The sequence below is a fragment of the Pongo pygmaeus genome, chromosome 9, assembly GCF_028885625.2.
Source record: "Pongo pygmaeus isolate AG05252 chromosome 9, NHGRI_mPonPyg2-v2.0_pri, whole genome shotgun sequence".
Classification (NCBI taxonomy): Eukaryota; Metazoa; Chordata; class Mammalia; order Primates; family Hominidae; genus Pongo; species Pongo pygmaeus.
The window spans coordinates 17529488-17814103 of NC_072382.2; the positions used below are offsets into that span (position 1 = coordinate 17529488).

Sequence of the window (284616 nt, forward strand, 5' to 3'; positions counted from 1 at the left end):
TCCTGGGCAACAAAGAGACACCCCATCTCTATTTTTTTTAATAATTATATTAACATCCTGAAGAGTTCTTCAAAGAGCAAAACAGCAAATGGCAAACTAATATGTAAACTCTGGGATTAAATCATAGTTCTTCCACTTTCTAACTGCATATAACTGTGGAATTTACTTCTCTGTGTCTCCTGTTTCCCATCTGTAAAATAAGAATAATAATTGGGCCTAAAACGTTGGTGTCGAGGGACTAAATGGACTTAATATGTGTAAAGCCCTTAAAAGAGTGCTGGCACCAATAAATGCTCATTATTATTATTACTTATAGATTCACATCGGTAGTAAAATATAGAAAGATAGACTTGCTAAAAAAATTATTCTAAACGTGGATATAATGGGAAAAGGTGTGGGATGTCCTTTCAATATCATATGGGGACATTATTTAATAGATTTAATAGGTCCACCAAGGGTAATTCAGGAGAATATACTTGATTTGACTCACTGCTTCCTATTGACTAAAAGTCTCAAATTTAGTGAAATTACATGTTAACCTATACATTTTTGTTCAGTAGAGATGCAAATAATTTCTGTCTTATAGAAAAGATAGCTCTGAAGTTTACAGTTTCTTGCCATATAGGACAAGAACCAATTGAATATCCAATCCAACATCTTACTGTTTTAATTTTTTTGAAAATTATGCTTTCCTGCACTGAAGGATGCAAGCCAAATTTATGATAACGGTTGTCTCTCTAGCAAGGGAGAGGCATAGGACACAGGTAGAATACATAGGGATTTCAATGACCTGTAATGTGTTATCTATCTGATTAAATATTTACGTAGGGCCGGGCACAGTGGCTCATGCCTGTAATCCCAGCACTTTGAGTGGCTGAGGCGGGAGGATCACTTGAGGTCAGGAGTTTGAGACTAGCCTAGACAACATGGTGAAACTCCGTCTCTACTAAAAATACAAAAATTAGCTGGGCATAATGGCACATGCCTGTAATCCCAGCTACTCGGGAGGTTGAGGCACGAGAATCACTTGAACCTGGGAAATGGAGATTGCAGTGAGCCAAGATCACACCACTGCAATCCAGCCTGGGCAACAGAGTGTGACTCTGTCCCAAAAAAAAAAAAAAAAAAACCTTGCAAACTGGGCACAGTGGCTCACGCCTATAATCCCAGCACTTTGGGAGACCGAGGTGGATGGATCACTTGAGGTCAGGAGTTCAAGACCAGCCTAGCCAATATGGTTAAACTCCCTCTCTACTAAAAATGCAAATATTAGCCAGGCATGGTAGTGGGCACCTGTTATCCCAGCTATTCAGGAGGCTGAGGCAGGAGAATCGCTTGAACCTGGGAGGCGGAGATCGCCCCACTGCACTCCGCTTGGGCGATAAAGCGAGACTCCATCTCAAATAAATATGTATGTAGGCCAGGCATGGTGGCATGTGCCTGATGTCCCAGCTATTCAAGAGGGTGAGGAGGCAGGAGGATCGCTTGAGCCCAGGAGTTTGAGGCCAGTCTGGGCAACATAATGAGACCCCATCTCTGAAAAAATTTTTTAATACAAATAAAAAATAAACATATTTGAAACACGTATAACAAAAATATTCATGTTTATTAAGTCGAGTGGTAGACACATTTAAATCTTTGTGTTTTCAATTTAAAAAAAATTACCCAAAAAATCAAAGTAGCAAAGTACGGAAGCCTCTTGTTAGGGCAAGACAAAAAGCTCTGTGCATTCATTTATGCCAAATTATTGACCAGGCACTCTTCGAGAGGATGATGGGACCATGTAAAGATTTGTAGACTGGAATCCAGGAGACACGGGTTACAATTTTGAGTCTAGAACTAATTAGTTGTATGACCCTGGGTAACTCACTTCTCTTTGAACACCAGCTTTATTTCCTGTTAAGATGAGTGCTGAGCTAGGCATAGTGGCTCACGTCTATAATTCCAACAGCACTGAAAAATTATGTGCATACCACTCCACTTAGGAATTTTCTTTCTTTCTTTTTTTTTTTTTTTGAAGTCAGGGTCTCCCTGTGTCACCCAGACTGAGTGCAGTGGCACAATCTCAGCTCACTGCAATCTCCACCTCCTGGGTTCAAGAGATTCTCTCACCTCAGACTCCCAAGTAGCTGGGTCTAGAGGTGCGCACCACCAAATCCGGTTAATTTTTTTGTGTTTTTAGTAGAGATGGTGTTTCGCCATGTTGGCCAGACTGGTCTCGAACTCCTGGCCTCCAGTGATCTGCCCGCCTTGGCCTCCCAAAGTGCTGGGATTACAGGCGTGAGCCAGTGAGCCCAGCCTCACTTAGGAATTTTCTTTAACCCGGTTCCAAACTGAAAAAAAACTTAAGGAATTGCAACAAAGTTTTAATTTTTCTATGATGCTTCGATGTTTTTAAAAATTACCATTAAGAGGTTCAAATATATACCAAAGCAGACAGTATAATAAACTGACTTCCATGTACCTATCACTCAGCCTCAACATTTATCATTTTATAATCAGTTCTTGCTTTACCTTTCCACTCTTCCCAGCCAGATTATTTTAAAGCAAATTCCAACGTTCTATCATTTCCTGGTGCTTTTTTAAAAAATGTCCAAATGAGTCTTTTTTTTTTTTTTTTTTTTTTTTTGGTGTCTCTACTTTGCTGGTGCCCCAAGCATGTTCTTGGTCTTCCCATGTTCGGGACTCCAATCCTGCCTCAGGCACTGCTGTACCGTCACATCTCAGCTGAGAGCCCGCTGGACTGGATACTCTGTAATTTCCTTTAGCTGGAACAATCTATTATTCACAGAACCACAACCACCAGCACTCCAGTAGCCTCAGCTGAGCTCCTCGAGACGCAGTCTCAGGACAGCAGAGTCAGCTGACACAGGGGTAGGGAGGAACTCACCCTCCCACCACAAAGCGCAGTCAGAGAGGGAGGAAAGGAGGAGAGAAGCAACAACTGGGAGATGATCAGTGTGTGTGTTCGTTCCTGGTAACAAATCCCTCGGCTTGTCCTTATGCCCATCAGCATTTCCTGTGCTTAGAAGTTAGCTTCATTTCTGGAAATATCATCTTCTTATTTTTTTATTTTTTGTCTTATTTTTCCCTTGGATTGCTTTTTTTTTTTTTTTTGAGATGGAGTTTCGCTCTTGTTGCCCAGGCTGGAGTGCAATGGCGCGATCTCGGCTCACCGCAACCTCTGCCTCCTGGGTGCAAATAATTCTCCTGCCTCAGCCTCCTGAGTAGCTGGGATTACAGGCATGTGCCACCACACCCAGCTAATTTTGTATTTTCAGTAGAGACGGGGTTTCTCCATGTTGGTCAGGCTGGTCTCGAACTCCTGACCTCAGGTGATCTGCCCGCCTTGGCATCTCAAAGTGCTGGGACCACAGAAGTGAGTCACTGCGTCCAGCAGCATTTTTTTTAAATATCATATTTTTTAATTGCTAATATAAACTACCCATTCCATTAACAAGGCCCCTAGTGCCTCCTCCAATGAGTCCCCAGTGGGTGAAGCCTAGAGAGCTTCCTGGAAAGGCCCCAGAGTCCCTGCCCTAGTGTGCTCCCAGCTCCCCTCAGTGCTCCGTCACTGCTGGGACCCAGCCTTGGGCAACAGTGATGAAAGTTTATGACGCAAAAAGGGACTTACCTCTAGCCCTGGCCCTAACCCTAGACCACGCTCAGCTCCTCACCAACCTCTGAACTCAGTGTCCCCAATTTGTTTGATCAGTATTGAGGCCCACAACAGACCGTCAATGTTCAGCAAAGAAGGCCCCTTGGGTCATTTAGTCAAAAACCACATAAACTGTCCCCCAGGTTCCTGTAAGCTCCCAAGGGACAAGATGACTTTTCCTCGTTCAGACTTCAGAATCCAAGGAGGAGGCAGGAAGTCTCCTACCTGCTCGTTCTAAGCCTTTCTACTGCCAAGAATGGAATGACAATGGCCAGGCATCATGGCTCAAGCCAGTAATCCCAGCACTTTGGGAGAATGAGGCAGGGGAATAGCTTGAGCCCAGGAGTTTGAAACCAGCCTAGGAGGCAACATAGGGAAATCCTGCCTTAAAAAAAAACTAGAACGACAAACTCCATCTCCTCAAGGAGATCCTAACCCCCCTACCCGCCCCGTGCCTCAAGACCAAAACAAATGCCCAAAATCTAGAGGGAGGGATAATCCCTTCTTCCCTGAGGCCTGAACCTCCCAGGTAGGGAGGTGGTGTGTTTCAAGGACCTTCCAGAGCTCTAAGCCTCCAGAGCCACCAGGGATCAAGACGAGATGAAGCCAGCTTTATAAGCTCTGGGCAGGACCAAGATGCATCCGTAGCTTCAGTCCTGAATGCCACACCCTGTTTGCCTGAGCTGTGTGTCTTATCAAGTCTGAATGTGTGGCTACCCCAGGAACAGCTTTAGAGAGCAGAAACTGAAGACACAGGCTGGAATGGAAGGGAGTCCCAGAACTACCCCCACGTGGCTGGCCTGAGAGGATCTTGAGTCCCCCGCATCTTGAGGTATATCGGGCTGGGGAGCACCATCTGCTAAGGTTGGTATTTTTCTATTGCAAATTTTACTGAGTTCCACCAGAGCTGATTCAGAAGGCTGAGGTTGCCTGTTCTCTTCCCCTTCCCTTCAAAATCCACACCCACCCCATCCCTTATTCTGTCAGCCTTTAAGCATTTCCTGAGATCCCATAATATTCAACGGTCTTGAGCAATGTTTTCCAGCTCCCCATTCATCAGGTACGCATAATCTAACTTGGTGGAAGTTAATGTATATCAAGTACTTACCTTGTTTCCAGAAGTGTGCTGAGTAGAACATTGACACGCATTGTCTTTCAATCCTCACAGAAACTGAGACTCAGAGAGGTTAAGTAACTCTGCCAAGTTTCCTGACCCCTTCCAATGCACCTTTTGCCCGGTAAATGTTTACTGAGGTTAATTCCCAGTTCCAGGTCATCGCACTTCTCCATCTCCTCCAACTAGCAACACCTTTCTCATTCCTCAAGGCTCAGCCCCGTGCCTCCTGGTCCTGAAGCCTCCCCAGAGCACCCCAAGCTGCAATCACCCTTCCCTCAATGGGTTCCTGCCAGCAGTGGGCTCCACCCAACTTCACTCGTTTTCATGGAAGCAAGTGTGTCTCTTAACAAAATTTTAAGATCTTAAATGGCCACAGCCGTGTCTTATGCTATTGCTTAAATACTTTGAACAACTATGATGGTTTAAATACTTTATACAACCATAATCGTTTAAACGCTTTTGAACAACTGCAATTGTTCAAATATTTTCAGATTATAGTAGTTGTTCAAATAGTCACTGACAGCTTGTTATATAGCTTAAAACAGCCTCTGCTCTCAGAAGTTATGTGACAGGGAAGCACACCACCACCATGCAGGAGGGAAGAAAGACTTCGAAACATTGACAGACCCTGTTACACAATTCTAAATACGTGTGTGAGTAAAAATCAACTGCCAGATGACAACAGCACACAAAACAACGATTCACTGGGGAAAGGGAAGTCTTACTAGAGGGACTCAGGGATGGCATTGCAGGATTATAGGGGAAGACGGAAGGGATGATAGAGGAGACCTGGAGGGATGATAGAGGAGACCTGGAGGGATGATAGAGGAGACCTGGAGGGATGATAGAGGAGACCTGGAGGGATGATTGAGGAGACCTGGAGGGATGATTGGGGAGACCTGGAGGGATGATTGGGGAGACCTGGAGGGATGATTGGGGAGACCTGGAGGGATGATAGAGGAGACCTGGAGGGATGATAGAGGAGACCTGGAGGGATGATTGAGGAGACCTGGAGGGATGATAGAGGAGACCTGGAGGGATGATTGAGGAGACCTGGAGGGATGATAGAGGAGACCTGGAGGGATGATTGAGGAGACCTGGAGGGATGATTGAGGAGACCTGGAGGGATGATTGAGGAGACCTGGAGGGATGATAGAGGAGACCTGGAGGGATGATAGAGGAGACCTGGAGGGATGATTGAGGAGACCTGGAGGGATGATAGAGGAGACCTGGAGGGATGATAGAGGAGACCTGGAGGGATGATTGAGGAGACCTGGAGGGATGATAGAGGAAACCTGGAAATACTCTGCACTTGAGAACCTCAAAGTACACCTGGAAGGCTGTTGCCGAGGTCACAACAAATGAGAATTATTAATAGGTGTGTCTCTCTGAAAGAATCACATGGCCATCTGGAAGTTGAGATGGGAGCAGTGGAGGATTAGGAGAGAATGCAGTACTGGGCCATGGGAAGATGGTGGAAGAGAGGGATTGGGAAGGTAAACAAGAAACATTATTTGCTGGATTCCAGGAACTCAGCCTAAAAATATGGCTGGGCATGGTGGCTCATGCCTGTTATCCCAACACTTTGGGAGGCCAAGGTGGGCAGACCACCTGAGGTCAGAAGTTCAAGACCAGACTGACGAACATGGTGAAACCCTGTCTCTACTAAAAATACAAAAATTAGCCAGGCGTAGTGGCGGGTGCCTATAATTCCAGCTACTCAGGAGGCTGAGGCAGGAGAATTGCTTGAACCCGGGAGGCAGAGGTTGCAGTCAGCCGAGATCATGCTGCTGCACTCCAGTCTGGGTGACAGAGCGAGACTGTCTCAAAAAAAAAATTTTTTTTAATAATAATAATGCTGAGTATGACTTTGTGAATGTGTGTGCCTAAGGGACTGGTCTGTCATCCTATCAGAGAAAAATGAAAGCAATAATACTCATTGTAGATCAGAGACTCATGGACATTTAGATTTGAACAGAAAGAAACCCCTAAGAAAGGTAGAAAAGAATAAGCCTAAATGATATATGGGGCATCTGGGTGGAGAAACTGGGACACAGGCCAGGAGGCTGACTGTGCTAGGTTGAACGTCAAGGCTGAATCACGGATAGGATTCTGCCACACCACCAGGACCCTGACTTTTGAGATCACATATTCTGACCTTTCCAGTAAATAGACGGTCATTCTGTGAAGGGCATGGAATGTTTCTTGAATTCTCCTACAGTCACATAATTACAAGCCCATCTCTGGGAGGGAGGGAGGAGAGGCAGCAAGGGCGGAGGCAGAGTCTTAGAGGTTTCAGTAGCTGGCTAGTTCTTCTAAGGCCACAGTCTTCAAATGAGGGTTGGTAGCCCTGAGGGTAAGTGAAGACTCTTCAAAGGATTCACAGGCAAGACCTTCTAAGGGCACCGGTTTCCAGAACCTCAGTGTCCATATCTATGCTTTCCTAAAACTGACATGCTTGAGAACACTTCTGTGATGAGAATGCTGGACTCTCTCTCATCTCACCCTTCACGATTGCCTTTCTCCCACTTTTGAAAAGAAATGCATGCTTTTTTTGGGGGGGGGATGGAGTCTTGCTCTGTCCCCCAGGCTGCAGAGCAGTGGCTTGCTTTCAGCTCACTGCAACCTTCACCTTCTGGGTTCAAGCGATTCTCCTGCCTCAGCCTCTTGAGCAGCTGTGATTATAGGCACACACCACCACGCCTAGCTAATTTTTGTATTTTTAGTAGAAACAGGGTTTCACTATGTTGGCCAGGCTGGTCTCCAACTCCTGACCTCAAGTCATCCACCCGCCTTGGCCTCTCAAAGTGCTGGGATTACAGGCATGAGCCACCACACCCAGCTGAGAAATATATGCTTCTAACCCATGCTGAATCGTATGAGAAGGCATCTCACCAGCATATGCAAATTTCCAGAATACCACACGAAGATATAATTTGATAACTAAGTATTGAAAAAGTAAATAAAGATGCTGCTTAGTCCAGAGCCTGTTAGCTAGGCTTGTTCTGTCCTTTCGAATCAGAGGCTTCTGCTGCAGACATGCCCCACCAGACCCTTAGTCAGACCAAGAAGAATCCGAGTTTGATATCCTGCTTCATATTTATTGGAGCTGGGAGTACTGGAGCAGCATGGTATGTCTTGTGTCTGGCATTTTTCAGTCCAGATGTTAGTTGGACCAGAAAGAATAACTCAGAACCCTGGAACAAACTCAGTCCCAATGATCAATACAAGTCCTACTCAGTGAATGTGGATTACAGTAAACTGAAGAAAGAAGGCCCAGATTTCAAAATGAAATGCTTCACTGTAAATCTGCTTAGAATTAGGATCTTCTAGAAGCCATCCACACACTTTTCCACTTAATCAGGAAATATTTCTCCTCCACAAACGTGAAATCATGCTGGTGTACTGCATTGGACATTACACTGATGAATAAATAAATAAAATGTGAAAAAAAGAAAAGAAAAAGCAACTAACTTTAGAATGCCTATAAAATCTCTTTTTTGGCTTCTTGTAGAAGGAGCCTTATACTTAACTCGGTGTTTGATATAGTTTGGATGTTTGTCCCCACCAAATCTCATGTTGAAATGTGGTCCCCAGTGTTGGAGGTGGAGGCTGGTGGGAGGTGTTTAGGTCATAGGGGCTGATCCCTCATGAACGTCTTGGTGCCATCCCCACGGTAATGAGTGGGTTCCTGCTCTGTTAGTTCATACAAGAGCTGGTTGTTTAAAGGAGCCTAGCACCTCCTCCCCATTCTCTCTTGCTCCCTTTCTTGCTGTGTAACACACCTGCTCCCCCTTCCCCTTCCTCCCTGAGTGAAAGCTTCCTGAAGTCCTGACCAGAATAGATGCTGGGGCTATGCTTTTCAACCTGCAGAATCATGAGCCAAATAAACCACTTTTGTTTATAAATTACCTAGTCTCAGATATTCCTTTATAGCAACGCAAAATAGACTCGCAGAAAATTGGTACTGAGAAGTGGAGTGCTGCTATAAAGATACCTGAAAACGTGGAAGTGGCTTTGGAACTGGGTAATGAGCAGAGGCTAGAAGAGTTGGCAGGGCTCAGAAGAAGACAGGAAGACGAGGGAGAGTTTGGAACTTCTTAGAGACTGGTTAATGGTTGTGATCAAAATGCTAATAGAAATATGGACAGTAAAGGCCAGACTGACGAGGTCTCAGAGGGAAATGAGAAATTTATTGGAAACTGAAGTAAAGGTCACCCTTGTTATGCCTTTGCAAAGAGCTTGGCTGCCTTGTGTTCATGCCCTAGCGATTTGTGGAAGGTTGAACTTAAGAATGATAACCTAGGGAGCTGGGTGCAGTGGCTCACATCTGTAATCCCTGCACTTTGGGAGGCCAAGACAGGAGGTTTGCTTGAGTCCAAGAGTTTGAGAATAGCCTGGGCAACCTAGTGAGACCCTGTCTCTAGAAAAAATTTAAAAATTAGCCAGTCATGGTGGCACATGCCTGTAGTCCAAACAACTTAGGAGGCTGAGGTGGGAGGATCTCTGGAGCCTAGGAGGTCGAGGCTGCAGTGAGCCATGATCGGTGCCACTGCACTCCAGCCTGAGTAACACAGTGAGACCCTGTCTCAAAACAAAAAAAAAAATGATGATGACTTAGGGTATCAGGTAGAAAAAATTTCTAAGTAGCAAAGCATTCAAGATGTGAAGTGGCTGCTTCTAACAACCTATGATCACATATGGGGGCAAAGGAATGACTTAAATCTGAAACTTACTAAAATGTTAGTGCAGTGTAAAAATTTGGAAAATCACAACCTGGCCATGTGGCAGAGAAGAAAAAAGCATTTTCAGGAGAATCCAAGAGGGCTGTGGAGCAACCACTTGCTAGAGAGATTGCATGAGTATAAGGGAGGCAGGTGCTAATATCCAAGACAATGGGAAAAAGGCTTTGAAGCCATTTCAGAAATCTTTGAGGCAGCTTCTTTTATCACAGGCCCAGAGGCCTGGAGGGGTGGGGGGAATGGTTTCAGGGGCAAGGCCCCAGTCCATGCTGCCCTGCTCAGCCTCAGGACACTGCTCCCCTAATCCCAGATGCTACAGCTACAGCTACAGCTACAGCTGTGTTTCAGAGGGCCCCAGGTTCAGCTCAGGCCACCATTCTAGAGGGCACAAGCCGTAAGCCTTGGTGGTTTCCATGTGGTGTTAAGCCTGCAGGTGTGCAGAGTGCAAGAGTGAAGGAGGCTTGGAAGCTTCTATCTAGATTTCAAAGGATGTATGGAAAAGCCTAGGTGCCCAGGCAGATGCCCCCTGCAGGGGAAGTGCCCCCACAGAGAGCCTTTACTAGGGCAGTGTTGAGGGGAAAGATGGTGTTGGAGCCCCCATACAAAGTCTCCACCAGGGCACTGCCCAGTGGAGCTGTAGGAACAGAGCCACTGCCCTCCAGATCCCAGGATGAGCCACTAGCAGCTTGCAAACTCAGCATGGAAAAGCCACTTTAACCCATGAGAACAGCCATGTGGGCCACACCCAGCAAAGCCACAGGGGTGGAGCTTCCCAAGGCCTTGGGAAGCTCCACCCCTTTCACCAGTGTGCCCAGGATGCAGGACATGGAGTCAAGGATGATTATGGAGCTTTAAGACTTAATGTCTGCCTTGCTGGGTTTTGGACTTGTGTGAGGCCTGTTGCCCCTTTCTTTTGAACAGTTTCTCCCTTCTGGAATGAAATATTTACCCAATGCCTGTACCACTAATGTATCTTAGAAGTAAGTAACATGGTTTTTTATTTCACAGGCTCATAGGTGGAAGGAACTTGCCTGGAGTCTCAGATGAGACTTTGGACTTTGGACTTTTCAGCCGATGCTGGTACAAGTTAAGACTTTGGGGGACTATTGGGAAGGCATGATTGTGTTTTACAAGGGGAAAAGAACATGAGATTTGGGGGGCCAGGGGAAGAATGCTATAGTTTAGATGTTCGTCCCCTCCAAATCTCCCCAGTGTTGGAGGTGGGGCCTGGTGGGAGGTATTTGGGTCATGGGGGAAGATCCCTTGTGAATGTCTTACTGCCCCCTCCATGGTAATGAGTGAGTTCTTGCTCTGTTAGTTCATGCAATAGCTGGTTGTTTAAAGGAGCCTGGCACCTCCTGCCCGCTCTTGTGCTCCCTTTCTCACCATGTGTCATGCCTGCTCCCCCTTCGCCTTCCACCATGAGTAAAAGCCTGCTGAGTTCCTGACCAGAACAGATGCTGGTGCCATGCTTGCACAGCCTGCAGAACCAGGAGCCAAATAAATCTCTTTTCTTTATAAATTACCCAGTTTCAGATATTCCTTAATAGCAACACAAAACAGATTAAAATTCTTCCTTATTGTACCTTGCACAGACGTAGACATGCTCAAGTAATACTGTTTGAGTGATTGCCAATTGTAACCTCAGCAGATGATACCTGGAGAACTAGCCCTTGCCAGTGGCAACCACACCCCAGTCACCAAGTTCATCTTGCAGGGATTCTCCAATTATCCAGACCTCCAGGAGCTTCTCTTCGGAGCCATCCTGCTCATCTATGCCATAACAGTGGTGGGCAACTTGGGAATGATGGCACTCATCTTCACAGACTCCCATCTCCAAAGCCCAATGTATTTCTTCCTCAATGTCCTCTCTTTTCTTGATATTTGTTACTCTTCTGTGGTCACACCTAAGCTCTTGGTCAACTTCCTGGTCTCTGACAAGTCCATCTCTTTTGAGGGTTGTGTGGTCCAGCTCGCCTTCTTTGTAGTACATGTGACAGCTGAGAGCTTCCTGCTGGCCTCCATGGCCTATGACCGCTTCCTAGCCATCTGTCAACCCCTCCATTATGGTTCTATCATGACCAGGGGGACCTGTCTCCAGCTGGTAGCTGCGTCCTGTGCATTCGGTGGAGCCAACTCTGCTATCCAGACTGGAAATGTCTTTGCCCTGCCCTTCTGTGGGCCCAACCAGCTAACACACTACTACTGTGACATACCACCCCTTCTCCACCTGGCTTGTGCCAACACAGCCACAGCAAGAGTGGTCCTCTATGTCTTTTCTTCTCTGGTCACCCTTCTGCCTGCTGCAATCATTCTCACCTCCTACTGCTTGGTGTTGGTGGCCATTGGGAGGATGCGCTCAGTAGCAGGGAGGGAGAAGGCCCTCTCCACTTGTGCCTCCCACTTTCTGGCCATTGCCATTTTCTATGGCACCGTGGTTTTCACCTACGTTCAGCCCCATGGATCTACTAACAATACCAATGGCCAAGTAGTGTCCGTCTTCTACACCATCGTAATTCCCATGCTCAATCCCTTCATCTATAGCCTCCGCAACAAGGAGGTGAAGGGCGCCCTGCAGAGGAAGCTTCAGGTCAACATCTTTCCCAGCTGAGCCCTGCAAGGTGACTTGTTGGAATGAGGAAGGTGTAACATCTTCCAAAGCACACTATGAATTAACCTAACCAATCAAGAGCAGCCCTGGTTTTGGAGGAGATAGAAAAAGTAAATGAGAAACAGCAAATATATCTTGTACAGACCATTACAGTTTATAAAGCATCTTCTTACCCATTATCATATCAAATTCTCACCACCATATTGTGAGGCACCTTTGTTACAATGATCCCATTTTACAAATGAAAGATACATGACTCAGAAAACATAAATTAATTACCTAAAGTCATGCCATGAGTGAGAGGGTGAGTATCTAAAATCAGGAATTTCACATCATGACCAGAGATAGTTCAATTACACCACGACCACAAGTTGAGTCTTTATTGGCAGCTTATTGTAACTTCCAAGAAACATCAGACAAGGTGCAACACAGTCATTTCTGTTTTGCCACTGATTTCATGAACTGGGAATGGGGAACAAGTGACTTACTTCTTTTTTCCTGCTCTAAAAGGAGAGATAATCAGGATAGAGATGTCCTTATTTCTTATTGCAACCACATTTTGCTGAACTGTTTCATGATAACCTCCAGATCCAGACAGATCTTTTCTTGTACGTCTGTGTCTTAGCCAAATGTGTGTGTGTGTGTGTGTGTGTCTCATAATTCTCAAGGGTTTGGTGGCAGGGGGACGTGTATGATGATTAGGCAGTTACATCATTATATTAGATACTGTGCTTTGGGAAACTGATGTTTTAAATGTTTGTATTTGGCCTGTCTTTAAGTGTACATGTCATATGGTGAGCACATGTGTTTTATAGAATCACACAAATGATGAAGCTGACCTTGAAGACCTAATTCAGGGTTGAGCACTGGATTAGAAAGCACACTCTTAAACCAATGCAAAGTCCTACTCTGAATGGAGTTGGTTTCAGCCTGAGATTTTTGGATTACTAAAAAGCTTTTTTTTTTTCAGATATACCTCAAGACAATTATTCTAAATACAGAAAATCTTGCTATACAAATAGGTCTATCATAGCAGCATACGTGAAAATGAAAAATTGGTAATGACCTAAATGTTCAAAAGAGAAAAGGATTAAATGACTTATTCCCTAGATGTATTATAACATCAACCATTACAAATTATGCTTGTGAAGACTATGTAATAACATAGAAAACAGCAGGCCAGAACATCTAGAGTGCAATCGTAATAATCTAACAGAAACAAGAAGCCTAAAAATACAAAAAATGTACATTATAGTTTTAAAGGAGGAAAAATGTTTTTCTATTTTTCTTAAACATTTTCCAAAACTTTTTTAATGAGTTTTTTGTTTGTTTGTTTGTTTGAGACGGAGTTTTGCTTTTTGCCCAGGCTGAAGTGCAATGGCGTGATCTCAGTTCACTGCAGCCTCCACCTCTGAGGTTCAAGTGATTCTCCTGCGTCAGCCTCCCAAGTAGCTGAGATTACAGGTGCATGCCACCACACCTGGCTAATTTTGTATTTTTAGTAGAGACGGGGTTTCACCATGTTGGCCAGGCTGGTCTTGAACTCCTGACCTCAGATGATCCACCCACCTCAGCCTCCCAAAGTGCTGGGATTACAGACATGAGCCATGGCGCCCAGCCTAATAAGCATGTTTAATTTTGATACTTTGTTCTTGTTACTAGTGGTGAATCCATACAGGTCTGTAGCAAATTTGATCCTTGCCTCCTTGGAGGGAAAGAATTCAGCTGAGGGGCAGATGTAGGTTTAAGGAAGAGGGAGAGACTGAGGCAAGTTTTAGAGCAGGAGTGAAAGTTTATGAAAAACTTTTAGAGCAGGAATGAAAGGAAGTAAACTTCAAAGAGGGCCAAGTGGGCAACTTGAGAGATCCAGGTGCCTTGATCAACTCTTGACTTGGGGTTTTATACATTGGCATGGTTCTGGGTCTTCTTTTCTCCTCCTTTGATTCTTCCCTTTGGGTGGGTGGTGCACATGCTCAGTGGGCTGCCAGCACTTGGGAGGGGCCACATGCGCAGTGTGTTTACTGAAGTTGTAGGCTTGCTCATTTGAGGCATTTTTCCCTTGCCAGTTGAGTGTTCCTAGAAGAAGACCACACAGGCTGATCACAGTGGCTCACGCCTGTAATCTCAGCACTTTGGGAGGCCAAGGCAGGTGGATCACAAGGTCAGGAGATCAAGACCATCCTGGCTAACACGGTGAAACCCCGTCTCTACTAAAAATGCAAAAAATTAGCCGGGTGCGGTGGCGGGGGCCTGTAGTCCCAGCTACTCGAGAGGCTGAGGCAGGAGCATGGCGTGAACCTGGGAGGCGGAGTTTGCAGTGAGCCGAGATAACGCCACTGCAGTCCAGCCTGGGCGAAAGAGCGAGACTCCGTCTCAAAAAAAAAAAAAAAAAAAAAAAAGAAGACCACACAGCAATTACACTTCACCATTTTACCTCTTAGCATGCATGCATGAGCCCACTCACCCAACTCCTGACATCTTACGGGGAAGCCGCTGATCATCAGCTTCAGGTGTTTTTTGGGGGGATAGGGGTTTAGGTTGTTTTGTTTTGTTTTGTTTTGAGATAGAGTCTCACTCTGTCACCCAGGCTGGAGTGCAGTGGCACAATCTCGGCTCACTGCAACCTCCACCTCCTGGATTCAAGCGATTCTCTTGCCTCAGCCTCCTGAGTAGCTGGGATTACATGTGCACACCACCACACCTAGCTAATTTTTGTATTTTTAGTAGAGAAGTTGTTTCGCCATGTTGGCCGGGCTGGTCTCAGACTCCTGACCTCAAATGATCAACCCACCTCGGCCTCCCAAAATGTTGGGACTATAGGTGTGAACCACGGTGCCGGGCCCACGTGTTTTCTATCTGTTGGAAGACTATCTCTCCCTCACACTGGCTGCAACCAGTTATTACTTTAGAGAGACAGTTTAACAACCCCCTGACCATCACTTGATGGTTGCCTGACATTCCTAGAGGGGGAACCTGTCTTGCCCCGATCACGTCTGCCTAACTACCTACCTACCTACTACCTACATTCTAAAAATAAACAATTTAAAAATCCCTTCCAGGAAGCTGAGTGTGAACATCTCTCATTTTTGTCTTCTTTCATTCAGCAAATCTTTACTAAATTCCTCCTATGCTCCACCTACTTTTAACTTATAAACTAAATTTTTAGTACATTCAGTTGAAGTCAGAACTAGAATCTTATGGTAAAGAGATTTAGTAAAAATTAATCTAATTCATTCATCTCAAAAATATTTATGTGGCAATTAGGTGTAACAATGTGGTAGGCCGTAGCTTGACAGTCAGAACATCTATTAGGCAGATTGCTTACGCCATAGTAACAAACAAACCCCAAATGTCAGTGACTTCATACCACAAAGCTTTCCACCTATGCTAAATTTGAGACACATCAGGTGACTCTCGGGGAAATTTATCCATCCAGTGTCTCCATATCTGAGCCCCTCTCATCTTGCAATCCTGCCATCTCACCCTTTGCCCTCCAAGATTTTAATGGTGGGGGAAATGGTCAAGATCACACAGCATTTTTAAGCACCTGGCCTGAGGTTGGCTCACATCACTTTGACCCATGTATCATTGGCCTGAAACCAGCCTTATGGCTAATATATGGCAAAGAAGGCTGGGAAATGCAGTCCTTTTTTCACCCAGAGGAGGAAAAAGAAATGAGATTTAGTAAATACATAGCTTTGTGTGTCACTGACCAATTGGACATTTGATTAGACCATCATCTGCAAGAAGTAGTAAAACATCACTGGAATAAATCAGAAATAAGGTACTGGTTAACTCATGTTTCTACATAATTGAGGTAGACTGTTTCTTTGGGTGGACATTTTAAAACACTCCTTGCCTGGACTGACCTATCTCTGTTTAGCATTTTTTGAATCACATGCCCAAGTTGTATGGTGCCACTACAAGCAGTAAAACTAATGATGAGACCAGTCATTTGATGGCTGCCTGAAGCTTCAGGTCACAGTTACCTCCTTGAATTATAAAACTAAATAATATAAAACATAGTGGTATCTACTAAGAGTGATTTTATCTAAGTTTAACCCCATAATCTATCACCCAAGAAGTGGTACACACACAAACACATACTCTCATGAAGAAAGAAGAAACTACAAAACAAAAACGCATTAGAAAGCATGAAAGTCAGATAAAAATACAAAAGTTGAATGTGCATATCATGTGGCTCAACTGTACAATTTTAACTAGTAGACTATAAGTTGCTATCCACCTCAACTATATAAATATTGAATAAATACTTATAGGCTTCCAATCTGAGAGTGATAAATTATTATCCTGCCTCATCCACTGTTATATCTTCTATGTCTAGAATAATACCTGGCACAGGCAGGCACTCAATAAACATCTGTTCAATAAATGAGTGAATGGGTATCCACATGATTGTTTTCCTTGGACTAGCAGCACTGTCATCACCTGGGAACTTTCAGATGTAGAATCTGGGACCCCACTCCTGACCTGCTGAATAAGAATCTGCATTTTGGCTGGGCGCAGTGGCTCACGCCTGTTATCCCAGCACTTTGGGAGGCCATGGCAGGCGGATCACCAGAGGTCAGGAGTTCAAGACCAGCCTGTCCAACATGACAAAAGCCCGTCTCTACTAAAAATACAAAAAAAAAAAAAAATTATCCAGGCATGGTGGCAGGTGCCTGTAATCTCAGCTACTCGGAAGTCTGAGGAAGGAGAATAGCTTGAACCCGGGAGGCAGAGGTTGCAGTGAGCCAAGATCTCACCACTGCACTCCAGTCTGGGTGACAGAGTGAGACTCTGCCTCAAAAAAAAAAAAAGAATTTGCATTTTAACATGATCCCCATATAATTCGCATGCACGTGAAAGTCTGAGAAGCACTGAAACATATGACTCAATCTAGCCCTAAATTTGTGAACAAAGTACGCAATTCTCCTTCCAGAGCTCACAGTTTAGGCCGGGAGAGTGTTCTTAGCAGAGAGAAAAGCATGGCAAAGACCAAGAAGTGAGAAAAGAACAATGTGTCCTCTTCCCTGATCCTCTTTCCCCATTGCATGTGATCTACATTAAAATGAGCATCAGGAGGAGAATCAGCATTAACAAAGTCATCATGTTACCTAATGTGGGAAGTGGGATGATAGGAAGGAATAGGTCACTATGGGAATAGTGACCTATCCCCAGCAAAACTGGCCAAAGTGATATCTAAAAGTAAACTAAGTAATTTTGATAATGGCAAAAAAGTTAAGCAGTTCATATGAGTTCTCACAGCTAGTAAAGATATGAAGGACCTGGTTAGCTAATAAACATGAAAATCTCATTTTTTGAAGTAGCAGTTAAAAATCTCAAGATACACTTTCTTGACTTTTGGTAAGCAATGTGGTTTGTTATTGTTTAATTTTTTAATTGACGAATAACAATTGTACATATTAATGGGGGCACATAGTGATGTTTTGATACACATAATGTACAGTGATCAGATCAGGGTAATTAGCTTATCCATCACCTCAAACATTTATCAATTCTTTGTGTTGAGAATGTTCAATATCCTCCCTCTAGCTATTTGAAACTATATATTATTGTTAACTATAGTCATCCTATAGTGGTATAGGACACTAGAATTTATTCCTCCTATCTAGTTGTAATTTTGTAGCCTTTAATCTCTCCCTATTCCTCCCTTTCCCCTACCCATGCCAGCCTCTAGCACCCTCTGTTCTACTTTTTACTCCTATGAAATCAACTTTTTTTAGCTTCTACATATGAGTGAGAACGTATGGTTTTTAACTCTCTGTGCCTGGCTTATTTCACTTAACATAATGTCCTCCGGTTCCATCCATGTTGCCAGGAATAACAGGGCTTCATTCTTTTTTTATGGCTGAATAATATTCCATTGTGTATACATACCAATTTTCTTTATCCATTCACCTGTTGTAGAACACCCAGGTTGATTCCATACCAAGATACACTTTTACAGCCACCTAATCTCCAAAAAAATCTGACCAGCCCAGTGTTAGTGGATGTGGAATGTGGGGTGGGGTGTGAATTGGATTGACCACTTTCAACAACAATTTAGCATCAAAATAAAGATTGAAGATATATATACGCTATGATCCTGCAGTTCTATTAGTAGGCATATAATCTAGAGAAGTTCTGGCACATTTGCACTGTAAAACATGTACCAGAAATTTGTTTGTCATAGCAAAAAAGTGAAAGCAACCAAATGTCCATCAACAATAAAAATTCATGCATAAGATAGGCCCTATTCATGGCCGGGTGCGGTGGCTCATGCCTGTAATCTCAGCACTTTGGGAGGCCGAGGCGGTGGATCACCTGAGGTCAGAAGTTCGAGACCAGCCTGGCCAACATGGCGAAACCCCATCTCTACTAAAAATACAAAAATTAGCCAGGCATGGTGGCAGGCGCCTGTAATCTCAGCTACTAGGGGGGTGCTGAGACAGGAGAATTGCTCGAACCTGGGAGGCAGAGGTTGCAGTGAGCCAAGATCACGCCACTGCACTCCAGCCTGGGCAATAGCGTGAGACTCAGTCTCAAAAAAAAAAAAAAAAAAAAAAAAAAGAGGCTATTCATACATCAGAAACTAACAAATGGCAAAAATTAATGGACTACAGGTCTCTGCATCAACATGAATGTGGCTGGAAAACGCAAGATTGAATAAAATAAGCAAGTCACAGAGAATGTACACTTATTATTTCATTTGTATAAAATTTTAAAATAGGCAAAACTAAACAGTTATAATGTTTAAAAATGTATTACAGATAAACTATTTAAAATAAAACAAGGAATAATTGACGCAAAATTTAAGAAAGTGTCTACCTCTTATGGAGAGAAAAGGGATAGAATTAGGAGAGGCACACAGGAGCCATCTCAGATCATGCTACTCCACACGTGATCCTTGGCCCCCTGGTATCTGGGTCACCTGGCAGCCTGTTAGAAATACAGAATCTCAGACTCTTTCACACACCTACTGAATCAGAATCCACACTTTAAAATGATCCCCAGGTGATTCATAAGCTATTAAAGATATTTGTAAAGTTCTATTTCTAAGGTAGATGGTACAAAAATGGGTGTTTATTTTAGCAATAGTCTTTAAATGCCAGAGGTTTTAATACACTTTTGTGTGTATCATATATTTTGTAATTAATAATATTTGGAGGCCAGGCACAGTGGCTCACGCCTGTAATCCCAACAATTTGGGAGACCGAGGCAAGTGGATCGCTTGAGCCCAGGAGTTCAAGACCAGCCTGGGCAACATTGTGAAACCCCGTCTCTATTATAAATTTTTTAAAAAGAAAAATAATATTTTTGAAATATATAGTTTTAATGTTGTTTTATTTTAAAATATGTATAAAGACAGAAACAAAAATGAAGACCACAAAGATGACAAAGAACTGAAACCAAACCCAGATATTTAGACTCAAAATCCAGGGCTATTCTCACTATAATGATATAATAAGGCCCACAATCTTCTTTTTTTTTTTTTTTTTTACATCTCTTGTGCTGCATCAGTAAACAGAACTTTGGTTAGTTTTATGAAACGCAACATCTAACCCCTTGTTTTCTGGGAAAAAGAAACTGCAATGACTTGGAGTTAAGAATGGCCAAGCGCAGTGGTGGCTCAGGCAGGGCACGGTGGTGGCTCATGCCTGTAATCCCAGCACTTTGGGAGGCCGAGGCAGATGGATCACCTGAGGTCAGGAGATCGAGACCAGCCTGGCCAAGATGGTGAAACCCCGTCTCTACTAAAAATACAAAAACTAGCCGGGGGTGGTGGCAGGCGCCTGTAATCCCAGCTACTCAGGAGGCTGAGGCAGGAGAATTGCTTGAACCTGTGAGGTGGAGGTTGCGGTGAGTGGAGATCGTGCCACTGCACTCCAGCCTGGGCAACAGAGCGAGACTCTGTCTCAAAAACAAAACAAAACAAAAAAAGAATGTAAGAATGTGGATACCACCTCACTCACACACACTCATTCTCAGGCTGTAAAAAAAAAATCCCTCACCCTGCTTCTAGCCGGCAAGCATACAGTACCATTTGGCAAAGGTACAGCAAAGGTGGGCTTGAGACCCAGGCTCCATCTTTCTCCTCAGTAGCAAAGGAATAAGGCCCACTATCTGAGTGTTTGCCCCAAGACAGTAAATGAACCGACTCCAATGAATTTATCCGTTTTCTTTTCTTTTCTTTTTTGAGATGGAGTTGCACTCTTGTTGCCCAAGCTGGAGTGCAATGGCACGATCTTGGCTCCCTGCAACCTCCACCTCCCAGGTTCAAGCGATTCTCCTGTCTCAGCCTTCAGAGTAGCTGGGACTACAGGTGCCTGCCACCACGTCCAGCTAATTTTTGTATTTTTTTAGTAGAGGCGGAGTTTCACCAATTTGGCCAGGCTAGTTTTGAACTCCTGATGTCAGGTGATCCGCCCACCTCAGCCTCCCAAAGTGCTAGGATTACAGGTGTAAGCCACCAGGCGCCCGGCCGAATTTATCTATTTCTAATGGTCATGCTGCAACTGGATGGACAAAAGCCCATGATAAAAATCGATAAACTACTAGAAGCTTCAGTGGTTTGATAATTTTCATTGCAATATTCTGGAATGGGGGGTGGGTAGGAAAGCTATTTTCCCATTCAGACAGTCCCTGCCTTTAATAATACATAATGCTTTCCTGGAAAATGTTTTGGAAAGTAGAATGCCTGAAATTTGAACTTTATACTTAAATGTTTTATTTGGTGGGGGAAGGATGAGGAAAGGAGGAAAGGAAGGAATTCAATCCATAGAGCTAGAGAAAATAATTATGACGTCTCAAACATGATATAAATGCTTAACTTGATTTTACATCTGAATGTTATACACCATATGCAGATATTTAAACTATTAAAAACAGATTGTATTTTATTTAATTAATTATTTAATTTATTTATTTATTTATTGAGACTGGGTCTCACTCTGTCACCCAGGCTGGAATGTAGTGGTGCAATCTTGGCTCACTGCAACCTCCGCCTCCCGGATTCAAGCGATTCTCCTGCCTCAGCCTCCTGAGTAGCTGGGACTACAGGCGTGTGCCACTACATCCAACTAATTTTTGTATTTTTAGTAGAGACAGAGTTTCACCATGTTCCTTTTGGGACATGGAGTCATAAATATGATCAACGTGGTTTGGCAGTTGGAAACCAAATGGGAATAAAGATGTTATGGTAAATGCCAATATGCAGGTATCCCTCTCTGTTCCATTCTTATTCCTTGGTACTTTATGAACCCTGAGAGAAGGAATATGCCAAATATCATTTCAAGTAAACTGAATGAACAAGGATTTTCTGTTGCAAGGATACACCAGAAAATTAAATTTTATTGCCAATACTTAAAATATAATCTGTTTTTGCTGGGTGCGGCAGCTCACGCCTGTAATCCCAACACTTTGGAAGGCCGAGGCGGGTGGATTACAAGGTCAAGAGATTGAGACCTTCCTGGCCAACATGGTGAAACCCCATCTCTGCTAAAAATACAAAAAAATTAGCTAGGTGTGGTGGTGCACGCCTGTAGTCTCAGCTACTCGGGAGGCTGAGGCAGGAGAATCACTTGAACCCGGGAGGCAGAGGTTGCAGTGAACTGAGATCACGCCACTGCACTCGAGCCTGGGTGACAGAACGAGACTCTATCTCAAAAAAAAAAAAGAAAAACGAAAAAAGGTGCAGAAGCTCTAGCAAGTTGGGCCACTGGTTAGATTCCTCCTTAAAGATTCACCAGACTTAGAGCTCACTTCTCCTCTGACTGTCTTCACTTTACAAGTCTAAGGAATTTTTTTCTAGTCTTTAAGAGAAAAGAAGGCACTGGAAAAACTGGCTCTGACTGATCACATATTCTTATGTGCCTGTGGTTAAGGCCTGAGTTTATTCTCTGGGTTATTCTCTGAATTTATTCTCAGGATGGTTCTAGCTTTTGAAGTTCAAAAGCTTTTTAATCACAAGGGTTTTTATCTCTGCCTTGAGTTTCCAAAACATATTTTAAACCTCAAAGTCCAAGGATTGACGTCTTTGGTATCTGCAGTATGCTGCAACAACCCTATCCTGAGGCATGGCTGCCAAGAGGTCAAGTTTGAATTGAGAAGGACCCCCAGTTTAAAAAAATATATATTATCTGGAAAAAAACCTGATACATCAAAATAATATTCTGCTACACGCAGTTGTAAAGATCCACACATTTGTTCCATGACTGCACCTTATTTTTAGCAACAAGCTTTGCCAACGTACTTATAACATTTTGTACATGTGTTTTAAGTTTGATTGTTTTCTTTTATAATTGAACACAGTTGTCAGATCTGCTTAAATTCGATAAGCATCAAAATTTACTGTTTTTGGCATACTAAATGATAGCTTCCTTTGACACAATTGGAAAATCATTAACATCAGCACTTTATTTTTCCAATTCCACTATAGTTTTATAAATACGGGCAAATATGCAACAAAATGTTCAAGTCACTGCACAGACATTGCCATATTTAGATGGCAACACTGCTAAAATGAAACTATTGGCTGGCAGACAACAGTAACATAATGTAACTTGAAATAGTTATTTGTCTACTAAAATAAGAAAGTCAAAATTTGGTATAGAAAAGTTTAGAAGTGTTTATGTGTAATATATGGAAATGATAGTCATGTAAAAGCTAATGACTACCTGAATTTTGATTCATTAATATTTGTTCATCTTCACCTAGCTCCATATCTCTTAAATATAAACAATTATTTTAAAAAATTATTTGTAACAGCTATATTTAGATACAATTCACATACCATACATTTCACCCATTTAAAGTATATAATTCAGAGGCCGAGGTGGGTGGATCACTTGAGGTCAGGAGTTCGAGACCAGCCTGGCCAACATGGTAAAACCTCATCTCTACTAAAAATACAAAAATTAGCTGGGCGTGTTGGCGGGTGCCTGTAATCCCAGCTACTCAGGAGGCTGAGCCACGAGAATCGCTTGAACCCGGGAGGTGGAGGTTGCCGTGAGCCGAGATCATGCCATTGCTCTGCAGCCTGGGCAACAAGAGTGAAACTCCGTCTCAAAAAATAAAATAAAACAAAACTAAAGCATACAATTCAATGAATTTTAGTGTATTTACAGAACTGTACAACCATCACCACAATCAATTTTAGAAAATTTTCATTATCCCAAAAAGAAGCCCTGTACTCTTTAGCCACCATCTGCCAATCCCTCTACACCCTGCAGTTCTTCGCAATCACTAGTCTACTTTCTGCCACAATAATTTGCCTGTTTTGACATTTTATATAAATGGAATCACAAAAAAATGTGTTAGAGATGGGTTTCTTTCACTTAACAAAATGTTTCTAAGTTTATCCATGAAGTACCTTGTATCAGTACTTCATTCCTTTTTATGGCTGAATAATATTCCATTGTATGGATATATGGCTAGACTACTCTTTATTTATTTATCAGTTAATAGATATTTGGATTGTTTCTACCTTTCAGCAATTGTGAACAATACTGCTATTAACATTCATGTACAAATTTTTGCCTGAACATATATTTTCAATTCTCTTGGTTATATATCTAGGAGAGGAATTGCTAGGCTATAGGGAAGCTCTATGTTTACCCTTTTGAGGAATTGTCACACTGTTCCAAAGTGGCTGCATCATTTTACATTTTCACCAACAGTGCATGAAAGTTTCAGTTTCCCCACATCCTCACCAACACTTATTATTTGTCTTTTTTTATTATAGCCATCCTAATGAATATGAAGCAGTAGCTCATTGTGGTTTTGATTTGCATGTTCCTGATAACTAAAATCTTGAGCACCTTTTCATGTGCTTATTGGCCATTTTGATATCTTCTTTGGAAACAACTGTCTATTCAGATCCTGCGCTCATTATTAGTTGGGTTATTTGTCTTTTTATTATTGACTTGTAAGTGTTCTTATACAATCTAGATAAAAATCCTTTAACAAATAACGTGATTTTCAAATATTCCTCCCATTGAAAAGCTTTTCTTTTCATTCTCTTATAATGTCCTTTCATTTTTTTTATGTTTTTCTAGATTTTTTTATTATTATTATTATACTTTAAGTTTTAGGGTACATGTGCACAACGTGCAGGTTTGTTACATATGTATACATATGTCGTGGTGGTTTGCTGCACCCATTAACTCGTCAATTACATTAGGTATTTCTCCTAATGCTATCCCTCCCCCATCCCCCCACCCCACGACAGGCCCCGGTGTGTGATGTTCCCTGCCCTGTGTCCAAGTGTTCTCATTGTTCAATTCCCACTTCTGAGTGAGAACATGCGGTGTTTGGTTTTCTGTCCTTGCGATAGTTAGCTCAGAATTATGGTTTCCAGCTTCATCCATGTCCCTACAAAGGACATGAACGCATCCTTTTTATGGCTGCACAGTATTCCATGGTGAATATATGCCACATTTTCTTAATCCATTCTATCATTGATGGACATTTGGGTTGGTTCCAAGTCTTTGCTATTGTGAATATTGCTGCAATAAACATACATGTGCATGTGTCTTTATAGTAGCATGACTTATAATCCTTTGGGTATATACCCAGTAATGGGATCACTGGATCAAATGGTATTTCTAGTTCTAGATCCTTGAGGAATCACCACACTGTCTTCCACAATGGTTGAACTAGTTTACACTCCCACCAACAGTGTAAAAGCGTTCCTATTTCTCCACATCCTCTCCAGCACCTGTTGTTTCCTGACTTTTTAATGATCACCATTCTAACTGGTGTGAGATGGTATCTCATTGTGGTTTTGACTTGCATTTCTCTGATGGCCAGTGATGATGAGCATTTTTTCATGTGTCTTTTGGTTGCATAAATGTCTTCTTTTGAGAAGTGTCTGTTCATATCCTTTGCCCACTTTTTGATGGGGTTGTTTGATTTTTTCTTGTATATTTGTTTAAGTTCTTTGTAGATTCTGGATATTAGCCCTTTAGATAGGTAGATTGCAAAAATTTTCTCCCATTCTGTTGGTTGCCTGTTCACTCTGATGGTAGTTTCTTTTGCTGGGCAGAAGCTCTTTAGTTTAATTAGACCCCATTTGTCAATTTTGGCTTTTGTTGCCATTGCTTTTGGTGTTTTAGTCATGAAGTCCTTGCCCATGCCTGTGTCCTGAATGGTATTGCCTAGGTTTTCTTCTAGGGTTTTTATGGTTTTAGGTCTAATATTTAAGTCTTTAATCCATCTTGAGTTAATTTTTGTATAAGGTGTAAGGAAGGGATCCAGTTTCAGCTTTCTCCATATGGCTAGCCAGTTTTCCCAGCACCATTTATTAAATAGGGAATCCTTTCCCCATTTCTTCTTTTTGTCAAGTTTGTCAAAGATCAGATGGTTGTAGATGTGTGGTGTTATATCTGAGGCCTCTGTTCTGTTCCATTGGTCTATATCTCTGTTTTTGGTACCAGTACTGTGCTGTTTTGGTTACTGTAGCCTTTAGTATATTTGAAGTCAGGTAGCGTGATGCCTCCAGCTTTGTTCTTTTTGCTAAGGATTTTCTTGGCAATGCAGGCTCTTTTTTGGTTCCATATGAACTTTAAAGTAGTTTTTTCCCATTCTGTGAAGAAAGTCATTGGTAGCTTGATGGAGACGGCATTGAGTCTATAAATTACCTTGGGCAGTATGGCCATTTTCATGATATTGATTCTTCCTATCCATGAGTATGGAATGTTCTTCCATTTGTTTGTGTCCTCTTTTATTTCGTTGAGCAGTGGTTTGTAGTTCTCCTTGAAGAGGTCCTTCACATCCCTTGTAAGTTGGATTCCTAGGTATTTTATTCCCTTTGTAGCTATTGTGAATGGGAGTTCACTCATGATTTGGCTCTCTGTTTGTCTGTTATTTGTGTATAAGAATGCTTGTGATTTTTGCACATTGATTTTGTATCCTGAGACTTTGCTAAAGTTGCTTATCAGCTTAAGGAGATTTTGGGCTGAGATGATGGGGTTTTCTAAATATACAATCATGTCATCTGCAAACAGGGACAATTTGACTTCCTCTTTTCCTAATTGAATACCCTTTATTTCCTTCTCCTACCTAATTGCCCTGGCCAGAACTTCCAACACTATGTTGAACAGGACTGGTGAGACAGGGCATCCCTGTCTTGTGCCAGTTTTCAAAGGGAATGCTTCCAGTTTTCGCCCATTTGGTATGATACTGGCTGTGGGTTTGTCACAGATAGCTCTTATTATTTTGAGATACGTTCCATCAATACCTAGTTTATTGAGAGTTTTTAGCATGAAGGGCTGTTGAATTTTGTCAAAGGCCTTTTCTGCATCTATTGAGATAATCATGTGGTTTTTCTCTTTGGTTTTGTTTTTGTGATGGATTACGTTTATTGATTTGCATATGTTGAACCAGCCTTGCATCCCACGGATGAAGCCAATTTCATCTTGGTGGATAAGCTTTTTGATGTGCTGCTGGATTCGGTTTGCCAGTATTTTATTGAGGATTTTTGCATCGATGTTCATCAGGGATATTGGTCTAAAATTCTCTTTTTTTTGCTGTGTCTCTGCCAGGCTTTGGTATCAGGATAATGCTGGCCTCATAAAATGAGTTCGGGAGGATTCCCTCTTTTTCTATTGATTGGAATAGTTTCAGAAGGAATGGTACCAGCTCCTCCTTGTACCGCTGGTAGAATTCGGCTGTGAATCCATCTGGCCCTGGATGTTTTTTTGGTTGGTAGGCTATTAAGTATTGCCTCAATTTCAGAACTTGTTACTGGTCTATTCAGGGATTCGACTTCTTCCTGGTTTAGTCTTGGGAGGGTGTATGTGTCGAGGAATTTATCCATTTCTTCTAGAGTTTCTAGTTTATTTGCATAGAGATGTTCATAGTATTCTCTTATGATAGTTTGTATTTCTGTGGGATCAGTGGTGATATCCCCTTTATCATTTTTTATTGCATCTGTTTGATTCTTCTCTCTTTTCTTCTTTATTAGTCTTGCTAGCAGTCTATCAATTTTGCTGATCTTTTCAAAAACCCAGCTCCTGGATTCATTGATTTTTTGAAGGGTTTTTTGTGTCTCTATTACCTTCAGTTCTGCTCTGATCTTAGTTATTTCTTGCCTTCTGATAGCTTTTGAATTTGTTTGGTCTTGCTTCTCCAGTTCTTTTAATTGTGATGTTAGGGTGTCGATTTTAGATCTTTCCTGCTTTCTCTTGTGGGCATTTAGTGCTATAAATTTCCCTCTACAGACTGCTTTAAATGTGTCCCAGAGATTCTGGTACGTTGTGTCTTTGTTGTCATTGGTTTCAAAGAACATCTATGTTTCTGCCTTCGTTTTGTTATTTACCCAGTAGTCATTCAGGAGCAGGTTGTTCAGTTTCCATGTAGTTGAGCGGTTTTAAGTGAGTTTCTTAATCTTTAGTTCTAATTTGATTGCACTGTGGTCTGAGAGACAGTTTGTTGTGATTTCTGTACTTTTACATTTGCTGAGGAGTGCTTTACTTCCAACTATGTGGTCAGTTTTGGAATCAGTGCAATGTGGTGCTGAGAAGAATGTATATTCTGTGGATTTGGGGGTTGAGTTCTGCAGATGTCCATTAGGTCTGCTTGCTGCAGAGCTAGGTTCAATTCCTGGATATCCTTGTTAACCTTCTGTCTCATTGATCTGTCTAATATTGACAGTGGGGTGTTAAAGTCTCCCATTATTATTGTGTGGGAGTCTAAGTCTGTTTGTAGGTCTCTAAGGACTTGCTTTATGAATCTGGGTGCTCCTGTATTGGGTGCATATATATTTAGGATAGTTAGCTCTTCTGGTTGAATTGATCCCTTTACCATTATGTAATGGCCTTCTTTGTCTCTTTTGATCTTTGTTGGTTTAAAGTCTGTTTTATCAGAGACTAGGATTGCAACCCCTGCTGCTTTTTGCTTTCCATTTGCTTGGTAGATCTTCCTCCATCCCTTTATTTTGAGGCTATGTATGTCTCTGCACGTGAGATGGGTCTGCTGAGTACAGCACACTGATGGGTCTTGACTCTTTATCAAATTTGCTATTCTGTGTCTTTTAATTGGGGCATTTAGCCCATTTACATTTAAGGTTAATATTGTTATGTGTGAATTTGATCCTGTCATTATGATGTTAACTGGTTATTTTGCCTTTTAGTTGATGCAGTTTCTTCCTAGCATCAATAGTCTTTACAATTTGGCATGTTTTTGCAGTGGCTGGTACCAGTTTTTCCTTTCCAAGTTTAGTGCTTCCTTCAGGAGCTCTTTTAGGGCAGGCCTGGTGGTGACAAAATCTGTCAGCATTTGCTTGTCTGTGAAGGATTTTATTTGTCTTTCACTTATGAAGCTTAGTTTGGTTGGACATGAAATTCAGGGTAGAAAATTCTTTTCCTTAAGAATGTTGAATATTGGCCCCCACTCTCTTCTGGCTTGTAGAGTTTCTTCTGAGAGATCTGCTGTTAGTCTGATGGGCTTCCCTATGTGGGTAACCTGACCTTTCTCTCTGGCTGCCCTTAAAATTTTTTCCTTCATTTCAACCTTGGTGAATCTGACAACTATGTGTCTTGGGGTTGCTCTTCTTGAGGAGTATCTTTGTGGTGTTCTCTGTATTTCCTGAATTTGAATGTTGGCCTGCCTTGCTAAGTTGGGGAAGTTCTCCTGAAGAGTGTTTTCCAGCTTGGTTCCATTCTCTCCATCACTTTCAGGTACACCAATCAAACGTAGATTTGATCTTTTCACATAGTCCCATATTTCTTGGAGGCTTTGTTTGTTTGTTTTTTAATTCTTTTTTCTCTAAACTTCTCTTCTCGCTTTATTTCATTAATTTGATCTTCAATCTCTGATACCTTTTCTTCCACTTGATTGAATCAGCTACTGAAGCTTGTGCATGCGTCACGTAGTTCTTGTGCCATGGTTTTCAGCTCCATCGGGTCATTTAAGGTCTTCTCTACACTGTTTATTCTAGCTAGCTATTCGTCTAATCTTTTTTCAACATTTTTAGCTTCCTCGCGATGGGTTCGAACGTCCTCCTTTGGCTCGAAGAAGTTTGTTATTACTGACCTTCTGAAGCCTACTTCTGTTAGCTCGTCAAAGTCATTCTCCATCCAGCTTTGTTCCATTGCTGGCAAGGAACTGCAATCCTTTGGAGGAGAAGAGGCTCTCTGGTTTTTAGAATTTTCAGCTTTTCTGCTCTGGTTTCTCACCATCTTTGTGGTTTTATCTACCTTTGGTCTTTGATGATGGTGACCTACAGATGGGGTTTTGGTGTGGATGTCCTTTTAGTTGATGTTGATGCTATTCCTTTCTGTGTGTTAGTTTTTCTTCTAACAGTCAGGTCCCTCAGCTGCAGGTCTGTTGGAGTTTGCTGGAGGTCCACTCCAGACCCTGTTTGCCTGGGTACCAGTGGAGGCTACAGAACAGCAAATATTGCTGCCTGATCCTTCCTCTGGAAGCTTCATCTCAGAGGGGTACCTGTATGTATGAGGTGTCAGTCAGCCCATACTGGGAGGTGTCTCCAAGTTAGTCTACACAGGGGTCAGGGACCCACTTGAGGAGGCAGTCTGTCCGTTCTCAGAGCTCAAACACCGTGCTGGGAGAAACACTACTCTCTTCAGAGCTGTCAGACAGCTCTTCAGAGTAGTCAGAGCTGCAGACGTTTAAGTCTGCAGAAGTTTCTGCTGCCTTTTGTTCAGCCATGCCCTGCCTCCAGAGGTGGAGTCTACAGAGGCAGGGGTCCTCATTGAGCTGGGATGGGCTCCACTCAGTTCAAGCTTCCTGGCCACTTTGTTTACCTACTCTAGCCTCAGCAATGGTGGATGCCCCTCCCCCAGCCAGGCTTGCCATCTCGCAGTTCGATCTTGGACTGCTGCATTAGCAGTGAGCAAGGTTCTGTGGGGATGGGACCCACTGAGCCAGGTGCGGGATATAATCTCTTGGTGTGCCGTTTGCTAAGACCATTGGAAAAGTGCAGTATTTGGGCGGGAGTGTCCTGATTTTCCTGGTACAGTCTGTCACAGCTTCCCTTGGCTAGGAAAGGGAAATCCCCCGACCCCTTGAGCTTCCCCAGTGAGGCAATGCGCTGCCCTGTTTCAGCTCACCCTCCATGGGCTGCACCCACTGCCCAACCAGTTCCAGTTAGATGAACCAGGTACCTCAGTTGGAAATGCAGAAATCACCCATCTTCTGCGTCAGTCACACTAGGAGCTGCAGACTGGAGCTGTTCCTATTCAGCCATATTGGAATGCTGCAATGTCCTTTAATTTTTATCTATAAAAATCATCGCAATTTATCTACTGCCATGGACTGAATTGTGTCCCCTGCCTCCAAAATGCATGTGTTGAAACCCTAATCCCCAATGTAATGGTATTTGGGGATGGGGCCTTGGGAGATGATTAGATTTAGATGAGGTCATTTGGGTGGAGCTCTCATGATGGAATTAGTGCCTTTATAAGAAGAGACACCAGAGAACTTGCTCGCTCTCTCTCACTCTCTTCGCTGTGTGAGGACACAGTGAGAAGGTAGCTGTTTGCAAGCCAGGAAGAAAGCCTTCACAAGAACGCGATCATGCTGGTACCTGATCTCAGATTTCTAGCCTCCAGAAGTAGAAGCCAATATATTTCTGTTATTTAGGCCACCCAGCCTATGGTATTTTGTCATAGCAGCTCATGCTAAGGCATCTGTTTTTTTTCTTTTGTTTCTAATGCTTTTGATGTCATATCCAAAAATCCGTTGCCAAATCTAAGGTCATAAAAATTTACCCCCTATATTTTCTTCTAACAGTTGTATGGTTTCAGGTCTTACATTTAAGTCTTTGATCTATTTTGAGTTAATGTTTATATACAGTGTGAGGTAGGAATCAAATTTCATTATTTTGCATGTGGATATCCAGGTGTCTCAACACAGTTTGTGGAAAAGATCGTTCTCTCTTCATATCAAAAATCAATTGGGGCCGAGTGTGGTGGCTCCCACCTGTAATCCCAGCACTTTTGGAGGCTGAGGCAGGTGGATCACTTGAGGGCAGGAGTCTGAGACCAGCCTGGCCAAAATGGTGAAACCCTGTCTCTACAAAAAATGCAAAAATTAGCTGGGAGTCCTGGAACGTGCCTGTAATCCCAACTACTTGGAAGGCTGAAGCAGGAGAATCACTTGAACCTGGGAGGTGGAGATTGCAGTGAGCTGAGGTCATGCCACTGCACTCCATTCTGGGAGACAGAACAAGACTCCATTTCAAAAAAAAAAAATGAAGAAAAGAAAAGAAAAAAAATCAATTGGCTGTAAATATATGGGCTTATTTTTTGACTCTTAATTGTATTCCATTCTATATACCTATTCTTATGCCACTTCCAAATTGTCCTAATTACTGTAGCTTTGTAGTAAGTTCTGAAATTGGGAAGCATAAGTCCTCCAACTTTGTTTTTCTTTTTCAAGAATGTTGTGGTTACTCTAGATCCTTTGAATTCCCATATGATTTTAGGATTAGCTTCTCCATTTCTGCTAAGAAGCCAGCTTGAATTTTGACAGGGACTGTGTTGATCTGAAGATCAGTTTGGGGAGTATTGCCATCTTAAAAATATTAAGCCGGGCATGGTGGCTCACACCTGTAATCTCAGCACTTTGGAAGGCCAAGGCAGGCGGATTGCCTGAGCTCAGGAGTTCAAGACCAGCCTGGGCAACACAGTGAAACCCTGCCTCTACTAAAATACAAAAAATTAGCCAGGCGCCACAGAGTGGGTGGCATGCGCCTGTAATCCCAGCTACTTGGGAGGCTGAGGCAGTAGAATCTCTTGAAACTGGGAGTGGAGGTTGCAGTGAGCTGAGATGATGTATGATGTTAGCTGTGGGTTTTTTTGTAGATGTCCTTTATCAGTTTAAGAAAATTATCTTCTATTTCTAGTTTGTTGAGTGTTTTTATCATGAGAGCATGTTAGATTTCTGCAAATTTTTTTCCTGCATCTATGGTAACACACCTATTATTTTTTGTCCTATTGGTTGATTTTTGGATGTTAAACCAATCTTATAATAGATCGCTAGGGCCAGGTGTGGTGGCTCACACCTGTAATCCCAACACTTTGGGAGGCTGAGGCAGGCAGATGACCTAAGGTCAGGAGTTTGAGACCAGCCTGGCCAACATGGCAAAACCTGGTCTCTACTAAAACTACATAACTTAGGTGGGCGCCTGTAATCCCAGCTACTCGGGAGGCTGAGGCATGAGAATCGCTTGAACCCAAGAGGCGGAGGTTGCAGCGAGCCAAGATCGTGCCACTGACCTCCAGACTTGGGGATAGAGCAAGGCTTTGTCTCCAAATAAATAAATCACTGGGATACGTTTAACATGCTCATGATGTACAAGCATTTTTATATGTTGATATACCCTGTTTGCTAGTATTTTTTTGAGGATTTGGGAGTCTGTCTTCTTGTTTGGGTTTTTTTGTTTGTCTTGGAGAGGGTCTTGAGACAGGGTCTTGCTCTGTCACCCAGGCTGGAGGGCAGTGGTGTGATAACAGCTCACTGCAGCCCCTACCTCCCAGGCTCAAAAGATCTTTCCACTTCAGCCTCCCAAGTAGCTGGGACTACTGGCGTTCACCACCACACCCAGCTAATTTTTAATTTTTTTTTGTAGAGATGGGGGTCTCACTATGTTGTGCAGGCTGGCCTTGAACTCCCAGGCTAAAAGCTGTTCTCTCACCTCAACTTCTAAAAGGGCTGGGATTACAGGTGTGAGCCACCATACCCAGCCAGGGTCTATATTCATAAAGATATTGGTCTGCAGTTTTATTTTTATGTCTTTGTCTGGTTTTGGTATCAGGATAATACTGACCTCATAGAATAAACTGAAAAGTATTCATCCTTCTTTTTTTTTGGATAAGTTTGTAAATATTTCTATTAATTCTTCTTTAAATGTTTGCTACAATATGCCAGAGAAGAAATCTAGGCCTGAATTTTTGTTGTTGTTGTTGTTGTTGGTAATTTTATATTACTTGTCCAATATTTTTACTTGATAAAGATCTATTCAAACTTTCTATATCTTCTTGAGTCACCTTTGGTAATTTGTCTCTTTCCAGGGATTTATTCACTTTATCTAAATTATCTAATTTATTGGCATACTATTGTTCATAGTATTATTTTATAATCCTTTTTATTTCTATTAGGTCAGTAGTGATGTCCCTTTTTCATTTCTGATTTTAGCAATTTGAGTCTTCTCTTTTTCTCTTGTTCAGTCTAGCTAAAATGTTTGTTGATTTTGTTGATCTTTTCAAGGAATTGGCTTTTGGGTTTGATTTTTTTTCTCTATTTTTTAAATTATCTATTTCATTAATTTTCACTCTAGCCTTTATTACTTCCTTTATTCTACTTGCCTGAGGTTTGGTTTGCTCTTCTTTTTCCTTAAGTGTCTTAGGGTGGAAGTGTAGTTTATTGATTTGAGATTATTCTTCTTTTATAATATAGATGTTTATGGCTAAAAATTTCCTTTAAGTACAGCTTTAGTTGTATCCCATAAGTTATTTTTTTCTTTTTTCAGACAGGGTCTTACTCTGTTGCCCAGGCTGGAGTGCAGTGGCACAATCATAGCTGCAGCCTCAATCTCCTGGGCTCAAGCAATTCTCCCACCTCAGTCCCCTGAGTAGCTGGGACTACAGGCATGCTCCACCACTGCCCAGCTAAATTTTTTTTTTATTTTTGGTAGAAATAAGGTCTTGCTATGTTGCCTAGCCTGGTCTTAAACTCCTGGACTCAAGCAATTCTCCCACCTTGGCTTCCCAAAGTGCTGGGATTACAGGCATGAGCCACCACACCTGGCTATTTTTTCTTAGTTTTTATTCATCTCACTGAATTTTCTCTTGTATTTTGTGTGTTTTTGTTGTCGTTGTTTGTTTTTTGTTTGTTTTTAAGACAGGGTCTCATTGTGTTACCCTGGCTGACCTCAAACTCCTCAGCTCCAGTGATTCTCCCAACTCAGCTCCCCGAGTAGCTGGGACTACGGGCACACACTGCACTCAGCTTCTCTTGATACTCTTCTTTAACCCATTGGTTTTCAGTGTGTTAATTTCCATGTATTTGTGAATCTCTCTTATTCAGTTGTTGATTTCTGATTTCATTCCATGTAGTTGAAGAACATACTTTGAAGCATTTCAATCTTTTTAAATGTATTGAGGTTTGTTTTATGGTCTAGCATATGGTCTATCCTGAAGAATGTTTCATATGCACTTGAGAAGAATTTATATTCTGCTACTCCTGGAGTATCTGTTAGGATTAGTTTGTTTACAATGGTCAAGTCTTCTGTTTCCTACCGATCTTCTGCCTATTTGTTCTATCTATTGCTGAAGGTATTGAAGTCTCCAAGGACTATCATCAAATTGTCATCTCTCCTTTCATTTCTGTCAGTTTTTGTTTCATGTATTTTGGGATGCTGTTAATAGGTGCATATATGTTTATAATTGTTATGTCTTCCTGATACATTGGCCCCTTTATTATTATAAAATGTCCTTCTTTATCTCTAGTAACATTTTTATTTAAAATTTTATTTTGTCTGACATTGTTATAGCCGCTTCAGATACCTCTGAGGCTCTGTTCATTTTTCTTCATTCTTCTGTCTTTGGATTTCATAATCTCTGCTGATCTATCTTCAAGTTCAATTCTCTCTTCTGCCAGTTCAAATCTACTGTTGAGCCTCTCTAGTGATTTTATTTCAGTTACTGAACTTTTTAACTTCACAAAGTCTACTTGATTCTTTTTTATAGTTTCTACCACTTTACTGATATTCTCTACATAATAAAATGTTGTCATCCTATCTTCTTTCCCTTCCTCAAGCATGGTTTCCTTACTTTCATAATGGCTACTTTGAAGTCTTTGTTAAGTCTGACATCTGTCCCTCTCACAAGTAGTTTCTGTTGACTGATTTTTATCCTGTGTATAGGTCACACTTTCCTGTTTCCTTGACGTTAGCATAATTTCTGTTGAAAACAAATGCTTCAGATGATATATTGTAGAAGTTCTGGATATAAGTCCCCTCCCTCTGATGCCAAGGCTTGTTATTGTTGTATGCCTGTTTGTATATTGTCTGGGTGGATTATTTTAGTGAAGTCTATTTCCTTCACACTGTAAAGCCTCTGATGTTGTTCCTCAGAGGGTACAACATTGGGCACATGCACGGCCACCCTAGGATGTCAGTAATGGTATTTTAGCAAGGCTCTCTTCTACTGCCTCTTCCCTTGATCACTCCCAGCTCTTATGCTTCACTAATTGTCAGCTGATTGCTCTATTGTTTGTGACAATGTCCTGGGACATAAATTGCTCCACAGCTAATCCAATTAAATTAGGACTCCCTTGCAGGGTTCATTTTTGAGATGCATGTTTAAGGTTTGCTCTGTCCCCAGGAGGGCTCTTCTTAGCAATCCTTTTCCCTGATTCTCTCTGGTAAACTAGTTGGTCAATGGGTTAGCTTGTATCTATCATAAAGCCACCAGCTGCCTCTAAATTGCTTTCTAATGAAACTGCTATTGTTTGAGAGAACCCTTAGACTTGAACTTCCCTACATCCTGTATCAAACTCCGTTCCTTATGGGAAGACTTTAGATTTATTTGTTTAGAGCCCGCCTCTCCCCCTAGGAAAAATACCAGAGCCACAGTTCCAGAGCTGAGGAGTGGGGATAGAAATGACTGGTGTGCTTCTCTCTAGGTAACAGCTCTGCTTTAGGCAAGCTAATTTTTCCATCCTCTGACCTCCCCTCACTCTGCTCCTTGACTATAAGTCCCCATTTGTCCTTGTTGTATTCAGAATTGAGCTCAGTTCTACACTGAAGTCTCTTTCCCCTATTGCAGTAGTACTGAATACAATCTGTCCTTACCATCTCTAGTGTCCTGCTCCATTTAACACTCCTCACATTAATATTCCTCACACAGAAGTGAAACCCCACAAAACAATTTTTTGAACACTCTATCATATATAGTTTCTAAGTTCATAAATCACGGAATTAAAAATTTAGAAATTGTCAAATGTGTCACTTATCACATTGTATTACCAGTATACTTCTAGGGCATTACATAATGTATTACATTCATTCCAAATCCCCTTCCGGAGCCCATCTCTCACAAAAGCTTTTCCCTGCGAGTTTTGTTTTTGGGTTTTTTTTGAGATGGAGTCTCACTCTGTTGCCCAGGCTGGAGTGCAGTGGAACGATCTCAGCGCACTGCAACATCTGCCTCCCAGGTTCAAGCAATTCTCTTGCCTCAGACTCCCAAGTGGCTGGGAGGAATTTATGTCCCAGGACATTGTCACAATGCACCACCATGCCTGGCTAATTTTTTGTATTTTTTTTTAGTAGAGACAGGGTTTCACCATGTTGGCCAGGGTAGTCTAGACCTCCTGACCTCAAGTGATCTGTCTGCCTTGGCCTCCCAAAGTGCTGAGATTAGAGGCATGAGCCACTGTGCCTGGCCGTGATTTTGAAGTCTCTAGAATTTTACATGTCTGCTATTATTATCTCTAAAACTTTTCTGTGGGTCTCTTACCTCTCTTCTCAGCACACTATCAGCTATCAGAGGCATAGACATGCAGTTCAACTCATGTTAGCGGTTGGCTCAGCAGCACAACAGTGTCAAGTAAATGAAAACACAGCAAGTATCTCAGACTTACCAATGTGCATGGCATAATCCTGCTCAAAGACAACAGTCTAGACCCCCTAAGTGAGCTCTGCATTCTTCAATAAATGCTAATAATCCTAGGTAGCCACAGAGAATAAAAATGGAAGCATTACCCCATATAACTCATCACAACTAAAAAAAATGCTACTGTGCTTCTCCCACATATATGCAAAATACAGGCAAAATGAATTTTCAATGAAACATTATTTGATGGAGCAGAAATCGGAAACAACAAAAACATCCATCCATCGGGGAAAGATCAAATAAATTTAGTGCGGCCATATAACAGAATGCTCTGCATAGGGACCGATATGGGCAGATGTTCAAATCATACTGTTGAGTTGCAGAACAATGCACACAGAATCATCATTCTTTATTTAAAGAAGGAAGGAAAGGAGGGAGGAAGGGATGGAGGCAGGGAAGAAGGAAGAAAGGGAGGTAATGAGGAAAGAAAGAAGAGAGAAAGGGAAGAAGGGAAATGTGCATGTAAAAGTATCTATTTTTATGCCTATAAATATACAGGAGGGGTTTTGAATAAAACTCTTAACAGCAAATATTTTTCTGTGAAAAGTGAAAATGGAAGTGGAGATGCAGAGGGAAAGGGAAGGCTTTGATGCTTTATTTACTTCTATGTTGTTCGAATTTCCTATTCATTAAAAAAAAGACTAAATAGCAAGGAAAAAGCACTGATATCAGGAAGAACTGTGTTGGAAATTCAGCTCTGCCACTTACTGGGTGACCATGTACAACTATGTCCTCTCTACCTCAGTTTCATTGTCGCTACAGTAGAGATTGGCATCAACCTCCTAGAAAGCTGTGTCATTAAATGAGATAAGGTATGAGAAGGCTTCTATCAGTCTCTGGCATACAGTTGGTACTCAATAAATCTTAGTAAATGTTCCCTTCTCTTCTGAGTAGGATTGCATATTGGGATTTGAGGAGCACTGGGAACACCTCTTCCTACCATTGGCACTACAACAAATACTACTACTACTAATAACAAAATCTAATATTTATTGAGTTCTCACCATGTGTCCATTACTCTTACAAGTGCTTTACAGGCTTTCTCTCATTTAAACCAGACAATAACCTTATGAGATAGGCAGCATTATTATCCCTATATTATGGATAAAAACAGAGTCAGAATTTAGAATCAAGTTTTCTTTTTTTTTTTTTCTGAGACAAGGTTTCACTCTGTCACCCAGGCTGGAGTGCACTGGTGTGATCTTGGCTCACTGCAACCTCTGCCACCCGGGTTCAAGTGATTCTCATGCCTCTGCCTCCCCACTAGCTGGGATTATAGGTATGTGCCACCACGCCCAGCTAATTTTTGTATTTCTAGTAGAGACAAGGTTTCACCATGTTGGCCAGGCTGGTTCGAACTCCTGACCTCAAGGGATCCGCCCTCCTTGGCCTCCCAAAGTGTTGGGATTACAGGCGTAAGCCACTGTGCCTCGCCTATAATAAAGTTTTCATGACTCCAAAGTTTGCATTCTTAACAACTATGCTTCATTCATTGACATTTTTAAAGACCTTGGCTGGGCACAGTGGTTCATGCCTGTGATCCCAGAACTTTGGGAGGCAGAGGTGGAAGGTTCACTTGAGCCGAGGAGTTCAAGACCAGCCTGGGCAACGTAGTGAGACCTGTTTCTACAAAATATAAAAATTAAAAAAAATTAGCTGGGCATGGTGGCTCCCACCTGTGGTCTCAGATACTCAGAAGACTGAAGCAGAAAGATTGCTTGGGCCCATGAGGTTGAGGCGGCAGTGAGACACGATTGCACCACTGCTCTCCAGCCTGGGTGACAGCGAGACCCTTTCTCAAAAAATTTCAAAAATAAATAAAAATAATTTAAAAGACCTCCTGTATCAGCAAATTGCTTTGCCAATTTAGACTCCTCTCAGCCATGTATAAGTAGCTTTTCCAACACATTATTAGACAATAGCATTGAAAATTTTTTGGCCAACTTAATAAGCCCAAAAAGCAGAAATACTTTATTGTTTTATTTGCACTTATTTTATTACTAGCAAGAGTAAACAATTTTCCACATATTTATTTGTTGTATAACCACTTTTATTAATTATCTGTTCAAGTCTTCTGGCTATATATATGTATATATATGACATATGTATATGTATATATCAGCTTTTCATATAATTAACACATTTAATGATTTGTCATATCTGCTGAAAATATTTTGCCATTTTTTGAATATCCCATTTTGTTTATGTAGGTAACTTTTAATGCCTGTGTACTCTATCTTTTCCTTCTTGGTTTACTCAATCATTTAGAAGTTTGTAAGTTACAAAAATGAAAATACAAGCCACAGACTGAAAGAAAATATTTGCAGAACACTTATCTGATAGGCCAGGTGCTGTGGCTCATGCCCATAATCCTAGCACTTTGTGTTTTTTTTTTTTTTCTAAATGAATATTGAGTTTATTTATTTATTGACATTTTTCCCTTTCCAACTTTTGTTTTAGGTTTAGGGGATACATGTGCAGGTTTGTTACTTGGGTAAATTGTTTGTTGTGGGGGTTTGGTATATAAATAATCTTGTCACCCATTTAATCAGCATAGTACCCAGTAGGTAGTTTTTCAGTCCTCACCCTCCTCTCACTCTCCATCCTCAAGTAGGCTCTGGTGTCTATTGTTCCCTTCTTTGTGTCCACATGTACTCAGTGTTTGGCTTCCACTTGTAAGTAAGGACATGCAGTATTTGGTTTTCTGTTCCTGCCTTAATTCTCTCAGGATAATGGCCTCTAGCTCCAGCCATGTTGTCGCAAAAGACATGATTTTGTTCTTTTTTATGGCTGTGTAGTATTCCACAGTGTATATGTACCACATTTTCTTTTTCAAGTCCACTGTTGATGGGCATCTAAATTGATTGCGGCACTATTCACAATAGCAAAGACTTGGAACCAACCCAAATGTCCAACAATGATAGACTGGATTAAGAAAATGTGGCACATATACACCATGGAATACTATGCAGCCATAAAAAATGATGAGTTCATGTCCTTTGTAGGGACATGGATGAAGCTGGAAACCATCATTCTCAGCAAACTGTCGCAAGGACAAAAAACCAAACACCGCATGTTCTCACTCATAGGTGGGAATTGAACAATGAGAACACATGGACACAGGAAGGGGAACATCACACACCGGGGACTGTTGTGGGGTGGGGGGGATGGGGGAGGGATAGCATTAGGAGATATACCTAATGCTAAATGACGAGTTAATGGGTGCAGCACAGTATATATATGTAACAAACCTGCACGTTGTGCACATGTACCCTAAAACTTAAAGTATAATAATAATAAAAAAAAACTACCATTCAATCCAGCAATCCCATTACTGGGTACATACCCAAAGGAATAAAAATCATTCTATCATAAAGACACATGCACATGTATGTTCATCTCAGCACTATTCACAATAGCAAAGACATGGAATCCTAGCACTTTGAGAAGCTGAAGCAGGATGATCGCTCAAGCCCAGGAATTCAAGACCAGCCTGGGCAACATAGTGAGACTATAGTCCCAGCTACTCAGGAGGCTGAGATGAGAGGATCCCTTAAGCCCAGGAGGTCAAGGCTGAGACCCTGTCTGGAAAACAGCCGGCCACAGTGGCTCACGCCTGTAATCCCAGCACTTTGGGAGGTCGACGCGGGCAAATCACCTGAGGTCAGGAGTTTGAGACCAGCCTGGACAACATGGTGAAATCCCACCTCTACTACAAATACCAGTCATGGTGGCACATGCCTGTAATCCCAGCTACTCAGGAGGCTAAGGCATGAGAATCGCTTGAACCTGGGAGGCGGAGGTTGCAGTGAGCTGAGATCACGCCACTGCACTCCAGCCTGCGCAACAGAGCGAGACTCTGTTTAAAAAAAAAAAAAAAAAAATCCATTTATCTGATAAAGGATTGGTATCCAAAATATATGAACTCTTAAAACTTAATAAAAAAAAATTTAGAAAGGGCAAAAGATCTGAAAACTTTACCAAAGAAGATATAAAGATAGATATGCAGATGAAAAGATGCTCAGCACCATGCATAATTAGGAGACTGCAAATCAAGGCAATGATGAGAGAGAAAACAACAGGAACGAGATACCACTACACACCTATTAGAACAACTGAAATCCAAAACACAAACATTTACACCAAGTGCTGGAGAGGATGGGAAATGGCAGGAACTCTCCCTCACTGCTGGAGGAAAGTTTACAAAGCTAAGCACAGGCTTACCATATGATTCAGGAATTGTGCTCTGTACTAGTCTGTTCTCACACTGCTATAAAGAAATACCTGAAACTGGGTAGTTTATAAGGAAAAGAGGTTTAATTGTCTCATGGTTCTGCAGGCTGTACAGGTTTCTGCTTCTGGGAGGCCTCGGGCAACTTAGAATCATGGCGGAAGGCAAAGGGGAAGCTAGCACATCTTACATGGCTGAAGCAGAAGGAAGACAGTGAAGGAAGAGGTGCTACACATTTTTAAACAAGGAGATCTCATGAGAACTCACTCATTTTCATGAGAACAGCAAGAGGGAAATCTACCCCCATGAGCCAATCACCTTCCACCAAGCCCCTCCTCCAACACTGGGGATTACAATTCGACATGAGATTTGGGTGGGGACACAAATCCATACCATATCATGCTCCTTGATATTTACTCAAATTAATTGAAAACTTACATCCTCACAAAAACCTGCACATGAATGTTTACAGCAGCTTTATTCATAATTGCTAAAATTTAGAAGCACCCAAGATGTTTTTGGTTTTGTTTATCCAGGTAAATGGATAAACTGTGGTACAGCCATACAATGGAATATTATTGAGCAATAAGAAGAAATGAGCCATCAAACCATAACATGACAGGAGAAAGCCTTAAATGCTATTTCTAAGTAAAAGAACCCAATCTGAAAAGGCTACATACTCTAATCTTTCTGGAAAATAATTTAGTACTGTATATCAAGAGTCTTAAAAATGTTCATAATTTCTAACCCAGCAATTCCTCTTCTAAGGAAAAAATCCAGAAGAAAAAGTTTAGGTACAAAGTTTATGTTTATTACAGCATATTTATAATACTATACATAGGTATTACACTTAAGTATCCAACAATTGAGCAAAAGTTACATAATGGTATATTTATTTAATTAAATATCATGCAGCCATGAAAAGAAAATACGATTTTGAAGAATTAATTGGGAAATGTTATAAAACAAGGTTAGGCAAAGAAAAGCCAGTAACTGTGTTGTATATATTGTATAATTTCTATTTTTTAAAAAATAGAAAAACACTAGATGGAAGGATGCCAGGATGTTAATAATGGTTGCCTCTGGATGGCAGGAACTAGGATTATAATTGACTTAGCCTCTACTTAAAAAACTAGGATTATAATTGACTTAGCCTCTACTTAAAAAAAAAAAAAAAAAACTTGCTGTACTTTCTTATTTATTTATTTAAAGATGGGGTCTCACTTTGTCACCCTGGCTGTGCAGCAGGTTCAACCTCCTAGGTTCAAGGGATCCTCCTGCCTCAGTCTGCCAAGTAGCTGGGAGTACGGGTACATGCCACCACACCTGACTAATTTATTTTTTTGTAGAGACAGGGGTCTCACTATATTGCCCAGGCTGGTCTTGAACTCCTAGGCTCAAGTAATCCTCCCACCTCGGCCTCCCAAAGTGCTGAGATAACAGACATGACCCACTGTGCCTGGCCCTTTCTGAACTTTCTAAATTATTTTCAATTATTACATTTTTTAAATTGTTTATAGCTAGTAAAAATAATAAATTAAGTTACTCAATATGACCTCTGCTCTGTCATCAGTTTGTTGTTTGTTTGTTTGTTTTTGAGACAGAGTCTCATTCATTCTGTCACTCAAGTTGGAGTGCAGTGACACAATCTTGGCTCACTGCAACCTCCGCCTCCTGAGCCATTCTTCTTCCTCAGCCTCCCAAGTAGCTGGAAATACAAGCATGCACCACCACACCCAGCTAATTTTTGTATTTTTAGTAGAGACAGGATTTCACCATGTTGGCCAGGCTGGTCTCAAACTCCTAACTTCAAGTAATCTGCTCACCTCGGCCTCCCAAAGTGCTGGAATTGTAGGCATGAGCCACTGCGCCCAGCCCTGTCATCAGTTTTGTACCTCAAAGAAGTACCTGGACCTGCTGGGATGTAAGCTTAACTCTGCAAACCTTTTTACTATATCCTACTTAGAGGCACTTACAAGGCATTCTAAGTCTGGACCGCTGGCTACCACACAGGAATAATAATACACCTGGATGCAAACATGCAGAAGCACAAGACATCTTGTATGGAAAGCCACAACTCCAGAAGAGGGAAAGTTCCAGTCTGAACTGGGGGAAGATGAGTACAGAAATAATTGATGAGAGATGGACAGAAAGAAGGAGGGAAGTGCAGCTCTCTGGGACATGACTTGGCTTTCTGAATTCAGAACTATACCTGAAAATGAAGGAGACCTGGGCCCACTGTCAGACTCTAGTGCTTCTCCATGAAGGGGCTTCACTTTAGCCCTAGAGGAAGGCAGTTGTTCTCTTTAGATAACAACCAGGACTCCAGAGTTTGAACCCCTGTAGCAGGAGTTAAGTGGCTGGGAGCAGAAGATGAGATAGACTACGAGGATAAGCTGCGTCTTTAGGGCAGAACTTCTCAAATCTTAGTGAACTTTAGAATTACCAGGGAGATTGTTTAAATTGGTGATACTGGCACCAGAAATGCTAGGGTAGGACAAGAAATATCACATATTTTTAAACCAACCAAACAAGCAGCAGTAAAGGAATACTGCATTTTTATCAAGAAACTCTCTGCCGTCAAGTCTTCCTGATGCATTTAAATTGCAATGGCTTTAAAATTCTAGAGACTCCCAAATTGTAGGCAAAATACTATGTGTGTGCATTTCTCTGGAGCAGGTCCGTAACAATCATCAGATTCTCAAGGAGTTCCATAATTCAAGAAGGCTAAGATCTTAATGAGCACAAAAAGTAAGAACTAAAGAGGCTTCACTCAAGCATCAAGTCAGAGGGGCAAAGGCAAGGTTAAGAAACATGCGTCCCACCCACCAGGACATTGTAGACCGAAAGCTGGAGGGATAGAGACACATAAAGATGTACCTAAATGATTTTCACCAAGTCTGGAATGTTTTTTATTTTTAAACAAGATCTAAATGTTATTTTTATTTTTAGACAAGGTCTCACTTTGTCACCCAGGCTGGAGTGCAGTGGCATGATCATAGCTCACTGCAGCCTCAACCTTCCATGTTCAAATGATCTCCTCCCTCAGCCTCCTGAGTAGCTGGGACTACAGGCACGTGATCCCATGCCCAGATAATTTTTGGGTTTTTTTATAGAGATGGGGCCTCACTATGTTGCCCAGGCTGGTCTCAAACTCCTGGGCTCAAGCGATCCTCCCACCTCAGCTTCCCAAAGTGTTAGGATTGCAGGCACCTCGCAGAGTCTGGAATGTTAACAGTTCATTTTTATTAGCTGTAAGCAGCTTGATGCATGAGTATGTGTCCGTGTGTTTTAAAGGCACAGGGCTCAGTGAGACATTACATTTGAGGGAGATTACTAGGAGGGAAAGTCAGTGGATTTGCCTAGTTAGACAGACTCTAAGATTTCACAGAAAAGGGAAGAAGAGATGGCTAATTGTTGGGGTCTTACACTCTGGAGTTTAAGCTGCTATAAGAAGGTAGAGTACTGTCAAGTAGATGTGGTGGTGCATACTGAAAGCAGCTATAGTTTAGACAGGAGCAACAACAATAGAAGTGGTCACTGTAAACCCAAATAGCTGGCATCACTCCCTACCTCACCAAATTATCAGTTATGGTGCACAGGAGGACAGACTGGAGACTCTGATCAAAGAAGATGCTGAGACAGTTGTAAGGGAGATATGAGTTCTCCGTGTGCTCTGTCAAGAGCCAGATAGAAGAGAAAGGAGCAGGGTTCCAGCCTATTCCCCAATGGGTGCTAAGAAGGACTGGCTTTCTTGTTACAAGGAGTAAGCATATTTCCACACCCTCTTTGTTGTCTTCCCTAGGAGTATGGCCTGGGAAACAATAATTACAAATATTGTCTTAAAAGGTTTACCTCCTGGGACCCAATCTTCATTGGCTAAATTCCTCTCAAAACAAATGCTTTATTCATTTGCCTCCCAGCTATATTAAAATAGCCTCCTAGCTGATTTCCCTACCTCCAATCTTCTGCACTATGGCTCAAGTGACGGTCTTTAAAAGATTCAACTGTTCTCTCAATGGCTACAGAGAAATTTTTTGAAGCCTCAGAATCCCGTTTTTAAATAAAATATTACCTGGAAGCCCAATTTAATAAAAGTTAGAAGCAAAGCTGTTCTTGTTAAAATATCCTAGTATCCCCTCTGTTCAGCTCCTGTCCCCCATCCTTGCTCCAGAGGCTCCACCTCAGAACGCTAGGTCTCCAGGGTGGTGTGAAACTCATTTGCCTGCATGAAAAGAACTTTATAGCCCAAGCACCACCCCTGCGACCCCAACTCCCTTCATAGCCCTGTATCCTGCTGCCCTCTATGTCCCTGTGCCTCAGCCACGTGGAGCTACTAGATCCCAAATATACCATTTTTAAAAAACTTATTACAGGGAATTCTAATTTTAAATTTTAAATAATATACAGAAAAATCAAGTAGAATACTATAATGAACCTTGGTGTACCCATACCCCGGCTTGAATTACCCATAGCCAATTGTGTCACTTATAGCCTCATCTACTTTTCTCCCATACTACTTATAAGCAAATTTCCTCATCATAACATTTTATCCATTAAAATTTCAGTACATTGCTTGAATTTACAATGAATTAATCATAACCCATGATACCACTGTCATATCTAAAAATAATAATCCCTGAGTAACATCAAATATCCAGTATTCGAATTTCCAGTTGTCTCATAAAATGTCCTCTTTATGTTAGAATCCAAATAAGACGCATGCATTGAGACTGATATTTTTTAATTTATAGGTCTGTCTCCATTTTTTTCTTCTTGCAATTAATTTATTAAAGAAATTGGGTCATTTGTAATTCCTCCCATGTTGCTAGTTACATCCTTATGGTATAGTTAAACATTGCCCCCATCTTCTCTGTTTCCTGTAAAATAGTATTTGGATCTACAAGTTTGATCAGACTCAGGCTTGATATTTTTTTAAACTACTTCATAGGTGATACCGATCTCTTTTTGTGATGTTAGCAGCTGTTGATGCTCAATGCCTAAGATCCCTTTATTAGGGATTGCAAAATGACAATATTGTATTTCAATCACACCTTCAATTATGAGATGAAATGTTTCTATAAAGAGAAACTTCCCCTTGCCTATGTGGACACCTAATGAACCACATTCTTTTTATACCTCTGTACTTTTGCACATTATTCTATCTGACTTGAATGACTTCACACCTTCTCCAACTGACGGAATCCTAATTATCCTTTCAAACGAACCAAAATGTCACCTCAGTGAAGCCTTGCCCTCCTTCCTGGCAGAAGTCAACCATCTTCTAAATGTTAAAAAGAAATCATTATAATAATGCTTACCTCATTAATGAATTTACTGCCTTCATCCCTGGGATCAGAGCTCCTCAAAGACAGGAATAGCCTTAGGCCCTAGCATCTATATGAAGTAGTTTCCCATCACTAGTGGCATCATAACGGTTGTAGTATCATAACACAATGCATTACTCATGTATTTGTGGTGACACTGGTGTAAACAAACCTACAGCACTGTCAGCCATATAAAAGTATAGCACATACAATTATGTACAGTACATAATACTTGATAATAATAAACGATTATGTTATTGGTTTATGTATTTACTATATTTTATTATTTTGGAGTATATTCCTCCTACGTATTAAAAAAAGTTAACTATGCCAGGCAGGGTGGCTCACGCTTGAAATGCCAGCATTTTGGGAGGCCAAGGCAGGAGGATTGCTTGAGCCCAGGAGTTCAAGACCAGCCTGAGCCTGGGCAACATGGTGAGACCCCGTCTCTCCAAAAAAATACAAAACTTAGCCGGGCATGGTGGCATGCACCTGTAGTCCAGCTACTTAGGAGGCTGAGGTGGGAGGATCGCCTGAGCCTGGGGAGTTCAAGGCTGCGGTGAGCCAAAATCATGCCATTGCACTCCAGCCTGGGTGAGACAGCAAGACACTGTTTCAAAAATAAAAAAAGGTTAACTGTAAAATAGCCCCAGGCAGGTCTCTTCAGCAGATCTTCCAGAAGAAAGCATTATTACCATAGATGACAGCTCCATGCACGTTATTGCCCCTGAAGACCTAGTAAGACACAATATGGAGGTGAAAGACAGTGATGATCCTGACCTCATGTAAGCCTAAGCTAACACATGTGTGTGTGTCTTAGTTTTTGGCTTCTTTGTGTGATTGATTCATTTTGAGAGACAGGGTCTCATTCTGTCATCCAGGCTGGAGTGCAGTGGCTCACTGTAACCTGGAACTCCTGGGCTCAAGGGACCCTCCTGCCTCAGCCTCCCAAGAAGCTAGGACTACAGGAGTGCATCATTGCTCCCAGCTAATTTTTTCATTTTTTTATAGACACAGGGTTTGCTATGTTTCCCAAGCTTGTCTTGAACTCCTGGTCTCAAGCTATCCTGCCACCTTGCCCTCCCAAAGTGCTGGAATTATGTCTTAGTTTTTAACCAAAAAAAAAAAAAAAAAAAAAAAAAAAAATTTAAAGTAAAATAACGAAATTTAAATAGAAAATAGCTATAGAATAAGGATATGGAAAAAGAAACTATTTTTGTACAGCTGTACAATGTGTTTGTCTTAAGCTGTTATTACAAGAGTCAAAAGTTTTTTTAAGATTTTTAAAGTTTGTGAAGAAAAGCTATAGTAAGCTAAGGCTAATTTATTACTGAAGAAAAAGTTTATAAATTTAGTGTAGCCTAAGTGTACAGTAATGTCCTACGCCTTCACACCCACTCACCACTCACTCACTGACTCACCCAGAGCAACTTTCAGTCCTCAAGCTTCATTCACGTTAAGTACCCTATGCAGGTAAACATTCTATGTTTAGACATGCAAATACTTACCATATTACAATTGCCTACAGTATTCATTATTACTATAATAATGGTACACACATGCCGTACAGGTTTGTAGCCTAGGAGTAATGGGCTATACCACATAGCCCAGGAGTGTAGTAAATGGTACCATCTAGATGTGCATAAGGACACTCTATGATGTTCCCACAACAATGAAATCACCTAACGATGCATTTCTTAGAACATATCCTTGTGATTAAGTGATGAGTGACAGTACTGATGGGGTCAGGGTTTCACTTTTTAAGTCAGTTTCGTGTAAGCAACACTATGGATTGCAGGTTACAAAGCAACTGGCAATGAGGTACCATCACTAGAATATGAGTTACCAGAATTCAAGACACTCTACAGGAAGTAAAGGCGAAGTCAGAGCTGAGATACCAAATGTCCACAGTCAGACATTAGAGAGGCCCAGAAAGGAGTTTGGGACCTGATTTCTCCAAAGTACAGAGAAGACATGATGAGAATCAGGTTGAGCCAGGGTCCTTCCTGGGAATTCCATCAGAAACAAGTTAGAAGCAGGCTGTAGCCTTCAAACGGCTGGCTAGAACTCAAAGCCAACTGCATTCCACCTCCTGCCTCTGCACTCATTTCACAGTGTCAGGACTGTAGGCTTTGGGATGGCAGGCAGAGCAATCCCTACCTTCAGATAAGATGTAGGTTTAAAAAGCCAAAAATCCTGTTCTGAAAAGGAAGGGACAAAAATTATGTTCCGAAGGAAGGGGAGGACAGGATACTCAGCATCTCTGCCCAGGGGCACAGAGCAGTAGGAAGCATATTTCCAAATCCTCTGGGGAAGTGAGTTGGAGGCTGATAAGGCTGAATTGTCCAGAGAGGGGACAAAGCGGCCATACTGTCTGCTCATCCTAACCACAGGATCATGGGCACTGGACTGAGGTTCCATACTGGGAAAAATGTCTCCTAATTGGGCTGTAGACTTCCATGTTGGCCACAAAAAGATGGCCCAGAAGCAGGAAGATAATAGGTCTAAAATGGCACAGACTTAAAATGGTAAAATAGTCAATCATGAGGAAAACAAGGAAGACTAATATGCACTATGGTAGAAAGATGTCCATGACATGCTTTATGGGAAAAAAACAAAATTGCAGAATATGTACATCATACATTCCATTAGAAATAAATCTTTGTGGCGGGGCGTGGTGGTTCACACCTGTAATCCCAACATTTTGGGAGGCTGAGGCAGGCGGATCACTTGAGGTCAGGAGTTCGAGACCAGTCTGGCCAACATGGAGAAACCCCGTCACTACTAAAAACAAACATTAGCCGGGCATGGTGGCCCACACCTGTAATCCCAGCTACTTGGGAGGCTGAGGCAGGAAAATCACTTGAACCTGGGAGGCAGAAGTTGTAGTGAGCGGAAATCAGCCTGGGCGACAGAGCAAGACTCTGTCTCAAAATAAAAAATAAAAAAGAAGTCTTTGTTGCATAAGCACTTGGAGAAAGATATCTGAAAGGATATGTAACAAATGGTTAAGAGTAGTTATTCCTGGGGAGTGACATAAAAGAGAGGCAAGAATTTTAATTCTGTAATCTGCTGTGTTAAATCATGTTATTTTAAAAAGTTATATAGGGTCTTTTAATTTAAACCAAAATATTAAAAATAATCTATCTATGAGGCAGAATGGTGTCAAGGTGAAGCAAGGTGGGGTTGGGGTGTGTGCTGAAGGTCCACTCCACTGTTGCTGGAGGTGGAGACTCCTGGCTGGTGATGGGCTCTGCCAGCAAAGGATACTCATTCATTATCTCATCTATCACTAGTGGTTACTATGTATGCCTATGTTCAGCACCTACTATGCTCTGTTCTTGGTATTTTACTGGCCTCATAGGTAGAGAGCTGCTCAATAAGGACAAGTCCCCAGCCCGCATTGGTCCCATCTGACCCCTGAAAGCCTGGGTTTATGTGGCAATGAGTCTGTTGGAATCAGAGTAAGGGACAAAAGCAGACAGAGTAAAGGAGTATATGGGTTCTTAGTCAGTCCTGTCAGTCCTCCAGGACTCAGGACTCAGGTCTATCCTAAGTAAGCTGGCAATCTCTGCTCTGCAGGAAGGACTCACCGAGGGGGACCACCTCACATGAAGTGGCTTCCTCCTATAAGTCACAGGGTGGAATATGGCTGTGCCCTATTGGCTATGCTAACCACTCTTTGAGGGACAAACTTTTGAGCAGGAGAAATAAAACCAGATTTGTAATTCTTGATAGGCTGCCTGGTCGTAGAGGTCTGGAGTGGAAGCAACTAGAGAACTAGTGGAAATAAATGAAGAGGAAAGCAAAGAAAGAGAGGGATCAAGGGACAAGCAAGAGAGGAGTAGGGAGAACAGGATGAGGCAGGACAGTCAGACACAGGCCTGATGGTGGGAAGAACTGGAACTATTGCCCATTTTGCCCAATCAGTAAGGTGGCCTTTCTGGATTCTGAATCCTGGTTTTATACCAGAGGGAAGGAGAATTAAATGGAAGATTGAATCCATGCTCTCTAGGGTTCCAGACCCCAAAGATCCAAATATTGTAGGAAGATTGGAAGAAAAATTAAATATCCTCCAACGATGAAACAGATCAAAGCAAACCCTACTTTTTTGCTAGTTACTTTGCAATGGGAAGCAGCATTGGCTTCTTAAAAAAAACAAACAGGCCGGGTGTGGTTGTTCAAGCCTCACTTTGGGAGGCCACGGTGGGCGGATCACCTGAGGCCAGGAATTCAAGACCAGCCTGGCCAACATGGCGAAACCCCATCTCTACTAAAAATACAAAAATTAGCCAGGTTTGGTGGCACGCACTTGTAATCCCAGCTACTTGGGAGGCCAAGGCAGGAGAATTGTTTGAACCCAGGAGGAGGTTGCAGTGAGTCAAGATCATGCCACTGCACTCCAGCCTGGGCAACAGAGCTCTGTCTCAAAAAATAAAAAACTCTGTCTCAAAAAATTAAAAAAAAAAAAGAAAAAAAAGAAAATTTAAAAACAAACAAAAATATTCTCCTAAATCAGACTAGTTCCCTAGTTTTTCAGGGTCTCCTTTCCCTTCTTAAATATTTATGTACCAACAGTGTTCAAATCTAAACTCTCCACTCTTCTCATACTTACACTCCCTGGGCCATCTCATACACTCTTATAGCTTAAAGTACATTGATTAAAGTAGACTGTCAAATCTGTATTCAGAATCCAGGCCTCTTTTGAGCCCTAGTGTCACATATCCAGCTGCCTATTGGATACTTCCACTTCAGTGTTCCTCAATGACTTCAAACTTTACTTGGAACTAAATAAACTTTTCTCTTCCAACATATCCTTCTACTTGCCACTGTTTCCTGTCTCAATCAGTGGCTGATATCACCCAGATATCAGAAAATCATTCTTTTACTTTTTTTAGATGGGGTCTCACTCTGTCACCCAGGCTGGAGTGTAGAGGCATGATCTTGGCTCACTCTAACCTCTGCCTCCCAGGCTTAAGCCATCCTCCCACCTCAGTCTCCCAAGTAGCTGGGACCAGAAGCCCCATGCCACCACACCCAGCTAATTTTTTGTATTTTTAGTAGAGAGAGGGTTTCACCATGTTGCCCAGGCTGGAGGAACTCATTCTCAACTCTTCTCCTCACCCTATGTTCTACCAATTCTACCTTCTAAAGCAATTTATGTTAGTAGTAAAAGAAAAACCCACAGCATTTCTAATCAAACAAATCTGATCAAAAACAAAAAAATGTTTAACCTTTGTCACTGAGTGTAACCTAAGGCAAGTTACTTAACTGCTGTAAGATGGGGAGAATCACAGAGTTGTGGTAAATATTAAACAAGAATAATGCATATATGGCTGGGCATGGTGGCTAACGCCTGTAATCCCAGCACTTTGGGAGGCCGAGGGAGGCAGATCACCTGAGGTCAGGAGTTCGAGACCAGCCTGGCCAACATGGTGAAACCCCATTTCTACTAAAAATAGAAAAATTAAGCAGATGTGGTGGTACATGCCTGTAATCCCAGCACTTTGGGAGGCTGAGGGAGGCAGATCACCTGAGGTCAGGAGTTCGAGACCAGCCTGGCCAACATGGTGAAACCCCATTTCTACTAAAAATAGAAAAATTAAGCAGATGTGGTGGTACATGCCTGTAATCCCAGCTACTTGGGAGGCTGAGGCAGGAACTGTTTGAATCTGGGAGGTGGAGGTTGCAGTGAGCCAAGATCACAGTCTCTGCATTCCAGCCTGGGTGACAGAGCAAGACTCCGTTTCAAAAAACAAAAACAAAAACAAACAAAAAAAAAAAAAGAATGCATGTGAAGCCTAGCACGAAGGTTAGCCCCAAAATATTTGCTACTATTATATATGTTCATGTCATTTCCCTATGTATAGGGTTCGTGTGATTAAATGTCAATATATTCAAAGTACTTAGAAAGTTTCACACAGCACTAAATATTACCTGTTAACATTACTGAACTGGAAATATTCTTTTCTTTCTATACTATATGACCTAGTCTAAGCCACCATTATCCCTTGCCTAGAATCTTGCAGCTTCCTCTGATCATCCAGTCTTTTCTTCTCCATACTCTTCTCTATAGCTAGTGATCTAATGACTTCACTACTTAAAACCCTTTGCCCTTGGAGTAATTTACCAAATGTTCCTTGAGGACATGTGCTCACTACATGTCTATCACCAGTATAGGGCCTAACATACAACAAAATACTTAATAAATGTATGTAGCTTTTTATTCATTCTTTCATTCAATTAAATCCCTTCATATCTCTCATGGGTTCTCATGCCCAAAGATTACTCCTTTATCTCTTGAGGTTTCAGACACACAGAAAAACCTTGATATCTTGTGAATAAGTCTTTTCTCATCTTGGTTCTGAGAAGTCTATGTGGTGTCACAAGCACTACCAGAATAAACAGATGCTTCCATGTGGGCATGCCATAGTAATCTCTAAGCCTTTAACATTCACTTTTACAAGAATCATTCCTAAAGGTCCTAACACTTAAGCACCTACAACAGAGCCTGGACAAAAGAGGTCTAAGTACCCACCAAAAGACTAAGGCTATCTTTTCCTAATCTAGGGTGTGGACATGTATACCACTTGCTTGTCATTTTGAGTTCCCCTTGAAATCATCCCTGAAGTAGTTGGACATAATAACTGAGCAATCACATAGCTAATTATATGCATATATATGTAAAAGTACCTGGTGATAAATACAATAGTAATAATACACTATGTGCCAGGTACTGTTTTAAGTCCAATTACATTCATTATCTCATTACATCTTCATAATATGTAGATATTATTCTTCCCATGATGAAGGGTACCAAATGCTTTAGAAATTTGCTCAAGGTCACACAGCTAAGTAGGACAACAAGGACTTGAACTCAGACAATTTGGTTCCAGAGCCTGAGTTTTGTGCTGAGTAGTTTAATATAAATGATCATTCTAAATCATCTCAAAAATCTGAGCTAGATTTCAGAGTCACTAACCTCGATAAAAAGAAATAAAAAGCCGGGCACGGTGGCTCACACCTGTAATCCTAGCACTTTGGGAGGCCAAGGCGGGCAGATCACCTGAGGTCAGGAGTTCGAGACCAGCCTGGCCAACATGGTGAAACCCTATCTCCACTAAAATACAAAAATTAGCAAGGCATGGTGGCGGGCAACTGTAATCCCAGCTACTCGGGAGGCTGAGGCAGGAGAATCTCTTGAACCCAGGAGGTACAGGTGGCAGTGAGCAGAGATTGCACCACTGCACTCCAGCCTGGGTGACAGAGCAAGACTCCGTCTCAAAAAATAAAAACAAAAAATAATAAAGAAATAAAAGATTAAAGCAAAAAGCATTTGAATAAGACAGTCGATAGCACATCTTGATCCCATATATAAATCTAAGCTTGTTTCACTAGTATAGACATGCTTTAAGTACACCTTAAGGGACAGAGAAATGTCTGTTGCAAATGTGTGACATTGTAATGCACTACCAATTCAAAATTGAATCAATGTCCCTGAGTAAGCCCTTCTTAGTGCCCAGGAAATGATGACCCAGAGATGAGCTTCAATAACCCAATGCTTCCCTGTGACCTCTCCTACTCTAAAGCCAGTGGTACCTAAAAATGATACATCTTCATGTCAAAGGGTAGCCTCCAAGCTTTAGTCCAGCCCTACTCTGGGTCAAACCCTTTTAGGATATGGGGAGGATACTCAGACAAGTAAGACTTTGCAATTTTTTTTTTTTTTTTTTTTTGAGACAGAGTCTCGCTCTGTCGCCCACGCTGGAGTGCGGTGGCGCAATCTTGGCTCACTGCAACTTCCGCCTCCCGGGTTCACGCCATTCTCCTGCCTCAGCCTCCCGAGTAGCTGGGACTACAGGCACCCACCACCACGCCCAGCTAATTTTTTGTATTTTTAGTAGAGATGGGGTTTCACTGCATTAGCCAGGATGGTCTCGATCTCCTGACCTCGTGATCCGCCCGCCTTGGCCTCCCCAAGTGCTGGGATTACAGAAGACTTTGCAATTTCATCAGCAAGATATGAAAGCATTTGTACTGACTGTGTCTTTAAGCCAGGCTGACCAACTCACATACCAGCCAATTTTTAACTTTGCTTTTATAAAAATTGTCTTGGAGCTATTCCTTTTGTCCCTATTCTTGTTCTTCACTCTGCTCTTTGCTGCACACATCTACTTCACTTGCCACATGCTATACCCAGTGCTGTGATACAAAGGTGGGGGCTTCACCACCACCTACCACCACTGCCCTGCAGGCTCAGCTTGTTCCATCAGATGCAGCACCAGTACTAACCTTGCCCATACTCCTTTTGCTTTCTTCCCTCTCTACTTGTTTGGAAGTTATATGTCCTACATTCATTCTTTAGTGGTTATTCCAGCTAATATGTATTAGGTTGGTGCAAAAGTCATTGCAGTTTTTGCCATTTCAATGCAATTACTTCTGTACCAATCTAATATATTTAGTTTTTCAAGTCTTATCAATATCTTTACTTTCCTCCTGAAGAACCTGAAAATTAGTGTTGTAATTGCTCCCTCAACTTTACATGCTATTGTTGTCCAGCATTTTAATTCTAGTCTGTATTTCTCTCCCATAAATTACTCATTCCTCTTACAGTGAAGGCGTTAGCAATTTCGTTCAGTGTTCCTTCTTGCATCTGATTCTCCATCTGAGATCATTTTCCTTCCACCTCAAGGACATCCTTTTGTAAGTGGAAACTCTGCTTTTGTCGGAAAATGTTTTTAGTAGCTTTTTAAAAAGTGTCACCTCGGGTAAGCTTTCATAATAAGTTCCTTTTTCTCTTAACATGATGAAGATAAATTTCACTGTTTCCTGGCTTTCATTGTTGACACAGAAGTCACCATCTGGCTGGTTTTCTACGGGTAGTCTCTATTTTCTCTCCAGATGCCCAAAATATTTTCTTTGGTTTTCTGCATCTCACCCTGATGTACCAGGTAAGTTGGTTTATCTTGCTTGAGATTCACTGGGCTCCCTAAGTCTGAGGTTTGGTGCCTTTCATCCAACCCTAAAAAATTTCTCTTTGAATATTGCCTCCTCCTATCTCCTGATGTTCCAAATAATGTATATTAGATCTTATTCCACTGTTGTCTCAACCTCTTGCCTATTTTCCATTCTCTATCTGGAGTGCATTCTGTATAATTTCTTATCTTCCAATTCACAAATCCTCCTTCAATTTGTCTAATCTATTTAATCCATCCATTGACTTCTTACCTCAAATTTGTATTTTTCACTTCTAATTCAAAAAGGTTTTTCCACTAATTCAAAAAGTTCATTAATCGTAATTTCATTATAGTCTGTGCAACAATGCCAACATCTGAAGTATTTAAAAGATCAGCTTCTGTGTCTGTCTTTTCACTCATTGTGCCTTATTTCTTTGTTTAGTTTATAATTTTTGGGCAAGAGCACTCATTTGCCTTGAAAGTATATCTATGGGAATTGTTCTGAGGCCTTAGAGGAATTGCATTTGCTTCTGAAAATCACCTGGAAGCATAAACAAATGAGTACCACTTTAAAATTCCCCAGTTAAGCTTTTTGGACCACACAGGTAGCCTAAGTTTGGACTGAAAGCCCATAGAAGGCCATTTGTGGTTATAAATTGTCAGGGAAAATATTCTATAAGCTTCCATGTGGCACTAAGGTTGAGACAAATGAGTTCCTTGCTGCACCCTTCTATGGAGTGTTTATTTCTTGTTCACCTTTACACTGAGGGTGTCCAGCTTTATGAGGGAACCTACTAGATTTCTCATTTCCTGTTGCCCATACTTTGTGGAATCACTAAAATAGAAGGTTATGGTCTGCTGAATTTGGCAAAAATTCTGAGGAAAAGCTGGCTTTGACAGTTACTTCCTAGGATTCCAGCTTTTGCTTCATTTTGAAGAGCCGTAGGCTCCTTACTTTCGTGCCTGCTCAGCAATATGTTTAAAAGTATTTTTTATAAATATATTTACCCGGTATCTTGGTTGCTTCTGCTGAAAGGACTTTTCAGAATTATCTAATCCAGCATACTGCCAAAAACAGAGCCCTAAATTAGTTTCAAATACACACACCAACGCACTCCCCCCTGCCCGATTCTGCCAACAGCGTGAACTGTAAGACCAACGCTAAGCCTGCCTTTAAGGTGGAAAGAAAAAAAGAATTGAGGTGAGCCGGGCGTGGTGGCTGACGCCTGTAATCACTACACTTTGGGAGGCCAAGGCAGGCAGATCACCTGAGGTTGGGAGTTCGAGACCAACCTGACCAACCTGGAGAAACCCCGTCTCTACTACAAATACAAAATTAGCCAGGTGTGGTGGCGCATGCCTGTAATCCCAGCTACTCCAGAGGCTGAGGCAGGAGAATCGCTTGAACCTGGGAGGCGGAGGTTGCAGTGAGCTGAGATTATGCCATTTCACTCCAGCCTGGGCAACGAGAGCGAAACTTCAGCTCCAAAAAAAAAAAAAGAATTGGGTGAAGACAAAAATTGGGTAATTGACTGGAACATCACCACAAATATCCCATATTTCTTTTTCCTCAGGCATAAATGTCTTATGGCACTGTCCATTAGCACTAGAGATACTGGGGGAAAAGACAGCAGGGTAGTAATACTTTTGTGTCCTCAATAAAAGTGGAATAACCTGTCTTTTTTCAACAATAGAGAAGTATATGGAGATAAGTATAGCACTTTTTCTCAGGTAAAAAAAAAATTTAAAAGCTAGTTGCCACATGCTTATAGCTCCTACAATTATAACAAGTGTAAAGCTCTTAGTCCATTCATGGATAGCTATCCATGGTCATTTTACACTGCATAAAAGGAGAAAAATGTCAGGTTAAAATGATGCAGACCGATCAACCTATCTTACCTCCTCCAGCTTTCTCTTCATCCATGTCTGTCTCTAAATCCTGGGTGGATCAGTTGAAGAACTAATGCTTTAAGTGACACAGGCAACCGAACAGTCTTAAAGCTGTGTGAAAAAAAATTGTTCCTAGCAATTATCTTGTTTCTTTTTTGAGCTTTCCTGAGGTAGCTCTCTCTGGAAGCTACCAGACTGATTTAAGTTTCCAGATGTGGTCTCCTTGGCTTTAGCCAATGGGGCCACTTGCTCCCCAGTTGAGATACCCTTCGTAGCTAGAAGTGACATTTAAGCCAAAGTCGGCAATTCCAGGGGATTCTCTGTGACCTACAGGACCCCAAATTAAGGGCTAGCTTCCTGCCACAGCAACCTGAGCATTACCTACATATGATTTTCAGGATGAGAAGCTTCTCCTACCCAGATACCACACACCAACCTATCACTTACCATTATCTCAAACTCTACTGAAAGCAACGCATTCCTTTGAGATAAACAGTTTCCTCTATGAATGCTCTCTTAAAATGGTGATCACCACATCATATTGTCTACATTCAACATACTAGTATTACTGCCAGTGGAGTTGAAGCCAGTAATCCTGGGTTCCACTTTGAGGCTATAACCTTAAGCAAGTCACTAGATCAGTCCCTTAAGTCACAGTTAACACACATACATCAGAATAACCTGGATGGGCCAGGCACGGTGGCCTACACCTGTAATCCCAGCACTTTGGGAGGCCTAGGTGGGTGGATCACCTGAGATCAGGAGTTCAAGACCAGCCTGGCCAACATGGTGAAACCCGGTCTCTACCAAAAATACAAATATTAGCTGGATGTGGTGGCGGGTACCTGTAGTCCCAGCTAATCAAGAGGCTGAGGCAGGAGAATCGCTTTAATCCGGGAGGCGGAGGTTGCACTGAGCTGAGATTGCGCCATTGCACTCCAGCCCGGGTGACAAGAGTGAAATTCCGTCTCAAAAAAAAAAAAAAAAGAGGATAACCTGGATGACTTACCATGATTTTAGATTCCTCAGTCCCACCTACTGAATCGAATTTTGGAAATGGAACATGGGACTCTGCATTTTCGACAAGCATACAGGGAATTCTTATGTAACTTGCTCAGATATATAGGGCTAGGTCTAGTCAATTCCATCTATGAAAATATTAAGAACCTTTGCTTCAGATATAAAAATAGACAAAATGAGAAAAAAAATGATATGGAAAGACTGGTTCTTAGTTCTTCCTGGGTAAGGTGTTTCCAGTTTGTAGCAAAGAATATTAGTTCAGCAAGAAAAACAAGTGGCCGGCCATGCGCAGTGGCTCACACCTGTAATGCCAGCACTTTGGGAGGCCAAGACGGGTGGATCACTTGAGGTCAGGAGTTTGAGAACAGCCTGGCCAGCATGGTGAAACCCCGTCTCTACTAAAAATACAAAATTAGCCAGGCGTGGTGGTACGCACCTGTAATCCCAGCTACTCAGGAGGCTGAGGCAGGAGAATCGCTTGAACCCAGGAGGCAGAGGTTGCAGTGAGCCGAGATTGTGCCCCTGGGCGACAGAACAAGACTCTGTCTTAAAAAAAAAAAAAGTGGCCAAGTGAGGTCCCAGCTTTGACCTCTGTCACAAAGTACATCAGTGTCAAGAAACTTGTAAGATAGGGCCTTTACACATCATGCTGTTTAACATCTCATTGTATTTAGATATGGCACAGAGAGAAGTGTTTTTAAGATCATAGATCTTGTCTATGGCCATATCACCCTGAACGCACACGATCTCGTCTGATCATAGATCTTAGCTATAGAGGATTCTCATGGATTGCAATCTATGAGAAAAGATCCATCTGTTTCACTCTCTAATCTAAACCTAACCTTGACACAACGCTTAGCATATAGGAGGTGCTTGGCAAATATTTATTGAATGAGATAAAACAAATGGACCAATCCAGAAGGAAGAGAGAAGAGTAGGGTTTGTATCTAGCTCAATGCCAGAGAATAAGAACATAACAGGGAAATAAAGTGTTGCTGACAAGTAGCCAGGCTTGTCTATATAGATAAAAATCATCTCAAGCAGGGCTATCAAAACTCTTTGGAAAGTAAACTCTTAATAGCTTTTTGGCTTTGTACTTCATCCTCTAATCTAACACTACAATTGTTAGACACAAATCAAGCGTTAAAAGCTAGATGATTTCCTGGTCTCACTAGCCCATGAAAGTTTTCATACCCAAGTCCTAGTTCAATAAAACAAGACAGGACCATCATCAGGAGGAGCTATATAATTTTAATCTAAAGATTTGGGCATACAGAAAGCATTTCACATAAATTCTCGAGTCTTTAATTATATGATAGGACATAAGGGCCTCAGAAAAATAAATCTCTTCCCATAGATCTTAACCCTTGATCTCTGCAGCAAAGACAGTCCCTGGTAATCCAGGTAATATGGTCTGTAAAATATTAATAAATAGGCCTATTGACTTCTGACTAAAGGACTGCATATAGCCTGAGAAGCAACATTATGGCGCAGTGGTCAGTACTTATATACATGGGCCTTTTGATCCTACATTTTCCTATTTATTAGGTAGTTGGGATTGGTAGTTTCTAATCTTCTAGTCCTAAGTGTTATATTTAAGAGGGCTACGTATTACAGTGGGCCTTATTCAATGTTAGTTTTGTCAAATGTTGCAGAAGAATTCAAGTAATTAAAGTAAGTCATTAATTCTTTATGCTTCAGTTTCCTATCTCTAAATTAGCAATAAGCTCCCATGTTCAACTTCAGCCACATTCAATTTTTAAGAATCTTCAGAAGAAAAAATGTTTCACATATAGTTAACAAAAATGTTGCTTGATAAAGAGTTGGGGCTGAGCTCAAAATAAATCCTGGTATAACCTCCTTCTGGTTGCTCTGGAAAGGACACTGATACATAAGGAAGTAACAAAGATGCAAAGCAGGGAAGAAATAACAGCTTGAAGTGAAGAAATGACACAGACCCCCCACATACACACTTTAAAAACTTTATTTATATAAAAAACTCATTTGTTTTTAAAAGCATTAACAAGACAGAAAGAAAAGAGGAAAGGTATGGAGCAGAACACAAGCCCCTTAGTAGTGTTCGGTGGGAAGGTGGGATTTTTGGTTCTCTGGAATTGAATGTTTAGTGTTTTTTATAAACAAAAGAGAAAAAAAAGTTAAAGGTCCCCAAAAGCCCATGGCTGTCCTATTACCCACACCCCACCGAGAAAAGAGAGCACCAGGAAAAGAGCAGAAGAGGACAAGAGAAATCAAGAGTGGAGCCAGGTCTGGATGGGGCAATTTCCCCTGTGCAGTGTGCTCTTAGGGTCACAGAGAGCAAAAGGCTCCTTTTTGCCAGAAAAGGTAGATGAAAGTGGGAAGAAATGGGAAGGGGGAAAAGGGTAAATAAGAAATTTTAATGCACGAGTAAAGGGGGTGGTGGGTTGTGCACTTTTCTCCTACCCCATAGCCTCAATATATAAGGGAAGGGGAAGAGAGGGATAAGGAACTCCAGTTGCATGGAACAGAGCTTTTAGATTAGATTAAGGGAAGTAGAAGGCAAATAAGGAAAAGGATTAAAAATAATAATAATAATCAACCCGCATAGCAGCTGATTTCTCTAGCCCAACCTGCTAATTAATATATGCTAAAGTGAGAGGGGGCAATACTGGAGGGAGGGGAGAATTGGGGAGACTACTTCCCTGTAACTCCTTCAGAGATGATGGTAAATTCTGGGCACCTAAAGAGTAAGAGTCACACCACTCACTTCTCTTACCAGCCTTACTTTGAGATTCATCAGAACAGGATTTTTGCAAAATCCCACCCATATGCTGTTGAGCAAAAGCTTGCTATGACTGAAATCATGGCTATACCAATCCTCAATGAAGAATCTGAGGCTCTCTCGGTCACTTCTCTTCTTTCTGCTATTTAGGGCCAATAGTAGGTAAGAAAGCAACAAAATATAATTTGCAAAATTATGAGAAATGAGACTGCAGAGGCAAAGAAAGGCACATGGAAGGACGGGAGGAGATGCACCCCAGGCCAAAGGCACAAAGAAGAGGCAAAGCCAGGGGCAATCCCCACCTTGTAAGGGTAAAAGGGACAGGAGTTATTTACATCAAGTCCTTTAGTTTGCCAACCAATCCAGGGCAGAGGCAAGGGACAGGCCTATAAGGATAGGAAAAGGAGAAACAGGGGAGTGGGGAAGCCAGTTTCAGACTAATTGCTTCATGTACATTCCTACTAGCTCCTCCTAGAGGTCTTCTTCTTCCCAAAAACACATCTTTCTGCTCCTTCTCAACCAAAAGTCTTGCTTGACATTCTCCCCTTTCTACAGCCTCTTGGAAATGGCCAGGCCAACTCAGCAGACATATCACAGGGCAGGAGAGGTGGGTTAAGGACAGCCTGTGTTTAAGGGGCAGCAGCAATAGCCCAGGGTTGGCATGAGGCTTGCAGAAGAGATGGAGTCTGTAGGTTCTTGATGGTCCCTGCCTTGGAGATGAGGAGAGCAAGGTTTCTTAATCCCAGTTTTAGGAGACCTTCACTTACTCAAGGGTCCTTTGCCAGGTGGCATGTGCCAATGTCGCCAGCCTTCTTTGCTTCAAAAATAGCCATTAGGAACAAGGGAAGAGCTCACACTTTCCCCTCTCTAAAAGAAAATAAAAGTCCCTTCCCCACCAGGAAAAAAATCTTGATTAAGAATCATCAGTTTATCAGACTGCTGGACATTGCATATACAGCATGTAACTTCCAATTCTTCCCACGGCTTCCAGTGAAGATTCCTATTCTCTCCATCCCTCCCTCCACAAAAGGCCAGGAGTTCCAGGGAAAACTGGCAAAAAGAACTAATCTGCAGCAGTTTCTCAAAATATGCAAATAATTGAGTCAGGTTTCTTGGGAGAAAAATGGAGGGAATGGGGGAGGGGGAGGCATTCAGACAATTAAGCTTCACGGGAAGAAGTTGGGAGTTGATGGAAAGAAGGTAGCCACTTAGGGCTGTAAGGGCAGGAGGCAGCCTGGCAGTTGGCACAATAGTCCAGCGAAGAAAAAGGAAAATCATCAGTCAATTTCACCACCAAAAATAAAAGTACATATAAGCCCAGATGGAACGGAGATAGTGGTGCTAAATCTTCTGCTGTGGAGAAAAAAGAGAAAGAGAGAATGTTAATGGGGTTGGGATTAAGGAGACCCCCCCCCAAAAAAAGTTGAGCAAATCTGGAGAAAGGAAAGCAGCACATAATGGAGAATCAGATCACCAGCTGCATGTCCCAGACTCGTAAGAGGTAATAATCACAAAAGCAGAACCCCTCGAGCCCCATGTGGCTGAGACTACTTAGTCTCTGGCCTGATCAGATCAGCGTGATTGACAAGTTGCTGGCACTCAGGAGCCTCCTTCCTCAAGGACAATCTTGGGGGTGACTGAAGGACATACCATGGAGGGGTAAGACACTTGGCCCCCCTCATCATCCAAAACCAACACATCCAACTCTTCCTCCAGAGATTCCTGCCCCTCGTCCTGCTGTGAACACATGCAATTTGTTAGTATGCGTAGAGACAGGAACCTCATGAGTGTGTGCCAGTGCTAGGGAAACTCTGAAAATTTGTAAACTCAAACAAAACAAGATATAATAGTAACAGAAGGGCAAAACATTCATAAACAGGGAGGGAGAGGAAAAAGGTAATGTTTGAAAGTAGATCAGTTAGTGTTAGTCATATCAGTAACACTTTTACAGACATGCTTCCCCCATTTTGACCACTGCAGAATAACGGCCCAAGAAATCCCAACATGAGTCGGAACTCTTACTTTTTCCTGAAAACCCCTACCAGAAAAGGATGCGATCTTTCTCTGTACTTTTTTTTGTATTTCACAAAACACATAGGCTTCAAAATAGAACTAGCCTTAGACAGACAGCAGTATATAAAGAGAATTTACCATCAAGGGTGTTGTTCCCTTCAATGGCTCCATGTCGCCTAGATCCCCCGATCGATCCAGTGTTCTATTGTGGTCTCCTCTCTCATTTGGTGTGGAATAGTTGTTATCTGGTTAAAAAAAAAAAAAAAATGTACACAGGAATATGACATTCCCCTCTAGTGTAAAATGTATATCAAGCAGATAGGTGTAATTAGGCATCACTGTTGGGAACTGAGCTTGCCAAATGCTCCACAAAGGCATTAAAGTCTGATGGTCCCCAACTTAAAGAACTTGAATCTGGCTGACCGCAGTGGCTCATGCCTGTAATCCCAGCACTTTGGGAGGCTGAGACGGGCAGATCACTTAAGGCCAGGAGTTCAAGGTCAGCCTAGCCAACATGGCGAAACCCCATCTCTACTAAAAATATAAGAATAAGCCAGGTGTGATGGTGTACACCTGTAGTCCCAGCTACTCAGGAGGCTGAGGTACGAGAATCATGCCACTGCACTCCAGCCCAGGTGAAAGAGTGAGACTCTGTCTCAAAAAAAAGAACTTGAATTTTGAATCTAAGATGGAAGACAATATGTATAAAATACCCAGAATATGACATAATAAAGCTAAACAAGAGGTTTGTTTGAAAAGGTTATTGGAATTAAAAGAGCGAGTGAAATATGCTGCAATTGTTAGGAAGGACCTGACAAGGGAAAACAGGACTTGAGTTAAGCCTTTGGAGATAAAGAGAATTTAGAAAGACAAAAGGGAAGGACATACCAGTAAGAGGTACTACATGAGCAGAATCAAACTATAGAGTGAAAAGACAGAATAGCACGCAGAATAGTTGGGCAGAAAAAGATGTATCCATTCACTCCAGAAAAGGAGACTGCAGTAGGAATACAATGGGCTACGAACTTGAATGTGTAGTAATGGGAGAGGCATAGAAAGATTTCTGAAAACATTTGAGCATATAGGAATGTGGAAAAAGTAGACGGATCAGATTTTATTAAATTTCCTTACATCCTTCAAAATGGAAATGATCAGCCAATGCTCTCCCAGGATGGTAAATGGTAAGGGTATTAGAAAAAAAACTGTAGAGCTAGACAGCTCTCCTTAGCCCAGTGAAATATTACTCCACATCCTTAGGCAGGAATTAATCACCTACCTAGCGATTTTGTGTTTGATCCCATATTGCTCATCTGAATTTCTTCCCGATCAGGTTTCTTATCTGTATGAAGTCAGAAAGTTATCCATGTCAAAAACAATTCTTCAAAATCTGTACACATCATGAAAATTGCTCTCTGGTCCTCCTTCCTTCCCTTCATTCACACTTCTACTTAGCACCAACTATGTGCACCACAATGCCTGGATAATTCTTAAGTTTTTTGTAGAGATGAGGTCTCACTATGTTGCTTAGGCTGGTCTGAAACTCCTGGGCTCAAGTGATTCTCCCTCCTCAGTCTCCCAAAGTACTGGGATTACAGGTGTGAGCCATCACACCTGGCCCCTACAGACTCTTAAATCAAAAAACAATTCCATCTAAACTAGCAGTTTTCAAATTATTTGGTCTCAAGGCCCTTTTACAGTCCTAAAAATTATGAGGATCTAAAGAACCTTCATTGGTGTGAGTTACCATATTAATTGTATTAATTGTTACCATACTGACAAGTATCTATTTCACTTAACAGTAATCTTATTACATGTTATCATAAATAATCTTTAATAAAATCCTTTTCATTTTTGTACATCTCTTTGAAATTTGGCTTAGATTCTCATACCTGCTTCTGCATTCAATCTTTTGTGATATGCTATTGTAGTTAACGTATATCAAGAAAATCCAGCCTCACACAGATAAAAAGTTGGAAAAGAGGATGATTTTAATAGTCTTTTCAGATAATTGTGGTTATTCTTCTTTAATAGTATACTAATTAGTAGCAGTTTCTTAAAGGTTGAAAGTAATGTGGAATCTATAATTAACAATCACTTCATATTCTGTTTAGTTAAAATCCATTGGTCCATCTTGCACTTTTAACGGATCAATTACCTATGTACGATTTTGACATATGCATTTGTCACTTGCAAAATACTGCTTCAAGTTATCCAGATACTCAAAATGCTAACACATAGCATTACACAATATTATGAAATCACATTCGTTAACATCACTGTTTATTTCATTAGAAAAGTCTTTTTTCATTTTAATCATGTATTTTTTGAGACAGGGTCTTGCTCTGTTGCCCAGGCTGGAATGCAGTAGCACAATCACAGCTCACTGCAGCCTTGACCACCTGGGCTCAAGTGATCTCCCTGCCTCAGCCTCCCAAAGTAATTGGGACTACAGGAATGTGCCACCATGCCTGGCTAATTTTTTTGTACAGACATGGTCTCATTATGTTGCTCAGGCTGGTCTCAAACTCCTGGGCTCAAATGATCCTCCTGCCTCAGTCTCCCAAAGTACTGAGATTATAAGCATGACACACTACACTCAGCCTAGAAAAGTCTTTTCAGTATTGGGAAGTTACCAGGCTCACAGTGGCAAATAAAAGTTTTTCAGAACTACGATTTCTACTTGAAAGCTCAGGCAGCAAACACTGTGTTATTTTCCTCAAAGCAACAAGCTTATCGCATTCATTTTTGAGAAAATGTCTGCCAAATGCACACATCTGAATAATCCCTTTGTCTACCAGACATTTTTTTCCAAGTAAAAACGGTGTTCCATTAAAGTGGCTAGTGTGGCTGAGCACCAGATATAATCCCAACACTTGGCCAAGGCAGGAGGATCACTTGACCCCAGGAGTTCAAGACCAGCCTGGGTAACATAGGGAGACCCCATCTCAAAATAAATAAATAAACAATTAAAAAGTGGCTAGTCTAACTAGCAACTGAAACAATAACACAAGTACATTTCCTTAAGACAACCATCATGCTTTAATATGCTATTTCATCAGCACAGAATATTAAAAAGATGTATACTCAAGGGTAGAAAAATAATAAAAGTGATTTTTTTTTCTTTTGATACGGAGTCTCAACTCTGTCGCGCTGGCTGGAGTGCAATGGTGCAATCTCGGCTCACTGCAACCTCCGCCTCCTGGGTTCAAGTGATTCTCCTGCCTCAGCCTCCTGAGTAGCTGGGAATACAGGCGTCCGCCACCACACCCGGCTAATTTCTGTATTTTTAGTAGAGACGGGGTTTCACCATGTTGGCCAGGCTGATCTTGAACTCCTGACCTCAGGTGATCCGCCCGCCTGAGCCTCCCAAAATGCTAGGATTACAGGCATGAGCTACCACACCTGGCCTGATGTTTTTTCTTCTCCAGTTAAGTGAAAATGGCTCTCTGCTTTTACCTACGTGAGTGGCAATGAAGACTACAATGACTCATTCAGCTTTATGTCACTGCCCAGGTTTGTGCTAAGCCACCAGCAAGAAGCATCACTGCTTTCTGTGCCATCAGTACAAATTGTAACAGTCTTGGGACTCTCAGACCACACTTTAAGAACCAATAATCAAGGAAAAAGCCAAGTGTGATTAAGATAATAATGGTCACAATATACACTTTACGTGAAAAAGAAAAAATTTACAAAACAAAATATATAATTCATCTCAGAGGAAAAATGTGTTTACTCACATGATAAAAATGTTTTAAAAGATACAAGTGGTTTTCTCTGGATAAAAGAAACAAGTGATTTTTTGTTATTTTTCTGATTGTTTATATTTTGTAATTTTAAAATAGTAACTATCTATTAAAATATTAGGTATTAAATGGAAATTTAAAAGGAGAAAAAATAGACAAAACAGACTAGAGTTCACTTTCCAGTGTTTTAAGTTCACAAGCAATGATAAAGGAATCACATTCAGGCTAGTTACCTGTTTTGTTTTGATTTCTAATGCTTAAGACCTACCCATTTCTGTGTTAGGATCCTGGAGTGGAAAATTATTCCCCTCCCCCAAAAGACTAGCTAATTCAGAAATAATATATATCCTATTTCTTAGTAAGCCACCTAGAACAGCAAGAGTGGCTAAAAGGAGAGGGTGTGCCTTCTGGATACTGCACCTGATTTTTGGTTCCGGTCAATGAGAGGGAGAGTACTATCATCGTATGAATGACTGCTCTGGCTTCGGGAAGCATTGTTTAGATTCACCTAGAGGCAAACACAAATGCAACAATGTCACAGAATACTGAATTCACCCTATCTTATGCTCTAATGGGCATAAACCTCTAGGTTCCTATTCCCAAATAGAATCATGAAAAAGCAACTCATAAGAGTTGAATAAATACCCTAGAGAGTGAGACAAACTAGCATATTATGGCTTCTATTTGTGTTCCAGAACAGGAGATTACAAAGGATCCAAATATTGACACTATCAGAAGAAAATACAGTTTCAGAGAATAGTAAAAATTCCCTCAAAGGGCTATGGTAGATTTGGGCAAAAGTCAAAAAGGCCATCATCCTTCATTATCACCTGCACCTAAATTATGTTATGACATAGGGGGATACCTGAGCTGTGTCGGCAACAAATGAATTGTAGACACATCATCCTTTTGAGGAGTAAACCAAATCTTTTTTTTTTTCTTTTTTTTTTTGAGACAGAGTTTAGCTATGTTGCCCAGGCTGGAGTGCAGCAGTGTGATGTCGGCTCACTGCAACCTCCAGCTCCTGGGCTCAAGCAATCCTCCCACCTCAGCCTCCTGAGTTGCTGGGACTACTGGCAAACGACACCACGCATGGCTACTTTTATTTTTATTTTTGGTAGAGATGGGTTTCGCCATGTTGCCCAGGCTGGTCTCACACTCCTAGGCTCAAGCAATCCACCTGCCTCAGCCTCCCAAAGTGTTGGAATTACAGGTGTGAGCCACCACACCTGGCCAAATAATTCCTAATTAAGAAATATGGGTCAAAAATAGATTTAACATGAGGCCGGGTGCGATGGTTCATGCCTGTAATCCTAGCACTTCGGGAGGCCAAGGCAGGTTGCCTAAGCTCAGAGTTCAAGATTAGCCTGGCCAACATGGTGAAACCTCATCTCTACTAAAAATATAAAAAATTAGCTGGGCGTGGTGGCGTGCGCCTGTAGTCCCAGCTACTGAGGAGGCTGAGGCACAAGAATCACTTGAACCCGGGAGGCGGAGGTTGCAGTGAGCCGAGAATGTGCCACTTCACCAGCCTGGGCGACAGAGTGAGACTCTGTCTCCAAAAAAGAAAAAAAAATAGATTTAGCACGATGGTGAAATGGAAGAAACAAAAGACAACAGAAGCATTATCCTGGGACCAAGAAAAAAAAAAGTAAGTCTTGGTCTCAAAAGTCACTATACCTGAAAGTCTGATTTCTTCCATCCTTCTTTTTCCAGTGGCTTCCGCAGTTCCTTATATCCCCAGATTGTCTGTAATACAAGTGCTGCTGCTCGAACTTCTTTTTCTGAGCGGTTCCTTTGGAGGAAAGTAACACCATATGGAATTTGGATATAAAACCAGGAAAAAAGCTTAGACCCTATATCCTCTAATAACATAAGAATATAAATGCCAGGGGCAGGGCACAGTGGCTCCTGCCTGTAATCCCAGCACTTTGGGAGGCCGAGGCAGGTGGATCACCTGAGGTCAGGAGATGGAGACCATCCTGGCTAACACGGTGAAACCCCATCTCCACTAAAAGTACAAAAAATTAGCTGGGCATGGTGGCACGCACCTGTAGTCCCAGCTACTCAGGAGGCTGAGCCAGGAGAATCACTTGAACCCGGGAGGTGGAGGTTGCAGAGACTGCACCACTGCACTCCAGCCTGGGTGACAGAGCGAGACTCTGTCTCAAACAAACAAAAAAGAATATAAATGCCAAAATAGGTTAAATCAAATTTTTACCAAATCCTGTATTCTATCCCAAATAGCGACACAAGAAAAGTTTGACATAAGAGTCTATTATCAATTTATGGATCAACATTAAGACAGATAATAGAGCAATAGCTCTTCACACGTTACATGTAAATAAGGGGAAATTTCCTTTTTCTTAGTAACCAAAAGAGGAAAACAACCCTCCACTCACTCAAATTCTTTTGACTGTAGTTTTAGGTGGTAAGCTCACCCTGATTTGTTGATCAACACCAGCTTCTCAATACCCTGTGTCTCTCGAAGCTTTTTGGCAGCCTCCAAGTTCTCGGCGATAACCTCATTGATAGTGTTCAAAATAGAGACGACAGTGTCCTCAGAGAAATTCCAAGAGGAGTTCTGCTGTCCTCCTGGCAGATTCTTTACCAAGTTAGGAATAGCATGTTTACCTAATAAGAAAGAATGTATGCAGGGAGAAAAGATCAAGTCAGGTCATGAAGAGTCTTACATTATACTTAACTGCATTAATCATATCAAGTGTAGGTGCTGTCCACATGAGTCAACTTCATTATCCTATAGGATTATCATATCAAAAGGGCTAAGGACCTGAAATAGCCATGGATTTACTGTCCTACCTATTCCTTTATTTCTTTTCTACTTCAACCACATTGAAAGTGTAAATACTGTATATTAAATAAGCTACACAGTCCTTTCAGATACTCTAATGAAAATATCTTGAATATTATAATAATTTAATAGAAGAGTTATTATGAATTTAAAATATAAATAACTGGGCTCTGCTACTAACTAGCTACATTAACTCTGGGCAATTTACTTAACTTCCATGAGTTATTTCCTTATCCTATTAAAAAAATGGACCTTTGTAAAGTGGTGAGGATTAAATGGAAACACAGAAGTGTTTAATAACGCTTAGTAACAAAGTAAGTGCTCAATAAATAATAGCAATTATTATTTTATTTTTGAAGAGTTGTCACTTGTTTTCTTTCCAAGAACCATTAAACTAAAACCCTTACCAACTCTCACATTCATAAACTATGAAGGGGGGGAGGGTCCTTCCTTTCAGTCATTTCAATAAATTCAATGAATTATTAGGCACCTGCTGGACTACAAACACTGTACTAAATTTTGAGGTAACAGTTAGCATTCAACTCCTCACCAATTAATTCTTTGTTGCGAGCATCCACAGCCAGGTTTCTCAGTGCTCCAGATGCAGCTTTCACCACCCGTTCATGTTCATTAGTCAGGAGGTCAGCTATGGCAGAAAGAGCCTTCTCTTGACGCAGAGCAGAGCGGATGTATCGACCATACTAGAATAGCACATAGAAAGGGGTGGAAGAAATTACAAATGGCAGCAAACTAGTTATCTAAGTTTTCCCATCTCCAAACTCATTTTCTAAAAGGTACCGTCCAGCGCCCAGCACACAAGTTCTGGATAGCTCCAGCTGAGGCTTCTAGGATGGCAGGAGTCTTGCTCTCCTTAAGAAGTGAGATGTATATCCGAACCACCTCTGGCTGAAATAAGAGCTCATAGCCTGCACAAAAGAGAAAAAGAAGGCAGAGAGTGCTAATCAGTACCAATAAACCAGGCTCTAGCTGGCTGGAGTCCAGCCTTAGTACTCTGTTGATGGATTTATGCTTCTATACCATCAGGTTCCCTAAACTCTCTCACACTCTCTACAGCAAACTTAAAGGCCAAATTCCTTGTCTTAAGAATAATGAATCCATAGTAAGAGTAGAACAAATATCAACTCATTATACTCAACTCCTCTCTTTCCTTCCTTCTTGCCTCCTCTCCCATAGCTTTGCCTTTGGTTCTACCATGAGCGCTCAGGGGCTCCATTTAGCTCATTGACAGCACTCAAGGTTAAAAATTCCTCATCTCAAATCAATTATTTCTAACTTAACCCAGTCATTCTTCCCACCTTTGCAATTACTACAAGGGTCCATTATAGATTAAACGTTTACAATTTTTATATCCATGGAGAGCTGTGAACTTTGGACTCACTGTATTGATGAATATAAAGATCCAAATTTCTTTTAGTAAAGTACAAAAAGTATCTTTTTTCTCTTTTTTTTTTTTTTTTTTTTTTTTTTGAGACGGAGTCTCTATCTGTTGCCCAGGCTGGAGTGCAGTGGTGCGATCTTGGCTCACTGCAACCTCCGCCTCCCAGATTCAAGCAATTCTCCTGCCTCAGCCTCCAGAGTAGCTGGGATTACAGGCACCCACCATCATGCCCAGCTAATTTTTGCATTTTTAGTAGAGACAGGGTTTCACCATGTTGGCCAGGCTGGTCTCAAACTCCTGATCTCAGGTGATCTGCCGCCTCGGCCTCCGAAAGTGCTGGGATTGCAGGCATGAGCCACCGTGCCCAGCCTAAAAAGTATCTTTCTTGGTAAAGAAGCTTCTTTTAATAGTGAGGTTTAAGTCTCAGGCACTGTAGTGACCATTTATGGTTCCTAAATTTCTGCTCTATACTACCATCAGGACCTTATTCTATCCTCAAGTAACCTGAATAACTGCCTTAACAAGCAGTCCTTTGTAAGTTACTGCTATAATACTATGCAGCTTCCCAATACTTTCACAATCATTTCAAATCTGTAAGTTGGAAAAGAGAGGACAACAAACGTATTACATAAAGTCTGCTGTTAGGTTACCATATATCTTATCTTTGTACTATGTTTATGAGACCTTTGGAGACTGAGAAGATAACTTACCTCGAGCTGGACTCGTTCTTTTAGGGAAATCCACTGTATCGTTTGCTGGATCCTCTATGGGTTTTTTCCCTATAAAATTGAAAAAGGGCGGGAAAAGGGGTAAGCCAGTTTAAAAAAGAAAAGATTCCACCTAGCACATTTTTCATTCTTCAGTCAGAACCTTTTGATCACAGATGCACCACGAGGGAAAAAGGGCAGGTGGGGGCAACTTGTTCCAGCAGGGGACTATTCAGAAACAAGGATAGAAAACAGGCAGCAGATAGGTAAGATGAGGATGACCACTGTTGATGCTACTGTCCTGAGTTCTGATAATGGGGACGGCTGCCCAGAAACAGCATGCCATGAGCTATTAGCTCCAAAGAGCTAAACCTGTTTCAGTGTCTTCCTCAACTGAACTTTCCTACATGCACAGACAGGGAAAGGTTAGGCAAGGACATACTAGGGAAGCTAAAATCAAAACATGCAAATTAGAAGTAGATAAGCACCTTAAAAGACTCCACTCACCTCTGGAGAACCACTCATCTTCCAGTGCATCACCCAAGGTAGAAAGCAGAGAAATGAAATAAGAAAAATGCAGGAGAAAGATGTCAGCAGAATCATGGACAAATAAGCAGGGAAGCACAGAGAAGAAAAGAAAAACACAGAAAATGCAAAGGATGTATGGGGAAGAAGGTCCCAGATTAGTTGAGTTCTCATTTTCCACTGCCCCACTCATTGATACCACCACCATCACCACCACCAACACACCACAACCACCATCCCATCACCACACCTTGAATGAAGCACACAACACAGGGAAAGCAGCAAACCAAAAAGACATCCATAACCAGGCAGACTCCCATACTGCTTGCCAAGTATTTTGTACCTTAAGCTAAAGTGTTCCTTCCTTTCCCTATCCCACATTAAAGACTAAGAAACAGGAATCAAGACTCACCTTTGCCCTTCTTGGCCCCAAAGCAACTGGCAGCATGTGGCCCAGTATTGTTGGCAACATTGGGAGCTGCCTCTTGGTAACGCTCTGCCTGTGGGATCTCCCGGTGAACTTGATATGATAAGTTCCGAAGGAGGCAAACACAATTCTCTACAAGCTTAGGGACATAAAAGGGCGAATGAGAAAAAAGAATGTCTATTGTGATTTCTCCACAAGTACAGGTTTCCGTGACTCAGGTATTAAAATGTTGATCTTCAAATGCATAACCCAATCCATAACTTCTCAGGATGCCTCTTAAGTGCTCCAGGCTTCTTGAAATCCCTGTAGCCTCAGGCTAATGGAAGGCCCAACCATGGACTTATTGGCTTCTGCCACTATTTGGTGTGTGACTGAAATTGGATCATCATTCTTACTACTTAGACAATGTACAATTTTGGAAGACAGCTAAGCAGCTTTAAAATATATAGGTGATAGATTTAAAAAAAAAGAAAAAAAAGCCAGGCACAGTGGCTCACACCTGTAATCCCAGCACTTTGGGAGGCCGAGGCGGGTGGATCACCTGAGGTCGGGAGTTCAAAACCAGCCTGACCAACCTGGTGAAACCCTGTCTCTACTAAAACACAAAAATTAGCCGGGCATGGTGGCAGGTGCCTGTAATCCCAGCTACTCAGGAGCTGAGGCAGAGAATTGCTTGAACTCAGGAGGGAGAGGTTGCAGTGAGCCGAGATCACGCCACTGTACTCCAGCCTGGGACAGAGCCAGACTCCATCTCAAAAAAACAAACAAACAAACAAAAAACATGTTTTCTTTTAAGTTGAATACCCACTTTAAGGAGTAGGGGCTTGGCTGGGCACAGTGGCTAATGCCTGTAATCCCAATGCTTTGGGAGGCTGAGGCAGGCAGATCACGTGAGGTCAAGAGTTTGAGACCAGCCTGGCCAACATGGTGAAACCCCGTCTCTACTAAAAATACAAAAATTAGCTGGGTGTGGTGGCGCACGCCTGTAATCCCATCTACTTGGGAGGCTGAGGCACGAGAATTGCTTGAACCCAGGAAGCAGAAGTTGCAGTGAGCTGAGATCACATCACTGCACCCCAGGCTGGGCAACAGAGCAAGACTCTGTCTCAAAAATAAGGGGTAGAGGCCAGTATAAATATTTAATGTTACTTGAAAGCCTGAGATGATAGGTCTCTGACCTACAGATACTTCATATTTGTGGTGAATGAAATTCACTCAGCCATTAAAGGTAAGACAGCACTTACCTTGCTGTCTGAATCCTTCTGCCCAATCTCAGCCTGAACAATGAAAATGAGGGCATCAACTAAACCATCACATTCCCGAAGTTTTCGGCGAGCTTCACTCCTCTCTGAGCTTACATTCCTGAGGGGAAACCAGAAGCTTCAAGATGACTCAAATTCAGAAATCCTCCCTTAAATATCCCTCAACACCTACAAGATTCCTGAATATTTTTTTCTACTCACTGTAATAGTGAATACCTATTATAAGCAAGGTACTGCAGTTGAGAGAAAGTTGATTAACAGTCCCTGCCTTCTGAATGTTTATATCACTGTGGGGTAGGGATTAATGATATGTACCAGATGCAGTAATTCAAGATGGAATATACACTTCTTGTATGGAAGTATAATACATATGTAGAATGGAACAGAGCACACAGAGGTGTATTCCAAAGAGAGAAAGATTATATAGCAGCATTTATAGGATATAAAAAGAATTCAGGAAAACTTTAATAAAATAAAGGCACTTGAGTTTAACCACAAAAAGATAAATAAGAAGAGAAAGGCACTCACAGAAAGAACAGATCTTCCTCACCCATGCCCTAACCTCCTAGTACTCTGTACCCCTTCTGCTGAATTTATCACAGCCTGACTTGAAATACAAATAACTAGGGCAAGGACATAGACACACACAAGTCCAGGACGAGACCACCTTACATGTGGTAGATGCTGAACAAAAGCTTACCAAAGTAGATGAACAAAGTCAAAGAGGCATAAAAGTGAAGAGGACATGTGGGGAACAGAAAAACTGATATAGGTACATGTGGTATACATGACAGAATAGCAACAAAGATAGAAAGACAGGTTGGAGTTATAGTATGCAATACAGATAGGAATGGAGGCTAAAGAATAGGCTAAAGAATTTTAATTTTTTTTTTTTTAGGAAATTTAAGTTGGTCCTCAAAAATTCATCTTCATATTCTCAAAGTCCCTACTGTTACCTAAGGCAGCCAGCTGTGTTGGTGAGCACCGATTCCCACTCAATATGGCGTGGCTTACAGTCTTCATTAGGTTCCCGCTCCCAACCAGAATGAGGAATGATCACTTCATCTGTTAAGGCATGCAGTGCATGGTCCACAATCTCCATTTTGATTGAGTCATGGGATGAAAGATTCCACAGGGTTCCTGGAAGAGACAATTCATCAGATGGCTCTTGAGCATTCAAGACAATATGTCTGAAGAACGTCAAAGAGAATCCCCTATTGTATCACTTCTCAGTCTTCCCCAGTGACCAAATACCTTATAGTAATATTTAAGCTTTGTTTGCGACCCTCAGCAAGAAACATATTCTACATTATAGCTCAGAATAAATATACAGATCATGAAATAAAGTTTTGTAAAACAACGTTTAACTATAAGCAACGCTCAGGCTGGGTGCAGTGGCTCACGCCTGTAATCCCAGCACTTTGGGAGGCTGAGGCAGGCGGATCACAAGGTCGGGAGATCGAGACCATCCTGGCTAACACGGTGAAACCCCGTCTCTACTAAAAATACAAAAAATTAGCCGGGCATGGTGGTGGGCGCCTGTAGTCCCAGCTACTCAGGAGGCTGAGGCAGGAGAATGGCGTGAACCCGGGAAGCGGAGCTTGCAGTGAGCTGAGATTGTGCCACTGCACTCCAGCCTGGGCAACAGAGCGAGACTCCATCACAAAAAAAAAAAAAAAAACTATAAGCAATGCTCTCCGATCTGTCTATACCAGAGTTTTTCAACCTCAGCACCACTGACATTTTCGGCCAGATGATTCTTTGTTATGAGGAGCTGTCTTGTCTATTGTTGGATGTTTACCAGTACCCCTGGCCTTTACTCACTAGATGCCAGTAGCACTCCCTCTCCCCTGTTCCAAGTTATAACAACCAAAAATATCTCCAACACTGCAAATGTCCAAATGTCCTCAGGGCAGGGCAGGCAAAATGGCCCACAACTGAGAAACAATGGTCTATACTACTTTTTCTTTATTCCTTTCCCTTGGAATGCTGATTATGCTCCACAAAATTTTGTTTTATTCACTAATGGATCACACAAATAGATCACAACCCACAATCTGAAAAACTACTGCTCTAAATAAAGCAAGAACCACAAGCTTAAATGTCTACATGGGCCAAGCAGGTGAGTCAAGAGAGGAAGATACTTAAAAGAAATTACAAGCATGTGAAAAAATAGCAGTTGACAGCTCCATGTTTGGGAAACAACTTCCTAAATGGCTGTAGTTGGTCAGATAATAGAATGTGTTGGAGATTAGTGTAAATTAGAGAGCACATGCTCCAATCAGTTCAGACCAAATACTGCTAAGGAAGAAAAGAGATCCATTGTTAACAACTCTTCCACGTTTTTAATAGAAGCCAAGAATCTGGAATTTTAAGTGAAATCTTCTGAATTTTAAACATCAGCAACCAGTTCTTTAAAATTTCAAAAATGCTGTGTGATCCAAACAAATCTGTGATTTGTTTGGATGGATTTGACCCACGGCCACCAGTTCACAACCTTTCGTCAAAAGTAAAAGGTCTGGAAATCCCTCTAGTTCTCAACATCACTAGAGAGTAACACTGACTTAGCAATTTTCCTTAGGCCTAGAACTCACCGGTAATAACTTCAGTAAGGTCCATATCACGAGCCTTTCGAAGCAATCGCACAAGGGCAGGCACACCATCACAGTTTTTTATGGCAATCTTGTTATCCTGATCACGTCCAAAAGAGATATTCTTGAGAGCTCCACAGGCTCCAAGGTGCACTTCCTTTTTGGGATGGTCTAACAATCCCACCAGTACTGGGATGCCCTTGAGCTTCCGCACGTCAGTCTTCACCTTGTCATTGCGGTAGCATAAGTGTTGCAGGTATGCAGCTGCATTGGACTTGACAGCATCCAAGCGGAATCCAAGCATGGCGATCACCTCTGGCAGCTCTGGCTGTCTCCAATTAGGAGGTGGGGGCCCTCCTTTGCGCAGGCTATCCAAGCTTGCTAAACTTCCTCGTTCATGCTGGGCCAAAGGAGCCCAATAGTATTGATCCGATGGCACCTCCTCACCAATCATGTCTTCATAGCTCCTGAGAAGTTTTGGAAGAACCAAGAGAATACATCAAGTCATTATGGCTAGCTTCCTGGACATTCCCATTACCCTCATCTGCAAAGCAGGATTAACTGGAGTTTCAGTGTGCTCATCTCTCCTTTGCATGAATAATATACTGATCAATTTTCCTCAATGGGTTAGGAAAAATAAAGGTAATAATTTTAAAAACATCTGCAATTTAATTAAAACTACATTTTTTTCTTTGAAGTCTGCAGGCTTAGAAAGTAACAAGCATTCAGGAAAGGCTAATCAAAAAGAAAGAACCAAATCCTCATTACTTATCATTTATTTGAATGATAACTGACAATTATTAACTTTTCTAGGTAGAGATCAGGATAAACCCTCAGAGAACAGAATTAACCAAAGCAACTGACTCAATGCCACAGAAGTCTGAGAACGGTTCCTTAACCAAACAGGAAATTAGGCATTTACACACAGGAAACAACTGGTAGGATAAGACCTTTAAATACATTTCATATTTAAGCTTCTCCTTATCCTATTTTGGAAATTATAAAAGATGGATTGATAGAGAAAAACTAATAAAGGGCTTCCTGCTACATCATAGGAGGATCTGGCTTTGGTACTGATGAGGTATAAACTTGAAAAGTAATTTTCACAGTCATTCCAAGGTCATGTCTGCTACTCAACAAATGTGTTAAGAGGTAAGATTCCATCCTCCAATTTCTAAAGACAATACCTCCAGCTCTTTCAAAATGAAGCCTATTCATCAACATCACATTTGGGAAGCCCAGCCACTAAGAACAGAGAAAGCAATTGAAAGTAAGAAAAATCAACCCAGGAGACAATTCTTCCTGTTTCAGTACTACCAACAACCACTAGAGGGCGAGTCTGTCACACTATTATTTATTCATAACTACCAGGAAGGAAGAAACCCATTATCTGTGAGCTCATCTCTTTCTGGCTCCCACAGGAGAGGAGGATCTATTGTGTGGAGCTCTCCAAATAAGCCGTTGCTTGTTCTACAAAACCACTCCCACTGTCACCAAATACTCAAGGTTGCCCTGAGCAGAAGGCCTGCCTCACAGGTATCAACATCAACTATGCAACAGTGATTCAGATGGACAAAACATTTAGTAAACCATGACCAAGATGGTCTTAAAATAACACGGAAACAGGACCAGACGTGGTGGCTCGCATTTGTAATCCCAGCACTTTGGGAGGCTGCAGTGGGCGGATTACCTGAGGTCAGAAGTTCGAGACCAGCATGGCCAACATGGAAAAACCCCATCTCTACTAAAAATACAAAAATTAGCTGGGTGTGGTGGTGTGCACCTGTAATCCCATCTACTTGGGAGGCTGAGGCAAGAGAATCGCTTGAACCCAAGAGGTGGAGGTTGCAGTGAACTGAGATTGTGCCACTGCACTCCAGCCTAGGCGACAGAGCGAGACTCTATCTTGAAGAAAAAAAAAAAAAAGGTCAAGATTAAACCCTCCAAATCAAGAAAGGGGTACTAAAAATGCCCAAACAGCTGGTAAAACAAAATTGGTTATCTTCTAAACTATTATGCGTCACTTATGCATCCACCCCAACCATAAAAATTTTCTGCTTACTATAAAATTAAGGAAAAATATTTACTAACATTATAAAATACCATGGAACAAAGCCTCCTGAGTATAATACCAGATCGCACCACTGCACTCCAGCCTGGGTGACAGAGCAAGACTCCATCTCAAAAAAAAAAAAAAAACACGGAAACAAAATAAATAGCTTAGATAGCTTAAAAGTAGGCTATTGAGCAGTATGTTAAGATTCCATTTTAGTAGAGGGAAAATAGGATATAGTTACATGTATAATAAAAAAAACTCAAAGGATATGCACCAAAATGTTAACAGTGGTTCTTTATCAATAGATGGTAATGCTCTTCTGGGTTTTTCAGGCTCCATATTGAACATGTTTAACCTCTATTATTAATATATAAAATTGTAAGAACAATTACCATAACCAAAATTTCCAGATAACTCTATCTTATATCCTTTTCTATACAAAGGCAGTGGATTGAACATTCTTTCCTTTGTTTTACAAGTAACAAAGCTGTGCCCAGGAAGACCAAATGACTTGCTTGAGGCTACTTAGCTAGTGGCAAAGGCACAACTAGAACCAAGGTCTCAGGGTTGAGTGCTTTTTCCACTAATCACTGCCTCACTGTTTAAGTTTGACCTTGTATTACTCTTCTAGCCTGGAACAGGAAGCAGCAAATATTCTTGCTAGTCAAGCAGCTTTCCAAGTCCAGTGCTACCCTGGAACAAACCCAAGAACCAGGCCCAAAACTCTATATGAACTAGCACAACTAGGGACAGCAAAGAACGACCTGGCCACCCACACCCATCTGGGTCCAATCACTCTTTACTAATGAGGAAGTCAGAAAAAGAAGACTTGCAGTAGAGCCAACACCCTGGACAGACTGCTTCAATGAAGGCTGTTATCTACCACTGCTCTAGGTTGCACCAGCCGAGGTCTGGTGCTCCTGTAGGAATAAAAATGAGTCACATGGGAGTTGGATTAGCTATCCAAGACACCTGAAAGGTGAGTGACTCAGTCTTAGATAATGGGGCCTCTACCCCTGGGCCCAGCCCTGTTCACTCTTAACCAAAGCTACCTAATACATGAGGAAAATGAGCACCAAGGCATTTGCTTTAAAAGGTCATGACCCCATATAGAGAAATTCATCAACAGCTCCTAGGATATCCTTACCATCAAGACAACCATAAATCATCCCTTGTTTCTTATCATTTCTCTTTACCTGGAAAACACTGTTTCTAATTTATTCTGAAGCAGCATTGGCAGCCCATGGGCCAAACCTGTTTTTGTACACCCCCATAATGCTATTTTTAAAAGATTGTTTGAAAAAAAGAACAACATACGACAAAGATGATACACGGCCTGCAAAGCCTAAAATAGTTCTACGTGGTCCTTTTCAGGGGTCTGTCGACCCCATTCTAAAGCACTCTCAAGGCAGCAAGGCAAACCATATACCAGTCCAAACATCACTCCTTTTTTCACATCACCAAAGAATCTCCAGGGACAAGTAGTAAAGACAGAGTAGGCAGCTGCTTAGTGACCTTTCAGAGTGTTGCTAGTGTATCCCCCGACCCCCACCCAAGGATGCCACCACAATTGCACTTTACAATCAAATAATAAGACCCTAAGCACAGAATGTCAAGGCCCTTGTGAGGTCAAAGTTTGTTTTTAACTTTGGGATTAAAAACACCACAAGAAAGTTCTTATACACGTCCCTAACTGTCTCTTTTGGTCCTGAATTCCTAAAACCCTCAACTCTGTTTTGTTTTGGGTTTTTTTTGGCTTTTTTTTTTTTTTTTTGAGACAGTCTCACTATGTCATCCAGGCTGGAGTGCAGTGGCGGGATCTCGGCTCACTACAGCCTCTGCCACCCAGGTTCAAGTGATTCTCCTGCCTCAGCCTCCTGAGTAGCTGGGACTACAGGCACGAGCCACCACACCCGGCTAATTTTTGTATTTTTAGTAGAGACAGGGTTTCACTGTGTTAGCCAGGATGATCTCGATCTCCTGACCTCGTGATCCACCCAACTCGGCCTCCCAAAGTGCTGGGATTACAAGCGTGAGACACCATGCCCAACCGACTCTGTTCTTAATACCAAATCAGAAGCTAAAGAAATTCCCAGGAAGAACTGAGCAAGAATTCCATGGCCCCAGACATCAGAATCCTCTGCCTAACACCAAAAGGGGGTCACATCTTAGCCAGAAACAGCAAAAACTTCAGCCTAGAAGCAGAAGCAAAGTTCATTCTTCAGGACATAGACTGATAACAATCACAAGTTGTTTTCTTTTTTTTTTTTTTTTTTTTTTTGAGGTGGAGTTTCGCTCTTGTTGCTCAGGCTGGAGTGCAATGGCACGATCTTGGCTCACCACAACCTCAGCCTCCCGGGTTCATGTGATTCTCCTACCTCAGCCTCCCGAGTAGCTGAGATTACAGGCATGCACCACCACGCCCAGCTAATTTTGCATTTTTAGTAGAGACGGGGTTTCTCCATGTTGGTCGGGCTGGTCTCCAGACCTCAGGTGATCCACCCACCTTGGTCTCCAAAAGAGCTGGGATTACAGGCATGAGCCACCGTGTCTGGCCCATATATTCAAATTATAGAAAACAACTTGTGGACCACGCATGGTGGCTCACGCCTATAATCCTAGCAATTTTGGAGGCCAAGGTGGGTAGATCACCAGAGGTCGGGAGTTTGAGAACAGCCTGGCCAACATGGTGAAACCCCATCTCTACTAAAAATATAAAAATTAGCCAGGCGTGATGGTGCTTGCCTGTAGTCCCAGCTACTAGGGAGGCTGAGGCACAAGAATCACTTGAACCCGGGAGGCGGAGGTGGCAGCGAGCCAAGATGGCACCCCTGTACTCCAGCATGGGTCAAAGAGCTGGACTCTGTCTCAAAAAAATAAAAAATAAAACTATATTATTTTCATTTTAAAAATTATATATATTTTTATATTATATATATATATAGCAAGTCAATACTAAGCTAAGTCAGAAAAGGGAAAAACAGGGTAGCTTTTCACCCCAAAAAAAAGCAGAGGGGAAGAGGCCACAAGTATCTCTGATCCCAAAAAGCTCTTAGAAGTTGAAGGAAAAGCTACCCCTTGTCCCTGGTCTTGAAAAGACCTTTTCCCTTCCCCTATTCTTGCCTACCTGAGGCGCCGACGAGGGTCAGAGGGTGTCCCAGTCCGACGGGCAGTGCCATAATCAGACATCATACCATAATCCAGGTCATCATAGCCCATACTACGCTGGTCATCCTCTAGCCCATAAGGCTCTGGATGAAAGCGATGCAGATCCACGCTGCTCCCACCTACCCGAACCTGGGGTTGGGGCCCATACACATCCTGTCTACTAGGTGCCCGGTAGCCTTCCATGCTGGGCCTATACCGCTCCTCAATGCGGGTCACCCGGGACAGACTGCCATAGTTATCACTGCCACCTGGATAACCATCTTCATAGTGGCGGCTATAACCATCAGGAGGGTAGTGGAAGTTCCTAGGAAGGGTAGCAGTGCCAGCTTGCCCCACATAGGGACCAGGTCCCCCATTGCCATTCTTGCGGAAATCACGACCCAAAGTCTGGATATAGTTGTTAGAAACTGATGAAGCATCCACAGGCAACCCGTCTGGTCCCATAGCGACTGGCTGTACTGTCCGTGTTGTCACAGTCTTCACTACTTTCTTGACCTGCAAGTAGGAAACAAGAAAAAGAAAAACTAATTAAGGAAGTGAGCAATTAAATTCTTTTTTTTTTTTTTTTTTGAGATGGAGTCTTGCACTATCACCCTGGCTGGAGTGCAATGGCGTGATCTCGGCTCACCTGCAACCTCTGCCTCCCAGGTTCACACAATTCTCCTGCCTCAGCCTCCCGAGTAGCTGGTATTACAGGCACACACCACCACACCTGGCTAATTTTTTGTATTTTTAGTAGAGACGGGGTTTCACTATGTTGGCCAGACTGGTCTCAAACTCCTGGCCTCGTGATCCGCCCACCTCAGCCTCCCACAGGGCTGGGATTACACGCGTGAGCCACCGCGCCCAGCCATGAACAATTAAATTCTATACCACTCCAAAAGAAACAAACCTTTATATCCCTAGGTCACTTTACCTAGAAATGCCTTAAGGCCTACCATCTATCTTTCTTTCCATCCTATAGGAAGTCCCCAAGCAGGAAAATTGCCCTGACAGTAACTATGCTTATAAGGGAAGCTACCGTAGACCTTGATATACCTTCTGTCTTCCCTATTCCATAAGATTTTCCCATCTCTTCATCCTTTCTATCTGGCCAGAGATCACTTCATGCAATCAGATCAATAATGGCATATCAGTCCTCCATCTTAATTAAGTGCTTAACCCCTCCCCTAATAGAGAAGAAAAGACCTCTTATCACTTCCAGATCTTACACACGTCTTAGTTTACCGTGGTCTCTGTGCGCCGAGTGGTCCCATCATCTGAGGTCTCCACAGAGACTACAGACATGGCTCCCTCAGGATCCTCCTCCGTGTAGGTCTCCACGATCTGCCCCGGCTCCTGCATCCTGGGGATGGTGCTATATAGAAGGTGACTGTGATCCTATATGCAAAAGAGAAAAGAGAAGAAACTACTACTAAGTGCTATGTATTAACAAGCTATCCTAATAAGAAGCATAAGTGGTGACCCTGGAGACAGGGACTCCTCATGCATCTTCTATAGGCCTCAGGATTTTTAGATGGGTGGCTGTCATCTTTTGAACTTGTACAAAAGGACAGTAGACATAATTTCCCAGTTGTAGTCATTTAACAAACATGAACTAACTATAGCCACATCAACATCTAAGTGACAGACAGTAGATTTAACTTCCCAGCTGTGGTCATCTAAGTGTACATGAACTGTGTTAACTGCAGTTTCATCTATATCTGAGTGACCCCTCAAAAGAGCAGCTCACCCAATAAATAAATAACTTTTATTTATTTACTTGAGATAGGGTCTCACTCTGTCACCCAAGCTAGAGTGCAGTGGCATGATCATAGCGCACTGGAGCCCCAACCTCCCAGGCTCAAGCAATCTTGCCATTTCAGCCTCCTGAGTAGCTAGAACTACAGGCTCACGCCACCATGCCTGGCTAATTTTATTTTTTTTGTAGAGACAGGGTCTCACTATGTTGCCCAGGCTGGTCTTGAACTCCTGGGCTCAAGCAATGCTCCAGCCTCAGCCTCCCAAAGTGCTGGAATTACAGGAATGAGCAAACCACACTTGGCCAAAATAAAGAACTTTTTTTTTTTTTTTTTTTTTGAGACGGAGTTTTGCTCTGCCTTGGCCTCCCAAAGTGTTGGATTACAGGCATGAGAAACCGTGCCCAGTCTAAAATAAAGAACGTTTTTTTTTTTTTGAGACAGAGTTTTGCTCTTGTTGCCCAGGCTGGAGTACAATGGCATGATCTCAGCTCACCACAATCTCTGCCACCTGGGTTCAAGCAATTCTCCTGCCTCAGCCTCCCAAGTAGCTGGGATTACAGGCATGTGCCACCACACCTGACTAATTTTGTATTTTCAGTAGAGACGGGGTTTCTCCATGTTGGTCAGGCTGGTCTCAAACTCCCGACCTGAGGTGATCTGCCCACCTCAGCCTCCCAAAGTGCTGGGATTCAGGCATGAGCCACTGTGCCTGGCCAAAAATAAAGAACTTTTAAGACAAACCTGAAAATCCCAGTAAGAGCCATCTTTTGACTGGCTTTATGTTACTCTTCAGATACTATCTAAAAGGCTCAAGACCAGCCAGATTTTAGGTAGGGTTTTCTGCTGCAAAGTAGAAGCCTACTGTCTCTAGAAAATAAACGCAGTACTTAGGGATCAAATGGGGTGGCAGTGGGGAGGAGGAATAGTCATAAAGATCAATGGTCATTAAAATTCATTCCAAAACAAAACTGCATATATACTTTGGAGCTCCACTTCTTTGTTTTCGTAAATAAAAGAAACTAATTGACGAGTGTGTACAATGTGCCAGGCACCTTACAAGACACAAATATGCTCTTATAGGCTGGGGAAATAAGAATATATGAATGAAGCAACCCAGGTCTTGAGCCAAAGAATTACCTGGGGTCCGTTGAGTTTCAAATCTGAAAATTTCTGTCTTTCAAGGTCAGCATCGCCCACAAACCGGCCGTTCTGAAACACAGCCCACAAGAAGACAATTCATTTTGTGGCCTTCTTTTGCTCTATCAAACACAAACGATCTTTTTTTCAAACAGGAAAAGGGCTTTCAAGAAGATATGCGTGGCCTGGAGTCCTTGTGTCAGCACTCATAAAAGAACCGTTCACTCTTTAGTCTTAGCACTTTCCTCAAAATTGAAAATCAGGCCTGGAACTCTGGCAGACAGGGTCTCTGGAACATAAGAACGTAAACTCCACGAGGGCAGAGGGTTTTTTGGGATAAGTTTAGTTTAGTCTAGTGCCTTGAACAGTGCCTGGCACATAACAGATGCTCAAAAACTATTTGCTGAATAAACAGCACAGACCTAGATAATTTCCCTTACAAGCAACCTTTTTGGAAAGCCATAAAAATGTAAGGAAAGTTGGAAGGGCTAAGTTGGGGGGTTTCCAAAGAGCTTTATAGTCTCATGAATCTTCATGCAGTACTACCACTGGAAACTCCCATTCCCGGCAGCTTTTTAAAGAAAGAAGCAAGATGGCTATCATGTCCTAATGTAAAAAACAGAAATTTAATTAAAGAAAAAAGCAAGAGATATGAGTCTCCCTTTCCAAGTACAAAAACAAGCACCCCAACTCCCCTCAAGAAAACAGAAGGCTCAATATCTTTACCAACAATTATTAGAGCCACAGAATACATTCCAAAATGTCATCCAGAAGTTGCTCTGTCTTAAGCAGCAGGAAATAATCTAATGACATTATACCACATAAAAATATATTTGCCTGCTCCTCTTCCAGTACAACAGTGAGATCCAACCACCTTGGGAGATACTTCCTCCACCCCACTCCCATTACATAGAGTGTAATGCTGCAGGGAGAGGAAGTTAAACATTACTTTCAGGAAGAAGGAAGGGTGTGGTTTTACTGCTAAGCAGAAGTTAAAAATAAGAGAGCAACCGCATACTGAATCCTGGAATTCCCCATGACCTCCAAACCTGAGCAGTCCAGCTTTCCCCTTTCAATATAATTTCATCCCTAACTTTCTATTGTAGTTCCTGTAAAAATCCTAGGAACACTGCAAGCATGCTGCCTCCCTCAAACTCCTTGATCCTCCAATTGGAATTCTGTTCTCTCTCAACTGCAAGGCTCCTCAGTATGAGGGACTTTCTCTATCTTAAAAAAAAAAAAAAAAAATTACTCGGCCGGGTGCAGTAGCTCACGCCTGTAATCCCAGCACTTTGGGAGGCTGAGGCAGGTGGATCACGAGGTCAAGAGATCGAGACCATCCTGGCCAACATGGTGAAACCCCATTTCTACTAAAACTACAAAAATTGGCTGGGTGTGGTGGCACACGCCTGTAGTCCCAGCTACTCAGGAGGCTGAGGCAGGAGAATTGCTTGAACCCGGGAGGCGAACGTTGCAGTGAGCCAAGATTGCACCACTGCACTCCTATTTAAATAAATAAATAAATAAAAATTACTCAATGAAAAAGACTATCAAGGCATGAGCACTGTTGTGGTTCCCACTCAGAGATCTCTCGTAAGATGCAATCTATCAGGCAATGCCTACCGCACACACACATGCGCGCGCACGCGCGCACACACACACACACAAAGACAGACAAAACCTCAGACAGATTATATCACAGCAAAGTCAGACTAGAAAAACCAGAGGAAACACAAGATACTTCTCATTTCTAACACCAACTCTCCCAAGTCACATCACAGAGTCAGCCAACCCAGAGACCACTGGCTCCTGTGGTTATTTGGGTTAAACAGCAGCATGATGCTCCCTCTCCAACTCTAACCAACAGAATTAACAATGACCCCTTCCTCCAACACATGATTTACACAGCCAACAAAAAGAGCACACAGGACAATATGGAGCAGGAGTAAACAATTTATGGATACTGCCACACCTGGGTACAGACTGTTCCCTCAAGGAGACTGAACTAGGGCTGAGCGCACAAGATGCCCAACCACTAAGTGGGCATTTACTTTCCTGATTTTTTGATACGAAGAAAAAAAAATCAGAAAAGAAAAGTAACTTGAGTACAGCTGCAAACTAAACTATCTACCATTACTAGAATTGTAGCCCACCCCAAAAAACCTACTCCAGCAAAACAGGAAGTCAGATGGATGCTTCTACAGATAGTAACTGCACCCAACTCAGTCCAGCAGCAATATTCCTTGTCTCTTATCAGCATTTAACACTCCTGGAAAAAAATCCCTGGAAGAACGGGCACTGGACAGCCCATCACCAAAAGGAGAGTAGCTTCCCAAAAAGGATCATAGCCTCTCTGTGACCATGCCAAAGTCCTACCTGCACGTCTGATGGAGGGAGGGGTTACCTGATGCCGGCGGGTGAGTGTGCCGTTGGCCATGAGTGGGTTGGCATCTTGTGGTGAGACCCGGACGCGTTCCAGCTGCGCCGAGACGTGGCGCCGTTCCTCCTCCAGCGCCCGGGTCAGCTTCTCAAACTGGGCCTCTTGTTCCTTCACAGAGGCCAAGATGCTGGCGGTCGACTCCACCTCTGAGTCGTCCATGAAGGTAAGGGGCGGAGCCGCCGCAGGGCAGAGTAAAAAGGGAGGTGAATCACAGAGGAAGGAGAAGGAGGGAGAGAGACCCCCTCAATTCACACTACCGGGAAAGGGTAAGAGAAAGGAGAGAAAAGGTCACAGGTCAGAGAAGACAGATGAATTATTAATCCCAGAGCCAAAGATGCCCTCTCGTGGTTTTACTGCAGTGCAGAAAGCAAGCCACCGCCAAGCCTGGGAGCCCATCACCAGTGTCTGTTCAAGCGGAATCCTTTGCCCACTACGCTTTCTTCAACATCCCACCAGAAATAACTATTGAAAAGAAAGGTGCAATTAAATCTAAGTCTCTACACTGTTAGGAGAGGGAGAATGTGGTGAGGTGCTGTAGTTATGAGATTGGATTATTTTTCCCTGAAAAAAATCTGCTGGTATCAACTCAATGAAATGTGTAACTCCAATGGTACAGACAAGCATTCACTATCCTGCAGGGACAAGCCACTTTTAGAGATAATAGGGCAATACAGATCTTACTTAACCTCTCCCACATCTAAACACTAAAACTGCTGAAGTGGCAGCAAATTAAAAAAAAAAAATTACTATGCTAAACTAAATGCCAATTAAGAAATGAAAAGGCCGGGTGCTGTGGCTCACGCCTGTAATCCCAGTACTTTGGGAGGCCGAGGCAGGCGGATCATGAGGTCAGAAGTTCGAAACCAGTCTGGCCAACACAGTGAAACCCCGTCTCTACTAAAAAAATACAAAAAAAGGCTGGGCGTGGTGGCGGGAGCCTGTAATTCCAGCTACTCGGGAGGCTGAGACAGGAGAGTGGCGTGAACCCGGGAGGTGGAGCTAACAGTGAGCCAAGATCGCGCTATTGCACTCCAGCCTAGGCGACAGTGCAAGACTCCATCTCAAAAAAAAAAAAAAAACCACACACAAAAAATTAGCCGGGTGTGGTGGCATACTCCTATAATCCCAGCAACTCGGGAGGCTGAGGCAGGAGAATAGCGCAAATCAGGGAGGCGGAGGTTGCAGTGAGCCAAGATCCCGCCATTGCACTCCAGCTGGGGCGACAGTGCAAGACTCCGTCTCAAAAAAAAAAAAAAAAAAAAGAAATGAAAGTAGGTGGCTCACACCTGTTATCCCAGCACTTTACAAGGCCGAGGTGGGTGAATCACTTGAGGTCAGGTTCACTTGGTCAAGACCAGCCTGGCCAACATGGGGAAACCTTATCTCTACTAAAAATACAAAAATTAGCCAGGCATGGTGGTAGGCACCTGTAATCCCAGCTGAGGCATGAGAATTGCGTGAACCCAGGAGACAGAGGGTGTAGTGAGCCGAGATGGCACCGCTGCACTCCAGGCTGGGCAACAGAGTGAGACTCTGCCTCCAAAAATATAATAATACATTCATAAAAGGGTGTTTCTACTTTCCAAACTATACTACTATAGTTTGTTAAATATTATATTGATGGCAAAACGTGTTCCTTGACTAATGGAGACAACAGAGTAACAGAACCACAAAAACTCTACATGTAAAAAAGCACTGTCTTCAGGAAACTTCACCTCCTTGGGAAGTAGGAAAAGGAGTATTAGCCTCAGCCTCTGAAAGTGCACCTCACAGTAGTTCATATCCTAACCTCCACACGTCAATGGCTGGAAGTTTCTACATCTCTGTAACCCTGTAGAAACCTCTAACTCAAGCTTGTCCAACCCACGGCCCGCGGGACGCATGCTGCCCAGGACAGCTTTGAATGCGGCCCAACACAAATTTGTAAACTTTCTTAAAACATTATGAGATTTTTTTTTTTTTGCAATTCTTTTTCAGCTCATTGGCTGTCCTTAGCGTACATTATGTATGGCCCAAGACAATTCTTCTTCCACTGTAGCCCAGGGAAGCCAAAAGATTGGACGCTCTTGTTCTAAATAGACTATCTTTTTACCCTTTTATTTGTTCCAACTCAGGATAAATATCCAAGTATCTAGAGGGTCTATGTGTGCTATCTATACAATAAAAGATAGTTATATAGAAATGAAGGGTTCTCCACACCATTATATAAACAGGAGATTTAACAGGCATTAGTGATACTCTGTTGGACTCAATGGGTTTTTTCTCTCTTATAGCTATGAGAGACTTTATGCCAGTCCAAAATATACAATGTTGAAAGACAAGTTTTGAAATAAATATTCTCCCCAATTCCCACCCTCTCACCAACCCATAAAGAAAAAAGGTATTTAAAAAGATTTTTTTCTGCTATGACATGAAAGGAATAAAAATACATATTTCTTAAAAAGTAAGATTTTTCATTCTTAATAAACATATTTCCATACACACCTGTTAAGAGAAGGTCGCAACTGATTGGTTTAACACAGAGAACAGCCCAGTCTAGATTCAAAAAATCATGGAAGAAGCATCCCAGCCACCACAGCAAGGAGGAAGCAGGAAGGAGAGAGCTGCAGAAATATTTGAAGGAAAAATGGGAATGAGAGGAAAATAAAATATACCCAATACATAAAAACAAGAAGAGCAAGGGGCAATATTAGGAATGAAAGGAAGTAATTTAAAATATGACTTAATGTGACAAGTGCCCTTTAGACCTTGTTGTGTTCAGATACCTAGGCCTTGGATGTCGTTTTCATTAAAACCTGGATTCTACTGTCACATGAGAGCGCCTCTACTTGTATTTCCATATATAACCAGGAACAGGTTATAATATGTATAAAAATCCATTTACCCTGTTTCCAGCAACCAAATTGGGGAAAAAGAAAAAAAACTGCTGTTGGAATGCCCTTCCCCCTCCCTTCCCACCCCTAAGGCAGAAACCTCAAAGCCCAGTCCCAGCATGCCCACAAAGACATTGAGAAACCAATGCAAAAGTTGTGTGGGGAAGACATGTGGGGACTAGCCTAGGCTGAGCCTTTTGCTTCAGTTCCCTTTCCCACGCTCCCCAGAGCCCCACCAAGCACAAATGCTCAGGCCTGTTTGCCTTACAGTGTATGCAGAAGTCAGCAAGCAAGAGTACCCAAAGGAACTGATAAATAAGTGCCCAATAAACTCCTGAATCAATCCAGTCCCTAAGTTTAAAGAACGTGGTCGCCCTTCCCTAAATTCCTCCTACCCCAGCTCGGAGTTCCCATAATCGCTTATCAACTCTTCTTCCTTTCAGTCCAAAACCCATTGCCACTTTCTCATATTCCCACCCTACATTCCAACAGGCCACTCAAAGGTCTTTCTTGAATAAGCACCCTTATTTAAAAAAAAAAAAAAAAAAAAAAGGTGCTCCCCTTTCATCTCCATTTCTTAAATACTTGCCCTTATCCACTGTGTACAATGACCTATGAACCTTCCACACCAAGAGGACTCTGAGCTCAAAAAGAGATTCTTCCAGTTACTGAATTTCAACAGGGTCTGAAGTGCAATTACCACTCCAGCAGCATCCACCCTATAATCTTCTTTGCTAATAAAAGCCCAAATTACTGCTACCACGGGGGATACAGTGACATTCCCTGCTGCAAAGAGAAAGTGTATAGATGGCCATAAATGGCCCTGCAACTTAAATTCAGTGAAGAAGGTTAGAAAGGGAGATAGGAAAAATACTCAGGGCTCTAGGTCAGAAAGCAGTATCTGGAGAAACATTAGCTTCCACCATCTTCACAGCTTTAAAGCTGACCACCTGGCTCTAATTTGGAAAAGAAGACAGCACAATTAAACAAAAAGATCAGATTCCTAGGTCTAAAAGCATGGGGAGATATTCTGCCTGTAAAAGGACAGAAGCAGAGGCCATATGGGATAGAACACAACTCAGAAGACTGGTCCCAGTTCTGGCTCTACTACTACCCAACAATGGCAGTAAACCCTGTCATATTCTCACTTGTAAGATGCCAAATCCATTTACCCCGTTTCCAGGAACCAAATTGGGGAAAAAAAAAAAAAATTGCTGCTTCCCAGGAGTTAGGAAATTAGCCCGGTCTAACTCGGAGTTGTTATGAGGATTAGGTGAGACAATGTATGTTATATACAAATGTCAGGTATTAAGTTGTTTCAAAAGTTGGTTTAACACTTCCAATTACATTACTTCACCGTAATGTCTCAGCCTCAAACTATTTTGTGAACTAGTAGATAAAATCAACTGGATCAAAAACATAACTAGGTTCTAAGGAGTGAATGGGCTGGTTTCCCTACTCCTAATCTATTTACCAGAACGTCCCACCTATACCAGTGTTTCTGGGACAAAGGACACTTCTCTAGTGCTTGGAAGTCATCACATCATTACACATCTGTCATAATAAGTTCTTGATTCTGTATTTGAGGCCTTAACAATTTATTACCTTGGAGAAAGGGAATGTGAAACAAACTAATGATTACTGAATGTTTCACATTTACTATCTTAGCAATCCTTACAACAACCCTAAGGAAGTTTTATTGCAAATAAGACTCATGAGTGAAGAAACTACCCAAGGTCTCACAGTTAACAGCAAATTTTGAATTTAAACCCAGGTCTATGCCATTCCAAAGCCTGTGTTCTCTTTCTATGCCATGGTGTCAAGTCCAAATAGAAGTGCAGTCAGTACCAGATGGATGGTCCAGAGCCTCTCCTCTACAACCTTTGAGAGCTTTCTTCTCAACTATTACAGGAAAACAGGGAAAGAAAAGGGTTCTACTTTGTTTTTTTAGGCTCGAGAGTTACCCATAATATCTACATATAAGTGAGAAAACAGAAAAAAAATGGGAGGAAAAGGAATGTATGAGTGGGGAAAGAATGAAGCTGTTAGGCAGGCTACAGTAAATGGTCTCATCACTTGGAGACTTAAGGAAAAAAGATTCTTCTCCATGCCATATGCATCAAAAAGATCACACTACAAACCTTCAGCTGACTTTGGCAGACAGTCAGGAGTCGTAACTACAAGTCCAGCCCAATACCTTTCCAGCTTTGCCACTTACATTTTTTTTTTTTTTTGAGACGGAGTCTCGCTTAGTGGCCCAGGCTGGAGTGCTGTGGTGCAATCTCAGCTCACTGCAACCTCCACCTCCTGGGTTCAGGCGATTCTCCTGCCTCAGCCTCCCGAATAGCTGGGATTACAGGTGCATGCCACCACACCGGGCTAATTTTTTGTATTTTTAGTGGAGACAGGGTTTCACCGTGTCAGCCAGGATGGTCTCGATCTCCTGACCTCGTGATCCACCTGCCTCAGCCTCCCATAGTTCTGGGATTACAGGCGTGAGCCACGGCAGCCGGCCATCACTTACTTAGATTTGTAAATAGATTACATTTGCTCTCACAAAAAAAAAAGAAAAAAAAAATCAAAGAATTCCTGAAGTCAGGGGGTTGAGGAGACATAAAGTGAAACTTGTTATTCCCCCTTAAGACTAGATTTTCTGAGAATACCTAGTTTTACTCTCAATAAGCCATAAGTCCTACATTACTGGATCCCACCCACACTAGAAAGATATTCCTGCTATTACCCAGAGTCCATAGTCCATAGTAAAGATCCTTCATCCAAGCAATGATAATGATAAAAATTCAGTCTCTTCTGTAAGAACTCCAAACCAAAAGAAGTTAAATTAAATCAAATACCCAGAAGGACCAAACAACTAGACAGTGCTAACCAGACAGGAGGTCCAAAAAACAAAAAAAATCACTTACCGGCCGGGCGTGGTGGCTCAAGCCTGTAATCCCAGCACTTTGGGAGGCCGAGGTGAGCGGATCACAAGGTCAGGGGTTTGAGACCGGCCTGACCAACATGGTGAAACCCCGTCTCTACTAAAAATACAAAAATTAGCCAGGCTTGGTGGTGCACACCTGTAATCCCAGCTACTCAGGAGGCTGAGGCGGGAGAATCACTTGAACCCGGGAGGCGGAGGTTGCAGTGAGCCGAGATCATGCCGCTGCACTCCAGCGTGGGTGACAGAGCTAGACTCAGTACCCCCCCCACACACACACACACACAAAAAAAAAATAACCTACCAATAGCACAGTCCCTGGAATGATTTCTTCTACTGTAAACTGGCTAAAGAAATATAATTTGGAATTATAATTCTTAAGAGGTTAAGTGTATAGACTTTGTTATCTGCCTGGGTTTAAGTATAAGATCTATCACTTATTAGCTATATGACTTTGGGCAAAGTATCAACCACTCGAAACTGCAGCTTTCTTTTCTGTAAAATGGAGGAATAAAAATACATAGGGTGGTTGTGAAGATTAAATGAGGCATTTCATGTAAAGTGCTTAGAAAAATGTCTTGACACACAGAAAGCCAGTAATATTGTTACTACTACAGGGACTAGAGCTCGGGTGTGGTTGGTAGAGTTTTTGAAGTTTGTAAACCAGCCTCCCCAGGCTCCCCTCTTTCATTTGCAGCAGACCTGAAAACTACAGGAATTATTCACTTTTAGAGGGAAAAACAAAACTCCAGATTAGGGGTCAAAAGACTGTGGGTCCAAGTCCTGGCTCCTCCAAAAACTAGCTAGGAGACCTTGGAAAAGTTATAACCCCTGTAAGCTTCCATTTCTATTACTCTTCATGGTTTAGTTTTAATGAGCTAATATATATAAAACCATAGCCTATGTGAACTCTGAAGTTCACCAATCTTTGGGTTTTTGCAAAAATAATTTTGTCTTCGGCAGCCAGTCTCAAAGGCAACTCTCCTCCTTTCTTCCTATTTATGCATTATAAAATCAAAACCAATGTCATGGCCGGACACCACGGCTCATGCCTGTAATCCCAGCACTTTAGGAGGCTGAGATGGGAGGATCACTTGAGTTCAGGAGTTCGAAACCAGCCTGCTCAACATGGTGAAACCCCATCTCTACTTAAAATACAAAAAAATTAGCCGGGCATGTTGGCACACACCTGTAATCTCAGCTACTCAGGAGGCTGAGGCAGGAGAATCGCTTGAACTCAAGAGACAGAAGTTTCAGTGTGCCGAGATTGTGCCACTGCACTCCAGCCTGGATGACAGAGTGAGACTCTGTCTCAAAAACAACAACAACAACAAAACGAGTGTCACAAAGTTATGCTCTCCATCTAGAAACAATGACAGGCAAAATTTCATTTCCATGTCGTTCTAGGGAATTTTTTTTTTTTTTTTTTTTTGAGACAGGATCTAGCTCTTGTCGCCCTGGCTAGAGTGCAGTGGTGTGATCACAGCTCACTAAAGCATGGACCTCGTGGGCTCAAGCAATCCTCTTGCCTTGGCCTCCCAAAGTGCAGGGATTACTGGCATGAGCCACTGTGCCCAGCCATTCTAGGGATTGCAAAGGGTTTTTTTCAAAAGCACACTGGGCTGGGCAAAGTGGCTCACACCTGTAATCCCAGCACTTTGGGAGGCCAAGGTGGGCAGATCACTTGAGCCCAGGAGTTTAAAGATCAGCCTGGGCAACATGGCAAAACCCCACCTCTACAAAAAAGTTACAAAAATTAGCTGGGCATGGTGGTGCACACTGTAGTCCCAGCTACTCAGGAGGCTGAGGTGGGAGAATTGCTTGAGTCTAGGAGGTCCAGATCGCAGTGAGCCACAATCACTACATTGCCACCTGGGTGACAGAGTAAGACCCTGTCTCAAAAATAAATAAGTAAATAAATAAATAGCATACCAAGCCTCCTACTGCAGAATACTAATCAACAAAATATAGCACCTGTAACACTACAGAACTGCATTACGTAACATTCAAGCCAGAACGTGGCCCTTCAGATACCTAAAAGGCATTTATTTGCCTTAACTGGCACCTGACCCCAAATTTGAAGAAATATTCCGGTTCAACCACAAACAAACTTGCCATTTTGTTTCTAAATCAAAGAAATATATTTTGTCAAGATTTTCTATGGCTTTTTTTTTTTTTTTTTTTATGGCGAGACGGAGTCTCGCTCTGTCGCCCAGGATGGAGTGCAGTGGCGCAATCTCGGTTCACTGCAAGCTCCGCCTCCCGGGTTCACACCATTCTCCTGCCTCAGCCTCCCCAGTAGCTGGGACCACAGGCGCCCGCCAACACGCCCGGCTAATTTTTTGTATTTTTAGTAGAGACGGGGTTTCACCGTGTTAGCCAGGATGGTCTCAATCTCCTGACCTCCTGATCCACCCGCCGTGGCCTTCCAAAGTGCTGGGATTACAGGAGTGAGCCTGGCCTTTCTATGGCTTCTTATCAGTGCTTGTACCAGAGTCCAAAGTCTAAGTACCCCACCCTACCTCCACTTGACGTTCCACTTTTTTTTTTTTTTTTTTTTTTTTTGAGACGGAGTCTTGCTGTGTCACCCAGGTGCAATGCCGTCATCTCGGCTCACTGCAACCTCTACCTCCCAGGTTCAAGCAATTCTCCTGCCTCAGCCTCCCAAGTAGCTGGGACTATAGGCATGTGCCACTATGCCTGGCTAATTTTTGTATTTTTAGTAGAGACATGGTTTCACCACGTTGGCCAGGCTGGTCTCGAACTCCTGACCTCAAGTAACCCACCAGCCTCGGCCTCCCAAAGTGCTGGGATTACAAGCGTGAGCCACCATGCCCAACCATGTTCCACCTTCATGCTCAGTCAGAACAGTTCTAGTATTTCTCACTTCACTGGGAAGACTCACCTTCTGTTAATTCCAAGTCCCTGAAGCTGATTTGCATTAAGATTAAAAGGACTGTGCTTACTTCACAATCTCAACTGAGCACTACTCAAGTCACAAAACCTGTATTATTCTGAATATGGCCTTCTCCTAGTGTTCACTCTTTCTATGCTTCCTCATGGATCTGCTTCCTGCTAGGCCCAACTTCTCCATTTAGAAGTGTTAAATCAAGTTTAGCCTAGGCAAGTTTATGCCTCCTTACATCTTTTAAGTTTGGTCTAAAGATTTCTCTGTACATAATGAACTATAACCTAAATGGTGGTAGAAATAGACTGTAACCTACTCTTGTGCCAATCACTGAGTTTTGGCCATTCAAAGGGGGCCAACTGTTCAAACCATGATCAAATAAGGCAACTGCCAGCCAAGCCATAACCAATCCAGCTGTTTCTGTACCTCACTTCCATTTTTTGTTCATCACTTTCCTTTTTCTGTCCATAAATCTTCTACCACGTCTGTGCTGGAGTCTCTGAGCCTACTCTGGCTCAGAAGGCTCCCCAATTCGTGAATTGTTCTTTGTTCAATTAAACACTGTTAAATTTAATTTAGTTAAGGATTTTCTTTTAAAAGAGGGTAAAAGGCTGACCAAAGAAGTCTTATTTTCATGAGGAAAAACTAGGTGTCCACCAGGAATCTCTCTGATGAATTAAGGAAGGCTCTGGGCAGACCACCCTCCTCTTAGGAAAGAGTGATGCATTCTCTCTGATTGGAATGTCAGAGAAAATAATTTTTTAAAAAACAAAAGAATTTTTTAAAAAACAAAGATATAAACTTTTTAATACTCCTTGCTAAAAGGAATTTGAGCCGGCAACCTCTATACATCAACAGGGTACCTTAAACTCCCTTTAGTCTTATAATCCTTACCCAAAGCTACCTGTCAATATTTAAAGTTTCTACTGTAACTTAAAAAAAAAAATTCACCTCCACCATCATGACCTCCTAAATCCTGAGACCAAATAAAACATTCTTCTCTTTCTCTCTTTTCCCCTCCCAAGTATTCTGAGAACCGCCCTCTAAACCATAACATACTAAAATGGCTTAGTGCTGGGCTGGCTTTGAAGCCGAGGAAGGGTGTGGCTCTCAGTTAGTGAGGGGGCCCAGGACTGAAAGGGCACAGAAAGAAACAAAACCTGCTTCTCTATGGAGCATGCATGACGCACACACAGGACTGGTCTAACAAGTCCTGATCTCTCAGGCCAGGCCGCCTCGTTCTCCTCCCCCATTATCCATGTGCCTCTCCAAGGCCCTCCACTGGGACAGTTCACACTGAGTTTTCTCTAATCCTGAGAAGAGACTGAGTTACTTACCTGGATCCCTGTGCAACCTTGCCAAAGACACCTCACCTAGCCTTAAAAGGAGAAAGCAGGGCTTTAGGGAGAGGCCGATAAGGAAACAAAGATAAGAGGGAGGGGTAAAAAAACAGAGGTGTTAGACTAAAGGAAGGGGAGAGGCCAAATGCCTTTCTCCTTCCTACAAGAGGAGAGAGATCAGGTACCCTATGAGAAATAAGAAAAAGCCTAGCTGAAATGCAAAGGTATTATTTAGGTCTCATGTCATAAAAGAGAAATCCTAAAATTAACTAAGACATCTTATACCCTTCCATACCCTAGACTCGGAAAAAAATATATATATATATTCATGGAAAAGCTTAACCTTAGAGTTTACTAGGGGGTCACCCAACTGTTTGAGATCACATTCCTTTTTTAAAATAGCAGCTTCTCGGCCAGGTGCGGTGGCTCACGCCTGTAATCCCAGCACTTCAGGAGGCTGAGGCGGGTGGATCACCAGGTCAGGAGTTTGAGACTAGCCTGGTCAACATGGTGAAACGCTGTCTCTGCTGAAAATACAAAAATTAGCCTGGCGTGGTGGCAGTTGCCTGTAATCCTAGCTACCCGGGAGGCTGAGGCAGGAGAATCGCTTGAACCCAGGAGGTGGAGGTTGCAGTGAGCAGAGATTGCGCCATTGCACTCCAGCCTGGGCAACAAGAGTGAAACTCCATCTTGAAAAAAAAAAAAAAAGAAAGAAAGAAAGAAAATAGCAGCTTCTCACCAAACTTTCAATCCCACCAAACTTTCCCCCACCTCTTTGCCCATCATTTGAAAATAACTTGGAAAAGGTGGAAGCATGTAATTGAGCCATATTTACACAGTCCCAATTCCTCAAAACCCTGAAAAGACCAATAAGGCATTCTTTTCATCAAGTTTGGAGTATGTCTTCCTTTTGAGATAAGCAACAGGGAGACAGAACATGTCAATCTATAAATAAATCAATCAGAAGTGTTAAGGTCTGTCCTGCTTTAGGACAGATAGCAGGAGGAAATGTTTCTCCTTATCTGAAAGAAGAAAATCCCACCTTAAAGGGGAAGAAAGTTGTGTATTATTGCTCTTCCCCTTGAAGTTATCATATAATCCTTTCAACACCTGCTGAGGTAATGGCCTCTTTTTATAAATAAGTATACTACCTATATACCAGAAGTATTTAGTATCTTGCCCAAGCTCATCAACTAGTGGTAAGTAGTGAAAACTCCTATTTTATTCCAAGTCCATGTTCCTTCTTGATAAAGTGGAAAGAATATGAATTTTCTATGCTTCCTGTGGTTAAAAGTCATTCTTCGGGCCAGGAGAGGTGGTTCAAGCCTGTAATCCCAGCACTTTGGGGAGGCTGAGGCGGGCAGACTGCTTGAGCTCAGGAGTTCGAGACCAGCCTGGGCAAAATGGCAAGACACCATCTCTACAAAAAATAGAAAAAATTAGCCGGGTGTGGTGGCATGTGCCTGTAGTTCCAGCTACTCGGGAGGCTGAGGTGGGAGGATCACTTGAGCCTGGTGGTTCCAGGCTGCAGTCAGCCGAGATCGTGCCACTGTACTCCAGCCTCGGTGACAGAGTAAGACCCTGTCTCCAAAAAAAAAAAAAAAAAGTCATTCTAGTCATTCTAGTTCCAATTAAGAAGTTAACCCAAAGTTGACATTTTTTTTACAGAGAGGGGAAGGAGGCAAGAGAAGGTGGAATGGAGCCAGCTAGACTTTTGGGTCTTACCTTCACTTTAAAGAACAAAACCTTACTCAATTTGGGAAGAGTAGCTTGCAGCCTACTTCAGATTTACCTTCCCTTTTATAAGAACCTAGTACTTGGGAGGAAAGGTGCTAAGAACAAAAGAGGCACTACTCTGTAAAAATCACCTACCTTACCACTGGCAAGCCTGCTCTAGAAAGCTGGCTACATGTCACATTCTCTGATCACCCCCTCAACCCTACCACAAGAAAAAAAATCCAATCCCTACTCTCATTTTTAATGTGACATCTCACTAAGCCAAAAGCAAAGATCAGAGATGGGGTGGGAAACAGAAGGAACTAGAGGCAGTAAAGATTGTGCTAGCCAGCATAAGAACAGAGAAGAAGGATTGTTCTAGTGGTATGTTAGCAATCTGCCTCTAGGGCAGCTGTCCTCCTGGACAATCAAAGGCGGGTTTTGTGTGTGTGCTCAGGAACCAGCCAGCTTGGCTCAAAGTTAAGGACTCAGCCACCCAATCCACAAAGTGAGAAAAGATGCCTGTTTCACAGCTGGAATGGAAGGCAGGGAAAACACAAAACAAGGGAGAAAAGAGGTCAGAAAAGAGAGAGGGTATTGCAGGTGCGATTTCAGTCTAGACATAGGGAAGAAAAATCCCAGGAAACTACCAACCATTCTCTAGTTATGTTCAAACATTAGAGAATTGCTAGTAACTCTTAATACTAAGCGGGTAGGTTTCTCCTGATCTGTATGTAGTAGGGTGCCAACTGGAAGGATGAAATCTAAAATGTAAAGGACCTCAGCATTACCTGTTTCTTTCTGTCCCTTTTAAACCCAACAAGGTACCTGCAACATATACAGCAAATGAACATTACTTAACATCTATTTCCTTCTAGAATTCCTTTCTTAATTAAATCCTAGAGATCCACAAAGAATAGTAGCACACACAAAACTCAGTAAGCTTCCCAATGCTAAGAGATCGGGGCCATTTATATAACTTAAGTGCTAAAACGCAAAAGGCCACAGTCAAAATTCACACTCTCTAATCTCTCGGAGTAGCTAGATGCTCCGAGACCCATTAGACACACAAAGGCTGCTCTCTTCTCAGCAGAGCTCTGTAGCAGAGCTGCTCTCCAGGGACAAAGAGATTTCACAGGAGAACCACAAAGACATCGACCCTCTCCGTTCCCCCACTCCCAGCTTTCTCACTTCCTGTCACAGTAGCACCAGACCACAGTCTCCCAGAAACAAACAAATACAAAGTGCTGGATTCTGGGCTGCAGGCCAACTGCATTCCAGGGCATCCTGTCTACCAATCACGGGCCAGAGCCCCCACTTTGCCCTGCTCAGCTCCTTATCATGTTCAGGGAAAACAACCCTCCTCTCTGCCCCAAGCCAACACTACGTAGGACAAAGCTCAGGCCTTTAAGAATCAGCAGAAAGACTGTGTGTGGATCTAAGAGTTTGGAGGGGGTGAGGGAATTTTTAAGATTCCTACTTGGCAAGTTTCTTCACTTTGGAGGCACTGCATTAGAGATTTTAAAGCTACTGATGCTGTTAATTCAGCTCAGCTACATGTGACACACCCCATTATGGCAATTTGATTACCAATCTGGATTCAGTCAATGGAATATTCCCATTTGGAGAACTACTTTAGGAACTTCACCTTCCCTATCATCCACCTCTGTTTTCAGCCTTTCAAACTTTTTCCCTACAAGCATAGAGTTGATTACTAAGACAGACTCCACAGAGAACAAACAAAGGCAGCAGACTCCACCCTACAAAGAGGCAGTTTAATCAGGTGCTGGGAGCAAAGTTCCCCGTTTCCCTAGAGAATGAGAGGACAACCACTAGGAATTGCACAGAAGCCAAATCCTGGCGGCAAAGAGGTCAAGACAGCAACATCAGCTTTTCCTGCTCACAACCCCCTGAAGTGGGTCAGGGGCTGTAAATTTGGAGCCTAGTCAGAAAAGAAAGCCTCCTCTCCTAATAAGGGTCCTCCACTAACTGCAAGAATTAGATAAATGATACATTTTTCTATTATCTTGTACAACCCATTGGAAATTAGCCCTAAATCACAGCAGCAAAAATGCAGAGTTAATTAAGCTCTATTAGCTAGAGATTCTTGAAATCCAAAGAAGCAACACCCTTTGCCCAAAGGGCTCAATTCCCTTTGCATAAAATGAGCAAGATGCTCAGCAGAGTCCTCCAACCAGAGGGGCATACCAGGAACTAACTAGTAATATGCCATCACTTCTTGTCTTTTTTTCTCCCTTTATTTTTCCTAGATTCCTTTCATCTTCTTAGATCTGCTAGAAGTAGTATGGGCCGAACCCTGGTCTAAAGCAGCACATGATACAAAGGAACTAAGTCTAAACAGACAACTTAGAAGGATTTAGTCCTTGGCCTGGCACAGTGGCTCAAGCCTGTAATCCTAGCACTTTGGGAGGCCGAGGCAGGCAAACCACTGGAGGTCAGGAGTCCGAGACCAGGCTGGCCAACATGGTGAAACCCCATCTCTACTAAAAATAAAAAAATTTGCCGGGCATGGTGGAGCACACCTGTAATCCCAGCTACTCCAGGTGGCTAAGGCAGGGAAATCACTTGAGCCCGGGAGGCAGAGGTTGCAGTGAGCTGAGATTATGCCACTACACTCCAGCCTGGGTGACCAAAAAAAGAAGGATTTAGTCCTTATCTGGATCTGGTATGACCAGGTGGCAAGGGTAGGGCAGTAATATACACAATAGCCATTCTAGGGTTGGATAGAAAAGAATATTTAGCAACACTATGGAACTTCAGCAGCAGAGCCCAGCCATTGCAAACTCTATCACTGAAGCATACACAAAAAAAGTTAACAGTCTCTTACTTGGCATGGAATCAGACTGACTCCCTTTATCTCTCAAGAATACTGAACAATTAGTTATGACTGTTAGTATTCTTATCCAATTCTTCCTCATGCATAGCCCAGGCCAAATAAATGAGTTAATTAAGTACCACAGTGTGAAGTAGATATACTAAAGTAGATAAAAATAGTAGCTTTTAGTAGAGGAGAGTTTTCTGAGATACCAAAAAAAAAAGTTGTAAAAGACACACCCCAGGCAGAGAACTGAACACACCCACATCAATGCTGCTAATCCAAAAGGATGCTTGGCAAGTTCTCTGCATCAAATTGAGCAGGTGAGACAGAAAAGGAGTGCTGACTCAGAAATACAGTAATCCTGGGGTGTGAGGGAGGGAAGACGACAAGTATAGCCAACTGATTACAATTCAACTTAACTTCACCAGAGGTCCCAGTTCTAATTGTATCTCAGACTCTTTGCAGACATATTTAGAAAGCCCAACTAAAGGAATAATGAATGGATACAAAGAAAGCCTCTGGAGGGCCCAAGACCTAAGCTGAATACTCAATGGGTAGGAAGGATGAATCTGTTTTGCTGTCTAACTTCCCACACCCCTCTCTCTCCAAAGCAGGCCCAATGCTGAAAGAATTACAGGGAGGGGAGGCAGAAGAATGTGACTGGGAAAGGTTTAGCTACATTCCAACTAGCCAACATCCCACATAGCATTAAGAGTGCCTGAGAATTCAAACCCACTACATAAGAGTTGCTGAGACTCTGCTAACACACATCTAATTCCTATGCCACCAACCCCCGCCCCCAAACACTCTGAAAAGAAGAGTAATTGAGATAGTTTGATGAAGGCACCAGCTGTTTCCACCACCACCCTCCCTCGCTCCCTCCCCTCCTGAGACCTCAGTTCAAACTCACATCAAACACTTAATACAATTGACTGGTCAGTAGGAAGAAGCCTGAACTAAAATAGCAGTAACAGTGCCAACTGGCCCCACTTAGAAGGAATGCTTTCTTGGCTCAGTTCAAAAATAAGAAACCTCTGTCATCCACTCCCCTCTGCCCAATTATGTTCTCCTTTCCACAACTTACCCCGCTCCGTGTCAAATGAGTTTCAGTTTCTTCCCTCCAACTCTTTGGTGTATTTTCAAATGTCAGAAAATAAAAGGGAGGTGTATATAAGGTTGAATGTAAAAGTAACGTCTGAGAGATTAGGCTTCCCAGACTAAACCCAAACCTTACAGGGCTCCCATATAAGAACAAGGAAACAGGAGCACACACAGCACCCATCTACATGTTTCAAGTAAGGAAAAGAGTAAACCTTAAGCGGCTATACACGAACATTAGTGGTAACACGATTACTAACATAACCAGCCCCTCCCCAACCCATATTCCAAGTTGGCCAGAGTTAACCAAGGAGGAAGGGAAGGAAGCCAGCACTTCCTTTTCAGACAGGAAGTAACATTGGCCCTTCCTGTCCAGTTTCAAACAAATTGTCCAGCTAAGTTTCAATGCTAACATCCTCTCCTGAATTTGTTCCACAATTTAAAACCACAGATACAGTCTAAAGGTTTCCCTTCCTCCCAACAGGCGAGTCCTCCATACCATGCTAAGTGTTGGCATAACCCCCAAATCAAGAGGTAACATCTTTAATTCCAAAACAATACAGGACACAGAGGTAAATCACTTCACTTCAAATTAACGACCTTCTCGTCATGTCTACTACAATAAACCATCTTCTGTACTTCTCTTGTTGTGTGTGTGTGTGTGTGTTGTTTTGTTTTGTTTTCGAGACGGGGTCTCCCTATATTGCCAAAGCTGGTGTCAAACTCCTGGGCTCAAGTCCCTCCTTAGCTTCCTAAGTAGCTGAGACCAAAGGAACAGGCCACCGTGCCTGGCTCTACTTCTCACCTTAACTAAATAACCATCTACCTGAGAAATAACATATACATGTAGCTTAATTCAAATATTCAGGTTTTGTGATCCTCAAACGTGAATGATCAGAATCACCTAGGGAGCTTTTTGAAAAAATTAAATCCCCCCCCTACGTCAGTTTCTACAGGGAAGTCTGGGAATTCATGTTTTTTTTAAAAAAACCCTCATAGGCTGGGCACAGTGGCTCACACCTGTAATCCCAGCACTTTGGGAGGCTGAGGCAGGCAGATCACCTCAGGTCAGGAGTTCGAGACCAGCCTGGCCAACATGGCAAAACCCCACCTCTACTAAAAATACAAAAATTAGCCAGGTATAGTCGCACATGCCTGTAATCCCAGCTACTCAGGAGGCTGAGGCACGAGAATCACTTGAACCTGGGAGGCAGAGGTTGCAGTGAGCCAAGATCACGCCACTGCACTCCAGCCTAGGCAAGAGAGTAAGACTCCATCTCAAAAAAAAAAAAAAAAAAAACCCTCATAGACTCTTATGGCCTGTTGTGAACCACTGTAGTGGCCTATCCCTAACAACCCACTGACTTTCTTGCTAAAAGGGCACTGGTTATAAAATACATTATTTGGGCCAGTTTTACTGCTCACCAGACAGCTCAGATCATTATTCAGTCTAGATTAGAGGCTCTTTGACAGCATGAATCTAAATATAAGGATGGCTGGAATGACACAGTCCTAACTCCTGTACTGCAGACTTAGAACCTAGAAGGAAGAACTGTCTCACTTACCAGCACCATCTTCTCTGGAATCCCGAGTTGCTACACTGTAGGATATCCCTCTGTACACTGCAGAGTGGAGAACCCAATTATGTTTAAAACATCTTAGATGGCCTTCAAGGAACAAAGAGCTATGCCAAATTTTCAAAACCTGGTTGCATATTCTATCCCAAAAGAACTCCAAAGTCTTAAATCTACCATTAAAGACCCTAGATAATGCTAAACCACTTGACAAAAGAGAGAGAACCAGAAACTCTGGATCCAAGTGGTTACCTCTGACACTTATGCAAGCCACTTTAACTTCTGGTTTGAGTAAGAGCAAGCAAATAGCAAAAGGTCTTTAAAAGAACTAAAAAGTGAAATATTCCCACAAGTAAACATGTGTCACCAAAGACTCAGGAAAGAAGAATGGCATTAAAAGACATACTCTCTCCCAGATCCCAAAGTCAAACAAAAAAGGTACATTTAAAACAAAACCAAAAATATATTGTTTTGTTTTTTGAGACGGAGTCTCGCTCTGTTGCCCAGGCTGGAATGCAATAGTGCAATCTCAATGGAACCTCCGCCTCCAGGGTTCAAGCCATTCTCCTGCCTCGGCCTCCTGAGTATATGGAACTACAAGTACGCACCACCACGCCCGGCTAATTTTTATATTTTTTGTAGTAGAAACGAGGTTTTACTATGTTGGCCAGGCTGGTCTCTAACTTCTGACCTCAAGCGATCTGCCCACCTCAGCTTCCCAAAGTGCTGGGATTACAGATGTAAGCCACTGCATCCAGCCAAAAAAATTTTTTAATTTAAAAAAAAAAAAAAAAAAAAGACATAGCCAGGCGTGGTGGCATGCACCCGTAATCTCAGCTACTCAGGAGGCTGAGACAGGAGAATCACTTGAACCCAGGAGGTGAAGGTTGCAATGAGCCGAGGTCATGCCATTGCACTCCAGCCTGGGCAACAAGAGCTTAAACTCCGTCTCAAAAAAAAAAAAAAAAAAAAAAAAAAACTACCATAATCTCAGGTACTCTCAGGCTGGCCACAGTGACTCATGCCTGTAATTACTGCACTTTGGGAGGCCAAGGGAGGAGGATCACTTGAGCCCAGGAATTTGAGACCAGCCTGGGCAACATATAGAGACCATGTCTCTACAAAAAATACAAAAATTAGCCAGGTGTGACGGAGGCTGAGATGGGAGGATCATTTGAGCCTGGGAAGTCAAGGCTGCAATAAATTATGATCATGCCACTGCACTCCAGCCTGGATGACAGAGCAAAGCTCTATCTCAAAAAACTCTCAAGACAACCACAAACATCTCACACCATCTGTATATGATGAAGTAATACATATAAACCAGTTGTTTAAAACAATTTCAAAATTTTGGGTAATCTCTGATTGCCTGGATTATTTCCCATGCAAGATGATCCAGTTACCTGACCAAAGGAGGAGATGGGAAGAAAAAAAGTTTCTTGGTTGAGGTCATCCCTAATATTAAGTAACCAGATGACAACCAGGTAAGCATAATTAAAGGAAAGAACAGAGGGTAACCAGGTTAAGAGCCAGGGCCAAAAACTCCAAAGAGAGAGGAGGAGAGGGGTGAGAGAAAGAGAGAGAAAGAGGGAGAGGGAGGGAGAGAGAGAGAGAGAGGAGACAGAGAGAGAGAGAGAGAGAACGAGACAGAGACTCTCACTGAGGGACAGACCAGCTAAACCAGAAATCTTAAGAGGGAAAGTAACAGTGGGTGATTCAAGACATAGGTACTCAATCAAATATCCTTTTACTTTCGTATATGCATAGAACATCAAATCACTAAATAGTTGGTGCTTCTTCCTCAACTCCAAAGTCAACTAGGTAAAGTGGCTCAGGATGTGCTTTAATAACCTCTAATGCCTAAACAAACATAAGGAAAGTTAGTTTCAGGGATAATCATCTCTCCCGATGTGCAAGACAGAAATACGGATATGGTGACCTATAAAGGGGTCCTCAAAGCCATGAATTCTCAACAATCAGGGCATGGGGAAACAGGAGCTTTTTGGTCAAATGAGCAAAAGGAGAAGCAGCAGACAAGTGGGGCAAGCCTATTTGGTCAAAAGCACATAAACCAAACCAATAAATTTTGTCCTCAAAAGGAAACTGTACAGGTCTAGGCTGTCACTCCTGCTTATAGAAAACTGACTAGTTAGATAAGAAGATGGAGAAATATACAGTATTTCTCTTGGAAAGAAAAATTTGGGGGCCGGGCACAGTAGCTCACACCTGTAACCCCAGCACTTTGGGAGGCCGAGGCAAGCAGATCGCTTGAGCTCAGAAGTTTGAGACCAGCCTGGGCAACAGGGAAGAACCCTATCTCTACAAAAAAAAAAAAATACAAAAATTAGCTGGGTGTAGTAGTGCATGCCTATAGTCCCAGCTACTCAGGAGACTGAGGTGGGAGGATGGCTTGAGCGTGGGAGGCGGAGGCTGCACTGAGCTGAGATTGTAACACCGCAGAGACAGATCTTGTATCAAAAAAAGAAGAAGAAAAATTTTGATCCCACTTCCCAAAAACATATCAGCTTATTCTAAGTAGCTGCCTTATTATCATTCTCTAAGACAAGTGTAATCAACCTATGCAAATTATCTGCTAACTATATTTTCATGGAGATTCCACAACGGGAGAAATATGGAGGTTGGGTCAGGTGCTACCTCAAGTTACAAGAAAGACACAAAAATTCGGTAACAGCCGTTGTCTCTGGGGTTTGAAGTGGAGATAATTTTTCTTTGTACAATATAGTACACAACAAGACCCTACATTATTCCCCTTCCCCCAAAATACATTCCCATTGGTCCTCTCTGGACAGGTCTCTTACTTCTCCTTCCCTCCCCTCAATCTCTTTTGTTCACTGGCAATAACCAGCCTCAGGGCCTTTGCACTTCCTACTCCTCATATCTACATGACTCCATCCTCCATTTCTCTTGGTCTCTCTCAAACATACCTTACACATGAGACCCTTCCTGACCACTCTATATAAAATAACCTCACTCCCACCCTAGGACTTCTTTTCCTCCATACTACTCATTCTACTTTACTTTTTTCTCAATAATATTATCACACTCTGACATACTACATATTTACTTGCTTATTATTTGTCTCTCCCAACTAGAATGTAAGCTCTTTGAGAAACAACAGTAGGTCTATTTTGTTTATTGTTGTACTTCAGTGTATGGCATACAACAGACTCTCAAATTTCTTTTGAATGGAGATGTTTTACTTCCTTCTTCAATGAATACAAAAAGTTAAATTTTAGAAAAAATAAACCAACTTTCTTTTCTTTTTCTATACTTTTTTTTTTCCAACTGTGATCTTAGTTAGGCCTATGAAGAGGCCTAGGTAGTCTTACCTGCCTATTCGGCTGACCTTCAGCAGGGTAGACATCCAAGAGGCCAACCGTGCCCCAGTTAACAAAGTAGTCAATGGAGAGCAGACCAGCAATGAGGTTATAGAACTCCCCCCATTCCAACAAAGCAGGAAAGAAATCAGATTGGCACCAATTTCTCTTTTAAAATAGGCTATTTTAAAAGTGTACTGAATATACACCAGCTACTTTATTTCAATGAGATTTACTTCACTTGCAATGAAATGGGAACTGCAGGTGCTTTGATAAAGGTACTGAGAAGTTGACCTAGTTTCTATAACAACGTCTTATGTCCTCAATCATGAGACTATATTTTAGTTTCTTAAAATATGAGCTTCCTAAAACAAAAATCTTTTCTTTTTTTTGAGACGGAGTCTCACTCTCTCGCCAGGCTGGAGTGCAGTGGCGCGATTTCGGCTCATTGCAACCTCTGCCTCCTGGGTTCAAGGGATTCTCCTGCCTCAGCCTCCCAAGGAGCTGGGATTACAGGCACATGCCACCATGCCCAGCTAATTTTTGAAATTTTAGTAGACACAGGGTTTCACCACGTTGGCCAGGATGGTCTCAATCTCTTGACCTTGTGATCCGCCCGCCTCGGCCTCCCAAAGTGCTAGGATTACAGGTGTGAGCCACTGCGCCCGACCATGTAACAAAAATCTTTCTTTTTTTGTTTTATTTTTGAGACGGAGTCTCGCTCTGTTGCCCAGGATGGAGTGTAGTGGTGCGATCTCCACTCACCGCAACCTCCACCTCGTAGGTTCAAGCAATTCTCCTGCCTCAGCTTCCCGAGTAGCTGGGATTACAGGCGCCCGCCACCACACCTGGCTAATTTTTGTATTTTTAGTAGAGACGGGGTTTCACCATTTTGGCCAGGCTGGTCTCGAACTCCTGACCTCAGGTGATCCACCTGCCTCGGCCTCCCAAAGTGCTGGGATAACAGGCATGAACCACCACTGCGCCCGGCCACAAAAATCTTTTCACTCCACAAAGATACCTCGTAATGTGCTACTGCACTACAATATAGAACAACATAGAAAGCACAAATAAAACAGATGATTTACTCCGGAGAAAGTAATTTTTTTTTGCTCAACTGTCAACTAAACCAAAATGAGTAATTAATCAAGAAATGCAGATGAAATCTAAAAATCAAAGATAAAACCAATCTGAATCACTAGGAGATCAGTCTTCTTGGATTACAATTGTATGCCTAAACTAGATCTAACTGAAATGAAGTGGTATCCTAACAGTTGTACCTTTAGCACATGGGTACAAGAATCAGAAATACTTCTTTATATTAACTGTTAGTGAGGCAAAGCAATGCCCATGAAGACCTAAGGGAAAACATAAGGGGAAAAAAAGGAAACCCAACCTAAAAGAAAAAAAAGATAGGGGAGACAAGAGGAGGCAAAGAGAGACAAAGGAAGACACCACAGAGAACAGGAAAGCAAAAGAAAAGGAGAAAATACAGGAGAATTGGTAGAAGAAATTGTAGGTAAAATAAATGTGAGGAACTGAATGTGGGAGGCTACAGGGTGCCAAAAGAAATTAGCTTAAATAGCCAGGCAAGGTGGTGTGTGCCTGTAGTCCCAGCTACTCCAGGGGCTGAAGGAGGAGAATCACTTGAGCCCAGGAGTTGGAGACAGGGCAACATACCAAGACTCTGTCTCTCTTTTTTTTTTTTTTTGAGACGGAGTCTCGCCCTGCCGCCCAGGCTGGGGTGCAATGACATGATATCGGCTCATTGCAACCTCCACCTCCCAGGTCCCGGGTTCAAGCGATTCTCCTGCCTCACCCTCTCGAGTAGCTGGGATTACAGGCATGCACCACCATGCCCAGCTAATTTTTTTTTTTTTTTTTTTTGTATCTTTAGTAGAGACAGGTTTTCACCATGTTGGCCAGGCTGGTCTCAAACTCCTGACCTCAAGTGATCCGCCTGCCTCAGCCTCCCAATGTGCTGGGATTATAGGTGTGAGCCACCACGCCCAGCCTCTGTCTCATTTTTAAAATAAAAATGTAAAAAAAAAAAATTATTCAAAGAAATTGGCTTAAGTACTATTTAGAACACTAGTTTCATGGGTTCTTAAGTATGAAGAAAAGGGAGGAAAAGAGAAGGAAAATTCCTAGGCTGGAATAAACCTGAAAGTTTCTAGGCAAGGTTGCATCTAACACATATGTATTTCCCACAGACCACAGCTTGGCTTTTCCACATATAAAAGCTGACTCCTTTCTTAGAAGCACACTTCTCACAGGAAGCATTCATGAACTCATGTCAGTTTTATAAATGTCCACAAGTAAGGGTTGCAAATACAGAATGATGTCTGGCTGGGCTTGGTGGCTCACGCCTGTAATCCCAGCGCTTTGGGAGGTCGAGGCGGGCGGATCACAAGGTCAGGAGATCAAGATCATCCTGGCTAACACAGTGAAACCCCATCTCTACTAAAAATACAAAAAATTAGCCGGGCGTGGTGGTGGGCGCCTGTAGTCCCAGCTACTAGGGAGGCTGAGGCAGGAGAATGGGGTGAACCCGGGAAGCAGAGCTTGCAGTGAGCCGAGATCACGCCACTGCACTCCAGCCTGGGCGACAGAGCGAGACTCTGTCTCAAAAAAAAAAAAAAACAATGATGTCCACAAATCATACAAATCATTCTGTTTATCTTCCTCCCACTAACACTTCACTTTACTAAAGTTATCCATTCTCATACTACTGTTGTTTTGAACTTCACCCACACAACTCTCCAATATTACCTACTACTAAAAATAACTTTTTCCCATTTAAAAAATTTAAAAGTTAGCTTTACCCACTCAGGAAGCCCATATATTCTGTAATGCAAGCACCTACATCTACCACAGATTCTCAGGTTTTAAGAGACCTTTGGACGGGCATGGTGGCTCACGCCTGTAATCCCAGCACTTTGGAAGGCCGAGGTAGGTGGATCATTTGAGGTCAGGAGTTCGAGACCAGCCTGGCCAATATGGTGAACCCCCCCCCGCCTCTACTAAAAATACAAAAATCAGCCGGGCGTGGTGGCGGGCACCTGTAGTCCCAGCTACTCGGGAGGCTGAGGCAGGAGAATCGCTTGAACCTGGGAGGCAGAGGTTGCAGCAAGCAAAGATTGCACCACTACACTCCAGCCTGGGAGACAGAGCAAGACTCCGTCTCAAAAAAAAAAAAAAAGACCTTCAAGGGCATTAGTTCAACAAACGAAATTTGAGTTCTCTGAAGCATCTATTCTAATACCAAACACAAGACATTACTAGGAGCTGTGCATTACTCTATAAAGTTCACATACATTAAATAACTTAAGTGTCACGACAATCCTATAAGATGGTTAATATTATCCCCATTTTACAGACAAGGAGGCCAAGGCAGAGAGAGATTAAGCAATTTGCCCTAGGTTACATGGTTCCTCCGTGGCAGTCTAGCTCCCCATCCATACTCTTAATCATTATGTTATGCTGCCTTGCCTCACCATATTGTGGAAGTCTCAGATTGGAAATTCCCTTTTTGGTTAGCATATTGACCAAAAAATATAGAATAAAACATTTGTGGCAACATGTTAACAAATGATACCTAGGCAAATGAAGGGTATACCGGAGTTACTGTGCTAGAGCAACTTTCCTGCAAGTTTGAAATAAAAAGTTGAGAAGCACTTTTGTCATCACATCACATCAACCAACCTGGGACATGTTTTGTGAAAGTCATGACCAAATTACCTATTGCTGACCAGCAAGGAAGGCTTTAAGATAAAATTCTGGCCGGGCGCAGTGGCTCAAGACTGTAATCCCAGCACTCTGGGAGGCCAAAGCAGGTGGATCATGAAGTCAGGAGTTCGAGACCAACCCGGCAAAAATGGTAAAACCCATCCCTACTAAATATACAAAAAATTAGCAGGGCTTGGTGGCATGCACCTGTAGTCCCAGCTACTTGGGAGGCTGAGGCAGGAGAATCGCTTGAATCCGGGAGGCGGAGGTTGCAGTGAGCCAAGATCGTGCCACTGCACTCCAGCCTGGACAACAGAGCAAGACTCCATCTCAAAAAAAAAAAAAAAAAAAAAAAGATAAGAAAATTCTTTGCCTCTTTATATTTCCCCCACCATATGCCTGATCTAAATTGCCCACACAACACCAATCAAACTGAAGGGGTCGCTGGAGAAGTGGCCCTAAAAACAGGGAACACTATCGCTGAATAAAGTGGTAAATTCAGGCCCCATTCTCAATGCTTAGTATTTAATAATAACATGCAATTCCAAGTAGAATTAGGGAAAAAAATTACTTCCGAAAAATACATTAAACAATTAAATACAAGTCAATCCATATCCTAATTTCCCCCTCATTAGTTCTAACCAGAACAGTTGTTCTTGCCTTCCTACAATCTCCCTGCCAGGCTACATCAATGCTCTATTGGAAACCTTGGAGGCAGCTGCATAGTTTAGGCAGAGCAATCCCTACTTCCGCTTTGTGTGGCATTTAACCCTTCTTTGAGGGAAGAGAACATGAAAGAATACTTGTAGTTAGTCACATCCTTATTACCCACAGTTCACTCCTGTAGGCAAGTTCCTTTTAATTTGTAGGCAAATACCTTTTAAATTACCCAAGAAAACTAATTTTGGTTCTTAAACTCATAAGCTTCCCAATACATGAACAAAATCTAAAGTTTTGTGGCTAAAACAGTGATTTTAAAAAATACACTGATATCCAAACATACTTTCTTTGAAAGTATGTTTGATAGTTTGAACTGATGTTCAAAACTATCATCCCAAGCTCTTAATGTTTTTATTAACAAGCACAGAAACCATTCACCTCTAACCAGGGCTGAAAGCAGTACTTTTCTGCTGATGTCTTAATATACTCTCCCCTAGAAAATGGCAACATTTAAGGTTTTCAGTGTTGAAGTTCATTATGAAATGAACGGACTAGGATGCTTATTATTTTTTTTTTATTATTTTTTTTTTTTGAGATAGGATCTGGCTCTGCAAGCCCAGTCTGGAGGGCAGTGGCATGATCTCGGCTTGCTGCAACCTCCACCTTCCAGGCTCAAGCTTTCCTCCCACCTCAGCCTCCGCAGTAGCTGGGACTACAGGCACATGCCACCACGCCCAGCTAATTTTTGTATTTTTTGTAAAGAGGAGGCTTCACCATGTTGCCCAGCAATCCACCCACCTGGACCTCCCAAACTGCTGGGATCACAGGCGTGAGCCACCGTACCAGGCCAGATCCTTACTTTTTATACTATTCTTTGTACCACTTGCCAAGAAAGGAACAGGATTAAAGAAAAGCTAAAATTTAAAATCCTCCATTATCTCTAGAAACTTTGCTTAAAAATATAAGGGAGGGCCAGGTGTGGTGGAGCACACCTCTAATCCCAGCACTTTAGGAGGCCAAGGTAGGAGGATGGCTTGAGCCCAGGTGTTTGAGACCAGCCTGGACTACATAGAGAGACCCCATCTCCACAAAAATACACAAAAATTAGCCAAGCATAGTGGTGTGCATCCATAGTCCTAGCTACTCAGAAGACTGAGGTGGGAGCACCACTTGAGCCCAGGAGTTTGAGGCTGCAGTGAGCCATGATTTCACCACTGCACTCCAGCCTGGATGACAAGAGCAAGACCCTGTCTCAAAAAAAAAAAAAAAAAAAATTAAGGGCGGAGACACATAAAAGGTTAAAACTACAGACTACAGTAAAAGTTGCAAAAGTACATTGCAATTCGATTAATCTATGTTGTTTTGCTTCCTTTCAAGCCTTCCCCACAAATCAGTCCCTCACTGATTCTCATCAAATGCCTTATTTAACCAAGGCTTACTGAGCACCTCAGTATGTACCAGACACTAAGACAGGTGCTAAAAAGATACAGAGATAAGACAGTACCTACACCCAAGCTGCTCATAGTCTAGAGAGAAAGACAAGAATATCTGGACTACCTCCTACAAGCCTGTCCCTGCAAGTTGATGATATCCTATCATTCCAAACCACATACCTACAAATTCTCTGGAAGAAGAAATTTTACTGATAATCAAACGTGTGACACAATTCCAGGAAGTTTAAGAAATTAGGACAGCAATGGTGGGCATACGGATATGGAAAGATTCTCGTTCTAAAGATTAAAATAATATCCATTCTAGCACATCCAGCTCCCCATGGGCTCTATGGAAAATAGATCTTTTGCATACATTATCCCAACAGGGGTAGTGGGGAGTTGGAGGGGGTTGTAAATTTAAGTGAGTACTGCCCCTGTGCCAAGATGAAACACTCCTGCTAGCAAGGGCTCATTTTATTTCGAGCTGTTGTTTCCATTCTCTCTGGAGAATGGCAGTATATTAGTGGTTAAGTCCATAGACTTTGCAGTTAGTCAGACCAGGGTTAATCCTGGCCTCAACCATTTACAGGCAGTGAGATTTTCACCAAACCTCAGCTTCTCTGAGGGTCAAATTCCTTAAAAAACAAAACAAACAAAAAAACTAGTGGTGGGAAATTAATAGTTTATGCAAAATGCTTAGAATACACTAAAAACAAGGTGTGGGGAGGTAGGGGGGAATGAGGGCCTTGGCAGTTACTAACAGGGTACCAAAATAGAAGGAGATAAATTATACAAAGCTAATCATTTTATTATTCCAATTGATAGTGATCTATGCTTAATTTATTTGCATCCATCCTATCTCATTCATCCCTGGAGAGCAACTACTTCATAAACCTAAGGCTGGATTGTAATTACTTAGCGCTTTTCTTTTTGTTAATATCTCCAATAGTCTCAATTTTACCCTAGCTCAGAGAACATGTTGGAGCTTCTCTGATTGTCCATGCTGGAACCCTGAGAAAGGTACTAGAACTCCAACCACCTAAAAGAGAACCAGCCCCCCGCCCCCCAATCTGGAACACAGACCACTACCTTACTCACATAACAAAGAAACCAACCGTACATAGGAGGCAAACAAGGAAAGAAATATCTGAACAGCTCATACTTACCTATCATCATTTTTTACCCCAAAACCAAGACAATGAGCAAAACAAAAAATTTAAAAAATAAAAGATTTACTTATCTGCATCCCTTATAATTCCTGAAAGAACCAGTGGAGGTGAGGTAAAAGACAAATCTTCCATCTTATCACCCCAAAGGCTCTGTACTACACACCAGTCAAAACAACACCTTAGTTCGTGGAAATAGTCCTGGACACTAGGTTAACTAGGATGCTCAGTTCAGCTACACAAAGCCCACTATTTAAAGCTAGACCCAAATCACCACCACTCAGTCATCCAGAACCTATTTTCAAACTGCCTTTGTACTCCTCCTTCAGATTCCCTCATCCCTCCCCCTAAAGGTTGAGTGGGAAACAGACACTCTGGAAGCAACATGACCAACACTCTAAAGATCCAAGAAACCTCCCTAGGCTGGAGTCAAGGCAGAGAGAACATTTGAAAGAAAATTTGGAAAATATTAAACAAGAACTACAGTTCAACAGCCTATACACATTGTATTTTTTTCTTTCTTTCTAACTGTACTTGTTATAATTATGAGATTCAGACATCAAAAATTTCCTGCAGCCTTTGCCTAGATTGTATTTGAAGGAGGAACAAAGTTCTGTTTCCTCCTGAAGACACAACTTCACAAGGATGAAATCATCTTTCAAGAAATACCCTCATTCTAGAAAAGAAATTCAAGGAAGTCTAGTCTTAAAAAAATTTGTGGCAGGGGGGTGGGGAGAGAACGAAATCAGATTATTAAAGATGCATACCAGTTTAAAGCTAATGAGCAGCTTACACACTAAAGCCCATCTTGTTACAATTAGGACAGCATCTATAATTTTCAGGCGGATTCGCATTTTCAAAAAGAGAAGAGAATACCCTAGTTTTTCAGCTACTGATGAGTTGGCTATATAATTATCTAGAATCCATAGTTTTGCAAGAATGTATTTGCAAAAACAAAACAAATCTTAAGATTAAATATAAGATATGAAAGCACAGTCATGGGCCTTCAGCTCTAAGAGATTTCAGATTTCATGGTAAATTAACTAAACAATAAATTCAACTCCAAAAAACAACTTTCAGGTTGGTTTAAAAATAAAAATCTCCCTTGTGTTTTCTGAAATGTATTTTAAACACTAAACTTTGTATAAATGGTTTTTCTAAACCTAATTTTATTCCACCCTTGGCCCTTTCAGAGTGCAAAAAGCTGAAAATATTTTCAGGTGTGTTGCCACTTTACTCAGGTGAAATAAAAAGCATGATTAGAATTTCCTTATCCCTTTAAACACATAAACCAAACGTTATCGTATTTGCAGATTTAACAAACACCTCCACAAATCTTTGCTATCAAAGGTAGTTTAGAAGGAAGAAGGAGATGGCAATTCAGTTAACATGGTTCCATTTGTTTTCTTTTATAAGCCAAAGCAGGGAGACTACATCTAGCAGGAGAATGAGGCTCCCACCCACCGCACCTGGAAAAGTAAGAGGGATCCACCCAGGAACAGCAGGGCTGAAACCGATACGGGCCGTTCAAACTCTCTGGGGGAAAAACAATACCATTTACACTGCAAAGCTCCCTGCAACTTTCCACTTCCACAAATCCAATGATAAAAGAAAAAAAGTTTGAAACATATGAAGAACCATCTGTATAACTGGGTTCCGACACGGACAAATTCCTTTCCCAACCCACATGCAACATGCCAAAAAACCAACTTGATTTGGGCTCTGAAAACAGAAATATGTTAGCTTAATCCAGAAAAGTAAATAAATAAAATCAAAGAACACACCAAAATGTAAATTTTCAAACCTGCTCTTACCCCTCTGGATCTATTCAGCTTCCTGTATTAAAGAGACCTAGAAGTTTGTTTCTAGGTCTTGTAAATTTTACCTTCTTAAATATAATAAAATACCAAAATCTCCCCCGCCAAAGTACTGAAAGTAGAAAGAAAAATAATTGCTTAAAAGTTACTCATCAGCATAACAGACTCTCCCGTTTTTTAATTCCCTCCGGTTACTATAAGACAAAAATTCGACTTGCTTATCCTCCTTTTCCCGTCAGTACATACATTTTCTTCAAAAGCCACACACCTCAAATGTGGAGTTCTAAAAACCAGTCCTTTAAGAAAGAAACCCAAGGCTTCGCCAAGGTGCTGAGAAAGACAAATCCAGCAGGGCAGTTGATTTTTCGCCACCTCTTCCTCCTTTCAGGATCTTTCCTGCTCTTCTTTCTCTCTCGCTCCCTCTCTCTTTTTTTTCCCCCTCAGATCCAACACCTAAAATGGAAGTTGCACCCAGCCAAAGGCAAGGGAGCCTGGGTGGTGACAAACTGATCTGGCAGCCCTACCCCCTTCGCTTTCCTAAGTGATGTCAGCCCTTGTGAGCTTCCAATAGGAGCCAGGCATAAATCAGGGAGCTGACCTTATCCAATAGGAAACTTTATTATAGAAAATCAAAAAAAGAGAGGAGGAAAGAAAGACACAGGGGGAAGTTTATACATATATATTTATATTTATATATTTATATTTAAAGTGGAGAGACTGTACAATCTCTGAGGAATTACTGCAGAGCTGAGGAGGGCGGGGGAGGCAAGCGAGACAAGGAACAAGGGCTTTTTAGAATGGTACGCCTAAGTCTCAGTTCTCTTTGATGATGAGTTCTTGCTCCCTCTTCCGTACTATCCCAGTGGGGAAACAGAAAAGAGCTGATTTTACTCGCCTGCTGCTGTTTGGTTTGTTGCTTCCTACCCAAAAGCATTTCCCTAAAGGAAGACGGGAAAGAAAGGAGAGAGAAATCCTAGAAACAGGACTACTATATGTTGACTGGGATGGTAGGGGATATCTGAGGTAAACTCAGTTTCACTGTTTTGGATTAATTGCATTAGAGCTATTTTTTTTTTTTTTTTTTTTTTGAGATGGAGTTTGGAGCCCAGGCTGGAGTACAATGGCGTGAACTCAGCTCACCGCAACCTCCGCCTCCCAGGTTCAAGCGATTCTTCTGCCTCAGCCTCCCGAGTAGCTGGGATTACAGGCATGTGCCACCATGCCCAGCTAATTTTGTATTTTTAGTAGAGACGGGGTTTCTCTATGTTGGTCAGGCTGGTCTCGAACTCCCGACCTCAGGTGATCCACCCGCTTCGGCCTCCCAAAGTGCTGGGATTACAGGCGTGAGCCACCACGCCCCGTCTAGAGCTATTTTTTTTTAATGTCTAGACTTGTTAACAGTTTTTAGTCTCTATACTTTGAATTAGAAGGAAGCAGAATCCACTGGGCTGTTAAAGAAAATCACTGTCTTCCCAATTTGTCCCCAAATCAAAATAATGTGGGTTTGTTAGGAAGAGGAAATGAAATCCAATAAACAAGCAATATATTTAGAGGGAATAACAGCATAGGTAAAGAGAGTAAATCTCATGTCAAGAACATTTTATGCCTGGCGCAGTGGCTCACCCCTGTAATCCCAGCACTTTGGGAGGCCAACGTGGGCGGATCACCTGAGGTCGGGAGTTCGAGACCAGCCTGATCAACATGGAGAAACCCTGTCTCTACTAAAAATACAAAATTAGCTGGGCATGGTGGTGCATGCCTGTAATCCCAGCTACTCGGGAGGCTGAGGCAGGAGAATTGCTTGAACCCGGGAGGCAGAGGTTGCGGTGAGCTGAGATTGTGCCATTGCACTACAGCCTGGGCAACAAGAGCGAAACTCTGTCTCAAAAAAAAAAAAAAAAGAACATTTTATTTCTTTGTGAACTTCAAGCTTAAGATGATCTAGTTCATACATTCTCTTTTTACATTTGACCTAAATAAAGGATTATTGGGGTATTATTTTTCTGAGTTAGGACATATTTTTAAACTGTTAGACCATGATGGACAGAGGCTGGGTTTTTTTTTTAACATGCTTGATAAAGATTAGCATTTTATGGTTATTTCCTGATTACTGAAACAAAGACAATGATGAATCAAAGATTTCCTTCTTTCTTACTAATCTAAAACTTATCCTATAGACTGCTGCCAAATGAGTCTCCATGAAGTTTTCATAATCTAGAATAGAAATATGAAACCTCGGCTGGGCACAGTGTCTCACACCTGTAATCCCAGAGCTTTGGGAGGCCAAGGTGGGTGGATCACCTGAGGTCAAAAGTTCGAGACCAGCCTGACCCAACATGGTGAAACCCCATCTCTACGAAAAATACAAAAATTAGCCGGGTATGGTGGTGGGTGCCTGTAATCCCAACTACTCGGGAGGCTGAGGCAGGAGAATCACTTGAACCCAGGAGGTGGAGGTTGCAGTGAGCCGAGATCATGACATTGCACTCTAGTGTAGGTGACAAAGCAAAACTCCGTCTCAAAAAAAAAAAAAAAAAAAATGAAACTTTAAGAGTATAGGTTTTCACAAACTGCCTAGCTTCAAACTCCACCTCTGTAAGTACACTTACTCAAATATATGTGCTATTATGTGACCTTGACCCAAATTAAATAATCTGAACCTCAGTTTCCTTAACTATAAAATGGAGATAACTATATCTCTCTCACAAGACTGTTGTGAGAATTAAAATACACAAAAAGTTCTTTGGGCCAGGCACCATAGTTTAAGCCTGTAATCCCAGCACTTTGGGAGGCCAAGGCAAGCGGATCACCCGAGCTCCGGAGTTCCAGACCAGCCTAGCCAGCAGGGCAAAATCCCGTCTCTATTAAAAATACAAAAATTAGCCAGGTGTGGTGGCACACACCTGTAGTGCCAGCTACCCAGGATGCTGAGGTGGGAAAATCGCTTGAACCCAGGAGGCAGTGAGCTGAGCTCGTGTCACTGCACTACAGCCTGGGCAACAGAGCGAGACTCCGGTTCAAAACAAAAGTTCTTAATGTATGGCATATAGTATAAACTCACTAAGAATGCATTATCGTTATTTTTATTATTCAGTAACTACCCTGCCCAAAAACCTGCAGTGGTGAGCCACTGCCCAATAATATCAACCAATGATGAAGTGTCTACCATGTAAGAGGTATTTTGAGCTCATGACTTCAAACTTCTAAAACATGACCACAGAAATAGTACTACAACCATTCTACAGATGAGGAAATCAAGGTCCAACAAGGTGAAGAAATTTGCCTGATCTCATCTGGCTAAGTGAACCCTCACCAGTCTCACTCCACAGCCCATGCTCTTTCTATTACGTTACACTATGGTCAAGATAAAGGTCAAGAGAAATCCTAGAAACAGGACTACTGTATGTTGACTGGGATGGTAGGGGACTATCATCTGCTTTGAAGGCACCACATTTATTCATTCAGTACATTAAAGTAACACATTATCAACCATAATCTGACCTTTCTTTACCTAGATAAACTGGTATTCAACTCCTCAGCATGAACGTGCTTTTAATCATGCTGACATAGTCATTATCCACTCCCTTATATATGGTCTATAGTCTCATAGACCTATATTTTGGTCTATAGTGGCCAAAAAGGACTTTCCTCAGAAGTGTTGAAAAACCAAACATGCATTACAGCACTTGTTTGATGGGCTTTAAACAAACTACAGCTGAAAATGAATACATTATAACAAAGATATGAACAGCCTTTAAGCCTCATTACCTAAAAATCTTCTCCTTTTATTTTATCACATTTTCTACCTCTATTCCCCATCAATTCTTAGTCCTCCATAGCAAGTTCAAAAGCCAAAGATAATCACCAAAGGAAAACAACCAGCCCAAAAATGTTTGTTGCTTCATCGGTTCCGAGATCAGAGCCACATACTAGAATGTTACATGATTTTCTACAGACAGATTGGTCTCGTTTGTTTCCGTCACATCACTGCTCACTACTTGTAAGTATTTTGTCTTCCTTTTTCTTTTGTTTTCATTTGTGTGTATGTATACTTCTGTCTCCCCCATCAGAAGATAAGCTCCATGGGCCGGGCGCAGTGGCTCACGCCTGTAATCCCAGCACTTTGGGAGGCCGAGGCAGGCAGATCATGAGTTCAGAAGTTCAAGACCAGCCTGGTCAACATGGTGAAACCCCGTCTCTACTAAAAATACAAAAAATTAGCCAGGCGTGGTGGCACACCACCTGTAATCCCAGCTACTCGGGAGCCTGAGGCAGGAGAATTGCTTGAACCCAGGAGGCAGAGGTTGCAGTGGGCCAAGATTGTGCCATTGCACTCCAGCCTGGGTGACAGGGTGAGACTCTGTCTCAAAAAAAAACAAAAAAACAAAAAAAAGATAAGCTCCATGAATAGTGTCTTTTTTGTTCATGGTCTATCCCCAGAGCTCAACCTTGTAACTCATATTTAGCAACAACTAAATGAGTGAATAAAGTCTCTTAGCTTGCTAGTTATATATTCCTGGTCAAGGTGTTTAAAATTAATGAACATTTAAAATAGGCCGGGTGTGATGGCTCATGCCTGTAATCCCAGCACTTTGGGAGGCCAAGGCAGGTGGATCACTTGAGGTCAGGAGTTCGAGACCAACATGGCCAACATGGTGAAACCCCTTCTCTACTAAAAATACAAAAATTAGCTGAGTGTGGTGGCACGCGCCTGTAATCCCATCTACTTGGGAGGCTGAGGCAGGAGAATCTCTTGAATCCAGGAGGTAGAGGTTGCAGTGGGCCAAGATTGCACCACTGCACTCCAGCCTGGGTGACAGAGACTCCATCTCAAAAAATAAATAATAAAATAAAATAGAATTATATACAAATCAAAAAAGATAACAGTGGTGAAAAAGATGTTAAAATTTAAATTTATCTGAAACAGGAAAACTGTCTCTACAAAAAATTAAAAATTAGCCAGGTGTGGTGGCGCAAGCCTGTGGTTCCAGCTACTTGGGAGGCTGAAGTGGGAGGATCACTTGAGCCTGGGAGGTTGAGGCTATGGTGAGCTGTGATCACGCCATTGCATTCCAGCCTGGATGACAGAGCAAGACCCTGTCTCCCTCAATAAATCAATAAATAATCCAAAATGGCTATCTCAAAATAAAGTATAATAAGCATTAATACACACTGACTGAGGGAAAAACTGTTCACACTCAATTAATAGAAAATAAAAAGACTAGTTCCACTTGGGTAATTTTGAGCACCTACTGTGAGCCAGGTACTCCACCAGAAGTCAAAGATAACAAGATTAGACAGGTTTCCTGTTCTCATAGAGAATACGAAAGAATTCTTTCTCTAGGAAAGAATGAGAGGATTAATAAAAGTCAGATGGACCACTATGTAGATTTGAAACAGATTGATGGGAATGACTTGTGGCTTGCCCCAGACTGGATGTCAGGTGCAAACTCTCTGAAGAGGTGACATTTAAATTGACATCTTTAGCCACATGTGGTGGCATGTGCCTGTAGTCCCAGCTACTCAGGAGGCTGAAGTGGGAGGATCACTTGACCCTGAGAAGTTAAGGCTGCAGTGAGCCATGACTGCACCACTGCACTCCAGCCTGGGCAACAGGGGAGACCTTGTTTCCAGAAAAAAAAAAAAAGAAAGAAAGAAAATGTTGAAATTTGCCAGGCACGGTGGCTCATGCCTGTAATCACAGCACTGTGGAAGGCCAAGGTGAGCAGATCACATGAAATCAGGAGTTCGAGACCAGCCTGACCAACATGGAGAAACCCCGTCTCTACTACAAATACAAAATTAGCTGGGCGTTGTGGTGCATGCCTGTATTCCCAGCTACTTGGGAGGCTGAGGCGCGAGAATCGCTCGAACCAGGGAGGCAGAAGTTGCAGTGAGCAGAGACCGTGCTATTGCACTCCAGCCTGGGTAACAAGAGCGAAACTCCATCTCAAAAAAAAAAAAAAAGAAAAGAAAAGAAAATGTTGAAATCTAAATAAGGAGCAGCCAAGTAAGTAAGAAGATATAAGCCCTGAGGTATGGAGCTGAAACATACTGGACCCAGCAGAGAGCACTGGAAATGAGGAGGATGGAGGAACAGATGAGAATCAGACTGTGAAGGTTTCTATAGCTCAGAGAATAAAGTTTGTATTTTTATTCTTAAGTAGAGGAAAACCTATGGGAATTTTGGTTTTTTTTTGTTTTTTGCTGTTGTTGTTGTTTTTGAGACGGAGTCTCCATCTGTCGCCCAGGCTGGAGTGCAGTGGCATGATCTCAGCTCACTGCAACCTCCGCCTCCCGGGTTCAAGCAATTCTCCTGCCTCAGCTTCCCGAGTAGCTGGGATTACAGGCGCCTGCCACCACGCCCAGCTAATTTTTGTATTTTTAGTAGAGACGGGGTTTCACCATCTTGGCCAGGCTGGTCTTGAACTCCTGACCTTGTGATCCACCTGCCTTGGCTTCCCAAAGTGCTGGGATTATAGGCATGAGCCACCGTGCCCGGCCAGGGGGTTTTAAACAGAGTGACATGATCACATTTTTAAAAGATCTGGGTGGGTGCAATAGCTCATGCCAGTAATCCAAGCACTTTAAGAGGCTGAGGCGGGAGTTCAGGAGTTCAAGACAGCCTGGGCAACATAGCAAGACCTCATCTCTATAAAATAAAATAAAAATAAAAATAATTAGCCAGGTGTGGCGGCATGAGCCTGTGGATCCAGCTCCTCGGAAGGCTGAGGCGGGAGGATCACTTGAATCCAGGAGTTCCAGACTGTAATGAGCTGTGATCAGGCCACTGCACTCCAGCCTGGGTGACAGAGCGCAACCCTATCTCCAAAATAAAAAAAGAAAGAATTGAGCGGCCAGGCACCATGGCTCACGCCTGTAATCGCAGCACTTTGGGAGGCTGAGGCAAGTGAATCACGAGATCAGGAGTTCAAGACCAGCCTGGCCAAGATGGCGAAACCTCGTCTCTACTAAAAATACAAAAAAGTTACCTGGGCGTGGTGGCAGGAACCTGTAATCCCAGCTACTCAAGAGGCTGAGGCAGAGAATTGTTTGAACCTGGGAAGTGGAGGTTGCAGTGAGCCGAGATCACACCACTGCACTCCAGCCTGGGTAACACAGCGAGACTCCGTCTCAAAAAAAAAAAAAAAAAAAAGAAAGAAATGGTCTGATAGATTTATGCAAAAATAGATTAAGGAGGGATAAGAGTGAAAGCAAGACAAGTTAATTTATTTATTTATTTATTTATTTTTAATTTTTTTGAGACAGTCTCACTCTGTTGCCCAGGCTAGAGTGCAGTAGTGCCATCTCAGCTGACTATAACCTCCACTTCCTGGGTGCAAGCGATTCTTCTGCCTCAGCCTCCTCAGTAGCTGGGATTACAGGCATGAACCACCACACCCAGCTAATTTCTGTATTTTTAGTAGTGACTGGGTTTTGCCATGTTGGCCAGGCTACTCTCAAACTCCTGACCTCAAGTGATCTGCTTGCCTTGGCCTCCCAAAGTGCCATAATTACAGATGTGAGCTACTACGCCTGGCCCAAGAGGAGTTTAAAGGCCATTGTACTGGTCAAGCTGCAGTGATAGGGACTTGGATTAGGGCAGCAGTAAAAATGGAGAGAAATAGACATAAGATACGTTTTAGACATATAGGATTGTTTTATTTTTTTTTCTTTCTTTTTTTCTTTTGTTTTGATGCATGGAATATTACACTCCGTGCTCAGTTTTACAACCTCAAAGTTTAATGTCCCCATCTACAATCATTACCACAAACAAAACCAGAAAAACAAGATACCATAAAATGGTGAAAGATTAGGAAAAAGCCAACAGAGGAAAAAAAAAGTGTGTTTAAAAAAGAAATATTAAAATTATTATATAGGGCAGAGTGTTGTGCTGTGATGATTCTAGTTCTAAAATAGACTAAAACAGCCAGGTACAGTGGCTAATGCCTGTAATCCCTGCATTTTGGAGGCCAAGGCAGGAGGACTGTTTAAGCCCAGGAGTTCAAGACCAGCCTAGGAAACACTGCAAGACCCTTACCTCTACAAAAAAAACTTTAAAAAAAAACAATTAGCGGGGCATGGTGGTGCATACCTGTGGTCCCAGCTAATTTGGGAGGCTGAGGTAGGAGGATTGCTTAAGCCCAGGAGTTCAAGGCTGCAGTGAGCTGTGTTTGTGCCACTGCACTCCAGCCTAGGTGACAAAGTGAGACCCTGTCTCAAAAATAAAATAAGGCTGGGTGCAGTAGCTCACATCTCTAATCCAGCACTTTGGAAGGTCAAGGCAGGTGGATCACCAGAGGTCAGGAGTTCCCGACCAGCCTGACCAATATGCTGAAACCTCATCTCTACTAAAAAAACAAAAATTAGCCAGGTGTGGTGTCATGCACCTGTAGTCTCAGCTACTCGAGAGGCTGAGACAGCAGAATTGCTTGAACCCAGGAGGTGGAGGTTGCAGTGAGCCAAGATTGCGCCTGCACTCCAGCCTGGGCGACAGAGTGAGGCTCTGTCTCAAAAATAAATAAAATAATAAATAATAAAATAAAATAGGCTAAAACTATAAATGCCAAGAAGAAATTTTAAAAATTCAACTCCAAAAACCCCACTGGTTATGCATACAAAGAAAAACAAAATATTTTTACTCCTTTCTACCCTCTGGTGGTTACACATTACAATCAAAGTTTGTCATTTTTGAAGCCCTGGATAGGATGGCCATTTATCAATCCCTTTAGAAGTTCTTTTTATCTTTCTTTTTTTTTTTTTTTTTTGCTCTGTTGCCTAGGCTGGAGTGCAGTGGTGTGATGTCAGCTCACTGCAACCTCCGCCTACTGGGCTCATGCCAATTCTCCTGCCTCAGCCTCCCGAGTAGCTGGGATTATAGGTGCCCACCACCATGTCTGGCTAATTTTTGTATTTTTAGTAGAGACAGGGTTTCGCCATGTTGGCCAGGCTGGTCTCAAACTCCTGACCTCAAGTGATCTGCCTGCCTCAGCCTCCCAAAGTGCTGGGATTACCAGCCTGAGCCACCTTAACCGCCTTAAGAAATTCTACCAACACAAGATTTAACTAAAATGATGTTAGATTAAAAAAATAAGAAGTCCTCTCCACTTCTTGAAAATTAATTTAATCATCATGGCAATATATTAATGAGAAGACATACATTTATAATTTCCTTACACCTCCACAGAATCATCTATAGTGGTACTCTACCTGCCCAATCAAGTCCTGATTCTATAGTAACAGATGCCATAAACAAGGGTTGTTCTGCCTTCTGTTTTCCTTGCTTATTTACGTGTGTGCGTGTGTGTGTGTGTGTGTGTGTGTGTGTGTGGTGCTGTTGTTGCTGCTACTGACAACATCTAAAATCTGTCCTCCTGCTAAGTTTTACGTCTTTCACTAATTGCTTCTTCTTCAAAGTAAGACAACAGCAACCAAAAATGTTTTCTGTTCTTTGTTTCTTTCTCCATCTCAACATCAGAGGCCTCAGCCTAGGGGAAATAGTACCTGACTTGGAAATGCACTCCCCACACCACCATTTCAACCAACAACCTCAAATCCTTTTTGAAAAGGTGTTAGATATCAATAAAGACATTTGGGCACACTGTACCCTCACCCCTCTATGTTTTGTCCCTTTGCATGTTCCCCTTGTCTTAGGCATTTTTCTTCCTTTCTACCTCCAGTTGGCCTCAGTGGGAGCTGGTTCATTTCAATTCACCCCACTGTGTCACCAGCGGCTTTGGATTCAGCCATTCTCACCCAGAGCTGGACATCACAGAGCAACTACTGAGGGGCAATAACTGAAGCCACGGCCCAGGTCCTAACATACACAGGGGAAAGAACTGCTGTCCAGAATTATACCATGGGTTGGCATTCTCTGTAAATATTTAATCTTGAGATAATTAGGCCAGGCACAGTAGCTCACGCCTGTAATCCCAGCACTTTGGGAAGCTGAGGCGGACGGATCACCTGATGTCAGGAGTTTGAGACCAGCCTGGCCAACATGGTGAAACCCTATCTCTACTAAAAATACAAAAATTAGCTGGGCATGGTGGTGAGTGCCTGTAATCCCAGCTACTTGGGAGGCTGAGGCTGGAGAATCGCTTGAACCCAGGAGGCGGAAGTTGCAGTAAGCCAAGATGGTGCCACTGCACTCCAACAGAGGGAGACTCTGTCTCAAAAAAAAAAAAAAAAAAAAAATCTTGAGATAATTTAATTTTTAGTATCATCCCTGAAAACAGCTGATTCCAGTCAGGAACTGGGCTAAATAAATTGTCTCTGGTCTGGGCTCGGTGGCTCACGCCTGTAATGCCAGCACTTTGGGAGGCCAAGGTGGGAGGATCGAGTGAGCCCAGGAGTTTGAGACCAGCCCGGGCAACGTAGAGAGACCCTGTCTCTATTTTTTTTCTTTTTTGAGACAGAGTCTTGCTCTGTCACCCAGGCTGGAGTGCAGTGGCATGATCTCAGCTCATTCCAACCTCTGCCTCCTGGGTTCAAGCCATTCTCCTGGCTCAGCCGCCCCAGTAGCCACCCCAATGTGTGCCACCATGCCCAGCTAATTTTTTTATTTTTAGTAGAGACAGGGTTTCATCATGTTGGCCAGGCTGGTCTCAAACCCCTGACCTCGTGATCCACCTGCCTCAGCCTCCCAAAGTGCTGGGATTACAGGCGTGAGCCACCACGCCCGGCTGACCCTGTCTCTCTTTTAAAAAAGAAAAAAAAGAACAAAAACAGCGAAAGAATGAAAGAAAGAATGAATGAAAGAAAGAACACACAGAAGAAAAAAGAAAAAAAAAGAAGGAAGGAAGGGAGAGAGGGAGGGGGCAGAGGAAGGGAGGGGAGGGAGGGAAAAGAAGAAAGGAAAGAAAGTGAACAAGAGAAAGACAGAAAGGAAGGAAGGGAGGGAGGGGGAGGGGAGGGGAAGGGAGGGAGGGAAAAGAAAAAAAGGAAAGAAAGCGAACAAGAGAAAGAAGGAAGGAAGGGAGGGAGGGAGGGAGGGGGAGGGGAAGGGAGGGAGGGAAAAGAAAAGAAAAGAAAGCAAACAAGAGAAAGACAGAAAGAAGGAAGAGAGGGAGGGAGGGAAGGAGGGAAGGGAAAAGAAAAGAAAGAGAAGAGAACAAGAGAAAGACAGGAGGAAGGAAACAAGGGAGGGAGGGAGGGAAGGGGAAAAAGAAAGAGAAGAAGAAAAAGAAAATCAGTCCAAGTGCGGTAGCTGACGCCTGTAATCCCAGCACTTTGGGAAGCCGAAGTGGGTGGATCACCTGAGGTCAGGAGTTCGAGACCAGCCTGGCCAACATGGGGTAACCCTGTCTCTACTAAAAATACAAAACTTAGCTGGGCATGGTGGCACATGCCTGTAATCCCAGCTACTCAGGAGGCTGAGGCAGGAGAATTGCTTGAACCCGGAGGTGGAGGTTGCATTGAACCAAGATCATGCCTTGCACTCCAGCCTGGACAAGAAGAGCAGAACTCTGTTTCCAAAAAGAAAGAAAAGAAAAACAATTAAATCAGCCGGGCATGGTGGCACTCGCCTATAGCCCCAGCTACTTGGGAGGCTGAGGTGGAAGGATTGCTGGAGCTCCAGAGGTCGAGGCTGCAGTGAGCCGGGATAGCGTCACATCCTGGGCAACATTAATTACCTTTTTTTTTTTTTTTTCTGAGACTGAGTCTTGCTCTGTCACCCAGGCTGGAGTGCAGTGGCGTCATCTTGGCTCACTGCAACCTCTGCCTCCCGAGTTCAAACGATTCTCCTGCCTCAGCCTCCCGAGTTGCTGGGATTACAGCACGCGCCACCAGGCCCGGCTAATTTTTTGTATTTTTGTAGAGACGGGGTTTCACCATGTTGGCCAGGCTGGTCTCTAACTCCTGACCTCGTGATCCGTCCCCCTCAGCCTCCCAAAGTCCTGGGATTACAGGCGTGAACCACCGCGCCAGGCCTAATTAACATTTTTTTAAAATCATCTCTGTAACGATAATGGAGACAGTTCGCGGGGGTGGGAGGGAGGGAATTTCTGCAAAACCCCTGGGTCATTAGTTCTCCAAGATTTGGGGTTGGAGTGGAATCAGTGAAGAAACTGAATTCAGAAACTGCCCAAGGACCTTATTCCATAACATCTCCGGTCTTAGGAGATTTCTAAATTAGCCATATGGGGGACCTGGTGTTACCAGAGCCATCCAGGGACTTCCTCCACGAAGCCTGGAGCGCTCCAGGCAGAGCCAAGGGCATCTACTGCCTCTTCAAGGGGAAGACGGACATGACCCTTAACCGCCTTGGCACCTGCTCTACTACAGCATCCCTACCCTCTTTTTCGCTGTGTTTTCATCGAGTGCTGAGGGAGACGACGGCTTTCACAAGAATTCCTCCCCGACGGGCCCATCCCCTTGCCTCTTGCAGCCCAGCCATCTTCCCTCAGCCCTCAAGTCCCTCGAGACTTAGCCAGTCGAGGGCTTCCCGCCCAAAGGGCTCCTCGCGCTCTGATTGGTTCTCCCAGGAGCCTTCGGCCAATGGGGATGACGTATGCCGGACGACGGAGGCCCGAGGACTCGGGAGGAGGAGGGGCGTAGGGCTCTGCGACGCGCAGCGAGCTAGGACGGTGGCACGAGGAGTGTGGCGCTGGCCGCCTAGCCTTACAACCCTCGCTATCACTACCACCCAGTGCATGTGGGTGCTGAGGCCCGCAGGGATACAAGGGCGCCAGGGGCTGTCTGCAAAGTCTATGCTGGCGGAGGTGGTCGTGACGGGAAGTCCTGACTTTGGGCCTCCCGGATCCCCACGCTCCATTCCCAGAAACCCTCGCGCCTAGAAGTCTTTCTTCAAAGGAGTTGGGCCAGGGCGCCCAAGCGTGCGGGGCACCCCGCTTTGCAGGGCTCTCCCTGACGCCCTGCTTTCTCCGCCAACACCGATTCCCTGGCTTCTGGACGGGGAGGTGAAGCACTCAGCCGTTGGCCCACCTGCGCTTCTTTGCTCAGCCTCCCGACTCAACGCTGGACATTGAGAGGAAGCAAGGCAGGCTGGACAGAGGACAAGCACAGAGAAAGCAACAGGAGCAAAGTCTACCAAAAAGCTATTTCAGGTTGGGTCTGGGGGCAAGACAAGGCGCTCGTGGATTGAGAAGCTTCCCCAGGGCCCTTGCAACAGCTGCCATCCTCCATCCACATCTCTCTTACTGGGATGGGAATTTTTTTTTTTTTTTTTTTTGAGACGGAGTCTCGCTCTGTCGCCCAGGCTGGAGTGCAGTGGCTCTATCTGCAACCTCTGCCTCCCAGGTTCAAGCGATTCTCCCACCTCAGCCTCCCGAGAAGCTGGGATTACTGGCGCCTGCCACCACGCCCGGCTAATTTTCGTATTTTTGTAGAGACGGGGAGTCACCATGTTGGCCAGGCTGGTCTCAAACTCCTAACCTCAGGTGATCCACCCCCCTCGGCCTCCCAAAGTGCTGAGATTACAGGCGTGAGCCACCCCACCCGGCCAAGCCTGCCTTCTCTTAATTTACCTTTTCACTCTTCTTTCCTGATAGTTTTGACGTGAACTGTTCGGACCCTCAGTGCTGATAGAAAACTGCATTCCAGGAAAGGAACACAGCTGTGCAGTGAGTGGGGGGGTTTCGGAGCTAAAAAGCTGGACATAAGCCTGAAGTCAGAATACTCAATTTGTTTTGGGAGGGGTAAAATGCTTAACTATCCTTGCTGCATTGTTAGCCTGGTAATTAACTATACAAACGTAAAGGCCAAATTATTTCCTTACTGCCAGGGTCAGTCAGGCTCGCTTTGGTCAAGTACACCAGCAAAGGGTGGCAATGTCCTTGGTTCTGTGAGAGACCTTCCCACAGTCAGAGGCTTCTCTTCTTTATTGTGCACCCTCTGCTGGTTAGTGTGATACAGTGAACTCAGAGAAAAGAAGGCGCATACGACTTACTAGAGATAATTTTATACCCAGTAATGTTTCCTTAAAAGTGTTAAATTGAAGATTATACCTATGGAGCTGGGATGTGGTGTTCAGGAAGAATATAAGTAGTCAGCATTGTAGCAGTTGAGTCTCAGTGGTAATGGAAATGGGGAAGGTTGAAGGATAATAATAGTTACCATTTGGGGCATGGTAGTTATTTTGTGCCAGGCACTCACTGTGCTAAGCAACTTTACCTTCACTGACTCATTTAATCTTTAAAACAACCCTACAAGGTAAGTACTATTATTCCATTTCATGGATAGGAAAGTGAGACTCAGAGAAGTTAGGTCACCTGTGTGAGATTATACAGCCAGGCTAATAAATAGAGCCAAGACCCAAACCTAGGCTTATCTCTGAGCTCCCACATGTAACCACTATGATAATTTTCTTTCTTGAGATATCCTTGGCACAATTTCTGGGCTGATGTTTCCTCAACTCATACTATTATCTCTCACTTTCAAAATTCCCCTGCCATTTCAAGACAAAAAACAAATTAGATATAACCATGCCTCTGAAATGTATTATCTCACCTACAGGAGTCTGATCTGTGAAAACCTAGGTTTGTTAAGACTCTTGCCAACATGTGCTCTCCTGCCAGTCCCAAAATCCTATACAGGAACCCCCGGTTCCTCAGGTTAGCTTTTCTGCAGCTTCATCACCAGCAGCAGAGTGATGTGTTCTGTGATGTCCTTCTGCAGGCAGAAGGTAAGAGAGTGGTGGGAATTCAACTGAAAACTCACCATAGAATAAGATGAGTTCAGGGCCAGAGGGTAAAGGATAAAATCAGCAAAATGTTACTGCCTATGACCAAACTATTTGGTAAAGGGCTCTTTGTTTCTAGGACAATTACTACTGTTTTCAAGAGTGAAATTGTGACTTTGCTTCTTTCTCTTAAATAATAAATCTAATTGTAAAGTTTTATAAGCAGATACATTCTATATAACATGGATAATATTCCAATGGGATGGTTGTGAAGATTAAGAGTTAATGTGGGTAAGCACTTAGAATAGTGCTTTTAATATACTAACCACAATATGTGTTAGATGATACTATTATGTTTTCCTTTTTTTGAGAGTCTCACTCTCTTGCCCAGGCAGGAGTGTGGTGGCACAATCACAGCTCCCTGCAACCTCCGCCTCCTGGGTTCAAGTGATTCTCATGCCTTAGCCTTCTCAAGTAGCTGAGATTACAGGCATGCGCCACTACGCCCAGCTAATTTTTGTATTTTTAGTAGAGATGAGGTTTTGCCACGATGGCCAGGCTGGTCTCAAACTCCTGGCCTCAAGTGATCCACCCGCCTCGGCTTGCCAAAGTGCTGGGATTATAGGCGTGAGCCACCACGTCCGACCTTTTTCCCATTTTCTTTTTTGTTGTTGTTGTTGTTTTGTTTTTGAGACAGAGTCTCACTCTGTCATCCAGGCTGGAGTGCAATGGCAGGGTCTCGGCTCACTGCAACCTCCACCTCCTGCGTTCAAGCGATTCTGCCGCCTCCGCCTCCCGAGTAGCTGGGACTACAGGTGCGTGCCATCACACCCGGCAAATTTTTTGTATTTTTAGTAGAGATGGGGTTTCACTATGTTGGCCAGGCTGGTCTCGAACTCCTGACCTCATGATTCGCCTGTCTCAGCCTCCCAAAGTGCTGGGATTACAGGCGTGAGCCACATCGCCCAGCCTGCTTAATTTCTTTAATCTTCAAATTGATGACTTGTTGTTTGTTGCTAGAACTAAAAATGTATAGGTTATTTCCACCCCTTCACTTCACACTGGAAATGTTAATTCAGCATAAAGTAGACCCTGATATATAATGTACAAGGCCCAAGATTAGGAGTCAGAGTTACTAAGTAGATCCTGATATATAAAGGCCCAAGAAATGGGCAGGTAACTTCATCTCTCTGGGGCTCAATTTCTTCATTTATAAAGAAGAATTATGATAACCAATATTGTATACCACTCTACAGTTTGTTTGTGGAGTACATACAGTATAGTGTCTCTTTTGATTTTTTTTTTTTTTTTTTTTTTTTTGAGACTCTTGCACTGTCGCCCAGGCTGGAGTGCAATTGCGCGGTCTCAGCTCACTGCTGTCTCCGCCTTCTTCTGGGTTCAAGCGATTCTCCTCCCTCAGTCTCCTGAGTAGCTGGGATTACAGGGATATGCCACCACACCCGGCTAATTTTTGTATTTTTTAGTAGAGACCGGGTTTCACCATGTTGGCCAGGCTGGTCTTGAACTCCTGACCTCAAATGATCCACCTGCCTCGGCCTCTCAAAATGCTGGGATTACAGGTGTGAGCCACAGCACCCAGCCATGTCTCATCTGATTCTAACAGTCTTGTAAGAGAAGCCTTAGCTATATGGTTCCAATTCTACATATGAATGAGTTGAGGACTACAGTTAAGTGATTTGCCTGCTGCTTCTCTTAGTAAGTGCAGAGTTGAGATTGACTATTTAATTCCAAATAAAGAAAAAAAGTATCAGTTGCCTGTTGTATGCTAAACACTGCTACCGTGGTCATACAAAAGTTCCTCTTCTTAAGGAAATCTTATAAGGGGAAGAAGACATTCAAAAATCCAATGCATTCAAGTAACTGTGCAATATATTAAAAATATAATTGAGTAAGTATAGGCAGACTTAGGAGGATAAAAAAGGAACATCCTTCACAGACTTGAGGAGACTGGGAGACAAGGGTTAGGGAACTTTTCTTGGAATAACCCCTTAGGTGAGATCTGAAAGACAAGTGGGAGGAAGCAGGGAAAGATTTTTCCTGGCAGACAGCAGCATGTATACAGGTTCAGAGATGTGACCACGGATTTGTTCGTTATTATTAGAGCAGACTATAAAACGTGTATTGACCGGAGAGGAAAAGAGAAATTAGTAAACATGTGAGTTCTGAAGTGTCATGCAAAGGAAGTAGGTATTTCAGGACACTGGGAAACATACTGAACAGTTTTATGCAGGAGGTTATAATCTGATACCTGCTTTAGAAACAACATTCAGCTTGTTGTTTAGAAACAACATTCAGTCATTATTGGTTACTGAGCCTAGATAGGCAGCTGTTTCATAATCCAGGAGAGAGGGGATGATGGCCTGAATTAAGGCATTGAGAAGATAAAAATGTGAGCTATTAAAGAGAGTTTACAAAAGTTGCTGAAGTGGTTAAGGGCAGACTCTGTAGCCAGACTTTCTGGCTCAAATTCTTTTTTTTTTCTTTTTTTTCTTTTTAGAGACAAGGTCTCACTGTTTTGCCCAGGTTAGTCTCAAACTCTTGTACTCAAGTGATCCTCCCGCCTCAGTCTCCTGAAGTGCTAGGATTACAGGTGTGAGCCACTGTGCCCGGCCTTGAATTCAAATCTTGTCCCTGCTACTTTGCAGTTGTAAGAATGTTACTTAACTATGCCTCAGTTTACTCATTTATAATAACAGTAGCTACTTTAGAGTTACAGTGAAGATTAAATAAATTAATATTGGTAAAACACTTAGAACAATGCCTGATGGCACATAATGACTCAACAAATATTAGCTTTAAAAAAACCTGATATTTAATTAGAGGCTGGGCACAGTTGCTCATGCCTATAATCTCAGCACTTTGGGAAGCCAAGGAAGGAGGATCACTTGAGGCAAGGAGTTCAAGACCAGCCTAGGCAATGTACTGAGACCTTGTCTCTAAAAAATAAAAATAGCCAGCTGCAGTTGCAATCCCAGCACTTTGGGAGGCCAAGGCAGACAGATTGCTTTAGCCCAGGAGTTTGAGACCAGCCTAGGCAATATGGTAAAACCCTGTTTCTATTAAAAAATACAAACAATTAGCTGGCTAAGGTGGTATATGCCTGTAGTCCCAGCTACTCAAGAGGCTGAGGTAAGATAATCACCAGAGCCTGGGAGGTTGAGGTTGCAGTGAGCTATGATTGTGTCACTGTGCTCCAGCCTGGTTGGCAGAGCAAGACCCTGTCTCAAAAAACAAAACAACCCTGGCTGGTGTGGTGGCTCACGCCTGTAATCCCAGCACTTTTGGAGGCCGAGGCGGGTGGATCACCTGAGGTCAGGAGTTCAAGATCAGTCTGGCCAACATGGTGAAACCCTGTCTCTACTAAAAATACAAAAATTAGCCAGGCACGGTGGCAGGCGCCTGGGAGGCTGAGGCAGGAGAATCGCATGAACCCAGGAGGCGGATGTTGCAGTAAGCCGAGATCGCACCATTGCACTCCAGCCTGGGCCAAAGAGTGAGACTCTGCCTCAAAAAAAAACAAAAACAAAAACAAAAAACCCTGATACTTAATTAGATGTGATGGGTAAAGGAGGGAAAATTAAAAATGACTTCTGGTTTTCAAGCTCAGGCAACTGGGTGAATATGATGCCTTACTTTGAAGTAGAAAATCAGAGAGGTTTTTTGGGGTGGGGAATAAGTTCATTTTCTGGAAAAGTTGCATTGAAGGTGCTTGTGAGGCATATATGTAGACATGCCAGCTGTGGTATGTTTACTCCCTCAGGAAAGAGATCTAGGCAGAGGTATGGATCTGGGAATCATCAGCAAGCCTTTTGTAATTAAAGCCATGGAAGAAACGAAGTGAGATTGCCTGGGAAGTACCCATTAAATGAGGTGGCTCAGAACAGACCACTGCCTAGTAGGCAGTGGCTACAGCACAGCAGATCGTCCACCTCCATAGCTCTTTCTGTTAGACCACAAGTTGCTTCTATAAAAGTTTTTGAACTCTTGTTTGAGTCAATAAAATTAAATTCAGCAAGAATGATGATCCTCTATTTTGTGTCAGGCACTGAATATATCTCAGTGAGAAAGACAGATGTGGTCCGTGTCCTCACAGAGTTACAGCCTAGTGAAGGAGATGGATAATTACAATACAGATAGCTAAGTGCCATGATAGCTACAGAGTACCTCTGCCCAGGAACACCTAACTCAGACTTGTGGTGGGGTGGAGGAAGGCTTTTTTTTTTTTTTTTTTTTTTGGAGACAAGGTATAACTGTGTTGCTCAGGCTAGTCTCAAAGTCCTGGACTCAAGCAATCCTCCTGCCTCAGCCTACCTAGCAGTTGGGATTTCAAGCATGTGGCACCGCACTCAGCCCCAGGAGGCTTTCTGAAGGAAGTGATGACAAAGGTAGATTTTGAGAATAAAGAAACAAGTTAACGGGCTGGACACGGTGGCTCACGCCTGTAATCTCAGCACTCTGGGAGGCCGAGGCAGGTGGATCACCTGAGATCAGGAGACCGGCCTGACCAACAAGGTGAAACCCCGTCTCTACTAAAAATACAAAAATTAGCCGGGCGTGGTGGTGTGCGCCTGTAATCCCAGCTACTCGGGAGGCTAAGACAGGAGAACTGCTTGAACCCGGGAGGCAGAGGTTGCAGTGAGCTGAGATTGCACCACTGAACTCCAGTCTGGGCAACCGAGCGAGACTGTCTCAAAAAAAAAAAAAAAAAAGCTAGGCAAAAGGTAATGGCAGAAGGTTCCAGGCAGGCAAAAGAATAATTTTTTTCTTTTACTTGAAGTCCCATGGAAGGAATATAAAAGAAGGGGCAGTACATTTGGGTAGTAATGTCTATGCTTAGCCCATGAACTTGCCAGTCTACCTGATAACAAAAGTATTTGGGTTTCCCTTCAGGTGAGGCAGTTCCAGCTCACTGCTGCATCCTGTCAGCTTGCAGCCCCTTCTTCACAGAGCGCCTGGAGCAGGAGAGGCCAGCTCAGGGTCGGAAGGTGGTGCTGGAGCTGGGTGGCCTGAAGATCAGCACACTTAGGAAGCTGGTGGACTTCTTGTATACCTCAGAAATGGAAGTATCTCAAGAAGAAGCCCAGGATGTGCTATCTGCTGCCCGTCAGCTCCGTGTGTCTGAGCTGGAATCCCTTCAGCTTGAGGGTGGAAAGTTGGTGAAGGCCCCACAGGGCCGAAGGCTGAACCGAGAGTGCTTACAACCAACAAGTGCTGCACCAATCTCTGCCAGAGTGGTGACACCCAGCCACCACCCTCACACCCCACTGCCCGCTACTCAAACTCCTTGTCCTCTTGGGGCAATAAGATTGAAGTCCTTGGGGAAGAAAGAGGGGCCCCAGGAGAACAACCGACAGAATGCAGACAATTTGTCTGGCACTCTTCTGCTCAAGAGGAAGGCCAGAGCCTGCCCAACTCCACAAGAAAAAAGCTCTTCACCATCAAGCCATAGTCAAGAGCCTAGAGAGAACAAGAATGACACTGCCCTTGATCCTACAGTGCTCTCCCCACCCAGCTTGTACCCCTCTGTGGACAAACACCTGTTGCCCAGAAAGATCAGGCTCAGTCGCTCAAAGCCATCTCCTGATATCTGTACATCAAAGCCTTCCAGCATTTTAAGTGGATCTAGCTCAGTGCCTGCAACCCCTGGCCGGCGTCTTTGGCGGCAGAGGAGTGTAAATAAAGAAGCACCAGAGGACAAGCCAAAACCAGGCAGAGCTAGTCCTCTACAGAGCACCCCAAGCCCATCTGGTCTGGGAAAGACAGGTGGGGGCAGGAAGCGGAGCCCTGAAGTCAGGGCACCTAACTCAGACTCTGCAGAGGAGGGGCAGGTTGGGAGAGTTAAACTTAGGAAGATTGTCAATGGGACTTGCTGGGAAGTGGTACAAGAGACTCCCCTCAAAAACTCTCAAGATAGCCCCCAGATCCCAGATCCCGGAGGAGACTTCCAAGTGCCTTCAGGAACTCAGCCATTCTCTGGTAATGAGCAGGAAATGTCACCTACTAGAACAGAACTGTGTCAGGACTCCCCCGTGTGCACTAGGCTACAAGACATTCTGGTCTCTGCTAGCCACTCCCCAGACCACCCAGTGGTGAAGTCAGAGTTTGAGTCCGGTCCAGAACTGGTAGAGAAGGAACCTGTGTTGGCTACTGACTGCAGAGAACCCTATGCATTTGACACAGCTCTGCTGGAGCAGCCCTGTGAGGCTGAGGAGTACCGAATCACAAGTGCTGCTGCCACCAGTGAGCTGGAGGAGATCCTGGACTTCATGCTCTGTGGCTCAGACATTGAACCACCTATAGGGTCTCTGGAGAGTCCAGGGGCTGAGGGCTGCAGAACACCTACCTATCATCTGACAGAAACAGGAAAGAACTGGATTGAAGGGGAAGAATGGTGTCTACCAGACATGGAACTCTGGCCCAGGGAGCTCACAGAATTGGAAAAGGAACCTGCTGATGAGAACAGAGAGCCAACTGAGCTCCTTAGCCCCCTTGTCATGCCCTCTGAGGTGAGTGGAGAAGTGCTTTCAGTAGGAGGCCGTTGGACACCAGACCTTGAAATTACCAGCTCCCAGCCACTGGATGGTCAAGAAGACAAACTTCTCCATGTCAGCTCCCTTAATACTCCCCAGAGGTCTTATGGGGACCTCTCACCTCCCTGCTCAAACTGGGTGGAGACTGGGCTGGAAGTCTCCTTGACTACAGATGAGTTATTATACCCTTCTCCCAAGGCAGGCAAGGAGGTATCTGGTCACTCTGAACTACTAGGCTCACTTCCTGCCAGCTCTGAAGAGGAAGAGATTGATGTGGTAGACTGGACAGCAGAGGGGAGGCTGGTACCCACTAGTGTTCCCTCCGTGTGGCCTGACCCTTCCTCAGAGTCAGAAACAGAGGTAGATATACTAACATAGTGGAGGGGGGAGGGCAGGTTAGGGGCCTTGGGAGGGTGAGAAGTGTTAGCTAGCAAAAGGCTTACTGGCAGAGAAGCTGGCACGTGCCCTTGGCACAAGAGGCAGGTGTACCCTGGCTCTTTGTAGGTCCCTTCCTCCCTTCCCTAAGCCTCAGAAGCCAAGGGTACCACAGATAGAAAATTATGAACTTGTACCATCTTATTTGTAATCTATTTTCCGGTTAGCGACAACTGAAACAAACTGTGTGCTCCCCAATTCTGGTGGGTCATAGGTAACAGCCAAGGCCAGGTCTCTCGGGTCATAAGGCATCCAGTCACTGGTAATTTAGGAAAAGCTGAGAAAGAACACCCTCCTCTGTGGTGGGGTATTGTTTAAGAAAATGTTCCAGAGGAAGGTGTGAAGCAGTGTTGGGAGGAATACTAAGTGGGTGGGAGTGATGGATGCTGTCCAGCACCTAACGTGGGGCTTATTCACTGCCAGTATTAGGAAGTCTAGCTAAAACCTCTGCAGGGGCCAAGAAGATGTACTTCCATCATTACTTCCAAAAAGTAAGTTGAAAAAGATACAGTTGCTTTTTTAAAAAATAAATTATTTACTTTGCTCCCATAATTTTTACAAGTATTTCTCATGTTTTACCAGAGATCCTAAAAGTTGCAGGTCAGGCCAGGTGCAGTGGCTCATCATGCCTGTAACCCCAGCACTATGGGAGGTCAAGGCAGGCGTATCACTTGAGGTCAGGAGTTTGAGACTAGCCTGGCCAACATGGTGAAACCCCGCCTTTACTAAAAATAAAAATAAAAAAATTAGCCAGGCGTGGTGGTGTGCACCTGTGATCCCAGCTACTCAGGAGACTGAGGCAGGAGTATCGCTTGAACCTGGGAGACAAAGGTTGCAGTGAGCCGAGATAGCACCGCTATACTCCAGCGTGGGTGACGAAGTGAGACTCTGGCTCTTAAAAAAAATTTTTTTCTTTAAAAGTTCCAGGTCACATGGCTATCTTGGGCTATGAAAAACACAAGGACTACCAACTCCACAAGGCTGGCTTTGTCCATCCCTTAAGATTAAGTTTTACTCTATTACTCAAATACTTTATTTCAACTTTTATTAAACCAAATCCAGTAACTTTTACAATGCCTTACTAGAGGGTTGCCTCATAACTGAACCTTCATTTCTGGCGGGGAAGAAACCATGGCTTCAGGCACATGACTGAAGTTTGGCCATGTTCCATCATTAATGTTCCAACATCACCAGGGACACAAAGCTGCAAAAAATGAGAAGGGAAATAAGGTTAGAGAAAGGATCCAGGCAATCATAAGGACTGAGGAAGACATGTTCCCCAACCCTTGAACTCACAAACCCTGAAGCTCAAGGATTGCATCCTTCCTCCAAATCTCACTCAACATAATAAGTGCAGAACAACATGCCAAAGCACTGTATGAAGCACTAGGGACAAAGACAAGGTCAAAATCCTTGTAACCAAATGTGATGGTATTGTAGTGCAGTGTTAACACAGGGAACAGTAACAGAACACCCAAGAACCAAACAAAAGTGTAGGGATAAGCATAAATGAAGTAACATGAAATAAACTTCCAAATGGAAAACTGGTCCATACCCCCAGGGCAACAGTCAACTACGGTGTCCCAAAGGACATAAATTGCATTTAGGGCACACTAGACAGAAAACAATATTGTGTCTTTTTTTTGTTTTTTGTTTTCAAATAGACGGGGTCTCCCTATGTTGGCCATCCACTCCTGCCTCGACCTCCCAGAGTGCTGGGATTGCAGGCGTGAGCTACCCACGCCAGGTGGGTACTTGTAGCCACACCAAGATCAATGCCTTCTCTTCCTCAACAGCGGTCGCGCCCCCCACTTCCCATTTCAAACCTCAGCATGAGGACTTCTACCCAAATCTCCCTACGACAGGTACTTCTTCAACTCTTCCACCACCTCTTGAGGCTCAGGGAATTTGAGTTTGCGTGGGGGCCCCTTTTTAATGCCAGTCCAGAGCTCCGCACCTGAAAGGACAGAATAAAGCGAAGTTACAATACTTCGGAACCCACGAGCACGTCTCTGAAGCCATGAGACTCCCGCAGTTTCTAAGAATAGCGCCTCCTCTCTTCGGAACCCACGTCCCTTTCCCCCACGTCCCTCTTCCCCACACCCAGGTCCCCACTCACTGCTGCCGTCCGGGCGCAGCAGCGTCACCTCGAAGCTGCCCCTCCGGGGCTTCGTCGGGTTCACCTTTACTGGAAGCTCTGGGGCCTCCAGGCGCAGCGCCTGGCTCAGGGCCGCGGCGTTGCGCCCATAGACGCGTCAGCTAGTGCTAGGGAGAGACGGAGAGGTTAGAAACCGGGGCCCCTGGCTCCGCGGCGCCACTGTTCCCTCACCCCCGTTACTCTCCAGGTCCCTCACCAATGCTCGATAACAACGGTCGCCTCCTCCATTCCCTCCCCGCCGTTCGTCAGCTTCTCTCGCTTCTCGGCTACGGCGACCACCGCGGCCTCAGCCTTACGCTTCCTCCCGCGGGGAGCCATGGCGCCTAGAGCCCGGCCGAGAATGCAGCGGGACTGGTGGGTGGGGGGCGGAGACGTGACCACTGAGCGGGAACTGGGCAGCGAAGAGCGCAGCCCGGAAGCTCCGCTCCTACAGCGGAAACCTCTCCAAGGAACGGAAAGCGTGGCCCGCAGCACCCACGTGGCCTGGAGGCGGACCTTGGGGCACAACCACTTTGCAAGCAGGGAGCGGGGAGGTGCGGGAAACGCCTGACGGAACCACCCATCGCTTCGGGTCGCGGGGACAGAGGACGCTGGAATGGTGAACACAGCAGGAAGGGGCGGAGACTAGGTCCGACTGCTAGCCTCGCTTCGCGCAGTCTTTTCTGTACCTTTGCGTCGCGCTAAATGTTGTGTGCCACCCTCCGCCGCCAAACTCTCCTCCCTGGCAACCGCAGGCCAATCCCAAACTAAACCCACCACCTAACAACATGTGGCCGCTATTCTAGACTTATGGAAACTAGCCTTCTCCAACTCTTGCCAGTCCTGGGGATCAATGCCCGGCATTTGGTGAAACCAAATAGGATGGCCTTTGCCCTTAAGATGGGCAATTCCTCTGCAGTTGCCAGGCTTTTCTAATACAGAAACACACAAACGCGCAATCAAAAGGAAATCCCAATATTTTTATTATGGAAAGCCATCAACTGGGTGTGGGGAGTAGGTCAGAGGGTTAGTGAAAGTCCAGGGGATTTCTCCTCCAAGTCCTACCACACAAAGGAAAGTCTCAAGCCTCTATTCACCCCTTCTCAATCCCCACAAAATAGGGGGTTGTTCAGTATTGTCTTCAATGATAAAAACTTTGTGGTTAAAGTTTTCTCCTTAGGACTAGCGACAAAGTTAGGCTTATACTTTTAATGAAGACCATAAACGAAGCCAGAAGGGCTTAAGGAAGCAAGAGTCCTTGGGGGAATATTCTTAGCGTTCTATACCCCAGCATCTTACCTTAGGGTTAAATCTAGGTCTAACCAGCAGGTCGACTAAGAAGGAATAATGAAACCACAGAGTTTCATGGAGAAACCATGGAGATGTCTGAATAGCTGATAAGCAGTTAACACACTGACCCAAGCTTGGAGGGAAACCATTTCCCCCTCCATCCTATGAGATCTCTTTCTTGCTCCAGTGAAACAGTTGGCCACAGCATGGCAGGCCTTCCTGTAGGGTGCCTGACAATTCCCTAGATGCCTCTTTAAAATCAGAAGCCACACACTGCCCCACCCAGTCACAGCCAGAGGGAAAACATAAATAAAAGGCTGTAGCCTCAGGCTTGTGGTTATGGAAAGAGCCTGGAATTGACAGGAGAGGAAGTGAGGATCTTATTTATCCTTCTTGTTTTCCCCATCTGACACTGTGGTGGGGGCTGAAGCCACAGGCTGCTCCTCAGGGATACTGTCTCCAGCCTTTGATGGCTTCTTGGCCCGCTGGTATAGCTCATTTAAGTTAAATTCTCGGATCACATTCTCCTGCACAAAAGAGATGCACACATCAGGATCTGGGTTGGAAGGGAGAGTAAAGAGCCTGGGAAGTAAGAGGTATTTTACACAAAGTCTGGGAAAGGGAAGGAGTAAGCAAAGGACAAAAATCTTCCCTAACCTTCCTCTTTTTTAGGTACCCAGAAAAGTCAACTAATAGTTAAATACCCATTATGTGCCAATCACCGCGCCAAGAATTATACCTAAATTATTTAATGTAATCTGCAAAACAACCCTGTAAGCCAGGGGTTATTACCTCCAATTAACTGACAGGGAACCTAACACCTACAGACAATATGTGCAGCGGCCTTCAAGACAGAATCTGTTTTTTTTTTTCTGATGGAGTCTCTTGTTGCCCAGGCTGGAGCGCAATGGCGCAATCTCAGCTCACTGCAACCTCCACCTCCCGGGTTCAAGCGATTCTCCTGCCTCAGCCTCCCAAATAACTGGCATTATAGGCATGTGCCACCACACTCGGCTAATTTTGTATTTTTAGTAGACACGGGGTTTCTCCATGTTGGTCAGGCTGGTCTCAAACTCCTGACCTCAGGTGATCTACCAGCCTTGGCCTCCCAAAGTGCTGGGATTACAGGCGTGAGCCACCGTGCCTGGCCTGAGACCAAATCTTAACTAATGATTGTTACCCAGTACTAGCAGGTCTGGCACATAATATATATTTGCTAAATGAATTAATACATGAGGTCTAGTAACTAGTCCACACCCTCAAAGCTAATGGGCAAGTGGCAGAGCTGTGAATCAAACCCGGGTAGGGCTTGAAAGCCCACCTACTGTTCTACACCCTTCATGCACCTGCCCTTCCTTTTAGGTACCTCAGAGAAGGTCCATGAGACAGCCCGTCCTTTCTTGTCAATCTGTGGCCGCCGCATTACCTCCTTGCCACCTTGGAACAGGATCAGGGTAGGGAGTTGCTTGGTGAGGGGTGATGTGCTCACTTTGTACCTGCAGGGCCCAGAAAGTTCTCTAAATGTCCCTATATGTATCACTCAAAGTGATTCCCTGCTCAGACCCTCTGCCCAGGTCTTTACATACCGCATACTAACATCAGTATAGCGTCCAACATCCACCTTCCCAAAATTTAGCCCTGTACAGTTGTACCTGAAAAGAATATATTATTTAATATACTGAAAAAAAATAATGGATCAAGGAAAGTGGAAGTACAGATATTTAAGAGGGGAGAGGGAGATGCCTTTGGTTACCATGTGTGAAAATCAAGGCCAAAAGAAAAAAAAAAAAAGCCAAAAACAGTGAGAGGGAAGGCACAGCATCTCCATTTCCACCATCCCTCCCTTTGCACTACTCACTTAAGGGAGAGGTCAGCATAGATAGGGGCAAATGATTGGCAGTCATTAGACCAATTGGCAAAGAACTCCACAATCCAAGTGACCTTCTTGTCCCGTTCTAGTTCCTCCTGCCAAATACGGGGAAGAAAAGTCAGCTGGATCCACATAGCCTGCTGGGAAGGTTCAGACTTTAGCATCTAATTCCTCATCCTGGCGTTCCCTCTCTCCCAGCTCTCATAATGAACCACAGTGCCCTTGACATCCATTTTGAAGCACTGTTGTTCCTCCTAGTGAATGGAAAGCACAACTACAAAATCACCCACAAGGGACCCAAGAAACAGAAAGGGGAAAGAGCACTCACATCAATGGTTTTATCATTGAAGTACTTGATATACTCAGGGCCCATATACAGAGGGGGTTTGCACGTCATCAGGAACACTAAACACAGAAAGAAGATGTCGAAGGAAACATAAAAAGCCTTACACAGGGAATTTACTTCCAAACCAACCCAAGGATTTCAGCCCCCAAATAATACACACTTGTGGATATATGTAGACCACCAACACATTCCCTACTCTACAAATACAGTCTCTGTAAACTGTTATCATCTGAGCTACATATATAATTAATTAGGTATGAGATATGGAAGAAGGGTATGGAGAAACATGTTTGGGATTGCAACTGTTGGGACTGTGGTTTCCACAATCAAGTCTATCAACACAGTCTTACAAAAAAAAAAAAAAAAAAAAAAGAAAGGCAGTCTCCTCACCTATGCAGAGTGTGATGTAAAGTAGGCCCATGCGAATATCCAAGCGGAAGAAAAGAATTGCGTTGGCCACTTTACTAAACATGAAAATGTTGCCTATATGTTGCTCCACAGTGACTGAAACACAGAGATGTCACAGGTCAGGCTGGGCTGTGCACTCCTATATCCCATTCTTTGTCCCTCTTCATGGGGCACTTTGAAATAGGAGACAGGGAGCGGATAGAAGTCCAAGTTCAAATTCAGCCTTGGAATTAAACGTAGGACAAATTTACCAAATGATTGCCACTCTCTTAACATGAAGGAAAGTACCTCCAAAGGGCATTAGATCTAACCTTGAGTCTGAGAAGTGAGCTAAACTTACTGGATCTGCGGTTCTTCATCATCACAATGGCACTGAGAAACATCAGGATCTCCACTTCTCTCTGGAACAGAATCGAAGTATTATAACAGGAATGCAGTGACTAGAGCTAATTTAGGTGGGAAAGGGAACTAAATATGTAATAAAAACCAATAGCAATCCAAACTGGGAATGGGTACGGGGATAAACATCAGTCAGAAGACCTGGATTCGACTCCTGCCACAAACTTGCTGGTGCTTTTCTTTTTGAGATGGAGTTTCACTCTTGTTGCCCAGGCTAGAGTGCAATGGCGCGATCTTGGCTCACTGCAACCTCTGCCTCCCGGGTTCAAGTGTTTCTCCTGTCTCAGCCTCCCGAGTAGCTGGGATTACAGACACGCGCCACCACACCCAGCTAATTTTTTGTATTTTTAGTAGAGACAGGGTTTCACCATGTTGGCCAGGCTGGTCTCGAACTCCTGACCTCAGGTGATCCACCCGCCTCGGCCTCCCAAAGTGCTGAGATTACAGGCGTGAGCCACTGCGCCAGGCCTGCGGTGCTTTTCAACAAAGCACTTAATCCCTTAGCTTTGGTTTCCTCAACTGAACAGTATCTATTTCAAAATGCTACTGGGGGATTAAATGAGATAATAGATTAAAAAGAGTTCTATAAAGCATGATACGGTATAAAATCGTAAGATTATTAAAATCAACTCAGTGTGACGCTGGTAGAATAAAACTTTTCCAGGTAAGTTTTCTTGATAATAGCCCATTAATATAATATCTAACTATTCCATATGTTTAATTTTTTTTTTTTTTGAGACAGTCTTGCTCCGTCGCCCAGGCTAGAGTGCAATGGTGTGATCTCGGCTCACTGAAACCTCTGCCACCTGGGCTTATGTTTCTCCTGACTCAGCCTCCCAAGTAGCTGGGACTACAGGCACACACTAATGTACCTGGCTAATTTTTGTATTTTTTGTAGAGACCGGGTCTCCCCATGTTGCCCAGGCTGGTATGGAACTCCTGAGCTCAGATGATCTGCCCGCCTCGGCCTCCTAAAGTGCTGGGATTACAGGTGTGAGCCACCGAGCCCAGCCCCCATTACTTAATCATTCCTCCCCACCCAATATTCATCGTGATAATCCATGTACTTTTGATATAATTTGAAAGCTGAAAGGGGCTTTCAGAGCTCTCAAAAGCCCTCTTCAATACTCCTGTCTTACAGTTTTCTCACCTTCTAGACAACCTTCTTGTCCAACCTGTGGCTCACATGCAGCCCAGGATGGCTTTGAATGGGATCCAACACAAATTCATAGACTTTCTTAAAACATTATGAGATATTTTTGATTTTTTTTTTTTAGCTCATCAGCTATCATTAGGTGTTAGTGTATTTTATGTGTGCCCCAAGACAATTCTTCCAATGTGGCCCAGGGAAGCCAAAAGATTAGATACCCCTGTTGTAGAATGTAACCACCAAGTGAGCAAGTGAGACAGACAATAAACATGACAAAGACACTGAGAAGTAATAAAATTCTAAGCCCTGAAGTGACTGAACAGACTCCCTCTTGGCTAAGGGGACCCCAGAGAAACCTTGAAAACTGAGTTCTCGGCCATGACAGGGTGTGAGGTCAGACACACCTCTTTATACCCCCTCCTTCACTTACCAACATTAGGCTTTCTTAAACAGAAAGTTAAACAGAAACCAGCCCTCTGAAAAGACTTGCTCCACCTGACATCAACCAACTGCCTGACACTGCCCCTCCCTTTTGCAGTTAGGACAAAACAACTAACCAGCATTGCTTCCTGATAAGAGACCAGTGACCATGCAGTGGATTTGGCCAGGCTAAGGAGAATGCATAGATAGTTTCTGTGTCCTCTGCTTCACCTTTTGACTTGAGAGGGCCAAAAACTCCACCTCAGATCATGGTAACATTACCACTTTTGAACATGGATCTTATGGACAGATATGAAGCTCAACTGAGCATGCACGTGTTTCTCCTTTCATAAATATTCATGACTCTGCCGATAGCTTATTAAACATGTATATTTGGCCACCCTGCTTAGCATAAATTCCTGTTTCCTTTACCCCTCACTCCAAGTGTCTGTTTTTAGCTTCTGAGCGGAGGCTATGCTTCCCTGCCTGACAGGATAGCCAGCAGGCTGCAACTGTTTATGAGAAATAAAGCTCTCCTGGCCGGGTGCTGTGGCTCAAGCCTGTAATCCCAGCACTTTGGGAGGCTGAGGTGGGTGGATCACCTGAGATTAGAAGTTCAAGACCAGCCTGGTCAACATGGCAAAACCCCGTCTCTACTAAAGATACAAAAAAATTGGCCAGGTACGGTGGCGTACGCCTGTAATCCTAGCTACTCGGGAGGCTGAGGCAGAAGAATCGCTTGAACCCGGGAGGCAGAGGTTGCAGTGAGCCGAGAAAAAAAAAAAGGAAAATAGGGGTAGGGGTGAGGGAGTATGACAGACTTTAGTAAATATTATACCTGAGGCAGAAATTAAGAAAGATTTTTTCTTTTTTTTGAGACGGACTCTTGCTCTGTTGTCCAGGCTGGAATGCAGTGGCATGATCTCGGCTCACTGCAACCTCCGCCTCCCAGGTTCAACCGATTCTCCTGCCTCAGCCTCCCAAGTAGCTGGGACTACAGGCGCCCACCACCACGCCCGGCTTTTGTATTTTTAGTAGAGATGGGGTTTCACCACGTTGGCCAGGATGGTCTTGATCTCTCGGCCTTGTGATCTGCCCGCCTCGGCCTCCCAAAGTGCTGGGATTACAGGCATGAGCCACCCTGCCCTGCCAGGAAAGATTTTCATGAATGAAACTAGGTGGGTTAGAATTGGGAATTAAAGTTGCGGAAAAATTAATTTTATTTATTTTTATTTTTTATTTTTTTTGAGATGGAGGAGTCTTGCTCTGTCGCCCAGGCTGGAGTGCAATGGCACAACCTCGGCTCACTGCAACCTTTGCCTCCTGGATTCAAGCAATTCTCCTGCCTCAGCCTCCAGAGTAGCTGGGATTACAGGCACCTGCCCCCACGCCCGGTGAACTTTTGTATTTTTAGTAGAGATGGGGTTTCACCATGTTGGCCAGGCTGGTCTTGAACTCCTGGCCTCAAGTGATCCACCTGCCTCGGCCTCCCAAAGTGCTGAGATTATAGGTGTGAGCCACTGTGCCTGGCTGAAAGATGAATTTTAAAAGACAGTTGTAGTTAACCAGGAGACCAAAGGTAGGACCAAAAGAAATTCTCTAAGGACAGAAAATGGTCTATGGAAGCACTAGCTATTGCTACTGCAAACTTCATTTCTTTTCTTCCCAGGCATGCTGCAGCTAGACTCTCTCCCTATCTCTTTGCATCCAGGTAGAACTGTGTGACTAGTACTTGAGAATGGAATGTGAATGAAAGTGATTTCCCACTTCTGGGTTCAGGCAGTTAAGAAAGGGTGTGCCCTTGCATTCCTTTTTTTTTTTTTTTTTTGAGACAGAGTCTCTCTGTCACCCAGGCTGGAGTACAGTGGCGCGGTCTCCTCCGCCTCCCAGGTTCATGCCATTCTCCTGCCTCAGCTTTCCGAGTAGCTGGGAGTACAGGCACCCACCACCACGCCCGGCTAATTTTTTTGTATTTTTTAGTAGAGACCAGGTTTCTACTATTTTAGCCAGGATGGTCTCGATCTCCTGAACTTGTGATCCGCCCGCTTCCACTTCCCAAAGTGCTGGGATTACAGGCGTGAGCCACCGCACCCGGCCCGCATTCCAGCTTTTTTTCATTTGCTGGCTGGATGATGCTGGGATGACCCAAGGCCACAGGTTGAAGACAGAATGAGCCTTGGGTTCTAGGATGACTCTATAATGCAGAGCCCTTGGTTGTTCTATTTAATTGTTTTAAAACTTATTATTATGGATAATTTGAAGCATACAGAAGAGAGGATAATTGAATAAACCCCTATTACCCAGCTTCAACAGTAACCAACATTTTGCCACTGTGATTTCCAATTCATATATGTTACCCATTTTTTTTTTCTTGGAGAAACTTAAAGCAAATTCCAGCTATATCGTTTCATCTGTACATTCTTCACTATCGGCTGGGCGCGGTGACTCACGCCTGTAATCCCAGCACTTTGGGAGGCCGAGGCGGGTGGATCACCTGAGGTCAGGAATTCGAGACCAGCCTGGCCTACGTGGTGAAACCCGTCTCTACTAAAAACACACAAAAAGTCAGCCAGGCGTGATGGCGGGCACCTGTAGTTCCAGCTACTGGGAGGCTAAGGCAGGAGAATCGCTTGAACCCAAGAGGCGGAGGTTGCAGTGAGCCGAGAAAGCGCTACTGCACTCCAGCCTGGGCGACAAGAGTGAAACTCCGTCTCAAAAAAAAAAAAAAAAAAAAATTCCTCACTGTGTCTTACACATGAGGACTTAAAAAACACAACCACAGTTATCACTGATACACTGTTATGCTGTGAAATATATAGTCATGTGCCGTATCATGACATTTTGGTCAGCAATAGACCACATATACAACAGTGGTCCCATAAGATTATAATACCATATTTTTATTGTACCTTTTCTGTGTTTAGATATATTTAGATACATAAATACTTACCATTGTGTTAAATTGCTTATTAGTACAGTAACATGTTGTCTAGGTTTGTGCCTGGGAGCAAAAGGCTGTGCCATAAAGCCTAGGTGTGTAGTAGGCCATCTAAGTTTGTGTAAGTACACTCTATGATGCTCCCACAAGGACCATATGGCCTAAGGAGACCGCATGATTAGCAGGTTAGGACTTTCAGCTCCCCCCCTCCACACCAGGCTGAAAGTTCAGCTGATCACCAATGGCCAGTGATTTAATTAGTCACACCTATGTAATGAAGTTCCATAAAAACCCAAAAGGACATGTTCCAGGAACCTTCCTGTGTTTAGCTATCTAGAAGCTCTGAGAACCTAGTCCCAATCAGCAAAGTAAATAGATGCACCATGAATTTTCCAGAAAAACAAAAATTGGCTATTAACCCTAAGCATTTTTTAAAAATTCTATCAGAGTAAGAATAAAATATAAAACTTCCAGCATTTTGCATATTAGATTAGAGTATACAGATAAATGAACTTTATAAAAGGTCTCCTATACTTATTAAAAATCTTTATTACTATCCACTTATATTTTGGGGTCCCATTTTCATTGAAGTGGCATCAAATATCAAATGAAAGATCCTTTGAAATAGCAAGGCTACATTTGAGCTAATTAATTATACAGTTTGGGAAAAAGAGGAAGCAGGAAAGGGAAGGAGGAAAAAAATAAGGGAGTGGGTTGTGGTAAAGGTAATGACTCATTTTGGGGGCTGGAAAAAGTACAAAAATTCTGGATGATGCACCTTCATCTGAGCACAGATGTTGCTTATAGGAACAAAGGTAGCCTCCCCTCCACCTTCTAAAGGTTTGCTGAAAATGAGCTGACAAAAGGCAGATTGACAGGAGAAAAGGAAAAATTTATCAACGCACATGGAAACACTAGTAAAAAGAAAAAGACACATGAATAAAGAGACAAAAACCACTTTTGGTCTCCTTTTCCTTTCCAAATTTAAGATTAATGGGAAAAGAACATTTGTATGATTAGTCTTAGGTGTAGCAACTTTGATGTTTTTGGTATGAATATTCACATTGTCTGATTCTTTTTCTCCCCAAAATAGTCTTTTTCTCTTGTTATATCTTCCTGTGTTATTTTGTCATAGAGTAGGGTACCATAAAGTACAACATCAGAATAAAGCCCCTGTAAGCCTATTGGTCAAGCTGGCCCTCCAGACTGGTGGGTGAGTTTTAAAATTCTTATCAGAATGGCATACAAATTGTGCTGTGGGTCCCCAAAATAAAAACCAAATGAGGTTTCCTTCTCATCTTATGTCTTTGGAAGCTTGACTTGTGACCAAGTGGGAGCTTCTTGGTCTCCACCACTTGGAGGCCTTATTTTTGGGTGAAGTCCAGTGGCCAGTGTTGACGAAGAGAGTCAAACTCTGTAAAATATTTTAAGAGATTTATTCTGAGGCAAATATGAGTGACCATGGCCTGTGACACAGCCCTCTGGAGGTCCTGAGAATATGTGCCCAAGGTGCTCTACAGCTTGGTTTTATATATTTTAGGGAAGCATAAGACATCAAATACATTGATTTGATTTTTTTGGTCTCAAAAAAAAAAAAAAAAAAAAAGGCTGGGTGCAGTGGCTCACCCTTGCAATCCCAGCACTTTGGGAGGCTGAGGCGGGCAGATCACCTGATATCAGGAGTTCAAGACCAGCCTGGCCAACATGGCAAAACTCCGTCTCTACTAAAAATACAAAAATTAGCCGGGCGCAGTGGTGTGTGCTTGTAATCCCAGCTACTCGGGAAGCTGAGACAGGAGAATCGCTTGAACCAGGGAGGCAGATGTTGCAGTGAGTGGAAATTGCACCACTCCACTCCAGCCTGAGCGACAGAGCGAAACTCGATCTCCAAAAAAAAAAAAAACAAACCGGAAAGAGTGGCACTTTTAAGATATCAATCTGAAGAATGTTAAAGGAAACACATTACAGAATTTAAAAATTTATTGAATTAAAAATAACTCAATATTTGTAATAAAATCTTGTTTTAACTAATTTAAGTTTTGTGTTAGTGCATTTTTTAAAATATTAAAGACTAATCTCTAGAAAGATATGATTTCCTTTAATCATAGCCAACCAAATTATACAACCCCTTTAAAAATTCCTTCTTACTAACCTTATTATGACTTACATAGATCATTCACAATGGTTAGGCTGTTTTACCCAAATATCTCCTCTCAAGCAACCCAGTTATTTTATTTGAGGGCAAAAATTCACTCTACAAGATACTTGGTTTTTTTGTTTTTGTTTTTCTTTGAGACGCAGTTTCACTCGTTGCCCAGGCTGGAGTGCAATGGTGCGATCTTGGCTCACCGCAACCTCCGCCTCCTGGGTTCAAGCGATTCTCCTGCGTCAGCCTCCTGAGTAGTTGGGATTACAGGTGCCCACCACCAATGCCTGGCTAATTTTTGTATTTTTAGTAGAGACGGGGTTTCACCATGTTGGCCAGGCTGGTCTCGAACTCCTGACCTCGTGATCCAACCTGTCTCAGCCTCCCAAAAGTGCTGGGATTACAGGCGTGAGCCACTGCGCCCTACCCGCTTTTATATATTTTTAAGCCAATTAATTAGAGCTCTTTATATATTTTCAGTAGTGAAAATATTGTATACACACACATAAATAAACAGACTTATTAGGTATGCCGATAGAAGCACAAGGCATAGACTCTTAACGACCTCCTTTTTTTTCCATTAAAAAAAAAAAAATCCTATCCTAGGTAGCTGTCAGCTAAACAGCCTTAAATTTGCATATTAAAGGCAACTCAGGTGAAAATCAGATAGCAAAATTTACATCATAAGGTGAGAAGAGAAAGTCTGGTGTGCTAGAGGGAAATTAAAAGGGTTTCAATTGCCAATTGAACGTAAAATTGTATAAGTCTATTATAAAGGCCTTTAAATACACACACACACACTTCCCATACACACACACACACACACACACACTTCCCATAGCTATTAATTCAATACTTTCGCCATGAGACAAATACAACTTCACCGACTTGCAAAAAAACAGAGAACAGTGGTTTTTATCTCAGTCAAAAAGTAACAGCCGATTTAAAGCAGGCAAAAAAAAAACAGAACCTAGAACTCTACAGTTTTCAGTTCGACCTTAGGACTCTTTTTTCTTAATGTGCACAAAGACCATATTACTTCCATTTTATATCAACTCTGGCAAGTAGAGGTGCCGTAAAACCTATGAAGGACCCGAAAAGGGGACATTCTCCTCATTTTCTCCTTAGTCTTAGATTTGTTTCTCGCCTTTTTTTTTTTTCTCCTTAGAGGAGCTGAGCTGTAGCCTAGGGTTCTTGTGTGGTGGATTGATGCGTGCTGCTTGCCGGCAGGACTCCAGTGTCACCACTGAGTCGTTTCTGCCCTCTTGTCTCTCTCCAGAGGTCTGTGACCTCTGAGAGGGCTCAAAACGCTGGGTGATCAGCCCTTATATGCATTTCCTGGATAAGCCATTTTTTAAATTAATTGGTTTTGGGGGATTTCCCTTTAGGGCCACTGTACGTCTTGGGGGTCAACCCCTGGACACTCCCACGAGGCCCCCAGTCACCCAGGGGCAACTTTCAGCAGGGAAGAGCAAACACCCTTTCTCTTCAGAGCTGAAAAACTCAGTCTCTATGAAAACAACATTCCTCACACAAATGCACACAGATGAACCAAATCAAGATAAATTTTAGGAGAAAAAGCAATAGAGAATTCCCTTCAGAATGCATATCCAAACTACAATCAGGATCCTTAAACAACTTCCTAGCAAAAAACCAGCTCAGAAAAAATCAAGAACCATCAGCCCTTGAAGGGAGGTCCAGGGCTCAAGACGACTTAACAATTCCACCAGAGAAGCTCGAACTCAGTGGGGCTTCAATGGGCCCCTGCTAGTATCTTACCTCCGGTTTCGGGCAATTCCTTTGGGGTTCCGAGTCTTTTCTGAGGCCAACGTTGGGCACCATATTATTGTTGCCAAAAAGGGTCAAACTCACAGTGAAACCCCATCTCTACTAAAAATACAAAAAATTAGCCAGGCGTGGTGGCGGGCGCCTGTAGTCCCAGCTACTCGGGAGGCTGAGGCAGGAGAATGGCGTGAACCCGGGAGGCAGAGCTTGCAGTGAGCCAAGATGGCACCACTGCACTCCAGCCCGGGCAACAGAGCGAGACTGCGTCTCAAAAAAAAAAAAAAAAAAGAGTGAAACTCTGTAAAATATTTTCAGAGATTTATTCTGAGCCAAATATGAGTGACCATGGCCCATGACACAGCCCTCAGGTACTGAGAACATGTGCCCAAGGTGGTCTGGGTACAGCTTAATATTTTAGGGAGGCATGAGACATCAATCAAATACATTTAAGAAATACATTGGTTTCGTTCAGAAGCGCAGGACAACTCAAAGCGGGGCTATAGGTAAATTTAAACATTTTCTGGCAGACAATTGGTTGAGTTTGTCTAAAGACCTGGGATTCACAGAAAGGAATGTTCAGGTTATGATAAAGGATTGAGGAGGCCAAGTTTTATTGTGCAGAGGAAGCTCTCAGCAGACTTCAGACAGAGCAGGTTGTAAATCATTTCTTATTGGACTTAAAAGGGTGCCTAGCTCTTAGCTGATTATTTCCTGGATCTGGGAAGGAAAGAAGGAAGGAAAACAAAGGGGAGAGGGGATTCTCTATAGAATGTGGATTTTTCCCAGAAGAGACTTTGCAGGGCAATTTCAAGGTATGGGAAGGAAACAGATTTTGAGGTAAAACATTTTTAGTTTCTTCCTTGTTATGCCAGAGTCAGATTGGAAAGTAAGTCACAATAGATATCCAGGGTTAAATAAAACCCATCTGATGAGAATTTATGGTTTTTAGGGCATGATTACCCAGACCCCTTAGAAAGGAATTTGGGCAAGATAAAAAAAAATCACAGCTTAGTCTTCAGTCCTCTCTCTTGCCCAAAAAGCATTCCATAGAATGTATGTGTAGGCCAACAACCACCATCAGGTCCCAACATGCTAGGAAACCTCATTCCTAGAGTTGTCTGATTTGGCCATCTGGCAGGGTCCCACAGGACTAGGAAGGCTTATTTCTAGAGTCCTTTGATTTGATGGTAATAGTTTTAAATATTAGCGATTTGGATAATGGGGGGAGGACATGGTCTGACCTGATGTAATAGCCAATTGTTTAAGGGGTGAAATGGAGTCAGGCTTAGTCTGAAAAAAATCCCGGATCAGATCTATTTTCTGAACTATTATGATCTGGGTCTTTAACTGTGCCTTTGCCTTTTGCTGTATCTGGCATAATATTTACAAGAAATGCCTACTACTAATATAATAACAAATATCATAAAGACAGTGAAGATTTGGGCGTTCAGGGTTATAGGTAGAATCTGAGGGCAGTAAACAACCCAATCAGCCAGGAAAAACCCTGCATGCATCATCATATTCTTTGAATAGACTTACAGTGTGTTTGTACTCCTTAATAAGGGTTATTTGAACCCTGTGATAAATCTTATTTGAAAATTGTGATACCAACATTAAATTAGAATGTAATAAATTTAATCTCTCTTCCCGCCAATTTATCTCCATAGGTATAGCATCCTGAGGGAGGATATAAATTAAATGGGAGAAATGCCTGGTCCTTGGTGTTTAAATTGTTACAGACTTATTAAAAGTAGAAACCTATTTTTCCCACAACTTTTGTATTGCACCATATACTGGTATTTGGGAGAAAAGGTTTTGTCGCAGGAGAAGTCATATAATTCTAGTGTTTTTTCCTCGGCAGGACTCCCTATGGCTGAGGGACTTAAGAGTCAAAAGACTTACAGTCAATTAATTGTTTTAGGCCATATAGGAATGGATGTGGACAGGCATTCATTACTTCTTAAAATTATTAAGTAAAAAAAAAAAAGCCGACAATAAACCCAAAAAACAAAGTTATGAGACTGACTTCTTTTTTTTTTTTAATCTTATTTTTTATGGAGACGGAGTCTGGCTCTGTCACCCAGGCCAGAGTGCAGTGGCGTGATCTCGGCTCACTGCAACCTCCGCCTCCCGGGTTCAAGCAATTCTCCTACCTCAGCCTCCTGAGTAGCTGGAACTACAGGCACATGCCACCACGCCTGGCTAATTTTTTGTATTTTAGTAGAGATGGGGTTTTACCATGTTGCCCAGGGTGGTCTCAAACTCCTGACCTCAGGCAATCCGCCCACCCCGGCCTACCAAAGTGCTAGGATTACAGGAGTGAGCCACCACGCCCGGCAGACTGACTTATTTTTAACTTTTATGTGTTGAGCTACTGTAAGCTTGGTTTCTGTTACAGACTTACAGCAATTAGCTATATAAAACATAAGCATCATTCTGAAAAATAATTAAAAATATGTATATATATATATATCTATATCTGTAGATACATTTTTATCTTCACAACTTATAATTTGGAGTATTATACCCAGGAGGCTTTGTTCCATGGTATTTTATAATGTTAGTAAATATTTTTCCTTAATTTTATAGTAAGCAGAAAATTTTATGGTTGGGGTGGATGCAGAAGTGAGACATAATAGTTTAGAAGGCAACCAATTTTGTTTTACCAGCTGTTTGGGCATTTTTATTACCCCCTTCTTGATTTGGAGGGCTTAATCTTGACCTTTTTTTTTTTTTCTTCGAGATAGAGTCTCGCTCTGTCGCCCAAGCTGGAGTGCAGTGGCACAATCTCAGTTCACTGCAACCTCCACCTCCTGGGTTCAAGCGATTCTCCTGCCTCAGCCTCCCAATTAGCTGGGATTACAGGTATGCGCCACCACACCCGGCTAATTTTTGTATTTTTAGTAGAGACAGGGTTTCATTCTGTTAGCCAGGCTGGTCTCAAACTCCTGAGGGCAAGTGATCCACCCGCCTCGGTCTCCCAAAGTGGTGGGATTACAAGCGTGAGCCACCTTGACCAGCCAATCTTGACCTAATTTTATCCCTCAAAACCAGCCCTTATAACCTCATGTGCCCTGGCCTAGAGGGAGGCAGCTGGTATAGTTTTAGCAGCAGAGCATTAGCAGTGAAACAGATCCAGGGTCAGTGGGATACCAAATGAGGGAGATTCATGTTTCTAGTCTTCAGAATACCATGATTTCGGTTTCCCTGGAAGTAAAACAGGGAGAGATAAATAATGGCTTAATCTGCACTTAAAAAGTCAGGGCTTAGTTTTTGCCATCAGCCCCGATAAATGCTCCACACAAAAGGCTATGCAATGGAGGATTTACATGAGCAGATTTACATCTTCAGTTTTACAGTACTAGTACAGTACTACTACTGTAGTAGATTTACATCTACTACAATTAGATGTAGAACCCATTTTTTTTTTTTTTTTTTTTGAGACACAGTCTCACTCTATTGCCCAGGCTGGAGTGCAGTGGCGCAATCTCAGCTCACTGCAACCTCTGCCACCCAAGTTCAAAGTGATTCTCCTGCCCCAGCCTCCCGAGTAGCTGGGATTACAGGCGCCTGCCACCGCACCCAGCTAATTTTTGTATTTTTAGCAGAGACACGGTTTCACCATCTTGGCCAGGCTAATCTTGAACTCTTGACCTTGTGATCCACTCGCCTCAGCCTCCCAAAGTGCTGGGATTACAGGTGTGAGTCACCACACCCGTCCTTATAGTACCCATTTTTCATAAGACATTTAGGTAAAAGGGGTTACAACTACCTTAGATAAAGCTTGTTTAAACATCTTACATTTTACAGTTCTATTAACCTGTATGTTTTTATGTTCTGGTCCCAGGAAGCCTTTTTTTTTTAATCCTCAGACCATTTTACCTTTTCTGGTGCAAAGGGTTTGGGTTCCCAGCATGGGGTTGCATCTGTAAGACCTATGAGGGATAGGATATTTGATAAGGCTTCTTAAACAGACCTATGATTCTGTGGGAGGGGCACCCATGTAAAACAGGCCCTCTTACCCTCCAAATTTACCATGACCTGGGTAATAGATGTATTTGGTGGGAGGATATCTCAGTTATCATAAAGCTAGTGCAACATGGCTTGTATATGACACATACTAACTGCTTCATCTGGGGTACTTCATTTGGTATTTTAAAGGGAGAGTTGGGCAGTTCCCTTCTCAGGGCAAAGAGACCTTATAATGGCATTATCTGGCCCACTAGGCTGATTGCTTTTTCAGGAATAAACCCCCTGTGTGTTTGGATCATATATACTCAGTGACTGTTCAGTAATGAGTTCTGGGTCCTGCATTAATTCAAACAAGCTCTTAAATTCTGTAGCACTTAAAATTAAGAATTTTGTCCTTAAAGCAGTTATTTTTACAATCCACTATAGTAAAGTTTTTTTCAAAAAAAGCTGAATGATACCAATCTACAAAATGGAACAATTCCTTTACATTACACCCTTTGGTTTTAAATAGTTACTTGGTTTTGCCCTTTCCCTATATTGACTATTTTCTTGGTAACCATAGGGCTCAGAGTTTTGTTGCCCTGGCTTGTTTTGTTTTCCTTTTTTTTTTTAAAAAAAAAAATCCATTTAGTTTTATCTGTGTAATTTTCTTCATTATAAAGCAACTCTTAGCTTATTATTTTTTTTTTTTGAGACAGAGTTTTGCTCTGTCACCCAGGCTGGAGTGCAGTGGTGTGATCACAGCTTAATGCAACCTCCGCCTGCTGGGTTCAAGCAATTCTCCCATCTCAGCCTCCCGAGTAGCTGGGATTACAGGCACTCGCCACCATGCCCGGCTAATTTTTGTATTTTTTTAGTAGGACAGGGTTTCACCATGTTGGCCAGGCTGGTCTCGAACTCCTGACCTTGTGATCCGCCTGCCTCAGTCTCCCAAAGTGCTGGGATTATAGGCGTGAGCCACTTAGTTTCTTTCTTTTTTCTTTTATTTTTTTTTGCGACGGATTTTTTTTTTTTTTTTTTTGTGATGGAGTTTCGCTCTTGTTGCCCAGGCTGGAGTACAATAGCACAATCCCAGCTCACTGCAACCTCCACCTCCTGGGTTCAAGCAATTCTCCTGTCTCAGCCTCCCAAGTAGGTGGGATTACAGGTGCATGCCACCATACCCGGCTAATTTTTTTTGTATTTTTAGTAGAGATGGGGTTTCATCACACTGGTCAGGCTGGTCTCGAACTCCTGACCTCAGGTGATCCATCTGCCCTGGCCTCCCAAAGTGCTGGGATTACAGGTGTGAGCCACTGTACCCAGCCCAAGGCACTTAGTTTCTTAACAAAAAAGAAACTTACATTTTTTTGAGAATTGACATCCGTGTGTTTATTTATTTATTTTTTTTCTTTGAGACGGAGTCTTGCTCTATCCTCCAGGGTGGAGTGCATTGGCACAATCTCAGCTCACTGCAACCTCTGCTTTCCGGGTTCAAGAGATTCTCCTGCCTCAGCCTCCCAAGTAGCTGTGATTACAGGAACACGCCACCACACCCAGCTAATTTTGTATTTTTGTACAGATGGGGTTTTGCCACGTTGATCAGGCTGGTCCCGAACTCCTGACTTCAGGTGATCCACCCGCCTCAGCCTCCCAAAGTGCTGGGATTACAGGCTTGAGCCACTGCACCCCAGCCAATAAAATTTTAATAAAAGCATATTTTATGTTTCTACTATCTTAACTTCTAGTAATCCAAATTTCCAGTGGGGAAAAAAAAAACTTGAGGGTTTAAACATGACTTTAAGATTTTTAAATCACTGGAGAGTTTTACCAAGGTTATGTAAATTAAAAGGCATCTGAGGTAGCTTTTACCAATGTGATAAGCACTTACATTTTTTAAATTACTTGATTAGAGCTCTTTCATGTAGTTTGGTAGTGAAGTATCACTTCTATATGACACATATAAAGATACAGATATAACAGGCATGCAGAATAAAAGCAATGTTCAAAAGATACTTTATTTGCCTGTTTTCAAAAACAATTTTTCTCCCTTACTTTAGATAATTAGTAAAAGTTACAGGACACAACAAAAGGTGAAGGAGAGAGCCACCTTTCAAGGCCTTTTCAAAAGAGAAAGAGGGCCGGGTGCAGTGACTCACGTCTGATTTTATTATCTCAACTCTTTCATCTTTTTCTTCTCCTTTTTAAAAAATTCCTTCACTGAAGCTGGGCACGGTGGCTCACACCTGTAATCCTAGCACTTTGGGAGGCTGTGGTGGGAGGATCGCTTGAGCTCAGGAGTTTGAGACCAGCCTGGGCAACACAGTGAGACCTCCTCTCCACAAATGATTTTTAAAAATTAGCTGGGCATGTATGTTGGCACGTGCCTGTACTCCCATCTGCTTGACAGGCTCAGGTGGGAGGATGGCTTAAGTGCAGCAGGTTGAAGCTGTAGTGAGCTGCGACCATGCCACTGCACTGTAGCGTGGGTAAGAGAACAAGACCCTGTCTCTCCCCTCATTTTTTAAAATCAATTTAAAAAATAAATAAATAAAATTACTTCAGTGAGAAGGAAGAAGTCTCAACTCTTATTGACTGGTTAGTCCTGGGCAAGTCCAATCCAGGGAGGGCCTAGCTGGTGTCTCAAATTAATAGGTCTATGATTAGCAGTCCCCCATGTATTGGTGGGATACTACAGGAACCACACACATAAACACCATCCTTAACTGTCTATGAAAACAAGAGTCTTTCGCTATCTTAGCCTATTTTTGAAAGTGAGTATTTCGGGGGAATGTGAGGGTTATATCATCTGGTATTCTGAACCTAGAAAATTACCTCTGAGACTTTCCATGAAAAAGGCTTATTGGCTTAAGTCGCTAAGTAAATTGGCTTTATTTAAAAAACATTTTAGGCCAGGCACAGTGGCTTATGCCTGTAATCCCAGCACTTTGGTAGGCCGAGGCTGGTGGATCACCTGAGACTGGGAGCTTGAGAACAGCCTGACCAACATGGAAAAACCCCATGTCTACTAAAAATACAAAATTAGCTGGGCATGGTGGCACATGCCTGTAATCCCAGCTACTCAAGAGGCTGAGGTTGTGGTGAGCCGAGACTGAGCCATTGCACTCCAGCCTAGGCAACAAGAGCAAAACTCCATCTCAAAAAAAAAAAAAAACTTTATAAAACATTGATTGATTGATTGATTGATTGATTGGAGATGGAGTCTCACTCTGTCTGGAGTGCGGTGGCGCGATCTCGGCTCACTGCAACCTCTGCCTCCCAGTTCAAGCAATTCTCCTGCCTCAACTTCCCAGGTAGCTCGGATTGCAGGCACACACCACCACACCCGGCTAATATTTTGTATTTTAGTAGAGATGAGGTTTCACCGTATTGCCCAGGCTGGTCTTGAACTCCTGAGCTCAGGCAATCCACACGCCTTGGCCTCCCAAAGTGCTAGGATTACAGGCATGAGCCACCGTACCCGGCCTGAAAAAAAAAAAAAAAAAAAAACACAGACAGCTATCTTTCTAGTACCCATAAAAAGATACAGAAAGAACACAGCCTTAGAAACTCCCTTGGCAAGATTTTTAAAAGACAGAAATCAGATTCAAAACACAAGTTAAAATTCTTTGTACACTCAAACTGCTTGTTTTGGATCCCCTGAAGGGCCTGCAAAAAGGCACTATGATCTGTGGTCTAGTGGCTGGCAATAAACTGGTTCACTGCTGCAGCGTGGGTTCGATTCCTTGTAAGGTAACAGTCCATTGCAGATGCAAGTCTTTTAAATCAGAGCAAAAAAAAGAAACACTTATAAAAATTAGTTTGAGGCCAGGCACGATGGCTCACGCCTGTAATCCCAGCACTGTGGGAGGCCAAAGCGGGCGGATGGCTTGAGGCCAGGAGTTCGAGACCAGCCTGACTAACATGGCGAAAATGTCTCCACTAAAATACAAAAATTAGCCGTGTGTGATGGCACATGCCTTTGATCCCAGCTACTCAGGAGGCTGAGGTATGAGAATCGCTTAATCTGGAGGCAGAGGTTGCAGTGAGTGGAGATCATGCTAAAGCACTCCAGCCTGGACAATAGAGCAAGACTCTGTTTCAAAAAAAAAAAAGTTTTATTTGTTTTGAATTTCCATTTGTGACTCCTGACTTTTGGGGGTACTCATTCGTTATTGGTACCATATACACAACAGATAAACACATGTATAGACATATACATACATATATAGACACATGTATCGATACAAAAGCCAAAGACTAGAGAGTTTAATTCAAAAGAGAGAAGAGTTTTAAACCTGACATGAACCCATTAGTGACTTTTGGGGCTCTATAAGGAAAACGAGAGGCCCCAAAAGAGAGGGTCAGTGGCACCTTTTTTTTTTTTTTGTATTTTTAGTAGAGACGGGGTTTCACCATGTTGGCCAGGCTGGTGTTAAACTTCTGACCTCAGGTAATCCACCCGCTTCAGCCTCCCAAAGTGCTGGGATTATAGGTGTAAGCCACCGCGCCTGGCCAGTGGCACCTTTTTTTTTTGTCTTCCTCAAGGGGTCTCAGGGTTGTCAGAAGTCCCATCTAGAACCCTTTAAGGGTTATCAAAGGTGGCAAAAGGAAGAAGTAGAAGTACATGGAAGAACAAGTTTTGGAGAAGCCAATTTGGAGAGATTTTAAGCTTCCCAAAAAGGCTAATGAAATTTTACATTTTCGAGGCAGGATGCAGTAGTTCATGCCTGTAGTCCCAGCACTTTGGGAGGCTGAGGGAAAATGTACCATTTGAGCCCAGGAGTTCAAGATCAGCCTGTGCAACATGGTGAAACCCCATCTCTACAAAAAATACAAAAATTAGCCGGGACTGGTTGTGTGCACCTGTAATCCCAGCTACTCAGAAGGCTGAGGTGGAACGCTTGAGCTCGGGAGGTCAAGGTTGCAGTAAGGTGACATCTCACCATTGCACTCCAGCCTGGGCAACAGAGTGAGACCCTATCTCAAAAAAAAAAAAAAAAGACAAAGAAAAAAGAAATTTTACATTTTTCTCAGCAAAGATCATGCCAACAAGAAAGGAAGTGAACACAAGGACTAAACATAATTTTTTTTTAAAGGGGGTTTCAGTCAACTGAAAAAAATTCCCAGGGCATGAGATCCAAAAGATCCAAAAGAGAAAAAGCAGAAAGCCTTTAAAAAATAAAAAAATTGGCCAGGCGTGGTAGCTCACGCCTGTAATCCCAGCACTTTGGGAGGCCGAGGCAGCTGGATCACAAGTTCAGGAGATCGAGACCACCCTGGGCAACATGGTGAGAACCCGTCTCTACTAAAAATACAAAAAATTAGCCGGGCGTGGTGGCGTGCACCTGTAGTCCCAGCTACTCAGGAGGCTGAGGCAGGAAAATCGCTTGAACCCAGGAGATGGAGGTTGCAGTGAGCCAAGATTGCACCACTGCACTCCAGCCTGGGTGACAGAGCGAGACTCTGTCTCAAAAAAAAAAAAAAAAAAAAAATTATAGCCTGAATATCAGCTTTTAGTTAAGCCAACTTCTGACCACAAAGCTCTTTTTAAAAATCCTTTGTGGCCAGGCGCAGTGGCTCACACCTGTAATCCCAGCACTTTGGGAGGCCAAGGCAGGCGGATCACGAGGTCAGGAGTTAGAGACCAGCCTGGCCAACATGGTGAAACCCCGTCTCTACTAAAAATACAAAATTTAGCCAGACGTGGTGGCAGGCACCTGTAGTCCCAGCTTCTTGGGAAGCTGAGGCAGGAGAATTAGTTGAACCCAGGAGACGGAGGTTGCAGTGAGCCAAGATCACACCACTGAACTCCAGCCTGGGCAACAGAGTGAGACTCCATCTCAAAAAAAAAAAAAAAGAGGGGGGGTTGTTTCAGAATAAATGAATGGAGGAAAACAATGATATAGATAAAACTAAACAGATATAAAAAGTTGGGCAAAGAGGCTTTGCTGCCACCACCAGGAGCCCTGTACTATCAGCCATGGTCAATCCCACCGTGTTCTTCGACATCACCGTGGATGGTGAGCCCCTGGGCCGCATCTCCTTCGAGCTGTTTGCAGACAAAGTTCCAAAGACAACAGAAAACTTTCGTGCTCTGAGCACTGGACAAAAAGGATTTGGTTATAAGAGTTCCTGCTTTCACAGAATTATTCCAGGGTTTATGTATCAGGGTGGTGACTTCACACGCCATAATGGCACTGGTGGCAAGTCCATCTATGGGGAGAAATTTGATGATGAGAACTTCATCCTAAAGCATACAGGTCCTGGCACCTTGTCCATGGCAAATGCTGGACCCAACACAAAAGGTTCCCAGCTTTTCATCTACACTGCCAAGAGTGAGTGGTTGGATGGCAAGCATGTGGTCTTTGGCAAGGTGAAAGAAGGCATGAATATTGTAGAGGCCATGGAGCGCTTTGGGTCCAGGAATGGCAAGACCAGTAAGAAGATCACCATTGCTGACTATGGATAAATCTAGTAAGTTTGACTTGTTTCGTCTTAACCACCAGACCATTCCTTCTGTGCTCTCCTCTCCTGAGAGCACCCCTCCACCCCATTTGCTCGCAGTATCCTAGAATCTTTGTGCTCTCACTGCAGTTCCCTTTGGGTTCCATGTTTTCCTTGTTCCCTTCCATGCCTAGCTGGATTGCAGTTAAGTTTATGATTATGAAATAAAAACTAAATAACAACAACAATAAAAAAGCTGGGGAAAGAAAATAAAGAATGAAAACAAATTCTAAGAGGTTATAAAAGGTTTATGGAAATTTTATCTTGTCTAGTCAAAGCTGATCAAGATTAGATAGATTTGTTTGTAAAGTTTATTAAAATCAGCTTTAGTATTAAAAGCACATTAATACATATATATTATATATATAAAATATATTTTTTTTATTTTATTTATTTTGAGACAGAACTTTGCTCTTGTTGCCCAGGCTGGAGTGCAATGGCACGATCCTGGCTCACTGCAACCTCTGCCTCTCAGGTTCAAGTGATTCTCCTGCCTCAGCCTCCAGAGTAGCTGGGATTACAGGCACCCACCAACACACCCAGCTAATTTTTTGTATTTTTAGTAGAGACGGGGTTACACCATGTTGGCCAGGCTGGTCTTGAACTCCTGAGCTCAGGAAATCTACCTGCCTCAGCCTCCCAAAGTGCTGGGATTACAGATGTGAGCCACCATGCCTGGCCAAGTGTCTTATTTTCAAGGAGGCTCATGGAAAGCATGGGAAGAATTCTGACAAATACAGGTTTCTGATAACTTTGAAACTGTATCACTGGACTGGCTAAAAATTTCCAAAGTCTGATGAAAATAAAACTGGACTCATAAAATTGCTAACCTCCAGACTAATGTTTTCCATTTTTCACCCACTCTTCTGACTTACAATCACTAAAAATTAAAACGGCCTTTTTTGGCTTGGCGCAGTGACTCACACCTGTAAATCCCAGCTCCTTAGGAAGCCAAGTCAGGAGGATCCCTTGAGCTCAGGAGTTCAAGACCAGCCTGGGCAACATCAAGAGACCCCCCACCTTGAAAAAAAAATTTTTTTAATTAGCCAGGTGTGTAGTGCATGCCTTTGGTTCCAGCTGCCTGGAAAGCTGAGGTGGCAGGATGGCTTTGCCCAGGAGGTTAAGACTACGGTGAGCCATGATCACAGCCCTGCACTCTAGCTTGGATGACAGAGCAAGACCTTGTCTCAAAAAAATCCAAAAACCTAAAAACCCTGCCTTTTTCCTAAGGCCTTACCAGCTAAAGCTAGTCAACCTGACTTTGAAAAAAAAAAAAAAATCACCACAACAGCTTATATTTGGACAAACTTTACACACAACCTACAATCTAGGAAAATAGATTGCTATTAATCTTCCCAACTGACTGCCCTCCAGACTCTAAAGAAACTAGTTTATAGACTATACCAGATACTAAGCTTTGTTTGTCTTGTTCCATAGAAATGTCTCTCTTATTAAATACCTGTTTGCCTACATCATATACAGAGGCCTAGCTTTGAGAACTCATCTACAATGCCATCTCCTGAAATGAGACACAACAATTTAACTGAACTGGCCTATCCCCCAAAATGAGAGACTGGTTTAATGGGATCCTTTGCCGCTCAATTACTAGCCCGATTCCTCTCTCCACAGACACCAACTCAGCTTATAGTGAAACTTCTAAGGAAGTTTCAGACAAAGGAAATAAAGGAGACCAGGGACTCACACCCCAAAATATGGCATCCTGTATGCTAATTATTTTAAATTAAAGGTCCCTGGATACCAGCAGATACTGGAAGCAGCTTTACTCTGATAACTACCTTATCTGCCTAAAGTCCAGACCTGTCAAAGAAGACAACAATTACTTCTGGTCTCTTCCCTGAGTTTTCATTAACTTACCTCAGTACAAGAAGAAAGACTGAAGCCTGTCAACACACCTGGACAGATTTTTGTCAGAAACCATTGTCTGCTCTGCAGGCCCAACAGTCATTGTCCCAGGCCACTGTATGTTCTCTAGGCCACTGAATCACCCTAAAAAATCATTTACGATCCACCTTAAAATCACCCACATTTTCCCATCTCCCATATTCCTATGAAGAAGGGTATATAAGCATCTGTACCCCACTGGGTCATTCTCCTGCAATTCCCTCATGCTATGCACGTTAAAATAAAATTTCTATGCCTTTCTCCTATTAATGTGCCCTTTGTCGGTTGATTTTTCAACAAACCCTCAGAGAGCAAAGGGGAAGCTTTTCCTTGGCCCCTACATGCTATATGGCAGAAGACAAAGTGCTTTAAGTTCATGTTCCGAGCAGTCCCTCCACCCATACCAAGGAAGCACAGCAAGAAGCTTGGGACACTTCCCAAAGAAATTCCAAAGATTTCTTTACAACGTATTTTTTACAATTCCTTTACAGTAGCCCCCAAGTTTTATCCACTTTCGCATCTTCAGGATCAAGCGGAGTGCCTAGACTGTCTAGAAATGTTTATTGAATTAAGAAGCGGCTGACAGTGTTGTGCAGGCAGTGTGGCCAGAAGAGTAGTTTCAAGTCCCAGGCACTCATTAGTTGTATGACCTGGGGCAAGTCGCCTAAATATACCGAGATCCATTTCTTCACCAATGAAACAGGAATACTACTACTTGCCTTGTCTACCTTACTGGCTCCTCAGGAGGCTTTACATAATGAGCGGCACTGTAAAACGTTATACACGTGTATGTACAGTTTTGATAGGGCTGTTTATTAGTCTCAATGGTGAAACAGAAAGAAACCTGGACTCCACAGTCAAAAGCTGTTGGGCCGTTGTGCAGGGGCTACGACTAACATGTTCCGTTTTCCCATCTTAAACACGAAGTTTAGACTCGACGATGGTTCGTACCCTGCACTTAATAGTTGCTAAGTCCGCTGCAGGCTCGGAACCTCAGGTGTCCTCAGAGAGGTAAACCCCAGGGTTCCCAGATGCACCTGCAAGGGCAGGGACAGTCAAGGTCGCGGGGTACTAAGACGCGGGAGGCTCACCCAGTCAAAGTCACACGGGTTACCGTCTTCGCGTTGGGTAGGCAGACCATGGCAGAGCGGCGGCAGTTTCCTCACGAGTAGGAAGGCAGCAGAGAGCAGGGCCGACAGAAGGTAGTAAGGTTGGGCGAGCCATCGTGAAAGTCGCGGCACCGAATACACCAGAGCAATCAGAGGTGCCAAGACCGCCATCTTTTCGGCCGTAACGGTCACCGCTCGCCGGCGTCGTAGGTCTCGCCCCGCCTCCCCCAACATAACGACTGCTATTGGGCTATATCGCAAACGTACGGCCTCTAAACCCGGATGTAGTTCTCTGGACGCTGTGGTAGGTCAGAACCCAAATAAGAACTTAATATTTTATTGGTTAGTCTGGTTGTCGCTTTATCCCCCTAAGTCATTTTATTGGACTGTAGCAAGCGGAGCTAACAGAAGACTCTAATAAGGTTAAATAGCACTTCCTGAACGTTCTCATGAGGCGACGGAAGTAGTTGTTGAAACAAGGTAGGCGGTGCCTGAGGCACCCAATGACAAGCGGCTCCTTGAGAAAGAGGGGGGGTACTCCTTGAAAGCATTGTCCAATGAAAATTACCAACGCCAGACACCGAGACAACGCCGGGGCGGAGGGTACGATGGAGAATTTCACGGCACTGTTCGGGGCTCAGGCTGACCCACCACCGCCCCCAACCGCACTCGGCTTCGGACCAGGAAAGCCTCCACCCCCGCCACCGCCTCCTCCGGGCGGGGGACCCGGCACGGCCCCGCCTCCCACCGCGGCCACGGCCCCTCCTGGCGCGGACAAGTCTGGAGCTGGCTGTGGCCCTTTTTACCTCATGAGGGAACTGCCAGGTGAGTACTCGGCCTTGCCAAAGCCAGCCAATCAAATCTTAGAGAGGAGGTGATGGGCGTGGCTCTCAGCCGGCTAGCAGAGGTGCGGGGTAACCTAGGCAACGCATACCCGGACTGTGGAGCCCAAAGTCGGAAGCGCTGTTAGGATTCACAAGCAGAGGGATGACTTGAATTCAGCCTGATGAGCTGAATTCAACCAAAGGGATGAATGGTGGGCAGGGGCGCGGTGCATCTCCGTTACTGTCTTTTGCACCATGTCCAGGCTCTGTCCCTGACACTGGTTTGTGTCTCCCTAAAAAATGACCTAGGGCTGGGCGCGGTGGCTCACGCCTGTAATCCCAACACTCTGGGAGGCGGAGGCGGGCGAATCACCTAAGGTCAGGAGTTCGAGACCGGCCTGACCAACATGATGAAACCCTGTCTCCACTAAAAACACAAAAATTACCTGGGCGTGGTGGCGTATACCTTTAATTCCAGCTACTCGGGAGGCTGAGGCGGGAGAATCGTTTGAACCCCGGGAGGCGGAGGTTGCAGGGAGCCGAGATTGCGCCACTGCACTCCAGCCTGGGCGAACGAGACTCCGTCTCAAAACAAACAAACAAAATCCAAGGTCTGAGTTTGGAACTCGAGAGGCCTTATTTAATATCTTTGGGGACCCAAAGTTTTAGTTACAGGTCTCCCACAGACTTGCTATTGGTTTGGGGCAAGTTGCCATTCTTCCTTCTAAGGTTCCGGCATTTCCTGGTCTGATCAAAAAAGGAATAAAAATCGAACCAAACTCTTTTCATTCAAAAAATTATTTTCTTGAGTACCTATGTACCAAGCACTTTTCTAAATGCTGAAGACAGTTGTGAACAAGACTGACAAGATGCTTGCCTTTTTTGGGATGTACATTTCAGTGGAAGAGGCATTGTAAACGAGATAATGTCAGAAAGTGGTTAATGCTAGGAAGAGAAAACATGATAAAGAATTGAAGGTGGCCAGGCGCGTTGCTCACGCCTGTAATCCCAGCGCTTTGGGAGGCCGAGGCAGAATCCCTTGAGCCCAGGAGTTTGAGACCAGCCTGGGCAACATGGCGAGACCCAGTCTCTACAAAACATACAAGATTAACCGGGCGTGGTAATGCATGCCTGTAGCCCCAGCTACTCAGGAGGCTAAGGGAGGAGAATCGCTTGAACACAGGAGGTCGAGGCTGCAGTGAACCAAGATTGTGCCACTGCACTCCAGCCTGGGCAACAGATGAGATCCTGTCTCTTAAAAAAAAAAATTGAGGGGCAGAACTACTTTAGCTAGAGTGGCCAGAGATGCTCTCTGCACATAGCTAACATTTGAACTAAAATGTAAGCATAGACAAAGGGCCAGCCATGTATGGACAGGAGGAAGAGATAATTCTAGATACAAGAAATGAGGTCAGAAACGCTGATGTGAGAAAAAGCTTAGAATATCTGAGGGACAGAAAATCAGTTGGACTCCAGTGAAGTGAACAAAAGGAAAGAGTGTTAGGGAGAGACATGAAGCTGGGAGAGTTAGTCAGAGGCTTTTATAAAGCAATAAAGGCATTTAGATTGTAAATACAAAAGGAAGCCATTTAAAATTTTTTTTTTATAGACACAAAGTCTCACTGTGTCACCCAGGCTGGACTGCAGTGGTATAATCATAGCTCACTGTAACCTCCAATTCCTAGGCTCATGCTGTCCTCCCACCTCAGCCTTCCAAGTAGCTAGGACTACAGGCATGCGCCACCACAGTTGGCTAACTTAAAATTTTTTTGTAGAGACTGGGTCTTACTGTGTTGCCCAAGCTGGTCTTGAACTCCTGGCCAACAGCAGTCCTCCCGCTTTGGCCTCCCAAAGTGCTAGGATTATAGGTCTGAGCCACTGTGCCCAGCCAAGGAAAGCCATTTTAACACAGGAACTTGGTCAAATGTACTTATTTATAATCATTTAAGCAGCCACATGACAAATAGAAAGTGGGGAAATTAGTCAGAAGTTACTGCTCAGTAGTCCAGGGAAGATAATGGTTTGAACCAGGGCATAGCAGGGCATAGAGAAGTAAATGGATACAGGATGTTAGAGGTAGAGCTGACAGGGTTGAAAAGTTGAATATAGGGCCAGGTGCTGTGGCTCACGCCAGTAATCCCAACACTTTGGGAGGCTGAGGTGTGAGGATTGCTTGAGCCCAAAAGTTCGAGACTAGCCTGGGCAACATAATGAGACCCCATCTCTACAAAAAATAAAAATAAATTAGCTAGGGATAGCAGCATGCCCCTGTAGTCTCAGCTACTTAAGAAGCTGAGGTGGTAGAAATCACTTGAGCCCGGGAAGTTGAGGCTGCAGTGAGCCATGATTGCGCCACTGCACTCCAGCTTGGATGATAGAGGAAGACCCTGTCTCAATTAAAAATATATATTGTATATAGAAGTGAAGGAAATAGAGGAATTGATGCCTTTTTAAGTTTTCGGCTTGAATAATTGGGTGTATGGGTATGGAGACTTGGAAGATGAGGAAGGAACAAGTTTGAAGAGGTGGAAATCAAGAGTTATTTTGGACATGTTTGGTCTCCAAGATGCCTCTTTTTTTTTTTTTTTAAACAGAGATTTCCTCTTGTTGCCCAGGCTGGAGTGCAATGGCGCAATCTCAGCTCACCACAACCTCCGCCTCCCAGGTTCAAGCAATTCTCCTGCCTCAGCCTCCCGAGTAGTTGGGATTACAGGCATGTGCCACCACACCCAGCTAATTTTTTATTTTTAGTAGAGATGGGGTTTCTCCCTGTTGGTCAGGCTGATCTCAAACTCCCAACCTCAGGTGATCTGCCCACCTTGGCCTCCCAGAGTGCCAGGATTACAGGCGTGAGCCACCGCGCCCAGCCTCCCAGATGCCTTTCATTGTTTCAAGTCTTATTTCCACGTCATGACTTGAGAGAAATAGCAACAAATATTGGTATAGTACTTTGAAGTTCACAACACACTTATATGCAGTAGTATTTAATACTTAGAATAGCCCTTTGAGGTAGCATTACTATCTACATTTTATAATTGAAAAAACTGAAACATGGAGAAGTTGACATCCCTTGGATTAGTTAGTGGTTGATGTCCACCAGCGGTTTCTTTTAATCTTTCTTTTGCCTTCCCTATTCTGATGTAGTAGCTATTTGTATCAGTCAGTTGACAGATATCGAATATCTGTTCTGGGCAAATGCTGGGTGTATGAGGCGAGTGAGATGGAGAGAGAGATTAGTAATACTGGTCATTGCTTTTCAAGGAGTTTAGTTAGGAATGTAAAATTTGTGGTTTAAGGACAGTGACTATACTTCCTGTCAACTCCATCTCATTTTGTGCTCATGCCTCACAACAGCAATTAACAATATCTTAGCCATCAATATTAAGAACTACCTAATGGTTTTCAAAGTGTGTTGCTATCCAAAATGACAGTGAGAATAAGATGTCACTTGAGCTAGACCTTGAATAATTCATGTTGGTGAAGAAAAATTAGGAAGAATTTTCCTAAGATGAAATAATGTGAGGGGTGTTTTTTTTTTGAGGCAATAAGGAGATCCATTTGGATGGATCAGAAATTTTGCTTAGAAGAGTAGTGGTTGATGATGCCCCAAAGCTAAGTTGGAGTAAGATGTAATTAGCCTTGAGTGCCAGTCAAAGGAATTTGAGCTTTCTCCTGAGGGCAAAAAGAAACCAGTAAGATTTGTGAACTGAGGAGTACTGCTTTCCAAAAATATCTGGAACATGTGGGTGCCATGGATTGAAATAGAGAAGCCTTGAGTGATGTTGGCAAGATTTGGAATTTCAAAACAAATTTTTTTTTTTTATCTTGTTGGGCAGGGTGGTTCATGCCTGTAATCACAGCACTTTGGGAGGCTGAGGCAGGCAGATAGCTTGAGTCCAGGAGTTCAAGACCAGCCTGGGCAACATAGGGAGACCCCTGTCTCTACAAAAAATACAAAAATTAGCCTAGCATGGCAGTGTATGCCTGTAGTCCCAGCTACCTGGGAGGCTGAGGCAGGAAAGCAGTTTGAGTCCAGGATGCAGAGATTGCAGTGAGCTAAGATCGTGCCATTACACGCCAGCCTGGGTGACAGAGCGAGACTGTCTCAAAAAATAAATAAATAAATATAAAAAGTAATCTTTGTAGAATAGTCAAAACTGGAATTTGGACTCTAAAGTTAGAGTTTAGAAAAAGCACAGACTGCCTTCTCACCTGAGCCTTAAGGATAACCATCTGGACAGAGGACAGCTGGCAGAGCAGGGGAAATTCAGAAGATTGTAATGGCAAGAGGCAGTGCCCAGAGTTATGAGGAGATACTGTGACATTGGGTCTCCTGCCATTACCCTCACTCAGTCTTCTGAGTTGTTTGGTAGTAAAGGGAAGGAAAAGGATGAAGTAAGGCCTAGAGGTATAGAGGGAAAGTGCCTTGTTTATTTAATAAATATTTATTAAGCACCTAATGTGTGTATTGTGCTGGGCACTAGCGATACATGAATGAACAAGACATTGTCTGTGCTTCCAAGGAGCTTACAGTTCAGTACCTCAGTTTTCCCAAGTGAATGATTATAAACAAGCCATTTTTGTCATTTGTACCCTCTGTGTCTATCATAATTACAAATGAAGTTGTAGTTAGCCATTTCTACCCTTGCTACTAGGTCCTTATTAATAGTTACTAATAAATGTATATTTTTTAAAAAAGAATCAGCCATGCAATATTTATATGGATAGTGCCTTGCATATATATAATACTTTTTTTTTTTTTTTTGAGATGGAATCTGACTCTCCCACCCAGGCTGGAGTGCAGTGGTGCAAACTCAGCTCACTGCAACTTCCACCTCCCGGGTTCAAGCAGTTCTCCTGCCTCAGCCTCCCGAGTAGCTATGACTACAGGCGCATGCCACCACACCCAGCTAATTTTTGTATTTTTAGTAGAGATGGGGTTTCACCATGTTGGCCAGGCTGGTCTCAAACTCCTGACCTCAGGTGATCTGCCTGCCTTGGCCTCCCAAAGTGCTGGGATTACAGGCATGAACCACTGTGCCAGGCCTGATACTTTATGCTTTTCAGCATATTTTCATTTGAACCTTGGGAGAAAATTATGCGTATGTAAGATAACTATTATTCCATTCCACAGATAAGAGGAAACTGAGGCATGGAAGACAGCCAGAATAATTCTAGTTGCCTGACTTGTCTTTTTGTTTTTGTTGTTTTGTTTTTTTGAGACAGGGTCTCACTCTTTCTCCCAGACTGGAGTGCAGTGGCCTGATCTCAGCTCACTGCAACCTCCGCCTCACAGGGATTACAGGTGTGTGCCACTACTGTCCAGCTAATTTTTGTATTTTTAGTAGAGACGGGGTTTCACCATGTTGGCCAGGCTGGTCTTGAACTCCTGACCTCAAATGAGCTGCCCGCCTCGGCCTCCCGAAGTGCTGGGATTACAGGCGTGAGTCACTGCGCCTGGCCATTAGTTGGCTGACTTCTAATCAAACATTTCTTCCTGGACGCGCGCTGTGGCTCACACCTGTAATCCCAGCACTTTGGGAAACCGAGGGGGGCGGATCACTTGAGGTCAGAAGTTCAAGACCAGCCTACCCAACATGGTGAAACCCCGTCTCTACTAGAAAAAAATTAGCTAGGCATGGTGGTGTGTGTGTGTGATCCCAGCTACTTGGGAGAATCACTTGAACCTGGGAGGCGGAGGTTGCAGTGAGCCAAGATCGTACCCTGCTGCACTCCAGCCTAGGCGACAGAGCAAAACTCCCGTCTCAAAAACAAAAAACATTTATTCCTTTTAGGCAAGGCATCATACTCAGTATCATGAGGAAGAATAAAGATGTTGGTAACAAGTTAGGCAGTGGTAGCTAGAAAAATCTCCCAGTTCTTTTCTTATGTAAAGGTGATTAGTGTTTCTTGCTAGTAAAAAAAAAAAGTCCTTGACAAGACCCTTAACTCACTGGGTCATATTTGGCCCCCTGAGCATGGTTGTAGCTGAGCTGCGAGGTCGTATTTTCCTGGCTGTGTCAGAGAATATAATTTTTCACTAATACATTTTATGAGAAGCACTCAGAACAGCATTTACCACGAAGCAAGCATCATGTATATCAACTCCAGTTAATCTTAAGAGAGTGGAGTGTCTCCTTCATTGGGCTAGAGCAGTTCCTGTCTCTGCCCTATTGGATTTTTGCCTGTTTTTCCCCTTCCCATTGGAACCTACCATTGTGTTGTATTATATTTTTCATGTTATTTACTTTTGCTGTTTTGTTTTTTTTTTTTTTTTTTTGAGACAGAGTCTGTCATCCAGGCTGGAGTGCAGTGGTGCAATCTCAGCTCACTGCAACCTCCACCTCCTGGGTTCAAGTGATTGTCCTGCCCCAGCCTCCTGAGTAGCTGGGACTACAGGCACGTGCTACCACGCCTGGCTATTTTTTGTATTTTTAGTAGAGACGGAGTTTCACCATGTTAGCCAGGATGGTCTCGATCTCCTGACCTCGTGATCCGCCCGCCTCAGCCTCCCAAAGTTCTGGGATTACAGGCATGAGCCACTGCACCTGGCCTGCTCTGTTTCTTTAAAAATAAATTTTAAAATCTGCACTTAAAAAATGTCTTATTTAGGTTAATATATAGTCCTTCACTCCCTGGGTCTACTTTGAAGACTGATCTTTTTTTATTTTTATTCTGCGTTGTCTAGGTAGCACAGAGCTGACAGGCAGCACGAATCTGATCACACACTACAACTTGGAACAAGCCTATAATAAATTCTGTGGGAAGAAGGTGAAGGAGAAGCTAAGTAACTTCCTGCCTGACCTGCCAGGGATGATTGATCTGCCTGGTTCCCATGATAACAGCAGCCTCCGCTCTCTCATTGAGAAGCCCCCTATTCTCAGTAGCTCTTTTAATCCTATCACAGGGACCATGCTGGCCGGCTTCCGCCTCCACACTGGCCCGGTGAGTCCTGTTGAAGAAGGCAAATGGGGAGGCCTAAACATGGAGATGGTTTTTCTCTCCAAGTCTGTTCCTTCATAATGGAGCAGAATGGACGATAGGAGCAGGAGAGATTTCCTCCCTCTACTCACCCGGACCTTCCTTTGGTTCCTTCAGTTGCCGGAGCAGTGTCGTCTGATGCATATTCAGCCTCCCAAGAAGAAGAATAAGCACAAGCACAAACAGAGCCGTACCCAGGATCCTGTCCCCCCAGGTAAGAAGCAGTTCTATTCAAAGCAAAAAAAAAAAAAAAAAAAAAAACCTGACCTTCTGAATCTGGTTTGAACTTCCATAGGTAAACCCAGTTAAGTTCCGTATGGAGCTCTGGACTCCTAAATTCCCCTGAAGAAGAAACCAGTGTACTGTGGTCTCTTGGGACTTGGGACAGGGACTCTAGCAGCACCTCTGTATCCTTTCTGGCCATTTGGACAAAAGCAGTTGCCCCGACTTGGGATTTTCCTTTAGTCTTCAGTGGTTCATAACAGTAAGGGATTTTGAGCTTTACAGGTGATAGGTACCTAATGTCTCCTACAGAAACACCATCCGACTCAGATCACAAGAAGAAGAAAAAGAAAAAAGAAGAGGATCCTGAACGGAAAAGGAAGAAGAAAGAGAAGAAGAAAAAGAAGGTAGAGTAGAGGCCTATTGCCACAACCCAGTGAGTTTCCCCAGATCTCACCCCTGTCCTAAATACCCTAAAGAGTTCTTTGCCTCAAGTTGGACCCGAGATTGAAAACCCAAGGCAGGTTGCAGGTTTCTCCTGTACAGCCTGATCAAAGCCAAGGCTAGTTCCTGGTTGTTCTTACCCCTCCTTCTTTCTCCCCTAGAACCGACATAGTCCAGACCACCCAGGTATGGGCAGCTCCCAGGCCAGCAGCAGCAGCAGCCTACGCTAACAGGACCACTGGACTCTTTGCCATGATGGCTTTTCCTGCTGTACTGAACCTGCTGATAAAAGCTGCCTTCCAGGCTCTTGGACACTGCCTTGGGAGCATCCTGCAGCTGGGACAGAGGCCAGCTCCTGTTGGGCTCAGTTGAGACTGAGTAAATTAGGAGAGAGAGGGACATGCTTTTGTAGGCTCATCCCAGTTGGTTTTCTCATGGACATCTCTTCCTCTCCCAGGAAGCTTACAATTTTCTTCTCTCTCTTTTGTGCAATTTGTCTGATTTAGGACTTGTTCTGTTTTTCTTTAAAAAAAAAAAAATTACATTTATCAAACAGCTGAAGTGTGACTGCCTGTTAAGAGGTATGTGCCTTTCTGTGAATCAGGATTTAAGACAAGGCATTGCTAAGACTTGAGGGGATTTGGGTCTTGTCATTACATGATCTCACTAGCAGGCAGGGAACCAACCAAAATGAAAAGTGACCCAAGCTTACTAATACTCCACAGTAGACACGTAACACTCTGCCCATTATGTTGAGAACCAAGCGCCTCGGTGATCTCAGGCTCCATCTGAAGAGCTGATCTAGGTAGGGCTCAACAGTGTATTCTAGGTCAATTTTGTGTCAAAACAGAATAGCCAACTGAAAACACATGGACAGTCACCCATGTGTTTCAACAAGGTTGGTTCTTAGGTCAGAAGCCTGTGATCTTTTGAGATGAACTTCTGGCAAGCAAAGGTAAATGCTTCTCTTCTCTTTACAAGAACTTTTGACCTGCTTCGGTCCTTAGTTAAGACAATAAAGTTATTTAGCTGATGTGAAAACATTTCTGAAACAGCAACAAAATGTAGCCTAACCCATCAAAATGTAAAAAAAAAAAAAAAAACTTTCAGTTTTTCCAGCTGGTTAGGTAACTGAAAACATCCATGAGAAAACCTGAATTAATGTAATCTGACTTTAAATTTAACACACAGTTAAAATCTGTTGCCGTGAAAGCCAAGGTTGTTCCTGAATCAGTGGGTGGAAAACCACTCATTCAGCTGGTTTAAATCCAGGATTTCAGAATAAGAGTTTGCTGGGTTTGGTTTGGTTTTGTTTTTTTTGAGACCGAGTCTCGCTCTGTTGCCCAGGAGTGCAGTGGCATGATCTCGGCTCACTGCAACCTCTGCCTCCTGGGTTCAAGTGATTCTTGTACCTCAGCCTCCCAAGTAGCTGGGACTACAAGTGCGTGTCACCACACCTAGCTAATTTTTGTGTGTATATATATATATATATATTTTTTTTTTTTTTTTTTTTTTTTTAATTTTGGAGAAAGAGTCTTGCTCTGTCGCCCACGCTGGAGTGTAGTAGTGCAATCTCAGCTCACTGCAAACTGCATCTCCTGGGTTCAGGTGATTCTCCCACCTCAGCCTCCCAAATAGCCAGGATTACAGGCACCCATGACCAACGCCCAGCTAATTTTTGCATTTTTAGTACAGACGGGGTTTCACCATTTTGGCCAGGCTGGTCTTGAACTCCTGACCTCAGGTGATCCACCCGCCTCAGCCTCCCAAGGTGCTGGGATTACAGGCGTGAGCCACTGCACCCAAATAAGAGTTTACATACATATATATATATATATATATGTGTGTGTTTTTTTTTTTTTTCCTGAGACGGAGTCTTGCTCTGTCACCCAGGCTGGAGTGCAGTGGCGCGATCTCGGCTCACTGCAAGCTCCGCCTCCCAGGTTCACGCCATTCTCCTGCCTCAGCCTCCCAAGTAGCTGGGACTACAGGCGCCCACACCACGCCAGGCTAATTCTTTGTATTTTTAGTAGAGATGGGGTTTCACCGTGTTAGCCAGGATGGTCTCAATCTCCTGACCTTGTGATCCGCCCGCTTCGGCCTCCCAAAGTGCTGGGACTACAGGTGTGAGCCACCACGCCCGACTAAGAGTTTATATTCTTAAATTTTGAGTAATTTTTAAAGGGTTCTGGTCAACTGCTTGAGATTTAGCGTCTAAGGATACCTATTTAAAATTAGAGCACAGCTTTTGTCCAATAAAAGGCAATATATCTAATTGAACTAACACCAGTATCTAGTTAACCTGCTTTCAACAGGCTTTCATACCTGTTACTATCTCACCTTTGGCTGTTTCCAAAATTAGCTTTACTTTCCAGAGACTAAATCCTGTATTAAAAAACAACTGTAGCTGGGCATGGTGGCTCATGCCTGTAATCCCAGTGCTTTGGGAGGCCAAGGCAGGAGGATTGGTCAAGGCCAGAAGTTCGAGATCAGCCTGGGCAAAATTGGTTGAGAGTCTATCTCTACCAAAAAAAAAATAATAATTAGCTAAGCATGGTGGCATGCAGCTGTAAGTCCTAGCTTCTCAGAAGGCTGAGGTGGGAAGATCCCTTGAGCCCAGGAGTTTGAGGGTATAGTGATCTGATTGTGCCACTGCCCTCCAGCCCAGGCAACCAGAATGAGGCCCTATCTCTTAAAAGAAGAAAGAAACAACTTTTAAGAGTTCTCTAAGCTTTCAAATAACAAGCAGTTTTGGTGATTTCAAGAGTCCTTTTTTCAGGAATTTTTGAAGTAAATCACCCAAATAAAAACAGGACCTGTTGTTTTTAGAAATGGAGGCTCTCACTATGTTGCCCAGGTTGGTCTGGAACTCCTGGGCTCAAGTGATCCTCTTGTCTCAGCCTCCCTCAGTACTGGGATTACAGGTATAAGCCACCGCACTGGGTCTCTTTCTTTTTTATTTTTTTAGTTGTTAAGTGGCTAATTTCATTATAGTCTTGCCTAAAGATGGGCTGGGACAAGAGGAGTTTATGAGGTTGTCACTGATAACTTACCACCAGAGGTCGTTCACCCTGTCTCAACCAGACAAAACAACACAAGTCAGGGGGCGCTGGTTAGATCAGGATTTCTTTTTATTCCTCGTTGGTTTAAAATGGCTAATCAGAATAAAAAACAAAAGGGCCTCTTTGTGGAGGCTGGGATCTCCCCTATTTAGAGGTTAGAACCCAGGTATCCCCTCTACCCAGCACCATAGTGAGGTGGGCTGAGGGGTAACCCCCAAGGGACAATCGGAGGGGCCTAGGCCTGCCACTCCTCCTCTCTATCCCCCATTTTTGGCATGTGATGAAAAATATTGCTTTTTGGATTCTTCTCTCCTGGCCTTGGATTTTAAAATCAAGTTAACTGTGTAAGCTAGGGGAGGCTCCAAGGGGCCAGTAGGAGCCCACTCTAATCCCTCTCCCCCAAGGAGGGGATTATCCAATATTGTTTGAGCTAGGCCAAGTTATTTTCCTGATCTCCCACCACCACCAGTGTCTTGAAGTTTTGACCCCTTTCCTAGGGAAACTAAATGCCAATGAGCCTAGAAAACTAATTCTCCTCTCCAAGTCCTTCCCTCTTGTGACCAAAATCCCAGACTCGCCTCTCCCCAGGCTTCTTCCTAATCACACTTAGCACCAGCAGAGGATGCTATTTCCTTAGTTAGTAACTGGGACAAATGAGAGGGAACCACAGGGAAAAGACTGACATCTCCCCTTTTCCTGCTGGTCTGAGGAATGGGAAGAGTAAGATCCCCCTCCGTATATGTATCCCTCCCTCATTTTCCCATCCCAGGATAGATATATAATTTCTTTGATATTTATAATATATATATATATATTATATGTACACACACACCTGGTAACGCAGAAGAGGAAAAAAATAGAATCCGTAACAATAATAAAAAAAATTATTTCTGGTTTAAAAATGATCTGGTTCCCTCCAGGGCGAGCAATTGCACAAATGTCCACTGAGTCTGGTCCAGGGATCAAGGAAGGGAAGGTCTTAAAAGATAAAAGGGGGGGTTGCTACCCCAGTCTCAGGGCCCCAACTCTCCGACTCCCCAACCCCACTGCATTTTAGAAAACACTCCTCATCCTCTTGGAATCGGTGGTTTAAAAAATGTCCATGCACGGGAGGGGAGCCCCTTGAGGGAAGGAAGGTGGCCACCTGGGGCCCTTTGGTGTAGGCGCAGAGGCGTTGGGGAGGGGAGGCGCCGAAGGCTCACACCGAAATCTCATAGGTGGTACCACCAACCCCTGACACCTTCTTGACTCCTCCCCTCGTGGGGCTACTGAGAGGTGGCTGGCCTGGGCCAGGGGAGGCTGAGCCTAAGCTCTTGGGCTGCCCGTTGGATTTGCTGTAGGCGGTCTTCAGCTGTACTTCATCTCTGGAAAGGAGACGAAACACAGGTGTCAGGAAATGGGACACAAAACATCGGAAAGGGAGAGTTTCAAAGGTTCAGAGAAAAAAATGATGTTCTTTTCTATATCCATACTTTCTTACCCAAACGTTCCCCTTTATTGCCCTGCTTAAAATAAGCCTGATTCCCAATCTCTCCTATTTACTGCTACTCTCTAGTAACAGCTATCACATGTACTTACTCCCAAGCAAATACTTTTAGGAAGATAGCATTATGGGAAAAGTATTAATCTTCAGTCTCTTAACAGGAATTGCCCATGAAGGCAGGTAGAGTCAAAGTGAAAATAAAGAGCTACCAGGATACTCCTGGGTCCACCATTAGGATGTACAACAGAAGCCCTGATGGCTTTTGCAGAGCAGTATGCTAATTTGAAATTGGCTAAGGGTCAGGATAGTACTAATACTTACTTGGGTGTCAGTAATGGCTGCAAGGCCACTTCTTCTGTCTCAGAGACACCAGGTTGGGCTTTTTGGCTGCTGTAAGACATCGATCGGCCCAGGTATGGGGCTGTTGGGCCTGGTTCAGGGGACCCTACTCCCCGGCCCCTTAGCCCATCTGGCTTGCCAAAACGGGGGACAGCTGGGCGTCCCAGTGGAGTCTTGCCCAAAGGTGATCTCTTTGAATCATCTGAGGAGGAACTAGTACGAGGGGCATGGCCTGAGCCTGGTGTTGACTGAATGCCTGAGTCCCCCAAGCCTGGTTCTTCCTCACGGCCTGGGAGTGGGGGTGACTGGCGCAGCAACTTCTCTCGTTCCTGGAGAGAGGCCACAATGTGGCGCGACAGATTGTCATAACGGACTGGTGAGGGCTCTCGGTGTGTTGGGCCAGTTGGCACCAAACGTGGGTGCCTCTCGGCTTCCCGTTGCTGGGCCAGCCTGGCTGACAGGAAGGGAGAGGTATAGCCTAAAGGTGGGTCTGGCTCAGGCCCTGCCTGCACTGACTCAAAATCAGGGCTGTCTGAAGGTGTGAGCAAGCTGTCATAAGATAGGCTTCCATTGCGTGTCTGGTTGGCCAGGCTCTTATAGGAGGTGGAGGTGGTGCCCTCTGAACGAATGGATTGCAACTGGCCCAGCTCAAAGCCTGTGCCCTGGGCTGACTTGAGGCTGGAGGAGCGTGAGCCACTGGATAGTGGATCGAAGTGAAAACTTTTGCCAAATGTAGGAGAACGGAAGCTCTCTGGTTCCAAGCTGGGCTCTGAGCGGTAGCTGGGATGACGGCTGCTCTCTGCAATTGAGGTTGGCTCCTTCAAGCTGTCCCCACGACTCAACTGAGGAAGAAAGTAAAGCAGGCTCTTAGTGCTCCTTTTGTGACAGAAGCTAGACCCCAGAGCTCAAGGAGTTGGTCAAAAAGAGAATTATGTGCCAGTAATATGCTTAGAACTCTTACATGCATTATCTGGGTTAATCCCTCAAGAAAAACTGAATTCAGGCAAATATCATCTTTTTCAGATACAGAAAGCAAGGCATAGAAAGGTTGAGTATCTCGCCCGTGGGCAGAACTAGGTTATAAACGCGGATCAAGCACTAATCTATTATGCTATATTGCCCAGTCTGATGGACACAGTATCAAGGAGATTCAGTTCCATGAATGCCAACAATTAGTGAAATGTCCTTGTCCTTTGTTTTCTTCTCTTCCCTTCTGCCTTTTCCTTCTCCTAATCTTCTTTTTTTTCCCATAACAGTTGGCGTGTGTGTGTGTGTGTGTGTGTGTGTGTATATTTTGAGACAGAGTCTCACCCTGTCGCCCAGGCTGGAGTGTGATGGTGCAGTCTTGGCTCACTGCAACCTCAGCCTCCCAGGTTCAAATGATTCTCCTGCCTCAGCTTCCCGAGTAGCTGGGATTACAGGCGCCCTGCCACCACACCCAGCTAATTTTTGTATTTTTAGTAGAGACAGGGTTTCACCATGTTGGCCAGGTTGGTCTCAAACTCCTGACCTCGGGTGGTCCGCCTGCCTCGGCCTCCCAAAGTGCTGGGATTACAGGCTTGAGCCACTGTGCTTGGCCTTTTTTTCTAATTTTTATTTTTTTTGAGGTGGAGTCTCACCTCTGTCGCCAGACTGGAATACAGCAGTGGGATCTCGGCTCACTGCAGCCTCCGCCTCCCAGGTTCAAGCAATTCTCCTCCCAGGTTCAAGCGATTTTCCTTGCCTCAGCCTGCCAAGTAGCTGGGACTACAGGTGCATACCACTATGCCCAGCTAATTTTTTTTTTTTTTTGAGACGGAATCTCACTCTGTCACCCAGACTGGAGTGCAGTGGCGCAATCTCGGCTCACTGCCACCTCCACCTCCCAGATTCAAATGATTCTCCTGCCTCAGCCTCCCAAATAGCTGGGATTACAGGTGCCCCCCCACTACCACGCCCAGCTAATTTTTGTATTTATTTATTTATTTTTTTTGAGATGAGGTCTCGCTCTGTTGCCCAGGCTGGAGTGCAGTGGCGTGATCTCGGCTAACTGCAAGCTCCGCCTCCTGGGTTCACGCCATTCTCCTGGCTCAGCCTCCTGAGTAGCTGGGACTACAGGCACCTGCCACCACGCCTGGCTAATTTTTTTGTATTTTTAGTAGAGACGGGGTTTCACCATGTTAGCCAGGATGGTCTCAATCTCCTGAACGCGTGATTCACCTGCCTCAGCCTCCCAAAGTGCTGGGATTACAGGCGTGAGCCACTGTGCCCGGCAATTTTTGTATTTTTAGTAGAGATGGGGTTTCACCATATTGGCCAGGCTGGTCTTGAACTCCTGAACTTGTGATCCACCGGTCTTGGCCTCCCAAAGTGCTGAGATTATAGGCGTGAGCCACCACGCCTGGCCTAATTTTTGTATTTTTAGTAGAGACGGGGTTTCACCATGTTGGCCAGGATGGTCTCAATCTCTTGACCTTGTGATCCGCCCACCTTGGCCTCCCAAAGTGCTGGGATTACAGGAATAAGCCACTGTGCCCAGCCAGTTGGCATGTTATTACCCCACCTCTTAGAGTACTCAGTACCTTGGCGCTGGAGGAATGCGGCATGGCAGCTGACGTACTGCTGCTACTGTAACCCGGCCGATACTTGTACATGGTAGGTGTCGGGGGGCTGTCCTTGGCCAATAAGCTGCTATCTGCAAGAAAAAAGGCCAAGGGGGCACTACTTTACAAGCGGTTTTTTGGTTTAAGAGACAGGGTCTCACTCTACTGTCCAAGCTAGAGTGCAGTGGCACAATTATAGCTCACTGGAGCCTTGAACTCCTGGGCTCCCACCTCAGCCTCCTGAGTAGCTGGGACTGCAGGCATATGCCACCATGCCCAGCTAATTTTTTTAAATTTTTTGTAGAGACAGAGTCTTGCTATGTTGCCAGGGTGGTCTTGAACTCCTGGGCTCAAGCAATCCTCCTGTGTTGGCCTCCCAAAGTGCTGGGATCACAGGTGTGAGCCACTGCGTCTAGTCTATGAGTTGTTCACTTTATCTGCCTAGGGTTCCTTAAGTACAGGGAGAGGACAAGGTAGGAATAGATATACCCTTCGCTGAAATCAAGACTTTTAAAGACTCACACCAGCCCAGAATTCAGGGTGGGTAAATGCACCAAAAAAGTCCTGTGATGTTGTCTGGTCTGCCTAGAGGCTGACCATTTTCCTGGCAAAAGTCCCATTCACTGCCAACAGCTAAATGGCATCTCTTCTCTTTCAGTTGCAAAGTGGCACAAGTACCAACTGTTGGGTGTTTAAAGTCACAATACGAGTAGTATCTCCCAGCCCTTGCCTGTCTTCTACAGCTCATAAGCAACCTTCTCAATCCTACCCCTAGTTCTAGTATCTTGCAAATCAAGGCAGCCCTTACTTACCCTCATTAGTAGCCAGGCCGAGGTGTGTTCGCAGCCCTGTGTAACGGCTCAGGTCTGGCTTAGGAGGAGGTGGAGGTTCAGCATCTGCAGACTGGCTCTCTGTTATCTCCAGGCTTCCCTTAGACTGGATTGATGAAGGGAGGGAAAATCAGATTTAGAAATTGAGCATTATGGCAACTCAAAGTATTAAATTGATATAAGAGAGAGGTATTTGGGAGTCAGTTCTCATGTATTTTTTTTTTGAGACAAGGTCTCACTCTGTTGCCCAGGCTGGAGTACAGTGGCACGCACGATCATGGCTCGCTGCAGCCTGCAACTCCTAGGCTCAAGTGCTCCTCCCACCTCAGCCTCCCAAGTAGCTGGGATTACAGGCACATGCCATCACACCCAGTTAATTTACTTTATTTTGTAGAGATGGGGGGTCTCGCCATGTTGCCCAAGCTGGTCTTGAATCCCTGGCCTCAAGCAATACCACCCTGCCTTGGCCACCCTAAGTGTTGGGATTATAGACATGAGCCACTGCCTGTCATATATTTCTAAACTATACTGGAAGACAAGGCACAAGAATCAGTTTGGGTATAGCATTAGATGAAGAAAAGTATTTTTTTTTTTTTGAAATGGAGTCTTGCTCAGTCACCCAGGCTGGAGTGCAGTGGCGTGATCTCAGCTCATTGCAACCTCTGGCTCGCAGGTTCAAGCGATTCTCATGCCTCAGCCTCCCAAGCAGCTAGGATTACAGGCATGTGCCACCACGCCTGGCTAATTTTTTTTTTTTTTTTTTTTTTTTTGAGATGGAATTTCACTCTTGTTGCCCAGGCTGGAGTGCAATGGCACGATCTTGGCTCACTGCAACCTCCGCCTCCCGGGTTCAAGCAATTCTCCTGCCTCAGCCTCCCAAGTAGCTAGGATTACAGGCATGTGCCACCATGCCCAGCTAATTTTGTATTTTTAATAGAGACAGGGTTTCTCCATGTTGGTCAGGCTGGTCTCGAGCTCCCAACCTCAGGTGATCCACCCACCTCAGCCTCCCAAAGTGTTGGGATTACAGGCATAGGCCACTACACCCAGCCAGAAAAATTTTCTATTTTTTATTTTAGTCTATTTTAGAGATGGAGTCTCGCTATGTTGTCCAGGCTGGTCTTGAGCTCCTGAACTCAAGCAATCTTCCCACCTCAGCCTCGCTAAGTGCTGGGATTATAGGCATGAGTTACTGTACCCGGCAGAAGAAAGGGTTTAAAAAAGGTTTTAATTCTGTCACTTATTTGCCCAATTTGAACCAACAACTACTTGTTTAGCTCCTACCATCTAGCTGTAAGCTGTTAAGTCCTATGAAGACATGGAAATGAATGAATTCATTTTCTACTGTTAATGAACTTAAAGTCTAATGTAGGGCCGGGTGCGGTGGCTCACACCTATAATCCTAGCACTTTGGGAGGCTGAGGGAGTTGGATCACTTCAGGTCAGGAGTTTGAGACTAGCCTAGCCAACACAGGAAAACCCTCCCTCTACTGAAAATACAAAAATTAGCCGGGCGTGGTGGCGCATGCCTGTAGTCCCAGCTACTCGGGTGGCTGAGGCACGAGAATCGCTTGAAACTGGGAGGCAGAGGTTGCAGTGAGCTGAGATCGTACCACTGGAGTCCAGCCTAGGTAACAGAGAAAGACTCCCTCTCAAAAAAAAAAAAAAAAAAATCTAATGTAGAAAACAAGATTTGTATTTATGTAATTTTAACACAAATTAGTAAGTGATAAACACTGTAAGACATATGGGCCAGGCACGGTGGCTCATGCTTGTAATCCTAGCACTTTGGGAGGCCGAGGTGGGCAGATCACCTGAGGTCAGAAGTTCGAGACCAGCCTGGCCAACATGGCAAAACCCCATCTCTACTAAAAATACAAAAATTAGCCAGGCAAGGTGGCGGGCACCTATAATCCCAGCTACTCAGGAGGCTGAGGCAGGAGAATTGCTTGAACCCGGGAGGCAGAGTTTGCAGTGAGCACCACTGCACTCCATCCTGGGCAACAGAGCAAGACTCTGTCTCCAAAAAAAAAAAGGAAACTAAAGCAAGCTTCCATCTCTTTGCCTCTTTGCCTTGGGTGAGACTTCCATGTTATCTAGTTTGACTTCCCTAAATTCCTCACCTTTGTTCTCCTCAGCTCTCCCTGGATGCCATTATCCATGATCTTCACAGTTATCTGCCCATCTGAAACTTCTGGTCGAAGGAAGGGAGGTCTGATTACAATTGTCTTCTCTTTCTTTGGTCTCCCCAAATACCTAAGTGTTGAGAGAGAGAGAGAGAGAGCGAGCTTTCATTCATTTATATTTTAAAGTATCTACTGTTTGTGTAAAGCATTTTTATTGGGTTGGTACAAAAGTAATTGCAGTTTTGACCATCTCTTACTTAGCAATAAACAGAATTGATTCTGTGAAGGACTGCAGCAGGACTAGGCCTTTGTGAGCAGATACCTAGCTCAAGGAAAGCACTTTAGAGTGTATCTTATTCACCCTCAATTCTCAAAGATTTACCTTAATACCTGAAGAGTATCAATGTAATTCAGTGTCCACTAAAGCAGGGGTCCCCAACCCCTGGGCTGCAGACCAGTACCGGTTCGTGGCCTGTTAGGAACTGGGCCACACAGCAGGAGATAAGCAGTGGGCCAGCGAGCATTACCACCTGAGCTCCATCTCCTGTCAGATCAGCGGAGGCATTAGATTTTCTTAGGAGTACAAACCCTAGAACACTGTTGTAAACTACACACGCAAGCGATCTAGGTTGTATGTGTGATCTGAGCTCACTGCAACCTCTGCCTCCTGGGTTCAGGCAATTATCCTGCCTCAGCTTCCCAAGTAGCTGGGATTACACACCTTGCCCAGCTAATTTTTGTATTTTGAGTAGAGAAGGGGTTTCACCATATTGGCCAGGCTGGACTCGAACTTCTGACCTCAAGTGATTCAGCCTCCCAAAGTGCTGGGTGTGAGCATTAGATTCACAAGAATCTAATGCCTCATGATCTGAGGTGGAACAGTTTCATCCTGAAACCACCCCACCCCAGCCCCCATCTGTGGAAAAAGTGTCTCCCATAAAACCGGTCCCTGCTGCCAAAAAGGTTAGGGACCACTGCACTAAAGGATGGGCATGTAGGTACTTAGCATTCTCAGATAGAGTACTTACCATTCTAAGATAGAGTGGGTACTTACCATTCTAAGAGAGAGAACCCTTCCTAAAGGCTGACTCCCACCAGACCCCTCCTTTACCAGAACAAGCCCAAAGAAGATAAAAGTTCTGACCAATGGTAAACAGTAGACTAAAGGGATAGGTGTACCTGGGTGCTGGAGAACTGCAGAGAACACGGCTGACATTGTTACAGCAGCCATTTGTGAAGGGATTCACACCTCCCCGGAATTTACCCGTAACCTAGAGGGAGGAAAAAAATACCAGGTTAAAAGGTGAGATCTTGACTTCCAAAGGCCAAAATACAAATCTATTACAAGTTATTGTGCACTCACTATCTGAGGGATATGCAAATGAGTAAAACACAAGAAATTTATATATGTTATGGTTAAGAGCAGGGAATCTACAGTCAGGGTCCTTAGTTCAAATCCTAGGTCTACCTCATGGTTGCTGACCCAAAACCTCAGTTTCCTCAGGTAAAATGGGATAGCTTTCTAAATACTGAAAACTAAGATAAAGAATAAGCAATTAAGGGCTGGGCATGGCAGCTCACACCTGTAATCCTAGCACTTTGGGAGGCTGAGGCAGGTAGATCACCTGAGGTCAGGAATTCGAGACCAACCTGGCCAACATGGCAAAACCCCATCTCTACTATAAAAACTAGCCAGGCGTGGTGTCAGGCACCTGCAATCCCAGCTACTTGGGTAGCTGAGGCAGGAGAATTGCTTGAAGCCAGGAGGCAAAGGTTGCAGTGAGCCGAGATCGTGCCACTGCGCCCCAGCCACTGGGCTCCAGCCTGGGTGACAAAGCGATACTCTGTCTCAAAAAAGAAAAAAAAAAGTAATTAAGGTTAGCTACTATTATATGCACAAAAATCATTGCTTTCCTGTAAGCAGCACTATAAGCTTCTTGAGGGCTAGCCCAAGTCTTTCATTGTTTCTATAAACTCAGAGCCTAAATTCTCCAGTATCCAGTGGGCATATAGTAAATGTCTGTTAACTAAGAAATGGCCTCTATTCTTTTTTTTTTTTTTCAGGAAGATCTTAAATATTTATATGCATATGAACATATATATACATATACATATATGTCTTGCTACACTTTAAAAATCTATTAATATAATTTTTGACAAACTAAAGAAAGAATACTATTATTTGGATACCAAGTTCTATGGTGAGTATTGTTTAAAAAACTATCATCTTATTCTTCATGCTATATTGTCTAGTTTCAGTTTGGTTTGGATCTCTCAATTGATATTTCAGGTGATGATACCAAACCATCCAAGACCTTCTTTGGAGATAGACATTATTTTGTTATAAAATATATTTTAGGCCGGGCGGGGTAGCTCACGCCTGTAATCCCTGCACTTTAGGAGGCCGAGGTGGGTGGATCACGAGGTCAGGAGATCAACACCATCCTGGCTAACATGGTGAAACCCCATCTCTACTAAAATTACAATAAATAAATAAATAAAAATAAAATAAATAAATAAAAGATATTTTAGCACTTTGGGAGGCTGAGGTGGGTAGATCACCTGAGGTCGGGAGTTCGAGACCAGCCTGGCCAACATGGTGAAACCCTGTCTCTACTAAAAATACAAAAATTAGTTGGGCATGGTGATGCACATCTGTAATCTCAGCTACTTGGGAGCCTGAGGCAGGAGAATCGCTTGAACCCAGGAGGCAGAGGTTGCAGTGAGCCAAGATCACGCCACTGGATGCCAGCCTGGGCGACAGATCAAGACTCTGTCTCAAAAAAAAAGATATTTTAGGGCAAAATTCAGCCTTTATCTCTATTGTCTTAGCATCTCTTTGAGAGTATCTTTATTATTATTATACTTTCAGCTCTAGGGTACATATGCACAACATGCAGGTTTGTTACATATGTATACGTGTGCCATGTTGGTGTGCTGCACCCATTAACTCGTCACTTACATTAGGTATATCTCCTAATGCTATCCCTCCCCCTCCCCCTGCCCCACAACAGGCCCCAGGGTGTTATGTTCCCCACCCCGTGACCAAGTGTTCTCATTGTTCAATTCCCACCTATGAGTGAGAACACGCGGTGTTTGGTTTTCTGTCCTTGTGACAGTTTGCTCAGAATGATGGTTTCCAGATTCATCCATATCCCTACAAAGGACAAGAACTCATCCTTTTTTACGGCTGCATAGTATTCCATGGTGTATATGTGAGAAATGGCCTCTATTCTTACATGGCCTCTACACTTACATGAGGAACTAGGACTACCTCACTCTCTACCATTAATCTCTACATAATCATGAAAAGTATTCATTAAGCATCTCTTTGTGGAAGCACTACACTGCACACCAATCAGAAGGCTAGAGACATGACCTGCTCTTCAGGGGTCTCTCGTCACTTCTCTCCATACCTGTTCATTGGTTGTGCGTCCCCTGGCCACCAGCACCACGTGAAATCCCGTGAGACCAGCTACAGGGATGAAGAATAAGCCAGCCACACACATTACTGCCATTCTGATGCCAAACAATCAAGGAGAACAGAGCAACATGACCTCACTTTCCCTGGCCCCTACTGCAGCCATTTTCCCTTTAGCCCTCATTCCTCCCCCTTCCAATCCCACAACCTAAAAGGCCTTGAAGGATACGTGACAGCCGTGCGGACCCCTGAGAGTTCCTCTATGTGGTAGAGGACATAAAGGAGGCCAAAGCCAAACACACCCATAATGTGGGCTGTCAGGGAAAGGAGGAAAAGGAAGAAATAACGGTAGTTCCGGCGACCAATACAGTTGTTCACCCAGGGGCAGTGATGATCAAATTCCTAGGGACAAAGAGAGACAGATGAGAGGCATCCCTGGACCACAGCATTAAATTACTTCTGTCAAGAAGAGAAACAAATGGCAGCTAAGTTTTGGTTTTAGTAATTTATGATCATGGTCACCGATTAGTTCAAAATTAAATCCAGTTTATTTTGCTCTATAAATCTGCAAGGGAGACCTTCCAGAGGTTAGTCAAAGGCCAAGGCCAAACCAGGCGTAGTGGTGCACACTTGTAGTCCCAGCTACCTGGGAGGCTGGGGCTTGAGCCCAGGAGTTCAAGGCTGTAATGAACTATGATGACTGCCTGTGAATAGCCACTGTACTGGGCAACATAGCAAGACCCCATCTCTAAAAAAAAAAAAAAAAAAAATTGGCCAGGCGCGGTGGCTCACGCCTGTAATCCCAGCACTCTGAGAGGCCAAGGCAGGTAGATCACGAGGTCAGGAGTTCGAGACCAGCCTGACCAACATGGTGAAACCCCATCTCTACTGAAAACACAAAAATTAGCCAGGCGTGGTAGCACACGCCTATAATCCCAGCTACTCAGAAGGCTGAGGCAGGAGAATCGGTTGAACCCGGGAGGCGGAGGATGCAGTGAGCCAAGATTGCGCCATTGCACTCCAGCCTGGGCGACAGAGCGAGACTCCATCTCGACAAATAAATAAATCAATACATAAAAAGACCAAGGCCGGCTCTCAACATTTATCCTACGTGACCAAGGAACTCTAAAAGTGACGAATGTCAGAGGTTTTGCAGAAACATCAAGATTCATGAGAAAAGAGGATTGTATGGAGGATTTGGCAGGTAACTGCTTATAGCTAAGTGAAAATGGAATGGAAAAAGGACAAGGGATGCAGAAGGACAGGCAGGAAAAGAACTACAACAAATTGAAACACAACAGCATGATTTTCTGGAAGAGAAAATGCAAAGCCAGGATAAATAACCAAAAATGAGCCAATAGATAGAAGGCTAGAACTATAAATCTTGGTGTCAAGAAAGCCTACACCCTGCTGGTGCAATGGCTCATGCCTGTAATCCCAGCACTCAGCACTCTGGGAGGCCAGGGCATGAGGATCACTTGAAGCCAGGAATTTGAGACAGTCCAAGCAACACAGTGAGACCTCATCACCACAAAAAGTAAAAATAAATAAAAAAGAAAGCCTATGCCCATATTGAGTTAAAGCTTCCCTCCTGCAATAATATTTATGCTCTGCCTCTCATGCTATGTCATTATTAACACCACTTGACAGAGCTGGACCATGTGGCCAACGTAGTTAGACAGGACTATACCACATCCAAAGCTAAGAATCTATTATATGGTTAGGATGAAGACAATGAAGGTTAAGCATGAAGTCTTACCCCACCCAGGGTGCTTACCTCCACACAGTTGTCACAGACACTGCAGTGGGAACATCGAGGGGGACGGTAGAAGCGGCAGGTGGCACACCATTTCATGCGCACCTGGATGCCCTTGATCTCCACTGTTTTGTAAAGGGGAGCTCGGAAATCATCTTCCTTGTCCTCATCCTCCTCAGCTGTAGAGAGGAAAAGTCAATTAAAAACAACTATGCCAGAACTGTAGTAAGTGCTAGGGATCCAATGATGTTTAAAATATAGCTTCTGCCTTTGAGGAATTCACAGTCTAATGAGTGAGACTAGGAACTAGGAACTATAAGACTGTGAGGTCAGGTCTTTATACAACACTATGGGAACACGGATGAGGAAGCAATTTATTCTGCATTGGGAAGTGAGGTTCGAGATAAAATGACTCAAGAGGTAGCTCTTGTATGCATCTGCTGGTGTTATTTGGTTTAAGTATATGAATATATTTTAAAGAAACAGTTTACATATCAAAGCACATACATAATGATTTTGCATAAGAGTTCAGTATCTACATTTATATGAGTGAACTATAGCAATCCAAGAGAGGAACTAACATCAACCTTTTTTTCCAGGCACGAATCCTTTGCCCAGCCACCCATGGTGGCTCATGCCTGTAATCCCAACACTTTGGGAGGCCGAGAAGGGCGGATTGCCTGAGCTCAGGAGTTCAAAACCAGCACAGCCAACATGGTGAAACCTCGTCTCTACTAAAAATACAAAAATTAGCCTGGTGTGGTGGCGTGCACCTGTAGTCCCAGCTACTCAGGAGGCTGAGGCAAGATAATCGCTTGAACCTGGGAAGCGGAGGTTGCAGTGAGCTGAGATCACGCCACTGCACTCAAGCCTGGGCAACAACAGCAAGACTTCATCTTCATCTTACAAAAAAAAAAAAAAAAAAAATCCCTTCCCAAAATGTCTTCCCCTACTCTATGAATTTTCTCTACATATACATATTTCAGTATTATTTGTTGCACAGGCATAAATGCCCTTTCTCTCAATTTTCAGCTATCAGAAACCCACCATCCCATTTCAAAACTTAAAAGACATTATTTGCCTTCTCATATACAGTTAGCAATTTTTTTTTTTTCTTGAGACAGAGTCTTGCTCTGTTGCCCAAGCTGGAGTGCAAGGGCCTGATCTTGGCTCACTGCAACCTCCGCCTCCCGGGTTCAAGTGATACTTCTGTCTCAGCCTCCCAAGTAGCTGGGATTACAGGCGCATGCCACTTCGGTGGCTAATTTTTTGTATTTTTAGTAGAGATGGGGTTTTACCGTGTTCCCCAGGCTGGTCTCAAACTCCTAAGCTCAGGCAATCCACCCGCCTCAGCTTCCCAAAGTGCTAGGATTACAGGCATGGGCCACCGCACCCAGAGCAATTTTTATTATTAACCTAGGAAAAAAAAAATGTGGGAAGGAAAAATTAAATAAATGATAGTGTGGAATTAAAAATAAGTTTTCAAATTTTACTGATTTCTTTACCTAGCATTTTTTCATATTTACATCACAAGAAATGCTAGGTAAAGAACTGTACGGCCGGATACAGTGGCTCATGCCTGTAATCTCAGCACTTTGGGAGGCCAAGGAGGGCAGATCACTTGAGGCCAGGAGTTCAAGACCAGCCTGGCCAAAATGGCGAAACCTCATCTCTACAAAAAATACAAAAATTAACCAGGGGTGGCGGCACACGCCTGTAATCCCAGCTACTTGGGAGGCTGAGGCAGGAGAATGGCTTGAATCTGGGAGGCAAAGATTGCAGTAAGCCAAGATTATGCCACTGCACTCCAGCCTGGGTGACAGAGTAAGACACTGTCTGAAAAAAAAAAAAAAAAAAAAAAAAACCACACACACAAATATATACTGCAGATACATGGTATACATAAATATACATATATATTTTTTAAGTCTTCAAAATACTGCAAGGATATATACCACAATATAACAGTAGTTAGCTCTGGTCTGTGAAATTATAGGTAATGTTTTGCCTTTTTTATACTTCGTACATAATGAATGTGCACTGCTTATTAAAATCTTTAAATAAAAGATTTTTTCTTTTGGTCAGGCACAGTGGCTCATGCCTGTAATCCCAGCACTTTGGGAGGCCGAGGCAGGTGGATCATTTGAGGTCAGGAGTTCCACAGTAGCTTGGCCAATATGGTGAGACCTCATCTCTACTAAAAATACAAAAATTAGCCAGGCATGTGGCACGCTCCTGTAATTCCAGCGACTCGGGAGGCTGAGATAGAATAATTGCTTGAACCCGAAAGGCAGAGGTTGCAGTGAGCCGAGATGGCGCCACTGCACTCCAGCCTGGGCAACAGAGAATGAGACTCTGTCTCAAAAAAAAGATTTTTTTCTTTTAAAGGGAAAAAATTCAAATGCTATTTTTCTTTTAAGAGAGTCTTGCTTTATTACCCAGGCTGGACTGCTGTGCTGTGACCACAGCTCACTGCAGCCCTGAACTCCTAGGCTCAATTGATCCTCCAACCTCAGCCTCCCAAGTAGCTGGAACTGCAGGTGGGCGCCAGCATGCCCAGTTGAAATGCTCCTTATTTTGAAATGTCTAATCCTTCTACATCATCATCTACCAGAAGTGATCTCTTTGATTACTCTTACACAATGTATTTGGTTTTTGTTTGTTTGTTCTGAGACGTAGTCTCGCACTGTCGCTGGAGTGCAGTGGCGCAATCTCAGCTCACAGTAACCTCCGCCTCCCAGGTTCAAGCGATTCTCCTGCCTCAGCCTCCCAAGTAGCTGGGATTACAGGCATGTGCCACCACGCCCGGCTAATTTTGTATTTTTAGTAGAGACAGGGTTTCTCCATGTTGGTCAGGCTTGTCTCGAACTCCCGACCTCAGGTGATCCACTCACTTGGGCCTCCCAAAGAGCTGGGACTACAGGCGTGAGTCACCGCACCCGGCCCACAGTGTATTTGTTTATAGAGGTGTCTTCCTATCTTCCTTTCTAATCTGAGCTATTTGAAAGGAATTACCTTTTTATTTTTTATTTACTTTTCTTCAGATGGGAGTTTTGCTCTTGTCGCCCAGGCTGGAGTGCAATGGGGCAATCTCGGCTCATCGCAACCTCCACCTCCCAGGTTCAAGCAAATTCTCCTGTCTCAGCCTTCCAAGGAGCTGGGGTTATAGGCATGTGCACCACCATGCCTGGCTAATTTTTATATTTTTAGTAGAGATGGGGTTTCGCCATGTTGGCCAGGCTGGTCTCGAACTCCTGACCTCAAGTGATCCGCCCTGGCCTCCCAAAGTGCTGGGATTACAGGCGTAAGCCAACAAGCCTGGCCAGCAATGACCTTCTTAAAAACATCACCCCAAATGACCATCATAGTGCCTTCCATATTACATCAATAAATATTTGATGAATGAACATTAAAGGCTCATTAAAATAGCCTTCCTTGGCTTTAGGGACACAAAGTTCTTTTCCCTCACCCAATCTTTGAAGGGAAGTCACAAATGAAGCACAATGATGTAGGCTTTGGGAGCACAATGAAGTTCTTTTTTTCTTTCTTTTTGAGACAGAGTCTTGCTGTTGCCCAGGCTGGAGTGCAATGGCGCAATCTCGGCTCACTGCAACCTCTGCCTCCCCGGCTCAAGTGATTCTCCTGCCTCAGCCTCCCAAGTAGCTGGGATCACAGGCACCCACCACCATGTCGGGCTAATTTTTGTATTTTTCAGTAAAGACAGGGTTTTACCATGTTGGCCAGGCTGGTCTTGAACTCCTGACCTCAGGTGATCTGCCCACCTTGGCCTCCCAAAGTGCTGGGATTAAGATGTGAGCCACCACACCAAGCCTACAGTGAATTTCAGAAAAACTTCATCTCACCAGAGTTGCTAGCCCGAAACTACTTGTCTCAATCTTGCAAAATAACCTCACATTTGAGAGGAAAACTACATGCATCAGTGACAATCTTTGTCAACTTATTTTCTTTCTACCTTTTAGTCCACTGTTGATGGTTCTCTCCCCTCCTATTCCAGAAAGAGCCTACTTCTTCTGCAAGCATAACCTTCAGATATGTACTGGAAAGCATCTCCTTCCTCTAAAAGTCCAATTTCAATTATCACCTTTCTTCAACTTCAGCTTCCCTCTCCTCTGGTTCCATCTCCTCACGCTATAAACAAGCTAAAATCTGTATCCTAGAAAACTCTCTCCTTCTCCCGTAAGATATCAAGCAATTCTCCTGCCTCAGCCTCCTGAGTAGCTGGGATTACAGGCATGCGCCACCACGCCCGGCTAATTTTTTGTATTTTTAGTAGAGATGGGTTTTCTCCATGTTGGTCAGGCTGGTCTCAAACTCCCGACCTCGGGTGATCTGCCCACCTCAGCCTCCCAAAGTGCTGGGATTACAGGCATGAACCACTGTGCCCAGCCAGCTTGCTTCTTAAAAGAGTAATTTTGGGCCAGGCGCGGTGGCTCACGCCTATAATCCCAGCACATTGGGAAGCTGAGGCAGGCGAATCACAAGGTCAGGAGTTCGATACCAGCCTGGCCAATACGGAAACCCCATCTCTACCAAGAATAGGTATAGAAAAATTAGCTGGGTGTGGCGGCCTGCGCCTGTAGTCCCAGCAATTCTGGAGGCTGAGGTGGGAGATCACCTGAGCCCAGGGGGGTCAAGGCTGTAGTGAGCCATGATTGCGCCACTGCACTCCAGCCTGGGCAACAGAGTGAGACCCTGTCTCAAAAAAAAAAAAAAAATTATTTCTTAGTTACCAAAAAAATGGGAAATTTGAGTTTCCATACTATTGGAGCTCTCTAATTTCTAATACTGCCAACCATCGGCTACTTGATGAATTTTCCTTAGTTCCCACTTTGTTCTATTTCTCCTCCTACTAACTCTTCTTACTCAATCCTTCTTCAATGGCTCTTCCTCCTCTGATCGTTACAAAAATGTCAGTGCTGATCAGGTCTAACCTCAGTTCTTTCATAATCTCACAGTATTTTCTCTGGACAGTCTTACTCCTGTTGTTTCAAATACCACATGGATGAAGATTATTAAATCAAGGTCTTCAACACTGACTATTCAATTGCCCACTGGGTAACTCTACCTGGCTGATTCAAGTATATCAAATTCAACATGTCTAAGAGTATTTATTCTCTGTCTTCCCTCCAAACCCGTTTGACATTCTTGTATCTCATATTCAGGTTTAGAAAAATCAGTATCCAACTTATCTCCCAGTTATGAACTTTGAAACTACTCTAGCTAATTCCTCCACTCTCTCTCTTGCCCAATAAAATCATGAAAAGTCATGAAAAATTGTTGAGTCTACTACTAAAAAATCTGTAAATCCAGCCTTGAATTCAAGTTCTCATCTGGTTTATTTCCACAGCCTCCCAAAAGGTAGCTGTACTTCTTACAAGAATTATTTTTCTAAAAGGAATTCTGATCTTAAGTCCTCCAATTAAAGACCTCTTCCTATCCAAAGGAAAATGTATGATCTATTTAACTTAGTATATAAAGTCCTTGACAATTTGGCTCTGGGTTTACCTCCCATCCCTCTGGTCACACCATGCATAACATCCTCTAGCCCCACTAAGTCTGCCATTTCATGGCTACGAGCTTCTGCATGTGCTGTTTCCTCTGCCTAAAAATGCCCTTCCCTCCTATATTCTACTTGGTAAAGTCTTTCCCACCTATTTTCAGCAGCATTTCCCCAATTTATTTGGGCAAAATATGTTCTCATATTTCTTTGTTCTCAATTTTTTGTATTCTCACAGAACCTTGCTCTTGCCTCCATTATAGTCTGCATCACACTGTTATAACTGTCTTAATTCACTATGGGTATTACTGTATGTAAAAATAGCATCCAACCCGTATGCTTTAAATAAATTTCTGCTGAACAAATAACTAAAACTCAAAGATTTGACCCAAAGTGAATCATAGGACTAGAAGTTATGACATATATTCCTGAAGACCCTGACCTGATTTTCATCATCAGAAAATGATAAAAGTATCCCAAAATCCCCGGACTTTAAGGCCCAAGATCAACTGCATATGCCCAAATCATTATTTTTCATATCCAAAAATCCCAGGACTCTTAAGGCCCAAGATCAACCGCGTATGGCCAAATCATTATTTTTCAAAGGCAGTATGAGGTGCTTCTAAGAGAGAAGCAGATCTTACCTCGAGGGAAAATCCCTGGGTCCATGAAGGTGGCCATGCTGAAGTTGGCCAACACAAAGAGAAACATAATTGCATTGTAGATGGGCACTGCAGGTGACACATACAGGCTTAGTCCTGGACACCTGCACAGACAATAAAGAAAATGAGGGGTTGCCTCTAATATTTTGGACACGAACCATACATACAAAAATCTGTAAAGACTTAGCCCCCTACCTATAGATAAATCTTGTGTGGTTTACCTTTGCCATCCCAAATTATCTTTATCTTTCCCACCAAGTGAGTCTAGTTTCCTATGGAAACTGCTCACTTTAGATAAAAGTACAAGACTCAGAATCTCTCCCATCTTAACCCCTTGCACTAAGGTCTTTGTGCTTCAGATTCATTCTTACCCTGTGGATCTTGCCACATGTTTTCAGATCTGTCCTTATCTCCTTTCTAACCAGACATGAGAACCAGGTACTGACTATGTAACTGATACCAGCTACACTCCCTTCTCTGGAGCAGCCTGAGGTTTCTGGATCCCAGCCATGTCCCACTGACCTGCACACTGGCCCAAAGCATGGGATACCACCTACCTTTCTAGCCCCCCCTCCCCCTTGCCAGGGGACTGAACCACTCAAGTGCCTAAAGTTTCTTCATTGCATTGGATATGCCCGAGAGTTTACTCAACTAGAGGCCAGTTCTTAAGGTTGGGAAATTCTTTTAAAACACACAGATGAGAATGGATATCAAGACACAGAAGTAAACCCTTTGATGTCTAAAAATGAAGCAGGAATGGGGGAGGATAGAGACTATCAGACCAAAGAAGTCCTCAATTTTGTAGGAAAAAGAAACTACCCAAACATACACAGTATTCCACAGCAGTCAACTCAAGAGACATGCTTTAAGGTAACTTTTCTTGACCAAAAAAACAATTCTCTAGTCCAGAACTAAACTCAGTTTCTTTAAGGATTTGAATCTACGTAGGAATGCTTCAAGAGCTCTTCCTTTCTCTGCTGAGCTGGAAGTTTTGGGAGCTGGAAGTTTTGGAAGAACCTGATGTGCTGCTTGTTTTGTCAGTAGTATCAAACACTCTTGTCTCAGCTCAGGGAGAACTTCCCACTACCAAGACAGTGAATAAATACTCTAATCTACTTTGTGGCTGAGAACTTAATCTCCAGAATGAGGACAGCATCTGTCCTTGTCCCCTTTATCTGGACCAGTCAAAGGAAAGGAAGAACTCACTGAAGGAAAGGAAGAAGAGGACAGAACAAGACAGCATATGATTCCAGAGAATTAAACCACAGCAGTCCAGCATTCTGTGAAGAAAAGATATCTGCACCCACCAAAACAAAAAGCACAGCCCTGAGACTGACTCAGAGAAGTTTGGAGGAATTCAGTTCCTTCACAAGATGCAAGCAAATCAAGATAAGAGACAAAACTGTCACAAAGCATCTCACAAATCTTTACTACCACCATCTATTTATTCAAATTCCATTCAGCCATTCATTTTGAAAAGTTTTTAGTATTTATTATATGCCAGGCTTTTTAGATAGTAAATATCAATTAGCTGTTTGGTTCTCTTGATACGTCAGTACACAATTAGAAGACAAAATAATGAAGCTGGAGCGAGGGCGTCAATTTTAGGGACTAAACAGACCTTCAGTCATAGTTCTATACTATCCTCAAAGAAAGCCCCCCATGGAAGCTTCTTCCTCTATGAGTTCTTTGGTTCAGAAAAGATGTCTCCATGCATTGGCAGGGTTTGGAGTGGAATATAAGCAAAAAGAAGAGTTCCTGCACCACCTCACCCCAAAGCCTGACCTCCTAGGTTCCTTAAGAAGGAGGGAGAGAAACTGAAAACCAGTCATCCAGGTCAGAGCCCCTCCCTAGCACTAAGTTGTCACTTCAATTTCTGCCTGGGGAAGAAGAGAAAGGGTGACTCACTTGACTCCTACAGCCTGGGAAGATAATTAGAAGGGAAAAAGAAATTAAATCCTTAGAACACTGAGGTGCCCATGATTTAAAAGTCTCATTCCTACAACTGGCCACTGTGGCCTCTTGAGCTTATGAAAGAAATATTCACCTCAGTTTCCATCTCTGAGAGAAAGTAATGAGAATAAGAACAAGATATGAAACCTCTTGCAGGCCCATGTCAATCTTTCTGACTCGACTCTTTCTTCAGTTTTGTTTTTTGAGACAGGGTCTCGCTCTCTTGCCCAGGCTGGAGTGTAGTGGCAAGATCACAGCTCGCTGCAGCCTCAAACTCCTGAGCTCAAGTGATCCTCCCACCCCAGCCTCCTGGGTAGCTGGGACTACAGATGCACACCACCACGCCCAGCTAATTTTTTGTAGAGACAGGGTTTCACCATGTTGCCCAGGCTGCACTCAACTTCTGAGCTCAAAGCGATTTGCCCACCTCAGCCTCCCAAAGTGCTGGGATTACAGACATGAGCCACCATGCCCAGCCAGTTTCATTTTTAAGCAAAGCAACTCAATTTCTTGGGGATCCTGCCAACCTACCCCTGGATGATGAACTTTACCCTACAACCTTCTGGATATCAACTTGGTCCAGATAAAGTGTGTAATCCTGGAATGGAATTCCAGTATCTGTTGCCAAAATAAAGTCTGCCCCCACAGTGCCAGAATCTAGAAATGATGCAAATAACAACTTCATGGACAATATTTGCTCCTAGATTCACAGAACCATTGCTTCCAATCAGCACTATAAGGGAACACCCCACCAAGGAGAGGCATGTGTGAGCAGAGCCTGTTCTTGCCATATCCCAAATTCTGCTTGATTTAAGGAGAGGCTTTCTGTTGCTATGGTACTTTGCCAGATTCCTAGGTGACCACTCCAAGTGGCCTGTCTGAATCTGTTGCCTTTGATGAAAGATGAGGCCAGAGCTCAGAACAGGAGTTGTTGGGGCTCGTCCTTAGACTATGGCAATAATCATAAAGCTCTAAAAGCCTAGGGAGTGGCCACAGCCCAGAAGGCTGGCTGACTCATTGACAGGACTACCAGACCTATACCATCTCAGGTAGAACGGGTTCTTCTGCCCATCCATTCAGCACTCTTGTTTTCAAGGCCAAATAAAATTGCGAGAGTGGGGCCAGGTATGGTGGCTCACGCCTGTAACCCTAGCACTTTGGGATACCAAGGTAAGTGGATCACCTGAGGTCAGGAGTTCGAGTCCAGCCTGGCCAACACGGTGAAACCCCGTCTCTACTAAAAATACAAAAATTATCCGGGCGTGGTGGTGGGCACCAGTAATCCCAGCTACTCGGGAGGCTGAGGCAAGAGAATCACTTGAACCCGGGGGGCAGAGGTTGCAGTGAGCCGAGATCGCGCCACTTCACACCAGCCTGGGCGTAAGAGCCAAACTCCGTCTCAAAATACACATATAAAATAAAATAAAAAATAAAAATAAATAAAATTGGGAGAATAGATTCCAATATCCACACTCCTGAAACCCTGTTTCAGAGCACTCCCTAATGCATCCTATTACAAAAAAATGGTTAAGTTCTTAGAAAGAAACACAAAGTAGGAGTCAAGAATCATTGGATTTTAATCCTGCCTCAATTAATACTTCTGTATGCAAGGCCTTAGGTAATCCACATGAAACTGTCCAACCTTGTTACTTCAGCTACATAGTACAAATATGAGAATGAAGGAGAAAGATCTTCATTCAAAAGATATTAGAATTCATTTTTTTTGAGACAGGGTCTCGCTCTGTCACCCACGCTTGGCTCACTAAAATTGCCTCCCAGACTCAAGCAACCCTTCAGCCTTACCCTCCCAAGTAGCTGGGACTACAGGTGCATGCCACCATGACCAGCTGACTTTGCTTATTTTTTGTAGAGACAGGTCTCACTATGTTGGCCAGGCTGGTCTCGAACTCCTGGGCTCAGCGATCCTCCCGCCTCGGCCTCCCGAAGTACTAGGAGTACAGGTGTGAGCCACTGCTCCCAACCTCTAGAATTCTTTTTTTTTTTTTTGAGACGGAGTTTCGCTCTGTCGCCCAGGCTGGAGTGCAGTGACACGATCTCGGCTCACTGCAAGCTCCGCCTCCCGGGTTCACGCCATTCTCCTGCCTCAGCCTCCCGAGTAGCTGGGACGACAGGCGCCCGCCACCACGCCTGGCTAATTTTTTTGTATTTTTAGTAGAGAAGGGGTTTCACCGTGTTAGCCAGGATGGTCTCGATCTCCTGACCTCCTGATCTGCCCGTCTCAGCCTCCCAAAGTGCTAGAATTCTTTTTAAACTAGCTGGCTTGATACTGAGCATTCAATGGACAGAAGACAAAAGAAAACATTATTAACTAACACCATCATTATCATCATCATCAATTATTCCAGCTGTACCTTCCCCTATCTGAAATACTAGGAATTCAAGGACACTTAAAACAGAGACACTAAGCTCCTAAAGAATAGGTCTATGCATTCCGCCCATGCCTAGCATATTGCTTGAGCATATGACTAGTGTTCCTTGTTGATGAGAAAAGGCTGAAATGAATGTTCCACTTCCTGTCCATGGGGATCCTCATTTAGAAATGCTTTCCTCAAGATTCCATGAGAAAACAATTTCTCCCTTTACAGGTGGGCAACCCAGTTTCTCTGAAAACACCTGATTTATGGTACCCAGACTTTCAACTAGCTGAATGTGAGACGGAGGACCTGGGCACTTATTCCTGGATAAGAAAACAATGTGAGAAGGAAAAGGCACAACCACTGCTCCATTAATGTGCTAAATCACAAGGCTGCTCCCACTCAAATCAGATGCTAATACCTCTGCAGTTACGGGGGAGGGGGGACCAGAGAGAACTCCACAGAGGTTGGCCAACTTCCTGTGGGTAAAAGGGTTGGAAGAGGACTGAGGCAGAAACTGAAAAGCCGCAAACTATATCATGGATGGGAGCCTGAAAAGACCATCATGGATTTCCATACAACTCTGACTTTCTCCTTCCCTTAGAAGATCATGTGAAGTAGGCAGGTGCGGTGGCTCACGACTGTAATCCCAGCACTTTGAGAGGCCGAGGTGGGTGGATCACGTGAAGTCAGGAGTTTGAGGCCAGCCTGGCCATTATGGTGAAACCCCATCTCTACTAAAAATACAAAAATTAGCTGAGCGTAGTGGCAGGCACCTGTAATTCCAGCTACTCAGGAGGCTGAGGCAGGAGAATCGTTTAAACCCAGGAGGTGGAGGTTGCAGTGAGCCGAGATCACACCACCACACTCCGGCCTGGGCAACAGAGTAAGACTCCATCCCAAAAAAAAAAAAAAAAAAAAAAAAAATCACGTGAAGCAGAGATCTTATCCTGCCCCCTCCCCACCAGCTTTAGAAATGGATAAAATAGGGGCCGGGCGTGGTGGCTCACGCCTGTAATCCCAGCATTTTGGGAGGCCGAGGCGGGCGGATCACGAGGCCAGGAGATCAAGACCATCCTGGCTAACATGGTGAAACCCCCCTCTCTACTAAAAATATAAAAAATTAGCCGGGTGTGGTGGCGGACGCCTGTAGTCCCAGCTACTCAGGAGGCTGAGGCAGGAGAACAGCATGAACCCAGGAGGCGGAGCTTGCAGCGAGCCGAGATCGTGCCACTGTACTCCAGCCTGGGCGACAGAGTAAGACTCCATCTCCAAAAAAAAAAAAATCACGTGAAGCAGAGATCTTATCCTGCCCCCTCCTACCAGCTTTAGAAATGGATAAAATAAGACCTTAACTGGACTAATTCACAGTTTGATGAGACTTTAAACAAGATACAATTCAAAGTGATTCGAAATGTGTTACCAGGAGCACTAGAAGGTCTCAGGGGATCCTACAGGGTAAAGAGGCAATACCAAGGGGCTGGGCCTATACGTGCCAGCCTCACTTGAACCAGAGCAGCCCTAATTTTTATGTTGTTTTTTTTCGTATATAAGATTTCATTTGAAAAAGGGTCATGTTGCTTAAACAAACTGCTGTAGGTCAACGTTCTCATTATAGACAGGAAGAACTTAGGTCCACAAAGGTTAACAGACTTCACCAGAATCAATCTCCTGACCTCCCCCAAAGAGTGCTTATCCCACTTACCTAGGACTGCCCCTCTGCCAGTCAAAAAACAAGATTAAACTAAGATAGATAAGCATCCAAGTAGTTATCCTAAATGAAGTCTAGTTACTAACTGGGAGGTAGAAGTTACTTCAGCAGACACTCTCCCTCCCAAATAGTGAAAACAGAAAAGAATTAAGACAGGATCCCCACCATTCCTTAGTTTTAGTGCTGGACAAATTCAGGGAATGAGAGGGATTAGGGTTCCGGGAGGAAGGCCTCAACTGTTCCGTTCAAGATTCTCTGGGGCAGATCACTATTTCTTTGATGCAAACTCAACTAGTAATTTCTGCTCATAGCTTTCCCCAGCTTAACAAAGAAACAAGGAAGGTAAATTGTTCCTAATTAGTTGAAGTCTACATGCCTCCACTAATTATGTCTGTTACCTGAAAGGGACTCTCCCTCCTACTCACAGTCCTCTATATCCCAAAGTAATTCTCACCTGGGGCTTCTAATAATGTAGCTAGTTGTAGTCTAGTGAAGAGAATAGGAGGATGATAGAGTAGTTACAGATTTACAGCCCCACATAGGAGCTAGTTCAGAGAGCTTTCCTCTTGCCTCTCCATCTGAAACCCTGAACTCTGTTTTAGGTTGTATGGTTTTAAACAGGGGATTCTCCAAGGAACTGAACCTCGAAAGAGGTAAAATACATGAGAGGATAGTTTTTAAGAACAGTGGTGCCTCAGCCCAGATATATGCTTATAGAGGAAACACTCTAGTCAGATGGAGAAGAGGAGATGAGAATTTCAGAATTACCCAAGCTAGGTGCTAGAGTAAGATAAACAAGGTGTTTATGCCCCCACAAGGTGAATAGGGGAGATGCTTAGGAAAAGACGGAGTCCAGAAATTGGTCCTGTGGAAACTAGCACCAGGGGGAAGGAACTCCAGCTATGACTTAGGGTTCTTCTAACTTTGGATGAGAGGCAATAATTCCAAATAGGGTCAATATTGTCCTCCAAAATCCTTTTTCCTAGAGCTAAGAGACCATGGAATAAGGAGGGCTCCTACTTTACTGGCACCAGGGAATGAGAAAGTAGGTTAAACAACTTCAACTATCAGTTGAGAAAATGCCTATGTCAGGACAACTCTTTGTAGGCAAACTGGTATAACCAGTCAAACACTTCAATGGTTCCAGATTAGCAAATTAAAAACAAGGATTCTGCTTGCCCTATCTCAAGAAGAGGGAGCTTGAAAGACAGAAATCACTTAGTCCCCTCAATTTCCTTCTCCAAAGGCTTTGCCTCTTAAAGGAAAATAGACCCTCCCCAATTGAGCAGACCTAAGGGTGTCAAACTGGTCTTGCACATACCCCTCTTGACCCAGAACCAAAATTGTTACAGGATACTAAGATATAATATAAATGTCCCTTGGTTAAAATTTTGATTCTACTTACTGGCCATATTAGCAAAAACCAAAACAAGTTCTGACACCAAAGACTCACCCCTCTTTCTGGTAGTAAATGCATGAAGAAGGACAGAACACTGAACATGTTGAGTTTAAGCAAGAGGAAAAGATTATGAAGAAAATATTAAGTCAGAGAAAAGCAGCACTGTCTCTAGATCTTTGAGAGACTCCAGCAGGTATGCTCAAGCTCAGAGCTGGGGGCCAAAAAATCTACAACTTCTCTGCTTCAGAGGAGGTGAGAAGTAGGATGGTGTTCATGCCTTAGATAGTGATTCTTTCTCTTCTTTAAAAACTAGAGAAATACATCAGTATTACTTTGCTGACTCTTTAGACAATGTGACCCACATTTTTCAGAATATCTTTTGGCTTCTAAAGCTAAATATGGGGAGTTTTCCTTCCCTCCTACCTCAGATTTAACTTCTGTGTATAATTGCCTCCACCCCAACAATCTCTACTTCAATGAGCCCAAGTGTTTTTATTCCCTACCACTTCAATTCACTTCTTCCTCTTTCCAGCATCCTCATGTTGCTCTGAATAACACTTCACAACTAGGTTTGAGCCTGAACCATGACAAAGTAACTTCCCAGAAGATCCAGCATGCTCTGATGATTCCAAGAGCTGCAACTAGAGCGCTAAATCAATGACTCAACAGTATAAGGCTCAGAAGCCTGGTACATGTTAATTTATAAACAAGTGACAGCAAGGATGCCTTCCAGATGGTCAAGAGCTTAAAAAAAAAAAAAAAAACCTGAGGAAAAAGGGAAGGGTTAAATCACTCAGTCTCTTCCAATAACAAGTAAATGAACAAAGTCTGAAGATCAAAGTGAGAATGATGCAGATCCTAGATCCCAAATGGGAAATTTTTTCATACCAACTGCTTTTCCCAACAGAACCAAGTAATGGGAAAATTACTGACATTCCCTCGGCAGAAACTAACATAAAGGGACTCTTTTAGGACTCTCTTCCCAAATACAACTTACCCTTTCCTTTCTCAGTGGCCTTCACTTCTCCAGGCTTCTGCTCTTAAGAGTACAAAGAAAACCATCTGGGTAGCACTAAAAGCCAAAACTCTCTCATTGGTGTATCTTATAAATCAATTCTGAAATTTTCCAGTACTCTCAGTTTCCACAATCTCACACCTAAGCTTCAGACATCCTGGAAAAAAGCCATTAGCATTTAAAAAGCCTTTAGTCGGCCCAGCATGGTGGCTCACACCTGTAATCCCAGCACTTTGGGAGGCCAAGGTGGATGGATCACTTGAGGTCAGGAGTTTGAGACCAGCCCGGCCAATATGGTGAAACCCCATCTCTACTGAAAATTAAAAAATTAGCCAGATGTGGTGGCTGGCACTTTTAATCCTAGCTACTAAGGAGGCTGAGGCAGGAGAATCACTTGAACTCGGGAGGCGGAGGTTGCAGTGAGCCAAGACCGCGACATTGCACTCCAGCCTGAGTGACAGAGCAAGATGCTGTCTTCCAAAAAAAAAAAAAAAAAGCCTTTAGTCTAGTCTAGTTCTCTTTCTCATAGAATTGACTGCTTAAACTGCTTTAAGCCTCTCTGGTGGTTTCCTCCCACTTCCTTCCTAGTTTAGGATCATCTAATGATGGAGCTGGGTAGAAAAATATGAAGACATCTATGATTCCAAAATAAAGGAGGAAAGGGTAGGTAGAAGATTCAGCAAAGTAAAATTGATAACAAGCCTGATCTCATTTTTCTTACATGTCTCTGGGATTTGGATTTACCTGTACCAGACACTGAGCCCTCTCAGTCACTGGGCTTTGCAAAACTCAAGAGAAAGCGTATCTCCTCACTTCCCATGGAGTATCCACCCACCCAAACATCCCTGATGGGAGAAAACTCACGTAAAGGCAAAGAAGAGTGTCGTAGCTCCCACTAGGAAGATGGCGGCTGCAGAGACCGGGACATACTTGCTGGGTTTGAATCTCTTTCCAGACTCTGCGGGCATGTTGGAGCTCTGATGGGAAATCTGCCCTGCCGCATAGCCCAGGCCCACACAGCGGCAGAACAGACAAGAAAATGGGAGGAGGGAAGCAACAGAGAGGAGTACAAAAGAAAACCAGGGAAACAGAAAACTTTATCACCCTTCCCCCTCCCAAATAAAGCCAAAGGTCAAAAGATCTCAAATGAAGGAAAGCACATGGGAGGGGGAAAGGTGATTCCAAATGATGAATAACCACCTCCCCAGAACAAGGCAGAAGGGAAGATTAAGAAACACAACTTGTACAGTTTAAAAACTGGAGACAAACAGTAGGCTGTACACATGCAAGTGGTTGCAGGCGGAAAACATGGGCAGTCAGACAGATCAAGATACAGCTCATGGATGGAGGCAGGTCTTCAAAAGAAGGAGAGAATATCAGGGTATGGCAAAAAAACTTTGGGCAAAGAAAAATTCTTCTGAGGAGATACTACAGTACCTCCACGACTACAGTTCCATAAAATGTGAGCTGCACCTAAAAGAGGTGTGCCCTGTGTTTCTATTTCTATTTCAATCCAAGAAAGAACCTGAGGCCCCTTCCAACTTTAAAGAGGAGCTGTGTTTACTGCAGTCTTTGTCTCTTTTAGGTAGTCTTCTCAATGCCACCACTCCCACACCCTGACTTCACCAGGGCTTGTAGTCTGGCAATGGTGGTTTAATTTATTTCTCTCTTGATGGCTAAAGCTGGACAACAGCTGTTGTAAGTTTGAGCTGTAAATCCTTTTCTTTGAAGGGGCAAGGAAAACAGGGCAAGCTTGTCTGTCTTCAATCTCTTCTTGTTATTCCCAAGCCCTTTAAGGGCTCTGTTTCCTATAGAGTTCATGTAAAACTAAAGGGAAACTTAAAATCCTTGAAGCCATGTTCTTCCCAATAGGCAGAATAAGATGAAGAAATCAATTCCAATTGATGACACTTCAAAAGTTTACTGTGGATGAAAACGAAGTTCCAAAGATGTCCCTGTTTCCAGACTAGTCAATGTCTCTTATCTTTCTTCAGTCTTCAGCTTTCCAGATGCAGAGTTCAACCGGGTTACTGTGTCTCACCTGGAGAAAAACAAGTATCTTTATCAGAGAATTCTTTCAGGGTATTTCTTAGACACCAAGGCTAAAATTCCACAGGCTGCTGTTAAAAAGTACTTTCTGAAAGAAAGACTGTTTTCCATTTCACTTACATGTATGTAGGTAAGAAAGGACTCTGAATTCAGAGGAAAACTGATTTGAGAATCCTTTGCTCTGTTCAGATTGGAAGCAGAACATGGCTTCACCTGGCCAAAGGACATCAAAGGACTAGCTCTTGTAAGGGGCCCTTCTCACCTGACATAGATGGTAGTAACAAATACCAAGAATATCAAAATCACAAACAAGGGCACAGCAGTGAAGGGCAGTCCTAGAACAAAGATTTCTCTTTGGACAAGAAGAGTGTTTATTGTTATAGTGAAAAAAGAAAAAAATTAACCTCAAAATTAGGACAGCAAGTCTCATTTTCTTTCTCTGTGTGTTTCTCTTGCTCCTCTATGCTTTTTAGTTACAATCCTGAAGAGGCAGAAGCTGAATTTTTGGTCTTCTGGAATCACCCATTAGAACGCTGGGTAAGAAATGTTCTTGCAGAGAAAGGCATGATGCCCTCTATGAGAAACTGAATAAGCATAGCATAGGGTTGGTCCTTTTTTCCCAATTCAACAGTTTATTATTCCTATATTGGCCTAAGGTAACCGAGCCCCACCTGCCCCAATATGATTAAAAGTAACAATTATTTCTGTTGATGACAGTAACAAACTAACACCAGCACCTTGGGATTTTATAAGATGCTTTTCATCTGGTGATCTAAAAGCACTTTACTCACATTATCTGGTGACGCAGTCCCTTATCCCACTCTTTAAAATTGAAGGCTACAGAATGCCCGAGGACATTCCACTGAATCACCTCAGGTTCAGAACTCAAGAGGTCACATGCCCCTCTGGTGACACAAACCCTTTCTACCTTTTCATCCACCACCTGCCCAGAGATGATAACTTGGAATCTGCAAGCCAAAAATTTTAAGTTAGAATTTTAAAAGAAAGTAGTTTTATTCCCTTCTCTACTAAAAATACAAAAATTAGCCGGGTGGGCGCCTGTAGTCCCAGCTACTCAGGAGGCTGAGGCAGGAGAATCACTTGAACCCAGGAGGCAGAGGTTGCAGTGAACCACTGCACTCCAGCCTGGGCAACAGAGCAAGACTCTGTCTCAAAAAAAAAAAAAAAAAAAAAAAAATCCGAAGATTCAGATAACAAAATATAAATGTGCCCTACAATGTACCACTTCCTCTCTCACCTATGGCATGGAAGGCAAAGGTGCCTTCCCTTATGATTCATTTCTCTCTTTAAAATTAGGGTTTCAGAGGGCCAAACAGCAGTATTAGAACACAGAGAGCGCCCAAAGATTCTAAGAAACTGTTATAGTCCTAGAAAACATAAATCCTCTCTAGTCCCTGATTTAATGATTATTTAACTCTCAGTTTCCTACAGGAATGGAAGCCTAACATTTGGAATGTAGGCCTCAGTAACTTTGTTAACAAAAGCAAATTCTTGATTTGTAGACAATATGTACTTTTTTTTTTTTTTTTTTGAAACACAGTTTCCCTCTGTCACCCAGGCTGAAGTGCATGGTGTGATCTCAGCTCACTGCAACCTCCGCCTCCCGGATTCAAGCAATTCTCCTGTCTCACCTCCCGAGCAGCTGGGATTACAGGAGGGCACCACCACGCCCAGCTAATTTTGTATTTTTAGTAGAGATGGGGTTTCACCATGTTGCCCAGGCTGGTCTCGAACTCCTGACCTCCAGGTGATCTGCCTCCTCACCCAAAGTGCTGGGATTACAGGTGTGAGACACCCTGCCCAGCCAATATGTACTATTAAAGCAAACTTTTCCCTCAAAATCCCAAAGACTAGAAAAGATGGAAAATCATACTACTTAAATTTTATCTAGAGTAGAATATCATTTAGATACTATATATTATTTCATATATTTTCCACAGGAAAAAAGTCACTTGGACTAATATTGACATAGTAATACAGAGTCATGAAAGGCCATGCAATTTTGGGAGTATAATACTGGGAATACAAAAGAGATCAGCATCTGAGATGCTTGGGGGCTACACAATAGAAGGGAAATCATAAAACCTAAGAATTTATTGGGTGTAAATAAAGATGAACCAATTCTTAGCAGAAGGATGTGCTGCAGATAGTAGGATGAAACCACAAGGGTGAGTATGGTTCATCAGAGTCAATAGTTTGAATCCATACTAGTATCAAAAAAGTATACAAGAATATGTATGCCAGCCGGGCGCCGGGGCTCACGCCTGTAATCCCAGCACTTTGGGAGGCCGAGGCGGGCGGATCATTTGAGGTCAGGAGTTCGAGACCAGCCTGGCCAACATACCAAAACCCTGTCTCTACTAAAAATACAAACAAATGAGCAGGGCGTGATGGGGCATGCCTGAAATCCCAGCGACTAGGGAGGCTGAGACACGAGAATCGCTTGAACCCGGGAGGTGGAAGTTGCAGTGAGCCAAGATAGCAGCCACTGCACTCCAGCCTGGGCGACAGAGCCAGACTCTGTCTCAAAAATAAGAAAAAAAGTAATATGTATGCCATATTGAGGCACAGAGTAAACTATGAAATGGAAATATGTATATGTAAAACAAACAATACAGGATATGTGGTTTGAAGGCTTTAATAAGGTTTAATACAGGTATTTCCTTAAATAGGTGGACACCAGCAGTACCAAGGACAACACAACTATTTTTTGTTGAAATAAGCGGTGTAACAGTACAATAGAGTAAATCTAAATGCACAGTAATGGAGGTACCATGGAATAATTCACATGTCAAGGTATGGGAGAAAGAGCCAAGAAGTTTAATGTGGGTGGCCAAGAAGTTTAATGTGGGTGTTATCATTATATACCGAGGTAGCAAAATACATGGCAATATAATTTTGTAAACATTAAGTTTATACAATGGGTGATAATGAGCATTCCGAAGATATCTGATCCAGGACAGAGGGATACTGAGATAGAAGGAAGGATGATATGCAAATGTTAGATCCACTTGGTCAAGATGGCATTAACCAGGAAGTGAAGAATCCAAGGCAGAAAAATAGTCTAGCGTACAACGTATATGTGATCCTACAACTGCCTTCATAACTTTTAGCAACTTTCTTACTTCTTATTTCAGTGTTTCATTTGGCCAAGTGGGTAAAACACTTTCCATCTGCCTGCCCCAAAAAGCAATTTATATAGGTAAAATATTGACAAACGCATTCGAGCTCCACTTTAAAAAGTACAAAGTACTAAACGCATGGAGCATTCGGCTGGCTGGCGGTAGGAGGAGGAAGCGGACGGGTGAGAGAGAACAGGTAACAGGATGAAGCTTGAGCCAAAATAAGTATCAGCAGAGTGGAGTGAGGGACACGAACCGCAGAGCGGTAAAAGGGAAACAGCACCCGGTCCCCACCACGGGACTGGGGCAAGGAGAATCACCCGTTGGGGCAAGGCTGACGACCGCTGAAACCGAGAAGAAGGAATCCACGGCGGCCAGGCCCACCGAGGTTGAGAGACGGTCTGCGGGGACCGCAGAGCCCGAGGGCGCAGGGCCGGGGGCGGAAGGGGCGGCGGCTGGGCGCCAGGCACCGGGGACCGCGGTCTCGAGCTGAGTGGCCGTCTCTAACCCGTTCCGAACCCTGGCGGTCATGGATCCCCGGCCTCTACTCGTCGTCCGTTTCCAGGGCCCACGGGTCCCGCCGCGGTTGGAAGACCCAGCCCAGAGGAGAAATGGGGCCTTAACCCCCTCACCGTCGTCGGTCCCCCTTCCCTAGAGGTCACCCTCCCCTCCCACCTCGCTGGTCCGGCACTTCCGGTTCCGCAGGGACCGGTGTCCTCCGCACTCACCCCCGAGCCCGGTGCCCGTCACCACCGCCGTCGTTGTCACCGCCGCCTCCCGGCAGTGCCGTCCTGCCTCAGAGAAGCAGCGCGCGGCCCCCGCACGCTCCACGCCCGCCCCGCTGCCGCGCGCTCCCGCCAGGCGTCGCTCGTCTAGGAGCCGGCGCGCGGCCGTTGCCCTCAGTGCCGGGTCTCGAACCCTTCCAGCTTTCCCATTGGCTCCCTGGTCCGGGCTCGCGCGACGTCTCGCGCGGCGCACGTTTGTCTCATTCATGCGGCTCGCGCTGCCGCGCCCACCCCCGCTCACTCTCCCATTCACCCATAGCCCCCACCCCGACTCCGATCTGGGGCGTGCGCGCGAACCCTGGCGACCGCGGCGACCTCGCGGCCTGATTGGCTGCAGCAACATAGCGTCGTACGCACGCGAGAAAACGAGAGCGCGCACGTAAGGCCGTGGGGTTGCGGAGACAACTAAGAGACAAGGATTGGCCTAATGCACAGGAGTCAGGAATGAGGAAATGGCCAGGAGAGTCTTCCCTTCTCCTGCGTCCTGTTGTATTCCCACTGAATCCAAGCAAAAACCCCCGGAAATAAGAAAAGAATTATGTGTGTGTACTAGAAGTACTCAAAAGCAAACAGCTACCTTCTCGAATTCAGCAACCCCTCTCCTACTGAGGTGGTACAGTCCAGACAGGCTTCCAGCGCAGCCAATTACCGATGACTATCGCTGCTTCCTGCTTCAGCCCCTTCGCGGTGGATTGGCCAACCATTTGGTGACTAGGCCTCCCTCTTCTTCCCACCTCCTTTTTTTTTTTTTTTTTTTTGATGGCAAAAACTTTATTTAAAACAATCTTGCTGGAGAAATCTTCGGCGAGGTCGCTGGTCCGGGCAGAATCCAGGGTGATGGAATGGTCTGGGCTGTGTCTCCCACATGAAGGGGACGCCCGGACTTGAAGAGCCAATGTAGGGCGAGGCTCCTGCCAAGGGCCGGGGAGGGAGATGAAGAAGAGCAGGCGCCAGCCTTGGAGCCGTAGCGCTAACCGTGAGAGGGAAGCCTAAGGAGCGCGCGACCTGAGGCGGTGGCAGCACCCTCCCGCCCCCGGAGTGCGAGCCGGGAAGTGAACTCCCTTAATTCCATTAGTTTCCCACTGCCACACGTGGGATGGGCGCCCGCATCCCTCACCTCACCCAATCCTAGAATACAAAGCTAAAAGCAAAAGGTTCTCTAGAATAGCTGCTGTCCCTGGCGAGCTAACTCTGCATAGGTCATAGTGCTACACTTTGCCCTGATTAGCCCAAGACAGCTGTGAACCCAATAGCAATGCCCCGTGTTCTCTCCCCATTCAGCTCGAGGCTATTTCTTTTTTGGAAAGCAACTCTGGCTATTACATAATGGCCCCTCAAAAGGTGTTTCACAAGCCACTTCCCTGAAGCCGAGGCCCCTCACCTGTAAAATCCTGAGGACTGTCCTCGGGTTTGGTCTCAAATGTTGCTGGCTTTACTGTGGTTCTGACACTTTAGCATTAGGCAGCAAGGTAAAGGAGAACTACCTTCTCCTGTTTTCTGGAGTCTAGTTCCTTCTCTGACATGGCATATATTATCAGTTCTAGTTTATTCTTGGTAACAGCGTCGATCCAGCATTTATTGCAACACACTTGAGAGTTCTTTATAACGACTTTATATTTTTAAAACTCTTTAGACCTGGCTTGGCGTGGTGTTTCATGCCTGTAATCCCAGCACTTTGGGAGGCCAAGGCAGGCGGATCACGCTGGTCAGCTCGAGACCAGCCTGGCCAACATAGTGAAACTCCCTCTACTAAAAATACAAAAATTAGTCGGGCATGGTCGGGGGAGCCTGTAATCCCAGCTACTCGGGAGGCTGAGGCAGGAGAATTGCTTCAACCCGGGAGGCAGAGGTTGCAGTGAGCCGAGATCACACAGCTTCACTCCAGCCTGGACAACAGAGCAAGACTCCGTCTCAAAACAAAACAAAAACCTGTTTAGACCATATGAAAGGTAAATTATTGAAGATACAATATTGATATTTTATTTTTTACTTTTTGAGAGGGAGTCTCACACTGTCACCCAGGCTGGAGTGCAGTGGCGCGATCTCAGCTCATGGCAACCTCCACCTCCCGGGTTCAAGCAATTCTCATGCCTCAGCCTCCCGAGTAGCTGGGATCACAGGCATGTGCCACCACACCTGGCTAATATTTGTATTTTTAGTAGAGATGGGGTTTCACCATGTTGGCCACACTGGTCTGGAACTCCTGACCTCAAATGATCCTCCCACCTCGGCCTCCCAAAGTGCTGGGATTACAGGCGTGAGCCACAGCACCCGGCCTGATATTGGCATTTTCTACCTGTAAGCCATGTTTCTTTAAGATGAAGTCAGCTTTCATTTTTCTGTTGCAGTATTTTTCTTGGATTTTTAGACTTCCTGATTTCCTCCACTTCACAAACTAGGCATTTTTATTTTCCTTTCAGCTGTCTAAGAACTTGTAAATAGTGGTGTCTCTTGGGTAGGCAGTGCTAAATGGAAAAAAAAAAATCAGTCTTCCACCATCCAACCAAACTAAACTCCCCTGGGATACTAGCTTGGATTGCCAAGCTTTGTTAGGCGGATGAGCACTAACAGAGGTATAATCACTATCCCAAAGTTGAAAGACAGAGATTCCACTTGTCCAGTTTTCCTTGGGATCACTCAAGGTATTTCTTGGAAAGAACGTTTAATAGAACATAAGGTTTAAAGTGCCAGCTACTTCTGAAAAGTATCCAAAGTAAAATCTAGGCTAAAACAGTGGGATATCCAGCCCACCCAAACTTTAAATTACTTTAATATGTTTATCGATTAATACCCTATAGGTTTTTGTTTTTCTTTTTTGAGACAGAGTCTGGCTCTGTCACCCAGCTGGAGTGCAGTGGAGCTCTCAGCTGACTACAACCTCCCCCTTCCATTCTCAAGCAATCCTCCCACCTCAGCTTCCTGAGTAGCTGGGACTACAGATGTGTGCCACCATGCTTGGCTAATTTTTTAAGATTTGTATAGATGAGGTCTCACTATATATTGCCCAGGCTGGTCTCGAACTCCTAGGCTCAAGTGATCCTCCTACCTCAGCCTCCCAAAGTGCTGAGATTACAGGCATGAGCCACTGCACCAGGTCCTTTACAGTTTTTCTAGTGTAAGCTTATCTACACTTTTTCAAATTGTCTTCAGTTGCATTTTCTCATGCCTGTAGACGGCAGACCACTGGGTCATTTTTAGTTCAACTCACTAGTAAATAAACATGCAAACAAGAACAAAATGCTGCCCTGGGGGTTAGAAGCAATCAGAGAGGAATGCCCTGCCTTTCAGCACCAAACAAACCAACAACCTCTTTATGTTTGTTTGTTTGTTTTGTTGAGACAGGGTTTCACTCCTGTCACCCAGGCTGGAGTACAGTGGTGTGATCTAGGATCACTGCAACCTCCATCTCCCAGGCTCAAGTGATTCTCCTGCCTCAGCCTCCAAAGTAGCTGGTACTGCAGGCACATGCCGCCTCACCCAGCTAATTTTTGTGTTTTTTTTTTTTTTTTTAATTCATGAGCTATTTATTAAAATAACACATTTAGGGAAAAAATCATACAATGTGTACATCATTACTGAAAACTGTATACCATCATACAAAAAAGATTTTATTTGGAGAAACTGTTTTCTAATTTATGGCAAGTTTTACTTTCATAAATAAAACCACAGAACAACACAATCTAATTCAATCTTCAAGGCTGGCATGCTGAGCAAGGAACGTTCTTATTCTTTGTAGGAGCTCCTTCTTTACACTGTCAGGTACCAGGGCTCTGCCTTTTGGAGTGATTTCAGCCACCAAGTCATCAACAGTAATGTGTTCTAGTCCTTTTTATTTAATTACCTGTTTACAGTGTGCCTTCAACTGATCCTTCCAGCCACATTCAATTAATTTAGCCCTCAGCAACTCTTTGAAGCATTCTCTTTCTCCAGTTTCTATCAACTTTTGGTTAATGGCTTCTCTCATCTGCGCATCTTTGTTCATCTTGCTAACCACACTCTTCGGCTGCCCGGACTTAGACCCTCAGTAGCATGGGCACCTAAGCACACAGAAAGCTAGAACATGCATTTCCCAATTTTTGTGTTTTTAGGGTTTCACCATGTTGGTCAGGGTAGTCTCCAACTGCTGAGCTCAAGTGATCCGCCTGCCTCGACCTCCCAAAGTGCTGGGATTACAGGTCTGAGCCACTGCTCCTGGTCAACCTCTTTGTGTTTAAATACTGCTATCTTTCCTCCTGTCCTTGTGAAATGTCTCTGTATGTGTTAAAGGGTAGTTCTTCCCTTTGTGCTGTGGATCCCATCTCCTTCGCTCCTGCATTTTGTCTGGTGCTGGGGGATGGAGTCTTGCTCTGTCACCCAGGCTGGAGTGCAGTGACGCGATCTCAGCTCACTGCAACCTCCGCCACCCATGGACAATTAATAGCTCATATTTAACACTGCCAAAAACCTCGAGTTTCCCTTGTCCCTCAGGGGGACAACTTCCTGAGTTTTCCCAATCTCATGTCTAACCTAGTGTGTCATGTTAAAAAAAATCCAGGATGCATCCTTGATTCCATCGTTTTCCTCACCACTCCATTACGAAGAATATCCTCTCACCAGCTCTACCTCTGCTGCCCTAGTATTTCATCCCCCACCAGTTCTCACATTCGCACTCTTACAAAACTCTCCTAATTACTGTCCTTGCTTTTACACTTGCCCTATAACCCACTCTCCGCAAAGCAGTGATCTTTTCAAAATTTAAAGTAATCAGCCAGGCTAATCCCAGGACTTTGGGAGGCCGAGGCGGATGGATCACTTGAGGTCAGGAGTTCGAGACCAGCCTGGCCAACATGGCGAAACCCCATCTCTACTAAAAATACAAAAATTCGCCAGGCATGGTGGCGCATGCTACTCAGCTACTCAGGAGGTTGAGGCAGGAGAATAACTTGAACTCGGGAGGCAGAGGTTGCAGTGCACCCAGGTCATGCCACAGCACTCCAGCCTGGGCAACATAGCAAAACTCAGAAGGAGGGAAGGAAGAGGGGAGGGAAGGGGAGGAGAGAGGAGAGGAGGTGAGGAAAGGAAAGGAAAGGAAGGAATAGGAAGGAAGGGGAAGGAATGAAAAGAAAGAGAAGAAAAAGAGAGCAGGAAGGAGGGAGAGAGAAAGAGGAAAGGAAAGGAAAAAGGAAAGGAAAAGTAAGGAAAGGAAGAAAGAAAGAGGGAAGGGAGGGAGGAGATCAGCCGGGCGTGCTGGCTCACGCCTGTAATCCCACACTTTGGGAGGCTGAGGCGGGCGGATCACCTGAAGTCGGGAGTTGGAGACAAGCCTGACCAACACGGAGAAACCCCATCTATACTAAAAACACAAAATTAGCCAGGCATGGTGGCGCATGCCTGTAATCCCAGCTACTCGGGAGGCTGAGGCAGGAGACTCGCTTGAACCTGGGAGGCGGAGGTTGCAGTGAGCCAGATTGCACCATTGCACTCCAGCCTGGGCAACAAGAATGAAACTCTGTCCCAAAAAAAAAAAAGAGATCAAATAATTACTCTATTTAAATACCCCTCCCCACTGGTTCCCATTGCTCTTAAGAGTAAAATCCATTCTTAAACCAGGCGCTGTGGCATGAGCCTGTAGTCCCAGCTACTCAGGAGACTAAGGTGGGCGGATCACTTAAGCCCAGAAGTTCAAAGCCAGCTTGGGCAACATAGTGAGACACCCCCCCCATCTCTTTTTTTTTTTTGAGTCGGAGTTTCGCTCTTATTGCCTAGGCTGGAGTGCAGTGGCGTGATCTTGGCTCACGGCAACCTCCACCTCCCGGGTTCAAGCAATTCTCCTGCCTCAACCTCCCAAGTAACTGGGATTACAAGCATGTGCCACCACGCTCGGCTAAATTTTTTTTGTATTTTTAGTTGTATTTTTAGTAGAGATGGGGTTTCACCATGTTGGTCAGGCTGGTCTCGAACTCCTGACCCCAAGTGATCCACCCACATCAGCCTCCCAAAGTGCTGGGATTACAGGCATGAGCCACCACACCTGGCTGAGATCCCTATCTCTTAAAAAGAAATAAAAAATCCTGGAATGCAGTGATGCAATCTCGGCTTCCTGCACCTCCACCTCTCGGGTTCAAGGGCTTCTCAGCCTCCCGAGTGGCTGGGGTTAAAGGCATGGCCACCACCCACGGCACCTGGGCCAAAAAATCCATTCTTCACCCTGGTTTACAAAAGCCCTACATTATCTGGTCTTTGCTGCCCCCTCCAGCCTCATCTTGTACAGTCTCTCTTGGTTCACTAGGCTTCAACCACACTGGCTTTTCTCTTCACCAAATTCATCAAGCTTGTTCCTTTATTAGGGTTTTGCAGTTTTTTTTTCAACCGGAAGGTTTTGCCCCAGACTTCACACAGCCATTCAAGTCTTAGCCCAAAATGTATGCTCAGGAAGGGCCTTTCATGACCACCCAATCGAAAGTAGCCTCCAGTCACGCTGTCTCATATCCCCCAAATTTAAGTCTCTGCATAGCATTTGCCTTTTTAAATTTGTTTATTCTATAATGTAAACTCCATAAAACTTTTGTCTATCTTGTTCCCTATCTAGAATGGCTCCTGACAAACAGTCGGTCCTCAGTAAACATTTATGGAAAGAAGGAATGGATGAATGGCATCAGATACTTAAGTAATCCAAGTACAAACTGGAGCACCAAAGTCATTTGCAAGAGATGAAAAAGAATGGGCTTTCCCAGCTTCTTACCACCTGAAAGCTCAAGTTACACTTTGACTTAGGGCCTAGTTCCAATCAAATAGACAAGAAGGATAGCTGTACTGGAAGGAAAATGAGCTATCTCTGGAAAATGATTAGATATGAAATCTCATTCCAAGATTATCACCAGCCTCTAACTCCCCACAGTAAATCCAGCACTGACAGCAGATTTACCATCTATTTACCTAAGTGCAAAGGAAAGGGGAACTATCATAAGAACTCACGGCCGGGCACAGCGTCTCACACCTGTAATTCCAGCATTTTGGGAGGCCGAGGCAGGCAGATCATGAGGTCAGGAGTTTGAAACCAGCCTGGCCAACATAGTGAAACCCTGTCTCTGCTAAAAAAAATACAAAAAATTAGCTGGGCGTGGTGGCGGGCACCTGTAACCCCAGCTATTTGGGAGGCTGAGGCAGGAGAATCGCTTGAACCTGGGAGGCAGAGGTTGCAGTGAGCCAAGATCGCGCCACTGCACTCCAGCCCAGATGACAGTGTGAGACTCTTACAAAAAAAAACAACCACCACCAAAAAAAACACCTCACATGGCTCACAGGTAGGTTTCTTGGTTTTCCCCTCCTCCAAGCATTTTAGCAATAAATCATTCCAATGATGTTTCTATAAGGCTTAGGGGAAAAAAAATAAATTATACCAACTTCTATGATATGGCAAAAATATTTATTAAAATGATTTTTTTTAAGTTTGAACTTTATTGGAAGGAGTCCCTCTAATTCACACTTTCATCCTAGATAAATGGGTAAGAACCATATATGGAATATAAAGCATTGATTTTTAAAAACCACATAGTAGCACAGTGAAAGAAATGCAATTCTCCAGGGTCTTAGAGAATTCAAAGTGGCATCTTAGGTGGTCTAAGAAACCAATTACAGTCTCATGGTTTTCCTTTTGGTTCAAGATTAGAAGAGTCAGGTTACCACTACCTGTTTTTAGAGGTAGAATATGAACTTTCTACTAGTCCACAGTTTACTGGTCAGGTGGCCCCAACAGAGTCTCTTATCTCAGCCCATCTGCCTCTAGGGGTAGCCAGAAGATCTCTATGTCCCAGGCAGCAAGGCTTCCTGCTGATCTCTACTTCAGATCCATGAACCGGATATCCATGATGAGAAGGAAGTTCTTAGGCAGTGGGCGGGGGGCTGGAGACAGAACAGTAAACACCTGATGCTCCAGGTCCACACTGGTCACTACAATGAAGCCAGCTACACTTGTCTCGGACAGGTTCTCCTCTGTACCCTCGGCAGTGCTAACACTCAGTAGGTGGTGCACCATATCTCGCCCAGGAGTGACAGGTACTAGCTTGAGCTGATTATCCTCTTGAGACATGCCCAAAGGTAAACAGGAGTCTGGGATGGTGGGTGCCCCAACTTTGTAGATTTTCACATCTGAAAATTTGACATTGAAGGCATGGGGATAGAAACAGCCTCGGAATCCATAAAAATACTCACGGATACGCTCATCCCTACATTCCCGCCGGAAGTCCTTGGACCGCTCCACCACACCCCCAGATTTAGGGAGCAGCACAGTGCGTACAAAGTGGGGGAGGTCCCGTTTCAGTTCATTGTACAGTCGTTCTTGATCCAGAACCACAACGACATCCACCTCAAAAGCTGAGGCTGCATGCACCAGAGCCTGGTAACCAGAGCCCTTGACCCAGCCACAGGTGTTAATGACACAGCCACTCACAGATGCCCTTCGGTTCACCTCACACCTTTGGTTGAACACATCTGCTAAACGAGATGTAATCTGCAAAAGAGAGGATCGAGGTAAGAACAAAAACAACCAGACAAACCCATGGCTACTTTGTTCCTCTTTAGAATAAGTGCTATTAGATATAAGAAAAATGACTTTTTTTTGAAATGGAGTCTTACTCTGTTGCCCAGGCTGGAGTGCAGTGGCGCAATCTCAGCTCACTGCAACCTCCACCTCCCAGGTTCAAGTGATTCTCCTGCCTCAGTCTCTGAACAGCTGGGATTACAGGCACCAGCCACCACGCCTGGCTAATTTTTGTATTTTTAGTAGAGACGAGGTTTCACCATGCTGGCCAGGCTGCTCTCCAACTCCTGACCTCAGATGATCGAACTGCCTCAGCCTCCCAAGTTGTGGGATTACAGGCATGGGCCACTGCACCCAGCCTGAAAAAATGACATTTTTAATGGCTGTAATTTTGACACCATAACATGGATTTAATTTTTATGTTGCTGCTTCTGCCTCCTGTTTTATGCCCTAAGTGAAAATCTAACAAATTACTAAGAACAGATCCACAGAAATGTTTAACAATCTGAGACTGACTTAATTTGGAATTGCCTTTCTAAAGTAATGCAGCAGAAATACCAGCTGAGAAAATGCAGTGTTAACTAGTAAACTTCCCCAGTTACCTACCCTGATAGCAACCCTTCCCTCCACCCCACTTTTCTCTGGCTCTGACCTTATTATAAAGCTTGATGTTAGTGCCAGGAGTGGTGGAACCAAAATGATACACCAGAGGGGCCTGGATAGAGAAACCCTCTTCGACGTCTGCAGGCCGCTCAATGTAGAGGGCCCCCATGGTACCAGGGATGGACACAGAACCCTGGCCCACATCCAGCTCCACGTAAGTGGGACGGCGGCCCAAACGCACTGCATAGTTGAGCAGAAGGCGACACACTGTAGACTTGCCCACATCAGTGGGGCCCACTACCATCACTCGGGGACCTCGCTCTTCTTCCTTTTCCGCTTGCCTCCGCATCTGTTCCAAGGCTGTGTGAGTGTTGAGGTAAAGCAACATAGGAGTGTCCTTGGAGACATAAGCCACCTCAGTGCGGCCACTCAGTTGCACAGAACAGCCATGCCAAGTGAAAACAGCCACCTTGGCACCAGCATCAAAGGTGAATTTCTTGTTTCGGGTCAGCTCTGTGCCAAAGATCTCTGCCATGCCAGTCAACAACTCCAACTGAACTGACTGAGATGCCTCCACCTCAAAGCGAAGTTCTGTTTCTCGCTCTAGTTCAAATTTAGTGGTTGGCTTCTTGTCATCATTAGCCTCTTCTCCCATCTCTTCTGTGTAGCTGCTGTGCCTAGAACACAAATTAAATATCAGACCTAATTATAAGTCAGTCTTCTGTTACAAAAACATCCAATGGGGCCAGGCATAGTGGCTCACGCCTGTAATCCCAGCACTTTGGGAAGCCGAGGTGGCTGGATCACTTGAGGTCGGGAGTTCAAGACTAGCCTGGCCAACATGGTGAAACCCCATCTCTACTAAACATACAAAAAAAAAAAAAAAAAAAATTGGCCGGGCATGGTGGAGGGTGCCTGTAATCCCAGCTCTTTGGGAGGCCAAGGCAGGAGAATCGCTTGAACCCAGGTGGCAGAGGCTGCAGTGACCCGAGATTGCGCCACTGCATGCCAGCCTGGGCAACAGAGCAAGACTCCATCTCAAAAAAAAAAAAAAAAAAATCATCCAATGGGCCAGGCACAGTGGCTTAGGCCTGTAATTCCAGCACTTTGGGGCGCTGAGTTGGGCAGATCCCCTGAGCTCAGGAGTACAAGACCAGCCTGGGCAACATGGTGAAACCCTGTCTTACAAAAAATGTAAATATTGGCCAGGCCTGGTGGCTCACGCCTGTAATCCCAGCACTTTGGGAGGCCAAGGCGGGCGGATCACCTGAGGTCAGGAGTTCAAGACCAGCTTGGCCAACATGGTGAAATCCTGTATTTACTAAAAAATACAAAAATTAGCCAGGCATACTGGTGGGCGCCAGTAGTCCCAGCTACCCAGGAGACTGAGTCAGGAGAATCGCTTGAACCCAGGAGGTGGAGGTTGCGGGGTTGCAGTGAGGCGAGATCATGCCACTGTACTCCCGCCTGGGTGACAGAGCGAGGCTCTGTCTCAAAATAAAATAAAATAAAATAAACAAACAAATAAATAAATAAATAATAAAAACATACAATGAATGTTTCCCCTTACCTTGCTTTAATTCTCTCCATATTTCTTATCACCATCTGCCTCACTATATATTGTGTCTTCCCCGCCTCCCCCACCCCAAAATGTAAGACTTAGGCATTTTTGTTTGATACTGTATACTGCTTAGAATAGAGCTTGACAGACTGTAGGCACCTCAATACATTGAGTAAATTAATGTCTCAGACATCAAAGAAAAGCCATACCTACAGACTGACAGAAGATTTAATTATATCACCCTCCATCACTCTATTGGTAAACTCCAAACTTGAGAAGGTAACAGATGCCCAGACCCCAATCATCTTAGTCAACAGGAAAGGGCGTCTGCAATAAGGATGCAAAGCAGAGGACACCGGGTTTGAACTCAGAAAACAGCCTAATCCTCGGCTCTGTAACTACTAGTAGTGTCTTTAGACAATCACTTAACTTCTCTGAACCTTTGAAGCTGTCGACTGGAAGCACTTACACTTCCTCAAATACAGTGTTGTTCTTGGGGTTTATAGGAATTGTGGGAGGAAAAAAAAGCACTTCGTAAACTAGAAAATGGCAAGGAAACGACATGAATTATTTCTGATCCTGGACTGCCGCTCTAGGTTCAGCATTTGTCCCAACCTCCCCAGACACCAAAATCTCCCCAGATCCCAAGGAGGCGACAGTTGCCTTCCTGCCCTTTTTTAACTCACCTGCGTAGCCAGGAGCCCAACAGGTAAACCCAGAAGGTCCTCCCGTGCAGAACTTAAATCAAACTACAAGCGGTGCTTGCCGGGACCCACGCCGGAAACAAACGCAGTTCCGCACTTGCGCTGTGAAAGGACACGCGGTCGCGCGCTGCCCTTTGGGATGTGTAGTTTGCCGGAGCAGCCAAGAGCGGGTGCACTCGCTAAGCCGCTCGGCCTTCTGGGAGTTGTAGTCAAAGGATTGTTTTGAACGTGACGCCAAAGGTGGGAGGGGCTGCGGTTGTCATTATTCGTGCAGCCGGAGGGAGGGGTGAGGAGGCGTGGCGGTTGCGCCCCCGCGCTGGGCAGGGACATGTCGAGGGACCAGTCTTCGGCCGTGCGCGTCCGCGGCGGGAATCTCGCCCCAGATTTCCTGCTCCCCTGCAGCCCAGGAAAGAGAAGGGAGGCCCGGAAGAGAAGGAGACTCCCTGTCTCGGTCTAAGTCCCGCGACGGCCTGCTTGCCTGGACAAGCCACAAAGCATAAAATCCTGTTTAGGCAGGGGGAAACTTAGGGGTAGAGAAAGCGGAGGAAGACAGTCCGAGAGAGGTTGCACAGAGCTGTCATCTCCCACCTGACGCAGTGCTTGGCACATGGAAGGCATTTCAAATTTTTTTCTTTAATAAAAGAATAAAAATCCGATGATTTCTTCCAGCTACAAGTCAGTCATTACCCAACAACCTCTCTCCCACTAAACGAGGATTTTTGTTAGGCACTCATTTCCCTCCATAAATCCCTGACAGTTACAGGTCAGTCATTTGCACCGCAGCCAACAGGTTCCACCACGTCTATAATCCTCTTTTTACTAACTTGGGCTTTGGAATCTTATATTATTTGCTATACTGCTTACATCACTGTGTGACTTTGAGCAAATCACAGGCTTCATCTCTCTGAGGTCGTTTTTTTTCTTTTTGTTTTTGAGACAAGGTCTCACTCTCTCGCCCAGGTTGGAGTACAGTGCCGCGAACATGGCTCACTGCAGCCTCGACCTCCTGGGCTCAAGCGTGACATCGTTTTTTGTCAGCAAAGTGGGGATAATAACAGTGCCCAACCTCCTAAAGTTGTTTTGACGATTGCAGGAATGTGCCTGTAAAGTACTAAGTACAATGCCTGTAATATAGAAAAAAATCTGATGTCAGCTTTTACGTTTTTATTATAGGCTGGGGGGAAGGGGCTATAATACCATTCATTCGTGCAATACTTAACATTTTTCAGATCCCTTTCAGGCATCTTCTTTCACAGCCACCCTGTAAAGACAGCTTTATTATATCCAATTTCAGATGGGGGAGGAGACTAAGATAGGTGCAGAGGTTTGCCCAAACATTAACAGCCATTGGTAGAGCTAGGACTCAAACCCAGAGTTTCTGAGTCTGAGTCCAGTTATAATAATAGTAAACATTTAGGCCGGGCGCGGTGGCTCACGCCTGCAATCTCAGCACTTTGGGAGGCCGAGACGGGCGGATCACCTGAGGTCAGGAGTTCGAGACCAGCCTGACCAACATGGTGAAACCCCATCTATACTAAAAATACAAAAATTAGCTAGGCTTGGTCGCGGGCGCCTGTAATCCCGGCTACTTGGGAGGCTGAGGCAGGAGAATCTCTTGAATCGGGGAGGCGGAGGGTGCAGTGAGCCGAGATCACACCACTGCACACCAGCCTAGGCAACAGAGTGACACTCTGTCTCAAAAAAAAGAAAACACATTTATATACTGTTATATGCCAGATATTGGTCTATGGACTTTTCAGGTGTAAATTCATTTAATCGTAGCTAGAATCCTATGCAGTAGGTACTATAATTGTCATCTCCACTTTACAGGTGAGTACTTTTTTCAGTCCAGCTCACGTAGTTAATTCATACTGAGGAGACAGGGAAGATTTTCTGGTTTGCCAGAAAGATTTTCTCCTGCTGGCCCTACTTAGCAGCACTCCTCAAGCAGTGCCATCCTCACTTATCACTTCTGAGTTTTTCTTTGATGGTTTGCTTTAATTATTTCATTCATTCAGCATATATGCATTAGCTTTTTTTTTTTTTTTTTTTTTTTTTGAGATGAGGTTTTGCTCTGTTGCCCAGGCTGGAGTGAAGTGGTGCAATTTCAGCTCACTGCAACCTCTGCCTCCCGGGTTCAAGCGATTCTCCTGCCTCAGCCTCCCAAGTAGCTTGGATTACAGGCGCTTGTCACCACGCCCAGGTAATTTTTGTATTTTTTTTAGAGATGGGGTTTTCACCATGTTGGTCAGGCTGACCTTAAACTTCTGACCTCAAGTGATCTGCCTGCCTCGGCCTCCCAAAGTACTGAGAACACAGGCGTGAGCCACCATGCCCAGCCTATGCATTGGTTTTTCAATTAACTATTGAGTGTCCCCTAATCTACTTTTCTTTAAAAATTCTGTTCCAGTCTTCCATTTGCAAATTTTCTCCCTGAGTGGGCTTATCCTCACCTTTTTCCATGCAGTCTATCTCCCAGAACTGTTTCTTCGCCTCTGCTATCTCCCTTGAGGCAGTTTCTCCCAGTTACCTGAAAGTTATTTTTATTTGGATATTGTATAACCATCTCAAGCTGAACTTAGGGAAAAGAACCCCTCCTTTCCTTTGGACTGCTCTCCATTTTGCTTCTAAAATACAGAAAGAGTCAGGACACAACATTTAAAGCATCTGTGCTTGACTACACTCTCTTCTCTCACTTTTTTTTTTTTTTTAGATGGAGTCTTACTCTATCTCCCAGACTGGATTGCAGTGGTGCGATCTCAGCTAACTGCAACCTCCATCTCCCGGGTTCAAGCGGTTCTCCTGCCTCAGCCTCCCAAGTAGCTGGGATTACAGGTTTCCACCACCACGCCTGGCTAATTTTTCTATTTTTAGTAGAGACAGGGTTTCACCATGTTGGTCAGGCTGGTCTCGAACTCCTGACTTCAGGTGATCCACCTGCCTCGGTCTCCCAAAGTGTCGGGATTACAAGTGTGAGCCACGGTGCCCGGCTCTTTTCTCAGTTTAAATCTTTCACCAAGCACTCCTGCCATCTCGACCCCACCCCCAAACAATACTGTCATCATATGTTCTTATTCTCCTCTCCAGCTAGATCCTTGATCATTTTCTTTTTGCTTCCAAACTTTCTTTCTTTCTCTCTCTCTTTTTCTTTCTTTGTTTTTCTTGAGAGATAGTTTAGCTCTTGTTGCCCAGGCTGGAGTGAAGTGGCACAATCTCGGCTCACTGCAGCCTGCACCTCCCGGGTTCAAGCAATTCTCCCACCTCAGCTTCCCAAGTAGCTGAGATTACAGGCGCCCGCCACCATGCCCAGCTAATTTTTGTATTTTTAGTAGAGAAGAAGTTTTGTCATGTTAGCCAGGATGGTCTTGAACCCCTGACCTTAGGTCATCTGCCCGCCTCAGCCTCCCAAAGTGCTGGAATTACAGGCATGAGCCACTGTGCCTGGCCTGCTTCCAAACTTTCAATCCGAGCTGGGCCCATTGACTCACGCCTGTAATCCCAGCACCTCAGGAGGCCAGGGTGGGTGGATCACTTGAGGTCAGGAGTTCGAGACTGGCATGACCAACATGGCGAAATCCCGTCTCTACTAAAAATTCAAAAATTAGCCAGGCATGGTGGCACATGCCTGTAATCCCAGCTACTCAGGAAGCTGAGGTGGGAGAATCACTTGAACCCGAGAGCCGGAGGTTGCAGTGATTCTCGGATCACGGCATTGCTCTCCAGCCTGGGAAACAGAGCGAGATTCCATTTCAAAAAACAAACAAACAAACAAAACAAAAGAACTTTCGATCCATGACCTGAAAACTAATCATCTGCCTTTTCCCACTTCTCATTGTTCTCAACAATTGCTTTTCAAATTCTTTTACTACTTTTTTATTTCCCCTCTCTTCTGCTGCCCAAACAAGAGCACTTCTCTCTTCTTTACCTAGCTTTTTCTCTCAATTCCAAATCTCTAGTACTATCCCTCAAGACACCCACGTTGTCTTTTCAGAATTTACTTTAAACCCCAGAATCTTCCCTGATTAAATATTTAGAATTCCTTTTTATTTTCATGCTCAACTAGCAATGTCTCCCATTACCCACATTTCCCTGCCTTAACTTTTTTTCCCTCTTTACGTGTGAGAAGAAAAACAAACCACCCATAAGCACTGCTTTCTAGAAGTCCCTATCTTTGTCGTACTTCATTTGCTAAATGCTAGCCTCTGTTAGAAATCAGGGTTTTTGTCTTAGTGGATATGTTCTGTGTTCACATACTTTAGTAACATGCACAGGACAGCACCCCATGAGAAATGAATTCTGAGTCAAATGAAATTTAACTGGAAGCTGCTAGAAAAATAGCAACAAAAGATGTAATTTCTTCATAAGACAAAAATTTGGCATGTGTCTCTTGAGATATCAGAATTGAATAATAAATCCTCCCCGGGTTTTGGGGGTCATACATTGAGAATGCTGTTTTGGTTTCACTTTTGTTTTTTTGGTTTTGTTTTTTTTGAGACGGAGTCTACCTTTGTTGCCCAGGCTGGAGTGCAGTGGTCCCATCTTGGCTCACTGCAACCTCTGCCTCCTGGGTTCAAGCGATTCTTCTGCCTCAGCCTCCCAAGTAGCTGTGATTACAGGCACATGCCACCACACCTGGCTAATTTTTTGTATTTTTAGTAGAGAGGGGGGTTTCACCATGTTGTCCAGGCTGGTCTCAAACACCCAACCTCAGGTGATTCGCCTACCTCGGCCTCCCAAAGTGCTGGGATTACAAGGTGTGAGCCACCTCACCCAGCCAAGAATGCTTTTTTTTTTTTTTTTGAAACAGAGTCTCACTCTGTCACCAGGCTGGCGTGATCTCAGCTCACTGCAACCTCTGTGAGTACAGTGGCGCGATCTCGGCTTACTGCAACCTCTGACTTCCTGTTCAAGCGATTCTCCTGCCTCAGGCTCTCGAGTAGCTGGGATTACAGGCACGTGCCACCATGTCCAGCTAATTTTTGTTATTTATTAGGGATGGGGTTTCACCATGTTGGCCAGGATGGTCTCGATCTCCTGACCTTGTGATCTGCCTGCCTCGGCCTCCCAAAGTGCTGGGATTACAGGCGTGAACCACCGCACCTGGCGAGAATGTTGTTTTGAAATGACACTACTGTTTACTGCCTATCATGTGCCAGGCACTTTTCAGGCATTTAAATGTTATCTCACTTTATTTTGCATCTCCATGAGCTAATAATAATAAATATTATTAGTTTCATTTAGCAGAAGAGTAAGACTAAGGCACAAAGAGTATCAGCAATTTGCCTAGTGGTTCCTGCCGAGTAATTAGCAGAGCTAAGAGTCTAATTCAGTCTCTTTGAGACCAAAGCCAGACACTTGGTTCACGTCTGAAGATGCAAGTCAACTGCTCTATTAATCAGGGTTCTCTAGCGGGATAGAACTAATAGGATAGATGTATATGTAAATCGGAATTATTAAGGAATATTGACTCACATGATCACAAGATGAGGTCCCATAATAGGCTGTCTGCAAGATGAGGAGCAAGGAAGCCAGTCCGAATCCCAAAGTTGAAGACCTTGGAGTTCAATATTCGAGGGCAGGAAGCGTTCAGCATGGGAGAAAGATGTAGGCTCGGAGACTAAACCAGTCTGGTCTTTCCACGTTCTTCTGTCTGCTTTTATTCTGGCCTAGCTGACAGCTGATTACATTGTGCCCATCCAGATTGAGGGTGGGTCTGCCTTTCCTAGTCCATTGACTCAAATGTTAATCGCCTTTGGCAATACCCTCACAGACACACCCAGGAACAATACTTTGCATCTTTCAGTCCAATCTAGTTGACAATATTAACCATCACAAGTCCACCCCTTGTCAACTTGAACCCATACACATCTCCTGAAATCATACATGATCTTCAAATAAAGACAATAAGGTCATAATTACGCTTAACATAATACAGCTATCCTTCATACAACCGGAAACGCACCAATCCCCAACCCAAATGCTATTACATAGAGTTAACAACACTTAAATGCTGATATCAAGTCAGTAAGTCTTATGTCACATGATAAAGGCAAAAGAAAGGAAATAAAATGAAGACATTTTCTTAATACAAGTGTATATATGCACAAATACGTTCCTAACAAAAGGAGGAGGAAATAGACAATTACAGTCCTCATTTCTGCAACTGGTCACATGGTCATAGTTCGTATTGATGACTACCTTCTTCGACTACCCATTCTGTATTCCGTTTGCCTTCAGCAAGCACCTCAGCAGATTATGTTTTTTTACCTGGTGGAGTGACCCAAACCTTCATTCCTGAAGGGTCTGGGCCATTTGTAATCCTGCCTGGATTGGGCTGTTATAGTTTCCCATTGACCTTAATCACAGGGCACGGTAATATTAAGAGACACCCTACGGGATCTCCTGTATTCCACGCATACTTCCTTACCTCCATTATGGAGTAGTAGACTGATTTCATCTTGATAGTCTGGGTCAAACACTGTAACTCCCTTCTTAGCCAGTTGACTTAAAGGTAAGAAGAGCCCAAAGTGGCCGGGTGGCAATCTTAACTTCCAGTTTAATGGAATCATTGTTGTGTCTCTTGGTGGCAGCGTTCCTCCCTCTGGAACTAAGACCTCTAGACCAGCAGAATATAATGCCGAGGAAACAACTGCTATTTTGGAAACATCTAAATGCACGGGTCTGCACTGGGCATTGCAGTCCTGGGATGTAGAGAGGAACTTCCCAGAAGGCCTGTCTCAGGAAGTTTACAGCCCAATAGAGAACTTCATATAATGTAGGTGTCTCCATTCATGAAGCACGCATAATTTGGAAGTAGCTGTTAAGGGGTTCCTGCATGCAAAATGTCATATTGGGTCTATTACTCCTTCAGGAGTATTAAACCGAGTCTTTGAGGCTTGGTACAAGTTTGGGGGCACAGTTTGCCATCCATGACAATTAGTACATCTGTCTTTTCCCTGCTTCAGGGCTGGTGTCCAAGCTGAAATGGGAAAGTGTATCATCTTAAATGTGTGTGTGCTCCCTCACTCTGCATCCATCTCTTCCTTCACCAGCCTTGCCACCTCCTTTCCTCCAGCCCTGCCACCCTCACTGCATCCTTGCCCACCCCTATCCTTCCCCCAGGTTCTTCCTATCTCCTTGGCCACACTGCCTTCCTCCTTAACAACGTGCCTCTCCCCTTGCCCACCATCGCCGCCTTGTCCCTCGGCCCCCACTCCTCTAGCCCCGTCCCTTGATGCCTACCCCCTCCCTTCCTTCCGACCCGCCTCCTGTGTCTCCCAGCCCTGCTCTGACGTGGGAGGTGAGGGGGGGTGGGGGGGATGGATGACTCACAGTGTTATGATGCAGTTCCACAACACACAGCCACATTCACCCACAGACCGAGGTACAGAACGAGAGACAACCTCTGCCCCCCCAGCAGCTGGCCAGCTTTGCAGCCCCAGTCTTGAGCCCCCAACGACCCTCCCCCCACCCACCCCCATCCCCTTCCCAATTGAAGGAGCGGAAAGAGAAGAGAGAAGAGTGAGCAGAGAGATTGAGAGATTGAGAGAGAGAGAGAGAGATAGACGGAGATCTCTGGAGCAGACCTCAAGGTGAGGGGGCAGCCCTTCTCCAAATGAATTTTTTTTCTCTTTGCAAATTTCCTCCTCCTGCTGCGTGTTGCTTTCTCCCCTTTGCAAAAGCATTATTCATCCACCCTTTGTCCTCCCTTCCCCCTCCCCGCTGCCTCCGCTCCTCTCTCTCGGTTCCTCCATCCCTCTCCAAGCTCTGACGATTCCCGCACTTATTTCCCGGCAACTTTGGCTGCAGCATCAGGCATCACTGTTTATTGTTTTGCTGCTGGTGCAGACCCCCAAAGCCTGCCCTGGGAGCTGGCGGTGCTGCTAATTATTTGGACCATACCATACTGAGAATACCAGCCTGGGGGGGGTGCCAAAACCTCAGAGCAGATGAGAAAATCCATTGTGAGCAGGTGTCCCCCTCCCTTTTCTTTTCCCCCGAGAAGCACGAGATTCGCACCTGGTTCCTCCAGCCTCCGCCTCGGCGCCTCTGCTGTCAGCTGTCAGTTGCCCCCGCCAGCCCTCCCTCTCCCCTTCCTCCTACGGTCCAGCCCCGTCTCACTTCAGGGGAACATCTCTCCCCAGCACTCGGCTTGCCTTTGTTTTTTCTCCAGTCATTTGCCCAACTTGCTTCTCCCTGTGATCCGAGATGGGTGAAAAAATGACCCCTACTCCCCTTTGTGATTCACTGGCCTTCTGTGCAGCCTCTCCTTGGCTTGACTGGGAATTAGGGAAGAGGGAGGGAGGCGTGACAGCCGGAGGCTGGAGAAGGAGCTCAGGATTGGGGACCCAAGCTGCCCCATTCCCCATGCCCCTTGAAGAAGATGTTTCAAGGTGGTGCATGTCAGAGGGGAACTCGCAGGCAAAGTTGAAGGCAAACCTGTGAAGCAGAGACTGAAAGGTGGTCTCTTGGCGAGGAGGGCCCGTTTCCTGCAGCCGGAGCCCAATGTCACCCTGAACTCAGCCCAAGGTGTCTTCCTGGGGCCCAGCCAGGAGGAGAGGACCTGAAACTGAAGATAGTCTCTATGGAGGTTTTGCGGAGAGACTGCCTGGCGGCCTTCAGAGAGAGTGGAACAGCTGGGTGCTCGTGGCCACTGCGGAGGACAGGACGAGGAGAGCCTGTATGCTCTGGCTAACCGGAGCCAACACTGCCTCTTCTCTGCTTAGTGCTCTAGCATTGCCAGAGTGCCCAGCTGGCATCTCTGAACCAGACTTAGGCTAACCACCCACAGTGGGCTGGGAAGCCCTATGAAGGAGAAAGCAGCAGCTCACCTGCTTATCGGAGCCCACAGGGGCCACCTCCCTTCTTATCCTCTGCCTCCAGCACCTTCAGCCACTCGGAGGCTGGCGCGTGGGCAGAAGGCAATCTTCCTCTATTCCTAATCAGAACCCAGCAATTACTTCATCTTCAGTCATCCACAGAGTCACTGCTGTTTGTCCCTGCCCCTGGGAGAAGGTAGAAAGAAACATTTTCTGCCTTGTGCCCCAAAGCACAGCTGTTAAAAATAAGAGTCCCCCTTCTGCTGTTCGTTGTGGCCGTTGCTGTCACCCTACCACACAGCCCTGCCCAGCCCAGGAATCAGTCTCCTCTGACATGCTACCCATTTCCCATTGGCTCCAGCTGTCAGATTGCCTGAAGAAAATGTATTTTCTGACTAAGTCTTTAACCAAGGGCTAAGGCAACAGTTAGTAAAGACTAGGAGAGAGAAAGACCAAGGGGCCCAGAGGCTGGGAAGACAGGCAGGTGCTTATTCTGGGCCAGAATGAGTGAACCAAGGTGCGGGAATGGGCCGCCACATGTGAGGGCTTTGGCACTGTTGGAAACATCTATAAAGTTCTAGTGAAGAGTCCCAGAGCGCAGGACCCTGACCTCAGGAGAGAACTGAATCAGGGTTTGTATACCTGCCTGCACGCTTTCCCTCCCCTCACCTTATACCTCCTGCCCCCCTCCCCAAAATGTATAAAGGACCAATTGTATTGCAAACAAAGACCATGTAAAAGAAAGGCCTTCAGGCATCCCTAACTCTTAAAAGGCTCTGATCCCCTGAGACACAGTGCCTACCAATGCCTGTGCGATGCAGAGCCTCGCGAAGAACTGAAAACCAAGGAGAGGGCACTTGCAGATGACGTTGCTCCCATGGCAGCGTCTGTGCCCGTGGGCTTCTCTCTGTGGAAAATGGTGGAGGCTGCTTCTGCCCCAGGAGGGAGAAACACCGACTCCCTGGCTTTGGCGCCAGAAGCCTGGATCGGCTGCCAGGTTTGCCAGAGCAGAATGGGGATCTAGGGGACAGGGCGACAATGCAACTGGATGCTGTGGGGGGGTCGATGGTGATGGGGGAAGTAGAGGTATGGGTGAGCTGAGCCCCTTTTCCTCCATTCCCTCAGGAGGGGTCCTCCTGAGGTCGCAGCTCCCCTGATGTCCTTTCCCCTCTTCCCAGGTGACTTATATTTCTATCTGGTTCTCGTCTTGGGGGGCCCTGGCCGGGCAGCCCCCCAACACTTCTCCTGCCCTGAAACACGGCTCTAGCCAACCTGCTCCGCTGCTTCACCTGCGACCGTCTCTGCGGGGGCTGCACGGCGCCAGCCCCGCCAGCCCGCCAGGGCATTGTCCTCCAGCCCGTCATGCCCAGCTGTGACCCCGGTCCGGGCCCTGCCTGCCTCCCCACCAAGACTTTCCGCAGCTACCTGCCCCGCTGTCACCGCACTTACAGCTGTGTCCACTGCCGTGCACACCTGGCCAAACACGATGAGCTTATTTCCAAGGTACGCGAAGCGGGGATCTGCCATTCCCCTCCTCTCGCGCATCAGGCTAGCCTGAACATCACCCAGGGGTGAGGCAGCAAAGTTCTTCCACTCTCCCACATAGCCCTGCGGGGATTCAGGCAGTGGGGCTGAGGGCTGCTTGGTAGTCACTGTCTGTCCTATGTCTCCACAGTCCTTCCAAGGGAGCCATGGCCGAGCCTACCTGTTTAACTCCGTGTGAGTCTACCTCTTTCCTTGTGCGTGTGCTTGTGCTTATGTGTGAGTGAGTAATTTTCCTCTGTGGAGAAAGGGGGGAATCCATCAGGTGATCTTGTGCCTTCAGTCTTTGCCTCCCCTTTTGCAAAGGGGGTCTCAGTCTGAAGTTCTCACATGGGGAACCCCGGGGAGAATTGAAATCATAACGTTGGAAAAAGAAGGCCCAGGCTCTAGTCTTAAAGGGGTGGATTATCAAAGGCAGGGGCTGTCCAGTTCTCTCCAGATGGAAGTTCCCTTGGGCTGTCTGGGGATTGGACTGACAGTGCAACCCCACTGGGTGCTGGGTCCTTCCTGTTTCCTGAGACAGGGTCAACGTGGGTTGCGGGCCAGCTGAACAGCGCCTCTTGCTCACGGGGCTCCACTCGGTAGCTGACATTTTCTGTGAGAGCTGCAAAACCACACTGGGCTGGAAATATGTAAGTACCTGAGGAAGAGGGTCACCCTCTAAAGTGGCAGTCCCCATGGCCCTTCAAGCCCCAGTGACCATATCAGGTCCTTGCATGGTCTAAAGAGAAAAGAAAGAACTAGTCACTGGGTTGGGCTAGGTGGATGACCCTTGGGGTGAGGGCCATACAGGTGACAGTGGGGCCTGGAAGGAAACTGCTTTGTCCTACAATCACTGCTTTCTCCTTCACCAGGAACAAGCTTTTGAGACGAGCCAGAAGTACAAGGAAGGGAAATACATCATTGAAATGTCACACATGGTGAAGGACAACGGCTGGGACTGAGGGGCTCAGGCAGGCTGTGCCCTTCCTCCGCATGCCCCTCCCTCCCCACAGCCCTGCCAAGCAGTCTATACCAGCATGAGTACTGCCCCACCCCTGGGGGAAACCTGGCTCCAACCAACCCCTCCCCTGCCTCCACCATATCCACTACCAGGCACCCTTTGGAACAGGGGTCTGGGGGTACCCCAGGGGTGTTAAGGCTCAGGAGTGGGCAGCAGTCAGGGAGACACAGAACTGGGGGAAAGGGATGGCTGTGGGTCTTTCTGTTCCCAAGATCCTGAACATGGAGGCGATGGCAGGGCGTAGACTCAGGCAGAGAGGATTGTGGGAGGAATCCGTTTTTGCTCCACCTCTTTTTGAGTGAACAGAGGACAAACCTTGGGTCACAGGGCTAGTAGATCGTGGACCACAGAACAGCAGATGAGAAAAGGCTTGGGTTGGAGTGAAATTTTGGTCTCAGACACCAGGAGAGACCACAGTCTCTGAGGATGAAGTTTCCCACCCCTATTTGTAGGGAAAAGGACTTGGGTGCAGGGAAAACTCAAATCCCAGGCCCTGGGAAATAGTAAAATAATCAAAGGGTTTTCCATTTCACTCCACTTGTTAGTTTATCTTGGCACTGAAGAGGCACTTTCGAGTATCTAACTTTTGCCATTGGGTGGGGTGGGGACAGCTGCTCGCGGAACAGCCCCCACCCCTAGTCGGCTGCTTCCAGAGTAAGCAGTCTTTATGGGCTTTCTCTGAGGCCCAGTCACTGCTCCTGGGACCCAGTCCCCTGGAGGGGAGGTGGAAAATCAGTGCTACGGGGCCAGTCTTTCCCGTGGCTGCCACCAGCGAATGAAACTTTTGTATGATACATAAAGTGCTTGAGTCTATTTTTAATAAAAAGGGAAAAAGCAACTTGAGGCAACCTGTCCTCTGACTTTCTTTCCCTGTGCATGTACCCATAAACCGTCCCCGTCACACACACCCGCCCCCCCCCCCACCCACCAAGGCCTGTCCCTTTAGACCACTAGGGGGCAGCAGTTGCCTTGTCTACGGCAAGACCACTGCTTGAGCTTTTACCGGGGAATAAGCGTTCAGGTGAGGTTTTGCCTTAGTAAGAGGGGTGGGTTTTGTGAGCTATTCGGCGAGAGCATCCAAAACCGCTTGTCCGCTGGCACCCCTGACAGTAAGTCCATTTTGCCTAGATCCAGGATCGGGCAACTGAAAGAGGCTCATCTCAGAATAAGGATTTGCTTGAGTCCCATGGCTTTTCAGCCTGGTTCTGTAATGCTCTGGTCAGTTCATGGGCACACTTAAGGCTAAAAGGAAAATCAATCAGCCAAAGTGCTGCCCTGGCAGTTGATGGGAAGTGAAAAAAAAATAGCTCAAAAATTAGGCCGGGGGCGATGGCTCACGCCTGCAGTTCCAGCACTTTGAGAGGCCGAGGCTGGTGGATCACCTGACGTGAGGAGTTTGAGACCAGCCTGACCAACATGGCAAAACCCCGTCTCTACTAAAAATTCAAAAATTAGCCAGGCATGATGGCACGTGCCTGTAATCCCAGCTACTTGGGAGGCTGAGGCAGGAGAATCGCTTGAACCCAAGAGGCAGAGGTTGCAGTGAGCCAAGATCGTGCTGCTGCACTCCAGCCTGGCGACGGGGCAAGACTCCGTCTCAAAAAAACAAAAAAACAAAAAAACCAAAAAAAACACAAAATCGCAACATCAATGCCACCATATGGCCCAAGGGACATTTTATTGGCAGTGATATGAAATCCCTACTGTTGTTGGGTGCCCAACGGTTATGATGTATGGGGAAACCATATACATCATAAAGATCATTTTTTGGTAAGCTATAATATTCTTTCCAGATTCATTCATTAATATTCCAAATATTTATAAAGCACCTATTACTTGCCAGGCATTGTGTTAAGCACTAGATGTTAAGCACATGGTGAAGACAAGGCAGCTGTGGCCTGACTTCCTGGAGATTTCTGTCCAGTAGGAGATGCAATAACCAGGAAATTCCAGTAGAAGATGATAATAAGGGATCTAAGCAGGGACGTAGAGGAAGCTTGGGAGCTCATAGGAAAGGAACTCAGCCTAGATTTAAGGAGTCAAGGAAGGCTTCACAAAAGTAATGACTACAATGGCATTTGAAAGATAAGAAGTTAGGTAAGCAAAGGCAAAAGTGATGGAAGTATTTCAGACAGAGGAAACTATGTGTCAAGTAACTTCAGTTTAGTTAGTTGAAGGAAATAAAAGTTGCTTGCGGGCTGAAAGCAGTGGCTCACGCCTTAATTCCAGCACTTTAGGAAGCCAAGGCTGGAGGTTTGCTTGAGGCCAAAGTTTGAGGTTAGCCTGAGCAATATAGCAAGATTTTGTCTCAAAAAAAAAAAAAAAAAAAAAAGCCATACCTGCACCTGTAGTCTCGACTACTCAGGAGGCCGAGCTTGCAGTGAGCCATGATCACGCCACTGCACTCCAGCCTGGGCTACAGAGCAAAACTTTGTCTCCTTAAAAAAAAGTTTCCTGTGGCTGGAGTATAGGCAGTAAGTGGGTGAGAGATGAGATTAAAGGAAAGACAAGCAGGAGCCATAAACTATTTAGGGAATCTAGATTTAATCCCAATGGTATTAGGGAAATATGGAAAAATTATTGTGTTTTAGAGTGGAGTGGCAGTATCAAATGGCTATTTGTGCTCAGACAAGAGGCTCAAATAGAAGTTTTAATAGACTGGAGAAAGTAAGGAACATACGGCAGAGTGCGGTGGCTCACACCCGTAATCCCAGCACTTTGGGAAGCTGAGGTGGGCGATCACTTGAGGCCAAGAGTTTCAGATCAGCTTGGGCAACAAAAATTAGCCAGGCGTGGTGGCGCACGCCTGTAATCCCAGCTACTCAGGAGTTTGAGGCAGGAGAATCACTTGAACCTGGTAGGCAGACGTTGCAGTGGGCCGAGATCACGCGACTGCACTCCAGCCTGGGCGACAGAGTGAGATTCTGCCTTAAAAAAAAAGTAAGGGAAATAAAGCTAACTGTACTATCTCAAATACTGTTGTTGTGATCAGAACGGAGAGGCTGTCTGGGCAGGAGAAAGGAGGACTAGAACTGGAAGGCACAGAAGTAAAAGGGCAAGGGAAAAAGGCAAGCCACAGAGAAATGTCCAACATCCCTCAACTAAGGCCTCAGGGGAGTCTGACCCATCTTTCAGTTTCTACATGCCTTGTGACGCCAAGATCCCTCTCAGGGTCCAGCAGAGGACCTCAAAACCCTATTCCTCTTGGACCCATTTCTTGCACCAAAATTTAGGGAAGATTTCTCAAGTCCCAAACTCTGCCGTTGAAAACCAGGCACAAACTAGCTGCCTTCTTCACTTGATCTTAGCCAAAAGACCAGGAAGTAATACTAGCTGCCTTCTTAAAGAAGCTCCCCAAATATTCCTCTCATTCAATTTATTTTAACAAGTTTTAATTAAGCCTACTAGGCGCTGTGGGAGACAGAGAAATAAATGGCCGAGTCGTTGCTCTCAAATTTCTTTCTTTATTTCTTTTTTTGAGATGGAGTCTTGCTCTGTTGCCCAGGCTGGAGTGCAGTGGTGCAATCTCAGCTCACTGCAACCTCCGCCTCCAAGATTCATTCAGGAGATTCTCCTGCCTCAGCCACCCAAGTAGCTGAGACTACACTACAGGCGTGCATCACCACGCCTGGCTAATTTTTGTATTTTTAGTAGAGACGAGGTTTCACCATGTTGGCCAGGCTGGTCTTGAACCCCTGACCTCAGGTGATCTGCCCGCCTCGGCCTCCCAAAGTGTTGGGATTACAGGTGTGAGCCAACGCACCCGGCCTCAATTTCCTTGTAATTGGTCCTGGAAGAATCATTCTGTGGGTTGATTCAAGGGATCCTATTAATCTTTAAGATTAAGTCATGGGCAATGCTGTCCAAATCTTGGATGCCCAGACAGGTGTGCCCTCAAGCAGCATTATTATCAAACACCCCGTGACGAAGACGGAGTGGTGCTGAGAAAGGCAAGTGGATTCAGGGAAGGAGTGAGGTCTTTCCATGCCTCATGTGCCAGGGAAGGAGCTGCAGGTATGGGATGCCAGGAGCACACAGGTCCTTTTCCTTGGGGAGCAATCCTCTCGAGTTAACCCCTTTTCCTTTCTGGTGCATTCCTTTTTTTCTCAAGGAGGCCTGTTCTGTACCTAATAGTGATTCTCCTAATCTCTTCCCACTCATTCTCCATTCCGGGCTGAGTCTGGGAATGCTTATCCTTCTTAGCCTAGGAGTTGCCACCACTTCTGGTCCTTAAGGGCTTGAGGCTTTGGAAGATACCCTCATACAACCAGCAGATGGCATCAAAACCTTCCACCCCTCAGCTCAGGAAATCTCCCAGTTTAAAGAACCTATTCAGATCTCTCCAGATGGGTCTACAAAAAGATGAGTGAGCTGTCAAGACTTAACACAGGGTTGTATCTAGGCTTTGCAACCTAAGAGCTACACAATCTTAGCTAAACTGTTTAAACCTTTCTGACCCTCAGTTTTTTCATCCATAAAATGGGGCTGTTACCTCCCAAGAAGTTATTAGGTTTCACAGTAACGGAGGCAGTGTCTATCACAAGCACTGCATACAGAAGTAGTTCCATAAATGTGAGCTATTAGTGTAACTACCAAGTGAGGCTTCCCAGATTCCCACCAGGGTAGCTGACTGGTGCCCAGATGGGAGAGGAAATTGCAATGCTGAGGAGGCAGCCAGCGCTGGGTAGCACTACACGGCCAATGCCCTTTTAACATTGCACTGCTAGTGACAGGTGCAGACAGTAGCACAATGTGAAAAGAGCTCTGGCCAGCAGCAGAGGCATGCCGGCCCTGCCTCCTCACTCCTTCTCCCAGTCCCTGGCCCACTCAGCTCACGGGCTCCCTCTGCCCCTTCTTTGCTTCAATACAGCTTTTTTCCCTTTTATTCCATTCTTAGTGTTCATTCTATTTTTTCACCACTCTTCCTATTGCCTTCTTCTTCACCAACCCCCCGACCCCCAGCACAGAGACCACCTTTTTCTTGGAGGTTCTGGCATGGGAGGACAGGACCCACTAAAGCAGCTGCAGGGATACTTCGGGCTTGATGCTGAGTCCTCAAAGAAAACGGCTATTAGCAATCCCCAAAGTCTGGAGGTCACTCGTATGAGGCTGTGTTCATTTGGATTTGCATTTCTGCTAGCTTCCCTTCTAGAGAGGAGCTTGCTGCCCAAGACTACAGAAACTTCTACTCTTCTCTAGTTTCCATTTCCTTTTAAATTTAGATAAAGCGGAGCTCTAGGCCTCAAGGCAACACTCTCAGATGACCTTCCAGGATCAGAGAGGTGGCAGCCTGTAGTCACAGCTCCCCACGCAGTAGAGAGAAGCTTCCAGGCGGGGAGGTGAAAGCTACTGGTGAAGCCCCACCCCTGCATCTCCTTTTGGAGGTCCCGAAAGCACTTTGCAGATTCAGCATTAAAATGGTGAGGGTGATTCGCTCACAGTTACTGAGAGTTCGTGATAGGCTTTCACTGGCAGTGGGATTCAAATCTGAGTTATTTCCTGTCTTATCCAGGGACCCTTGGTTGGGGGAGTCTTCAAGCTCATCCTAGCACTTCCCCATCCTATCCAACCCTAAGGGGGCTTAAATCCAGGGCAAACAGTCCCTGGAAGATTAACACCCAAAGCCAGAAAGCTGCCCTGGAAGGACACCTGGATATCTGGAGGCTCAGACCCAGGCAGGCTCTATTGTGGCACATTCCAGCTAGGGCCACAGCCCCGGAGCCCAGCTCCAGTTCTGACCCAGTGAACTTTGTGCAGCCCAGAGAAACAGAGGCTGGAGGGTGATTCCTCCAGTGCCCTGATCAACAAAGGCCTCCCAGGCGACGGTGTGGCCTCTGGGAGATGCCTTCTTCCCTAATCCACAACCACCATAAGGAAGAGAGGACAGAATTCCAGTTGGGAGCTCTTCCTCTGGGCTTCCCCTCTAGCCTAGTCCCACCCCCTCAGGAAGCAGGAGACGTTCCCTCCCGCTCTCCCCGGCAGAGTTTGTTCCCGTAATCTGCAAACATGGGGCCCTGCCCCACAGTCTTAATGGGCGGAGACCAAGACCCCTCGAGGGTCAGTCACCAGGCCTCTCTGCTCTGGGGTTGGGCAAACCAGGCCCAGCTGGGAACTGGATCACACCAACAGGGGGCAGAGGGGCAAAGATAAGGCTGCACAGCAAGCTTCAGGGAGGCCAGGAGAAGATTCTTCCCCAAGAAGTTTCCAGGTCTCTCCTTAGGGAGTGCAGGGAGAAAGGGCCAAGAGCCCCTCAGCTCTCACACACCCAACTCATTCCTGAGGAGCAGGCCCAGCGACTCACCAGCCAGCAGGACCCCTCCCCCACCTTGGGCCCAGGAGCCAGCCCCCAGCTCCTTCCAGAAGCGAGTGTAGAGACCGAGGAGGAAATGGGGGAGGGGAGGCCCCGGCTCAAGTTCTCTCCTCTCCCCCTCCTCATTGGCCACCATCTTCCGGCCCCTGCCCCCAGAGCAGCAGGGGATGGGGCCCAGCCTGTGGAAGGGAGAGAAAGGGCAGGTGGGGGGTTAGCTGGAGCAGCAGGGGCAGGGGGCTGGCCCCAACTGTCTCCTCCCACCCCCTCCTCGCAGCCATGGCGACGGGAGGAGGAGACCAGGAGGGTCCTGAAAGCCATGTTCTGTGAATGGGATGAGAGAGGCAGCTGGGAAGTGGGGGGTGAGGGGCGCTCTCCTTCAACACCCAACTGTGCTCCCCCCCAACACACACACCTCGAGGCTGGACCACACAGGCACACGTATACACCACACACACACACACGCACACAAACTCTCAGCCATACTTGCTGCACAACTCAGCCCTCACTACACACCCAAACAAGAACTAGAGTGTGAGCGCACGCCCCCCCCAACACACATCCCCGTACCCCTCAACACCCCACAACTATCAGCTCGAAAACCAGCCTCACACCCCCACACCGACCCTGGCTCACCCTACAACTTCTGGAGGTGCAGAACTCCCTGCCCTGCTCCAGCCCTTCGGCCCCCGGTCCCCCTCGGAACACTCCACGCCCTCGCACACAGCCCAGGTGGAGACAGATGGCCCAGCTCGGCCGTGCCCAGCGGAGCCCCCCATCCCTGCCCCACCACGCCCCCCACTGGAAAATGACAGTGAGGCCACCTCAGAAAGACACGCCTGGTGCTTCCCAGTTACAGTGTTTCCAAAGGAAAAAATAGAAAAGATGCCCACGAGTGGAGAATGAGGAGGGAAAAAGGAAGACGAGAGAAAGAGCCCAGACCGTCCCCCCTCCCTTCCCCAAGAGAGAATAAAACCGAAAATCGGTGTCGTTACCCTTCGGGAAGCTCTCGATACCTACACATTGCTCTTCGATAGGATCCTCTGCCTGCCACCTCCTTCTTCCCGGGCTCTTTCTCTGCCTTCCCTCCCTCTTGGCTCCCCTCCCCGGCCTCGCTCTCCCTCGCTCACGCCCTCTCGCACCCCGCCAGCCCCTCTCTCCGGCCTGGCTTGCATCCCCAGCGGCCGCCCCGCCACCCGCCGGCCGGGACCGAGGTTGCGAGGCCAGTGGGCCGCGGAGACCCTCTCCTCTGCCGATCTCGCTCTTCCCCCCTCGCCCCCTTTCTCCTTCCACACTCCCTGCCGTCCATCTTGAATACTTGGGATTCTTGAATGGAGTGAGCAGGATCCGCTCCCCCAGGCTCCCATTGGCTGTGGGTTAACCCTTTTGAAACGAGATCCTCCCTCCCATTGGCTGCCAGGCTCCCCTCTTCTCCCCCAACCCCCATCCCCTCCGCCTCCCAACAGTCCGCGAGGTCAGGGCGCTCCCGGAGCCCCCTCCCCTGGCGTCTGACCTCCACAACCCCCGCACCAGGACGCCCCTCTCCCCGCTCTTTCCGTCACGCCCCCAACAGGGCTGCAGGTGAAGGCAGATCCAGTTCCCGCCAAATGCGGCCCCAAGGTGGGGCTGGCAGAAACCCTGTTCCCAGATGCCCCTCGTGCCGGATTTGGAGACCTTGGAAGATACAAGGAGTGCAATTTCCTGCCCGTCTCCAACCCCTCCTTGACCAGAAGTACTTCTCCAACAGGGGATCCACTCAGCCTTTCAGCCTCACCCAAGGCGGTGGGAGAGCGTTCCTGAACGCCCGCGCCTCTTGGGCTGGCCAGGAAGAGGGCAGCTCTAGAAAGAAGATCTGGGGCTCTTCACCGAAGCTAATTCCCCGAGTGCCGCAGGGCAGGCCTGACCCGATCAGGAATGTGCAGCATCTGGAGCTCCGCTCAGTCAAAAACATCCCCTCAGACCAGCCCTGCCCCGCCTGGGCCAACGTGCTGTGCGCCCACAAGGGGCTCTGAGGTGGGGGAGCCCAGAGAGGAAGGCGGCAGCAAGGACGAGGGCGATATGTCAGGCCTTGGAGTAAGGTCCGGGGTTTTAGGCCTAGATCTGCCATTAAGATGTTCGGCGAGGCTGGGCGCGGTCGCTGACGCCTATAATCCAAGCACTTTGAGAGGCTGAGGTGGGAGGATTGCTTGAGCCCAGGAGTTCCAGACCAGCCTGGGCAACACACTGAGACTCTACGAAAAATAAAAAAATTAGCTGGGCGTCGTGGTGTGACCTATGGTCCCAGCTGCTAGGGAGGCTGAGATGGGAGGATCGCTTAAGCCTAGGAGTTCCAGGTTGCAGTGAGCTATGATAGGGCTCGGTGGCTCATGCCTGTAATCCCAGCATTTTGGGAGGCCGAGGCGGGTGGATCACCTGAGTTCAGGAGTTAAAGACCAGCCTGGCCAACTTGGTGAAACCCCGTCTCTACTAAAAATACCAAAATTATCTGGGCGTGGTGGTGCTTGTCTATAATCCCAGTTACGTGGGAGGCTGAGGCAGGAGAATCGCTTAAACCCAGGAGGCAGAAGTTACAGTGAACCGAGATTAAATCATTGTACTCCAGTCTGGGTGAAAAGAGTGAAACTCTATCTCAAAAAAAAAAAAAGCTTGGGGAGGTCATATTTCCTTTTTAGCTTCAGTTTCCTCATTTGCAAAACGTTGGTCTACGACAGCGCAGTCGTGATAGACGTTTCTGTGAGAAGATGGAAATGTTCTATATCTGCATCACTGTAGAAAATTACATGTATTGTGGTCCCTTTTCAAAATAAAATGCCTCAGATAGGCTTGGGTCCACAAACCACAGGAGAACAAGATCCACTAAGCCCCTACCTTAATAGCTGGCATCTGCTGGTTGGGGCCCCTTAGCTGCCCTCACCCGAACCAAAGAGTTTAGTTTAGCTTGAAAGATAGCTAACTTTATCAGCTTGCCTTAACTACCTGGGTCATAAGTCAAATAGTTGAAGGACCCCCAAGATGGCTGCAATGCATTATGGGCTGCAACAAAATGCAACAGGGCAACCCTAAAGAAAACACCTAAAGCCCCAACCCAACAACCAATAGGTGACGCTGGGGAAGATTGTGACCCCCATAGTACTCAGCCTATGAGGAACGAGGGGAGGGACTTGTGCACTAGGGGATAAATTGCTTGTTGTAACTGTCCTGGGTGTGCCTGCCTACCAGACAACCGATCTTGCGAGACTGTCATTAAAAGTCTCACTTTTGCTGTTCCTCGTGCCTCTAGGTCCATTCTTTGGGTTTAGATGGGTGAGCATGTTTCTCTCAGTCATCAAACAATATGGTAGCCACTAGCTACATGTGACTGTTGAGCACTTAAATGTGCTACAGTGACTGAGGAAGTGGCTTTTTAATTTTATTTCATTTTAATTACTTTCATACAGCCACATGAGGCTAGTGGCTACTATATTGAACGGTCTAGAAAATCTTTGTGGTATTGCTAATAAGAATAAAATTCTATGACCTTTTTTTTTTTGGAGACAGGGTCTTGATGTGTTGCCCAAGCTGGAGTTCAGTGGCGCCATCACAGCTCACTGCAGTCTAGATCTCTTGGGCTCAAGTGTTTTTCCTGCCTCAGTCTCCCAAGTAGCTGAGACTACAGGTACGTGCCACCACATCCAACTAATTTTTTTTTTTTTTTTTAAGAAAGACTTGCTATGTTGCCCAGGCTGGTGTTGAACTCCTGGGCTCAAGCAATCCTCCCACTTTGGCCTCCCAAAGTGCTGGGATTACAGGCATGAGCCACCGCACCTACTGGCCCATTTTATGATCCTTTTTTTTTTTTTTTTGAGACAGAGTCTGGCTTTGTTGCCCAGGCTGGAGAGCAGTGGCGCGATCTGCAACCTCCGCCACCTGGGTTCAAGTGATTCTCCTGCCTCAGCCTCCTGAGTAGCTGGGATTGCAGGTGCACACCACCATGCCTGGCTAATTTTTGTATTTTTAGTAGAGATGGGGTTTCACCATGTTGGTCAGGCTGGTCTTAAACTACTGATCTCGTGATCTGACCACCTTGGTCTCCCAAAATGCTGGGATTACAGGCGTGAGCCACCGCGCCCGGCCATGAGACACCGCGCCCGGCTCATTCTATGATTCTTGCTGGGGAAAAAAAAATCCTTTCTTTTCATCTTCAGGCATGAACTCCTCCAGGTCCAAATCACAAATCATAAAGGGCGTCAATTCCCAGGAAATGAGGTTCAAATTCCTGTCACCTTTGTCAGGAATCCTTTCCTTATGAATGTCAACCACTTTTCTGAGAAGGGAGCTGAGATACACCCACCCCACTACACAATGAAAGATTGTGGCTAAAAGGGAATTCGCAGGTTTGTCCAACCTTCTTGTTTTTTCAAAAATAGAAACCAAGACGTTGACAGGGGTGGGGATAGGGGCTGTCACTTGCCCAAGGACAGTCAGGACAGCAGGTTGATGTGTTCGCTCATGAGTTAACATGCACCTGTAAACTTAGTCCATCTCTTTGGGGCTCCTGTGGGAGCACACACATACATGTACATCATTAAGTTCATTCAAGAAATGTGCTTCTCTGACCTTAGCCAGACGAGAGCCGAGATTTAAGGGCCAGATGGGTCCTCCAACTGGCATGTGGAAATCCAGAGCTCCTGGGTATGCCAGGATTACAAGAAGATGGACAGCCCAGAGCCCACTCCCTGAATATGGTTGAGGGACCCCCTTGTGGCATTGCCACCATGAGAAGAGGAAGCTGAGGGGCTGGAGAAGAAGGACTCTGACTTTATCCTTGGACTAACCAAGAAACAGAATTAGCTGGGGTTTTTGGAGGATGAGGAGGGCAGGGTGCCCAGGATTTTGGTAGCTACAGGCTATGACTTGTGCATATAGGGCCCTAACCTAACAGAGAGAGAACCGCTGCAGGGAGTTGATAAAGGAGATGGCTGCACTGGCCTGAGCTTATACAGTGTTTGTCCAATCTTGCTTCTGAAGAGCCTTTGCCTGGGTAATGTGCATGAGGGGAAACACAGAGCTTCCTGGGAAATGACTGCTATCTTGAATATTTCCTTACTACTAGGAGACATTGCTAAATGACTGCTCTGGCGAGAGATATAAGGAGTTCAGAGAAAAGAAGGATTGCTCCCAATGGGGAATGGAATCCAAGAAGTCTTCCTGGAGGAAGCAGCATCTGAGACTTGAAGAATAGAAAGTATTTAGACACAAGAAGATGGGAGAAAGGAAGACAAGGAAATGCCAAGGAGAGAGAACAACACAAAGGCTGAGAGGTGGGGAAATGATGCGATTGGCTGGAGATTCAGTGGGAACCTAGGGTGTCTGAAGGGGAATAGAAAGGAAGAAAAGGCAGCTGGGACAGATCGTGGAGGGCTTGGACACATCTCTCCAGCCTCTACTCTGCTCCAAAGACATCATTTTCCTTGAACATACTTTTATCTTTTTCTTCACCAAGACACACCCCTCAACTATTCATTCAGCTGCCCCAGGGCCTCCACGCTCAGCTCTCTGCCTCTTCTGCCTTAGTCTATGGGCCCGTCTGTGTTCCACAAACATCCTTCCCTGGGCAAAATGGGCTCCAGTTGCTCAGTAGAGAATGGACTCTCATTGGTACCTCTCAGTTCAGTCTCCTATCTCTGGATTCCCAGTGTGTAAGTATGAGCTGCGTGAAGGACCCTCCTTTTTCACTCACCACCTTCCAAACCCCTGCATGGCCCCACCCCTTCTCAGGAGAGTCAAAAATGGAGGCCAGGAACAGCTAGACATGGTCCAACCTGTTACAGGAGTGTAAAAAATGCACCCAGGAGCTACTTGGCTCCTAGCCACCCTACCCCACCTCCACATTCTTCACTCCTCTTATGGGAGTTTCAGAATGCACCTGGGCTTTGCAGGAACCTCCCTTTCCCACCACCCGCACAGCAATCCAAGACTATTCTGGAGGTGCTTCCTTTGCCTTCTTCCCTAACCTCCATTGTCATATACAGATATGGGTCCCTCCATGCCTATTTGGGTAAATCGCGTAGAAAAAAAGGATTGCTCCCAATGGAGAATGGAATCCAAGAAGGCTTCCTGGAGGAAGCAGCATCTGAGTCTTGAAGAATAGAAAGTATCACATAGAATACTATAAATGTGAGACAGGGAGACCGTCTGCCCTAAACCTTTGCCTCTTGGAAGGACTGAATCTGAAACACTGGAGAGAGTTGCCTCCTTGCTTAAACATCAGTGGAGGTAGGTAACTCAATTGCTAATAACACATGGCTTTTTTTTTTTTTTTTTTTTTGAGACAGAGTCCTGCTCTGTCACCCAGGCTGAAGTGCAGTGGTGCCATCATGGCTCACTGCAGCCTTGACCTCCAGAGATCAAGCATACTCCTGCCGCAGCCAACTAGATGGGACCACAGGCACATGCTACCACACCTAGCTAATTTTTGTAGTTTTTGTAGAGACAGGGTCTCCTTATGTTGCCCAGGCTGGTCTCAAACCCCTAGGCTCAAGCCATCCTCCTGCCTCAGGCTCCCAAAGTGCTGGGATTATAGGTGTGAGCCACCGTGTCTGGCTAACACAGCTCCTAGTTCACTTGAGATAATGATAGAGGCTTTTCCATGTGAGCCTCTTTCATTTCCCCTCCTTCCACAGTAAGGTGCCTCTTCACCTTTACCATCCTGCTTCTCTCAAATGCTGCTGTGTCTGAGCACTGCCTGTATGGAAGGCTCTGGAACCACTGCTGGGAAACACTGCCGGCCCAGAAAGTGCTCACAGTTGAGGAGAGTGCAAGGCAGACACATAAAAGAGGAAGTCACGGCCGACTGCAGTGGCTCATGCCTGTAATCCCAGCACTTTGGGAAGCCGAGGATCACCTGAGGTTAGGAGTTCAAGACCAGTCTGACCAACATGGTGAAACCCCATCTCTACTAAAAATACAAAAATTAGCTGGGCCTGGTGGCACGTGCCTATAATCCCAGCTACTCCTGATAATTAATCGCTTGAACCTGGGAGGTGGAGGTTGCGGCGAGTCAAGATCGCACCATTGCTCTCCAGCCTAGGCAACAAGAACGAAACTCTGTCTCAGAAAAAAAAAAAAAAGAGAGAGAAAGTCACGCTGTAACAGGTGCCCAGGTAGACGTAAGTACCTTCTTTCTGAGGTCAACCTCTTTCCTTGAGGTCTAGCTCTCATCCTTCACTCCATCAATTGCCCCATTTATTGCATCTCTAATCCCTTTCCATAAACCTAGGGCAAGGGTCAGCCGACTACAGCCCACAGGGCTAAATCTTGCCTCTGCCTGTTTTTTTGGTAAATAAAGTTTATTGGAAAACAGCCATGCTCACTTGTTTACACATTGTCTATGGCTGCTTTCTACAACCACGACAATGGCAGAGTTGAGTGGTCGCGACAGATACCATACGACCAACAAAAGCCTGGCATATTTACTGCCCAGCTCTTTACAATAGACGTTTGCCAACTCCTAAATTTATGGGCAGTTTTAGACCTTGCCATTTCAGAAAGATGTAATAGAACTCAAGAAATGCAACTGAAATTACTCCGAGATGGGAGTGGAAGGGCGAAGCCCAAACTTTTCATCTCAGTCTATACATATGCTCAAGTCTTCCCTCAACCTGTAGTGAAGCTTCTCGAAATGCTAGTCAGCTTTCTATCTCTCCTTCACAGCCCACTCGTTCATTCTTTTTTTTTTTTTTTTTTTGAGACAGAGTCTTACTCCAGGCTGGAGTGCAGTGGTGTGATCTCGGCTCACTGCAACCTCTGCCTCCTGGATTCAAGTGATTCTCCTGCCTCAGCCTCCTGAGTAGCTGGGATTATAGGTGCCCACCATTACGCCCAGCTAATTTTTGTATTTTTAGTAGAGATGGGGTTTCACCATGTTGGCCAGGCTGCTCTTAAACTCCTGACCTAAAGTGATCCTCCCACCTCTGCCTCCCAAAGTGCTGGGATTACAGGTGTGAGCCATCACATCCAGCCCATGTCTCTCTCATTCTTAAATCTGCTCAATCTGACTTCTGCCCCCCAATTTCCACCAAAATGGTTCCTACTAGGATGCCAATGACTTCCTTATTACTGATCCACCATTCTCCTCTCAATTCTCATCACATGCATCCTCTCTTTAGCACTTGCCACTACTGACTATATCAGTCTTGAAATGCCCATGGCTTCTGGCAGACTGGCCTCTCCTGGATTCCCTCCTACCTCTCCAACTCTTCCTTCTCAGCTCCCTTCCTGTGAGTCCTCTTTACTCCCTTGTTGCCTAAATATACAGATTCTGTGTGGATTAGTCCTTGGTCTTCTTTTCCATCTATACTCTCTCGGTGAACAAAATCATCCACATGCCTGATTTCAACAGTCACTCACATAGACCCAGATTTCTAACAGAAGGTTGCAATTCCTCAGATGTATGTCTGGTTGCAATTCCTCAGATGTATGTCTTACCAGCCAACTAAGCTGAATTTGGGCAACATCAAACATTTGTCTTCCTACACCTCTGCCTTCACCTAATCACCTTTGTCTCTTTTTCCATCTGCCCCTTAATTGTTGCCATTCCTGAGAGATCTGTCCTTGACTCTCCTCTCTTTGGGGGAAATTTCATCCATTCTTACAGTTTTAACAATCACCCATATATGAATCACTGCCAAATCTATATCTCTAGTTGTATTGCCAGCTCCTTACATTCCCAAATAGATGTGTGAGGTGAGCAGCTGGTGCTTTTGCCTGCCCAGATATTCCATCCCGCTTCTGGTAACTACACCTTAATTTTCCTTTGGGAAGACACCTATTCTCTGACCTCAGATCACATGGTTCACATGAGACTGGCCTCATCTGCCCCTTCAGGGACAGTCATACAATCCAGATATATTAGTTGTCTATTGCTGCATAACAAATTAGTCCAAAACGTAGTAGCTTAAAACAACACACATTTATTTTCTCTGTTTCTGTGGATCAGGAATCTGGGCAGAGGTTAGCTGGGTCCCCTGATCATGGTCTCTCATGAGGCTGCAATCAAAGTGTCATCCAGGGGTTGGGGTCTAATCTGAAGGTTCAATGGGGATCAGATCTACTTCCAAGCTCAGTTTCATAGTTTTTGGGAAGATCCAGTTCCTCAAGGGCTGTTGGACTGTGGACCTCGGTTCTTTGTTTGCTGTTGGCTGGAGGCCATGCTAGTTTCCTTGCAATGTCAGCCTCTCCAACATGAAAGCTTGCATTGTCAAAGCCAGCAAGAGAAAGAGAGTCCACTAGCAGGATGAAGTCACAATATTTTGTAACTTAATCACAGAAGTGACAACCTCTCCACATTGCCATATTCTACTGGTTAGAAGTAAGTTACTCAAGAGGAGAGGATTATACAAAGGCATGATTACTAGGAGGTAGGGTCACTGGGGGCTGTCTTAGAGGCTATCACCCACACCAGACTTAGCCAATTAAGTCATAATAATTGGATCAAGGATGGATATCCAATCAGAGTCAATCACAATTAGGCCTAAGATGTTTGCTGTAATCTTTGGGAAACTAGTATTGCCATCCCTGTTACGCTGGTAGACAAAGCTTGAAACTGCTGATGGCCATAACTGCTGCCAAATGGGGGGAGATCTGCCTAAAATGCCAACATAACAGAGCAAAGCAGAGGCAAGAGGTGGAGAGAGACAGGTGCCTGGGAACTTGATAGAGCCATGTCTACAGGTCAACCTCTTGAGTTTTTATTTATTTTATTTTATTTTTTATTTTTGAGACAGAGTTTTGCTCTTGTCGCCCAGGCTGGAGTATAGTGGTGTGATCTCGGCTCACTGCAAGCTCCGCCTCCCGGGTTCATGCCATTCTCCTGCCTCAGCCTCCTGAGTAGCTGGGACTACAGGCGCCCGCCACCACCCCCAGCTATTTTTTTTGTATTTTTAGTAGAGACAGGGTTTCACTGTGTTAGCCAGATGGTCTCAATCTCCTGACCTCATGATCCGCCTGCCTCGGCCTCCCAAAGTGCTGGGATTACAGGCATGAGCCAGTGTGCCCGGCCCTCTTGAGTTTTTAATTATGTAAGCCACAACATTTCCTCTTCTCCTTATGTTAGTCTCAGTTGGCTTCTGTCACTCATAACCAAAAAAATTCCTGACTGATAAAATGTCACAGAGATGTCTTGGATGCAGTTTGCCCAAACCCAGTTTCATTGTCTTACCTTCACCTTCCCCACAAACCTGCTTTTCTTCTTAGATTCTATTTCACAGTTAAAAGCATAACACAGTTGTTTAGGCTGAAAACCATCACAGGATCATCTTTACCCTTCCTCATTGGCTGCGCCAATAAGGAGGAGTAGCCCATGCAACATGGGTTGCAGATTGGAGAGTCCCATGAAACATGATCTTAAATACTGATAAACAAGTTACTCTAGGCTGTTAGAATCTTACAGAATTTCTGGCTGTGAGTCACATGATTTAGAGGATAATAGTGTATCTGACTCTCCTATCTGAACACACCATGTACTAAAATGAAATTCTGACAAACTGCCTAATGACCTTGTGGATCAGAAGACACCTGGGGTTTGATTTGTGAAACTATTCTTTCTATCTCCAGGCAAATTAAAGAATTTGTGTTTCAAAGTCAATCATAATTTCTTTTACATCTTTTATCTTAGGGTTGCAATCATAATTCTAATCCTTACTTTTCTTACTCTCTGCCACCTTCACCCAAATTGCCCTAAATCCTGTGCATTCTACCTGTTAGATGACTTCTTTTCTCTCCATTCTCCTGTCCCTTGAGGGTTTGTGTCATCCTCTGAATAACTTTCCTTTCAACTCCCATTCCATCAGAGTGTAAGTCTAAAACACAAACCTCAGATCATTCGTGTGTCCCGAATTATGATGGCTCTCTCATATTTATTTATTTTAATTTATTTTATTTTTTGAGACAGGGTCTCACTCTGTTGCCCAGGCTGGAGTGCAGTGATGCAATCTCGGCTCACTGCAACTTCTGCCTCCCGGGTTCAAGCGATTCTCCTGCCTCAGCCTCCAGAGTAGCTGGGACTATAGGCGCTTGCCACCACACCCAGCTAATTTTTGTATTTTTAGTAGAGATGGGATTTCCCCATGTTGGCCAGGCTGGTCTCCAACTCCTGACCTCAAGTGATCTGCCCGCTTCGGCCTCCCGAAGTGCTGAGATTACAGGCGTGAGTGACCGCACCTGGCCTAATTTTTGTATTTTTTTTAGTAGAGACGGGGTTTCACCATGTTGGCCAGGTTGGTCTCAAACTCCTGGCCTCAGGTGATCTGCCGCCTCGGCCTCCCAAAGTGCTGGGATTACAGGTGTGAGCCACTGTGCCTGGCCCCTAGTATTTAGATAATGCTTCCTAAACATTATTGGACCACGGACACTTAAAAAAAAGAAAAGCTGATGAAACCTATGGGTGACTCTTTCTAGAAAAATCTGTTTTTTTGTATTGTGGTATTGATATGGTTTGGCTCCACATCCCCACTGAAATCTCATGTTGAATTGTAATTCCCAGTGTTGGGGGAGGAACCTGGTGGGAGGCGATTGGATCATGGGGGTGGATTTCCCCCTTGCTGTTCTAGTGATAGTGATTGAGTTCTCACAAGATCTGATGGTTTAAACGTGTGTAGCATTTCTCCCCTCGCTCTCTCTCTCTCCTGCCACCATGTGAAGAAGGAGCTTGTTTCCCCTGCGACTTCTGCCATCATTGTACATTAACTAAGGCCTCATGGTCATGCTTCCTGTTAAGCCTGTGAAACTGTGAGTCAATTAAACCTCTTTTCTTCATAAATTACCGAGTCTTATGTAGTTCTTTATGGCAATGTGAGAATGGACTAATACAGGTATATATCTCAAGGGGATTGTGAACCCTCTGAAGTTCATTCACATACCACTCCCTCCAACACACACTCTAATCTCCTCCAGGTCAGAACTTCTTCAAGAGGATACATTCCAAACTTCTTAGCATGGAACTCAGGGACTTCCAAACTTATTCCAAGTTGCCTGTCTAGCTGCACCTACCACCTGTGCTGTTATGGTTATTTCATGTCTAATTCCTCATCAGACCAAGATGCTCCCTGGGAGCAGAGATTGTGCCCTTTCATTTTTCCTTTTTACATTTCCCCAGATCGAATGAAAGTTTCTCAGGAGGAGTAATCTGAACCCTTGGCCTAGCTAGAAAAATCATTGATTGACTGCTAGACATTACTAATTTCCAGCCAGCCAAAGGGTTTTAGGGTCGTGAGCCTAGTGAATATAACTACAATGTTCTATTCTCCAAATATATTTGGGGAGAGCTTTGATTCAAACTTCTCAGTTTTAGTGGATCCCATAAATATGGAGACTTCTCAGACCTCGTGCCATGATTTTAGTTTAGAAAATATAGGTCCTCGGTGGTGAACTTACCACATTTGCCAGTTAATTAGTGGCCAGGGATCTCTTTTTGGTAGCTACAGCTCTTTGGACCCTGGAGAAACTGAAAGAACTAGTCTGGTTTGTGGATTCTTAGGAGAATTTACTGATTTCATAATGTAGCCCTGACCTAATCCCAAACCCCAAGACAAGCCAGGGCGGGACTGCCCCCCACATTACTCCAAAGTGGACATTCTAAGGGAATCTTAGGCAAGAGAAAATCACTCTTCCATGGCCACATTTCAAAATTTTCCCCACATTTCAATTGTTTTCCCACATCCCCTACACACACTGGGACACTTCATATCACATGGAGAGAAGTGAAGGGAGACATTACCAGTCCATTAAAGTTCGGAGAACAAGAGCTCTGTCTTGTTGAACAGTTTGTCCACTGCCACAACAGTGCCTAGCACAAGTAAATACTCAATTAAAACTTGAATAAATGAATGGGAAAATGGGAGAAGTCCTGACCTCAGAGGATCCACCCGCCTTGGCCTCCCAAAGTGCTGGGATTACAGGTGTGAGCCACCACACCTGGCCTCTTAAAAAAAATAGGATTTTAGGAGGCTGAGGCATGCGGATCATAAGGTTAGGAGTTCAAGACCAGCCTGGCCAATATGGTGAAACCCCGTCTCTACTAAAAATGTGAAAATTAGCTGGGTGTGGTGGTGGGCGCCTGTAGTCCCAGCTATTCAGGAGGCTGAGGCAAGAGAATTGCTTGAATCCAGGAGGCAGAGGATGCAGTGAGCCGAGATCGCACCACTGCACTCCAACCTGGGTGACAGAGCAAGACTCCAGCTCAAAAAAAAAAAAAAAAATTAAAATAGCTGGGCATGGTGGTGCGGGCCTGTGGTCCCAGCTACTCAGGAAGCTGAGGTGGGACCTGAGCTTGAGCCCAGGACCTCAAGGCTGCAGTGATCTGTGATTGAGGAAGGAGAACAGGGCCTGGAGGCAGAGAACCTAAGGACTTTCTAGAACTAAATCAAATGGAAACACTTCAGCTGTGACAGGAAATATCCTCTTTACATAGGGTGTACACAGAGTAAATGACTTTGTAACTTTCCTTCATCCTCTTCATTTACATAAGGCGTACACCAAGTAACCAATGGAAAGCTCGGCTCACTGCAACCTTGGCCTCCCAGGTTCTAGCGATTCTCCGGCTTCAGCCTCTTGAGTAGCTGGGATTACAGGTGTGCACCACCACACCTGGCTAATATTTGTATTTTTAGTAGGGATGGGCTTTCTCCATGTTGGCCAGGCTGGTCTTGAACACATAATCTCAGATGATCCACCCGCCTTGGCCTCCCAAAGTTCTGGGATTACAGGCGTGAGCCACCGCACCTGGCCAGTAGATAATATGTATAAATTAGCAGAAAGCAAGAAGGCCTCTAGGACGATAACAAAGTATAAATTCTCTTTAGACGGCCTATTTGGGTAGATAAGGCAATTCACAGGGCTGTGGCATTGTTTAATCCTAGACCAATTCCAGACTCCAGGTGCTTACTTAAAGGGTAAGAATCATCTTTACCCCTTCTGACTAAAGCCATGGAGTCCTGATCCCAAGAATCAAAGACACGGGGCAACGAGGAGGAAGAAAGACCATCCAAACACAGAGGTATAATTCCTCCAGTTGAAAGATAATTTCTAAGGCAAAACCCTAGCTGATAATGACTATGAGAAGCTATGCTTTGGTATTCCTAGCTCCACCGGGCTCCGGAGGAGATGCATAAAATAAGAATAACATTAATGTCATCATTGTAAAATAAAAACTTTGCTTGACCATGTGTGGTGGCTCACGCTTGTAATCCCAGCACTTTGGGAGGCTGAGGCAGGTGGATCATCTGAGGTCAGGAGTTTGAGAGCAGCCTGGCCAACATAGTGAAACCTCGTCTCTACTAAAAATACAAAAAGTTAGCTGGGCATGGTGGCAGGTGCCTGTAATCCCAGCTACTTGGGAGGCTGAGGCAGGAGAATTGCTTGAACCCAGGAGGCGGAGCTTGCAGTGAGCCAAGATCGTGCCAACTCCAGCCTGGGCAACAAGTGCAAAACTTTGTCTCTAAACAAAACAAAACAAAATGAAACAAAACAAAACAAAACTTTGCTCAAATATAGACACTGCACACTTTGAATCAAAAGTGTTTGCTGACCATTTATAGGCATAGGAGGGACCAGAGATGTCCTGAATCAGATTCACAAGGAGTTTCCTAGTGGTTGGAGTGGAAAGCCAAATATTTGTGTACATGCTACTGATTTTACATGGCAGTGTAAGTTCAGCACTATGTCTAAAGATGGAGGAGGTGCTGTTGGCTGGGAAAAGCAGAAAACACTGTTGGAAAATTGCACTGGACTTAGAAGAATGGCAGCATTTAAATGAACAGGATCTATAGAGACCGGGCTGGTGGCTCACATCTGTAATCCCAGCACTTTGGGAAGCCAAGGCAGGCAGATCACTTGAGGTCGGGAGTTCGAGACCAACCTGGCCAACGTGGTGAAACCCTGTCTCTACTAAAAATGAAAAAATTAGTCGGGCGTGGTGGCGTGTGCCTCTAATCCCAGCTACTTGGGAGGCTGAGGCAAGAGAATCACTTGAACCCAGGAGGCCAGAGGTTGCAGTGAGCTAAGATCGTGCCACTGCACTCCAGTCTGGGCAACAGAGCAAAACTCTGTCTCAATAAATAAATAAATAAATAAATAAGATCTGGAAATGCATTTTTGTTCCGTTTTGTTTTGCTTCGTTTTATTTTAGCTAATATGTACTGAGTGCCAACTCTGTAGGTTCCAGGCTCCATGCTCAGAACAGAGGATGATGACAAAAAGATACAGTCCCTGCCTTCTAGGAGATTTTTAAAATTATTTCAGCAAGAGGGCAAGTGTTCTAGTGAGGTTCACTCTGGGCCCCAGAGGAATCTCCAGGAAACTCAGTTCTGATGAAGCAGAGCTAGATGGCCAGGGACTGGGGTTCCAAGCCTGATAGTCTGGCTGTAGCAGCAGAGTAGGAATCAGCTCTGATGCTGCTCCCTGAAGCCAGCCGGCAGACAGGCTCACCGTGACCATGATCACACCATCGTGGTCCATGGACAGGAACCATCCTCACCCTGGTAGTCCTGTTGCCTTGCATTTTCTGCTCATCCCCTGACCTATAGCCCTTGGGAATGGTATTTGGTCTACTATTAGTCTACTCTGGGACTAATACAGACTTTGGTTCTTTTTATTTATTTATTTTTGGAAACAGGGTCTCACTCTGTCGCCCAGGCTGGAGTGCAGTGGTGTGATCTCGGCTCACTGCAATCTCCACCTCCCGAGACTCAGGTGATCCTCCCACCTCAGCCTCCTGAGTACCTGGGACCACAGAGTAGCTGGTACCACAGGCTTGCACGACCACACCCATCTAATTTTTGTACTTTCTGTGGAGATGGGTTTTTGCCATGTTGCCCAGGCTGGTCTCGAACTCCTGGGCTCAAGCAATCTGCCCACCTCAGCCTCCTGAAGTGCTGGGATTACAGGTGTGAGCCACCACACCTGGCCAACTTTGGCTTTTAAAAAAATTACTATTATAAGCAGACGTGTTCTGCCTTTGTTGCCCAGGCTGGAGTGCAGTAGCTATTCTTAGGCACAATCCTGCTGCTGATCAGCAAGAAGGTTTTGAAAGACTTTGACTTTTAAGTTGACTTAGGAGACAAGATGAGGAAGAGGTACTTGTGGGACTTCCAAGAGGAAATGCCCAGTCACAGAGCAGGCCCTTTAAACCTAAGATAGTGAATTGGGGCATCCTGGGGTAGGAGAAGGACGGGAGAAGACCCAGGGTGGTGTATGCAATTAGCAGACCTTGGTTTGAATGTCACCTCTGCCCTTCCCAGCTGAGTCATCCTGGGCAAATTCTTTCCTTCCTTCCTTCTTTCCTTCCTTCCTTCCTTCTTTCCTTCCTTCCTTCCTTCTTCCCTTCCTTCCTTCCTTCTTTCCTTCCTTCCTTCCTTCTTTCCTTCCTTCCTTCTTTCCTTCCTCCCTTCCTTCGTTCCTTCCATCCTTCCTTCTCTCTCTCTCTCTTTCTCTCTCTCTTTCTTTCTTTTTTTGAGACAGGGTCTTTCTTTGTCATCCAGGCTGGAGTGCAGTGGTATGAACACAGCTAACTGCAGCCTTGACCTCCCAGGCTCAGGTGATCCTCCCAACTGAGCCTCCTGAGTAGTTGGGCCCACAAGCATGTGTCACTACACCCAGCTAATTTTTGTATTATTTTGGTAGAAACAGGGTTTTGCCATGTTGCCCAGGCTGGTCTCAAACTCCTGGGCTTGAGCAATCCTTCTGCCTTAGCCTCTAAAAATGTTGGGATTACAGGCATGAGCCACTGTCCCCAGCCCAAATTATTTCTTAGAAGCTCCTTTTCTTCATTTGCGAATCTGGCAAAACAATATCAATAATGAGATTATTGCAAAGTTTCAATGAAATACTGAAAATAAAGGCTAGAATGGGGCACATGTAAAAACCAGCTGAAAGTGGGCTCACACATGGGTGGAGGCTATTGGGGAGCTTCACAGGAGCTCTCAGGGTGTGTAGAGAGATGAGCAGAAGGTGTCCAGCTGAGCCTGGGCATGCCTATATTTATGTTTTTGGAGAGGATTGAATATTTGGCCAAAATACTTTTCAGATCTGCAGTCACTCAAGGAGAAATGGAATGGAATGGGGGAGGGGGCTAAGAAGCCAAGAGGCAGGCTGCATGACCAGCCTGTCGCTCCAGGATGATGGATGAGCCTATTTCAAGGCTTGTAATTAGTGATGACTAGCTTGGAGATCCTTCCCGTGAAGACACATGTATTCCCTGCTCCTCTGTGCCCAGGAGGCCCTCCTCAGGAATTGGAGCTGGGACTGGAATATAAAGTTTGTCCCCAAACTCTGGTGCAGACTTCCAGAGGATGGTGTGCATGTGCTTTTGTACATGTGCATAAATACAAGTACGTGTATATTTTTGCTGCTTCTATCAGTGTGTGCCACTAAGCCCCACTAATTTTTGTATTATTTTGGTAGAGACAGGGTTTTGCCACGTTGCCCAGGCTGGTCTCAAACTCCTAGGCTCAAGTGACCCAGCCACCTCGGCCTTTCAAAGTGCTGGGATTATAGGCATCAGCCACTGTGCCTGGCCCAAGAGAAAGATTAAATAGGGTAAGAAATGGGAAGAATGGGTCAGGTGTGGTGGCTCATGCCTGTAATCCCAGCACTTTGGGAGGCCAAGCCAGGTGGATCACAAGGTCAGGAGTTCAAGACTAGCATGGCCAATATGGTGAAACTCCATCTCTACTAAAAGTACAAAAGTTAGCCGGGCGTGGTGGCGTGCGCCTGTAGTCCCAGCTGCATGGGAGGCTGAGGCAGGAGAATTGCTTGAACCTGGGAGGCAGAGGTTGCAGTAAGCTGAGATTGCATCACTGCACTCCAGCCTGGGTGACAGAGCAAGACTCAGTCTCAAAAAAAAAAAAAAAAGAAATTAGAAGAATGCTTAAAATCTATACTTTTGTCTGGGTCATGTGAAGCAGACTCTCAGTTTCAGAGAAGTTACTTGACTATGACTAGATCCTGTCAATATGCAAATGTGGTAGGCAGACCCTGCTCCAGTGGAGGAAATAATGGAAGCTTCTGTGCTTCTATGGAAGCTGCGGTCCCTGGTCGTCAAAGCAGGTCAGGAGAGAAGAGAGGTCCCAATTTGCAAAAGGGGTTTGTTTTTTTTTGGAATAAGGGGGATCCATATTTCCCCAACATTTCTTCCTAAGATTCAAAATTATGGAGAGCTTTTGGGATGGATGGGTATAATTTCAACAAAAGCTCAGGACAAGGAATATCACTGAGTTCTCTAACACGAAATTACATTTGAGAAATGAAAACTTGGTTACTGAGCACAGGTTCTAGAGTCAGATACTGGGGTCTATTCCTGCTTCCACTCTTTATCATCTCTGAGATCTTTTTTTTTGAGACGGAGTCTCACTGCATCGCCCAGGCTGGAGTGCAGTGGCGCGATCTCAGTTCACTGCAACCTCTGCCTCCCAGATTTAAGTGATTCTCTTGCCTCAGCCCCCTGAGTAACTGGGATTACAAGTGCCCACCACCACCCCCGACTAATTTTTGGTAGAGATGTGGTTTCATCATGTTGGCCAGGCTGGTCTTGAACTCCCGACCTCAAGCGATTGGCCCAACTTGGCATCCCATAGTGCTAAGATTACAAGCGTGAGCCGCCACTCCTGGCCTTCTGAGATCTTGAATGAGTAGATCAATTGCACTGTAAGGTTTCATTTTTCATCTATAAAAGAGGATAATAATGAGGTGGTGCTACTGTATATTATATAAATTTGAATTATACAAACTTGAAAAACTGAAAATCTCCCTAAATTAAAAAAAATCATCAAGGTAGTTGCATAATTTCAAAATTGGTGAGCTGAGTGGATTTTAAACTATACTCATAACTATTGGTACATGATAGTGGCACTTCAGCTGGTGAAAGTAAATAACTGCCATCACTGCTCATAATTGTGTGAATCAGCTATTGTTTATGTACATCATAAATTCTGATAGTGACATTTGTGACTAATGTGCTGTTATTTTAACATTCAGCTTTATCATTTAAAATATTTCCTGTATTCTACAATGATGTTATCTCAGAGTTCATTCATTAAGTCATGGCACTAGTGCTAAAAACACCCTACAAAATCAATAACTTTGTAATGAAAGTTAGATATGATAAGACACTATGAAAAAGCCCAAATAACTGTCCTGACATGCCAAGCAGTTAATTTAAGAGTGCCTATTCTGAGAAATATTAGAGATTTTTGTATTTAGAAAATAAACAATAGTTTGAAGACAAGAAATTCTACAATGGTTAAAGATTCTCTCCCTACCTTTTACAGTTATTATTCTGGAAAACTTAGTATCAAATTATCTAAATTTTGAATTATCTAATATCTTCAGTAACATATCTTTTTCCTAAGTTGTGGTCTCTCTTAAATGAAATAACATAATCCATGTAAAATTCTTAGCACAGTGCCTGACAGCATGGCAAATGGTTAATGCATGTTAGGTAGATACACAGCTAATGTGGTTATCAACCATGAGTCAAGACAATGTCCTAAGGGTTCATAGGGATGAGGCTGATTCTGACATAGCCTATGGCTCATGTTAGAAGCCTTCTGGTATCCAGAGAGAACAGAAGGTATTGATCTTTGAGAAACAGTGGCTGAACAAGTGTAAAGTGTAAACTTTGGAATCAAAGTTTAAATCCCCACATCAGCTGTTTAAGAATCTGGAACCGGCCAGGCACAGTGGCTCAAACCTGTAATCCTAACACTTTGGGAGGCCAAGACGGGTGGATCACTTGAGGTCAGGAGTTTGAGACCAGCCTGGCCAACATGGTAAAACCCCATCTCTACTAAAAATACAAAAATTAGCTGGACAGGTGGTGGGTGCCTATAATTCCTGCTACTCAGGAAGCTGAGGCAGGAGAATCCCTTCAACCTGGGAAATGGAGGTCGCAGTGAGCCAAGATCGCACCATTGCACTCCAGCCTGGGCAACAGAGAGAGATTCTGTCTCCAAAAAAAAAAAAAAAAAAAAAAAAAGAATCTGGAACAGCAAAAACATCTCCCTGAAAAGGCAAATGTCCATGGGGCTATGCAGGACAAATCTTCAACAGTGACACCAAGTGGCAGCGAAGACTCATTGCAGTGGAACCCTAATCTCACGTTAAGGTTCTTCCCCAAGCAAATCCACGTGTGGAGGAGTCTACAGTTGGCGACACGAAACAGATCACTGAAAATGGATCTGTAGATATACAGGCCTTTGTCTACCCCAGAGTAGAACTGCAGGGCAGGGCAGAAAGGTGGAGGTTGTAGGGGTGTGTGTGTGTGTCTATGAGTGCATCCCCTCTGTCCATCTTTCTCAAGGGAAATGGAAATGAAGATAATTTATTTATTTATTATTATAAATACCCAGGCAGCTGTGTGTTTATAATAATTTATTCTACAACACAGGCAGCTGGAAGAGCCAGAGATTGTTAAATATGCCACAGAGATAGCAACAGAAGATTCAATTTATATGCAAACGACTTGAAACTTCATGTAACAAAGTGTTTCTAATATTATTATGATCTTGACAAAAGCCCTTGATTCTTTAGGGAAAAATAGAGCAGCAGGTTTCTGGGGAAAGTTGCTAATAGTTGTTTGCAACTATGTAAGACCACATATGGTATACTGGAAAAGTGGCCAGAATTATTCACATTTCCTTATATTAATGCCCTTAGCAGAATGACTTTGCAGGTCTTTTCTTTAACAGGTAGAGATTCTTTCCTTACCTTGAATCTAAACTGGTCTGGTGACTTGCTTTGGCTGCTAGAATGAGGCAGAAGTGATGTTCTAGTAGTTCCTAGCTTCGGATTCAAGAGGTCTTGCATGCACGCCTCTGCTTGCTTTCTTGGACTTTTGCAAACTTCATATGAATAAGCCAGACTAGCTTCCTAGAAGACCAGAGATCACTTGGATCAGAATTGGTCAGCTGGTTGATCCCAGCCAAAGTCCAAAACATGTGAAAAAGCCTATGCAAGCTCAGTGAAATCAGATCTCATCAAACCTTCAGCTAACCCCCAGCTGACTGTAGCAGGTACATAACCGAGGCTACCCTAGATTTGCGAAGCCCACACTGACTCAATGACTCATGAGCAAAATAAATGTTCAGGCCGGGCATGATGGCTCATACCTGTAATCCCGGAACTTTGGGAGGCCAAGGTGGGCGGATCACCTGAGGTCAGGAGTTCGAGACCAGCCTGGCCAACATAGTGAAACCTCGTTTCTACTAAAGATACAAAAATTAGCCAGGCATGGTGGCACACGCCTGTAGTCCCAGCTCCTCGGGAGGCTGAGACAGGAGAATTGCTTGAACCTGGGAGGTGGAGGCTGCAGTGAGCTGAGATTGTGTCACTGTACTCCAGCCTGGGCAAGACAGAGCAAGACTCCATCTCAAAACAAAAACAAAAACAAAAAAACCAAAACAGCAAAATAAATGTTCATTCTTTTAAACAAACAAAAAAAGTGACACATGCCCTCTTATAAGAAAAGCTTCAGAAGAGAAAATATTTAAATTATCTTGGGCATGGTGGCTCACATCAGTAATTCCAACATTTTGGGAGGCCAAGGCTAGAGGATCTCTTGAGCCCAGGAGTTCCAGACCAGCTTGGGCAACACTGTGAGACTTTTTTTTTTTTTTTTTTTTCCCGAGGCAAAGTCTTGCTCTATCCCCCAGACTGGAGTGCAGTGGCGTGATCTCAGCTCACTGCAACCTCCACCTCTTGGGTTCAAGCGATTCTCCTGCCTCAGCCCGCAAGTAGCTGGGATTACACATGCCTGCTGCCACGCCTTGTTAATTTTTGTATTTTTAATAGAGACGAGGTTTCACCATGTGGGCCAGGCTGGTCTCGAACTCCTGATCTCAGGTGATCTACCTACCTTGGCCTCCCAAAGTGCTGGCATTACAGGCGTGAGCCACCGTGCCCAGCTGAGACCCTGTCTTTATAAAAAACAAAAAATTTAGCCAGGTGTGGTGGTGCACACCTGTGGTCCCTGCTACTCAGGAGGCTGAAGTGGAAGGATCACCTGAGCCCAGGAGCTCAAGGCTTCAGTGAACCATGTTCAAGCCGCTGCACTCCAGCCTGGGCGATAGAGCAAGACTCTGTCTCAAAAAATAAAATAAATAAATAAATTCTCTTCATTTCCAGATTTTTCTATGCTTTCCAGATGGGTAAGAATCTCCTCTTTCCCTCTAACTGGATGTGATAACTCATTCATTTAATCATTCATTTCATAGTTTGTTTGTTTTTTTTGAGACAGTCTCTCGCTCTGTCACCCAGGATGGAGTGGAGTGGTACAATCTGGACTCAATGCAACCTCTGCCTTCCAGGTTAAAGTGATTCTCCTGCCTCAGCCTCCCAAGTAGCTGGGATTACAGGCATGCACCACAACACTCGGCTCATTTTTGTATTTTTTAATAGAGACAGGGTTTCGCCATGTTGCCCAGGCTGGTCTCAAAACCCTGGCCTCAAGTGACCTGCCTGCCTCTGTCTCCCAAACTGCTGGCATTATAGGCATAAGTCACTATGTCCGGCCTCCACAGTTTTTTTTTTTAAGTGCAAGACACTTTGATAAGCTCTGTAGGGTCTCATGGTGCAGGGAGTAAGAAGACACAGATTTAAGTTATAGTCAAGTTTGGGCAGAAAGGAAATAAGCCTGCCCAAATAAGTTATCTACTACACTGGAATTAGGATAATGTGGGATCGATTTGCAGCAGTCTGACCTTTGGATAGTTACTTAACCTCTCTGAGTTTTGGCTTCATCATTTCACAAACGGGAACATTACCGGGCTCAGCATAATTGGAAGGGTCAAAGAGATTTGACCCCCACAGGGGTCAGAATCACCTTCCACCTCCTGACTTTGTTGATTCACAATTCAGGTTGGTACTGAGCACCACCTTCATCATGTCAGGATCTCCCCAAGGAGAGGGGAATCTTCCTGAATTTGGGGGGTGCTTTTGCTTTCAACAGTTCCTCACATAAGAATCAAAGCGGGACCCACCCAGACAGGAATTTGGGGTCTTCCCAGCATTCTGAGAGATTGACTTTGGGAAACTAAGAAGGGAAGGTGTGGGGTGGTTAAATTTATGTGTCAGTTTTACTGGGCTAAGGGATGCCCAGACAACTGGTAAGATACCATTTCTGGGTGTGTCTGTGAGGTTGTTTCCTGAAAAGACTAGTATTTGAGTTGGTAGACTGAGTAAAGAAGATTGTTTTCACTAGGCCGGGCGCAGTGGCTCACACCTGTAATCCCAGCACTTTGGGAGGCTGAGGTGGGAAGATCACTTGGAGTCAGGAGTTTGAGACCAGCCTGGTCCACATGGTGAAACCCTGTTTCTACTAAAAATACAAAAGTTAGCTGGGCGTGGTGGCGTGCGCCTGTAATCCCAGCTACTTGGGAGGCTGAGGCAGGAGAACTACTTGAACCCAGGAGGTGGAGGTTGAGTGAGCCAAGATTGCACCACTGCACTCCAGCCTGGCCGACAAAGCAAGACTCTGTCTCAAAAAAAAAAAAAAAAAGAAACCCTGTCTTTACTAAAAATACAAAATTAGCCAGGTGTGGTAGTGCATGCTTGTAATCCCAGCTACTTGGGAGGCTGAGGCAGGAGAATCACTTGAACCCGGGAGGCAGAGGTTACAGTGAGCCGAGATTGTGCTATTGTACTCAAGCCTGGGCAACAAAAGCGAGACTTCGTCTCAAAAAAAAAAAAAAAAAAAAGAGTCATAAGAGGTGCTATTAAATCTCAGTTTCATCATTTCCTACCTACAGGACTTTGAACAAGACTTAGTCTCTCTGAATTTACCATATAAATTTATTGCGAAGATTAAATGCCTGCAAAACTCTTAGCAGACTGCCTGTCTATGTTCCCAACGTTAGCTACTGTCATTATTGTTGTCAGAGTTGTTGCAGACAAATAAGCAAGATAGGGGCTGTGAGAAATGGATTGCATGAATAGTCCCCAATTAACGTCTCTTTGCCCTGTCACTTTGTAGTGCTTTTCCAGTCTAACTCTAGGTTCGGTCCTGTGATTTGCTTTCGCTGTAGGACAACGGTAAACAAAAAGAGACTGCCTGTTTGACTCTTTTCCATTACAGACTAGCCTGTTGGAAGGACATACAAGACATGTAGAAGAGCCAAGTTGTCCTGGTGTCGTGGCTGAGGCCACAGAAGACCAGTCATCCCCTAACCAACCCAACAACTATACCTTACAGATGTATGAATGAGCCCAGGGAAGATGAGCCAGGTTCAGCCCAGATCAGCAAAACCACCTAGTCAACTCTGAAACTCACATAAAATAACAAAGGGTTGCTGTTTGAAGCCACTAAGTTTAACGTGACTTATTATACAGCAATAGCTGGCTGATACAGGAACCATGGGAGCTCTTGTCCTTTAGTATTGAAGCAGCTGATATTCAAAGGCAAAGGAGAGGTATGGTGTGATGGCTCATGCCTACAATCCCAGCACTTTGGGAGGCTGTGTTAGGATGATTGCTTGAGCCCAGGAGTTGGAGACCAGCCTAGGCAGTAAGACCCTGTCTTTACAAAAAATTTAAAAATTAGCTGGGCATGGTGGCAAGCCCATGCGGTCCCACTTACATAGGAGGCTGAGGTGGGAGGATTGCTTGAACTCAGGAGGTTAAGGCTGCAGTGAACCATGATCTCACCACTGTACTCTAGCCTGGGTGACAGAGCGAGACCCTGCCTAAAAAAAATAAAAAGTAAAAAAAAACAACAACAAAGGCAAAGCAGAGAACGTCATGGTCTGTCAGGTTTTATTTATAGAGTCTGGTGAACTTGAACTAGAGAAAGCTGCAAAAAGTGGTTTGGAGAGCATGACAGGGCCATGGAGAAGGGCTAATAGAAGCAGGTCCCTTGCCCAGACCCTCAGGGAGCCCTTTTGGTGGATAGCGGACACCTGAGGCAGGAGGTGGCAGGGGCCAAGTCCAGGCACGCAGCAGCAGGGCTGCAACGGAGAGCTGAGGCTGGAGAGGTAGCGCTCGCCCTAACCTGATCCTGCAGGTCTCAGGCCCTGGGGTCATATACTCGCCCCATGAAGACAGGGAACTTGTGCTGCTGGTCCCAGAGCACGAAGAGGAAGGGCTGCTGCACTTCAAAGATCATCAGGGTGCGGGCTACAGAGATGGCAGAGGCTGCAGCCGCCTCCACCCCAGTCTCTGTCAGTTCCAGCACTGTCTGGTGCTGCATCGCAGAAACCTGAAGATCTGGGTCCTCTGTCAGCCCACACAGGTTAAGGTCATAAGAAAAGTCGAAGAATTCTAGGGCAAAACCAGAGAAAAACAGAGTCAGAGGCCAGCATGATACCCTCAGCTGATGGAGACCTTTGTTCTGAATTCTCTGGGTTCATCCTGAGTCCCAGTGCTCTCTTCCTCTTCCCTTGTTTGCCAGATTACATACTGTACACCCTCTGGCAGTTTGTGGGATCCTCTATTAGTGGGCCCAACACTGCCACTCTCTCTCAAGGTGAGAGGCCTTGCCCCCCATCCCTAAAACAACCCTGAAAAATGATGTCATTGCCTTCTTCTCTCCCAGGACCTTGGAAGTGAGGTAATAGATCAGAGATAGGTCATATATGACAAAATGAGGTTATATGCAATGCTATGGTGCTGTGAAATAATGGGAAAATATGCTATAGGAGCATCTTCAGCTCCAAATATTAGACCATCTAATATTTGGTCTCCGATCCCAGTTCCTGACACAGAGCTACTAGATCCCTTGGAATTTCCTGGGTCATAGGAATGCCCTTTGTGCTAATGAGGCTACTCCTGCTAGCTCCTGGATCGGGGCTGGTTACCAGGAAGACCAAGTGTGATTAGAAGCTTGGAACTTTCAGCCACTCTCTCCATCCTCTGGGGAGAAGAGAGGAGCTGGAGATTGGGTAATAATCAATCACGCCTACATCATGACTTCTGCTAAAGTACAGGGTCCTGAGAGTTTCTGGTTGGTGAACACATACGTGTGTCAGGAAGGTAGCAAACAGAACTCCACAGGATAGATGCTCCTGGGCCCAGGACCCTTCCAGATTTTGCCCTATGTATCTCTTCAACTGGCTGTTCATCTGTATCCTTTACTTAATCCTTTATATAATAAACCAGTAAACGTAAGTGTCTCCTGAGTTTTGTCAGCTATTCTAGCAAATGATGAAACCCTAGCAGGGAGTTGTGGGAACCTCCAAATTATACCTGGTTGGTCTGATGCACAGGTGACAACCCGGTCTTGTAACTGACATTGGAAACGGGGGGAAATTTGGTGGGGTTGAGCCCTTAAACTGCACGGGATCTGATGTTATTTCCAGGTAGAGTGTTAGAATTGGATTCAATTGTAGGACGCCCAGTTGGTGTCCCCAGAGAACTGGAGAATTGCTTAGAAAACACTCCCACACCTATTTGGTGGCCAGAAGTGTTGAATGAAAATAAAAAAGAGATTTTCTTCCTATACAGATGACATATACAAGAAAATGGAATCATGTGTTAGGTGGTCAAGTTCTCTAACAAGAAATGAAGTGACAAGGCTGGACATGAGATCAAAGGTTAGAAAATGAGGCTGGGCACGGTGGCTCACACCTGTAATCCCAGCATTTTGGGAAGCCAAGGTGGGCGGATCACTTGAGGCCAGGAGTTCAAGACCAGCCTGGCCAACATGGTGAAACCCCATCTCTATCAAAAATACAAAAAAATTAGCTGGGCGTGGTGGTAGGTGCCTGTAACCCCAGCTACTTGAGGCTGAGGTAGGAGAATCACTTGAACCCAGGAGGCGGAGGTTGCAGTGACCCAAGATCATGCCACTGCACTCCAGCCTGGGTGACAGAGTGAGGCTCTGTCTCAAAAACAAACAAACAAACAAAAAAACAAAGGTTAGAAAATGGAGTCTCTGGGCTGGGCACGGTGGCTCACGCCTGTAATCCCAGCACTTTGGGAGGCCGAGGCAGGTGGATCACAAGGTCAGGAGATCGAGACCATCCTGGTTAACACAGTGAAACCCCGTCTCTACTAAAAATAAAAAAACAAAATTAGCCGGGCGTGGTGGCGGGCGCCTGTAGTCCCAGCTACTCTGGAGGCTGAGGCGGGAGAATGGCGTGGGAGGCAGATCTTGCAGTGAGCAGAGATCGCACCACTGCACTCCAGCCTGGGTGACAGAGCGAGACTCCATCTCAAAAAAAAAAAAAAAAAAAAAAAAAAAAGAAAATGGAGTCTCTGTTGCCTCTCGTAAACTCAGAAGCCTCCAGACCTGCACTTCCGATAGCTTCTTGCATATTCCACGGTGTGGCTGACTGTTTTGAAACGTGTCTGGGGAACGAGCATCCATAATTCCACCTCAGTTACCTGTCCCACTGTTCCACTGCCTATGTCACAAGGAACCATAGAAAAAACTCAGGAGAGCTGGAGACCTGGGTCAGTGTTCTGGTTTGCCTCTTGACTAGCTCAAGGGTAAATCATGGAATCTTTGGGTAAGTCACATAAAGCTTCTGAGCCTCCATTTCCACAATGATCCAATGGGATAACAGCACCTACCCCTCTAACTTGCAGGGTTGCAGGACAAACTGAGATTAAGGATGGAAAAAATACTCTAGAGAATGCTAACTACATCTTAGGGATCCCCCCTTTCTCCTCTGATGGCCTGGGAGTAACCCCAAGCTGCCAGAGCTCACCCAATTTCTCCATGATTGACAGCATATCCTGGCTGGTCGTCACTTTGATGCGGGGCAGTGCTAGGAGAGTGGGCTGGAACTTGGACATCTCCAGCTTCTTCATGATGGCCTTGAAAACAGAAGGGCTGAGAGCCTGTTCCATGTCTTCAAGATGATGTTTCAGGTTCTGGGGTACCAGGATCACCAAACTCAGATTGTGGGAGAGCTGCAGCTGCCCCACCTAGAAAATAAGAGATGCACCTTAACAGTCTTCCTACCGCATCTCTCTCCTGGCCCCACCCTCTGTCACAAGGCTGTCCTGCAGTCTGCTCCCACAGTGTGTATTTCAACAAGCAGCAGTCAGACCTAGGCTTCTAGGCTTTACCATGAAATGGGGATACCAGCTGGGTGAATTGTGCTGATCTAACTCTGTGCTGGGGAGAGGTAGAGGAAGGAGCATGAGTTTCTGATTATACCCTGACTCTACCACTGACGAGCTATGTAATATGGGCAAGTGATTTGATTTCTCTGAGCCCTGTTCCCTTCCTTCCAAATGTGTTGTGCATATAGTATATAGCATGTACATTGAACCGCCGGAGTTACCAGGTCAGCCTCTTTAAAAACTATTGATGGCTCTTCACTGCCTATGAGATTAGGTACAAATCTTAGTATGGCATTCAAGATTGTTCACATCCTACCTTTCCACTTTGCTATTAGAAGGACTTTTGGCCATGCACGGTGGCTCACACCTGTAATCCCAGCGCTTTGGGAGGCCGAGGTGGGTGGATCACGAGGTCAAGAGATTGAGACCATCCTGGCCACCATGATGAAACCCCATCTCTACTAAAAATACAAAAATTAGCTGGGTGGTGGTACGTGCCTGTAATCCCAGCTACTCAGGAGGCTGAGGCAGGAGAATTGCTTGAACCCGGGAGGTTGAGGTTGCAGTGAGCCGAGATCATGCCACTGCACTCCAGCCTGGTGACAGAGCGAGACTCCATCTCAAAAAAAGAAAAAAAAAAAAAAAAGAAGAAGGACTTTCAACTGGTGACCAGACAAAAGTATGTAAGAAGTGCAGGGCCCCTGGGTTTAATACAGGGGTTGTCAATTCAGAGTGAATTTGCCTCTCAGGGGACATTTGGTAATGTCTGGAGACATTTTGGTTGTCATAGCTGGCAGGGGGCAAGGAGGATGTGCACACAGTGCTACTGGCTTCTAGTGAGTAGAAGCTAAGGATGATGCTAAATTCTACAATGCACAGGACAAAGAATTATCTGACCCGATAGGTCAATAGTGCCAAGGCTGAGAAACCCTAGTCTAATAGGATATGAGACTGTCATTAAATGGTATTATGATTGAGGCTGAAGGAACAAAAAGAATCTAGAAGAATGCAGAATTCAACTGAGCAATAAAGAAATTAACTGAAAGCAATCAATTGTTGGAACCCGAATAGCCCAGAAGAAGTAGATTGTAAGCCAATTTCGACTGAAGAGGATGGACATGGGGTCCCTGTTGACATAGGACTCAAGTTGGATATACTCATTTGAGTAGCATGTGCCCTTCAAGTCCTATGTATGAACCTTGAATCTCTGAAGAAAAATTTACCATGCTGTGGTCTTGAATTTTCAAGCCAGTAACCTCTGTGTACCTGAGCTGGTAAATCTCACCCCCTTCCTTGGGTAAATATCCTTAAGTGCCAGGAAGAGTTAGAATTTAGTATAGGAATGACAAAAGAAACCAACTTCATCATGTTAAAACTAGGTGTTAAGTTCAGGGTAACCTACCTGTATGTTTGTTATTTAAAACAGTGATTGTAATTTTTAAGAGACTCTGACATGCTAGTTTTATGCTTTTAAGCAAAGTTGTAGGATAATTTCATTAAGTGTGAGAATGATATTGGAATGTTGGCTAGAAGTTAATTCACTCTTCAAATTTAATTTTCAGTTTACAAGTGAGCTTTAGGTGTTAGGATGATACGGCCAAGCAGAGTCGTAATTACGACCTGTCAGGTATTAGATGTGTTTAAAAAGAAAATCAGCTGGGTGAGGTGGCTCATGCCTGGAATCTCAGCTACTTAAGAGGCTAAGGTGGGAGGACTGCTTCATCCCAAGGAGCTTGAGGTTACAGTAAGCTATGATTGTGTCACTGTACTCCAGACTGGGTGATAGAGTAAGACCCTGTCTGGTAAAACTACATAAATAAATAAAAGAAAAAAGAAAATCGAGCATATTAAATTTTTAAAGGGAGCTTAAAATGCTTATGGGAATACTAATTATGTTTGTAGATAGAAAAAATGGTTTAAAGGAGTTTAATCTGTTCAATATGGCAATTAATTCAAGAACAAATGAGAGTGTTTTTATATAAAAGTCACCCAATTTTTTTTTTTTCTGAGACAAGGTCTCACTTTGTCACTCAGGCTGGAGTGCAGTGGCATGATCTCGGCTCACTGCAACCTTCGCCTCCCGGGTTCAAGCGATTCTCCTGTCCCAGCCTCCCGAATAGCTGGGATTATAGGTGTGCACCATCACACCCGGTTTATTTTTTGTATTTTTAATGGAGATGGGGTTTCACCATGTTGGCCAAGCTGGTCTCGAACTCCTGACCTCAGGTGATCCACCTGCCTTGGCCTCCCAAAGTGCTGGGATTACAGGCATGAGCCACTGCACTCGGCCTATTCTTTTTTTGTGTTTTGAGACAGAGTCCTGCTGTGTTGCCCAGGTTGGAGTGCAGTGGCGCGATTTTGGCTCACTGTAACCTCTGCCTCCCAGGTTCAAGTGATTCTGTGCCTTAGCATCCTGAGTAGCTGGGATTACAGACATGCACCACCATGCCTGGCTAATTTTTGTATTTTTAGTAGAGACAGAGTTCTACCATGTTGGCCAGGCTGGTCTCAAACTCTTAGCTTCAAGTGATCCACCTGCCTCAGCCTCCTAAAGTGCTGGGATTACAGACATGAGCCACCGCGCCCAGCCAAATCACCCTACTCTTAATGTAGCAAATTCAGCTTAAAATTAAAAGGCATAAGCAAAATTTTAATTTTGCATTTGTTAGTACATTAAATTAATTATCTGTTAAAAACCTAAGGAACTCTAAATAGTGGCTTTTGTGCATAAAACTCCTCCTCCTCCTTTGGCTTAAAAAAAAACAAAAACAAACACAGGCTGGGTGCAGTGGCTCACGCCTGTAATGCCAGCACTTTGGGAGGCCGAAGTGGGACGAGCACTTGAGGTCAGGAGTTCATGACCAGCCTGGCCAACATGGTGAAACCCCATCTCTACTAAAAATACAAAAATTAGCTGGGAGTGGTGGCAGGCGCCTATAATCCCAGCTACTGGGGAGACTAAGGCAGGAGAATCGCTTGAACCTGGGAGGCAGAGGTTGCAGAGAGCTGGGATTGTGCCACTCTCTGGGCACAATACTCCAGCCTGGGCAACAGAATGCGACTTTATCTCAAAAGAAAAACAAACAAACAAAACTCATATTGGCTTGGGGAGATAGAAATTACTCTTCATATTATACCTCCTTTGTATTTGAATATTTATTATTGATATTATATGTCCAGAATGCTCACCTTAACCTATCACCTCACCTCAATGGTTACAACAGTCTATTCCCAAGGGATTTTTACAATGATTTTTGGTTTAGAGTTTTGTGTGAGACTTTAAAAACATTTTTAGAGAGGAAATACTTGTTCTTATAATTCGAATAGTTACATTTAAACCTAACTTGTTAAGTTCTTAATTCCTACTTTCTACCTAACATCTATGGCTTTCCAATTGACTTGAAAAAAATCTCATATTTATACCTCCCCCAATGTATCTTGAATTTGAACAATGCCCTGGACCAGTCACATATATTCACTCTTCTGTGCCTCATACAAACGCTGTCCTGGTTCCGCTAAATGAGTCATGAAAGGTCAAATACATTAGATAGGGATGGATAGATGGGTGGATAAGTACATGAGTGGATAAATAAGTGAGCAAAGAATGGTCAAAAATAACCTCCTCAGCTGGGCGCTGTGGCTCATGCCTGTAATCCCAGCACTTTGGGAGGCTGAGGGTGTGGATCACTTGAGGTCAGGAGTTCGAGACCAGCTTGGCTAACATGGTGAAACCGCGTCTCTACTAAAAATACAAAAATTAGCCAGGTGTGGTGGTGGGCACCTGTAGTCTCAACTACTTGGGAGGCTGAGGCAGGAGAACTGCTTGAACCTGGGAGGCGGAGATTGCAGAGAGCCGAGATCGTGTTAATGCACTCCAGCTTGAGCGACAGAGTGAGACCCTGTCTCGAAAAAAAACCTCCTCTATGAAGTCTTCCAGACACTTTTACTAAGTTAGTAGCTCTCTTTGGCACCCTCTATTTCATTCATTCATTTATTCAGCAAACACTGAATGAGCACCTATGATAGGCGGCATCGTTCTAGGCACTGCAGATACAGAAGGAAACAAGACAGGTTCCTGTATTCAAGTAGAGAGACAGTATTTAGGGAGACAGACAATATCCTAAGCAAATAAGCAAATAAACGACATAATTTCAGATGGTGATGAGTGTCATGAGTATAATAAAACAGCAGTGATATTACAGGGTGAGGAGGAGGCTGCTTTAACGGGGAGAAGACTTCTCCACCAAGGTGACCTCTGAGCTGACACCCAAATGACAAGAAGGAACAAGCTATGTGAGGATCTGAGTGAAGAGGGATCCAGGCAGAAACAAAAGCTAAGGAAAGCTCCCAATGTGGAACCAAGCCTAGCATGTTCCAAGAACACAGCCTTTGTTTCTTAGCCAGGTGCTGAGACATTGTCTCTTACTGTTTTCTATCTCATAGGTCTGTGTTTTGCCATCCTAAAAAGGTGGAAATATCTGGTAACTGGGCATGAGATAGCTTACCAGTTGGGATCCTCTGAGCTCCATATTCTGTCTTCTCTCCCTCCCTACTCATCGAACTAAATTGTTCAATTTCTGCTAATGCACTTAAGCCATTTAACTCATGTGCACACATGCACTTACCACATATATGCATATACAAGGATATATTTATACACGTATACACATGTATATGTATGCTGTACACAGGTACCCACATACACACAGGACTTGCTAAGCCACCAGGGTCTTCTGATGAGTTGACTGGAAAAAGAAACAGATGTGTAGAACAGGAACACGACTCACATTTTGCCATTCAATATAGTAGAGATGCATGAAGAAACTTGAGAATCCTGTTTCCAGCCTAAAATATACAATGTCTGCCTTGGCCAAGTCTAGAGAAAGGAGAAGGAGAAAAGATAGGGTGGAAATACAGATGGAAGGAGTAGAAATGATGAATTTGTAAGCATGTACCCCAAAATGATGGGACCACAGCAGAAAAAAAGTCAGGAGACTCAAGTGGGTTTCAAACAGGAGAAGGAAAGGTTAAGAACTTACCTTGGCTTTCAAAGTTTGGTCAATGAAATGGGCCACAGGGTACTTCTTGCTATTCATCATGGGCACTTTTATAACTGAGTTTTTGAAGTGAAAGGGTTCCATTCTGGTTTTCTTGGGATCAAATGTTGTCTTCCACTTGGCTAGAGGGAAGAGGTGGGAGGGTTGCTCTAATGCAGGTAGGAAAAGGATGAAGAGGAGCTAAAAGCCTTGTTAGCAAAGAGTGGGGCAGGGACATTGAGATCTGATTGTAGAACTTGGGGTTAAGTGGGCTTTGAAGCCAGGAGGGGAAGAAGGACCCAGAAGGGGAAGACTAACTGGCTAAGGGCGCCCTTACCACTCAGGTAGATAGCATTGAGGAGGACAAGGCGGGTATCGGAGGGCAGGCTGTCTAGCAGCCGGCTGATCTTGTTGTTGGTGTTCGTGGCCACCCAGGTGTTGATGAGCTCCAAGTTGGCATCACTGTTGTTGCTCAGGACTGTGGGGCTGCTGCTGTACAGGGTCCGAGAGGCATTCACAAAGGTGTCCCTTATGGCCAGGTCTGGGGGTATGTTGAGAAAGGGAGGCATGAGTCCCCTGAACACGTCGTTCTTTCCACGAGCAAGATTTGAGAGTGAGCATGCCTCCTATGGTTCTATCTGCTCACTTAGTGAATACGGCACGGTGGAGCGCGATCCAGCCCACTCCTCTTACAGATGTGGCAAATGAGGCCCAAAGAAGGCAAACCCAGAACCAAGAACGAGAAGTAGCCCCAAGTCTCTGCTGCCTCAGCTTGCTATGTGACTATGGCTTGGCAAGATAATCTTTTTGAGATATTAAATTTCATTTGCCTAGATTTTCCCTCTTTTCTTCCCTTCATTTGGCACGGAATAGACTCTGCTTCCTGGCCTCAGTGGAAGTTTGTGACAAAACTTCCTGGCTTTTGCTCTCCAAAAGCCTTCAGTCCACTGGAAAAAAAAAAAAAAGCACTTGAAAGATAATTTTTCTAGGACTAAGTAGATTAAAGATATTTTCCCAGCTGAGCATGGTGGCTCACACCTGTAATCTCAGCACTTTGGGAGGCCAAGGTGGGTGGATCACTGGAGGCCAGGAGTTCAAGACCAGCCTGTAATCCCAGCTATTCGGGAGGCTGAGGCAGGAGAATCACTGGAATCTGGGAGACGGAGGTTGCAGTGAGCTGAGATGGCGCCACTGCATTCCAGCCTGGGCGACAGAGCGAGATTCTGTCTCAGAAAAAAAAAAAGATACTTTCCCAGGCTTTGCTGATGCCTAAGTACAACATAAGACCAAGAACCTTGCTTGGCACAGCTCCAGGGTGCAGCTAGATGGGGATAGAAGCCCTAATATTGAATGCTGTTACATTTTTTTCACCAACCTAGCAAGATAGCGGATAAAGCTGACTTACAGCTTTGCAAGTAATAAATAAACGTAACATTTCTTGAACACCTCTGAGCCATGTTTTTCCCACATCTGAAAGAGGGTGTTTTTCAGATGATGGGGTGATAGGTGAGTTTTTTAAATTTAAATAAAAAATGTTTTTCGTTAGAGACAGGGTCCTACTCTGTCACCCAAGCTAGAGTACAGCAGCATAAACATAGCTCACTCTAACTTCAAATTCCTTGGCTCAAGCAATCCTTCTGTCTCAGTCCTTCATAGCTGGAACTACAGGCACACACCACACCCGGATAGTTTTTAAAATTTTTTGTAGAGATGAGGTCTATGTTGCCCAGAGGCTAGTCTCGAAATTCTAGCCTCAAGCAATCCTCCTACCTCAGCCTCTCAGTGTTGGAATTACAGGCACACTGAGCCAGACCTAAGTATTATTTTTATAGTTTAAAAACAAAAAAAAACAAAAAAAAAGCTTAAAAAAAAGTTTTCCTTTTTTTTAAAAAGGGAGGTGGGTAGATTAGTTTAATGGTTATCAAACATTTTAAAGCAGCAGAACTACTTTCAAACAATGGCATGTCTGAAGCCCATAATATAAAATGGGCCCTGGCTGAGGCTGGGTTGGGGAGCTCAGAGCCCAGCTGGTCCATCTCCTTCTCACAGGAAGTGGTGAACCCTTCCCCACCGCTCAGGATCCCCACACCATGACTCCAGAAACAGCTTTGCAAAGTCCTAGGGCTCCGAGGAACAAAATCTGAAAACAACCACATTGGATCGTTTTGTAAGTTTATTATTAGTATTATCATTATTACCTACTTAATAACATAATACATGTAAATGATAACAAATTCACATAACACAAAAATAAAAAGAATGAGAGTCCCAAGACTCCTTTGACCCAAAAATGAGCAAAAAAATTTTTTGTCTATTTTATGTCTATAGCTCTTTAGCCCTCTAGCCCTATATATTAATGAATGCATATGGGTATTCTTCTTCTTCTTCTTTTTTTTTTTTTTTTTTTGAGACAGAGTCTCGGTCTTTCACCCAGGCTGGAATGCAGTGGTGCGATCTCAGCTGACTGCAACCTCTGCCTCCCGGGTTGAAGTTATTCTCCTGTTGGGACTACAGGCGCGTGCCACCACACCTAGCTAATTTTTGTATTTTTAACAGAGACAGGGTTTCCTGGTGTTGGCCAGGCTGGTCTTGAACTCCTGACCACAAGCGATCCGCCCACCTCAGCCTCCCAAGTGCTGGGATTACAGGTGTGAGACACTGCACCTGGCCCGCCCATCCCATTTTTTTTTTTTTTTGAGATGGAGTCTCGCTCTGTTGCCCAGGCTGGAGTGCAGTGGTGCAATCTCGACTCACTGCAAGCTCTGCCTCCTGGGTTCATGCCATTCTCCTGCCTCAGCCTCCCAAGTAGTTGGGACTACAGGCGCCTGCCACCATGCCCGGCTAATTTTTGTATTGTTTTAGCAGAGACAGGGTTTCACCTTGTTAGCCAGGATGGTCTCGATCTCCTGATCTCGTGATCCGCCCGCCTCGGCCTCCCAAAGTGCTGGGATTACAGGCATAAGCCACCCCGCCCAGCCTTTTTTTTTTTGAGATGGAGTCTTGCTCTGTCATCCAGGCTGGAGTGCAGTGGCGTGATCTCAGCTCACTGCAACCTCCGCCTCCCAGGTTCAAGCGATTCTCCTGCCTCAGTCTCCTTTGTAGCTGGGATTACAGGTGCACACCACCATGCCCAGGTAATTTTTTGTATTTTCTGTAGAGACGGGGTTTCACTATGTTGGCCAGACTGGTCTCAAACTCCTGACCTCGTGAATCGCCTGTCTCGGCTTGCCAAAGTGTTGGGATTACAGGCGTGAGTCACCGCGCCTGGCCTTTTTTCTTTCTTCCTTTTTTTTTTTTTTGAGACAGAGTTTTGCTCTTTCACTCAGGCTGGAGTGAAGTGGCATGATCTCAGCTCACTGCAACCTTCACTCTCTTGGGTTCAAGCAATTCTCCTGCCTCACCCTCCTGAGTAGCTGGGATTATAGGTGCCCACCACCATGCCAGGCTAATTTTTGTATTTTTAATAGAGACAGGGTTTTGCCACGTTGCCCAGGCTGGTCTTGAACTCCTGACCTCAGATGATCCACCCACCTCAGCCTCCCAAAGTGCTGGGATTACAGGTGTGAGCCACCACACCCAGCTGTACCCCCAACTTTTTTTTTTTTTTTAATGGAGACAGGTTTCGCCATGCTGCCCAGGCTGGTCTTGAAGGCCTTGGCCTCCCAAAGTCCTAGCATACCTCGAACTCCTTGAACTTACAGATGAGAGCCACCACGCCCGGCCCGGCTTTCTACTTCTTTGATTTATTTTGTTTTTTTTTTGTTTTGTTTTGTTCTGTTTTTTGAGACGGAGTCTCGCTCTGTCGCCCAGGCTGGAGTGTAGTGGTGTCATCTCGGCTCACTGCAACCTCCGCCTCCCAAGTTCAAGCAATTCTCCTGCCTCAGCCTCCTGAGTAGCTGGGATTACAGGCGCCCGCCACCACGCCCAGCTAATTTTTGTATTTTTAGTAGAGACAGGGTTTCACCATGTTGGTCAGGCTGGTCTTGAACCCCTGACCTCGTGATCCACCCGCCTCGGCCTCCCAAAGTGCTGGGATTACAGGTGTGAGCCACCGTGCCTGGCCTGGCTTTCTGCTTCTTAATCTTTTGAGGTAGATAGCATCATCACTATTTTACTGTACCTGCCCGGTTATTTTTATTCTAAAGCAGTTGATGAATGCCAGAGACTTGCCTAAGGTCTCACTAGAAGAACAATCCAGTTCCTGGAGTGACCTGATGCTCCTGCCAAGGTCTTCACCGGCTCTGCAGTCCATCCCTGATACTGCAGCTCCAACATTCCCTCTGTCCTTTCTTTCCCCAGCGCTGGATCCCCCTTCAGAGTCCTCTCAGGACCCTCCTCTGCAGACATTGCCCCTTCCTGGGCACTCACCTGGGCTGTGGAAGATCTGAGAGACTGAGGTGACACCTTTGGTCGTGAAGCCCTTCAGGGCCTGGTGGACACAGGTGAAGTCCTTGGGGTAGGAGAGGATGCTCTCCAGGTTTGTTTTGGTGTTCTCCCCAGCCCCTGCAACAAAGGGCAGAGATGAAAGATACTTGCAGGATGAGTCAGGGGCCTTCCTTGGGAATGAGGGTTGGGGACCAGGCTGGAATGGAGGGTATTCCCTGCTTTGGAGGGGATCACAGATCATCTGAGCTGGAAGTGTTCTCTCAATCTCTCTCTTTTTTTTTTTTTTGAGACACAGTCTTGCTCTGTTGCCCAGGCTGGAATGCAGTGGTGCAATCTCAGCTCACTTGAATCTCCAGGTTCAAGCAATCCTCCCGCCTCTGCCTCCCAAGTAGCTGGGACAATAGGCATGCACCACTACGCCTGGCTAATTTTTGCATTTTTAGTAGAGATGGGGTTTCAACATGTTGGCCAGGCTGGTCTTGAACTCCTGCCTTGGCCTCCCAAAGTGCCAGGATTACAGGTGTGAGTCACCGTGCCCAGCCAAGAAAGATTCTGTAGCCTTTTTAGAATTCTCTCTGGGGAGTAATAGCTCTCTCCCCACTGCTTGTAGTAATTTGTTTGTGCCATTCCTAGGGTAATTACCCAATGGGACTTGACAGTAATCCCTCAAGATGGCAGAGGATTTACATTTTTTTGACCTCCCACTAAGTCAGACACTAGGCTGTTTCTTTTTTTTTTTTTTTTTTTTGGAGACAGAGTCTCACTCAGTCTCCCAAAGTGCTGGGATTACAGGTGTGAGCCACCGCGCCCGGCCTGGCTTTCTGCTTCTTAATCTTTTGAGGTAGATAGCATCATCACTATTTTACACAAGAGGACTCAAGGCTCAGAGAGGTTAAAGCGATCTGCCCAAGGTCACAAAGCTAGAAGGCAGTACTAACCACATCTACTCTAGGTCTGTCTCTGATGATTTTTATTTATTTATTTTTTTTGAGACAGAGTCTCGCTCTGTCACCCAGACTGGAGTGCAGTGGTGTGGTCTCGGCTCATTGCAACCTCCACCTCCTGGGTTCAAGCAAGTCTCCTGCCTCAGCTGCCCAAGTAGCTGGGATTACAGGCATCCACCACCACTCCCTGATAATTTTTGTATTTTTAGTAGAGACAGGGTTTCACCATGTTGGCCAGGCTGGTCTTGAACTCCTGACCTCAGGTGATCCACCCGCCTTGGCCTCCCAAAGTGCTGGGATTACAGGTGTTGGCCACTGCGCCTGATTTCATCTTTCTTATCACCTCTGCTTGCCATGAAACATGGTTAGTGGCTGGGACCTTGTTTTATATGTTCTTGTATAGTCACAGGGTTTTACAAGCAATCGTGCGTATTACATCATTGTGAAATGATGGAATGTTCAAGAATGAAGAGATACATCCCTCTACCCCACCCCCAACATATAATAGCCCATTTTTACAGCTTCATCCCAGAGGCATGGCTTTGTAAGTGTCTGGGTTGGTGACTCTTATGGGAGTGTCCAACAAATGACCTGGAGAGAATTCAAGCAGGGTCTTACCGAGCAGGACCTGGGTGAGGAGGCTGGCGATACTGAATGGGGAAAAGGCCATGTTGGTCTCTACCTTCTTCATTGCTGAGAAGGCGTGGTAGAGCTTCAGGGAGAAATCTACCAAAGCATCCCCCAACATGGCCTCTGTTGAATGACTGTCCAAGTCAGAGCAGAGAGTAACAGGTCCTGGGCAGAAGGGCCCAGTAATGGGCTGGGTAGGAGAATCTGTGGGGAGCTGGGTAGTTGGTTGGGTGGGTTGGATGGTGGGTTGGGTGGTGGGTTGGATGGTGGGTTGTGTGGTGGGTTCATCAGTGGTATTAGCTGTTATTTTGGTGGCTGAATTGGTTGTTGAGTTGGTTGTCGGCAAGCTGGAAACCTCCAGGACGGGTTCAACGAATAGCATCTTGGAGATAACTGTTGTTGCAATCTTCCCTTCGCCTCTGTCTTGCAAACTCTCTGGATCCCGGGAGCTGGAGCTGGTAGCATTTGGATTTGAGGAGGCTCTATCCTGTGGTTCAAGAAACTGAGTTTCATTTTTTTCTTACTACAAGGCACAGTCCCCTAAAATACTCAAAGCAGGAAGAGAAGGTGTGGATGTGGAAAATGTCCTGTACAAGAGAGTAATTTCTGACAGTGTGGCAGGTGAGTGACCTGTCTTGGAACCACCACCACTAATTCCTCAGAGAAGGAGCAATACAGGGTGAGGGTGGGGGTGCACAGGAATGTGCTCTGCAGAAGATGAGGAATAGTCAGGGACTCTGTAATTTCTGACTAATTACTGCCCTGTAGAAGTTGTTTTCCAAACAGTGAAGCTGAGTGTTGTCATTTATCTATGTTCTTGCAATTTCCTGTAAATATCTACCTGTTTGACTCACTTGCTTGGCTAGTACAGACATTTGAACTTGTGCTCCTTGATTTAGAACAGTAAATTTTCAAACTGTGGGTTGCAACCCATTAGTGGGTGTGGGAAAACAGTACACATTAGGAAGGGAACGAAGAAAGGGAAGGAAGAAAGAAGGGAGGCAGAAGGGAGGGAGAGAGAAGTAGTATAGGCCAGCGGCTCTGAAACAATTTTGGCTCCCAGGGGATATTTGGCGATGTTCGGAGACATTTTTGGTTGTCATAGGGAGACAGCAGGGAAGATGCTACCGGAATCTAGTGCGTAGAGGCTAGAGATACTGCAAAACACCCTAAGATGCACAGGGTAGCCCCTCAGCAATGAATTATCCAGCCCCAATGTCAACAGATCCTCCACTGAGAAACCACGCATTAGCCCCATTTCACAGGTAGAGAAACTCATACTGACGCATATTAACTAGTCCAGGGTCTCACCGAAATGGGAGAAACAGCTAGGGGTCAAAACAAGGTCTCTGATTCCAAACTCCCTGCTCATAACTACATCATCTGCTGAGTATGTGATGCCAACTTGCGTGTGTGCGCACACACACACACACGCACATACACACACCCCTACCTACCTTTCAACTGGGATCCCGCACTTCTTATCCTTATTTCCAGTCTCACTGGGACCTCTCACTGCTACTGACCCCCACCCAGACCCAGGTATGTTTGCTACCATTCTTCCCTGTTTTCACAGGCCCTAGCCTGGGACCACCCTCTGTGTCATAGCAGCCAAACCTCTCGTCCCCACAGCTCTTTTCTACAGCAAATTCTTGCTTTGATATCACAAAATGCTTCCCATCTCCTTGCCCTATGTGATACTCCTGCCAAGCCTGCTTGGTGGACAGGGTGGGATCTGTTTATTCAACACTTTATAAATCAGGAGGAGTAGGCTGGGAAAAGTGACTTCCTCAGGACTGCGCAGCGCAGCTCCTTCATGGCCCGCCAAGATTAGAACTTACATCTGTCTGAGTCCTGAGCTCTTTCCACCATCTACGAGTGCGTGTGCAAGGATCACACTCGCTGATCCCAAGAGGAGCTCTCCTCATTCCCCGGAGCCTGAAGGGTTAATCCTCAGCCACCGCCCGCACCCCGCACCATCCCTCCTCCCGTCTCCACCCCAGTCCCCCATCCCACAAGGGACCACATACCCCAGCCAGCAGCAGCAGCAGGAGGGTCAGCAGGGTCAGCCTGGAGGCCATCTGGGCGGCGACGTCAGCGGACCTGCGGAGCCAGCCAGCATCGGAGCCAGCTCCGAGCCTAGGAGCCCAGGGGCCCCCACCCCGGCCCCCCACCGCGCCCGGGGCCCGCCCCCATTCCGTCCTAGGCCCCAGTCCCTCTTAGCGAATTCCCTCCTTCTCCCTCCTGGGGCCACCTTCTTCCTGGCTCCTCCCTCTGTTTTGTTTTCCCCAAACCGCTTCCCTTTCCCGGCACCGGCTGGCCCTTCCTCTCCCCGTGGGCCCGGGTCTCCGTCCATCTGTTCAGTCGGAGGGGAGGTGGTGGGCGGGGCAGGGGGTCCTGCTTTAACCAAACAATGAGGCCAGAGGCGTGGGGGAGGGGAGGTCCTGCGGTGGCTGAGCACAACAGGCCTGAGGCGGGAGGGGCTGGGGTAGGAGGAGGCAGAAGTCCCAGGTGGAAGCAAGCCTATAGAGACCCCCGAGATCAAGGCGGGCAGGGAGGCGGGGGTGAGGAGACCCCCTCCCTAGACCTCTTCACTCCATGCTTTCCACCCTACTCCCCACCCCTGCCCAGCACCAAACCTACTCCCAACTCCTGGTCACCAGGCAGCTCCAGTGCAGACTGAGCAGAGAGTCCCCCAGGGTCAGGGAGGGTGGGGTGCGGGGGGGCGGTCTTAGCTATTGGCTGGCCCAGGACACTGCCCAGTTACAAATTAAGGAAGATTGATCGCTGGTGTGAGTTCCTGTAAATCAGGATGGGACTGACCGCTTGGTCTCCTTTGTGGGCCAGGCCAGGAATTTAGCCCAAATCCCCTGGTAGGTGGGGTGAACGGGGAAGCTTGGGTGCAGTTCTCAGCTTTACACAACCAAAGCTTCCCCCGCGTCTTCATGAGTAACAATAAAAACAGCATGTACACAAAATGTGCTCCTCAGTTTTTAAAGGAATGAACTTTTTGGAAATTGCTCATCTCCGTTATTCCTCAAAGTAACCCTTTGTGCCCCATTGTACCCATTTGATAGTTAAGATACTGAGCCTTAGAGCAGTGAAATGTCGGGCCCTCATCACACTCATTTGGAGAAGTATTCTGAATCCTAATCCCTGCTCCCATCTCCCCTGTGCCCTGTAGGTGTTCCGCCATTTTTGCTCGTAGAGACCCATAATCAGTAGTTCTTTGTATAACAGACAAGCGATGTGAGGCACCCAGCTCAGCAAGCGTTCACCGTAATTAAAAATAAAAAAAAAAAACTAGCCGGGCACGGTGGCTCACGCCTGTAATCCCAGCACTTTGGGAGGCCGAGGTGGGCGGATCACTTGAGGTCAGGAGTTTGAGACCACCCTGGCCAACATGGGAAACCCCGTTTCTGCTAAAAGTACAAAAATTAGCTGGGCAGTGCAGGCGCGCACATGTAGTCCCAGCTACCAGGGAGGCTGAGGCACAATCACTTGAATCTGGGAGGCAGAGGTTGCAGTGAGCTGAAATTGCGCCACTGCACTCCAGCCTGGGCGACAGAGAAAGACTGTCTCAAAAAACAAATAACTAAATAAATAAATATTTAAAAACTTGAAAGCTGGGGTGTATGTGTTTGTGACTAGGGCTCCACAATAGACCTGGCTGGCTGTGTGAGCCAGCAAGTTGCTTTCCCCCTTGATATCTGGCTGTCCTCGACATCTAGCTGTCCTCTCAGCGTTGCCAGATAAAACACAGGAAATAGGCAGGTCTGGTGGTTCATACCTGTAATCCCAGCCCTTTAGGAGACTGAGGCAGGAGGATCCCTTGAGCCCAGGAATTAGAGGCTGCAGTTAGCATTGATCACGCCACTGCACTCCAGCCTGGGCAACAGAGTAAGACACTTGCTGTCTCTTAAAAAAAAAAAAAAAAAAAAAAAAAAAAAACTTACATTGGGATATACTTATGGTAAAATAAATTTTGTTGTCATTGTTGTGTATCTGAAATTCAAATATAATTGGCATTTTGTATTTTTGCTAAATCTGATAACTCTGCCTCGTCTGCAAAACAAAGAGGTTGTCTCTGATGACCTAATATAGCTATCATGTTCCGTCATCGTCTCACTGCAGGCCTATCCTCTGGCTGTGTTTGGAGCATTCAGGAAAGTTTGCTGCTAGCACCAGAACTGCTACTCTAAGGGACTGACCAAGGACAGAAACAGGAGAATATTAGTGTGTCTCCTCGGGGGTCCTTGGACAAAACCCAGAAAGAGTCTTCCCCAGCTTTGTGCTTTATTCTCTGAAGCCACTTGGGAACCTCCTAAACCATGGGAAAGTTATATAACCTCAGAGCCATCATTTGAACAGCTGCACACAAAACAACACTTGTCCATCCCCAGTGCTCAAGCTGGTGGGCTCAAAGGGACTATGAGCTTGTGGATTCTGGGAAATGGGTCAGCCAAAGGAAAAGAAGGTGGTGGAAAGCAACCTAATTCACTGAGTGCTCACCATGCATTTACATTCATCCTCTCACTAATTCTCATCACCTATGAAGTAGGTGCTATATTAATCCCATCTTAAACAAGTTAAAATGAGGCTCAGAGAAATTAATTGATCTACCTAATATCACAAAGCCAGTAAGTGACAGAGCCAGGATGTGGACCAGGTCTGTTTGACCCCACAATTCTTTATTAACCCTTACAAATTACTGACACACACCAGGGGCTAACCTGAAGCAGACAGCAAAGGGAATATTCTGGGTCCAGCTGCAAGAGTACGATGCTTTGTGGGCCAAAGTTCCAGGGTGAAAAAGCCCCAGTGGAGAGGTTTTCCCAGCTTGTGGGTCTACCTCCTTCAGCCATCTATAATAGCTCTCTGGCCAAAGCCATTCCTGCACTCTGGACATTTAAAGGATGTCTGCTTTGTGAAGTCTCCCCTGCCTGCTGAAGCTGGAGCTGAAACTGACTTAATCAGAATGTTTGCAGAATTTCTCCCTAGTGTGGGTGTTGAGATATTCAATCAGTGTAAGGTTGTGGATTCAGTCCTCTTCCCACTGGGAGCAGGTCTAGGATTTCTCTGTAACAAGGACCTTTCCTTTTGGTGACTGAGGAGAGTTGAACCCACAGAAGCCCTCTTCCCTCAAGTTGTAGGTGCACATGGCTTCTCTCCCCTGTGAATTTCCTGATGTTGAACCAGGTTCAAGTTCTCACTAAAGCTCTTCCTCTACTCACAGCATTTTTATCAGTTTTTTCTTCTAGGTGAGTCCTCTAATACTGAAGGTACAAGTTGCTGTGGCTGAACTCTCTCACATTATAGAGTGTGAAAAACTAAACACTTTTAGTTTTCCTTCTTAAGAGAAATTTTTTGGCTGGGCATGGTGGCTCATGCCTGTAATCTAGCACTTTGGGATGCTGAGGTGGGCAGATCACTTGAGGTCAGGAGTTCGAGATC

The 284616-nt window shown here is 44.6% G+C and overlaps 12 protein-coding genes and 1 pseudogene across 39 annotated transcripts; 6 read left to right on the forward strand and 7 right to left on the reverse strand.

The window, feature by feature from the left end:
• The first annotated feature begins 7814 nt into the window (after positions 1-7814).
• LOC129008593 (cytochrome c oxidase subunit NDUFA4) lies at positions 7815-8108 on the forward strand. Its single transcript, XM_054440986.1, has one exon. The coding sequence runs from the start codon at positions 7815-7817 to the stop codon at positions 8106-8108; it is 294 nt and encodes a 97-aa protein (XP_054296961.1).
• Positions 8109-11168: 3060 nt separating this feature from the next.
• On the forward strand, positions 11169-12128 carry LOC129008594 (olfactory receptor 5AP2-like). The gene has a single exon (XM_054440987.1). The coding sequence runs from the start codon at positions 11169-11171 to the stop codon at positions 12126-12128; it is 960 nt and encodes a 319-aa protein (XP_054296962.1).
• Positions 12129-60160: 48032 nt separating this feature from the next.
• On the reverse strand, positions 60161-116949 carry CTNND1 (catenin delta 1). 18 transcript variants are annotated; one of them, XM_054438292.2, is made up of 20 exons: positions 116675-116917; positions 89462-89580; positions 86942-87230; positions 84538-84609; positions 82886-83038; positions 81618-82153; positions 76438-76901; positions 74800-74983; positions 73826-73943; positions 72567-72720; positions 72137-72154; positions 71633-71701; positions 70322-70449; positions 70074-70224; positions 69153-69345; positions 68392-68506; positions 67132-67219; positions 64245-64307; positions 63107-63213; positions 60161-62305 (listed from the first exon to the last, which is right to left on the reverse strand). In XM_054438292.2, exons 3-20 carry the CDS (start codon positions 87134-87136, stop codon positions 62297-62299), a joined length of 2817 nt encoding a protein of 938 aa, XP_054294267.1. In that variant the 5' UTR covers positions 87137-87230; positions 89462-89580; positions 116675-116917; the 3' UTR covers positions 60161-62296. The 18 variants fall into 18 exon arrangements, with proteins under 18 accessions (XP_054294267.1, XP_063527870.1, XP_054294266.1 ...); XM_063671800.1 differs by having other exon boundaries at positions 60161-62308; positions 86942-87123; positions 116675-116916; XM_054438291.2 differs by having other exon boundaries at positions 60161-62308; positions 116675-116916.
• Positions 116950-128966: 12017 nt separating this feature from the next.
• BTBD18 (BTB domain containing 18) lies at positions 128967-138588 on the forward strand. The gene is made up of 4 exons (XM_054438296.1): positions 128967-129476; positions 129921-129992; positions 130885-131053; positions 135962-138588. The coding sequence occupies exons 3-4, from the start codon at positions 130930-130932 to the stop codon at positions 137977-137979; spliced, it is 2142 nt and encodes a 713-aa protein (XP_054294271.1). The 5' UTR covers positions 128967-129476; positions 129921-129992; positions 130885-130929; the 3' UTR covers positions 137980-138588.
• A 479-nt stretch (positions 138589-139067) lies between these two features.
• On the reverse strand, positions 139068-140990 carry SELENOH (selenoprotein H). Of its 3 annotated transcripts, none has more exons than XM_063671810.1 (4): positions 140391-140990; positions 140156-140301; positions 139883-139993; positions 139068-139240 (listed from the first exon to the last, which is right to left on the reverse strand). In XM_063671810.1, exons 1-3 carry the CDS (start codon positions 140510-140512, stop codon positions 139893-139895), a joined length of 369 nt encoding a protein of 122 aa, XP_063527880.1. In that variant the 5' UTR covers positions 140513-140990; the 3' UTR covers positions 139068-139240; positions 139883-139892. The 3 variants fall into 3 exon arrangements, with proteins under 3 accessions (XP_063527880.1, XP_054294276.2, XP_063527879.1); XM_054438301.2 differs by having other exon boundaries at positions 139863-139993; XM_063671809.1 differs by having other exon boundaries at positions 139068-140301.
• A 142-nt stretch (positions 140991-141132) lies between these two features.
• Positions 141133-166837, reverse strand: TMX2 (thioredoxin related transmembrane protein 2). Of its 3 annotated transcripts, XM_054438297.2 has the most exons (8): positions 166377-166837; positions 144428-144488; positions 144070-144183; positions 143662-143738; positions 143322-143428; positions 143050-143115; positions 142830-142959; positions 141133-141990 (listed from the first exon to the last, which is right to left on the reverse strand). In XM_054438297.2, the coding sequence occupies exons 1-8, from the start codon at positions 166626-166628 to the stop codon at positions 141844-141846; spliced, it is 954 nt and encodes a 317-aa protein (XP_054294272.1). In that variant the 5' UTR covers positions 166629-166837; the 3' UTR covers positions 141133-141843. The 3 variants fall into 3 exon arrangements, with proteins under 3 accessions (XP_054294272.1, XP_054294273.1, XP_054294274.1); XM_054438298.1 differs by lacking the exon at positions 144070-144183 and having other exon boundaries at positions 166377-166707; XM_054438299.1 differs by lacking the exon at positions 141133-141990 and having other exon boundaries at positions 142867-142959; positions 143061-143115; positions 166377-166707.
• Positions 162848-163348, forward strand: LOC129007561 (peptidyl-prolyl cis-trans isomerase A-like). Its single transcript, XM_054438650.2, has one exon. The coding sequence runs from the start codon at positions 162860-162862 to the stop codon at positions 163346-163348; it is 489 nt and encodes a 162-aa protein (XP_054294625.2). The 5' UTR covers positions 162848-162859.
• Positions 166838-166861: 24 nt separating the features above from the next.
• Positions 166862-175426, forward strand: MED19 (mediator complex subunit 19). Its single transcript, XM_054438300.2, has 5 exons — positions 166862-167219; positions 173907-174163; positions 174317-174413; positions 174734-174828; positions 175027-175426. Exons 1-5 carry the CDS (start codon positions 166952-166954, stop codon positions 175093-175095), a joined length of 786 nt encoding a protein of 261 aa, XP_054294275.1. The 5' UTR covers positions 166862-166951; the 3' UTR covers positions 175096-175426.
• A 2552-nt stretch (positions 175427-177978) lies between these two features.
• Positions 177979-211155, reverse strand: ZDHHC5 (zinc finger DHHC-type palmitoyltransferase 5). 4 transcript variants are annotated; one of them, XM_063671807.1, is made up of 13 exons: positions 210610-210741; positions 207551-207730; positions 205962-207138; positions 196627-196748; positions 190486-190643; positions 188938-189110; positions 188704-188806; positions 186467-186558; positions 185285-185417; positions 183144-183267; positions 182311-182423; positions 179732-180591; positions 177979-179291 (listed from the first exon to the last, which is right to left on the reverse strand). In XM_063671807.1, the coding sequence occupies exons 3-13, from the start codon at positions 206063-206065 to the stop codon at positions 179126-179128; spliced, it is 2148 nt and encodes a 715-aa protein (XP_063527877.1). In that variant the 5' UTR covers positions 206066-207138; positions 207551-207730; positions 210610-210741; the 3' UTR covers positions 177979-179125. The 4 variants fall into 4 exon arrangements, with proteins under 4 accessions (XP_063527877.1, XP_054294277.2, XP_054294278.2 ...); XM_054438302.2 differs by lacking the exons at positions 207551-207730; positions 210610-210741 and adding an exon at positions 211018-211155; XM_054438303.2 differs by lacking the exon at positions 210610-210741 and having other exon boundaries at positions 207551-208319.
• Positions 211156-214703: 3548 nt separating this feature from the next.
• Positions 214704-215145, reverse strand: LOC129007419 (transcription and mRNA export factor ENY2-like; annotated as a pseudogene).
• A 3315-nt stretch (positions 215146-218460) lies between these two features.
• On the reverse strand, positions 218461-223427 carry CLP1 (cleavage factor polyribonucleotide kinase subunit 1). The gene is made up of 3 exons (XM_054438306.2): positions 222443-223427; positions 220245-220872; positions 218461-219562 (listed from the first exon to the last, which is right to left on the reverse strand). Exons 2-3 carry the CDS (start codon positions 220848-220850, stop codon positions 218891-218893), a joined length of 1278 nt encoding a protein of 425 aa, XP_054294281.1. The 5' UTR covers positions 220851-220872; positions 222443-223427; the 3' UTR covers positions 218461-218890.
• Positions 223428-228293: 4866 nt separating this feature from the next.
• YPEL4 (yippee like 4) lies at positions 228294-234667 on the forward strand. Of its 3 annotated transcripts, none has more exons than XM_054438309.2 (5): positions 228294-232276; positions 232458-232782; positions 232955-232998; positions 233345-233453; positions 233676-234667. In XM_054438309.2, exons 2-5 carry the CDS (start codon positions 232642-232644, stop codon positions 233763-233765), a joined length of 384 nt encoding a protein of 127 aa, XP_054294284.1. In that variant the 5' UTR covers positions 228294-232276; positions 232458-232641; the 3' UTR covers positions 233766-234667. The 3 variants fall into 3 exon arrangements, with proteins under 3 accessions (XP_054294284.1, XP_063527883.1, XP_054294283.1); XM_054438308.2 differs by having other exon boundaries at positions 229796-230052; XM_063671813.1 differs by having other exon boundaries at positions 228294-232782.
• Positions 234668-264894: 30227 nt separating this feature from the next.
• SERPING1 (serpin family G member 1) lies at positions 264895-281945 on the reverse strand. Of its 2 annotated transcripts, none has more exons than XM_054438311.2 (8): positions 281806-281945; positions 281193-281265; positions 279151-279649; positions 277571-277705; positions 273540-273743; positions 273206-273345; positions 267806-268025; positions 264895-265415 (listed from the first exon to the last, which is right to left on the reverse strand). In XM_054438311.2, exons 2-8 carry the CDS (start codon positions 281241-281243, stop codon positions 265162-265164), a joined length of 1503 nt encoding a protein of 500 aa, XP_054294286.1. In that variant the 5' UTR covers positions 281244-281265; positions 281806-281945; the 3' UTR covers positions 264895-265161. The 2 variants fall into 2 exon arrangements, with proteins under 2 accessions (XP_054294286.1, XP_063527884.1); XM_063671814.1 differs by lacking the exon at positions 281806-281945 and adding an exon at positions 281417-281546.
• Between the last annotated feature and the right edge of the window lie 2671 nt (positions 281946-284616).

Excerpts from the sequence above, each read along its gene's own strand:
- LOC129008593 (XM_054440986.1), top strand. The coding sequence starts at position 7,815 with ATGCCCCACCAGACCCTTAGTCAGACCAAGAAGAATCCGAGTTTGATA.
- LOC129008594 (XM_054440987.1), top strand. The coding sequence starts at position 11,169 with ATGATACCTGGAGAACTAGCCCTTGCCAGTGGCAACCACACCCCAGTC.
- CTNND1 (XM_063671806.1), bottom strand. The coding sequence starts at position 87,136 with ATGGACGACTCAGAGGTGGAGTCGACCGCCAGCATCTTGGCCTCTGTG. Across the intron at positions 83,039-84,537 it reads TGAAACTCAACGGACCCCAG|GATCACAGTCACCTTCTATA; the intron begins GTAATTCTTTGG and ends TTTTGCATATAG. Across the intron at positions 73,944-74,799 it reads AACACAGCTGGCTGCCTTAG|GAATGTAAGCTCAGAGAGGA; the intron begins GTAACAGTAGGG and ends GTTTCCCCTCAG.
- BTBD18 (XM_054438296.1), top strand. The coding sequence starts at position 130,930 with ATGTGCTCTCCTGCCAGTCCCAAAATCCTATACAGGAACCCCCGGTTC. Across the intron at positions 131,054-135,961 it reads TGTCCTTCTGCAGGCAGAAG|GTGAGGCAGTTCCAGCTCAC; the intron begins GTAAGAGAGTGG and ends GTTTCCCTTCAG.
- LOC129007561 (XM_054438650.2), top strand. The coding sequence starts at position 162,860 with ATGGTCAATCCCACCGTGTTCTTCGACATCACCGTGGATGGTGAGCCC.
- TMX2 (XM_054438297.2), bottom strand. The coding sequence starts at position 166,628 with ATGTTGGGGGAGGCGGGGCGAGACCTACGACGCCGGCGAGCGGTGACC. Across the intron at positions 144,489-166,376 it reads ACCCGTGTGACTTTGACTGG|AGAGAAGTGGAGATCCTGAT; the intron begins GTGAGCCTCCCG and ends ATTCTGTTCCAG. Across the intron at positions 142,960-143,049 it reads TATACTGATGTTAGTATGCG|GTACAAAGTGAGCACATCAC; the intron begins GTATGTAAAGAC and ends TGGGCCCTGCAG.
- MED19 (XM_054438300.2), top strand. The coding sequence starts at position 166,952 with ATGAAAATTACCAACGCCAGACACCGAGACAACGCCGGGGCGGAGGGT. Across the intron at positions 174,414-174,733 it reads CCAGGATCCTGTCCCCCCAG|AAACACCATCCGACTCAGAT; the intron begins GTAAGAAGCAGT and ends TGTCTCCTACAG. Across the intron at positions 174,829-175,026 it reads AAGAGAAGAAGAAAAAGAAG|AACCGACATAGTCCAGACCA; the intron begins GTAGAGTAGAGG and ends TTTCTCCCCTAG.
- ZDHHC5 (XM_054438302.2), bottom strand. The coding sequence starts at position 206,065 with ATGCCCGCAGAGTCTGGAAAGAGATTCAAACCCAGCAAGTATGTCCCG. Across the intron at positions 188,807-188,937 it reads GGGGTCCGCACGGCTGTCAC|AATGGCAGTAATGTGTGTGG; the intron begins GTATCCTTCAAG and ends GTTTGGCATCAG. Across the intron at positions 180,592-182,310 it reads CGCATTCCTCCAGCGCCAAG|TTGAGTCGTGGGGACAGCTT; the intron begins GTACTGAGTACT and ends TTTCTTCCTCAG.
- CLP1 (XM_054438306.2), bottom strand. The coding sequence starts at position 220,850 with ATGGGAGAAGAGGCTAATGATGACAAGAAGCCAACCACTAAATTTGAA. Across the intron at positions 219,563-220,244 it reads ACATCAAGCTTTATAATAAG|ATTACATCTCGTTTAGCAGA; the intron begins GTCAGAGCCAGA and ends TCTCTTTTGCAG.
- YPEL4 (XM_063671813.1), top strand. The coding sequence starts at position 232,642 with ATGCCCAGCTGTGACCCCGGTCCGGGCCCTGCCTGCCTCCCCACCAAG. Across the intron at positions 232,783-232,954 it reads ACGATGAGCTTATTTCCAAG|TCCTTCCAAGGGAGCCATGG; the intron begins GTACGCGAAGCG and ends ATGTCTCCACAG. Across the intron at positions 233,454-233,675 it reads CCACACTGGGCTGGAAATAT|GAACAAGCTTTTGAGACGAG; the intron begins GTAAGTACCTGA and ends CTCCTTCACCAG.
- SERPING1 (XM_054438311.2), bottom strand. The coding sequence starts at position 281,243 with ATGGCCTCCAGGCTGACCCTGCTGACCCTCCTGCTGCTGCTGCTGGCT. Across the intron at positions 268,026-273,205 it reads ACCAAACTTTGAAAGCCAAG|GTGGGGCAGCTGCAGCTCTC; the intron begins GTAAGTTCTTAA and ends CTTATTTTCTAG. Across the intron at positions 265,416-267,805 it reads GTCAATCATGGAGAAATTGG|AATTCTTCGACTTTTCTTAT; the intron begins GTGAGCTCTGGC and ends GTTTTGCCCTAG.